This window comes from Prionailurus viverrinus, chromosome A2 (assembly GCF_022837055.1).
Source record: "Prionailurus viverrinus isolate Anna chromosome A2, UM_Priviv_1.0, whole genome shotgun sequence".
NCBI classification, from domain to species: Eukaryota; Metazoa; Chordata; class Mammalia; order Carnivora; family Felidae; genus Prionailurus; species Prionailurus viverrinus.
In genome coordinates, this window is record NC_062562.1 from 151,380,791 (window position 1) to 151,669,148 (window position 288,358).

The 288,358-nt window shown below is 38.8% G+C and overlaps 2 protein-coding genes and 1 pseudogene across 10 annotated transcripts in view; 1 reads left to right on the top strand and 2 right to left on the bottom strand.

The window, feature by feature from the left end:
* Positions 1-24,851: 24,851 nt before the first annotated feature.
* Positions 24,852-172,007, bottom strand: CNOT4 (CCR4-NOT transcription complex subunit 4). 7 transcript variants are annotated; one of them, XM_047832527.1, is made up of 12 exons: positions 171,876-172,007; positions 107,873-108,138; positions 94,208-94,405; positions 86,884-86,970; positions 86,041-86,142; positions 85,147-85,272; positions 81,810-81,934; positions 62,284-62,341; positions 59,146-59,395; positions 57,239-57,736; positions 26,977-27,189; positions 24,852-26,265 (listed from the first exon to the last, which is right to left on the bottom strand). In XM_047832527.1, exons 2-12 carry the CDS (start codon positions 108,044-108,046, stop codon positions 25,964-25,966), a joined length of 2,133 nt encoding a protein of 710 aa, XP_047688483.1. In that variant the 5' UTR covers positions 108,047-108,138; positions 171,876-172,007; the 3' UTR covers positions 24,852-25,963. The 7 variants fall into 7 exon arrangements, with proteins under 7 accessions (XP_047688483.1, XP_047688464.1, XP_047688472.1 ...); XM_047832508.1 differs by having other exon boundaries at positions 81,801-81,934; XM_047832516.1 differs by lacking the exon at positions 171,876-172,007 and adding an exon at positions 171,045-171,063 and having other exon boundaries at positions 81,801-81,934.
* LOC125151483 (signal transducer and activator of transcription 2-like) lies at positions 72,255-74,860 on the bottom strand (annotated as a pseudogene).
* Positions 172,008-207,749: 35,742 nt separating the features above from the next.
* Positions 207,750-288,358, top strand: part of NUP205 (nucleoporin 205) — an 86,211-nt gene continuing 5,602 nt past the window's right edge. The window contains exons 1-38 of one of the 3 annotated variants that reach the window (XR_007150132.1): positions 207,750-207,898; positions 215,930-216,072; positions 217,300-217,471; positions 220,349-220,493; positions 221,108-221,267; positions 221,703-221,931; positions 224,524-224,688; positions 229,304-229,479; positions 233,414-233,530; positions 233,711-233,848; positions 235,374-235,524; positions 236,693-236,898; positions 238,905-239,087; positions 240,479-240,529; positions 241,139-241,348; positions 244,122-244,221; positions 244,641-244,778; positions 245,889-246,078; positions 246,822-246,942; positions 249,543-249,624; positions 250,171-250,335; positions 250,646-250,770; positions 255,505-255,619; positions 257,564-257,713; positions 258,280-258,351; positions 258,943-259,100; positions 259,604-259,684; positions 260,467-260,658; positions 261,183-261,450; positions 261,541-261,639; positions 270,205-270,353; positions 271,830-272,021; positions 272,907-273,028; positions 274,647-274,785; positions 276,897-277,023; positions 282,536-282,612; positions 284,681-284,809; positions 285,029-285,155. Coding sequence is in view for 2 of the 3 variants with exons in the window: in XM_047848694.1 (XP_047704650.1) it covers positions 207,871-207,898; positions 215,930-216,072; positions 217,300-217,471; positions 220,349-220,493; positions 221,108-221,267; positions 221,703-221,931; positions 224,524-224,688; positions 229,304-229,479; positions 233,414-233,530; positions 233,711-233,848; positions 235,374-235,524; positions 236,693-236,898; positions 238,905-239,087; positions 240,479-240,529; positions 241,139-241,348; positions 244,122-244,221; positions 244,641-244,778; positions 245,889-246,078; positions 246,822-246,942; positions 249,543-249,624; positions 250,171-250,335; positions 250,646-250,770; positions 255,505-255,619; positions 257,564-257,713; positions 258,280-258,351; positions 258,943-259,100; positions 259,604-259,684; positions 260,467-260,658; positions 261,183-261,450; positions 261,541-261,639; positions 270,205-270,353; positions 271,830-272,021; positions 272,907-273,028; positions 274,647-274,785; positions 276,897-277,023; positions 282,536-282,612; positions 284,681-284,809; positions 285,029-285,155 (5,392 nt within the window). In the remaining variant the exon portion in view is untranslated. Of the gene's footprint in view, positions 207,899-208,640; positions 208,767-215,929; positions 216,073-217,299; positions 217,472-220,348; positions 220,494-221,107; positions 221,268-221,702; positions 221,932-224,523; positions 224,689-229,303; positions 229,480-233,413; positions 233,531-233,710; positions 233,849-235,373; positions 235,525-236,692; positions 236,899-238,904; positions 239,088-240,478; positions 240,530-241,138; positions 241,349-244,121; positions 244,222-244,640; positions 244,779-245,888; positions 246,079-246,821; positions 246,943-249,542; positions 249,625-250,170; positions 250,336-250,645; positions 250,771-255,504; positions 255,620-257,563; positions 257,714-258,279; positions 258,352-258,942; positions 259,101-259,603; positions 259,685-260,466; positions 260,659-261,182; positions 261,451-261,540; positions 261,640-270,204; positions 270,354-271,829; positions 272,022-272,906; positions 273,029-274,646; positions 274,786-276,896; positions 277,024-282,535; positions 282,613-284,680; positions 284,810-285,028; positions 285,156-288,358 lie in introns of those variants that run through there. The other 2 variants (XM_047848694.1, XM_047848696.1) reach the window with 2 other exon arrangements.

The window sequence follows — 288,358 nt, forward strand, 5'->3', positions numbered from 1 at the left end:
GTATGTGCAGCGTGGAAGAGCCACTGCAAGTGGATTGTCGCACTTGATTTATGACTTCATGGCCTCAATAATTCCCATACTCATGTTTAATTGAATCTCAGTTTATCTAACAGGGGTTGACAAACTGTGACTCAGGCCAAGTCTGGCCCACTGCCTGTTTGTGTAAATAGAGTTTTATTGGAATATGTCCCATTCACTTAGATACTCTCTAAAGCTGCTGGTGAGTTACAACGGCAGATCTGAATGGTTGCGACCGCCCACAGAGCCTAAAACAATCTGCTACCTGACCCTTTGCAAAAGAAGTTTGCTGACCCCTGCTCTAGAACACCAGTCCAAAAACTTGTTTTTTTTAAAAAAAAAAAACACTTGACTTCGAAAGTCTTCAGCACGTAATTTTTCATCTGTAATCATACAGCGTCAAGAATGGTTTAAATAAATACATTTAAACAAAATATAACTAAGTACTTAAAAAAAAAACTTATTTCCTCCTCTTCAGCTGAATCCTGCTTTTCTCTTCCAGAAAAGATACTACACATTCTTCTTTGAGTTCACTCTTGTAGAGGACAGGCAGGATTTGGGGGGCTAGTTACCGGAAGTCATAATAAAAACCTTTTCTCTATATGCTCCTGTCACTAAATGCTTCTGCTCACCCCTTCAGCTTATCTTTGTTTTTCCTTGTGTAAGCCCTTGTGTTGGACAAGGAGGGCTGAGGGGAGACTATGCAGTGGGGTCCCGGAAACCAGGACTGGTCACATTCATGGAATGGAACTGCCCTGGCACCGAGATCCAAACCAGCTTATGGAGAGCAGGTTTGAAAATCACTACTCTAGGGGCACCTGGGGGGCTTAGTTGGTTAAGCGTCCAATTCTTGGTTTCGGCTCAGGTCATGATTTCATGGTTTGTGGGTTCGAGCCCCGTGTCAGACTCTGTGCTGCCAGCAAGGAGCCTGCTTGGGATTCAATCTCTCCCTCTCTCTCTGCCCCTCCCCTGATCGTGCACTCTCTGTCTCTCTAAATAAATAAATAAATACATACATACATACATAAATATTTAAAAAGGAAAAGGAAAAGAAAACCACTACTCTAAGATGATCAGGTAGATTCCAGAATTTGACAATGGATCGCCCAGGTTTAACTGCTGCTCTAAACAATCCCTTCTCAGCGGGAGCGGGTCCTGCAACCAGCTTTGGTGTCTTTGAAATTTCAGCTCTTCCTTCTAGTGCACTCTTCTTCCCCATGCTGGGCCACTGAGGCTGGGAGAGAAGGCTGGCCTAGAGGGACCAGAGGATGTCAGGTGGATTTTCAGGCAGAGACACCTCTGCCATGAGAGGTCCTAGACTTACAGACTCCATCACCTCGAAGCTGTCTGTTGGAGTGCCCCATCTGACCTTTCACCTGGGCCTGACTGCCAGTCATCAGAGGACAGTATTCCAGAGTCCTTCTTGGCAACCCACGAGTCACTCTGTTACTGTCTGGCCATTCGAAGATCGGGGAAATCACAGGATGCCTGATTGATGTAAACCAGAAGCTAGGAGTTAGCATGCTTAGTCGCAAGCAACAGAAACTGACTCTGACCAACTGAAGCCAGAAATAGGCATTTATTTGAAAAACCCTAGTAGGTAGCTCAGTGAATGAAGAGTCGAACAAGCAGGCACTAGGAAAGATGACAATAGTGAATTCAGGGACAGGAATCCTGGGACTTTCTCTTTCAAGGTAGTACTATCAGGTGACTCGGCTCCACCCACCTTCTGTTCCTGGAACCATCACTCACAAGTCAAATTCCACGGGGACAAGATATGATCGGCCCAGCCTGTGCCCACCCCTGCAGGCAGCCCACCGGGATTGGGGTTGAATAGGGCCCTACAACAGGTACACAGACAGGGCAAGGACAGTCTTTCCGAAGGAGAGGGAAGAAAGGCAGGAGGAAGACACAGGAAGGAGGTGGCTACTCCCCACAGTTACCATGATAGGGAGCATCCTGTGTGGAGGAGCCCAGTGAGTTTTCCCACGCAAATTCCCACGCAAATTCTATTGCAGTGAGTGAACCAGCCACGTGGTAAGTATGACAGGAGAGTGTGCCCGCTTCGTATGCTTCCCCAGCCACTCTAGATAGAGCTTTCTGCCTCTATCTCCTGTACTAAGCACAAACCTGGAAGGTGATTATCTACTGCCCACCTCCCCTTCCCCAAAAAACAGGAGTTCAGTTTAGCAGACACTGTTTTTGCATAACTGATGTGCGTTTTCTGTGCCATTGTTTTCCTCTCCCCACCCTCCACCTATTCCAGAGGACACGTTTCTTTTTTATTTTTTAGTATTTATTTATTTTTGGGAGAGACAGAGAAATCAAGCAGGGGAGGGGCAGAGAGAGAACGGGACAGAGGATCTGAGGCAGGATCTGCGCTGACTGACAGCAGAGAGCCCAAGGTGGGGCTCGAACTCACGAACTGTGACATCATGACCTGAGCTAAGGTCAGATGCTCAGCCTACTGAATCACCCAGGTGCCCCTAGAAGATACATTTCTAAGGAAGCAGGCAGGAACCCTGAACGGATCGAGTTTTAGAATATTGTTAATTTCCTGCAGCCCTGATTTTTCAGACTGAGAGGCTTACCCTCCAGTATGGGGACTCACCCAGTTTGCCAAGACTCCTCAGGCAGAAGGGACTGATCAGTTCCAAGAGGGAGAGTCATGCCGAGACTGTGGGGAGCTGGGCAGCATCCTGAGGACCTGCAGCCTCCTGGAGGGGTGGGTTCAGGGTGTCTGTTCAGGCTGCATGGGGGACAGCCCACAGAATAGTAAATGGCTTGGGCAGATCCAGGGCTATCGGCAGGACAAAGAAAGCAGATGGTATGGACCTTAGAGTCCAGATTAATCTCTAAATCACAAGAGGATACTCGAAAAAGAGGGGCATGCAGGGTGGATTTCAAGCCTCCTATGCCAGCCTTGAAATTTTCTCAAAGAACTGATCCTCTTGGGGTGCCTGGGTGGCTCAGGAGAGTCCGACTCTTGGTTTCAGCTCAGGTCATGATCTTGCAGTTCGTGAGCTGGAGTCCTGCACCGGGCTCTGTGCTAACAGCATGGAGCCTGCTTGGGATTCTCTCTCCCCGCCCCCCCTCTCTCTCCCCCCTCTCCTGCTCTCTCAAAATAAATAAATAAACTTAAAAAAAAAAAAGAACTGATCCTCTTCTCAGAGAGGAAATGAGCAGTTCCAAAAGCACCTGCCAGGGGTCTGCCTCTAGGGCAGAAGGGTTTTTATAAGAACCAGCAGCCCTGGCTGGCACTTAGCAGATGTCACGAGACATCAGGCGGGAGCCTCTCTACCTGAGGCGGGTAAGACTGAGGGTCCTGAGTGTCCACAGTCAGGGAAGCTTAATGCAGAAACGGAATTCAGGGGAAGATTCTGAACCCACAGCAAAGCTAGAGTGAGCAAGGCATAGTGCTAAGACCACTCTCTAGAGTTTAGGACCTGTAAGTGTCCTCTTGGGCTGTCTTCTAGGATTTGTTGACATTTCATGGGAGCCTTGACCCATAAATCCAGAACTTTCAGCTGAAAGTGTGAAAGTGAGGTGTGCTTGGAAAGGTCTCGGGAGACCAGGGGAGCAGAGGCAGGAGCCATGAGGGTCCCACAAGATTCTAGACCCAGCTGACCCCACACCCCTGCCACATCAGGCAGCTGAGGCCCAGGGATGGGAGGATAACTGAGGAAGAAGCAGATGTGGCTGGAGATCAAGGGCAGGAGGCAGTGTGCATTTACTGCTGCTTTTAAGGCAGAGTCTACAGGGAAAGCGTCCCCATTTGAGGGAGACACTCAGAAGCTAATCCAAATTCAAGAAAAGTTCTGCTGGGCCCCTAGCTGGGGAGGACTCGGTGCTCCAATCAGGGAAGAGTGCAGCACCAGGAGGAGGGAGGAGAGATCTTTGCCCACTGTCTAATCTTGGCTAGCTCTCTCTGATGACCCTGGGGAATGATTCACCCACAGAGCTAGGCACAGTTTGGGTGGGGGTAGAGCCCGGTGTCTCCCTTCTTTGTGGGGACACAGGAACTTATTAGGAAGATACTGTGGAAGAATAATGTTTTGGAAATAATAATAGTGCTAAGTTTCTCTGGCAAAAAAAATTTTTTTTTTAAAATCACCATTTACGGAGGGAGGGATTTCACCGTGCAGGTAGCTGAGGAAGTCACCGGTGAGGAGAAATGGAAAAGCAAGAGCATTGGTGGGAGGGGCTGTCTTCAAGAGGTGGCTGTGCCCCAGCGAGACCTCAGAGAAGGACCATTCGTCTGACAGGTCCAAGTAGCAGGGTCACAGGTGGCACCACCAGGACACTGAAGCAGAGATTCGGACGTGGTCAAGCCGGCCCATGGGTCCGAGAGACAAGGCCTTCTCAGTGGGACACACATGAATTGACGAACGTGGGATAGATGTACAGCAGACACCTCAGGGGACTCCTGGGAGCACAGGTGTCTCAGGGCCAGCTGGGGCCTTCCCTAAGCCTTTGCACCACCCAAGTACTCCCAAATTTAGCCACAAACTCCAGAAAAGGGGGAGAGCCCCAACTGGAAGGCTGAATGTCCACCAGTTCAGCGGAATGGGGGTTCGCAATAAAAATGATCATTTTTGCTTTTTGCCCACGTGCATTTTTGGATGGAAATTCATACTTGCTATGAACATCTTAAGGAGGAAGGAGGGCTGAGCCTCTGCATCACCAGAAAATGTCTCGGGTAGCAGCTATGGTTGTTGGGCCACGGACAGAGTCAGTGTCTGTTCTTCCCACACACCACCTCCGTTAGATGTCCAAATCAGGGCTCAGTCATCAAGGAGGGTGCCCACGGTTGGCCCATCACTGCACCATCCCACTCACACAGGTGCGTCCTGCCCTGGGCTCCTTCGAAGCTCCTCTGCTATCCAGGGCCTCACTGAGGTGGAGCAGGTGTGGGCCCAGCTCTGAGAACCCTCCTAGCTCCTGCACATCCTCCCCACTCTACCGTGAGCACCAGGTCCTCTTCATGAACCAGTTGCAGCTGGGAGGTGTGGGAGCCCAGGACCAGACTTCTAAGATCTGTGCTATAGACTGGTCTCCCCCAAATTCATTTTAAATCCTAATGCCCGATGGCATGGTATTTGGAGAAGGGGACTTTGGGAGGTGATTAGGCCCTAAGCGCGGAGCCCTTATATATGGTGCCCTTATAAAACCACAGGAATCGCTCTTGACCCTTCAGCCATGTGAGGACACAGAGAGAAGATGGCCGTCTACAAACCAGGAAGTAGACTCTCACCAGACACTGAATCTGCCAGCGCCTTGATCTTGGGTTTTTCAGCTCCCAGAACCTGGAAAAATAAACATTTGTTGTTAAAGCCCCCCCCCCCCCCCCAGCCTATAACAGCCCAAATAGATTAAGACAATTTGGCATGTGTGGAATTCTCGTGTGATTGGCTTTATAAGAAGAGAACAGTGGTTTCAGACTCTGGCCTTCTCTTTGCTCAATTCCTTGTAATAGGAGTTTGACCTAAATACTTTTTGCACACAGTATTCATCTTCCCTTCGATCACTTCCAAGGAGGCCGAGTAGCAGTGGAGCTTGGGCAGCATCTTAAGATGCTTCTCCTGAGGAGCACACAAGGTGGCCATCATGGGTAGTTTCTGGCCAAGACGTCCATGTCCTCTGTCCTCTGCTGAATCCCAGCCTGGCAAAATGTTCAAAGGCTGACTTCAGGGCCCATTAGGGTAAACATCCCTTCCCCCTTTTTTCGCCTCCATCTCATTGCAGAGAAATTTTCTTCCTGGGAAGAAGAACTCTAGATTATGAAAGCTGGGAAGAACCATAGGAAAAAACAAAGGCCCAGGGAAGGAGGGGAACTGCTTGGTCCACGTTCCTCATCTCAGTGAATGACACCAATGTCCACCAAACACCCAAACCAGAGCTTGGTCCACCATATGCAATTCTTCCCGAGTTCTGCCATATTCACCTCCTAAATATGTCTCTCGTGTGTCCAACGCTCTCTAACGGTAGCAAATATATTAACTTCATCTAAGCCAACTTCTTCGTTTCTCTTTCAATTCTACCGCCAGCGTCCCTACGATTTTATGCACAGCAACCTGGGTAAACTGTTAAAACATAAATCTAGTTGTGTCATTGTCCTTTTTAAACCGCTTTATGACTCACCTGTGCCCTGAGGATACAGTAAAACGAATCCTCAGCATGGCTTATGCTGTCCTTCATGACTTGGCTCCTTGGAGCCCCGCTGCTCAAAACTCCCCATCACACGGAGTCTGGCACACACAGTAGGTCCTCCATAAACAGCAGTTGGATTTAATCAAATTATCCACGCCTATTCAGTACGTCTCAGTCTTTAACTCATGACTCTGAACTTGGGCCAGGTCTTCATCCAGAAAGAGATACATTTCAATGCCTCCCCTCTTGCTGCCCGAGGTCCAGGCTACAAAACAACAAGGATTAGCTGAAAGACTAGGTTCTGGTCTCCTCTGCCTCGGCCCAGGATTGACAAGAGGGAGCTGACCACTTGCTGGGCGGACCCTCAAGGCAAGAGATGCTCCTGTCATTGCCACAAGGGGAGGCACACAGCTGGGTTTTTCTAAAACTTAGGAGACCTCATCTCCATTTCAGAGAGTTGGCACAGCCCCTCAGAGAGGGGCAGAGCTTAACCAAGGTCTTTGGCCTCTGTGCCGGTTTTAGAAGGTACCTGGGATTTTGCCTTCATTCAGATATGGTGGGGCCAATAGATCAGGAGATGATTGCCATTGAAAAGATAGTCTTTTACTCACAGGTCTCAAGAGGGGGGAATGACACACCGTGCAGGGTAACACAAGAAAGTGTCAGGAGGCAGCAGGAGGGAGGGGAAAGCTTGGGCAAAAGCCTGTACAGTAGATTTTTTTTTTTTTTTTTTTTTTTTTTTGCAGGGAGAAGTGCGTGAGGGAGAATGAGTAGCTGAACAAGTGTAGCATTGACTGGAGATCTCTGGGGCTGAGGTGCTGTCTCTAGTTGTCTGTTATCCCACCCTAGGAGAGTAGGGAAGGGGGGATAGTGGTTTGGCCGGATGAAGACCGTGAAGGTGGTGGTTGAGGGTTTAGGCTCTGGATTGGTTGGTTTGCATATGAAAGGCACACTCACCAGGGAGTTGTTTGAATTCTCAAAGAACTAGCTAGCCCTGGGAGGGGCAGTCTTTCCTTGGTTAGTGAGCCCCAAATGCCAGAGCACAAAGAATACAAAAGACACAGTTAATACAATGCTAGATGGAGAATATCTCAGGAGCACACTGCTCGTCAAAGCAGCTCCCTTGTGGTCTTACCTCTGTCATCATCCTTGTTGTAATAACCTGAGGAGTCTCTTCTTCCATAAAAGGGGTCCATGGAAAAGGGCAAAGGAAGACTTCTGGGAGAAGAAGTGAGAGTGTTAAATAAAACCTTCCCTTGCCATTCTTTCTGAGTAGGCTTTGCAGCATGATTTAAGACAAACAAACAAACAAACAACATCAGAGCTGAGGAAGGAGGGAGAGAGAGTGCCAGAGATCTCAGAGGAGAGTGGGTGTAAAATAGCTTGGAGCTTAGTTGGGTAATGTGGCTTCAGTCACCTGTTTCATCATCACTTGGCTTTTGGTCTGTGCATCCAACGGGACAGTCACAAGGGTCAGTCCTCACTGATGTCTCCCATCCTCCCTTAGATCTGCTCTGGGTTGGATCAAGGTACACAGAGGGCTGGGGAACACAGTCGCCAATATCAAAACAGCAGCATGGATCAGGCTTAGTAACTTGGGCTTATGGACAGGAGAGATATCAAGAGATTGTGTAAACAGCTCTGAAAACTACAAACAGGAGAAGGGAGTAGGAGGGAGGCGCACTGGTCAGGGTAACTAGAAGTTACCTGAACAGAATCTCCCCACGCTGAACTCACAGGTTCAGGAGATCCAGTATCTCCCAGAAGTTTCTCTGCGGGAAACTTGCACACACCTGCATAAGTTTCCACGCCCTCCACCTGATGCGGTATTGGTTTTGTTTTCTTCTTTTCTTCGCAGAAGCATGAAAGTGAAAGGGGCTGGATCTTTATTTGCCTTGTGTCTGATGTCCTACAACTCCACTCACTGGACCCACACTTTAAAGAATTGGGGGGTATGCTCACAGCTCCGAAGATGGGTTCTGAGAGCCTCGGGCCATCAGGCCAAGCACATGTCTTCTAAGACAGTCTGGTAAAAGTGCCTTACTGCTGGGACAGCCTCGCTGACCAGAGGGTCTCCTGTGGGTGCTGTGGGTGTCTGTCTGGAGAATCGTGGTGGGGGCAGAAGAACAAACATGAAATCCTGGAGCAGACCAGGTAGACAGCAAAAGGCATAATAGTAGGTTCAGCTTTAGGCGTTTGCTTGTGGTCATGTTAAATTTTAGTTTTATTTATTTATGTATTTATTTATAAATGTTTGTTTACTTTGGAAAGAGAGATAGAGAGAGAGAGAGGGCACATGCAGGAGGGGCAGAGAGAGAGAGAGAGGGAGAGAGAGAATCCCAAGCAGGCTCTGAGCTGTCAGCGCAGAGTCTGACACAGGTCTCCATCTCATGTACCAGTGAGATCATGACCTGAACCCAAATCAAGAGTCAGACACTTAAGCGACTGAGCCACCCAGGCCCCCCCCCCCAACAGTTTACGTTCGAATCATACACTGTATAAGTGGAAACGTAGGGTTAGGAGGCTTGGGAATTAGAAGTAATTGTCTTAGTCTGAAATGATCGAGTCACAGGCGGAAGTATGGGGCTAGGGCAGGACACAGGCGGGACAGCCCTCTGTCATAAAAGCCTCCTGACTGAGCTGTAGCTTGGGTCTCATCTGCACTCTTGTCTCAAAGGGCACAACCACTGTCCTTCACGAATTATCCCTCCCCTGCTGAAGTCCTGGCCCCATCGTCCCCTGACCCAAAGTCAGTTGTTTTACATGCAGAAGAAAGGAACCGGATCACTTACTTAACACCATCCACAAAAATAAAATCAAAATGGGATGAAAGACCTAAATATGAGACAGGAAACCATCAAAACCTTACAGGAGAAAACAGGCAGCAACCTCGTTGACCTCGGCCACAGCAACTTCTTCCTAGACACGTCTTCGGAGGCAAGGGAAATAAAAGCAAACCTGAACTTTTGGGACCTCATCAAGATAAAAAGCTTTTGCACCGTGAAGGAAACAATCAACAAAACTAAAAGGCAACTGACAGAAGATATTTGCAAATGGCATATCGGATAAAGGGCTAGTATCCAAAATCTATAAAGAACTTATCGAAGTCAACACCCCCGAAACAAATAATCCAGCAAAGAAATAGGCAGAAGACGTGAATAAACACTTTTCCAAAGAGGACATCCAGATGGCTAACAGACACGTGAGAAGATGCTCCTTATCACTCATCACCAGCGAAATACAAATCAAAACCGCAACGGTGTACCCCCGCACACCTTTCAGAATGGCTACAATTAACAACTCAGGTAACAACAGATGTTGGCGAGGATGCAGAGAAAGGGGACCCCTTTAGCACTGTTGGTGGGAATGCAAGCTGGAATGGAGGTTCCTCAAAAAAATTAAAATTAGAACTACCCTACCACCCAGCAATGGCACTAGTAGGTATTTATCCAAAGGATACAAAAATGCTGATTGGAAGGGGCACGTGCTCCCCAATGTTTATAGCAGTGCTATAAACAATAGCCAAATTATGGAAAGAGCCCAAATGTCTATCGACTGGTGAATGGATAAAGAAGATGTGGTACACACACACACACACACACACACACACACACACACACAATAGAATACTACTCAGCGATCAAAAAGAATGAAATCTTGGGGCGCCTGATGGCTCAGTCAGTTAGTGTCTGACTTCAGCTCAGGTCATGATCTCCCGGTTTGTGAATTTGAGCCCCACATTGGGCTCTATGTGGACAGCTCAGAGCCTGGAGCCTGCTTCGGATTCTGTGTCTTCCCCCCTCTCTCTCTCTGCCCTTCCCCTGCTCTCGCTCTGTCTCTTTCTCCTTCAAAAATAAAAATAAACATTGAAAAAAAAAGAATCAAATCTTGCCATTTGCAACAACATGGATGGAACTAGAGTGTATTACACTAAGTGAAATAAGTCAGAGAAAGACAAAGATCCTATGATGTCACTCCTGTGTGGGATCTGAGAAACTCAACAGATGAACATAGGGGAAGGGGAGAAAAAATAAGGTAAAAACAGTGAGGGAGACAAACCACAAGAGACTCTTAAGCACAGAGAGCAAATGGAGAGTTGCTGAAGGGGAGGTGGGAAAGGGCTAAATGGATGATGGATATTGAAGAGGGCACTTGTTGGGCTGAACACTGTTACATATAACACTGTGTTATATGTAAGCAATGAATCAGTGGGTTCTATTCCTGAAACCAACACTACTACACTGTATGTTAAGTTACTTGAACTTGAATAAATAATTTTTTTAAAAAGTCAGGTTTTTAAAAGTGTTTATTATTTATTTTTTTTTTGTTTTTGAGAGAAAGAGAGACAGAGTGTGAGCAGGGGAGGGTCAGAGAGAGGGGGAGACAGAATCTGAAGCAGGCTCTAGGCTCTGAGCTGTCAGCACAGAGCCCGATGCGGGGCTCAAACTCACAAACTGGGAGATCATGACCTGAGCCGAAGTGGGCTGCTTAACTGACTGAGCCACCTAGGTGCCCCAAAAAGTCAGTGGTTTTAATGCAACAGACCCTCTGCTTCTGAACACTGAAAGGTGACGAGCCTGGCTCCAAGAACTGTCACTAAGCCTCCAATAATTAGCTTAAAACATGTTCCCAGACCAGTGACCGCTCTGGGATCCCAGTTAGGCCATTTAACACATTAGAGAATAAAAGAGGTGACTGGAATCTGACAAAAATGAGTCCCAGAGGAGACAAAGCCAGATGTCCTGGGGGAGAGTTGCATTTATAAATGCTTGGGTCTCTTGCAGCCAGGGAGGGCTTCCTGAAGGAGGGAGGCTGTGAAATGGAAGAACTGGAGGCATGGAGGGGCCAAGGGCTCAGGTTAAAGGCCTGCTCTCTCCATTGGACCCCCTACTCTGTGTCTCCATGGAAGCGGTTACAATTCAAAGGATGGTTCTGCGGGGTGAAACCGTGTCATGGTCCCAGTGGATGGCAGGTTGGTTGATGTTACACTTGACGACACACTTTCTTCCCCCACAGTTTCTTGGCATAGACATAAGGAGGTCGCTTCACTCCACTGCAGACCTCACCAACAGACGATGAAACAGATCTGTATTCCAACTCGGGGACAGCGGGGACTATCGAGCGACTTTACTGAAATCATTTGGGACGCTCCGTGACGGAATCACTCTGGGTTTTCTCCCCAGAAATATGTTCCCTGCAGTACTGGAGGGTTGTTGTTTCCGGCATTCAGAACCAATTTCTTGCCCCCACATTTTTGCTAGCCCCTTGCCCCACATTTTGCCTTTTTCCTACGATCAGCGCACCGAGAAGGCTGCCGCCCTTCCCTCTGTCGATGTAAAACCTAACAACGACCAGCATACACCAGCAAGGACCAGATGCGAAAGGAAACCTCAGGCAACTTTGGCTAAATCAAAACCAGAAGGCCTGGCATAAACCGGGCGTGATACCGGGCACCTACGTGGAAATCCCCCACGGTCCTCCATGGAAGAGTCATCTCATCTGAGAGCACATGCACCAGCGACAAGTGAATTTTTCTGAATGTCTGACAAGAAGCCTGCTCCAGGGAGCTTTACTGGCAGCCTGAAACTGAGCTCAGCCCCCACCAACAAACATGTGCTGGCTCATCTGGAACTGTTGATCTGAACGGGAAACGTGCCAGCTTCCTTGTCATCACTGGCAGGTTTCTTCATTAACTTATGGAAAAGTTCAGCCCCATATCCACTATTTTTAGGTGCTTGTACCAGGAATCCACCAGCACCTCAGCCAGGCTGGCCTCACGTGTGACTTGAATGTGGGTGCACGGATCACACGGGAAGGAACACGGTCCATACTGGGGCATCGGGAGAATCTCAACTCACTTCATTAGAGCTTTTTGGCCCCATGTCCTCTTCCCACCTCCTCTGCCCCAGAGTTTGCAGATCAGCTCTTGGCCTAAAAGAAAACCATCAACCAGGTCCATGGCCCTAAGAAGCCAGCTTGGGAGAAGGGCTTAGTAGATTGGGCCAAGGAAGCCAGGAACCATGTAAGTCATGAGGCCTTGGAGCCCAACAGGGAAGGGGACTAAGTGATACCTGGTGACAGTGAGTCATAAAAACCAAGTCCCAATAAAGGCCAGTAGTTTTCCCATCTTCCCCAGTTGTACACAGCTCCCCTGGCCCTGGCCAATCACCTGGCAAATAGGTGCCATAGTCACAAAGGTAACTGAGTGGGAATGTATCAGAACAGGGAAGAATTTTCAAAATCCCTTCATCTAAACCGCTCATTTTATAGATGAGCAACCTGTGATCCAGAAGAGCAAAATGACCTAACTTATTCAGCACCACACAGGTGGTTAGAGGCAAACAGAAGTAGGATCTGGGTTTTCTAACACCCAGCTTATCACATGTCAACAACGTGCATCATGAGTGCTGGATACATAAGTTTAAGTCCTTACGTTTCAGAATCAGGAAAATCATCCTCATCTACACAGAGGAGTGAATCATTATGTTGTTGAAGAGATTCTCTGAAGACACAAAGATTCTCTAGAGACTCTACAAGGCCCAGTTTCCCACCGAAATAGGAGCCATCTACACGGTAACATTTGTAATTACAAAAGAGGTTTTGGTGTTTTCTATCTTCAGTTTAAGACAGAGAAGAGAGGCTGAGGGTGTCACAGAGTTAGAAGGTTTCACTGAAGACAGTGTCAACCAGTGGCAAACAGGTGAGATTGGACTTGAATTGAAGAGTAAGCACATAAACAGATTAAGAATGAGGATTAATGGGGCACCTGGGTGGCTCAGTCGGTTGAGCGTCCAACTTTGGCTCAGGTCATGGTCTCACGGTTCGTGAGTTTGAGCCCCGCGTCGGGCTCTGGTGCTGACAGCTCAGAGCCTGGAGCCTGCTTCAGATTCTGTGTCCCCCTTCCTCTCTGCCCCTCCCCTGCTTGTGCTCTGTCTCTATCTTTCAAAAATGAATAAACATAAAAAAAATTTTTTTAAAAAAGAATGAAGATTAATAATACACCTTCTGGGGGGTGCCTGGGTGGCTCAGTTGGTTGAGTGTCTGATTCTCCATTTCAGCTCAGGTCATGATCCCAGGGTCGTGGGATCGAGCCCCACATCAGCTCCATGCTGAGCATGGAGGCTGAGATTCTCTCTCTCTCCCTCTGTCTCTCTCTCTCTCTCTCTCTCCCTCTGCCCCTCTCCCTGGCTCATGCCCTCTCTCTCTCTTTAAAATAAAATAAAATAATAATAAATAATAAAATTTCTGGTGCAAAAGAGATGAAGAATCTCGTATTCAAAAAAAAAATTCGTCCCCACTAACTACCTCCATTTCCTCACTTCCCATTCACTTCTTCACCCATGACGATGATATCACTTCCTTCCCTCTGGAGAAGCTCCCTCTGACCTCCTAATTTCCAACTCTACCATTTGCATTGTCTTCATCCTAACTGGCCCCCATAGCATTTGACATAATTGACCATGACACTCTTTTCTTCTCAATTTCCTCTCACTCTTACTAGCTGGTGTTCTCCAAGGTTTCATTAATGGCTCCCCCACTCCCGATGCTTCCCTAAATGATTTCAGTTCCATACTACCTGCACGCTGACAATCCCTAAATTGTTATCTCTACCCCTGTCCTCTTACTTGAGCTCCACTTGTGTGTGTGTGTGTGTGTGTGTACGTGTACATACACCTACTTTTTCACTGCACAGTACACCCCCAAAAATCAAAGTCCTCATTCTCTTCCTCCTGAACAAACATATACGCAGTTATCTCCATCAAAGACCTCTGTCACTTCTGCCCCCTTCTCTTACTTGACCTCTTCCTTCAGACATAAGTCCTGCCAGTTGTCTCTCAGAAATGTTGCTTGAATTAAAATTACTCTGATTGAAAAGGAAAAAAGGAAAAAAAGAGTTACTCTTTTTCTCTGATCTTCATTATCTCAGTTCAGACTTGTGTGCACTTTCTCACCAGGACGACAGCAATAGCTTTGCTTTTTGTTTTGGTAAAAATGCACATAACATGAAATTTACTGTTTTACCCCCTTTTGAGTGAACAGTTCAGTGGCATTAAGTACGTTCATTGTCCAAACCATCTCAGAGCCTTTCCATCATCCTTAATCCCTAAACCTGAAACTCTTTACTCATTAAATAGAAACTCCTAATTTGCTCTTCTCCTCACTATTCTTTCTTCCTCTATGGATTTGACTATTTTTAGTACCTCATAGAATTGGAATCTTATGTATTGGTCCTTCTGTGTCTGGATTATTCTCAATAGCTTCTTAACCGGTTTCCTTATTTCTAGTTTTTCTTCTCCCACAGCTCGTTTGTCAAGTACAATCAAAACCATAAAAGACTCTTAAATAGAGAGAACAAACTGAGGGCTGCTGGAGGGGTGTTGGGTTGGGGGATGAGCTAAGTGGGTGACAGGCATTAAGGAGGACATTTGTTGGGATGAGCACTGGGTGTCATATGTAAGAGTTGAAACACTGGGTTCTACTCCTGGAGGCATGACAACCCTTTACAGTAACTAACTTGAATTTAAATTAAAAAAATGTAATCAGTTAAAAAAAATGTGTAAGACATGTTGACTACAAGGAAAAGCCGACAGTCCTCAACTTGGGGGTCAAGGCCTTTTGAAATCTGGCCACAACCTACCTTCCCGGGTTACCTCCTGCTCCTCCTCCAACAATACCCCAACCACACCCCACTACCTGGTAAGCCCCTCCATGCCTTTCTCACTCTCCTGCACCTGCCACCTCCCTGCTTGGCCTGCCCTGTCCTCTCCATCCTCTGTGCCCTCTCTCAAATCCCTGGCCTTCACCTAGCAAACTCCACTCATCCTTTGAAGCCCAGCTTCCATTTTTCTTCCCCTGTGAAGTTGGCCCTGATCCTCCATAGCTGAACTAAACCTTCTCTCCACCATGTTACTACATCACTTTGCAGATCTAGGATTTATGTGCTTTTCGTGATGTCTTCTATTTTTCAATCAAAAAGCTTTAAGAAATATTGACGTCAGTCTCCCCTTTCAAGCCTGTGATCTCCTTGGTGGTCGGGAACATGTCTTTTCATCCTTGGTAATCTCACTGGTGGGTATTCAATGTTTGTTCAAGGAATGAATAAACAAAATATTTATCCATCTGTACCATGTTAAAATGATACATAAGGACACATTAGGTGGTCTGTAAAAGACTTCTGAGATACAGGATTCCAAAATACACTTTACAAACCCTGCCACATACCATATAGGAGCATCTTCTGCAGAAATGAAAAGCAGGGATAACAGTTGTTACCACAACATCTGGTTACGATTAGCTTTCTACGAGTCAAACATAATAAGGGTAATTACTCAAAGTTGTCATCCTGATCGTCTGAGGTAATCAGACCCAACGCATCCCCCAGGGCGGTTGGTAGCAGAATTCAAACCTGGAAGCCACTTGAACTACAGGTCTTCTTGAAGGGACACTGTGGGTGCCATTCCCAGGGAGAGTGACATCCAGAGTACAGTGCGGCCTGTGGGGGGTGCCCAGGGGCTCCTTGACTGACACTAAAGAAATCCAGACGGCTAAAAGCTTAAACCCATACCGGCAGCCACCAGTCTAGAGCTTGACAGCGGTGTTTCATGAGAAGAGAGCATTTTGCAGCAATTACAACAGTCATTCCGTGCATTTGTAGTGCATGTCAGTTTCAAAGCGCTCTCATTTACTGTATTTCCTTTGAGCCTCACAGCCATCTGCGTACAATGAACTTGATGCCGAGATGAAGACACAGGCCGGCATGGGTGCTGTGGTCCTTCCCCAGGCCACAGAGGAAGTAAGCAGTAACACTTCTGCTGTTTCCTGTCTGGGGCCTCTTAGCGAGAGCCTGGGAATCTTGAGGTTATTTAAGGTTTTTAATGCATAGCTTGCAAGTATTTTCTCCCAGTCCGTTGCTGATCTAGTTTTGTTTATGGTGTTTTGTCTTAAAGTGTCTATAAAATTTAGGTTTAGTAAATTGATTAATATTTTGCCTCTTGGGTCTTGTATTTTGAGTTTCTCTTACAAATGTTTTCCTTATCCTAAGGCTATAAGCATGTACTTCTGTATTTTTGATATGACCGTGTAGTCACTGCTGGACTGTTTGCTTAATGGTTATCTCTATCATTCAAATACGAGCTCTAAGAAGAGAGCCACGTCTGTTTTATTCTCAACTGTATCACTAAAACATGTCACAGCCTAGTACCTCTATGTTCAATAAGTGTTTAGAATTCTAAAAAAGTGATACGGGTATTATTGACAAGAAAATACAGATGCCCCTGGAAGAAACTCAATCTATGGAATTTGGGTATTGTGAATTTAAAAAAAGACTTCTGTGTACATTCTGTTAAGTTTTACCCTTGATTTTGAATTCTGGCTTTTGTCAGTAATCCCAAAAGAATCATAAAATCCTGCATTTTGGAAGAAAGTTTAGGGATCACAGAGGGGTCCAACTTCTTAGTTGGTGAGCTATTCCTTCCCATGGCTCTGTCTCCTGGGAGACTGAGGTGTGGTTTAAGAACATCCTCTTCTGTTGGCCTTCTATGGGCCCAAACCTTATGGTAAGCACTTTGATACCTCTACCCCTCCCAAAGTCCCCCAGATTTTCTGCCATGTCTATTTCTGGTGATCTGCACCACGTCCTTTCCTTTCTTTTACTCCCACACTGATAAGCCTTCTGGGCAACATCAAATCATTCCGATTGGGTCCCTTTCAGATATATGCCAATCTCACCTAGACCCTTGCTACTTGTTTACCATTCTTTTTATCTATACTTTTACCAAAATGGTAGCTGTGCCTTAGTACGCTCTCAAGCTCCAAATCCCCATTCTAGGCCTGGCTTCCTCATACTACGGAGCATAACCCATAATCCCTAAGAATGGATTCCCTTAACATTTCTGGTCTTTACCTCAAAATCCTATCTCTTATTTGCTACTAGCTTGGAAGGAAAAGCATCCCTCTTCCTAAGAGTAAACCTCCACTTGTGCTCTTTCTGTTCAATTGTCATCTTATTCAAATTCACTTTTTCAAATAGTTTGTCTTCTCTGACTTCTAACGGGCTCATGACCCCAACCTGACTTCCTTCGGGGCGGGAAGGAGCCTTTCCTCCTCTGTGTGTGCCTCTCAAGCTATGTTGTCAGTATCCCTTTATCAAACTTCTTTGCAGTAAATTATTTCCAATTCTTTAATTCCTAGTCATACTTCATTCTTCAACCTATTGCAATTGGCTTTTACAAAAAATTTTTTAGTACCTCCACTGGATTAAAGCCAGGCCCTTGAAGATTATTACTGATCTCCTGCCAATAAAATTTAATACCACCCTAGCCTCCAAAATTTCCTTCCTTCCTTCCCTCATTTACTCATACTGAAGGTCAGGTAGTATGCTTAGCCCTGTGTATGTGTAAACAAAAAGAATCATCCCTTCATTGATGAAGGCATATATGAGGTATATATATATGAATGGTGTGTGCATTCCAGATATGCAAGGAACAGGTGCATAGTCTCATGAAATAGAGACTACCATTCTGTCTGTTAGGGGAGGGGGCCCTGGGTGCCACACTAGCAAAACTTAAATTTCATTATGAATGTACTGGAGGTGGGGGAGCTTTTAGAAAGTATTGACCAGGAGGTGACATGACCCATTCTAGATGCTGCAAAACCATAGGAGCCAGTTTGAGTGTTGACAGTTAATCATTAGCCCCACACCCTGCACCCCTCTCCTCTGCATCACAGTTCTGATCCCTTCCATCAGGATCCCAGGTTAGATCCTGCTGATAAGAGGTACGTAGGTAAAATGTGAAAGGTGAGAGAAGTGGCTTCACTTCTAGAGGCGACAGCTATGGACAGGTAGGTGGCCATTGACAAATGTGGGTTTTTGGTAGCTGCTTCCCAGAGACCTCCTGAGAATCACCAAGTTGGTGTTGCAAGCAGCCGAGAGCTTTTTGGTGAAGGCTTTTCTGACTCCTGCAACTTCCAGGTCTCCTGAAAGCCAGCAGAGATCCTCCTGACTTTTCCTTTCCCTGCCTTTCCAGTGGGATCCAGTGGATCCAGGGATTCCAGTGGAATCCCTGGTTTCCTGATGAAACCCTGATAGAGAATGCCATTTTGAATAATTCTTGCCTAGAAAAGGTCCTACACTGACAATATATACTGTTTTCCTTTGTTTCACACCACTCATCTCTCTTTTTCCCAGTATACTATCTCAGTCTCTCCCCTATCAAGAGGACTCCAAATTATATTTCTACCTCTGGCCTTTCCCCTAAGTCCCACCCAAATTTCCAACCATTTCCTGGACACCTCCACCTGGACGACTTGCTAAAACCTCAAACTCAACAAATCCAAAAATAAGAACCATCTTCTTTTTAAACTAGTTCCTTTTCATGAATCCACTTTTCCTTTAAGTGCAATACATTTATTTCCAGTTATCTGGCTCACAACCATAGCCATACTATATTTCACTTTCATCCAGGTAAATAGTTACTGCGAGAGGATAGCTATTATGTGCCGGGTGCTTGGTTAAGAGCTGGGGCCAGAAGGGTTATTTAACAAGCAGATGCGTTCCCTGCTCTCAAAGAGCTTACAGTCTGGTGGAGGATCCAGGCGAAACCTAAGAAGGTTCTGAAATTATTTTTCTTTTATCCTTTAACTGCATCCAGTAACTTGCCAAGATTCAAGTTTCAGAAATCCTTCCTGAATTCTTTCTCCTTCTTTCCATTCACAACCCCCTTATCAACCAATAACCTTTAGCTGGACTATTTCTCTAGTTTATTGGCCAGACTTTTTATTGTATCATGGACCTTTTTTGTTTTGATAAAATACATATGCACAGACTATATTTTGCAGACAATTTCAGGGAGTCATCAATGGCCCCTCTGGGACCAAACTCTAGGTCCTTTGGGTTCTTTCATTAACCAAAAGAAGCTCCAGCATCTCTCCCGTCTTACCCATCTCCATTTAGGGCTGTATATTTATAAAGCACAATCCTATCATATCTCTCCCCCGAGATAGAAATCGTCAAGGTTCACTTGCAACAAAAGCAGTGCCCAATGCACCCTCAGGATTTCTCTCTCACAAGCCCCCTGCACAAACCCCAGGTCTCTTCCAAACTGAGATGCAATCCCCAAACATATCCTATGCAATCTCATCACAAAGCCTTTCTTCGCTCAGACTGTATCCCTCACTCCCCAAGTCTCAGCTAATCTACAGCTCTCAACAGTTTGAGCCACTTTGACATTTTGTACCTCTGACACTCACATTCAGTCTTGTTTTAGAGTTGACTATCCACACTTATCCAGATTATGAGAGTAGAGATCATTTTATCTTTGTACGTCCTTTAGAACCTGGCATTATGCCTGGCCCACCGTATATGTTTGAAAAAAAGTGTTAGGCTAAATTAAACCCAGCTCTCCTTTTCACGTTTTACTTCCACTTGCATCTGCATCCTATTTCCTTCCTATGTAACTGTCCTTCAAGCACCTGAAGACAATAACTCTGTCCTTGTTCCTTATCTGTAGAAAGATCCAGAAGATACTGGTTAACTTGGTAGTCTCATTTATTGTAAATAAAACTCAGTATAAGCACAAAACAGTCAAGAAGTCCCTGAGGGTTCTATTTCCCAACCAACATTTGGCTCACCCTCTGTGATTTGGGACAAAGGGTATCTCTTCAAACCTTTTTCTCCCACCACTACTTAGCAAAAATAAAGGAGAAACAGATAATCTCACCCTTATCGCAGCAATTCTATAAATATAAGCAAGAAATTTGGCAAAGCACTTGAAACTTTTGAGACAGAAAAGGAGTAGGACCCACGTCATGGATAAATGTGATTGAGAAGGGGTAATAACTAGTCCTAGCTCTGCTATTAAATCTGTGACCCAGGACAAAAACCCAACTTCTTTGGGCTTATTTATCTGCTTTTTGCATATTATAGAGACTGATAAAAGCTGAGGAATTCATGCTCCTGGAACAAAATTTAAAAAAATCTTCTAGATTGTATGTAATAGGCATGGCATTTTAATCACAGTATTTTAGTCTTACAAATAGTAAAGGCGAAAGTAAGAAAGCTGCAGATCATTATTTCTCTTTAAATGCTCTTATTTATAAGCCTTAGAGTTTTTAAATCATCCAGCTCCCCCGACACAAATTCTATTTAGCCTAGTTTCTATTGCTCTTGTACACCTACTTCCTGCGATTATGAAGGGATGCTGTGGAAGGAGGTACCACTCTACTTATACACATCGGCCTACTATGCTCAGTTTCCCGCAGGGACAGATCAAATGGGAATTGGCCAATTCTTCCTTACCAGTTGTGCCCTTCACATCTGAGCCAATATTAATGTTATTTCCCAACTTATTTGGGTTACCCCCAATTGAATAATGATTTTCATCCTCTAAAGGATAAAATCCTTGTGGAAAGACATTGTTGACATGTATTACCTACTCACAAAGTACAATTCGTGTACAGTTAAGGATAGGGTATCCGTTTCTCCGCTGCAATTTGTAGAATCATCCTCATTCACTGTCGCCTAGAAAATGACCTACATCCATGACTTGCAACACTGTCCCCCTCAAGCTGCGGTAAGACTTGCCTTTTGACATTCAGACTAAAATTTTAACCACCTCAGTAATCCCCTGTATGATGAGCTTTTGGAAAGTAAACTATTGACTATAAACCAAAAGAGCTTCACTGGAAAAAGGATGTTTAAAAGAGAGAAACCACTTGAAGGTAAACAAAACAAGTGTGGGCAGGTGAGTATGTAGATTAAACCTACATATTTAACTTCATTTCTTCCTAAAGGTCTACTGAAATTAGAATACAGAAAAAAATATGAGAACAGGAGAGGATGCAACAGAACAAAACGGACAACCTACAAAGTAGACGGTTGAGTGAACTCAGCTGCTTTGACAAAGCTCAAGTCAGCAGTGGGGAAAGCTGAGATCCCAACCACTTTACACCACAGAATCTTCAAGAACACAGAAGCCGACAGTGCCAGGTACCTCTGGAACCAAGGATAAAATGTTCTGGGTGCAGATAAAATAAAGGCTACTGAGGGGCGCCTGGGTGGCTCAGTCAGTTAAGCATCCAACTTCGGCTCAGGTCATGATCTCACAGTTTGTGGGTTCCAGCCCCGTGCGGGCTCTGTGCTGACAGCCCGGAGTCTGGAGCCTTCTTTGGATGTTGTGTCTCTCTCTCTCTCACTGCCTCTCCCTCGCTCACGCTCTCTCTCAAAAATAAACATTAAAAAAAAAATTTTTTTTAAAAATAAAGACTACTGAGAAGACTATGTTAAGAAGTTAGTTCCCTACTTTCATTCCCCACTCAACACCATGGTGCAACCACATGTCTCCTAAGTGGGCAGATGTCTGCAGACTTAATCCCCAGAAAGGAAAGACCTCAAGACAGGGATTAAGTAAATAGATGCATAACGAATACAGAGACTACCAGTATAGTTCTGGCAGTCAGACCCTTACCCTGTAAGCCAGCCATCTTACAATTCTTCCCTACAGAACAGACCAGCCCCCAAAGAAAAGGCCTAAAGACATTGACACAAGGGGTTCCCCAACACAGAGCCCATCTACATCTTCCAATAGTGAAGTTCAAAGCTAGCAAAGCTTCATCCTTCCAAACCTTTCTATCAGCTTTTTATGGTCTTATTCACAAGCGGGTGATCAAGGATCTGAGAAGTCTTTAATATGAAAGAGATCAAAGCAAACAGATAAAACCAACTTAGAGAAACAGAAACAACCCAAGGAGAATAAAACTACAAATATAAACAATAACACTAAAATAAAACTTCCTAGAAAGAAGAGCAAAGACACAGATGGAAAATTGGAAAAAAGAAAAGCAAAAGGAAAATCCAGAAGGTCTGATATTTGAAAGACAGGATTTCTAAAAGGGGATAACAGAGACAATAATAGCAAGAAATTTGCTAGTGAAATAAGTCAAGAAAATTTCCCAGAACTGAAGGACAGGAGTCACCAGGTCTTAAAAATCTACCGTGTACCCAATTGTGTGCAACACAATGAATTAAAATTGAGTCATACAAAGGAACATCATTGAGAAATTCCAGAACACTAAAGATAGTTTTTGTAAGTTCCCAGAGAGGGACAAAAAAAGATTACACATAAAGGACCAATATGCAATACTGGAAACAAGACAGTAGACTAATGCCTTTAAAATTCCACGGGTGCCTGTGTAGTTCAGTTGGTGAAGCATCCGATTTCAATGCAGGTCATGATCTCACAGTTTATGGGTTCAAGCCCCACATTGGGCTCTGTGCTGACAGCTCAGAGCCCGGAGCCTGCTTCAGATTCTGTGTCTCCCTCTCTCTCTGCCCCTCGCCTGCTTGAGCTCTCTCTAACATTAAACAAAATTTTCTAAAAGAAAAAATATCATAATTTAGAATCCTATATCCATCAAACTATCAACTGAGAGTATTTCCCTTCCAGGTATGCAAATTACTACTATTTATCTCCCACACACCTTTCTCAAGAAGTTAGTGGAGAATGTCACTCCAACAAAATTGGAGAATTAAAACAAAACAAAAAAAAAAAACCCAAAACTAGGATATAACATATAGGAGGAATATGGGGTGGGGAAACACGCACGAAAGGAGAGTGGTGAAAGGAAATGCCAGGAACGGCAGCTGTGCACCAGATCTGACCCAGGAGAGACATCCTGAGGGTTGGTGACACCAGGACTCCCACTGCTTTTATACCAAAAGACTGCCTAAGTCAGTTTGGTTCAGGTTCTTTTTCGTACTTATCTGATTTTGACCAAACGTAATAAAATTTCTGCTCTCTCCACCATGCCCTGGAGGGTGAATTGATCAGCCTATGTTAAACACCCCATCCCACGGGTTACACTTTGGCTCCTTCAGAGGACTGAAGGGAAGCCATGGTGAGCTTAGACACAGAAAAGAGACAATAGACTACTTCTCCAGACCATGTCTCTGCCAGGCATCCAGGACTGGAGTCCCAAAACAGCCCTGCCGGACACCTTGCCCACAGTGGACCCTGTTTTCCAGGATTCATTTGTGAACTTGCACAGTCTTCCCCAGAACTGGCTTTTATAAGTTATCAGTGAAGCTAAAGCCAGACTATGACCCAGAGAATGTTTAGTTTATCTATTCTCCTTAAAGCCTTGATGTAATAGTGACCGTACTGCCCTATTCTTACACAGCTAGCTAGATTTTGGTTTACTACTCAGCTCTTAAAACCAAACAACGTATTCTTCAGGGATACACATGTCAGTGGCAAGACTCCAGAGAAAATAAAGATTAACACAAAAATCAACAGAATAGTTACTTGTGGATGGTGAAAAAAGATAAGGAAGCATAACTGGAGAGGGCCAGAGGAGTCCTCAAGATATTGCTGGTTTTACGTTTGACTTGGGTGGGAGGCACACAGGCTTTTATTTATTACTCTTTAAATAAGTTTTATAGTCTTATGTATAAGACTATACATTGAACATACATACAATCAGTCACAGCAGACTGCAAGGTAGAATGTCTCTTCTTTTACAGAAAAAGCAACGTTTGTATTGATATACCCCTCTCTCAGGAATAGGAATATCCAAGCCCTCCTCCCCCAAAAGCCTTGATCACAATTCACTGCTACCTGAATAGTATCTGTGTGTTGGTCTATCACTCAGGAGACCGAAGCAAAGTTCACAGGACATAGAGAGTCTGCAGTTTCTAGTCCTCTAACAGAGTAACATCTTGATTCAAAAACAAAAAACAAAAAACAAAAAACAAAACCAATTTACTACTCATCTGGTCAACATCTGTTTTTGTGGTGACACTTGAAATTATCCTGTTCATTTTTCAAAAACTGTGTGGAAATTGTTTTTGTGTGTGTGTTTTTGTGTTTTTTGCTTATGTATGTATGTATTTATTTATTTATTTTATTTATTTAGGTTTTTGGTAGCAAATTGAAGTACAAAGTATAGGCAAGAAAAAGAAACCAATGTGAAATGCATGACTTACAAGACCTACTTAATTCATTTGACAAAGATTCCGTTTATGAATCATGTGCTGAAAATACCCAAACTCCATCTTTGGACTTGTCAATGTAATCCAAGCCAGGAAATGCAAACCACGCAGATTCTTAAGAACCTGGGAGGGAACATTTCATTCTGTCCCCCACCCTCTGCTAGTCAGTGATGTGACCCTCTCCCCATTGTTAGGTATTCCCTGGAATGGGTTGGTCACAGAAGAGGTGTCTGTGGGATGTCGACATCAGCGTTCTCCCAATCTCTTTCCTATCATGGCGCTCACACAAGGAAATGCTACTTGCACAGCGCAATGGCTCTTCCTCCCTCCAGGCCTCTCAAGCCAACCAACGTCTCGGCACATCATCAGCCCATCTGCTCCTGCCTGGCTCACGAGTCTTCTCAGTTGAGGTCTGGCCTGCATAGTACAATAGCAGGGAAGTACAATAGATAACAGGGAAGTTATCTTCTACCGAAAGCCACCGGGAGAGGAAGTCTTGAAGACAAGATGGGCTGATGTTCAAAGATGGCAAAGACCGACGGTAAGATGAATTCTTTTTCTGATTTCTTCTTCTGTATCATTTTTTCCTATTATTGACGACGGGAGAGCAACGAAAACATCTGACGACTGCTATCGCAAAATGTCTCAAGCTCACGTATAAGAAAATGGAAAAACAAAAACAAGAACAACCCAAGGGTCATCATCAAGTTTTCTGTTTTATTTAAGATTTTAGTTTTAATTCTGAAGAAAGAGGTACATTTCCTTGTTTTTAGTTTTAGCGTCAGGTTATAACCAGGTTTCTGTTTTCTTTTCTCCTGTCTTTTCAATACTGCACAAACGTCCAGAAACTACAGGGTTAAGTAAAAGCTGCAGGCAAGGAGGTCAGAGATTTGCTCCTGATGGTGATCAGATGGCCCCAGAGCAGTGCTATCTCAGAGTGCCCCAGTCAGGCGAATTTTAAGGGAAAAGAAAAAAAGATTCTGACAGAGGAGAAAGACCGAAGAAATCACTTATATTTCAGCTCTTATGTTATGCATAGGTATTAAATCTGTGAATACTTTTTTTCTTTAAAACATTTGAATTTACTTTAAATCTAAAGCCAAAAATTTTTTTCTCCTTTAAAAAAAAAAAATCACTTCTCCCCTCCTTATCAACTCTTTAGCAATAGGCCAGTTACTGCTACAGATCAATTTGTCTTTCCATCAACTTCCAATAAATTCTTTTGCTTAACGACACAATCAAGTCCTCTCCATCAACTTGCCGGAAGAATTAAAAATTAAATTAAATTAAAAGCATTTTCCCTGCAATAGTGATAAGCTGAATACAAGATGGATGTCAGGACCACTGCTTTCCCCCATGCACTTAGCAATCTCATTTCAATTAACCTGGTTTTCAAAACTTTTGCAGTTGATAATGCATTTACTTGACCTTTCCTAAAGATTAATCGTCATTTTCTGCTAAGCAGATTATGTCATTATTATGCGCAACAGACAAACAGTAATTTTCTAAGTATTGAGACTGCCCTTTGATTTCTTTTTTTTTTTTTGTCCCTCCTTAAAAAGGCATTTTTAGGAAACATTCAACAGTGTCACTCAAATGCTGGATCAACAGAAACTTTTACAATTAAAAAAAAAGAGATGGTAATGACCCTGTGATCGCATTGCATCTGGGGGTGAGGAGAAAAAAAAAGTTGATCGGGAACTGGATTCTTCAGAACGTAAGAATGAGAAGGGAGCTGTGGGTGTGGGCCGAGAGGGAGAAAACAGGGCGGGACAAATCCTGCGTTTTCTAATGGTTTCTCCTCTTTCCCTAATGGCGGTCCAGTGTTGAACTCTGTAGTAAATCTGTGGGGGTTTTGCTGGGGGGTCTGAAGGCTGTCTGAAAGCCTGGGGGTGGGGAGTGGAAGCTGGAAGGGTTTGAAGGAGGAGGGTAGGGGTTCCAACTGGCTCTGTGCAGAGGGATCTGTGTGCTGAAGGGGGCGCTGTGGTGGGTCTGCGATGGAGCAGCACTGGGGCCGTCCATCTCTGTGAGGGCCTGAAGGGATTTTAGCCAGTGTGGAGGATTGTCATCTTGAAGAGAGTCTAAACTGTTTCCTGAAGTTGCTGGAATACCTAAGGAGAGAACAGAAAAACAAGGGGGGAGATGGTGAGTTTGTGAAACAAGAGTAAGAAACCCATCGAACAAACAAACAAACAAACAAACAAAAAATGTCTCAGGTGATTAGTTTATCCAAAAAGAAACAAAACTTACAAATCTTAAACTCCTTCCAGAGGAGACCTTTTTAATCTTATGTTCTTTTGAATCCTCCGCCCACAAGGACCATGATTCATTGCTAGAGAAACCCATGCCTCTTCTTCAGCGGCATAGACATCGTCCCCCACTGTCACAGAGGCAGAGCTGCGGAAAGTAGCCCCCAGAATTGTATGCCATCATCTCCCAAACGCGCTTCGCCTTCTCTAACAGGGGTACGTAAACAAGATAGCCTTATAATAGAGAGCTTTATTTTCAAAAGTGGAGTATGTTCCTTTAAAAGGGTAAGTCAGACACTTTTGTTCTTTGAGACTTGAAACATGCGCACGTGCTGCCAGACGTTAGCACCCTACTTACACCCAGAGAAGCAACCGAGGCACCAAATGCCTTCTGATACAACGAGGCCAACACAGCTAACCGAGACTGCAGGACCCCAGAGAACGACACAGGCCACCCCACGCGTGTGGCTTTGTGGAAAGAAGCCGATGTTGAAGAGACCTCTGTCTGCGTTTAATCTGTGCTAAAAACCAAATGGATGGCAGTCAGTGGAGCCGAAGGAGCGAGAAAGTTACCTGTGATGATGGCTGGGTCTGTCCAGCTGCCAGGGCTGTCCCAACTCAGGCTGTCGGTGGTGGCGGGGTTGGACGTTGGTGCAGTGTGGTTGGCGTTGGAGGGGGAGGAAGAATTGGGCAGTCCACCAAAGTTGATGTTAATGTTGGGTAGAAGTGCCCTTAGCCCGTCCTGCCATTCCTTCATATTTAAACTCTCTACAGAACTGCTGTTGTCTGGGAGATTTACCAACAAAAAAATGAAAGATAAAAAAAAAAAAATAAAAAGCTGACGTTAGAAACAGATGTTGTTCTTTCGTGGTTAAGCGGGAGAAGAATTATTCTTTCTTTACTGAGCATTTAAGATGGGTTTTCCTAGCAAGATAAACTTGGGTTAGGATTTCTCTCGTGAGCTCAGAGCCCCTGAAATAAGTGAGGAAGAACTTGCTCAAGGATCAGGAGAGGGAGCGTCTTGTCCTTCTTAGAGGCTCTTCACCATTTTGTGTTTGTAAATCACTAAGCCGGTTTAAAGACTCAATGCTCCAGAGCACAATTTAGTTTCAGCCACGTTATGAAGTTTCAGGTAGTGAGGCATTTGGCCAGCTGAGTTGATTTATGCTATCAAGCCTGCAAAGTTCAATATAGGAGCTTATTTCTGAGCCCGTTAAGTGGAAGAAAAGTCATTTTGTGAAGAATAAACATAAGCCAATAGAAAAGGAAAAATAATTAAGTTCTTCCTGATGATAAAACTGGTAATGCATTTCAGAGGAGAAAGGCAGTAATGAATAGGCTTTTGAATTTGAAAAGAGCATTTTTCCATTAGTCATAAAGGCCGAGTAGGCAGGGGCTAAGCTACCTTTCAGATGGGATAATTTCCAGCGCAGCCTGCCTGCCCTATTCCAACAGTTCTACCGATCATTTAAAACTCAAGTCTTGGAGTCCTACAGTTAGTTCTCTGGTTCTACTTATGAATAGTGTCGTCCCTGACAAGACACATCAACGTAAAAAGGCTTTTGATAAGTCGTAACTAAACTTGATCTACCACCATCCAGAATCCACATACGGTAACTCATCGGTTGGAGGGGAATGGGTGAAGCGTCGGTGGTAGAGTAATGGTTTTAGTGAAAACAGGAATGTAGGTCAAACTACCAACTGAGGTTTTTGAGAAGAGCAGAGAATTGATAAGCAATCACCACTGATGATGATGGTATTCTAGCAGGTGGTCTGTGCTATTTGGTGAATGTAGAATTGTCTTTTTATAATTTTGCTTTGCACCAATTTACTGTTCTATGTATCATGTTTCAGCAAGTGAAGCATTTAACCCTACTGGCCTTATTCATACAAAGAAAAAAAAAAAACAAACTACAACCAAACCCAACAAAAGTCATCCCTGAATTACTAAGATGAAGAAAAGGCAATTTATGCCATTCGGACAAGTCAAGACAAGGGAAAAGAAATTCTTCAAACCTACTTTCATTTCACAATCAAGGCAGTTTCCTAAGGTGCCTCCTGTTTGCATCTTTACACGTGCACCGAGCTGTACAATTTACAAGGCTCTCTCACACTTATTTATTGTTTCATTTGGCCCTCGTGTTGTGAGGTAGGCGGAACGGGGACAATAACCTCCATTTAACAGATGAACACACTCCAGAATAATTTGCTCAACGTCACATAACTAATAAAGACTTGAACCCAGACCCCGAGTTGTTTTTTCTTAATAACGCCAAGCTCTCTCTCTCTCTCTCTCTTGATCTACACTGTATAGACTATTAATTGCCTTTTTTAATGGATCTATAAGACCCATGACTTAAAAAAGGCACAATCGAAACACAGCAACATTATAGTATATCCACTGGCCATGAGTAGCAGGATAGAGAAATATTTTGGCTGAATAAACAGAGTAGACTTTGCACCTAGGCTGGTGGTGGGAGGGATTTCTAATCAACAATGCAATAGTCATTTTCACCCTGACTCCCAACTGCATGAGGCAATTCACAGTAACAAAGTAACAAAGTTCTAACATACCGTCCAGTACAGGAAGGTTTGTTGACTATGGCACATTCTAACCTTTAAAGTGATCAAATCATCAGACAGAATAACTTAAAATGGTTTTCAATTAACCAGAAGCGGAACTCTAAACAAGGAAAGCTTCCTAGGAGGGAAATAAAATCCCCCTGATATGTATATGTATATGTATAAAGATGATGTATAACCACGTGGAAAAATTCCGGGGAAGACTAATGCTCTTGACCTAGGTAGCTAAAGTCAGTTAAGAAGACTAAAGTCAGTTAAGAGATGATTTGAGACCCTCTTTTCCACTGAATAGAGAAAAAGAAAATACCCATGACTCAGTTAATACCAATTTTCTCCTTACTTTTGCTTTACATTTAGTGAGAAGTGGAACCAAGGAACCCCTAACTTGGCATTAACAGAATAATATTTGCATTTTATATAAAGTTTATTTGAAAATTAGTATTGCAATCCAGTCAAAAGACATTTGTTCACGGGCAGGGGACCCACAGGAACTGTGCGTTTTCCATTCAGTTTTGCTGTAAACTTAAAATGCTCTAAAAAATAAAGTCTACTTTAAAAAACATGTTTCCCTGACTTTAGACTAATGAAATCAGGCAAGAGTACAGTGGACCCTTGAACAACACAGATTTGAGCTGCATGGGTCCACTTACACGCAATTCTTTTTGCGGATAAATACAATACAGTCCTATCAATGTATTTTTATTTTCCTTAGGATTTTCTTAATAACATTTTCTTTAGCTTAGTTTATTATAAGAATACGGTATATAATACATATAACATACAAAATATATGTTGTCTGTTTATGTTATTGGTAAAGCATCCTGGTAAACAGCAGGCTATTAGTAAAGTTTTGGGGAGTCAAAAGTTACACGTGGATTTTTAACCATGCAGGGGGTTGGTGCCCCTAACCCCAAGTTGTTTAAGGGTCAACTCTCTGTTGGCCAAAGAAACTCACATTTGCCACATGATATAGAAACAGTGAGAAACTCATATCATCCCAGGTGAACTATGATTATAAGATACCTTGAGAAATAAATAAGCTAGTTTATAATTCTTACAATCTTGCCAAAAAACAAAGTCATGTATCTAGGCATCTCAGGACCTGGACAGCATGCACGACTGGTTCACAGTGAAGCTGCAAAGTGTCACAGGGAAGCGGACTGACATCTTTAGCTCTTGGAATGGGAACACTGACTCCCAAGTAGCTTAGAAGAGAAATATTCTTCAGCTTTCTCCCCTGTTGCTATGCCAAGTGTTGGCATAAAGAACAGGCAAGGGATGGGAAATTAACTAAAGCCTAACTTCATCAAAATAGCTCTCTCAGTCCAGCCATACTTGAAATCACCTCCTTCCCCAACCCGCTCCCTCCCTGCCTTGGACTCCAATTGGTTCTGGCAACAAGGGTCTCTGGTAATCCATTCTTTGCAATATACAACAGCAAGGGTTATTCACCTCAACACCACAGACATTTTGGACTACATAATTGTTAAGCGGGGTCGTTCTATGCATTACAGGATGTATAGCAGCATCTCTGGCCTCTACCCACCAGATGCTAGGAGCCCATACATCCCAGTTCTGCCAACCAAAAGTATCTCCAAATATTGCCAAATGACTCCTAGGGGAACAAAATGGTCCCTGGTTGAGAACCAATGACACAAAGGAAGTTGGTTCCTTAGTTTCTAGGGCTCTGAAAAAATCCCACTCAATACATATTTCCCTTTAAAATAGTACCAGAACTTTGACCAGTGGACTCAACTTGATGCAACTTCATTTCTGTTTATTGATACAGGACTTCACGCTGGGGTGCAATTTAGTATATACAACTCAGTAGATCTAATGGAAAACAATAGTGGGCTGAAGACTGCAGATGGACTGATTGTATTTATCAGCTCTACATGGTAATTAATACAACCTTGGGCATACAAGTATCTTAATATCCCAGGACTCTATTTCGTAAGTAGGAATAATATCTGCCCTAGTTTCTTGTAGGGACAAAATGAGAGAAGGGAAAGCAATCTGAAGCCCATCTATTACTTGCCTAACAACTATTTTTTATTAGTACTCAATACTGAATAGACAGTAAACTTTCCAAAAAGACAAGGCAGAGGACTCCTCACTTGCCAGAAACTGGCTCTGTGCAAACAGTCTCCTCCGAGAACGTAGGGATAACACCCAGCATCTCCACAGAGGGACTGTGTAGTCAGTCGACTGAACTGATAAGCCTTCTCACCAAAATACTGCAAGGTCGAGATATGGGAAAGTACCTTAAACTTTCCACAAGGAATGTACAATGAAAATCAAGTTAGTGAACATACTTTATATTAGAAATGATACTATCTGACTTGTATTAATTAGTTGTAGTATTTACTCCGGGAAGAACTGTACATTTTTAAAGGACGGCTGACAACATTTAAATGTTTTATAATATTAAAAAAACTAATTATAATTTTCAAATACGTACAACAAAACACTATTTACAGGACTAAATAATTTGAGGGCAGGAAAGCAGGTCAAATTGTTTGCAGTTTTATTTTTCAGTATAGAACTCAAAGACAATTTAAAGTACCTTCAAGATGCCACATACTACATTCTCATACGCCATGATGTGAGGAGTATCAGTATACTATGTTTCCGTGGATCAGAACACCAGAAAGAAGAAATTATGTTTAAAATTCAGCCAGCTTGCTGATTACCTAACACCCAGTCCATAACAAGTTGATCACAGCACATGAAGCAAGTTGACAAATCCAGCTTGGGGCAACAACAAAGATTATAAAATGTATGTGTTAAGACTGCCAAGACGAAAGTCAAAGCAACTATTTACTGACGGCGTACGGTATGCAAGGAGAACAAACAACTTAAAACTCTTGTCTCTTGTTCTCAAGGAGTTTAAAGTCTAGACAGTGAGACAATGCAAATACGGGAAAAGTTCAACATCACCGGAAGAGCAACAGAAGAAATGTCACAGGGTTGTACGTGACCATTAAATGCTATCAAGTTCAGTAAAAAGAGAGGCCAGTGAGGCACACTTATGGAAATGTCTAGGGGGAAAGAACAAGGGCAGTCATGCACGCGTGGAGCTGTTTTTGTTACTACATAGACACCCCGAGCCTGAAACATCCACAACAGGTCGAAACCATCTTTGGTATTTTTACATAACTCCAGACTAGTCCAACCATTAACTAGGATGTACAGAAGAGACATGTTTTATAAGCAATGGCTACATGGTTGACCCTGACCCCACACGGGTTCACTTACATGTGGACTTTTTTTCAGTAGAGCACTATTAAATATATTTTCTCTTCCTTAGGATTTCCTTAATAACATTTTATTTTCTCTAGCTTGCTTTACTGTAAGAAAGCAATAGATAATACATATAACAAACAAGATATGTGTTAATCGACTGTGTTATTGGTAAAGCTTCTGGTCAACAGGAGGCTATTAATAGCTGAGTCTGGGGAGGGGGAGTCTGAAGTTATACACAGATTTTCAACTGCACGGGGGGTCAGTGCCTCTAACCCCTGTGTTATTTGAGGGTCGAGTATATTATGAGATAAAACTAAGCTGTATTCTGACATCAGATCATTCACAGAAAATCATAAAGCAGGAAAAGATTAACAGCTTAGGCAAGAACACCCAGCATTATAGTGGCTGAGTGGGTTTCTTTCCTTTCTGTTCCTCAGTTTCACTGCAATGTGTTCATCATTATGAATTGAAGACTTTGCTACAGATAGCGAAACTGTGGGCAAATCTGCTCTTTGTAAGTTGTCACTGGTGGCAAGCTAATGAGTTTTTCAAGTTTGCATAAAATCTTCACCCCGAAGACTGGTTTCCAAATTGGTTTCGGCCGGCAAAACCATCTCAGGAGCCCCTGTGGAGAAAGTCGAGGGGACAGGGGGCCAGGACGACCTGTCCTCCCCCCATCACCCCATCTTTCACATATTAGGGTGCCATGTAAGACTGCATTTGAAAACCAGTACCTGCTGCTAACCATGAAGACAGATCTGTGTCTAATGACAACATGAGGAGATAAAACACACAAGGGAACCTGAAAACAAAAGGCCATCCCAAGTATTTGTTTCCTCTACTACAATCTGGACCACCAGGTCAGGATTTTCTGTCTCCTCTTGGAGGCCCGCCTCTCCGCATATTTGGCCTTAGGCTACTCCATTCTTACCTGCAACCCCTAGGGCGAGAGACCTCTTGAATTTCAAGTTAAATTTCTATCAGTGGTCAAACCCACCCCAACTGGGCAATAGTCATTGAGAGTCCCAAATATGCCCATCAGTTTATTTTGCTCTTCAGTTTTTCAGCTTTATTTAAAGCTTTTGGTTACTCCTCAAAGCCTCAATTGGCAACCTGATCTTGTTTTCCTAAAAGCTTTTATCTTCCTTTCTTTTACTGCTGTCCGCTATAGTTTAAAGTCAAAGGCTCCCTCCAGTGGCTAGGTTACTTAGTGAAACAAAGCTTTCTTGGTACAAGTGATTGTACATTTGAAATCCAGTTCCCACTGTGGTTACTCCTTGCCAGTTGGATTCTCAAATGTTCATGCATTTTTAGAAGGACACACACAGTCACTCCATCTCAGGCACTCTACCCCTCTCTATAGCCCTCCCACCTCACCCTGTTACGTATATTATTTCCTGTCAGTTTTGGAATGCGTCTCCATCAGTATATGATTTTAAGAAAGCCTAAACTTTCTCCAGCTTCGACATATCTCTAAGCAACTCAAATATAAATGACTTATGCTTGCCCTATGTGTTAAACCAAACTTTAAAGAGCCTACAAAATTTCTCCTCCCAGAACATGAAAGAGAGCTTTATCATATCGGCATGCTGTACTTTTTAGGTGAGCCACAGAAATCATTTCAATTTATTAACTAAGATTTGCAGGGAAAATGACTATTTTGTGAATAAATTCTTTCAGGTTTATGAAAAAATACTATTCTACTTAAACAAAAAGAACTGCCACTCAAATTTCTAGGATTATGCTTATTATAAAGCAAGGCAGACCAGTACTGCAGAGTGGATTTTCTGGGGCACAAAAAACTAAAGGATTTAATAGATTTGAAGGTAGAGATTAAGTGAAAAAATTCTAAGAACTCAAATGAAAAAAACTTGAGGGCAGAAGAACCTGAAAAAAGTAATACAAAAACCAAAATTTATTACTACTAATAGAAGGAAGCAGAAATAACACACACAGGAGAGGGCCAGCTAAAGATGGCCTGGGCTTCCCGGACTCTGCTTTTACTTTGTGCCTTTCTCCTGGTCTAGAATGCTTTCCCGATCTCTTCAATTAATTTTTACTCAATCTTCCAAAAGTTTAAGTCTTTTCTCTTCCGCTCAGATCATTCACGAACAGCACTCGCGGGCTGGATCACACTCACTGGGCAGCAAACTGTGCTGTGACACCAATGTGGCTGCTGTTCACCCTTACGTGTACTCACACCTCTCAAGTCTACTGCAAGGCCCGTAAGGGCACATTTTATACACGCTTCAACACGTTGCTCAGTGTCTTAGAAACATGATGTGCTTCAAGATATCTGCTGAATCAAAGACCGAACTTGAGAAGAGCTGAAAAATCACTTTCCCCTAGAAAGCTTGTTTAATTCCTATCTGTAGAATGCTATGACTCAAATCATTCTCTCCAAATAGATGCAAATCTTTCTGAAAGCAGGAATCAGCTAGGTTTGGGGGGCCAAAAGGCTTCTGTGCATGTAAACTGAGGGAAAGGAGCCACCAGGATGACATGTTTTCAATAGTGCTTGAGATGTGTGTGCACTGGCATGTGCACTTGTTAAAATCCAATGCACCAAGATTAAATAAGGGTTGCTCGGATGACAATAAATGCTCTTCTGGTACAAACAAAGTCCTGTGGGCATAAAGAAGAAAATGGACTATTGTGCCATTCTGTGTGCAGGATAAACGGTGGTGAGCCAAAAAGCTCAGGGCAAGAGAAGCTGCTAGTGAAGAGGACTGGGCATTCATACAGAACAGAGAGTAGCAGGAGCAGCTGATCTAAAATACAGTAGAAGCATTTCAAACTACAAGTAGATGTGTTTTACACAATGTGTATGTAACTTTTTCTCTACTAGAATGTTCTGAAACTCTGTTTTAGGGGAGAATCGGATCATTTAAAGAGAACCAAAAAAAATCCAGATGTTTGTCTTAGGAAGGATCGAAGAGAGAAGAATCTGTTTGTAAAAAACGGAAAAATACTTACGGAAAGATGTCTATATAGAAAGCTATATAGAGAATGAGAAAAAAATACACTTAAAAGTTAATACAAAAGATAAATACATTCTTGGAAGCATTACAGCCTGGATTAGATGGAACGTGAACTAGGACATACAAGCAACAGAGCTAAGGGATGGGGAGGGACAGAAATCAAGTATAAGAAATCTATAAAATCTGAAAATTGGAAGCGTAAAGAAAAGCAGTCAAGTGAACACAAAACTGAGCACCAAGAACGAAGCACAGTGAAGAGACCCAAGGATGATTGAGAGGGCTTATCATCCAGGAGAGGGTATGGTGATCATCAGAATATGGTTTCACCAAGACAAATGACAAAACTACACAGACATGGGGGTGTGTAAACTACCCTAACACGTCTGAGATCTGAATCTGCTAGAAGAAAATAATCCTAGTAAAACTGACTTCCTGACCATCAAAGAACCAGTTGGCTATTGTGAACGTAACACAAGCCTAAGAGTCTGCGACGTAATTTTAGGATTTACAGAAACAAGAAAAGAGAATAACTAGACTTGAGTTCCTGGATGGCAGGCATCCTGGCTATTTCTGTGATCACCACAGTACATTGCAATTACTTGTTTATGTACTGGCTTTCTTCTAATTCACTACGAGCTCCTCCAGGAAAGGGAGCTTGATTTAACCCTCTTTGCATGTAGGGAACAGTTCCCGAACCTGGACCTCAACAGGTATTTAATGTTTCCTAACAGAACAGCCCTGAACATTTGCTTCCAGGTTTTTGGAGAAGACAGCTTTCCAAAAAAGGTATTTAAGAAAAAAAAAAAAAAAAAAGGATGGCTCAGGGTGGTCCCATGGTTATAGGAGGCAGTGATTCACAGGCCACAGAAGATGCCAAAATATGACTTTCTGATTATGCAAGAATAAATGATTCTAATAAGGGAAAGAAATTGAGGAGAAATCTAAAGGAACCAGCTGTTGCACTGGGAGAATCACATGGAATTAGATTTGAAAATAAAGCCTAGAAAAGACGGATGGAGGTAAAAAACCTACCTGTATATAAGAGTGTCATAATCCTTGAGGACGAAAATCAGAATATGTAATGATCTGAAGCTTGTTGAAAATGCTGAAGGCAAGAAAAAGCTAAGTTTGGAACAGGAGAAAAGTAGGAAAAGCCACTGCTCAGCCTGATGTCACAACGCTAAGGCCCAAGAGAAGGCAGAGCTATGCAGTCCCAGCTTATTTTGCTTCTTTTCCATCTTCTTTACAAAAAGAGCACAATCCTCAAACCAGAAAGGACAGATTAAGCAACGTGAAGAGAACTGTAAGTTAGTCAAGATGCAAAGACAGTAGAAAAACAAAAAACAAAAAAAACACATTCACTCAATTTAAATGAGTTTAAAATCTTTAGGTGCAAAATGAATTCTATTCCAGGGAATTAATCCTCACAGATGTGATCACAAAACCACCGTTAAGTGCCTGAAAAGGAGAAGACGGCAGATTCTAGAAGCTACATGCTTATAATTAGTTCTTGGGAAAATTCTGAAACAGATTAGGAGCTGGATGATTTCTTTAGAAATCAACAGTTTAACAAGCACTGCTCCTCTATAGCTTGCATTTGGGGCATTTTCCATGGAAAATAATATGTAGCATTTTGGCTAGAACCTTAGGTCCCTTCCAACTGAAATACACAGGAAGTTAAACTTTAATTTTGAAGCAGAACAGGTAGTCGTGGAGGCAGCTTATCCTGACAATTGTTTTCCACTGGAAATGTCCTCCTTCTTTGTCCCATGTTCTCTTTCTTCTACTGCCTGCCCAAACTCAAGACTTTAAAGCCAGCCGTATCTCCGTCCCACTGACACATCAATTCCATAAAACAAATGGAATAAAGTGATGAGAGCCAAAATGCATTTCCAGAAAGATCCAATCATATCAAAATAATTTATTCTCTGGATGGGCTTTCTAGGATATCCTAAGTATTATGTACCTTGAATTTAGCAGTTGCTGGTAAGTCTTCTGATGGTAATCTTTGGCGACAAGATGTGAAGTGTAGCACTGGATAACAGCAGTGTTTAGATGACTTTTCACAGAATCTACTGTGTGTCAGCCTAAAAGTTTCTGTGATGCTATTCCATTGACAGTTGCATCAAAACCAGTTAAGATACCTAGGAATAAACCTAACCAAAAAGGTGAAAGATCTGTACTCTGAAAACTATAAAATGCTGATCAAAGAAAGTAAAGATGACACAAAGAAATGGAAAGACATTCCATGCTCATGGACTGGAAGAACAAATATTGTTAAAGTATACCACCCAAAGCATTCAATGCAATCCCTATCAAAATACCATCAGCATTTTTCACAGAGCCAGAACAAACAAACTAACATTTTTATGAAACCACAAAAGACCTAAAACAGCCAAAGCAATCTTGAAAAAAACAAAGCTGGAGGCATCACAATACTGGACTTTCAAGTTATAATACAAAGCTGTAGTAATCAAAACAGTATGGTACTGGCACAAAAATAGGCACATGGACCAGTGGAACAGAACAGAAAACCCAGAAATGGGCCCACAATTATATGGCCAATTAATCTCTGACAAAACTGAAAGAATATCCAACGGGAAAAAGATGGTCTCTTCAACAAATGGTGTTGGGAAAACTGGACAGCAACATGCAAAAGAATGAAACTGGGCCACTTTCTTACACCAAAACAAAAACAAGTTCAAAATGGATTAAAGACTGTGAGACCTAAAACCATACAAATCCTAGGAGAGAACACAGGCAGTAATAGCTTTTTTGACGTCAGCTATAGCAACTTCTTTCTGGGGATGTCTCCTGAGCAAGGGGAAAAAAAGCAAAAATAAACTATTGGAACTACATCAAAATAAAAAGCTTCTGCATAGTGAAGGAAATAATCAACAAAACTAAAAAACTAAAAGGAATGAGAGAAGATATTTGCAAATGACATATCTATCTGATAAAGCGTTAGTATCTAAAATATATAAGGAACTTATAAAACTCCACACATACAAAACAAATAATCCAATTAAAAAATGGGCAGAAAACATCAACAGACATTTTTCCAAAGAAGACATACAAATGGCCAACAGACACATGAAAAGATGCTCAACATGACTCATCATCAGGGAAATGCAAAAATCAAAACTACAATGAGATATCATCTCACACTTGTCAGAATGGCTAAAATCAAAAACACAAGAAAAAACAGGTGTTGGCGAGGATGTGGAGAAAGGGGAACCCTTTTGCACTGTTGGTGGGAATGCAAACTGGTGTAGCCACTGTTATGAAGTAAAACATTATTGAGGTTCCTGAGAAATTTAAAAAGAGAAGCACCTTATGATCCAGCGATTGCACTGCTGGGTATTTACCCCAAGAATACAAAAATACTAATTCAAAGGGACACATGCACCTCAATGTTTATAGCAGCATTGTATACAAGAGCCAAGATGTGGAACCAACCCAGTGTCCACAGATTGATGAAGAAGTTGTGGTGTGTTTGTGTACACGTGTACACACACACACACACACACACACACACACACACATACACACACAAAATGGAACAATACCCAGCCATAAAAAAAGAATGATATCTTGCCATTTGTAAAGACATGGCTGGATGAAATCTTGGCATTTGCAAAGACATGGATGCAGCTTGAGAATATTAATCTAAGCGACTTAGAGAAAGACAAATACCATATGATTTCACTCATGTGTGGAATTTAAGAAACAAAAGAACAAAGGGAAAAAAAGAGAAAAGAGAGACAAACCAAGAAAACAGACTCTTAACTATAGAGAACAAAATGACGGTTACCAGAAAAGAGGTGGGGGTGGGGGGTGGTGTTAAATAGGTGATGGGGATTAGGGACTGAACTTGGAATAAGCACTGGGTGACGTATGGAAATGTATGTATGGATTGTTGAATCACTATACTGTATACCTGAAACCATTATTACATTGTATGTTAACTGGAATTTGAATAGGATTTTTTAAAAATAATGTTTCTGTGATACTGCTTCCCTTATCTTTGATTCCATGCTTTTTATCATGCTCACCAAAACCTACAAAGTTAATTTAAATATGCAAATGAAAGCAAATTCTAGAGATGGCAGAATCAGTAATAAAACAACTATTCAATTAAAAATCATCAAATTCTTCACACAAATGTTATTAATAATGTTACCAATAACATTTATCTCTTTACAATCATAGTTCCTTCATTAGACAAACTTGTAAGATGGTGATACACAAAGAGTATACTCCAACTACACCAAATCTAAACACAAAATTTAATAGGTCTGTACATCCAGATTTTTACAAATGCATTAGGAAAGTACAGGATGAAAGAGCTCTAACTAACAAGTCATACGTATGAAAAAAGGATCTAGTGGTTTTACTCAATAGGCTCATATTTGATATGACAGATGGGTAATGGATTTTCTAAAATGGTAACATTAAGACCATGTAAACAGATGTACAATGTCTAAATTAGCAATTATATGACAGGCAAATCGCAAGTGATAACCACTCTGAACCTCAGTTTCTTCACTTACAAAAGGGAGGTAATACCCACTCCACAGAGTATTTTCATAAAAGGACTTTGTAAACTGTTAAGGATTATGTAAATATGGGTAACAAAAGTAGTTTTAATGACAAAAATAGATCTGTTATCTGATCACATCTGGATTATTGAAGTGTGAGCTTTATGTTTTAAGAAAGGCATTCATTGTCCAGTCAAAATACGTGTCAGAGGTTGCCCTTAAAAGAGCTCTCTATTTAAGAAAGTATTGAGCTCCCCAAACGGCTCATCATTTACTCATGAAGAGTTCTGGGGGAAAAAAAATATTTTGTAGAGACATTCTGAATTGTATATATGTGCCTGTTGTAAGGGGGAAGATGTACAACTTACACACACACACACACACACACACACACACACACACACACACAGACACATTTCACAAATGAAAAATTGGAAGTAAGGAAAGTTATTAGGTTATTAGGTGGCATTTAAAAAACTGTGAGAGTGTGTTTTGGGGGAGTGGTAGTGAGGAAACAAGTAAATGTCAGGAGCTGAGGTTTCCAGAGTTGAAAGACAAAGACGACAGTTCCGAGATAAAGAAGACAGAAGGAGAGGTCTGATCGTGGAGTGGTGAGGGAAATCAACACTGAAGAATAGCACAGCACAACCAAGAGGTAAGTTATAACTCATGTGCAATTGAATCTCAGTTAATCTTCTAAAAGTCCCCATGTAACACAAAGCACACCCAGGTTTTGCAGGCCTCTAGAAGTCATCAGACACCAATATCACTCTCAACCATTAGCTTTCATTCAACATTTTCTGAATGTCTACTCTGTATCATTTTCTTTCCTAAAAGTGATGCTGTTCTGCTTGTTTGTTTGCTTGTTTGTTTTCTTTAGTGGTCCACTAGAGGTTGGCCATTCTGAACCAAGTCAGTGATAGCTTTTGATTGTTCAGCGCCAATAACACATTTTTATGGGGGTAGGAGTTCCTCTTCAGTTTGCATTCATAACCAAATATTTTGCTACCTATTACGCAGGCAATCCCCATATGGTTATGCGTCTACTGAAATTTCTAAGATCTCTTATATTCATAATTTTCTAAATTAAAAGATTTCTAAATTTTCTAAAAGTTATTAAAAACACCAAACCCAGTTTTTTGTCCATTTAATTACACAGCTTACTTTTATTTTGACAATGAAGATCAGTCTCATCTCTTTCTGAAAGACGGCTCCTATCTTATGGATTTAAATCAAAGTCAGAAAAATTCCCAAAAAAGACTAAAATTATCCATTTTCTGAAACATGATTTTAATTGACAAATTCTTCATAACCCAGCTATGACTTCATGCTTCGATTAGAAAGTATCATTTCAGGCATTAAAACAATAATTTACTTTATTTTTTAATTTCCAGGAAAAAAAATTCAGGAAATGAAATAGCTTTCTCATTAGTTTACACTAAAACTAAATGAAACAGATATGGGTATAGTCATGGTGATGATTATGGTGATAAACATTTCCAACCCAACAGATCAAGCAAGCACACATCTTTAAGAGTTCTTCCTCATTGTACTATTTACAAGCAAAGAGATGTTTGTTAAAGTTTGGGACTCTTTTACAAATAAATGTTTGATTTCCAAACCAAGCATGTATATTTTAAAATTTAGCGATTTTAGCTATACAAAATGTCTACTTAAAAAAAAGAAGACTATTTTGCTGTTTCCTCCTCTTTACCACTTATTCACATACTAGGGAAAACTAAAAACTTCTGTGTTTCCAATTCTCAAATGATGTCTCAATTTAAAAAGAATTAGTCTTAATAAGAACACATCCTTTCCGGATCTACAAAAGATAATACTCCTGTAGAGACTAACAATTCAAAACACCATGATGAATTAAATGACTCAAATGCTCACCACCAGTCCACTAAGGGGCCTTAGTTTAAAAATCATTTAAAATATACACTTATTTAAGTGCTCATCCTTAGCTATGATTTATTCTAGTTGGATTTGAAAAAGATTGCGAAAGATGGTCTTGACAGACCAATTCTCAATGTTGAGCCCCACTGTGAAGAAGGCAGGAAGCAAAGAAGATCAGATGAATACAGTCTCAAATTCAAATCAGAAACAATTCTTATTTCACCATATCCTGAAACCTTATACTGAACTAGAACTAACATCTTAGTGGAAAAAAATTTAATTAAAAATTACACATATTTGTAAAACACGGAATCGTAGTCATAAAGTCTAGAAGTATTAAATGATTTTTAAAAGAGCTAGAATCACTCAGAAGTTGGGGAAAGTGGATAATATGGTCTTACAACATCAAAAATCTTCTATCAATTCAACATTTAACAGTACAATGGTTGTTAGTCTATTCCAAAACTCAGACTATGCTTTCTGTTCAAATGTGCTGTTTTTAAGAGAGAAAGAAAAGAAAAATGATATATGATCACTTAAAACTAAATGCCAGTTTGGAAATGAGCTGAGAGGTGATAGACTGGTTACCGGGGAGGTAACTAGGAGGTAACTGATCACAGAGACTCTGAATAAACACTCAGCAGCCTGAGAGGGAGACAGCTTTCTCCTTTGAAAAGGGAAAGTTGAGGCCTGTCAGGGATCCTGTGGGGAAATCATACAGGGAGTACACATGAAGATCGAGCTGAGAACTCCCTCTCTAACTGCGAAAAGTTACACGGAGAAAGAGGATTTTCTTGTTTGGCCAAAGAAAGAAAAAAACTGGACAGTGAAATGAACACAAGGTATTGGATGAAGACTCATGGTGGTCAAGAATTAAAACCTGGAAGTGTGTTATGAAATAAAGGTTGCAGGAATGGATGTATTTATTTGGAAATTATGAGACCTTTGCTTATTTTAGTAATAGGCTTCATTCCAATCAACTCTCATTTAACATATAGGTGAGGTCTTTGGAGTTTACACATAACAGTATTGACTACACTAAAATTCAAGATATGTTATACCTATCCAGGTCTGGGAGAGACCACAGTTACATTAGGTAATGAATATTAATGGCTTGGAAGTAAAAGGAAACATACCTGGTAGTAAAGCTTACCCTAAGCTGGGGGTTGGAAGGATGCCTGCTAGGGCATATCTACCAGGAATCCATATTTTTAAGTTTTAATTAAAACCTATGTTTTAACATAAGTGGAACAATGGTACGTAGCCCAACATTCTACTTAAGGCCAGTAAGAAAACTTCCTATTTGGTTTGATGAAGTTATAACCCTGGGCCTCTTTTACCTTTAGCTGGATACTCAATGTATAGATGTAATAAAGAAAAAAATAACAGCTCCAGGGTATAGGTCTTCTTACAAGGGCCAACATTTAAAATAACAATGTTTAAAAACATTCCAGTAATGTTCCAGATCACTATATTCTGCTCCATAGACACATGATTTCAGTATGCAAGACCAGTAACAGAGTGCAAATGTTAGCATAGTCCTCGGGATAAGATCTCACCATACAAGGAAACCGCACTAGGCTACAAAAGTTGATTGCAGTCAGCTTTCCTGCATTTCTTCTTGGAGATGGTGATGTTATTATCATCTTTAAATCCTTGTGGAGCTTTCCCTCTGTTTCATTATGCTGAAAACAACAACCTCTTTGATTGAAAACATTATCAGCAGATATGCTATCATTTTACATGGTGTAGCATATAGTTCTTCAAGATGAGTCTGAGATGACAGCTTTAGTGTGAGTGTAGTACATCTTGGTGCCATTACTGTAAGATTTTTTTTTTTTTCATTCTGTCACATTAGAGATGTCACCAGTCTAGTGATCATGCATGCTGGTCCTTAAATGCTCTTTGGCACTGCAGGAAAATCCTGGGTAAATTTAATTCCACCTCTGTTTTACCCTTTATTTTAGTTCTCACATTGGTAATTAATTTAAGTCTACATTGAGAGTACCTGCAAGGTTATGCCCCCCCCCCCACCCCCACTGAAGTTACTCCAAGATCACTGGGTCACATTTAATACAGGTTTCCACAACTTACAGGATTTGTGGTAACAGTCGTCAGTAGATGGACACTTTGAAAGACTTCATTATTTGCACTGACATTCACAGTTGAAAGCCCTTGACTTGCGAGTACTACTATAATAATCAAACTGTAAGACACAACAAAGTTTAGAGAAGAGATATATTCTGAATCTTGAGGTTTTTTTTCTCCTTGAGTTACATGTATGAAAGCAAATTCAGATGGTGAGGGCTAAGAGAACTTTAAATTGTTTTTAGAAAGTGATTATGGGCAAATCACAATCCTTCTGAGCCTTGTTTATTATTATCATTATTACTTAGTCTTTAAAAGGCAGATTGTTAAAGACTATGTCACAGATTTCAAAGCTCTGAAATTTATTCTAATACAAAGTTTTCTTACTATCCTTTCCTTAGGTTTTCCCAAAGAGTGTGACATGGGATGGGTATGCTTAGTAGTGAGAGTGAAATCTGATTAGAAAAAGCTATGAAAATATTTGTTCATATAAAATATGGCCAGAGGTGAGATGGGCACCCACACTGTAACCTCACTACATTTAAATAGGGTATTTCTTTAAAAATAAGTTTAGAAACAGACTATACATGCATCATTTATCCCAAACACATGAATTAATCAGAACATAGCAGGAATAAATACGAAATGTAGCAGAAAAATGGCCTGAGACTTTTTCCTCTGCTACATTCACCAAGTGGATTGAAATGAAAATTACTAAGTATAAACCTACACACACACACACACACACACACTTTCAAGCTCACATCCATAGAGAGAGCTACACTTATAGTATACCTTTGCTAAGCAAACCTTTTCTTACATAACACTAATCAAATGTCACAAAGACACAGAGATTATTATTGCCATTTGAAAACTATTCAGACAGGTGCTTCAAACCTTTTTACCTACTCAGGAAAACATGTACACTAAAGCTCTTTTACCTAACAGCTCCTTGCCTTCTTCCCCCTTTTGAAAGGGCAGTCTATGAAAGTTGCTCTACCCACAGCTTAGGTAATACTGTTGTGAAGAGTTATGGAGTATTTGAAGGTTTAATATTTGCCTTTTGGCCCATAGGGTAAAACACCAAGTCTACTAGATGAGATGCACGCAGCCCCACAAGGAATGGTCAAAATTCTCACAGCTGGAGTGCGTTATTTTGCTATTTTAACACGGAGATAAAGAACAGTACTAGACCACTGAATTGTACACTTTAAAGCAGTTCATTGTATGTTATGTGAGTTTCACCTCAATATAACAAAAAAGGTACTGGGTGCTCTAAAGGCTTTATAAATTTTATGGAGGGGGGGAAAAGCTTTTGTGGTGTTGCTTTTTAAAAGAGCACAACAGTGGGCTTGGGTACCAAACACGAGCTGGAGCAAAACCACTGTCAAAAGCACGGTGCTTTCCTGGGTCAGTTACAGAGAGCTTCCAGGAACCCTTCGAATAATCATAAAATGCCAAGTGGACTAAGAACAAAGTAAAGTCAATGGCTGCTTTAGGAAGTATGGTCTGAAGGAACCTGGAGAGAATGGACTGGTTCTTTCAGTACAGCTATTTCCAGCTGTTTCGTGGAACTTCCAGGTACTTCAGTTCAATTCTCAAGTAGCTTAGATTGCTTGGGCCTGTCTTCAGTTCTAGGTAACGAGCAGTTACAGACTAGATTTCTGTGGAACTCGAACCCAGGGTAGATGCTCTAAAACACTATGGAACAGATTCCCCTTATGAATTCTGAACTCTCAGGATAATTCTTTGGAAAAAGCTCCACTGGCATTAAAGCCTGGTATATCCAGCAATATATGGTTGCTAAGAATAATACTCGTGGCAGCAAATCACAGGGCAGAAAGAAGATCTAAGCAGCAGTGGCTTCTCGATCCATCAGCACAGTTTCACAAACAGTATTTCTGAGCAACGATTTGCCCTTTCAGGTATTACCGCTTTTACATGTCATAGTTGAGATTTCAGCTGACATATATGAAACAAGTCCAGTGATGACTTAATGAAAAATATTTTAATGTCAATAAATTAAGAGTGCTTCCAAACTAGGCGTATTTGCTATTAATTAAATGAGGGGAAAATGTCATTTATCTCTATCTCCATCCCTATTTCATTATTATCTTCAGCAATTTTTCCTAAAGGTCACATCTAAGTGTACAAACCTTAAAAGTAGATTAGTTCAGTAACTTGCAGATTTATATCTATTCACATAGCATATTCTCTTGAGGGGCAAACTGTCAAAATGCTTTTATAATCTTCTATGATAAAGTTCTGAATTTCTTTGCTACTCTTCAAAAATATAGTACTTAATTCCAATCTGCTATATAAAGCAGAATGACCCAGTACCACCAAGTAAGAAGAGAAACTTTCCCTATGTAAGTGGAAAGCTGGTTCTTTTCAGTTTTGCACTTGGGAGAAACTAGCTTACACTTGTAACATGGGCTCTTCAACTTTGCCTCATCACATGCCACACCCACTGCCTCTAAATCTTCCACAGCATGAAACAGGTCTACTATCCCTCACACTCACTGGGCTCACCTATACCTGTCCGGTCTCATCCCTGGCTCTTCCCAAGCCTTCCCCTACATTCTGCTTCCACACCCTGCTGTGCTGAGGAAGAAACGTTTATTCCATTGTGGACGTTTTCCTTCAGGTCACTGACTTACAAAAACCTGACCCAGGATTCACCAAGTGGTATCACGCTTTCTCAGTTCTCTCTCATGCAGTCTGCATTCTTACTCTCAAGAAATGACTGGAAGAAAAGTGAGTAGATAAGAGATCACAGGGGTTGTGAAAGCCAGCCATCTTTCCAAAGGGGGAATGTTAGACATTTATCTACCACCCTTTCCTTGGTTCGCACTCACCGCTCAATACTGAATGGTCATCGTACTGACCACAGTCTCCTAATCTGTCAGTCCCTTAACAACACTATGCCTGTTCTTTATCCTCACCAAAATCTAAAGTCACTGAACTCCCTTCAACACCCTCACACCAATGGTTCTTTTTCTTCTTGACCACAAGATTAGGTGTTTCAATGATGTCTTCTTTTCTTTTTAAACTTTTATTATCTATCTATCTACCTACCTACCTACCTACCTACCTACCTACCTACCTACCTACCTATCTACAATCTTCAAGTAGGCTGTAGGCCCAATGTGGGGCTTCAACTCATGACACTGAGGTCAAGAGTTGCATTCTACCGACTGAGCCAGCCAGGCACCCCTCAATGCTGTCTTCTTGAATATCTTTGTATCCCTTTCTTCTTCTTTTAACCAAACTTTCAATATTTGCTTTGTCTATCCTTGATGCTTTGTGCACAACCAGAGAAACATACAAGACCATACCTATTTGAACTCTACAAGTTTTAAATTTGATCCTTATCTTTACTCAGCAATTCTCGAATTTCTCTTTGATGCACTTCTAGGCTTATTCTTACAGATTTATTTGACTGCCTTTCTTTACAGAATCCCATCTCTGCTCTTCACTCCCATTCTCACACACCACGCATTCAATAATTACTGATCTGAGTCCTTTCCTCTATTCTCATTTTCTCTAATCTTGCATTCTCTCTGCTAGATTTTTTGCTTGTTCTTACAGAGAACAAGGCCCTCCTCTCTAAAGCTAAACCTATAACCTAACCTCATCTCAGGAACTTCTCTCTTCCCAGCACTACCAAAATCCGTAATCCTAATGGATTGGCCTACCTTCTCCTTAGCACTGTCCAAGTCTTCCTCTCAATTGGCCCTTTATGTTTTGCTTTGGAATATTTATCCACCTTATCTGAAAGCAATGCATTCTAATACCTACCACCCATCTAATAAACATCTTATTTTTCTCCTTCCCTTAGTTACCAAATGTCTTAAGTAAGTTGTCAATAATTTCTGTATCCATATCCTTGACACTTCCTCATGAATCCTAGGAATCTGGCTTCCATCTGTACCTTTATGAAAGTTACATTTTAAAGATCACCAGAGACCTAGACAAACCTGAAGGACTTTTCTTAGATTTCATGTTTTCTGGCTTCTAATTCATAATTTCTTCTCCATTCTTATACTATTACTGTTCTAATCCAGGCCATCTTATTTGCACTGGCCAGCAATAACATACTAGAACATTTTCTTCATTTCAAGCAAACACATTACCAAATTAATATTCTTAAAATGCTACATCAAGTTCCATCTTTACCAAAGAACCTATAGTTCTCTACCACTGACCATATCCACATCTGAATTAACTATTCTTCCTCGTTTTCAAGGCTCTCAGCACTTACTCCACCTCTCCGTATGACCTGTACACTTCAGACGAGTCCATCTCCCTACTGTCCTTCTCTCCTAACCCCTAGGGAACACTCCAATCTCTGTCCCTGGTTCTTTGTTCATCTGTTCCCATTATTGTATTTCCCCCTTCCATTATCTACATTTCAGCCATCCTTCAAAATCAAAAAGCCCCATACTTTTTGAGTGAAGGCTTTCCCTGAGCCAGCTTGCATTAACTTCTTTAATTCCCATTTCTCCTTTTGTATCAGCATGGTGTTTGGTTAGTTCACTAAACATTTCATGTGTAAATACCTGCATATATTACTGCCATTTACTCAGCACAAGGAGACAATGTAGTAGGTACTCATTCAGATACAAAGGCTGAGTGAAGCAAGACACAGCACTAAGGGTAGAGGACTTGACACTGGATAACTGGTTTCGGTCCATATTTTATAGAAAAAGACACAGGTATCATTGCTTTGGGCTATCACCTCTTGACAAGATAATCTTTCAAAAAAGTTATTGTGCTTTCAACTGTATGGTATCCATCTCTTAAAGCCAATTAAGCAAATTTGGGGAAACTTCAAGATCAAATAAAAAAATGTAAAACCTTGTAACTCAACGAGATAAAACATCCCCCAGTTTTTAACGTATGCACATATAACAGAGTGGTCTTCATTTCAAGATTTCTATGCACCTGCAATTCATTCCTTTTTCTTGGCTTTCTGAGGCAATGCCTCTGTGGGAGTAGCTCCCTATGGACCTGTATCACAGCAAAAGAGAGCTCTGGCAATCCTGAAGGTGCTTGGAACACAGTACAAATAGGAGCCAGGCCAGTAAAAATGGGCACAGCCACAATGCATTCAAGTGTTTTCTTTAAAAGAACATATATATAGAAAGCTCTACTTAACACCCAGGACACTGAGAGTTAGAGACATGAGCATACATATATGACTAAGATACTTAAATTAGAATCACGAATGTATGTCTTCCCTAGTAAGATTTTTTTCACTCCTTCCAAATTATCACCTATTTAAAAATTTCAGCTATCAATATTTAATACCCTTTGTTGCCACTGTCAGAGCGATGAATAATAAAATGAGTCTTGGCTGCTATGGCTGTTCTCATTGTTATATTAGGAGCTGACCCTATAGAAACCATTTGAAATAAAACTGTCACTAGACTGTTATCCTTGACGATAGGATCTGTGCTTCATTCAACCTTGTATCCCTCAAGACCTAACTCAGGTCACTACACAGAATAGGCACTCAGATATTTGATTAATACTCTGTTGAAATAAGAGGAGAATATATAAAAGCACCACCTGGAAAAACAAAATGCAACAGCAGAATGAAAAGGAAAAGTATTAATCAGAAAGTATTTTCTAATGGAATCTTTAAGAAAATAAAAAGAGGCACTTGACATTCATCATGACTTAAATCATTCACTCCAGGTCTCTATTTCTTGCAGTGGCACTAAAACCATTTCAAGTTAGCAGTTCTTAACTTTTCTTTGGGGGGTGGAGGGGGTGGGGGGGGGTGGGAGGAAGTGTCACCAAACCCTTTATAAATCTGTAACTATGGATTTTCCCTCCAGAAAAAAGTGGACAGCTGTACATACATACAAATTCCTAACTTTGCTAGTACATCCAAAGGGTTCTGAACTCTGGCTTTAAAAACTCCCGAATTAAGAAACAGACTAGTAATTTTTTAAAAGTTAGGATGTAAAAGCGTAAAAAGCTTCCCTCGTGCATGACACAACAATCATGCAGGAATTTAATAAAAATTAATCTGAAGCTTTTTAGAATTTTTCATTCTTTACCATCATTTATTTGGTTTCATCAATTTACTTGCTATGTCAAGCAGTACTTTCTCCTGTGTTGTCATTTCTTCGTGCTTTAACAGAATTCATTACAACTTGATTTCAAGACTTCATTGAAAAAAAGAAACATACTATATGGAATATTAAATAAGCAAAACGGTGAGGCTTATTATTCTAGGTTTACAAGGTCTTGAAATCACAAAGTTAAAGGATAATCTTCAGCTATTCAATGTGAAAATATGTAAGCTGAAGCCTAAATGCCCAAGAAGCATTTTCCTGATGTATGGTGTGTGTCAAAGTGTAGAGGATACAGAAGCAAACCGGAGAGAGTTCTGGGTCCTAGCAAGTCTAGACAAACCACCTGACACTTTTTTGGACCTGGCTAGGAAGGAGAAAGGAGAGAGAAAGTAACCACAGGAAAGAAGCATTGTTTAACACGTGTTATCTCTCTCTCAACACAGAGAAGTAAAAGTAAATGGGAGCGAACCATTTGTCTTTGTAAGAAGATCCAGGCACTGAAAGGCTTGCACTGAGGGCTGGAGAAAGCTAGGTACTAGTAAGTTTCATTACAGGAAGCCCAAGTTTGTTAACAAAGCCTAGAAACCTTAACATCACAGGAGACAGTAAGTGGATGTCTTGACCTCTTATAGCAAAATGGAACCATGATTAACTCATGATAAAAGGCTTCTAAGAAGGCTACAATATTTTATTTATATTTTCTATATTTCTTGTAATGCTGCCCTAAAATCTCTTCTGAATAGAAATTACAGATTGTCATTTATGCAGAATTAAAAAAAAAAAATTTAAATGGCTAGATAATTAGCTGTTCCTACACGCTCAGTTAACCAAAGCGAAGGTTAACTAAAAACAGATTTTAGTTTACCTGCTATACCTGAGGACAAAACCATCAAATTTGCTTATTATGCCTAACAGAAAATAATCAGACTTTATATGAAGAGGTACCCTTGAAAACTCCAACATGATATTAAGTATCACTTCCTAATAACATGTTTTAAAATTATTATTATTTTAAATACTTAGGCTTCCTTTTTTGGTATTCATGTTACTCTTTTAATACTTTTCAAAAAATAAAGGCATAGCTTTTATCACAATTGTTTTCTGAAAATGTCAAGAGGAGAGCAGACTTTCCCCTTTCTTTCCAGATGCTTCATGTAGGCAGAATACGGTCATGTTTTCTGAATCAGTTTCTGTTCACCACTCAGAATTTAATTGTTTATTTTCCTTCATTACCAGCTTTCAAACTAGGTCAAAAAAATGTGTATTATCCGAAAACATCACATTATGTCCTAACAGAGTATGCCACTATACTCTGAGACTAAAATTTCCTAGGACAACTCACATGGCCTAATTTTAGAGGCTCCTCAATCTCTTCTCCTCCACCTTAGTCTCATTCTGGCCAGGTACTTGTAATAGAGCTTTATTATCACATTTCAATTATTAAACAACGAAGTTTCAAACAGGTATCTCACAGAACTACCAGTTGTTCCATAAAAACGTCACACTACTATGGTTGCTTCTTACATACAATGTTTACCCCAAATTCAAGTTTCTGATAAATCAAATGTAAGTTGAAATTCTGTTTCTGAGGCATTTCCTGGTATACTAGGCAGTGCATTAGAAAAGAGATATTGCATTTAGTCTATAATAATTATCTTTTAACCTTCTGTATATAATTAACAACCATTCAGAAAGAAAGTGCAAATGTGCAAATGAGAGACAACAAAAACAGTTTCTAAACACGTAATGCATTCATATAGGATATAAATCCATACAACTAAAAATAAATGCTGACAACATCCTTCTGAGCATTAAGCGACACCAGTTTTGTGTTGTATGTATTCTTTCTTCTCAAGTATTCAAAGAAATGCAATAGACATTATCTTCTTAAATTTTCAAATTTTTCATGAGTATATTAGGATATTACCATTTTTTTCACAAATCAGAAAACAAGGAACTACCATTATCTTTGCATAATTTCAATAATAGAGCCAAAATAAGAACAATTCTAGCTAATCTCATCTGGGATCTTAATTAGTACTACAAGTTTATTTGTGTGAGTTAAAAATAGTATCACTCATGAGAAACAATGCCAAAATTATTATGCTAATAAATAGTGTTAAAGGCCTAAAGAAGAAATACTTTAGCAACTATGAGGTAACACACTAGTTGTAGGCATGAGGAACGTTTATATTGGCTCTTTTGGGTGTATACATTAAATGCGAAATCAGAAAGGAATCATGCAAAAATCCGGTTGCCCATGCAAGCACCCCAGAGTCTAATCCTCTCCTCTCAGTTCTGTTGTCAGGCCACAGTAGTGTGGAGACTTGTAGGCTGCTGTCCTTGTTGTAATGAATGGGAAGAGGCTGACAGTGGCATGGTCGAAACCTTCACCTCTTCTTCCCCTGTGGAAAAGTCAGTCATGGTCTAGTTATGGGTGACTAGATTTGTTAACAGTCCCTTTAAAAATGATTTCAATATTTGGAATACTGATACATATATAAAATACATGCTTAATGGCTGGAATCTGGGTGTGAAACAAGACATGAATTTCAAAATATAAACTTATCAAGTACCTAGAAAGTAGTTACACTGTAAACACACCCTTCAATTTAATACTATGTCAGGTATAAGAACAAATATAATAGATTTAGGACTATAAATAGACAAAAAGGAAAAAAAAAAGAGACCAGGAAAGCCATTCTTTTCCAAGCCAATTGGACCCCCTTTAAATTCAGATACTCCTCTAACAGTAATAGAATTTTGTGAAAAAAATTAAAAATAAATTCACAGATGTGAAAACATGATTTTTAAAAGGAAAAATGACAAACCCATGTTTTAAAGGCAGAAATTATGTTTATAAAAAAGAAATAAAAAGATACAAATATTAACTCAGCAAATTACCGTATAGCATCTGAATATTCAATGTGCACTTCTGAAGTAATGAGAAAATAGTGAAATGCTAGTAATACAATGATCCAATTGACTGAAAGCAAAGATGACTACTTCTAGGTCAGAGAACTATACATGAAATGAGATCAGTTCTCCTAATTATACTTGATAATTACTGTACAAGTGACTTTGTTTCACACATGACTCAAAATTCAATCAAGTCACTGCTAAAATAGCTAATTCAGTAATCATATTTAAAGAAAAATGTCCTCTCACAAGTAAAACTGAATGCACAAAAACATGAAAAAAATCCAATCCTAAACAGTTTCAAATATTTTTCTAAGTATATCTTAAAATAACAATGCTTACAGACTGAGACTTACTATGATTGTTTTCCAAATAATTTTTAGCATTATGGATAAAAACATCTTGGCAGAGAGTTCTTGGAAAAACAAATCTGCAAAATTACATTTAGAAATACTTAACTGGCAGATTTAACGGACGACATGAAGAAAAAGACCTCTGGCCTTTAGAGCAGGTTCTTTCATTATTTTTCAGTAAATTGGCAAAGATTCTATCAACTCCAAGTATACAGCAAAGGAGGCTGTGTAAAGGAAATTTTAGACTACTAGAGCTGTTGGTGAGAACATGTTGCTGATAAGGACTGAGCAAGAGATTAATTTTTATGAAGTCGATAAACTTCATTCTACTTTGTAACTACAGGCCATATCCCTGAGCTGGGCCAATTGTCTCATGAATGGATACTGCTGATGAAAAGGGATCTGCAAGTGTGTGAGAGCATAAATCAATTACTATGGGAAGAAAGCCAAGTTCAAAGTACATGCCAGTGATCTTCATTTGTGAAGAAGAACATCTATGTTGCAGTGGTGAAACATTTCAGTTTGAACGTGGGATCTGAGTACTTATCCCAATTCTACTACTAATTGAATGTTTGACCTTTAACAAATTATTTAACCTTTCTGGAACATAGCTCTAGTATTTCTAAAATGAAGGAGTTGAATAAGGTAAGTCACTTTTTAGGACAAGAAAAGTCCTTTCTTAAAAGCACACAGTGTCAATAATAAAGATCTAAATGGACTTACTATAACCACCCACTAATCAAAGTTGTCCACCAAGAATATTTATTTCAAAAGTCCTTCTAAGCTTAGCAAACTGGATGTGCAGCCAAGAAAATGCTGCTAAAAATTTTTCGCCTAATTAAGAAAATAACTAATTTTCAATGAAAAAAAAAGTGTTTTCATTTAGGCAAAAGAAATGGAAGCTGCATTTCTGTCAAACCTCTGGCAACTGTCTTTCCCGTGATAGGTTTCAGATACATAAATTTTTAATAATTTAATTGAAACAAAAACTAAACACTTAAATACAAATATGTAACACATAGAGACATGGTATCTGTAGGATATAGAGGTGACTGACACCTGACTGTGTGCTTGTAAAGGTCAGGGACCCTGTTTTGCTCTAGGTATCTAAAGAATAAATAAATAGACGTGCCTTTTCCAGTGTTGAGTACTGTCTAAGCATATCTTAAAGTGGCAGGTATCATAGAAAGAGTATGTACTCTCCATTATGAAGCACTTAACCAATATATACCCTGATAAGACACCATGATATTCATTGCAGGATACAAAGTTGAACCTAATTTCAATAGTTCAACTCAAGTACAAATGAGTTACAACTAGGGGTGGGGAAGGTAGATACTGCCTAGGTATTAACTTGCTTCATATTACACAGTTAAAATGTATGTAGTTTTCCAGAATTTTATTTCTGTCATTTCTAATTGGTATTGAAAATCCCAGATCATCTGGCTACAATTATAAAACTATTCAGTTTTGAGGCTTAGCACATTCAGCTTCCTGAGGTATTTGCCAAATATTTATAGGACGTCAGAGTATTCTGTGTAACTCTTGATAACAATTTTAAATATTTTGGTGCATTAAAACTAAAATTTCTCTTGTCATCAGAGACTTGAAAATAATCTAATAAAGAAGCTTAATCATCAGTCACCATTTAAATACCAAACAAGTATGCAGAGTCAAAAACGGAAAACCTGAAATAACAAGCTCTCCCAACCTCCCACAAAACACAATGATTCAGAACCTACAAGGTGGTGACTTCATTCTTAGAATTTCTGGGAAAAAAAAGTATTTTATGCTCTACGGTTGAGTATATGTTAAAAGGAAAACCCACAAAAAGAGGACCATAATGTAATGCCACGTTTTTGTCTTTTTTTTCATAAATATCTAGTTTAGATGAAGATTTCAAATGATTAACACGAGGACAACTACACTCACAAATCTGTAATTATTCCTTCCCACTGTGGCATTTTCATAATATATACGGGTTTGAAATATTTGGGTTAAGATTGTTTTTGTGCTGATGGACAATATGATAACTGTGAAATCAGAAGAACAGATAACTTACTGAAGATGGTCATGTAATAAGTCAAAGAAAAGTACACAATGAAGACAGCTAAGAACTAGAGTCCCACAAAGGCACCCTTCTTCCTATTGTATCAAGTGCACACTGTACCCTTGCTGTCAGAGTTCCCCATGTTCTCATCCATTCTATTTATACAATACATGAAGCACCTCCCGTTACTGAAGGCAGTTCTATTGCTTCTTAATGAAATTACATACGAATTCCTGCCTCTACGCCTTTACTAAGGAGTCCCATCAGTATAAAAGATCTTTCTCTTTTCCCCACTAACCCAAATCCAAGATACCATAGTACAGATCAATTCCTACTTCTTCAATGAAGCCTCCCCAATAATTAAAGGCTCAACTGAGGTCTCTCATATTCCAGTATCATATAGTCACCGCTTTCATACATAATATTAATTTTATTTCTTCAACTATACTGCAAAATACCTGGAAATAGTATCCATATTTTATAGTTCTTTTGTATTACCCATATGGCCTACTTCTCTGTTGGGCAAACAGTATCCCAAATACTCATTATAATTGATTTAATATTTTATTTTTAAATGTTAAGGATATTTCGGGGAACTTAACTTTAACTCTTAATGTTATAATCAGTTATGAGATACACTACCAGTCATTACATGCCACGTTCCTAAATGGTTGAAGCAAAACGAAACAAAATTACGCTCTGATATGCTGTCTTGAATGGAAGGGAAAAAAGCAGTATCAGGAACTGAATACCTAAGTGTTTCACAAGTGAATATCATGTAGAAGGAGAGGATTGAAAAATGCCACTCGGAATTACCTACTAACTGCCATAATCAAATGAACAAACATCATGAGTTCCACCGATATACGAACCACTACATTGGTGCTATCATGCTCATGTAAGTGAACTTCGCTGTATCAACTGTTAGATTCACTGTATCAAAAGCCACAAACCATATTCTCTGAACTCAGTTACTTGTCTTGAAAATGAAATGAAATGTGGTTGGTCACAAAGGGAACAGAGTCAAAGAACTCTGATGGATCTCTTCAAATTTACCTATCAACCTTGCTAGACACAAGAGAACGAACGACTTGCCGGTAACAGCACGTTATTACGATAACACTGTGCCGTGCCGTATCTTAAAGGCCATGACAAGGGATAAAAATGAATTTTATTAATTATGTAACAGAGTGAGGACTATTCTATTCTACTTGAGAGAATCGGGAGAGAAACAAACTCTCTCTCTTACCAGTCATCTCTAAAGTCCGAATTAAATAAACTGAAAAAAACCAAAACCTATTAATAAGAAGGATTCCTTTAGACAAAGAAGTCAGTTGATCTAATAAATGTTATATGGGACCTTAAAACCCAAAAGTTCTGAAACCTTCAAGGGTAGCAGTATAAAACCAGAAGTATTCTGGTACCACTTATAGGAACCAAATATTTTTCCCAGAAATAAAAACATGACAGACAAAAAGGGAAAATATCTCTCCTTCAGCAATTGCTTTTTCACAGAAAGTATACTTATACACATATCTCTGTGAAACATGAATAATCAGAGTTCTCAAAGATTAAGTACTTTACTAACATAAAGCACAGTTTGTGTGTGTGTGCGCGTGTCTAGCAGTCAAAATAAGTACCAAAAGTAGTTACAGAATGGCTTTATCCCTCATGCTCTCACTAATTACCATCTTAAAAAATATTTTTTTTTCATTATTTTACTTTTAGAATGTATAATCAGAATTTTTACCATGGTGTTGAACTTTATAGCACCATAATTTCAGAGTCCGTTTTTTTTCTTTTTCTTTGTGCATTTATATTCCATATGGAAGTTTGGTGACTACTCTGTTAAATAAAATGCTTCCAAGTTATAACTAGTTATAATACTCCACCATCCTTATAAAGCTCAATATTACAAGGCATCCATCCAGTTAAAATTTTTTTCGATTATAAGGACTTTTTTTTTCCCCATAGAAATTTCCAAGAATAGTAAGTACTCTGTTATTCAAAAATTCTCTCCCTACCCACCCAACAACCTGAAGGCATGAGATATTCACAAATTCTCAAAGGCTATAAATGAACCTACCTGCTATAGGGATCCCTCCCAGACCTGTGTTGTGCTGTGGCGGGAGATTCAAGTCCAAGAAATTACTATTTGAGGTGGGGTTTGCTGTGTGGTTCAAGTGCATGATGCTATTGCGTGGAAAGGCCATCCAAGGATAGCGGGCTGCCTGGCCTGGAAAACTGAATGAATTATAAACTGCTCGGTGCTGCTGAAATTGAGGGAACCTCTGTGGCAAGACTGAAAAGGTACTATTGAGAGAGTTGGCGTTTGTCGGTGCAGCAGGATGCAGGAATCCAGAGCCCGGACCTTTGGCGGTTGTAGTGTGTGAAGAGGAGTTCTGAAGAGACGTGGGCGAAAGGGAAGGCTGGTCTTGGACTGACAGTTCCTTTTCAATCAGGTCTGCTAAGGCTTTTCGAGTGACGTCAAAGGGATCAAAACCCAAGTCATCCTCTGGTTGTTTAGAAGAACCAAAGCCAAATGCTGCTTGCCAGTCTGTGGAGGACGATACCGGGATTGTTTCTGTTGGGAAGACAATTAGTGATGAATTTTAAATACATAGTTTACTTGCATACTTAATGAGTGTCCACACTAGTGAAAGTTAAACACGTTATATTACAAAATAAAGGCAAATATAACCAAAATTTGTATGATTTCTTAGCACGTTAAAATTATAACATTATAAAAATCCTCATATACTTTTAGCAATGATTCCATTCTTATTAACTTCAAAAAAATTGAATGACAGAAACTGATTTTACTAATCAAAGAAAACAAAGTACTTGAAACCCAAATTATACTTTCAGCTGTTCATAATCCAAACCTGGAGAAAGTCATTTAACATTTATTTATTTTTGAGACAGAGAGAGACAGAGCATGAATGGGGGGAGGGCCAGAGAGAGAGGGAGACACAGAATCTGAAGCAGGCTCCAGGCTCTGAGCTGTCAGCACAGAGCCTGACGCGGGGCTCGAACTCACGGACCGTGAGATCGTGACCTGAGCAAAGTCGGACGCTCAACCGACTGAGCCACCCAGGCGCCCCTGGAGAAAGTCATTTAAATGAAATAAGGTAACAAATGTGATGTAACAGAATTCAATTAGTAAAGTTTACTTTTAAAAATATATTTATCGGGGCGCCTGGGTGGCTCAGTCGGTTAAGCGACTGACTTCGGCTCAGGTCATGATCTCACGGTCCGTGAGTTCAAGCCCCGCGTCGGGCTCTGTGCTGACAGCTCAGAGCCTGGAGTCTGTTTCAGATTCTGTGTCTCCCTCTTTCTCTGACCCTCCCCAGTTCATGCTCTGTCTCCCTCTGTCTCAAAAATAAAATAAATGTTAAAAAAAAAAATTAAAAATATATTTATCAAAGACAAAGTCCAAGTAATTTTGAATATATGCTTTATATACTGTTAGGAAAAAATAACGTAACTTAATGAAAAAGTATCTTCTTAAATTTTATTATTTTTTAAAACTGTCTGCTCCACTCATAATAGGTGCTATATTGTCAATGTTAACTTTATGGTGTCCTTCACATTAATAAAACTTACAATGAATAGAAATGAAAATAGCTCAAAAATGCCAAAATATAACCTTCAATATTAACTATCATACCTCTCTGTCATCTGGATAAAAAAAAAATCTTACATTTAACTATGTAAACACAAATATGATTAAATATGTCAGCCCTTAATAATTCCTAGAGGAATAAGCATTTTATTATCAGAAAAATGATCTAACCCTTCATTTCTGAAGATATCTGTTAACACAGTAAGTTCTAGGTCATACAAGTACCTATCTGGCTATCTTATTCTACGCAGTTTAAATGTTTACAACTGCACGAAAAAGCAAGAGCGGGGACAGGGGTAAAAACACATCCATGAGGTCTCATTCCAGTCTAAGTAAAATGATTCACATGCAGCAGTTCTGTCGTATACCTGATGTGAAGAGACTCTGTGGCTCTGGTGCTGTAGGCCAGTCACTGGACGTCTGTGGGGAGCTGGGGAAAGGAGGAAGCCCACTTGGGATCGGGTTGGGATGGCGAAAGTTATCTGAGAATAACGACTGTGACTCAGTTACTGCCCCTTCAAAAGGAGACCGTGCACTGTGATTGGATGAACTGATGGGGATGACAGGATTGGATTTTGATAAACCAGGTGGTGGTGAAGGCGTATCACTGTTAGATATCTAAATAAAATAGGAAGGGAAAAGAATAATCAATATTAAGTTTATATACTTTAATAAGCCATCATTAAAAAGGCTTGCAACAAAAGACATTAGAACAACGGTCTTCAAACTGGGGTGCTTAAGACTTTATGAGAACATGAATTTTCAAATAAAAATCCATTTTTTTTTGGATTGACCCTCCTTGAAAAGACTAAGTCAGTCTCCTCTCCTTTCAGAACCTACCTTCTCTCACTTTATAAAGAAAAGAGTATTTCTCACTCTTTGACCAAAAGTGAAAACTTTCTGAGAGCAACAAAAATGTATTAGAAATATTCAGACTGGTGATAAGTGACTAATGACCTGATTCTTTTGCAAACTACGTGATTCTCAATACTTAAGAACAAAATGGAAAGAAGATCTAATCAAGTTATTTCTAAAACATCATTAAAAATAATTTTTAGGAGGGTGGCTCAGTCAGTTAAGTGACCAACTCTTGATTTCGGCTCAGGTCATGATTTCACGGTGCATGAGCTCAAGGCCTGCATGGGTCTCCATGCGAATAGCACGGAGTCTGTTTGGGATGTTCTCTCTGCCCCTCCCCACTTGCTCTCCCTCCCTCCCTCTCAAAATAAGTAAATAAACTTTAAAAAAAATCTTTAAGAGAAATAATTTTTGGGACGCCTGGGTGGCTTCATTGGTTGAGCGTCCGACTTCAGCTCAGGTCAAGATCTTGTAGTTCATGAGTTCAAGCCTTGCATTGGGCTGTCTGCTGTCAGCACAGAGCCCGCTTCAGGTTCTCTTGATCCCCTGCTCACATTCTCTTTCTCAAAAATAAACACTTAGAAAAATAATTTTTATGATAAACCTTTATATGATTTTTTAATTTAAAAAAATTTTAAGTTTATTTAGTTTCAGAGAGACAGAGACAATGCAAGCAAGGAAGGGGCAGAGAGAGAATCCCAAGCAGGCTCTGTCCTGCCAGTGCAGAGCTAGATGTGGGGCTTGAACTCACGGAACTGTGACATCAAGACGTGAGCCAAAAACAAGAGTCAGACGTTCGACCGACAGAGCTGCCCAGGTATTGACTCAATCTTTATATGACTCTTAGGTATTGAATTCATAGAAGGAGTTCAAAAATTCAATATTGATATAACACTCTTTCTTTCCCCCACCTATATAAACAAGACACCTCAGCACTGACGTTATAAAATGAAAACATGGCTAACAATATAGTTAAAACTTGTCTCCTTTACCAACAGGTAATATTCATCTATGGATGCATGAAAACCAATTTTAAAATAGCTCTATCTCGTTAAGAGATAAATGTCCAATATTAGTGTTTATGTTTAAAATTTTTATCAAATTCTGTATTTATATAAGTTGCTTTGATCAAATCAAAACTACAAATAAAAATTCAGAAGAAAGGGGTGCCTGGGTGGCTCAGTTGGGTAAGTGTCTGACTCTTGATTTCAGCTCAGATCATGATCTCACGGTCAATGAGATTGAGCTCTGCCTCAGGTTCTGTGTTGACAGCATGGAACCTGTTTGGCATTCTCCCTCTGTCTCTGCCCCTTCCCTGCTTGCATGTGCTTCTTTCTCTCTAAATAAATAAACTTAAAAAAAATTTCAGAAGAAAGAAAATTGGCATTTTTTAGCCTTGTGTCAGAAAAACATTTTTTTCCAATTCAAAATTCATGTCTATTTTTATTTAAGAGAAGTATATGCCTGTCAAGAACAAACTATGTTGTATTAAGGTAATATTTTATAATGGCAGTGGAAACAGACAAATGAGTTCAGGGGAACAAGGAATGATGTAAAATTTCTGATTGTTAAAAAAAAAAAATAGCATGTATATATTTTTTTAAATGAAGGACAGAGCAACAACACATTTTGATATCTGAATCTCTTAGAAACTTATTAAAAAGCAATGTAGTGCATTTATTTAAAAACACCAATATTTATAATATCCTGAAAATTACATCCTTTACAACTATTTTTAACTTATTATGAAAAAAAATCTTTATTTCTTTGGAGAGAGAAGAGGATAGAAAGAGAGGGGAGGGGCAGAGTGAGAGGGAGAGAGAGAGAATTCCAAGCAGGTTCCACACTCAGCATGGAGCCTGATGCAGGGGTCAATCCCATGACCACGAGATCATGACCTGAGCTGAGATCAAGAGTCAGACAGATGCTTAACTGAGGCACCCCAAAAGCAGTGTATTTTAGATCTCTAAGTTTCTCAAAAACATTGTGGGGAACTAGCCAGTCTTTATGGAACAGATTAGAACTACATTTTTCTATGCCCATGTAAGAAGACGCACAGAGATTTATGCAATGAAAAACTAGCAAATAGACAAGATGATACAAAGCAGGACACAAAGATCAGAATCTCACTCAGTTTCACTGTGGATACAACTTTGAACTTAACTATTTAGTTTGTTATTTCAAAGCCCACAGTCATTCGGGGATAGGGGCAAACTGTTGGAGGCAAGGACACTGCGAGATACAGAAGATTAAAGTTGACAATAAGCAACAAGGGGGGTATACAGCAGAGAAATAACTCTTAAGAATAAAGGTGGCATGCTAGTCTGAGACCATTTTGTAGATGGTCAAAAAGACCAGTAGTATCAACAGACTCATATGACACTAAAATACTGAGCTACCATACAATATGACATATGGTCATAAGGATAAATCTGAGTCATCAAGAAAAGGTTAAGTTATGCTCTTACACAGTAATTCTGTGGAGGAAAAGAAGATTCATTATACTACATTTAAAAAAGGATATCCACTAAAAGTATTTTTAAATTGTTTCAGCAAAGTATTTTCCACTATCCAGAAAATTCACTTGCACAGAATGCTTTGTTTCAAGAGAATGGAATATAAACGAAGTAGAGAATCAAGAGTCTTACCTGCTGTGAATTATCACCATTCCCTATACTGAGAGAATCTGAAGGTTTGTCAATGGGGCTGCAAAAAGAAAACACATAGAGTAAAATCAGAGTAAAGTCATTCTCCCACAAGAAAAACAAACACCCCAAAAGCCAGAAAAATAGATATTTTATCATCTTAACATTTGTTGATGCACTCTGATGTAAAGATATTGGTTTAGATGTTGAGGATACAAAGAAGTATAAGATCAAATCCCTACACTTGAGCAACTTAACTTACATTCTAACTAGATTCTCCAAAAACAATGGGTGAAACCATAACTTATGAAAAAAAAGTACTGATTAAAGTGAGTACTATTGTAGTAGGTCAGAAATTTAATCCATTATTTAGCTTTGTGCGCATAATAAACACATTCCCCATTAAAATTCTTGGAATAATACTCACCTATTTTTCCCGGTGTTTAACAGAGGGAATAAAAGTCACCCAAATATTCTCTACAGGTTCTTAAGAGCAACAAATTTCCTTTACTACTTCAAAATCCTAGTTACAACCCTAGAGAAGGCATGTGTGTGTATAAATGCACACACACACGGTGCCTGGGTGGCTCAGTCGGTTGAGTGTCTGACTTCGGCTCAGGTCACGATCTCACTGTTTTGTGAGTTTGAGCCGACGAAACAGAAACTTCTGTGCAAACTATTTACTTTAAAAAGTTTTTTTTAATGTTTATTTATTTTTGAGAGACAAGAGAGACACAGCATGAGCAGGGGAGGGGCAGCGAGAAAGGGAGACAAAAATCTGAAGCAGGCTCCAGGCTCTAAGCTGTCAGCACAGAGCCCAACACGGGGCTCAAACTCATGAACATCAGATCATGACCTGAGCCGAAGTCAGACGCTCACCCGACTGAGCCACCCCGGGGCTCTATAGTTTAAACAAAAACCTAAAACTTGACTTCCATATGGAGCAAATGCAGCACGACAGTAAAGTAACACATAACTGCTGACTTAAAACCAAAACAAAATCTTTATAAGCATTATAATACTGACCTAGCAAACCATTTCCATAACTAACTTATTTAATCCAGCACATGAATAAAAGATAATTATGATTCTATAATTATATATATAATTATATAATTATAAAATTACATAATTATAAAAATACTAATACTTATTCTGATACAGTATTACAGGGAGACAAATTAAGATTCCAAATTTCTCAAAATTATTTTATTGGCCTGAAATATGTACAAAGTTATCCTGATAGGCAGACAACCTACTGGTACCACATTTAATTGCTCTAGAAAAATTTAACAAGGTGTAGTACCCAATCACAATACCAAGTTTATCTTCTGCACAAACATCACCAGATGCTCTTGACTCTGACAAGTAGGTCTGGAATTCACTAAATATCATCTTTAGTTGTTATTATTCACAAAATATCAATTAATCAGTTCATTTTAAGTTAAATGGGTAATACAAATAATTTTAAGATATCGCTTTGAGCCCACTAAGTTTGGAGATACTTGGGGAAATGAGACAGGTACACACCAACATACATCAGCCAGTGACAATTACTAAACGAACTGTTTCAAACAATAAATGTCATAGATCTTTAAAAGAAAGAGAAGCCACTGCAAGTGGGGCAATTAGGAAACATTTCCTAGGGGAGTTCAAATTTAAGTAGGTCCTCAAAAAGATTTACACATTAGGAGAGGGAAGGGAAAAAGGAGGAAAGAACATCAAAGGTAGGAAAAGCAAGCATATCAAGCATCAAAAGGGCACAGATAGGTTTGGGAAAAAGTTAAGTAATTAGTTTAGGTAAGACAGAGGATGCTTTTGACAGCAGTAGGAGGTAAGGACAGAGAGACAGAGGGTAGAACCAGAGACCAAGAGAAATTTTTGCACACAGAAATGACACAAAGCAGTATTAGAAAGATTAATTTGGTGGTGGCATAAAGAACAGACTGGAACATAATACAGATGATAATGAGATGAACTTGCAATATTTTCTTGAAAATTTTCCTGTGGTAAAGTACACTTAATATAAAATTTACTGTTTTAACCATTTTTAAGTTCAGTGGTATTAAATACACTGACGTTGTACAACCATCGCCATCATCATCCTCACCTCTTTTAATCTTATAAAACTGAAATTCTATACCATTAAACAATAATTTCCCAATTTCTCCTCCCACCCGGTATCTGCCATTATACTTTGTTATAATTTTGACTACTCTAAATACCTCATATAAGTGGAATCAAAGAGTATTTGTCTTTTTGTGACTAGCTTATTTCACAATGTCTTAAAGGTTCATCCATGTTGTAATGTATCGCAGAATTCCCTTCCTTTTTAAGGCGGAATAATATTACTTTGTATGTATACCACATTTTGCTTGCTCATGCATCTGGCCACCGACACTTGCTTGGACTGCTTCCACGTTAAGCTATTGTGAGCAATGCTGCTAAGACATAAATGTACAAATATCTCTTCAAGACACTGCTTTCAATTCTTTTTGCTATCTACCCAGAAGTGGAATTGCTGGATTGTATGGTAATTCTATTTTTTAATTTTTGAGGAACTGCCATACTGTTTTCCCCAGTGACTGTACCATTTTATATGCACAAGGGTTCTAATTTTCCCACATCTCTTTCAACTCTCATTTTCTAGCCCCCCCCTTTTTTTACTATTTTTTATTTTTCTCTTTTTAATGTTTCAAGTTTTTATTTAAATTCTAGTTAACATCTAGTGTAATATTAGTTTCAGGAGTAGAATTTAGTGATTCTGTTTTCTGCTTTTTTGGCAGTAGCCATACTGATGGGTGAGGAGGTATCTCATTGTAGTTTTAATTTGTATTTCCCTAATGATTAGTGATGTTCAGCATCTTTTCATGTGCTCAATGACCATACCTCTATATTCTCTGAAGAACTGTCAATTTGAGTCCTTTGCCTATTTTTGAACTGGGATATTTGATTTTTGTTGTTGTTGAGTTTTAGGGATTGTCTGTATATTTTGGTTATTAACCCTTTCTCAGATATATGATCTGCAAATATTTTCTCCCATTCTGTGGGTTGCTTTTTTTTTTTTTTTTTTTTTACTTTGGACAGTGTCTTTTGAGTCACAAAATTTTAAAATGTTAATTACATGCAATTTGTCTACTTTTTCTTTTGTTACCTGTGATTTTGGTGTCCTGTCCAGAAATCATTGCCAGATCCAATGTTGTGAAGCTTAATCACGTGTTTTCTTTTAATGGTTTTGCTGTGTGAAAGAATTTCAATCTAAAAGAACTAGAAAATATAAGAAGGATATTCTCATACATGTGCCCCCAGGAAGATAAACCTAAGGACTAAAAGACTGCTTTCTCAGAAATGTCTGATTCACAGGAAATGGATAGTGTTGAAATTTTCTTCTGGCGGGGGGGGGGGGGAAGAATGATCAGAGGTTGTCCTGTATCGACCTTGGGAAGTTTTGCCAGAGGCATGAATGGAACAGGGCTTCAACTGGATTGATCTCACAAAATGGGATGAATTGAGCTTTGTATGAATAAACGGAATGATTTTGTTTGCTCAGGAAAATTTTCAAGGCTGGTTTCCTTATTTTTTTTTTTAATTTTAACTGACTCGACCCCAACTTTCCCCTCTTCCCACTCATTGCGCATAAATACAACCTACCAAAACCCCTCAACGGACTCGCCACAGGTTGCTTGTTCCGAACTGCAGTTCCTCTGCTATTCCTGAATAAACTTATCTCCTTGAGCTTGTCTGTTTGTTTTATTTATAGCCATCAATTGTTTTGTGTCTTAAATTTAAGTCACTGATCCATTTTGAATTCATTTTTTAATATGGTGTTAGGTAAGGATCCAACTTCATTCTTTTGCATGTAGACATCTAGTTTCCTCAGCACCATTTGTTGAAAAGACTATTCTTTCCCCATGGAATGGTTCTGGTACACTTGTTAAAAATCATTTGACCTGTATGTGATGGTTTACTTCTGGGCTTTCTTTTCTTTCTGTTGAGTTATATATATCTGTCTTCAGGCTAATCCCACCGTTTACATTACTGCAGATCTGCAGTTATGTTTTGAAATCAGGAACTGTGCTTCCTCCAGTTTTGTTTTTTCAAGATAATTTTGGCTATGTGGGATGCTTTGAGATTCCCTATGACTTTTAGGACGGGTTTTTCTATGCAAAAAAAAAAATCACTAGAATTGTGATATGGATTGCATTGGATGTATAATAGCTTTGGGTTAAAGAGGCATTTAAATAATATTGTCTTCCAATCAATGAACATGGGATGCATTTTCATTTATGTGTCTTTAATTTCTTTCAGCAACGGTTTGTAGTTTCATTGTGTAAGTCTTTAATTTCCTTGCTTAGGAACTCCTAAGTTATTTTTCTTGACACTATGGTGAATACAACTGTTTTCATAATTTCCTTTTCAAACTGTTCATTGTTCACATACAAAAATACAATGGATTTCTGTGTATTGACTTTGTATTCTGTACTGAATTCATTTATTACTTGTAATCATTTGTTTATTTTGTGTGTGTAATCCCTAGGACTTTGTACATATAAGACCACACTATTTACAAAAAGATAATTTTTACTTATTCTATTTCTATTTAGATGCCTCTTTTTTGTCTTGGCTAACTGCTATGGCAGGAACATCCAATAGCGTGCTGAATAGAAGTGGTAAACGTGGGCATTTGCCTTGTTCCTTATTGTAGAGGAAAAGTTTTCAGTCTTTCACCATTAGAATGATGTTCACTGTGAATTCTTCATATATGTATGGCTTTTACTGTGTCGAGGTAGTTTTCTTCCTAGGTTGTTTTAAGTCATGAAAGGGTATTGACTTTTGTCAAATGCTTTTTCTGCATCAATTGAGGTATCATGTGTTTTATATCCTACATTCTGTTCATAGGACACATCAAATAGCTTAATTTTGTGTCAGACCATCCTTGCATTCCAGGAATACCTCACTTTATCATGGTGTATAACCCTTTTCATGTGCTGAATTCTGTTTAGTAGTATTTGGTTGAGGACTTCTGCATCAAAGTAAACAAGGCGTATTGGTCTGTAGTGTTCTGATAGTGTCTTTGGCATTGGTGTCAGGGTAGTGCTGGCCTCACAGGTTGAGTACGGAAGTGGTCTCTTCTCAACTTCTTGGAAAAGTTCGAAAAAGATTAGTATTAGTTCCTCTTTAAATGTTTGGTAGAATTCACCGTGAAGCCATTAGGTCCAGGGCTTTCCCTTGTTGGGAAATTTTTGATTAGTGGTTTGATTGCCTTACTAATTATATATCTATTCATATTTTCTATTTCTTCACAATATAGTTTTGGTAGGTTTTTGTGTTTCTAGGGATTTGTCCATTTCATCTAGGTTAACCAATGTGTTGTCATACAATTTTTCACAGTACTCTTAAAATTCTTATTTATATAGAATCTGTACTAATATCCCCACTTTCTGATTTTAATATTTTGAGCTTTTTCTGTGTTTTTTCATAGCCTACATCTAACTGAAGGTTTGTCAATTTTCTTGATCTTCTCAGAGAGCCAACTTTAGTTTCATCCTTTTTTCTCTACTGTTTTTCTACTCTTGATTTCATCTTTCACTGCTCTTATCTTTACTTCCTTCCTTCTGCAAGCTTTGGGTCTAGTTTGTTCAAGTTGTTTTTCTATTTCCTTAAGTTGTGATGTAAGGTTGTTGACTTTGGGTCTTTCTTGCTTTTTAATGTAAGCACTCATAGCTATATATTTTCCCCTTAGCACTCCTTTAGCTACTTTCCTTAAGTTTTGATACGTTTTGTTTCCATTTTCATTCATCTCTAAGTATTTTCCAATTTCCCTTGTGATTTTTTTTAATCCATTAGTTGTCTAAAAGTGTTAATTTCCACAATGTTTTGAACTTTCCAGATTTCCTTTTGTTAATGATTTCTAACTTTATCCCACCATGGTCAGAAAAGATACATGGTATGATATCTATCTTTTTAAATCTACTGAGAAGTTGTGGCCTAACATACAATCTTATCCTGGAAAATGTCCATGTACATTTGAGAAGAATGTATATTTCGTTCTTTTTGGGGAGAGCGTTCTGTATTTGTCTGTCAGATCCAGGTGGTTTATTGTGTTGTTTAAATTCTCTCCTTACTGATCTACTATCTGGTTATTATATCCATTACTGGGAGCAGAGTACTGAAATCTTCAACTATTATTGTAGAACTATTTCTCCCTTCAGTTCTGTCAGTTTTGCTTCATATATTTTGATGTTTGTCATTAGATGCATAACGTTTGTAACTATTCTATCTTCTTGCTGTATTAACATACAATGTCTTTCTTTGTCTCTCGACTTAAAGTCTGTTTTGTCTGGTACTAACTAGAATAGGCATTTCTGATCTCTCTTGTGTACTATTTTAATGGATTATCTTTTCCATCCTTTCACTTTCAACCTGTTTGTGTCTCTGGGTCTATTGCAAATCTCCTCTAGACAGCATATACTTGGGTCATGTATTTTTATCCATTCTGCCAATCTGTCTTCTGATTAAAGTTGTATCCATTTAAAGTAATTACTGACAAGGAAGTAGTTATTATGCCCTTTATGCCATTTGTTTTCTACATGCCTTATAGCTTCCCCCCCCTAATTTCCTGCAATACTGTCTTCTTTTGTGTTTAGCTGACATTTTTCTAGTGAAATGTTTAAATTTCTTTCTCATCTCCTTTTGTGTATACCCCGGAGCTATTTTCTTCATTGTTATCATGTGATATCAATTCTACTGAACATCCTAATGTTAGAATACTCTGTATCAACTTAATTTCAGTAACATATAAAAACTCTGCTCCTTTACAGCTCAATCCCAACCCCTTTCAGTGTTTACACTAATACACTGAACCTTAAACGTATTGGTCTCTTAAATCATGCAGGAAACAAAAAGTATAGTTACAAATCATTGGTACAATCACACTAGCTTTTATAATTGCCCATTTATTCACCTTTACTAGTGTCCTTTCATTTTACCTAGCAGGACTCCCTTGAGCATTTCTTGCAGGACAGGTCTAGAGCTCATGAACTCCCTCAGCTTTTGTTAATCTGAGAATGTCTTAATTTCTCCCTTTCTCTTGAAGAACAGTTTTGCTAGATATAGAATTCTTGGTTGACAGTTTTTTTCTCCTAGCACTCTGAATATATTGGCCCACTGCCTTGTGGCCTCCAAAGCTTCTCATGAGAAATAGGCCACTGATCTTACTGAGGATTCCCTCTACATGATGATTCACATCTGCTGTTTTCAAGATTCTCTCCTTGTCTTTGGCTTTTTAATAAAAATTTGATTTATTTATTAGATTTTACTTTGACTTGATTTTGGTTTGATTACAGTGTGTCTCAATGTTTATCTCTTTGAGTTCATCTTAGAGTTCCTTGAGGTTCTCAGATGTTTATATTCATTTCTTTCATCAAATTGGGTAAATTTTCAGCCATTATTCCTTCATATGTTCTCTCTGCACCTTTCTCACTTCCCCTTCTGGAACTCTGACAATGCATATGCTGGTCTGCTTGATGGTGTCTTACATACAGGTTCCTTAGGCTCTCTTCACTTGTTTTCAGCCATTTCTCCTTGTGTTCCTCAAACTCCTTAATTTCCATTGTCCTTTTCAAATCTGCAGATTCTTTCTTTTATCTACTCAAATCTGCCTTTGAATCCTCTGGTGAATTTCTCATTTGAGTTACCATAGTTTTCAGATCCAGAATTTCTTTTTGGTTTCTTACTTTTTAATTGATATTTCCCTTTTGTTCATACTTTTTTTTTTTTTAACTTTTCTCCACATCTTCCTTTACTTATTTAAGAATCTTTAAAAGAATTGTTTTAAAAGTCTTTGTCTACTATATCTGCCATTGGATCTTGTTCAGGGACAGTTTTTGTTGGTCATTCTTCTGTTAGTTATTGCTTCTTTTATATGCGCTGTGATTTTTTTACTGAACACTGCCCATTTGAGTCTAGTAACATAGTACCTCTGGAAAACAGATTCTCCCCCTTCCCCACTGTTTGCTTTTTGTTGTTGTTGTTTTTTGTTTAGTTTTTTTCGTTGTTTGGTTTGTTTGTTTCGCAAAAAGTCTCTGTGCCAAAGGTCAGTCCTAGGTATAAACTTAAAGTCTTCTCAGGTCTTTTCTGAGCCTTTCTCTGGTCATGCACAGTCTAAGTCACTAAGTTTCTTCATATATGCAGTTGTTTTTGAATGTCCTAGTCTTTAATGTCTAGTACCCAAAAGGAGAAAAAGAAAAAACTGAAAGGGGCAAAGAGGGGAAGGGTGCCAGTCCTTTAAATCCCCTGGATATTATTTCAGCCAAAGGAGGGGTTTGCAACAATGGCTGCCTGCTTCTTTGTCAGCACCTCTGTGATCAGAAGAGGTAATCAGCAATTAGAGCAAAGATCCTCAATACTGGAAAGACAAGGTTCTTTTTGCCTACCCTGGCTCCTGCAACCTATGCATAAGCTGTTCCAGGAATATGTGCACAGCTGCTGGCCATGTACTGGCAGTAGGAGACAGATAGCTGCTGCGGCCTTAGAGCTGAAATTGACCAAAATTAACCCCAAGTCTTTCAGTGGAATTTGCAAGCCTTCAACAAATTTCAGAGTTCCAAAATAGTTACATCAGACAGATTCTGCCAGTGCAATTGTTGTCCAGTTTGGGAGACAGATTCATGGTGCCACCTACCCCACCATCTTCCTCAAATCTGCACTGTTCTTATGATAGGAGAATAAAGGAAGGCTTAAAGGTGAGAACAGCAGAAATAACAGAAACAAAAGATTGAAAGCAAGACATTGCTTTCTTGGTCTCGGTTCAGGTTCTCAGCCACCACCATTAAAGAGCACTAAATATTAATTTGCAGTACAGGTGAGGTTAGTCTTGCTAATGTCAAGGGCAGCATATGAAAATCTTACATTCAGAATAAATCTTGATGTGTCTGGATTACAACTAATCAGAACATCTTATATCATCCAGTCCACCATGCCAACCTGCAGTTTTATAAGTACTAATTCATAGCATTTGATGCTCTACCTGGGGAAGGTTTACACAGATGCTTAAAAATTTCTACATCAGTGTCCTCAAACCAAAGATAGCTGCTAAAAAACAGAACCAGGGCAAGGTATCTGTCAATTTTAATATATTTTTCAATTTATTTTAAAATTAACTATTCAAGGAATAATAAGTGAAAAGCTTTAAGAATAAAGATACAACTAGAAATTTTTTTTTTTTTTTCCCTACATGGGCTGTAAAAAAACAATCGTAGTTAAACCTGCCACTGTAAGTGCATCTATCGGTGCAAAAGTAGAAAATACAGACGGGAGAATCCCTGCTAATGCATGTATATCCCAACAGAAAGAAAAGTATTTTTATAAATCCCAATTCCAGTAAATGTGAGCTCCTAGGGTCTCTAATGGCTGGACAGCTAACAGTTATCCCAAGGCTACGATGAACAAGTAAGAGTTTTCACAACTTCCCTGGTATCAGGTGTTGAACTTCCTTTCTCATCAAGCTATGTGTCTGCTTAAGCTATAGTCACATTAAATACCTGTTGTTTTACATTCAACATCTACCCATCTATTATCATACCAAGTTAAAAAAAAAAAAAAGGAAAATAAAGTTTAATAAATACCACATTTAATAAGGAAGAGAGAGACCTACTCCATGAAATGGACTATTTTCTGGTCAAGAATTGCCAAGTCCTAGGGGCGCCTGGGTGGCGCAGTCGGTTAAGCGTCCGACTTCAGCCAGGTCACGATCTCGCGGTCTGGGAGTTCGAGCCCCGCGTCAGGCTCTGGGCTGATGGCTCAGAGCCTGGAGCCTGTTTCCGATTCTGTGTCTCCCTCTCTCTCTGCCCCTCCCCCGTTCATGCTCTGTCTCTCTCTGTCCCAAAAATAAATAAATGTTGAAAAAAAAAAAATTAAAAAAAAAAAAAATAATAAAAAAAAAGAATTGCCAAGTCCTAATGATACCTGACGAAAGAAGATTGGATACACTAAGATAAACTGCACAGGGCTTTTTTATTTAAAAACCTGCAAACTAAAAAATCTACGGGTTTTCTTTTTTTGCTCCCCCTCCCCCCACAAAGTTTATTAGCCACTTCTGTTCAGAAAGGCCTCTTTCTGAACAAGTCTGTTCCTCTAAAATAACGAGGGGGAAACACCAAAATGCATGGGGTGCACTTTCATTTGCATCTCAAGTTACACTAGAAGCATATCATAGAGAAAGGTTAGCTATCTCCTGGGGTTCCCTGGGAATGGCTCTAGAGTAGGCTCCAGCTTCAGTTCTGGTCCCAGGTTTGGCTCTAGCACTCTGTGATACCGTGCCTAGTGTGGGCTCCAGTGCTGTGGCCCCAGAACCAGTCCTGCCTTAAGCAGTGCCTCTAACCTCAGACTCAGCTCTGGCCCTAATGCCATCCTGGGCTCCAGGTGTAATGAATCTGATTCTGGCTCCAGCTTAAGCTCCAGTGGCTGTTGCAGCTCATCCATCTGTCTGTTAGACACCGAAATGAGCCTGTGTTTCAGGTATTTCCTCTGTTCTGGAGATTAAATTTCTCCTGGCGGTAGTACCCAAAAGCCTCATCCTAGGGGGATTCAGGGGAGAGGAAACAGAGCACATTCTCAAGTAGGTCTCCCTCAGTAAGCAGTTGGTGGTGGTGGATGAGTTCGGACAGCAGGAGTGACTGCAGTACCACCTGGAATTGGGTGGCAGAGAGCAGATCACCTTATCACCATCCTGATGTTCCACACAGGAGCGGGTAATGCCCCCTTCCAATGATTTGCTGAAGTGTAGTAGAAAGGCACCAAAGACGGGTCTTCTTCAGCAGCTAGTGCTCCTGGCTCCAGCTCATAAAGTCCATGATGTGGCCATCATTCCACAGATTCTTTAGGTGGTCAGGTACCAGGTCCAGATTTTTGTTCAACCATGTCCAGAATGGTAGATTGCCTGGGGGGGGGGGGGGGGGAGGGGGGCTCTCTTGCTTAGCAAAGTCAGTCCAGGACAACAAGGTAGCCTCAATCCTAGAGTTTTGACCAAACAGCTTGTCCCTCAGCATGCTCAGCTGCTCCGGGTTAAGGTCTTGGTCAACAGAGGAGGAGAAATGCCAACTGAGAGCAGGGCCCAGCAGGCTCCAGGAAGGCTTGGGGGGCTGGAAAAGAACTGGTTCTGAGGGTTTGAGCTAAGCAGACTGAACCACAGAACCAAGGCCTAAGCAATTGAGTAGGGTCATGTTAGAAATAATCACACAAAGGGCGTCTGTTTTAGCTCCTGCTTCAGATCCTGGTAGGTGTATCTAACCATGAAGGTGATAATGTACAGTTCCTCTGTTGCAATCAGCATCCTCTACTGCTGCCCTTTCTGGAACGAACTAATGTTACTCCATCAGAGTCAGGTAGCCAGAATTATACTTTAAACCCTGACTCTGTCCCTTCTCAGGGGCCAAAGTTTTCTGGTTTGAAGTTGGAATGTTGAAGTTCTGAAGGCCTTGTAACTGAGAAGAACGTCTGTGGAGTCTTCTGTGGACTACAATGGAGACCTGTAGTCAGTAACCAACGCCTTCCTGGAGTCTCACCAGCAGCCTTGTAGGACAGTAAACTTCCTCCCATTCCTGAAGATGAGGGGCCGGTGGGGAGTTAGGGGTATGCGAGACTAGGTTTCTACCACAAATGCTTTGTGAAGCAGACACTATAGCAACTCTGTGAACTGGACCTTCCACAGGTCCACCTCTTTGGTCAGAGAGTCAGATAGCTAACCATGTGACTCAGTCCCTTCGATTCCTTCAGCAGCTAATACAGGTCAAACAACAGCTTTGCTCCAGCTGTGAACATTTCTCCAGCTGTTCCACCTATGGTCGGGGGGGCTCCAATGCACATGTTTCGCTGCTGGACTTTCCATGCCTCCAACTTCGGCAGGAGCTCAATTAAGGGAGATAACTGGCCTAGCAGTGTTTTAAAGGTACCCAGCACCTCCTTTCTCCTTTTGTCTAGTTCATCCGGTTTCCTCTAGAAGCTGCTAACGTCTGGTTTGATGAGGGTCTAAAGGGGGTGTCCTCACTGGGGCTGGGTCTTCTATTGGAAGTAAAAGACATCCTTGTGGTCTTTCAGTTGGCTGATGGATTTCACAAGCTTCTCCATCATAGCCCCTAATTCCAGGTTCCAGAATTCAGTTTCCTGCTGTTGGCTTTCCACAGGTGCTTTGAGGTCTGCCTCTCTTTGCTCTGACTGAGCCCTCTGAGCCTGAATCAGAATTAAAGAGATTAAACATCATCTCAGCCAACTGGGTAGGGCTTTGAGGAAAGGCCTGACTGTTCCAATAGAATTTTCACAAGTTCTGCTGTAGCAACAAGCACTCAGGGCCCTGGCTGCAGCAGGTATACTCAGAGTCCATTTGATCCAAGAACTCAAAGAATAGCCTTTGGCCTTGGAATCATGGTTGCCCAGTAATAATGCTGAGAGAAAGAGAAATCAAAACACCTGAAGTCTATAAATACCACACAACTGACTGAAAAGCACTGGATTCAAGTGGGACTAAGCAGTTCTAAAAGGTTGGTAGGTCTCATAACACAATCAAGATATTTCCAGAAGGCAATGCTATGTGTATAAGTGTCTGCAAATGAAAATTTGTAAACATGTAACGTCTTCATACAAATAGTCTCACTGACTTTTTTTAAAGTTCTAGTTCTAAATAGTTCTGGGATCTATGGTGAAATTATAGATTTCCCAGGAGTAAAATGTTTTTCCATTAACCCAAAAGTTGGAATGCAGGACTATGGAGCTTTAAAATATATATATATATATATTTATATATATGTAAATATTATATAAACACACACACACACACATACATATATATATATATATACACTGAAATATAGAGTGTATATCCAGAATCTGTTTCTGGAGATTCTGATTCAGTTAGTCTAAACTGTGACACTTGGTATTTGATGATTACTACGCTAGTAGAGTGAAAAGGAGCATTACTACTAGATTTTAGGGCTAGGAAGAATCATCAATACCAAACTTAAAGACTCTTTGACAGATACACCACAATTCACAATTATCTGCAAGCAGATGACAGAGCTACACCTCTGTTTGAATCTTCTGATGCTTAGCCAACTTTGCTAGCTTCTGACATGCCCCAAAGACAGTGCCCCAATTTGACTTCCTTTCTACTTCTTGGTAGTGATACCAACCAAATTCCTGAAAACAGTCTCTTGGCTGCTTTCTAAAATTTACGACATAAAACAAGTAGTTACATAGTAAAGGATCAAAGAAAAGACCCTTTCCCAGGACTGGGAGTAGGACAGAAAAAGTACTGAGAAGGTCTAGTTCTCCTTTTTGTCACACTGAAAAGATAAAGTCTCCATGATTGTGCTAATTATGGTTGCATTGTGGAAATAAGGTACAATTTAATGTTAACATAAGGGACATTTCCAAATTTCACTGTCATGTTACTGTATACACAAATACATATTTACATTGCTCCTAAATTAAATATTCCCATATTCATTTAGAAGAATTCATTTTAATTTTTCATGCTTGCCAGTCTTAAATAACTGAGATTAACATCTGATAACCTTCAAAGAACAAATTTAAGTTATAGACAGGTAGCTTGCCTTTATAGAATTTATTTGATACAGGCTTCAAATATACATCAACATTTCAAGTATTACTTTACTACTAAAATATGGCCACATCTTACATAATGTGGCACAATTAGCTATTAACATGATAAGAAAAAAGTGCATCAATAATCTGGACTGATGACAGTTTGGCAAATAAGATTTTAATTGGAATTTTCTCAATAACTCCAGAACATACTGACCATGAATGAAAATAAACGCTTTGATTATAAGTAATCACAAAAAATTAATTATTAATATTAAACCTGAAAGATAAACATCCACCATCGTAAACATATCACAGGCTGTAGCCAGCTTTCAAAAGCACCAAGTAAAGTCTCCATCTATTCATTTTAATTTTGTATTTCAGCAATAAAGGTTGATCTTTTAAAAGATACTATATATTTAAGTTGAATTTAAGTACACAATTGCTCATTTGATGTGTCTTTTCTTCTAAGAAATAAGGGCACCAACAACCCTATTTTTAACTAACCCTCTCCCCACATTCATTATTCCCCACCGTCTGGAAAAGAATACCAGTGGCTCTCTAACTTTTTTGAAAATACTTTACTTAGGTGGTACAAGATTCCAGAACTCACTTACTAGTTTTCCAGTATGTATGTGCACATGTGAATTAACTTTGTATTTCCCAATAAAGAATGGAAATAAAATTTCTTAAGAGAAATAAGAAAAAGACTCTCAGAACTAAGGTCAGAAAAATCTTGTAACCCACTGATTTTAATATACATACAGTTTTAGTAAACCTTACTAATTCATCTACTTAGTATTCTAGTAAGTAGCCCCAAGTTTCATGCCAAAAAAAAAAAAAAAGTTGGGAACTGTAAATCATTTATCTATTATCAAAGAGGGAATGCCTTTCTGGGGATCCATTTAAAAAAAAATTTTTTTAGGCCCACGTCTCATGGCACTTGTCCACAGTTTGAGAATCAATGCTTTATACCACTCCTGAAATCACTTCTGCCTGTAAGTATCAGCATACAAGGGCAATTTACAATTATTATTAGGTCATGGGCCTTATCTCCAGAAAAATGTACACACGCACACAAAATCTGATAAAATTTCAGAGTTCACAGATGTGCTGAAGCCTGTTCATTATTTAATAAGCTCTATCCAAGACTATTTTATACAAGTCTCCAGGCCATACCTTTTCTAGATCATATCTGACTAAATGATGTCCGGGTAGGAGAACAACGTTCAGGCAGTGACCACTCCCATTCTGCTCAATAAAGAAGGCACTCTGACTATGCCCTCAGTCTATCAGAGCTTATGCTTGATTTTCAATGAAGAGACATCCACGATTTTAAAAAGACATGCACTGTCTTTCGGTATAACAAAAACTGACAAATTTCCTATAGAAATTTTCCTTTCACCATTTCTTTAGCTTATCCTCTACTGCCACCAAACTGTGGTTTAGGAAAGCTTTTGCTTAAAATACCATTAATTCCTTAGCTTTATGGTACATCAAATTTATCCTGAGATAATAAGCCTTACAGACCAGAGATCTTCAAGGTCAAACTATATATTAGTTGTGACACAGTTTTCTTTAAGTGAGCTAGTTTGATTCATGTTAGAGTTTTGATTCATGTTTAAAGTCTCTTAAGAATTTTACTTCTTCTAGACTGAGCAGTGGCAGAGTGGGAGCATGAACTTGGGCTTAAAAGTGGCAGCAACTTTGGTCAGAATCTGGTTTATCACTTATTTGTGTAAGGGTACTGGTGAATTACTTCAACTCTCTGAGTCTTGCCAGTCCCAGCTTTTCTTGCCAGCAAGATAGTAGTGATATCTACTGCACAGGACAACTGAGATTAAATGAACACAAAGGACATCAACCCTCTTTTCACCTAAGTCTAAACTGAACCATCCTCATTCCTTCAATGGTGGCTTATCTGAGCCACAATAACAATTCATATCCATTTACCTTGAGTGATCTACATACCCAATAATTTGCTCCCCAAATGCTTATGTAGGCCTGCCTACTTACTGTCCCTGGGCATAGCAGCCCATCTAGGTACTATTCCTTTCACAGTTTTTAGTTGGGGCACAAAAAGTGTCTCAACCTAAATAAAGGTATTTCAAAGTGCCAAACTTAAAATACCCAGTCCTTAAGCATCACTACTGTATGGCTTCCTTATTCCCCACTCTCATCATTTGTACTCATCGTTTCAAAGTAACTTATTAATATAGAAAGATAGCACATCTACACTCAATCTGACTGATATACTCTGAAATGCATAATGATGGGGGGGTGGTAAGAACAAACAACACACACCCTTTTATAATTTACTGTTCACTTAAGTGAAATAGGAGTAAGACATATTATAAAAAAACACACACACACAAAACAACTTCATATATATCTGTATCAGGACCATGTCAGGGTTCAGTGAAGATTAAGTAGCTAAGATACTCTGTACTTAATATTTGTACTCTGGCTTATTTAGAAATAAGAGGAAACTACATTTTGGGTTTAGTGTCAAGCCATAAGGTTCCAGATTTTGTTACAAATTCTTGTAAAACTGCTATTCACTACATATGAATGATAAGAGAAAAAGAAACCTTCTTCCCTAGAAGGCTTAATTCTCAACTTATTTTGAATATGAAAAAGATATCTCTTGGGTAGGACCACGGAAAGAGTCATACTATTCGTCTTTCTAATTTGACAAGTCTTCCCTGTGGGAAGAAGAAAACTTACCTATAAATTCCTACCTATCACTACACCCAATAGAGTGACAATGTGGAATGGAGACCAAAGTGGACCTTCAGTATTACTGACAGTCAGTTGAACTTAACCTTTTGCAGGGGTTGGCATGGAAAGAAAATAAGCTACGGAAGCTTGCCAAAAAAACAACTCTGTGTACCTTGGGCCATCAACTGTCCTTAAATTTCAGGAACCTGCATTAAACAAACAAAAAATAACCCTTCTCCCTCCCCAAAGAAACCTTCCTATATCATGTACTTATGCAAAGCACAGGCAACCATATCAAAATTTACTCTGGTCCTAGCTGAGGTTCAGCAGCACTGGCTTTGGGCAGTTATTAAATGAATATACTGTTTTAAGTCCCCTTTTCTCTTCTTTTTTCTCCATGGCATCAAGGTCATTCTTCTCCTGCTACTGAAATAGCTATAAATGTGCTGACTATACTTTATATGAAGGCAAAGTTAATAAAATAACTAGTAAATCTATTAATAACTGGTCACACACACACAAAAAAAAGTTAAAGAAAAACTAAGTACTTGTTATAAATCCCAAAAGGACATTTGGTAAATTTCAATTTTCACTTTCAATCTAAAGAAAAAAAACTCGATAAATTAAAAAAACTCAATAAATTAAAAATAACAAGGTATGTTCATACTGTGGTGAAAACTACTTATCTCAAATAAATGGTTAAAATCACACTTAGGAGTGAATAAAACTCTGGAGGCAGCCCTGTCAAATAGGGAGACAGACCCATAAAGAATGAGACAAGGATTCCTGATGGCACTACTTTCTAACACTGTTCTTTAATTCTTAGCCCAGTTATTCTCAAATAGGAAGAGGTGGTGGTGGGAGATCCAATACAATCAAACAGTGAAAAGACACCAAAAAAATTCTTTCCTAAGAGACACAAGAGACTTCGAGATATACCATGCTAATGGTTGAGAACACTCAATGTTATATTGCAGAATGTAAATTTTTCCAGAACAAGTATTTTGAAACACAAATAGATTGGTCAACTAATTGGGGAAAGTTAGTTCTATATAATGCACATAAAACACTTAAATACATCAATAAAACATAACAAACAGATATGAATTCACAATCCATAAAACGTTCATTCACTCTATTAATCAAATACAAATTAAAATGAGACAGTTTTTTTTTGTTATCAAATTGGTAAATGTGCAGAAATAAATACTCAGTTCAAGGAAATAGGTACTCATAATCTTTGACTCAGCAGTTCTACTTCTAAGAGCATCAAAGCTATAACCAAAATATTTGTATGAAAAAAATGTTCATCACAGTGTCATAAATAAGGGCACCAAAATGAAAATAATATACACCAGCAGCAGGTTGGTTTAATAAATTTCAAATGCTCATGTATAATGAAATACCATGCAGCCATAAAAAATTATATTTTCACGACACAGGAAAATATTCATGATAATGGGTATTAAGTTTTAAAACATAACAAACCAATGTATTTTGTGTATATATACATTCACAAAAAGGAAAAGGACTACAAAGAAATACACACTGAGAGGAAATACATCAAATCGTTTTCAGTGAAAATGTCTTGAGTATTGAGATCACATAGAGGATTTACTTTCTTCTGTATGCTTTTATATTATTTTTCAAATTTCCTTAAGTAGAAATATATTGCTTTTATATTCAGGAAATAAAAAACGTTATCTCAAAGAGATAGTCTAAATTTTAAATTTCTAGTCTGAATTCTCCAGGGGCTATAAACCCAGAATATGGTTTTAATTAGAGTGACATTTTTAATGAGAACAATAATGTACATAACTGTGAAAAGCATCTGAAATAAATTTTTACTATAATAACCCCATTCTTATATGAAGCACTACAGAATTAGCAACCAATGAGGTAAGGAATAGAATATGGTTCATGATAAAGTAAACATACAGGGGTAGAAAGGAGTAGGTACAAAAAGATCAACAGAAAGGGTCAAAGCTTATCATCCCCAAAAGATTTCTCTTGGACTTAGCTTTTATTCTTAGCTTTGACAGGCGCAAATTTCACACAGTTTACTATACAGTAATTTTATGTTTTGTTCTGTGGGCTCTTTTTTATATATTTATATACACATGTATATACATGTGCATGTATGTGTTTATACAAACAATTTGAATAGCCTTTTAAGTGATCTTTACTATCAAGATGAATAAACTTAACCAGGACTTCAGGAATTTGAATACAAGAGTACACATTTGAAGAAACTGACCTGACAACAATGCATGTAGTTATTATTAGCTATATTTGGAAAATGGCCCTTACATTATTTTAGTGCTAAATAGATGCTGGACTACAGCAAGCAACAAGCAGATGTTTAGCATCTTACTTAAATTTAACTTTGGAATAATTTTTTTTAAGAAGCAAATCAACATATCTAAATTAATTATAGCTATTTACTTAAAATGAATCCATTTTATAAAAATTAAACTTACCAAATCGAAAGAAAATTAACAAGAGCCTAACACACCAAACTTAAGGAACATTCAGGATAGAGTACAACCCCCAAATTATTGTTTTTATTAATCATACCATTTTCTGACAGGCCACAACCAAATATAACCCAAAATGTGAAGATCACCATTATCAGAATGAGACTCAGTACCTAAGACTGTAAGTTTATTTAAACATTGACATAGCACAGGTCTACACAAAAATAAGCCATTTTCTACGATGAAAAAGATTCTGAATCCTCCCCATTTAGAGAACTTTAGTGATTTCTGCAACTAGAAAACCACAAATATGTGTGTCTCCAACATACAATGCTTCAGATTAACTCCCACTCTTCCTTTTCCAGTATTTCCCCCACATTATATCAGGAGGGAAACCTTAATTAGGTAAATAAGAGCCTCTCAGTAACCAACATCCCTTAATTTCCTTTTTTGCAAGGAGGGTGTTCTCAGGGTCCAGGGCAGTCTGCAAATCAACGCAAAGGGTAGCCATCAAGAGGCTCACTGATGTGTTACCAGGGAGCAGCAGGCAGCAAATACTCAAACCCAGAAACTGTGACTCAACATTTCCTATTTGGTGCAACAACTGTGCACAAATGATACACACTGTCAAGAAGGATTCTGCCTGAAGAAGATGTAGAATGAAAGGAGAAGATCGACAGACATGAAGGGAAGGTGTCTGATCATACTAATATCGGTACTTACGTATCATACCTCTGCAGTGGCGTCACTTTGTTCTTATTCTTATCAACTGAACCCGTGGACAGTTGAAGAAAATTGGGGTTTAATTTATACAATTCTTGAAGTAGTTTCTGTTCATATTCTTGGTGTTTACCCGCCTAATGAAAGAAGAAATAAAAACTGCAGTGGGGCTCATAAAATGGCTGCTAAAAATTAATAACTTACTTTCCAAATTATTAAAGAAATCCTAAATAAAACATGTAAAAGTTTTTCATGGCTTTAGAGAACCTTGTGAGGATGATGCCACAGAACCACTAGACCAATGAAAGTTCTTCCAACAAAATTATGTGATACGTATACCATTAATTAAGGCATTTCATCAACCATTTTATTGTGCAAAAAAGCTTATTAATAGTCAACTTTTTTGCTACCTCAAAAAACTAGAGTCCCTTTTAAACCTATTTCCCCATCTTTCATCTATGAATGAAGTCTTCTAACAGGCCGTTACAGAACTTTCCGAAGATCACCAAAAGTAATTAATCTAACTTTTTAAAAGAGACTAAAAACTATACAGAGGTCTGGATGGCTCAGCTGGTTCAGCATCTGACACTTGATTGCAGCTCAGGTCATGATCTCACAGTTCGAATTCAAGCCTTGCTCGGTATTATGTCTCTCCCTCTCCCTCTCTCTGCCCCTCCCCCACTTAAGCTCTCACTCTCTCCCTCTCAAAAAAAAAAAAAAAAAAAATTAACATTTAAAAACAACAAAAAATCCAAAAACAAAACAAAACAAAAAAAAACAACAAAATAATCAGACTAACACTGTGAATAATACACACATGAAAAGTCTTATTACATTTTTCATTATCTTGACACTAAGTAAAAATTCCATTAATTTGTTTTTACATAAAAATTAATATATTTTAAATTCCAGACTAGTTTGGAGTTTTATAAATAAAATTTTACTGGAACAGTCATGTTCATTTATTTACTTGCTGTCTATGGTTGCTTTCTGCTATAACAGAAGAATTGACTATTTGCTACAGAGACCATTTGGCCCAGAAAGCCTAAAATATTTACTGACTGGCCCTTTACAGAAAAAGCCTGCAGATCACTGCTCTATACACAAAAAAGAGAAATCTGTATTTACTGTAGTCAGTAGCAGTATATCAGAAGGCAATGTCACAAACATTATGGGAGAAATTAGGCAAAGACTATTTCTGGAAAACTAGTCCTACACAAAAATAAATCCCAATGAAATTATTCTGAATAACTTTCTACTATTTGTATGTATATTACAACTGAAACGACATTTTTACTTACCTTCAAGGATTGTTTACTTATCTTAAAAGTGTGGTCTAACTAGATGTTACGGGAAAACCAAATCCAGAACAGGACAGATCAAAACAGAAACAAAACAATAAAAACAAGCAAGGGCAATATCATCTAATCGATGATGATTCGAGTATGACTGTATCATATATACTGCACAACTTATCATTCCCTATTCTTTTTTTTTTTTTTTTTTAATGTTTAGCTATTTATTTTGAGAAAGAGAGAGTGAGAGAGAGAGAGAAAGCGCATGCGTGGGGGAGGGGGCAGAGAAAGGGAGAGAGAAAATCTGAAGCAGGCACCACGCTTTCAGGACGGAGCCTAATGCGGGGCTTGATCTCACAAACCATGAGCTCATGACCTGAGCCAAAATCAAGAGACGCTCAAACAACTGAGCCACCCAGGCGCCCCACATCGTTCCCTGTTCTGAGAGGTGCTCCTGCCTGTTTCAAATGGATCTACAAATGTTTCATACAGCACTAAAGTTTGAGATATGCAGTAACAAGGAAAGAGCTGATGTTTACTGTGATATAATCTGTTCAAATTTCCTTTGTATATAGAGGAAGTGTTTTAATAAAGAAACCTCCTTTCAAATTAATTTTAAACTCACATAAAGAAAAACAGATGAGTTCATCACAACAGTGAATTTTAAATTGTTAAGAAAAAATACAGTCAGATGTGGATTTTACATCTTTAAAACGTGAAAAGCCTTGAAATTTTTTTCTACAATCAATACTTCGGGAGATATTCTGGCTTTTATTAGCAACTAAAAGCTGAAACTAATATTCAAATGATTCTACAGGGGTAGTCCAGAGAGACAGGTTAAATCCCATTGCAAGTAAGTTCCAAGGGGCCACCTATCCATTTTCATTTATAACTCAATAATACTCAAAAAAGAGATCAAGTAGGGCTTAGAAACTCTTTAGACAGAGATTTTCATTGTAATAATAGCATGAGTAGTGCATATTCTCTACTTGTCAAAACTAGTTTGAAGTGGTTCAACCTTAGATTTTATCCAAGAAGGTTTTATTCAAAGAAAGAAAACAAATTAAGAAGCATTTATTAGATAAGAAGTCATCTGTCCCCATTAAATATCACAGAGACCTTATTTTAACACTGTTTTGGGATCATCAAGAAATACTATCAAGACATACCAATTAATTGATTATAATGAGACTTAATCTGTAGTAACTCCAAGTCAAAAAAAAAAAAAAAAAGTCAGTATTTCATTTTATTTAACAATCTGCTCTTAAAGGCGACCCTACTAGACTTTCTCCAGCTTGACCTAGAGAATCAAAGTTGGCAATCAATGCTGCCCCCACCTCCTAAATGAGAAGGGTGTTCCAGCAAAAGTCCACAGCAACAATCTGAAGACCTCAGCTACAATAGGGAAATGCAGCATTGTGCTTTGGTATAATCCTCATTTAATATGCATGTGGTCAACATTTTTACTTGTAAAGGCCTATTTATACTACAAATTGAAAGGAGACTAGAGGACAGAAAATATAAAAAAGAACATGGGATAATAAACCTTCAACTCATGACACCGATTCAGTGTACACTTTCATGGGGAGAATCATTTTATAAAAATGTTACCTTATCAGCAACATTCGATAGGTTTATTATTATCTAGCATGTTCTATAGAGTGGAAATTAGCAAGGAAAAACCTCATAATTACAGTAACCCACTTAGTTTTCATTTTGCTGATATTCCCACTAAAGTAGCATTTACCAAAATGCCTTCGTTGGCCAATTAAGTTCTGAATGTACATTCCCTTCCTGGATATGTATTGGCACATTAAAGACTCTGAGAAGTCCTGTAAGAAAGAAACCTATTTATCTTCATTCACACTTAAAGGACTACCGACCCATCTTTATTACAATAATTCTGTAGAACTGATATTCCACGGAACACTGGAAAATGCTACTTTAATAACAATTAAAAAAATAGAATCCCTAGTTTTTGCTTTTGTAATTTTAACTTATAAAGAAAAATACTCCCTTTTCCGCAAAGTTTATAATTCACATTAATTTACTACCTGCATTTCCTCTTTTGTGAAGCTGGCCGCCTCATCCCCCAATTCATGTAGATACATGCAGTCAGGCTTCGGACACTGCATATTCTTTAAGAAGTAACTGCAGTATTTTGTTGTACCTAGAGATGCCTGTAGGAAAGTTGGGGAGGGGGAAAAATGACCCAAAATGTGAATTGACACAATGAAGATTTCCATCTTTGGTGTTTTCACTTCACCTAAAATGAGGCATCGATGTAACCAAAACAATAAGTAAGGCTCTGAATACTGGAGAACTAAACTATTACTAAGCAGAATTTATTAAAAATGATGCTCATTTGGAAGAACTAAAGAAACACCCCCCCCCCACCCCCCGCCCAAGTCTATGGTTTCCAGAATCTGAGTACCCAAATCTTCCCTAGGGATCAGAAGACAAGATACACAAAATCTGTTCCACGTCATAGTAACTTCTTGCAAGTAACTGTACTTGCTCATTAAGAAGGCAAATTCTTTTTTCTAGTTATGCCAGCCTTTTCCCACTTAAATAAAGCATGGCTCAGTGGGACCCCTTATTCAAACCTGAACTGATCAATATTTAAATATTTAAGGACAACAAATCAGAACCATTTTCTGTCATAAGTATCATAGATCCTATTTTCACAAAGTAAGATAATGTGTAATTATAGAAGATTTTTAAAGATTATCACCTAAAAATGAATGTGTTTATTCCTACCTGGTAAAACAAGACCCTACACATAATCTGGCAGTAAACAAATGAGCTGTCATAAATTAGTACGGATACTTAAGAAGCAATCTTCAAATAGACCCCCCTCAAATGTAATAGGTAAATCCTAGCCTCTCCTCTAGTTACTACATTGTACCTCTTCCCCCTTAAAAAAAACATCAAGAGGAACATATTACCTTAAGGGTTCTGCCATCTACTACCACATTGTTGACACACTGTATGGCTCTGAGAGCATCTTCTGACCGGATATAGGTTACATAAGCACTGGCGCTTGGACCCTAAAGTGAAAACACACTGTTACCGAAGTTTCAAATTCAACAAAAACTTTAACAATTCCTTTGCACCCTGCCTAGGGAATTCTGAAGGCCTTTACTACTACTATCATTAATAATAATGACAATAATTAGAAGTAGTAGTAAGTCTGATTAAACCATATACTAGTTTATCTTAAAACAACCATACTGAATGAATTTTATCTGATTTTAAGTATACTAAAATATATATGGATAAAATATCATCCCTGGCTTGGTATTTATATTTTTAAAGTCATTTGACAGGCTCGTCAAGGTTACAATAAGCTTTGAAAGTTAGATTTAAAAAAATAAGATCTGAAGATTTGTCAAATTATGTTCTCCCCAAAATAAAAGCAATTTGCGAGAGTATTCTATCTGCTAATACCAGCATAACAAAGATGCTCTACTAAGTTTTCAATAGTTGAAAATATTAATTAGAAACCATCACCTTATTATTGCAATGCCTGATAACAGACTCAACTCCTCCTCCCCCCCAAACGAACACTAAACTTTGTTTTACTATTTCCCTCTTATTATCAATTCACTGTTAAGTCCTGAAGAGGCAAATGAGCATGAGAAATTCCCCCACCCCACCAACAGAGGTCACTACACTGCTTAAATCCTTGACCCTCAGGCTTTGTAATTAAAGCTGAATTTTCCTTCTGAACAGCCCAGGTCAAGCCCAGACCATAGGGAGGAAAGGCAAAAATCCCTATAATGAGTTACCTGTGAGCCTGCATATGATGTGCTATTATTGATGACAACTTTATGTATTTTACCAAACTTCCCAAAATATTCTGGTCGTTTTAAAACCTATAAAAGAAGAAGAAATAAGGTATAATGTGTCCCCATTTTCATCAGTGTTATCCTTATAATGGGGACATAACCATCCCTCTTCAGTGAAAGGAAAATAGTTTTTAAAGCTTTCTAATAAATGTGACTACTTCCTAATTTACAATTTGTGTGGTTAACCTATAGGATATTATCAACAGAGTGTAAAAGCTCTTTTTTTATTGACCCACTATATGGAAACTGAGACTCACTAAATTTGGTATTACCCACCATGTTCTAGTATCTGCACTAATAATCAGTGAAATCTTACCTTCACAGTATTCTTAAACACCAAAACAATCAAACATCTTAACCACATTTTCATTAATAGATGATCCTTATAAAAAAGTAATTCTCAAAACAATGACCAAATAATTATGTATTAAACAGACAGAAACTCAAGAACAGACATAAGTAGAGACAGCTTTACTCATAAATCTATTGTATATAATATTTGATACATTAAAGTTACAAATTGCAAATACGGTAACAATGTTCCTCAACCTTCTAAGCTTAATGATGTATCACTGTATGTGTGTACTTATTCTCTTTGTGTTGATTTTGCGGTTTCTTGATTATCTCCTCTGTGTGTGTGCGTTTTTTTCCCTACTCTTTGCCTAGTAAACAACATATATGGGGTGATGGAAACAAATTTATTCATTTCTCTATTACCCGGTTACTTCTTTGTAGTTATTCCCCCTTATACCTGTGCCACCTCCTTTACTCCTTTCATTTTACTTTACTTACAGACTTCCTTGACCTGTGTTAATTTGACCAATATGTAACCTGATATAAAACTTCTCCCATAATTTCCAACTACTTTAAAATTAAATTTGGTTCTTTTCCTAGAATTTATCTGTAGACCTACTGTTCTTACAACCTCTACAAACAGCAAGCTCTCTCTCAAGGAAGTTTTCTGTGTGTACCTGTCCAAGTGTGTGCCAAGTATTCTTTCCAAACACTCTTAATTTGGTAACATTCTCACATACTTACAACTCAGCTAATGTGTTCTGTATGACAGAATCAAGACTTTGTGAAATAGTGTATGGCTGAGGTATCATAAATTCCTAACAGTTTTCAACTTAATTAACAATTATTTTTTTACCACATTTTACTTTAGGTTCTTACAAGTATAGGGCTGTTATGTTTTCTATAGCCAATTTTAATGGATTATGAGATGATACTTTTGGTTTTCGATCTTTTTTCCACCAAATCCCCTAACATATGAAACTATTAAGTGGTGAAGGCAATGGCCCTGAGGCTTTACACAGCAAAGTCCCAGGGCTGAGGAGCAGGGGGAAGAGTTTATTTTGAAAAGCTTCCTGGCTGGTGGAGCGTAGAACTGTATTCACTATTCCAGCTGGATGGATACCAACTCAGCGAAAGGCTCCACAGCCAACATACCTGCTTCAAAGGTTCAGGCTGGTCAGTTTATGCTACATCAGCATCTCAAATCACATCTGAGTTTATGGTCGTAGCTCTCAATGAAGGCAGCATTCAAGAGAGCATTTAAAAATCCGTGGGAGCTTTTCTTGGGGGAGGTTGTCAAAATGAACGGGAGGCAATACTTATGTTCAGTGCATGAGAACCAGGAATGGCTTACCAGGCTTGGGCTAGCCCTGCAAAATGAAGAACTGTCCTGCACAATTGCTGAATGTCCTATAAGACATTAATGTAGCTGAGAAGCCTATGTATAATTAAGTGAACCCAGAAACAAACTCCACATTATACATAAACTCAAAGTAGTTCCCTACAATTTTGACATATGTTGAATTTACAGGAAAGCAAATAATATGTAATTCAGGGAAGACTACAAGTGCTTTATTCAGAATTATACTAAGAGTTGTTTCGGAAAAATCACATCATTGGCATTTCATGGTACCTGAGTTGCCAATACAGATACCTGTAACAATCTGCATTGTGGGTGTCACATTCACAGTGATTCTACAAAAAATGTAAGTATTCCACTATTTTATTGTATACTTAACAATAGTATGTCCCAAACCTGAATATGCATATAAATCATCCAAGGATCTGGTAAAATTGTGTATTTGGATTCAGTAGCTCTGGGGCAGGGCCCGAGTTTACATAATAAGCACCCAGGTGATACTAATGCTACTAGCCCAGAAGCTGCACCTTGAACAGCAAGGTCCTAGAGTAGGGGTACCCAAGCTTTACATGTAGAAATAGTACTGTATGATTATTTTCCTCTTAATACTTTTATTTCTTTACTTCATGAAAGTCAAGGAGTGTTATAAAATATTTTTTAAAAAGTGGTTACTGGTTCGGATAAGAAAACCACTGGCTTATGGAAATAGTTTCTGGCCAATATTTGGCTACAAGACCTTCAACACAACATAAGATTTCTGTATAACTACACTGACATGTCACATTGGAGCCAGAATGATTATTTCCAAAGCACAGATCTAGCCATGTGACTCTGTTCTTAAGAACATTCAACAGGTTTCCACAGCCTTTAGGATAAAGTGCAAACTCCTTGGCGTGGTTAAAAACCCCTCATAATCTGTTACTACTTACCTCGCCAGCCTCATCTCTCACCACTGCACTCTAATCTTCCAGCAGGACTGAGATCTTTCTCATCCAGAAGCATTTGTATAGTTCCTGTGCCTGAAGCACTTTACCCCAAAGACAGCAGAAGAGTACATACCTCGCCAGCAAGATCGGGTGCTCTCTCTTGTGCCTCCATAGCCCTCAGTACTACTCACATTACAGTAACTGTTAGCTTGAAAATAAGCAGGGACCACGTCTGTATTGGTGTATACTCAGTGTCTTATACACTGCCCAGGGCATGGTACCCCATAAATGCTTATTGAAAACGCAACAATTTTAACACTGAACAAAAAGAATTACATGGATAAAGAACACCGATGGGCCTCAGAGTATTAGCAAATGGCCCTATGGCTGATAAGAAATGGCTTGCCCAGGCAAGGGAAATTTAAATAATTTAAACTTTCTATATTAAGTTAAATATTCTAGATTCTGTCTAAACATACAACTAGCAAAACAGTATTCTAGTGAATAAAAAGTATGGGGAATAGGCAGAATACCCTACATATCACATTATCCGTATATTCAATGTCATATATTTACTTCACAGTGAGCCAGCTTTAATACTAATATAGAATATAAAAGGCTCCATGACAGGGGCGCCTGGGTGGCTCAGTCAAATGTTCGACTTCGGCTCAGGTCATGATCTCATGGTTTGTGGCTTCGAGCCCCGCATCGGGCTCTGTGTTGACAGCTCGGAGCCCAGAGCCTGCGTCAGATTTTGTGTGTGTGTGTGTGTGTGTGTGTGTGTGTGTGTCTGTTCCTCTTCCCCCACTTGCTCTCTGTCTCTCTCTCTCAAAAATAAACATTAAAAAAAAAAAAAAAGACTACATGACAGAATTATAAATGCCCAATGGCATGCCAAATGTTTAAAAATGTCTTCCTCTAGGGGCGCCTGGTGGCTCAGGTGGTTAAGTGTCTGACTTCGGCTCAGGTCAGGATCTCATGACTCGTGAGCTCGAGCCCCGCATCGGGCCCTGTGCTGACAGCTAAGGGCCTGAAGCCTGCTTCAGACTCTGTCTCCCTCTCTCTCTGCCCCTCTCCTGCTCTCACTCTGTCTCTTTCTCAGAAATAAACATTAAAAAAATTTTTTTTAATAATAAATAAACTGTCTCCCTGTATATTCTTTGGGAACACAGTCAAGTTTTCATGGACACTACAGAGAAAATCAAAACCTTGGTAAACAGACAGAAGGATGAATGACCAGAGAAATGGATGGACAACAGACCAATGATCAGTGTAAAACACTAGAATAGGACCTTTAAGACCAGGGGATTAGAAGTGGCGGCGGGTGGGGGTGGGGGTGGGGGGGTGGGTCCTAGTCCCGGCTCTGCTATGAAACAGCTGTGTGATCTTAGGCAAGTCACTTAACTTCTCTATGCCTCAACTTCTCATTTGTAAAATAACATGGTTCTGTCTTTAAAGTCTTTTAGTTCCTCAAACAAGCTACTCTCTCAGACCACCACATACCTGGGACACACACTTGTCCTTATCTGCGGCCTAGGGAATCCCTAGTAATTCTTAATTATCCTTCCCTCAGGAAGGCTTTTTGTGGATATCTATAGTAGCCAAATCCCCTATTGTTATATGTTCCCCCAAAACTCTGTACTTCTCTGTTTATAAATGCTTAGCACAGTTAAAAGTACTTAAATTCTGTCTTCCCAACAGTTATTAATTACGACTGGGGTGCCTGGATGGCTCAGTTGGTTGAGCATCTGACTTCAGCTCAGGTCATGATCTCACGGCTCATGAGTTCAAGCCCCACATCGGGCTCTGTGCTGACAGCTCAGAGCCTGGAGCCTGCTTCGGATTCTGTGACTCCCTCCTTCTCTCTGCCCCTTCCCTGCTCATGCTCTGTCTCTCAAAAAATAAGTAAATGTTAAGAAAAAAAAAAAAGAGTAGAGACTGTGTCTGGCTTGCTGAACTACTTTATCTACAACATCAAAGTATCTAAAACAGGGTAAAAATTCAGAAGTTAATTTAGAAAATGAACGAATTAGGTTCCAGCAAATCCAAAATTTTAGCATTTAGAAGATAATTACCTCTAATCACTACCTCTAACTATATACCATAACTTCTAAAATAGTTTTTTTTTTCTATTTATCAGTAAGTGAATACATTTGACAATCAATCGTGGTATTAAGTTTTTTGAGGCAAAAAATTATTTTCAAAATAATCTTGAATTTTTCCTAAACTCTCCTGTTAATCAGAATCCAGGCAAATACAGGGTGCCTGGGTGGCTCAGTTGGTTAAGCATGCAACTTTGGCTCAGGTCATGATCTTGCGGTTTGTGAGTTTAAGCCCCGTGTCAGGCTCTGTGCTGACAGCTCAGAGCCTGGAGCCTGCTTCGGAGTCTGTGTGTCCCTCTCTCTCTCTGCCCCTTCCTTACTTGTGCTGTCTCTCTCTCTAAGAAATAAACAAACATTTAAAAAAAATTAAATTAAAAAAAAAAATTCAGTCACACACCAAATTGTTCATCATCCAAAAATAATAGGGAGCTCCTTTAACCTGAAAGTTACCACTAGCAATTTGAAACTTCAAGTTTTCTAATAAAGCTGACTTTAAGTTTTCCAAACGGAAAAGATTATACACACAAATTAAGAGGATGTGTTAAGATATTATTGTTTAGAAATGGTAGGATTGAGTGAATAAAACAGTGGTCTCTGGTCTTCCTAGGGTTTCAAGTGAAATAAATGAGAGAAACCAATGTTTAAAAAAATTCAGGGTCTTCTCACCAAGAACACTGATTTCAAAAGTATAAAACCAGTACAGTGATTTTTTTTTAAAGGCACATTTAGATTCATGATAAGGTGTCCTCTCTCACTAGTCACCACCTAGATTAATTTCTTTCTGTGTAACAGTTCTTCAGATTAACGTTACTGGAGTTACGTTTTGAAGTGGAAATAAGAAATCTCTGTAAGTAAATAGAAACAAATCACAGAATACAAAGAGGAGGCAGAAAACCTATAATCCAAACAGCAGACTGAGACTATGGCTTAATTTCAGCCAGCTTTTGGGCATTGCTCCCTATGTGCCTCCAGTACTATAGGTGACAGGACCCAGGATGTATTAACACAGTCAAGTACATGCATATCCAAGATTCGTCAAATCAAAATAAAAGTTCCATTCATTTACTGGAATACCAGTTTCAGAAAGCACAAGTAGACTCTAATCAGTAAGATCAGTAGGAGTAAACAGAGACAGATAAAGTAAAAAACTTGCAGAGGCAAGAAGGGCCCTTTTTTCTAGTTAGAAAAAAGACAAGAGTTGAAAGGCGAAGACAGAAGGACTGGTGCAAAGTTGGAGCGGTGTTCAAGAAAATGGTCACAAGTGAAGTGGGATTCTGCCTGCCTGAGGAATTAAAAAGAAAAAAGAAAGAACTGGCTGTTGAGGTTGAGTCACAGACCTGAAATGAGCTCTCATCCTTAAGAGCCATTGCTGAAAAGTCCTTTCCTGTGGAATTCTAGACCAACCCCATTGGCTTTGCAAAGAACCTGGTCTCCTGAAGGACTCATGCAACCCACTAATGCCAGCATCCCTGGACTTAGGTCCAAGTAATTCTGGAGTTGCCTCTATGTTTATTGCCAATGAGAAAAGCCTTCTTGGTAAGGTCTCTCTGACTTTCTCTTCTACTGATCTCGAAGCCCTTCACAACCTCAATTACACAGTAAACTTAATGTTTACACTCGTTAAATTTCATTCTTCTTGGGCCATTAGCCCACTTAGCCAAGTGTGAAGATTCCCACCTCCCTAAGCATATTCACTATAACCTCCCCTCTTAATGGGTACCATGAGGAATATTACTCCAAATTCTTCTCGAGGGGTACCTTTGGCAGAGCCCCCAAATCCAACTCTCTCCTACTCAAGTAAACACTCTGGCTGTCAATCAGCTTCTATCTGCCCTCCCATCAATCTAGTCAGCACCTCCTAATACATCAGAAACGAAAACTTAGCAGATATACATCCAAGGGTATCAGGGAAAGTTATGAGCTCAGTGTTACTCTTACGGCACTGATGGTGAAAGGAGAAAAAAGAGGTAATAAACAGAGGGGGTAATAAGGTCTGCTCTGCCTCCAAACACACACCACAGAACCCGGTCCATTATTTTCCTTCATCAAATTCTCCCTCTTTCCCTAAACTTGGCTTGAAATGAGTGAATAAAGAATGATGGTACAGCGTAGCAGTAGTTCTCTAACTCTTCTATAAGCAAGAATCACTACTTGGGCAGGATTAAAAAAATACAGCTCTCTAGTGGGTTCACGTAGCTGCATGCCCAGGGCGATCCTTACACAGCTACAGAAAAGAGGAAAGAAACAGAGTAGTCATGTCACACGCTAGCCATATAGCAATATAAGACAATTATCCAACTTTCACAGATTATTAGCACTAAAGGAGATTTTAGAGATTTAGCTCAACCACGTCGTTTTACAACTAAAGGAAAGGAGGCCAAGAAAGATAAAGACACTTGCCTAAGATCACAACTGGCCATTGGTTGCTTAGAGAGAATTAAAAAATCATTTCCCATTCTCTCCTAAGTTTTAATAATTTCAGGGAAATCCTGGAAATAGGCAAGGTCAGCTGTTATTTCCAAATAAGATAAGCAAAAAAGAAAAAAATGTCAGGTTGAGAAAGAAAACACAAGAGGGCTTACCTCAGGGTCTGCTAGGCGCTGAGACAGACCTACAACAAAGACGAGGTTTTTTTGTACAACACGTACACTAGCCAAATGTTTGCGATTTTCTGATATTTTCTGTTTTCTCTCATTCTGTTTCTGTTTTTTCTCATTCTTTATCCTCTGCAATTCTTCCTGGGAGAGTGGTTTATAAACTGCTGGGTCTTCTGGATATGGCTTTAAGCACAAAACAAAGAAGTTAGTATTAAATATGGAAAGACATAAGGTATATACATAAACAATGATCAAATTCTGGATGATGGGTATGTGGTTATTTGTTGCATCTCCCTTTTTCTCAATCTTTTTTTTTTTTTTTAAGTTTATTTATTTATTTTGAGAGAGCGAGAGAGAGAAAGAAAGTGCAAACAGGGAAGGGACAGAGAGAGGGAGAGACAGAATCCCAAGCAGGCTCTTCGCTGTCAGATGTGGGGGTTGGACTCATAAGATGTGAGATCATGACCTCAGCCGAGATCAAGAATAGGATGCTTAACGGACTGAGCCATGCAGGGGCCCCTCTCAATCTTTCAATTGCTTCAAGTATTATTTATTTAATAAATTTAAAATTATACAAGTTTTTAAAAAATATTTATCTTTTTAGAGCTTAGCACAGACTATTTTTAGCACTAAACTTAAAATACTCCAGAATTACAAAGGTTCTATAATTTAAAAAAATACAACGGTGGTATTCCGTATAGTGTCCAGCAGAGTTGACAGGAAAAATCAAACATCTAAAGTGCTGTGGAAGAGGCAAAGAGTAGAAGTTACCTCATGTAAACATGGCTTTATATACTATTTTCAATAAGCACTTAATGAAAACCTACTATGTGTTAGAAGATTAACGAAGTGCTTATTCTTCAATTCATTCTTAGAGGAAGATAAACGGGCAAATAAACAACAATCTGTAGGTTCTCTGGTTCAGGAGTTTGACTTTAGTTTCAACACTTATTAGCCATGTGGACTTAAGCAAGTCAATTAAATTCTATGTCTCAGTATCCTCACAAGCTGAAAATAATCTTAAAGGTGGGGGTAAAGATAAAATAAAGCAATTATTGGGGTGCCTGGGTGACTCAGTCAGTTAAGCGTCTGACTTAGCTCAGGTCACAATCTCTGAGCTCGTGAGTTTGAACCCCGCGTCAGGCTCTGCACTGACAGCTCAGTCTGGAGCCTGCTTCAGATCCTGTGTCTCCCTCTTGCTGTCACTCCCTGTTTGTGCTCCGTCTCTCTGTCTCAAAAATAAATAAACATGAAAAGAAATTCACAAAAAAATAAAGCAATTATTATCATGACTGGCACATAGTAATCCCTCAATAAATACTAGCAATTCCAATGTTGTAATTTTTTCCTTTTTTGTCATTATAATATTGTTTTCATTGCTACTGTTAATGCCAAAGCTAACGGCTGTCTGAGTAAGAGCTGTGGACTCACACTGCCTGGCTTTGAATCTTGGCTCCTCTTTACCATCTGAGAGACCTTGGCTAATTTATGTGACCTGCCTGCCTCAGTCATCCTTTCTGTAAAATAGGAATCACAGGACTTTATTAAGAGGGTTTCTGTAAGAGTTACAAAAGGAAATACATTAAAGTGATTAAGACTGTGTCCTATACATAAGCATTCAATAAATCGGTTATTATTACTACTAATAAAAAATAGTTAATAAATGGAAGACAGGACACATTAAATACAATCATATCTAAATGTGGATACCCAGAGATCCCAGAAATAGGAAATTGTGCCTATCAGAATACAGGAGTGGGGGCCAACAGAAATGATGACCTCCAGGAAAAAAGTAGGAACAAGGTACAGTGGAGAGAGTATTCAAAAGCTTGAAACCCTGCTATGCTTTTAACATAAAGGTACTTTTCATCTTTTCCTATGTAAGTAAAACACAAAAACAAATAAAACCCCTCAAATTTGTGAACACACTCAGATTAATGCTAAAGGCAATTGAGAAAGTGAGACTTTTCTTTACGTTCCTCAGCTTCTACTGGTAATATCAGAAGGTCTCCAAAAACCCTGTTCTTCAATCTTCAGACATTCTTAGTGGTCCTGCAGGATCTAAGCACCCATACCATTTGATTCCCACATTTAAAAATCTGAATCTTCCAGCTAATTGGTCCTATGTGACATACTCTAACTTCCTTGCGAGTGGGAGGCAAGTAAAACGGCTGACTTGGTAATCCATGACCCGAAGTCTGTCTCTAGGATGAAATATAAAGCTAGTAGTGCACATTTTAGGAGCTCAATAAATATCTGCCAAATGAACACCAAGCTACTCTCTAAAACTGAAAAGTTAGCAATGCTAATTTTCCTTTTTTAAAAGTCTTAACTTTTCTAGAGGTTTCACAAAAAGTAGGAGAAGCATGCATCCCGTGAGCGCTGCTCCACCACACACACACCACCGCAAATACCTCCTCAGCAAACCCAGGGACAGGAAACTTAACAAGCTGGTACGAAGAGTGGAGGAAGAGAGGTGGACTAACAATGAGACAGAGACACATAATCTGAATAGCTGCAGACAGTGTGACCTACAAAGTGAGCAACGATAGTACTGAAAATGATCATAAAGAAAAACACATCTGGTCTACTTTTTGACTGAAACACATACCCTAAACTTAATTTTCTAGAAATATAGCATCAGATGAAAAATTATAAGCAGGGGGGCTTTCTTTAAATATATTATTATATGTTATGTATCAAAGGAGTGTGAAGTATGTCACCTATGGAAAAGCAGTTTTAATGTGTAAAACATTTTTAATAGTGTTAATTTGATGATAAACTGCCAAACTATTAAGGTGGTTATTAAAGCACTTATTTTCTAATATAATATAATATAATCACTAACATATCACTTATTTTCTTTCATCTGTGTAGTTATGGTCCCACTTCAATTTCTAATGTACCTTTATGTCTCTTCTCTTTATTTTCTGATCTGACCTGCCAAGAATTTGATTATTTTATTGGTCTTTCAGAGAACCAGCTCTAACTTTTATTGAAATATTACTTTTTTCTATTTTACCAAATTCTGCTGAATCCCTGCGCTTCCACTATCACAATGTTTAATACTCTCTTTTGGTTTCTTAACCTGCAATAAGCTCACTCATTTTTGTTCTGTTTTCCAATAAATGTATTTACAGCTTTAACTTTTCCTCCTGCTAGAAATGATGTAAACTACCATATAAAGCTTTATTTTTTAACCAAAATCTTAAAAATGATAAATGATCTGCAGTGAGAAGTCCCAAGCCAATTTCTGTATAAAAGTCAAAATCCAGAGAGGTAAGGGTAAAGTCTTTGTAACAACAAATGGGGAAAGAGGGACAGCATTCAAAGCCCAGGGCCAGACCAAGATGAAGACTCTTTGGGGAGATCATCTCCATGTTAAGCTGAGACCCAGGCCTGCTAGTTTCAGGATAAGAACAAACTACAGAGAAGTCAGAACAAGATAAAAAAAAAAAAACAAAAAAACAAAAAAAACAAAAGGGGGATAGAAGAAAATCAGTTGTTGAAGGAGAAGTTGTTGAAACCAATCTTAGGAAGATTTGGATCCTGGAGACTTAAGGTCTTTATACTTGGCCCCACCAAAGACCATTATGCTTGAGGCATCCCTAATGGCAATGTTCACAGTATCCAGCAGAAGCCAAATCAAAGTCTCTCTAGAGGAGGGCAAATCTACCTTGGACCCTGGAGAACCCTACAAATAATTCAATGACAACAACCAGGAAGCAGGCAGGCATAGATAATGAAGCACATAAAGAAAACAACATGAACAACAACCAGTAGAAACATTCCTCACAGACTTTAGTGGAATTACTGGATACAGATTTAAAAATAATGCTTATCTGTTTAAATAAATATATGATAAACTTGAAAGTATGTTGCAGGGTATAAAAATCTATTTAAGATATACCAAGCATGAAAAAAGAACAAACATTACTTCTATAAAGGCAAAATTTTAGAATTCAATAGACATATTTAGCAAAAGGTGACCAAAAACAATTCAAACACAATATGAAAGATCAGAAGAAATCATCCATTAATGCATTAAGGAAAGAAAAAAAAAAAAAAACAAAAAAAACCAAACGAACAAAAAACCAGAAAGGAAATTAAGAGACATGGAAGGTAGTAAAAAAAAAAATATGAAAAATATTTAATCAGAGTCCCAGAAGAAGAAAGAGAATAAAGACAATATCTGAGGAGATAACTGATTTTTTTTTTTTCCCCCAGAACTAATGAAACTCACCAAGGTACAGATTTAAGAAGCCCTATAAACCCCAAGCAGGATAAATAAAAAGAAATACACAACTGAGTTCTTCTTTTTGGAACTGGTTAATATTTCCACTGTGGCCTAGGAGTCAATTTTTGTGTTCACTACACTTGTATTTTAAAGTTTTATACTAATTTGGAGTGCCTGGTTGGCTCAGTTGGAAGTATGTGCCTCTTGATCTTGGAGTCATGAGTTTGAGCCCCATGTTGGGTGTAGAGAAAGTAAATTAGTACTACAAATAAATAAATTAAAATAAAATAGGGGTGGTGCCTGGGTGGCTCAGTTGGTTAAGTGTCTGCCTTTGACTCAGGTCACGATCTCATGGTTTGTGAGTTTGAGCTCAGCATCAGGCTGTCTGCTCTCAACACAGAGCCTGCTTCACATCCTCTGTCCTCCTACCCCCAGCCCCTGCTCCTCTCCCACTTGCCCGCTCTCTCTCTCAAAATAAACTTTAAATAAATAAAGTTTTGTGCTAATTTGCACAAAGTTGGATGCATGTACAAACACACATATGCTTGCTAATTGTGTCATTCAATATTTTCCATTTCCCTCTATTTGGTCTACTTCATCTATCAAATTCTAAAATATAGAAGTTAGAAGTCTCTCCTTTATGAATGTGGATATAGTTTCTCCTGGTATTTATATCAGCTCAATATACTTCCATGATCTACTGTTAAATAAATAAAATTCCATGACTTTAGGGACCTTATAGCAGTAAAAATAATTTCTTCTTTTTCTTTTTAAAATGTGTTTGATCTTGATTTTGATTATGACTAAAACCAGTACTATTGCACTTTCTTTCCTATGATTTCCCTAGTTTCATTGATATTTTTCTGTGCATGTTCCTAAACAGTTCTACAAGGTTTACTGGGGAAAAAAGTAATCTCTCATTTTCTTCCTTCCCCGAACCTTTTCTTCCTTCCTTCCTCTCATTTTCTTGCTTCTCCCTAGAAATAATCCTGTTAGACTCTTAGATGATTATTTTGTCATTTACTATCACGTCATTAAATAAGATGCTTGTATGAGTGCTACTTGATCTTTTTAGTTCTAGATATTATCATATTACACAAATTGAAAGCTTTCTTTCACCCAGCCTAACCATACATTCCAACTCTACTTTCTTCTTTAACAAAGTATTTTTTTTAACTTTGTTAAATATTTATTTTTGAGAGACAGAGTGTGAGTGAGGGGCAGAGAGAGAGGGAGACACAGAATCCGAAACAGGCTCCAGGCTCTGAGCTGTCAGCACAGAGCCCAATGTGGGGCTTGAACTCGGGAATGGCAAGATCAAGACCTGAGCCGAAGTCAGATGCCCAACCGGCTGAGCCACCCAGGCACCATCAATTCTACATTCTAGCCTTCCACCCTCATTTGGGTTAGGTCAATACTCACAATTACATTATTATAAAGTTCAAATGTTATTTATATACTTCTACCTTCAGCCATGACACAGGAGATAGCAACAGACCAGGCCTACCAGCATAATCAACTAGAAAATGAGAAAAAATACATGAAATAACTGTTTTCAGACATCAAACAACAGGTACTGAACAGCAAATCTGTGTCCTCTGAGAGAAAAGAAGTAACATAGATGAACACGTTGAGTGTCTGTCCCAACTTTCTGCTCTTCCGGCACTTAGTAGACCCCTGGCTGGGCCAACAATCACACTGAGCAGAGGTGACAGTGATCAAAACCTGAAGAGGCTGAGGCAACTGAAATTTATGGGGCAAAATATCACAAAGAGGGAAATGGTCCAAAAAGAATTCCAGAAATCTGCATAGAGGAATCCTGTGACAGCTAGTTTCCATTGCCGGCTCTCCAATAAAGATACTCTGATAGAGTCCAGGTCAATAATGAATTTGGAGAGGAAATAAAACAGAAGTAATACCAACCACGTGTAAATTTTTTCAGAATATAGAGGACGAGGAAACATTTCCTAACTCGTTTTATGAAACCTGTATTACTGTGATATCAAATCTAAAAACAATGTAAATAAAACCACATATAAATACCTCTCATGACACAGACATAAAAATCTTTCTGAAAACATAAGCAAATTAAAAACAAAAACAGTAGTATATCATTATCAAATGAAGTGTATCCTTGGAAGGGAAGGCTGATGCAAAAATCAATCAACCTAAAGTACCATTTCAACAGAATGAAGGAGAAAACACATGATAATCTCAAAAGAAGCATAAAAGGCATTTGACAAAATGCAACACCCACTCATAATAAAAACTCAGAAAGCAAGGAAAACGTCCTCAACTTGATAAAAGCCATCTACAAAAAACTCACAGGCAATAACATACTTAATTGTGAAATACTCAACTCCTTCCCACTAAGACTGGGAACAAAGATACCTTCTATTCTTACCACTTTATTCCAATGTTATACTGGAAGTCTTAAGGCATCTATTTAACAAAATCAATTGTTCTATGTATGAACTGGAAAATCAAATTTTTAAAATACCACATGCCAAATCTCAACAAACATAAAATAGTTACAGGTAAATATAACAAAACATGCTATATACTACTCCATATGCTGAAAACTACAGAACATCGTTTTATAAATGTTTAAAACCTACAGAAATACAAAGATAAACCTTACTGATGAACTAGATGAGTCAACATTTTTAAGATGTCATTCTTCCTCAAATTGACTGGTTTATTCAATTCAAGCTCAATCAAAATCCCAGTAGGTTTTTTGGATAAAATTGCATACTAAATAAAAAGCTTATGTGAAAATGCTAAGGTCTTAGATGCCCAAAATAAATTCTATAAAAAATAAGTCTGTGGGGGTGCCTGGGTGGCTCAGTCGGTTAAGCGTCTAAATTCAGCTCAGGTCATGATCTCACAGTCCATGAGTTCAAGCCCCGCATCAGGCTCTGTGCTGACAGCTCGGAGCCTGGAGCCTGCTTCGGATTCTGTGTCTCGCGCTCTCTCTCTCTCTCTCTCTGACCCTCCCCTGCTCATGTTCTATTTCTCTCTGTCTCATAAATAAATAAAAACATTTTTAAAAAACATTAAAAAAATAAGTCTGTGGGTGGATGTGGAATGTATTCTAGAAATAAACTTACACATTTATGAGCAACTCATTTTTAAGAAAGAATTCAAAGATATTCAACAGTGAAGGAATAGTCCTTTCTACAAATGCTGCTGTAACAATGTATCAGTAGTGGAGGGAATATGTGAATCTCTACAACATATCTGAGCCATGTAGAATACCATTACTTTCCTTTTCCTGCACAACTTTTGTTTGCTCTGATTAGATCTGTATATGTTCATTAGTAATTCAACCACCAAATGTCCTCCAAACGTTGCAATGGCCTCACAACACATTTCTCTTTTAAAACACCAAGTGTCCTCTCATTTTTATCTTTTTGTAAACCGCCGCCCCTTGCAAATTTCTGATCTGCCACATTTTGAGTTGGCTGTCCTTATATGAGGCACAGCTGCCATCTCTCCTATCATCTCAGGAATCCCATTGTAGTCTCTCTCGTGTTTGATTACCTCTTTGCTTTATCACACATACTCTCTTCATTTCTTCATGTTGGTGACGCGTATTGTGCAGTAGATTCCTTAGAGAATCTCAAGAGAGAGATGCACGGAGGGTAAAAAAAAAATTTTGAGATCTTTCAGGTCTGAGAATGTCTTTTCATGTACCTTCACAATTAACAGACAGATAAGGAGTTCTAAGGTGAAAATAAATTTCCTTCAGAAGTATCTTCTAGCTTCAAGACTTGCTTTTGAGAGTTCTGAAATGATTCTGATTCTGGATGGTCATGTGTAACCTACTTTTTTCCTCTTTGGGAGCTTGCAGACTTCTTTGTTTTCAGTTTTCTGTTATTTAAAAATAAAAAAAAGTTTGTGCCTGACACTTGATAGGCCTTTTTAATCTGAAAATATGTCCTTTGGTCCTGGGAATATTCTTCAATCATATTTTTGAAGATAACTTTCCTTCTGTATAACTGTGGTCTATTTCTAGAACACTAACTTATTTGATATTTAACCTCCTGGATAGATCCTCAAATAAAGCTCTCTCTTCTCTCAAATACTCTACCTCCTTTGTCTTTTTGCACTGTTTTTTAAGAGATCTGCTCAATTTCACCTTCCAACTCTATCCTTATTTCTGCTATATTTTAAATATCAGTAACAATGTTTATCCTTCACTGAATTTTTTCAGACTATCTATCTTGTTCTTATTTCACGGATGCAGTATCTCCTATTATTTCTGAGATGAAAATAATAACTTTGACAAAGTTCTCATCTCCTTGGCCATTATGGTTTCCACTGTGAGTCAGTGTTGTATGATGCTGCATCAGTACCTGTGTTCCCAGGTATTTTTCTCTGAAATGCTGCACTAAAAGAACATACAAAGGCAGTCTAAGGAATGACCAGGTAGACTGTGACTTTGTTTAGGGAAATACTAAGGTCCTTCTGAACCCATTAGGCTCAACAACTAGGACCGAACAGAAACATTAAACTCTCCTAGTTTTTAAAACCTACCCACCTCTCTGCTTCTCAAAAGTATTAAAGCAAAGTGGACCTTTATGCAAACAAGCAGGTTTCATTTGTGAGTCCAAACCAGGGCTTCCTTCAACGAACTCCTCACCTGCACTTCCAAGTTTATATAAATCATCTCAATTTGCCATTTCACAGTGTGGCCTCTACAGGCCACTTTCCCAGCAGAGTTGGGCTATGTGTGAATGGCGGCTTCCTGGACTTCTACAAGCCTTGGCAACACTGTGCTCCTCTGCGTTAACACAACCGCAGAGGCTAGTCTCTAGAGACATACAGACTTGCTGGTCCCTGAGATGGGCTGCTTCGTAACCACAGGTGGCACGTGGGCTCAGCACACTCTCTGGCAAGGCTCAGCCGGGTCTCAGACTCCAAGACTCTCCGTGGTCTGCACCGGCTGCTGTCCATGACCCACTCCGGCCGGAAGACAAGTAGAAGCCAGGTCCAGTAGTCAGGAGACCAAGCAGAAGTCCCAGCAGTTGTGGTTACGTTAAGTCAACAAGAAACCGAAAAACTTCTTCCGGGTCTGACTTAACAATAACCACCCCAGCTAAAGATTATAACTTGGAAACCCAAAAGGAGGTTGTCTCACAATTCTTTTTTTTTTTTACTTTTGGTTTTTGAAATTTACATCCAAGTTAGTTAGCATATATTGCAACAATGATTTCGGGAGTGGATTCTTTAGTGCCCCTTCCCCATTTAGCCCATCCTCCCTCCCACAACCCCTCCAGTAACCCCAGTTTGTTCTCCATATTTATGAGTCTCTTCTGTTTTGTCCCTCTCCCTGTTTTTATATTATTTTTGTTTCCCTTCCCTTATGTTCATCTCTTTTGTCTCTTAAAGTCCTCATATGAGTGAAGTCATAGGATTTTTGTCTTTCTCTAATTTCACTTAGCATAATACCCTCCAGTTCCATCCACGTAGTTGCAAATGGAAAGATTTCATCCTTTTTGATTGCTGAGTAATACTCCATTGTATATATACACCACATCTTCTTTATCCATTCATCCGTCGATGGACATCTGGGCTCTTTCCATACTTTGGCTCTTGTCGATAGCGCTGCTATAAACATTGGGGTGCATGTGTCCCTTCGAAACAGCACACCTGTATCCCGTGGATAAATGCCTAGTAGTGTAAGTGCTGAGTCATAGGGTAGTTCTATTTTTAGTTTTTTGAGGAACCTCCATACTGTTTTCCAGAGTGGCTGCACCAGCTTGCATTCCCTGTCTCAAAATTCTTTATGAGAATTCGCACCCTTAGATAATCTCTCATCTTTTCTATGGATCCTTTCTCGTGATCTCAGCCAGTATTATTTTGTAAATAACATTCCATATGCTAACCCTCAAATTTATATTTCTATAACAGAACCAAACTTGAATATTCACCAATCTATCCAATATCTCCACTTAGATTTCTAATAGAAACCTCAAACTTAACATGTCTAAAATTGAATTTCTGATCTTCTCAAAAAACCTATTCCTACAGTCTTCTTCATCTCAATGGCCATCCTTTACTTAACAGTTGCTTTAGTCCAAAACCTTAGTTACCATTTCTTCTACTTGTCCTGTATAGTGAATATCAAACTTTATGAATCTTTGTATGTCTGGAAAATGTTTTGTTTTTTTTTTTTTAAGTTTATTTATTTTTAGAGAGCGAGTGGGGAGGGGCAGTGAGAGAGAGAGAGAGAGAATCCCAAGTGAGAGAGAGAGCCCGGTGTGGGGTTTGGTCTTACAAATTGTGAGATCATGACCTGAGCAGAAATCAAGCGCCACCAAGGTGCCCCTGGAAAAACGATTTATTATGCTTTTACATATGAATGAAATTGACAATTCTTCAAAGTTATTCACCCTCAAAACTTCGGGGAAAAAAATTCTCTGTAAAACAGAAACAATGGTATCAGTTTTATTCTATAGTCTATGTATTTTTCTCCCATAATCTTTTAGAACTTTGTCTTCTAGATATTAAAAATTTCACAATTATATAAATAGATGTTAACATTTTTCAGTCATCTTGTCTCAGACTCACACAGCCCTTCTAAGGACAACTGCTTTTCATGCGAAATTTTCTTCTAGTGGTTCTGTATTTCTTCCCATTCATTCTTATTTCACTGTTTCTGTAGCTTCTCTTAGCAGATTAGAAAACAGTGTATCTTTTTTATGCTGCTGAACTTTTCTTTCATGCTATTTTCTATCTTTTTTTTTTTGTTCTATATCCTGCAAAAAAAAAAATACTCAGCAAGATCTTCCAACTTAATTTGTTATTTTTTTTTCTTTTCAAATTTTTATTTAAATTCTAGTTAACATACATTAATTTGTTCCTGTGTTCACTCTGTTCTTAGCCCACCCATAAGATTGTTCATTTTCAGGATCTCTAATTTGCTCTTTAAAAAATGTTCCTTCTACATTAGATATGCCATTCTTTTTTATCTGTTTGAGAAGCATCAGTGACACTTTTAAATGTTTCTTTCTGTTGGCTTACTTATGGTAGGTTCTTTTATTTACTGCTTTTTTGTGCTCTCTTTCATAATGTTGGTATTCCTGAAATATCTGTTAATTCTTGGTTGTAGCAATCTTTACATGTAAGAACTCTGTCAACCAGTCTATAAATGTTATTTCTGTTTACTGCAGGATGCTCTTTTGTGACTGCAGAGAGGACAAGGTGGTGGTATATCAATAATTCATCTTCTGAGCATAGGAGGTCTTAGTTCCTCCAGGGTATCTTCATCCACCTTAAGGCTCTGACCCAAATTTATAACCAGTGTTCCAGAGAGAGAGCATCTGTCTGTGCTACATGGCATAAAAGATGGGCTGGATCCATATGCTGCTTCAGTGCAACACTCAAGCAACCACACTGATATTTTCCTTAGGATCGTAAAGGCATCACTACTCTTACCTTTTCTCAGCAGCCTTATCTTGAGTACTTGTTGAGCTAATGTTTCTTTCTTAAAATTGATCCCAATGGTCTACTGTCTTTCAGGTTCTCCACACTTGCTTGTCTTCCCAGAAAGGGACCCTACTATTGATAACCAACTTTGCTAAAATTATTTTATTTTATCTTTAACATGTTTCTACTTTTTTCTCTACTTTCTAAGAATTTAAGGTGATTCTGGGTAATCCCTTAAAACTGAAGTGAACTTCTTTGAAATCTCCCCACATAACTGATTTTTCTCTAATGACAACTTAACAATTGGACTTTCTATTAAGACTCTACTTCAGGGGCGCCTGGGTGGCTGAGTCGGCTGAGCGTCTGACTTCGGCTCAGGTCATGATCTCACGATTCATGAGTTCGAGCCCCGCGTCGGGCTCTGTGCTGATGGCTTGGAGGAGCCTGGAGCCTGCTTCGGATTTTGTGTCTCCCTCTCTCTCTCTGCCCCTCCCTAGCTTGCACTCTGTCTCTCTCTCTCTCTCTCAAAAATAAATAAACATTAAAAAAAAAATTAGAAAAAAAAAAAAAAAGACTCTACTTCACAGCACACCAAAAGAAAAAAAAGAGAAAGAGAAAGAGATAAACTTAATGAAGTCAAAAAAATTCACAAGCCTTATAGTTTTGGGCTATACTAAAAGTCACCACTTTCAACAAAATAGTTCAGTACAATTATCTTCTAACGGAATGACCAGGAACCAATTTTTAAAATATGACTAAATGTTTAAAATCTACTAACACAAATTTATTATAAACTTTGACCAAAGCTAATATTAAGGTTTCAGTTACTTTTCATTCACATTCTTAAAGTATGTTAACTATACAAAAAGATATAATATATACATTATAAATATCTATTACAAATGTTATATATACTATATACAAATAAAGTATATATATAATATATATGTAATTATGCATATTATTTAACACTTAAATAGACCTAACCTTTTTTCATTCATGTAATATATACTGCATGCCCACTAGATTAAAAAACAACAACTCAATAATGCACTGCCTTCTGAGACATAATTCCTCTGGTAAGGAAATTCAGAGATAAAATAAATATCCTATTTATCTAAATAGATAAATCTAAAACACATTCCTGCTTTCTTGAAATTTGGTAGTAATGAACACAAGAGCTCTTTGAAATAGGTAAACAGTGAAGGAAGTTTAAATCATACTAACAGACACCGGAAAACAAAGGCAAAAGAAATAGATATTTGCATTAAGCCTTAGGTCACCTTCAAAATAAAATGCAGCAATCCTACTCACTCTATTAAGTCACTCACTACACTGTAACTATTATGCCTACTTATTTAAACAAGACCCAGAAAGATTAAAACTCAGAGAATTTTTTAGCCTTATATTTGAATTTCAAACCTACTGCCCACTAGCTGATGATACCTGGGGACAAGGTACTTAAAAGGCCTACTTTCAACGTACAACAGAAACAGCATTACAGACTCGAGTTATCATAAGGACTCAACAAATGAGTAACCATTACCTTCTGAACCAGGATTTCTCTGTCATTTTAACCCATAACCTCTTTTAGTAAGCATCAAACCATCTTCCCTATTTTGTACTAGAAAATTGAAGTGAATTTCCACCCAGACGAAAGTGTTTTTTCCAATTTCACACCATCCTACCTAAATCCACTGCCTCCCTACTCCTAATTCTCTTGAACATCCAGTGCCGTGGATCTTTTTAATCTCTCCAGATAGGAAAACTAAAGGTTAACCAGATAGATAATATGACTTTACCAAGGTCATACTATTTCATTGTATCTTAAAAATATAAGGCTACACATAAAACCGCCTGATGTTTGTAGATTCTTTTAAATCTACTTACTCATTAGGTTAAATAAATAAATAAATAAATCTACTTATTCATAAGCATGGGAGGAAAAAAACTACACAAAGTTACTCTGAAGTATTTACCTTTCTACATGCAGGACAAAGCCCATTTTCATCAGTGCGAATTCGATGCCAACAAAATCGGCAAATCTGATAGCCACAGGTGCAAGGGAAAAAGTTGATATCATCTATCTCCAAGGGCTCCATGCAAAGAGGACATTCCACAGGGTCTTCCTTCGCATCAGGACTGCGAGACATCTTCACGATTACTGAACAGCAGCAAAAGTTTATAATAACTTAAGGGAGAAGGAAGTTCAGCACTGAGAACTAGACTGTAGAACTTCAAAGACCTGCATGACAAGAAACAAAACATACTGTTTACTACTGAAAATGGCATTTCAAGCATCAGGAATCATATTATCAAAAAATTTGGAAAATATTAAACAAATTCTGCTATCATCTCAGAAGAGATTTCAGAATGGAATTCTGAAATTTTTTTTTTTTGAAGGTCAAAATAAAGTCTAGCATTATTCACCTTTTGGATTCAATATAAAAACAAAAGAACTTTCTTTTTTCTACATCTAGTACTAAATCACAGCACATTTTAGGGGAATAAATAATACACATCCTTAAAATACACTTTAAACAGTCTTTGACCTAAAAGTTAATAACACTGCCAACATAACTGAAGGAGTATTATAGTATTCTAAAATGTGTCAGAAAATAATTATGTTTACAAAATAAACAGAAAAGGTTTCAGTCATCTATAATTACATGTTAATATCAAACCTTTACCACAGAAAACAAAGACCTGAAAAATACGCCAAAGAACCCAATGTATACAACCAAATATGCATATTATGTCAATGAAAATTTCTGGTAAAATAAGCACATAAAAAGCATTTCTATGGTAAAGCTACAAAATTGTACAAAAAACAGGAAGGGGGAAAGAACCAAATAGATTCCGTATTCCAAAGTCTTTTAAAAAATTAAATAATTTTTAGGGGTGCCTGGGTGGCTCAGTCAGTTAAGTGTCCAACTTCAGCTCGGGTCATGACCCTGTGGTTCATGAGGTCGAGCTCAATTCGGGCTCTGTGCTGACTGCTCAGAGCCTGGAGCCTGCTTTGGATTCTGTGTCTCCCTGTTTCTCTGCCTCTCCCCTGCTCATCCTCTTGTCTCTCTCTCTGTCTCAAAAATAAATAAAAACATTAAAAAAAAAAAAAAACTAAAAAAAATTAAATGATTTTATATTTAAAAAATAAAAAAAAATAAACTGAGATACTCTATAAATAGTGGGTTTCAATGTGAGTTTTCTACATACCATAAAATTTCAGAATATTAAAAACCGTAACATCTGAAGGGCATTTTAGAAAATGATTTGGTAATTTTTCTAAGATGTATTCCTGACAATGCCTGTGACTTCAAAATATCTCTGCATCTAGAAAAGAATTATTTCAAGTGTTCCTTTTGACATGAAAGTCTTCTCCAAGGCTAACCCTGTAAATAAAGTCATTTTTAGAAAGGAAAAATAAATAAATGAATAAAAATTAAATAACTTATTGGGGTGCCTGGGTGGCTCAGTCAGATGACTCTTGGTTTACACTCAGGTCATGATCTCACAGTTTGTGGGTGTGAGCCCTACAATGGGCTCCAGACTGCTTGGGATTCTCTCTCTCTTCCCCTCTCTCTGCCCCTCCCATCTCTCTCTCTCAAAGTAAATAAATAAACTTAAAGAAAAAAAGAATTACTAAAATTAATTTATCTCTTTAGATTATGGACAATTGAAAATACCTGGGTAATAATCTAGGTTAAAGTCAATGGTAAATTAAAACATTAGGTTGAAATCGCTATTTTTAACAGTATGCAAAATATAAGTCAATGCCATCTTTATCAAAATAACTCAGGTTTGTTGTTTTTTTTTTTTTTAAACATAATTCAACAAACTGATTCTAAAGTTTACACATAAAAGAGTAAATGCATACAAATTGCTTTGAAACTTCTGGGGGAAAATGAGGGAATTTGTGCTGTCAGATACTGAACTGACTGACTACAAAGGAAAAGTAATTTTAAAATATGATACGGAAAAAAAATAAAATTTTGATATGGGAACAAATACAGACAAAAAATCAATGAACCTAAATAAAGACTCTAGAAACAGAACCATGAATTTATGAGATTTTAATATTTGGTAAAAGTGACAGTACAAATCAATATAGCAAGGAGAGACCAGTTTAAAAAGCAATAATAAAATTCTGTTTTATCTATTTTAAGGAAAAAAATGGTATATATCTATTCTATTATCAAACCCGAATCATCTGTATAAAGATCCATACATTGAAATAAACAGACTAAAGTATAAGAAAAAAAATAGAATTTTTAAAAGTCTTGTGATACAGAAGGTCTTCCTAAGCGAAAACAATAATTCAGAAGCCTTAAAAGATAGATTTAGCAATGTAGAAAGAAAACAAAAAAAATTAAAGGTAAGCAACAGAGTAAAGGATATATTCACTACATATAATGAAGTGTTAGAGTCCAAAATATTTCAAAAAGCAATTTTAAAAAGGCAATTAAGTCAAACAAAATAACGAGAACAGAAGATGATGAGTAATTCACAGAATTACAAATTAATTACAACATATGAAAAGATGATCAATCTCTTTAGTTAGTAAATAGGGAGACAACATTTTCCCCCCATCAACCTATCAAAGAAGATAGTCTCCTCAGAAAGTAAAGATTATCACTGATCTAAATTCTTTGCAGAGGAAATGAGAGCACAAAGAGTACCTTGCCTTAAGTTGCACAGCTATCAAGTGGCGCAACCTAGATTTATTCCAGGAAGTCTTAGCCCCAGAATCCGTGCTGTTAACCATGCCTTCACACCACCTTAGAATCTATCCTACAGAAATACTTGCACCTGTGCACCTAAGTACTTTGCTCTGTGATTTGCAGCTGTTCCTAGAGAACTGCAAAGTAACAGTCCATCAGCTGGGAAATCATTAACTAAATAATGATATAGCCATAAACTGAATATATCAAATCAGAAGCTATTACATACAGTTTTGAGTTTTTAATTTGTAAAAGCAAGCTGGAGACTAACCAACACAAATATACAATTACTTTGATATAAATATGTAAATCCTGTATGTGTATATATTTGATGTTTCTCTAAGAAAATAAAGCACATAAAAGATTTTACACAAAAGTGTTACCATGTCAAAAAAGACAAAATGGAGGTAAGCAGGAGAGTTTTTTCCTGAAATTAATTTTATTTTCAAAATTTTATTTTAGAAAAACCTATATTATCTGATTTGTTACAAAATATTTTTGCATTTCAAACACAAACCTTAAAAAAAAAAAGGAAATTACTTTCATCACCTTTTGAAAAATTAAGTTAAATCTGTCTTTTAATAATTAGAAGGAAAAAAATGAAATACTTTCCTATCATTCTATACTTTAAAATAAAAGTTTTTTTTTTTTTAAAAGACAGAATACGTATTTATAAACAATTCAGGAATCCTGGTTTGCAAGAGCCAATTGTGTCACTATCAGTTTCTTCATATAGAAAATGGGGTTTAGAACTAATTTCTAACAGCTCCTCCAACTTGAATGTTACAAACTGTACCTGTAGAAAACACACACTCAAACACTGGTTTCACCAACAGGAAACTAATCAAGGGGTGCTATCTACACTTCTAATGTACTTCTGACGACAGGACATTACTTTCATAACAATAGCTTACTCAAGTTTCAGTGGAGTAATTTATGGGATGCTGGGAAGGAAAACAATACACTGGGATTTATGAATTGAAAAGCTTTCTAGAGTAAATTACCATAAATAAAACATGACATACTGAAGTTTGCTTTTTGATTGCTTCTGTTTCATAAAAAATTTTTAAAAGTCTGCGACAGTATGTATCTTCCAGTTTAGAGGAAAAGGGACAAAACAGCAAGAAGTCCCTTAAGATGATTAATACAAGTGCAAGTGCATTTTATACACTTCTAGTACCATGGAGATGTGCCCAAGTAATCATATAAATGGTGAAATCTAAGAGGGAAGGCTAATGTGGTAGAACATTGGAATATAAGGTAAAAGAACAGATTTCTGCCTCATCCCTTCCACTAAATAGCTATATAATCTTGGATAAGACACTCAAAAGCCGTAGGATTCAATTTTTTCATCTGAAAAATGCTGAGATGCAAAATTAAATGAAATTTCAAGTATAGAGAAATTTCCGTTAAACCCACTGAACTAAGCTTTAAAATTTTTTTGAATGTTTATTTTCAAGAGAGAGAGACAGAGACAGAGACAGAGTGAGTGAGCAGGGGTAGGGGAGGCGCAGAGAGAGGAAGAGACACAGAACTCTAAGTGGGCTCCAGGATGTGCTGTCAGCACAGAGCCCAACCTGGGGCTCGAAATCAAGAACTGCGAGATCATGAGCTGAACCGAGGTTGGAAGTTTAACCGACAGAGCCACCAAGGCGCCCTGAACCAAGCTTTTAAAATAAGCTTTGCAATAAACTCTCTCCCCTCCAAACACTTTAGCCCAAATTTTCATTTAGGGAAGAATAATTTTATTTCATAAGCCAGTCAATTAATATTAAAATAAAAATAAAACAAAACAAGGGGCACCTCGGTGGCTCAGTTGGTAAGTGTTCAACTCTTGATTTCAGCTCAGGTCATGATCTCAAGGTCTGTGAGTTTAAGACCCACATCAGGCTCTGTGCTGACAAGTGTGGAGCCTACTTGGGATTCTCTCTCTTCCTCCTTTGTCTGTCCGTCCTGCACATGTGTGCACACTCTCTATCTCAAAACAAATTTAAAAAATTAAAAAAAAAAAGAATGCCCTTTCCAAAATAAAATAAAATAAAATAAAATAAAATAAAATAAAATAAAGCACAATTAGATTTATAAAGGGATAAGAGGTAGAAAGAAAAGATATTTTTAAATGAAAAAGGAAAGTCAATGACTTCCTAAATGAGGTGTGGGGGTTCTTAGGACAAAAGTGATTTGGTTTTGATTCAGTAACTAATTGTGCAAAAAAAAAAAGTACATTTTCACATACACCATGTAAAATTCACAGTGACTTGGTAAGAATACATTACCCCCCTCTATATATGAAACTGAGGCTAAGTGGTGACCCTGGATATAAGTGCTAAACACACAAATCAAAAGTAAGATCCCCATCTTCAGAACCCATGCCCTTTCCAACATGGTTAAGGCAGAAATTATGATCAATGAAGCCACAGCTGCATATCTTGGTGTATGAAGTGCAAGTTTCCAAAAAGTAAAAATGTTACTTTTTCAAAAACTTCAACTACGGAAAATCTCTACCTCGTTACCTGAGTTCTTGTTCTCTGTATCAACTGCCACTAATACCACAATACAGTATAAATTCTGACATAAATAATAGTGCTCCTGAAACACCAAAGAGCTCACATTCCATATAGTAAGTACACATAATAAAAATCATGCCATGCTCAAAAATCACTCATAAAGTGCTGCATCCATGGATCTGTGCATAGGACCCTGTTCAAAAAATGTATACAAAAACATAACTGTAAGTTGCACTATAAGCTAACTAACTTGGATGTGAATTAAATAAAAATATTTAAAAAAATCATTAAATTTAAAAAACCTTAATTGTAAAATATAAAGTGCTGCAGCCACTATGGAAAATAGTTTGGTAGTTTCTCAAAAAGTTAAACAGAGAATTAGTATGTGATCCATTTCTGGATATACATCCAACAAACTGAAAGCAGGGACCTTGAACAGATACTTGTACAGCAAAGCTCACAGCGGCATTATTCACAATAGCCAAAGATGGAGACAACCCAAGTGCCCATCAAGAGATGAATGGAAAATGTAGTGTATACACAGATATTATTCAGCCATAAAAGAATAAAATTCTGATGCATGCTACAATGTAGATGAACCTTGAAAACATTATACTAAGTGAAATAAGCCAGTCACAAAAAGATAAATATTTTATGATTCCACTGATATGAGGTATCTAAAATTCTTTCACGCAGAAAGTAGAATAGAGGTTGCCAGGCTTGAGGGGAGGGAGAATGGGAAGTTATTGTTTACTGGATATAGAGTTTCTGTTTGGGATGGTAAAAAAGGTTTTAGAAACACAAAGTGGTGATACTTACACGCATCGTGGATGTACTTAACCCACCCAACTGTACACTTAAAAATACTTAAAATGACATATTTTAGCTTACATTTATTTTATTATTATAAAAATCAATAAAAATATAAACTATACACTTAAATGTAGTACAGAATAAACAGCACTTTTGAAAAAACTGAGTCTGTGGTTCCATATTTAAAGTCATTAATATTTTAATTTTTTTCCTACCTAGTAGCTTAATTTGTCATAAGTTAAATGTGTATATGATGCAATTCCATTGAATAGTTACATAAAAGTTACACTCCTGAATAAACTATACAACCAAAAGTATGCATACACTGTAACAACACATAATGGAAATCTATTTATAGATATGACATCCATACACACACTTTGATAAGTATCTAGAATAGCATCTTAAGTGTCCATAAAAACCATACATTCAATATATGCACAAAACTATAAATGAACATGTTTTAAAATCTGTAATAAAGTACACCACCCCACTTAGAGTTTACTCAATTACTGTTTTATAACTGTGAAATTCTTATTTCTTTAACAATCAGTCTGTTCTCAGTCCACTGTCACTGGAATGGAAACTTCAGGAAGGCAATTACCTGGTATATCATATTTACAATGATATACCAAGCAGTTACAAAATGGCTGATGGTAAATAGTTAAGTATTCACTTATTTGATCAAAGAAAACTGAACAAAAGAAGGAATAAATTATTTGTTGTATGTCACTTATGACTGACAACCGTTTTCAAAAATTGGAAACAACACTCTAAGTTGTCCATTGATTCTGTACCAGGCTTTTATCTTACAAAACATGTTACTTAAATATCAACAATACTTCTTCCCCTTTTAAATTAAGTACCAAACTACCAGCATACATATACCATGAATATACATACACTATGGAACTCAAGACTGTTTGTATGACCTTTAGGAGCAGCAAGAAGGCTTATCTGTGTTTTAGGAAATATCTACCTAAGAATTTAAAGTCTCCTTCATAAAGGTTAAGATGTCATTACACAAAAAAATCAATTATATGGGACTGCCTTCTACCTCTCCACCAGTGTGTTCCTCATTTAGTAAATTATTTTACTTCTGGAAGATGTAAGTCAAAATCAGCATCCAAGTCAACTCACATACTATAACACGTCCCCTAAGTATTTTTCACAGAAGAAGAGGCAGCTAAGGGTGGAAGGAGATGAACAGAATCTTTCTCCAGTAGAAAGTAACCACCATGAGGGCAAAGACGGTCTTACTTATTAGCATATCCAAAAATCTTAAAATAGTTTCTGGCACATATTTGTCAAGTGGAAGGAGAGCAAGAAAGAAGGAAGAAAAGGAAGGAAGGGGAAGTACTTGTCTACTCCTCCACAAATGGGTAAGTACCTATTTTAAGATTCGCTGAATAAAACTGGCAACCTTTTTTTTTTTTTTAAATTTTTTTTTCAACGTTTATTTATTTTTGGGACAGAGAGACAGAGCATGAACGGGGGAGGGGCAGACAGAGAGGGAGACACAGAATCAGAAACAGGCTCCAGCCTCTGAGCCATCAGCCCAGAGCCTGACGCGGGGCTCGAACTCCCGGACCGCGAGATCATGACCTGGCTGAAGTCGGACGCTTAACCGACTGTGCCACCCAGGCGCCCCTAAAACTGGCAACCTTTACAAATCTATGCATAGCAAATACACATTAGATACAATAACAGACTTCTCTGAACATCTCACTGATAAAGCAAAAGTTTTTCTATTTTCTTATGATTCAGGGCTCGATACTAAAAAGGAAAAAAAAAGCAATTTGCTAATTTGCATGCATTTGTTTGCAGTTAGAGGAATATGATCATTGATTTTGGGAGAGTTGTTCGTTAAAATCCACCAATTTATCAGCTGAACAAATCAAAGACATCCAAGATGACAAATCATTCAAATAAAGCAATAAAGAAATCTAACACTTTACATACAAATATATATTTCAAAATTTAACAATATGAAAATTAATGTTTATTTATTTTTGAGACAGAGCACTAGCAGGGGAGGAGCAGAGAGGGAGACACAGAATCTGAAGGAGGGTCCAGGCTCTGAGCTGTGACCACAGAGCCTGATGTGGGGCTCGAGATCATGAACCATGAGATCATGACCTGAGCCAAAGTCAGATGCTTAACTGACTGAGCCACCCAGGCACCCCAACAATATCACAATTAAAATGTATTAAAAATTGATTATCTAGGTGTATCAATTTAAAGAAAAAAGATTTGCTACAAGTTTCCTTCCTGTGGGGGGAAAAAAGTTTCCATATACATTTAAAATGATTCAAGTAAGGGGTGCCTGGATGGCTCAGTTGGTTGACTGACTTTGGCTCAGGTCATGATCTCACGGTTCATGAGTTCGAGCCCCACATTTGGCTCTGTGTGGACAGCTCAGAGCCTAGAGCCTGCTTCATATTCTGTGTCTCCCTCTCTCTCTCTGTCCCTCCTCTACTTGTGCTCTCTCTCTCGCACTCTCAAAAATAAACAGTAAAAAACGTAAAGATGACTTAAATAAAAAGTATTTTTAATTTTTAACATTTATTCATTTTTGGGAGACAGAGTATAAGAGGGGAAGGGGCAGAGAGAGAGAGGGAGACACAGAACCTGAAGCAGGCTCTAGGCCCTGAGCTATCAGCACAGAGCCTGATGCGGGGCTCGGACTCACAAGCTGTGAGATCATGACCTGAGCCAAAGTCAGACGCTCAACCGACTGAACTACCCAGGCACCCCCAAATAAAAAGTATTTCAAACCACTTCCGTAAAGACTTGTACTACTTAAAGAATAGTAGGCAGAACTTAACAATGACTAGTCTTTTAAAGGAGGGAAGTTTATGGCACAAAAACAGATACACAGACCAATGGAATAGAATAGAAACCCCAGAACTAGACCCACAAACGTATGGCCAACTCATCTTTGACAAAGCAGGAAGGAACATCCAATGGAAAAAAGACAGTCTCTTTAACAAATGGTGCTGGGAGAACTGGACAGCAACATGCAGAAGGTTGAAACTAGACCACTTTCTGACACCATTCACAAAAATAAACTCAAAATGGATAAAGGACCTGAATGTGAGACAGGAAACCATCAAAACCCTAGAGAAGAGAGCAGGAAAAGACCTCTCTGACCTCAGCCGTAGCAATCTCTTACTCGACACATCCCCAAAGGCAAAGGAATTAAAAGCAAAAATGAATTACTGGGACCTTATGAAGATAAAAAGCTTCTGCAAAGCAAAGGAAACAACAAACAAAACTAAAAGGCAACCAACGGAATGGGAAAAGATATTTGCAAATGACATATCGGACAAAGGGCTAGTATCCAAAATCTATAAAGAGCTCACCAAACTCCACACCCGAAAAACAAATAACCCAGTGAAGAAATGGGCAGAAAACATGAATAGACACTTCTCTCAAGAAGACATCCGGATGGCCAACGGGCACATGAAAAGATGCTCAACGTCGCTCCTTATCAGGGAAATACAAATCAAAACCACACTCAGATATCACCTCACGCCAGTCAGAGTGGCCAAAATGAACAAATCAGGAGACTATAGACGCTGGAGAGGATGTGGAGAAACGGGAACCCTCTTGCACTGTTGGTGGGAATGCAAATTGGTGCAGCCACTCTGGAAAACAGTGTGGAGGTTCCTCAGAAAATTAAAAATAGACCTATCCTATGACCCAGCAGTAGCACTGCTAGGAATTTACCCAAGGGATACAGGAGTACTGATGCATAGGGGCACTTGTACCCCAATGTTTACAGCAGCACTCTCAACAATAGCCAAATTTTGGAAAGAGCCTAAATGTCCATCAACTGATGAATGGATAAAGAAATTGTGGTTTATGTACACAATGGAGTACTACATGGCAATGAGAAAGAACGAAATATGGCCCTTTGTAGCAACGTGGATGGAACTGGAGAGTGTGATGCTAAGTGAAATAAGCCATACAGAGAAAGACAGATACCATATGTGTTCACTCTTATGTGGATCCTGAGAAACTTAACAGACACCCATGGGGGAGGGGAAGGAAAAAAAAAAAAAAAAAAAGAGGTTAGAGAGGGAGAGAGCCAAAGCATAAGAGACTCTTAAAAACTGAGAACAAACTGAGGGTTGATGGGGGGTGGGAGGGAGGGGGGGGGTGGGTGATGGGTATTGAGGAGGGCACCTTTTGGGATGAGCACTGGGTGTTGTATGGAAACCAATTTGACAATAAATTTCATATATTGAAAAAAAAATAAAGGAGGGAAGTTTAAAAAAGAAAAGGTAAAAGCATATTTAGGCTCTCTTATCAAGAAAGCTAACTGGTTGTGGGGCACCTGGGTGGCTCAGGTCATGATCTCATGGTCCGTGGGTTAGAGCCCTGCCATGGGCTCTGTGCTGACATCTCAGAGCCTGCTTCCAATTTTGTGTCTCCCTCTTTCTCTACCCCTCCCCTGTACATGTGCTGTCTCTTTCTCTCTCTCTAAAATAAATAAAGATTAAAAAAAAAAAAAAAAGCTAATTGGTTGTTCTAATTGTATCCAGTACATCAAAACTGAAGGTTTTAACTTTATTAGAAAAGTCAGATGGCTGACCAAGGAAGTTTCTGCCATTCTAACAGTTCTTTTATATCTTCATTTATTGACTGATTCAATAAATAGTTATTAAGTTCTTACTCTGTTTCGAATTCTAGTCTCTGTCTTTGGGATATATTAGTGACCACAAAAGGGAAAAATAATCCTAAGGTATGAGCAAATAAAGAAATATTTTCTCAAGAAAATCTACTAAAATTCAGGAAAAACAGAAAGACTATATAGTAGTTGAATCAAAACCTACTCTCTCTCTTTCCTTCCCCGTCACCAGCTCAGTGGGACGGAAACTTCAGACTGGTGCAGCCAGGAACAACAGGTGCTCTCTCACCACAACCGCTATCTTTCCAGGAAGGGCAGGCCATCAGCATCTCTCATGCTGCCTGAAACCACCTAATGCTAAAGCTAAATGCAGGTAAGGGCACCTCTCTTCCACTCAACTGCCACTCCCAGGGAAGAGGTCCTATGTTGCTGCTACATGTTGCAAAAATACTGGAACCCAGACTGTCCTCTACCCAGCTACTTTGTGAAGCAGAAATCCCACGCCAAGAAAGGCAAGACAAGAAAGAAGACCCGAGACTACCGTACACTCACCGGCTCAGTTCCTAAACCGGGGGTGAAGCACAGAGAGAAAAGTGCACACTGTCTCTACCACCCAATGCCAGAGCCAGAACCAAGCCAACGATTTTGCCAGGAAGGTAAAGCAGGCCTTGAAACAGATAGCTCTGAATCTCTCTCAGATTGTTCCAATCCAATACTGTTCCAATGCTGACTCTGCAACAGAGTGTGAAGTTCAAGTCTAAGGGCAATCTCAAAACCTAGGAGGCCTTGGTGAAGGGCAACTGGGAGGAGATTCAGATACAGGCTAACCTGTAAACCAGCTAGTTCACAGGAACGAATAAGGAGAATGAGTAAATACGACAGCTGAGATGAGCCCTCCCCAGGTCAGAACAAATTTCAAGCTCTGATTCAAGAACTGTCCCTTCAAGTGAGTTCAAAGTTTTTGGATCCAGCTGAGAAACAATGTACGTCCTAGGGCACTGTTGAAAACAACAGAGGAGCCAGGTGCCAATTTGTGGAGCTTAACATTTGGGTGTGGTCAAGGAAAGAGTCAGTGAAAGGGATCCCTGCCAAAAATCCCAGGGTGAATGTGGGCATACCCAAATCTGCACACCCTAGGAACACCACCAGATGGCTAACACTTGCAAGAGGGAAACAGACTTCACTAAAATAATCCAGTAAGTAAACAAATAAGCAAATAACAGTAATAAGCCCTGGGAGGGGTAGGAAAGACCAGTATCTAGAGCTGGTACAATATTATATAAGATGTCCAGTTTCCAACCAGAAATTATAAGCCATACATGTTAACAGGAAAGTATGACCCACATAGAAGGAAAAAAGCAGGCAACAGAAACTGCCTGTGAGACCCACCAGATTTAAGATTTAACAAAGACTTCAAAGAGCCATTTACATATATTCAAAGAACTAAAGAAAACCATAATTAAAGAAGGAATGTCTGATGACAATATCACACCAAATAGAGTGTCAACAAAGAGATAGATATTATTAAAAAGAAACAATGAGATTTTGGAGTTGGAAAGTATAACTAAAATAAAGTCATTAAAGGGGCTCAATAGTGCATTTGAACTGGCAGAAGAATGAACTGGTAAAATCGAAGACAGATTAATAAAGATTATGCAATCCAAGGAAGAGAGAGAAAAAGTAAAGAAGAAAACTGAACAGAGCCTCAGAGAAAAGTACAACACCATTACATGCATCAACATACACATAATGAAAAAATAAATACACATAATGGAAACAAAACAAGGAGAAGTGAAGAAAAAATATTTGAAGAAATAATGGGTGTATGAAAATTAACTACAGCTACACAACAACATAGATGAATCTCACAAAAAGAATGTTGAGCAAAGGAAGCAAGAAGAATATAACTGTGGTCATATAAATTTCAATAAATAAACAAAAATATATATTTTAGGGCTGCACATAAGATAACAAAAGCCAGAAGACTGAGTGCCTCTGGATGAAAGGGAGAGGGTTATGAACAGGAAGAGGTGTATTTGGGTAGGGGAAAGGGGTGGGTGATGCTGAGGGTACTTGAAATACTTTATTTTTGCCCTTAATAAAGATGTTTGCTTTAAATTAAGCTGAAGGGGAGCCTGGGCAGCTCAGTCATTGAGCATCTGACTTTGGCTCAGGTCATGATCTCACAGTTCATGAGTTGGAGTTCATGAGTTGGGCTCTATGCTGACAGCTCAGAGCCTGCAGCCTGCTTCCAATTCTGTGTCTCCCTCTCTCTCCCTGTCCCTCCCTCGCTCATGCTCTCTCTCTCAAAAATAAAAACATAAAAAAAAAAAAAGTTAAACTGTACGTGTTTTACATGTACACGTTTTACATGTTTCTGTATATTCCTCACTTTTTTCAGTCTTAAAAGAAAAAGATAATACCTTCTGGTTTCCCACAATGGTTAAAAATAATCTGCAGACCCAGAGAGCACAATATCCAGTGGGATCAACAAACCCACATCCAGCTACAAGATAGCAAAACTGCAGAACGCTAAAGGTACCAAGAAAGCCGACTTTAAAAAAGGACCTCTCACCCAATAGAATAATTAGAATTGCAGCTGACTTCTCAACAGCAACAGCTGAAGTCAGAAGGGAAAGACATACATCCAAGATACTGAGCGAAAATTAGTGTCAACCTACCATTGTGCTCCTAGAAAAGAATAACCCTCAAGAACAAGAGTAAAATCATAAAACATTTTTTGAGATAATCAAGATTTTCACAGGGACTGGATACTCGATGATATTAGGGAATTACTGTTAGTTATGTACAGTAGTAGTTTTATGTTTATTCTTTTTTAAAAGCTCTTCTACAGGAGATACATTCTTAAGTATTTACAGACTTCATGATATGATATTTCAGCAGGAAAGGAGACACAGAATGGGGAAGAGATGAAACCAGAATAGTAAAATGTCGGCAACTACAGAAACTGTGGGCTAGAAATAATTGCGTTTCATGACATTACTGGTCTACTTTCATGTATACTTAAAAATTTCCATGATAAAGAGCTAAAAATAATTGATAAATTAAAAATTAAAACAAATAAACAGAAATACAGACAGTTTACCAGTAAGAGACCTCCACTAAAGGAACTTGTCCTGAAGATGATCTCACAAGGACAGAGATTAAAGAAAGGATGGTGAGGAAAAAACATGGTAAAAATGTATGCAAATTAGATCATGCACTTCTCTATAGAACAATATAATTTGTTGGTTTTAACAAGCATAAAATAAAATATTAAACAATAACATGTCAGGAGAAGAGTGATATAAGATAAGCTCCTATAAGGCCAACTTTAAGAGGAATATGAACAGTAAAATTTCAAGGGTAACCATATACTCTCTAAGATCTACTAATTCCACTTCCCCATATCTTCCATCTACTAAGGCATGTATAAACAGTTCCAGCACTGGTTGTAACGGCAAAAAAATGGAAACCTAAATGTGCATCAGTAGGAAATGACAAAATTACAGTAAATCAATAAAATGAAATACTATACATCAGTTTAAAAGACTAAGGTAGATTGGTACCTACAAACATATTGAATGAAAAAAGCTAACTTCACGTACTACAGAATGTTTTCTACATTAAAAAATCATAGAAAAAATTATATACAGTCTGCTAATAGTGACTACATCTAGAGAAACGATAAGAAGTGGGATGGATTGGAAACTTGAGTCTTATGTATGAGTTCTGTAAACAGAATATATTAATGCATTTCTTCTATAATAGAAAATTAATTTTTTTAAATTTTTTTATTTTTTAATGTTTATTTATTTTTGAGACAAAGAGAGACAGATCATGAACGGGGGAGGGTCAGAGAGAGAGGGAGACACAGAATCTGAAACAGGCTCCAGGCTCTGAGCTGTCAGCACAGAGCCCGACGCGGGGCTCGAACTCATGGAGATCATGACCTGAGCCCAAGTCGGACGCTTAACCGACTGAGCCATGCAGGCGCCCCAGAAAATTAAATTTTTAAAATAACTTTAAAGTTACTAAACTTTGAATCTTTTTTTTTTTTTTTTTTTTTTAAGAGAGAGAGAGTGCATGCAAGTGGGGGAAGGGGCAAGGGGCAACAGGGAATCTTAAGCAGGTTCCATGCTCAGTGTCAAGCCTATGTGGAGCTAGATCCCACAACCCTGGGGTCATGACCCAAGCTGAAATCAAGAGTCATATGCTTAACTGACTGAGCCACCCAGACGCCCCTAAGTTTTGAATCCTTTGAGTGCAAAGATCATGTCTATTGTGTTCAACACTGTGCCATAGGCAAATGTATAGCAAATTGTAAGTTCCCACGATGTGATGAGGGGAGATACAGAGAAGAATGATTCAAAGGGAAAATGCCAAAATAACAGTCTGATGCTTGGCAGGGTGAATATGCACAATTTCTTTTCTTCCTCCTATTCTCCAATTTTTAGGAAATAAACACTTGTATTTATAAAGGGAAAAATTAAGTGCCACTGACAAATAAAAGGATGCAGTGATGAGACGAAAAAACTTTTCAATGTATAATTAGAGAATCAGCATCAACATGTTCCCATTAGCTTAATTCTCCTCAAAAGAAAGCTAGGAGTTAAAGAAATTAAAGGCTAAGCCTGATGAAAGTGTTATTAATAAGATAAAATCAAATCTGCATAAAATCAAAGCAGAGACTAATTAGTGTGCTAATTAGTTCTCTACCACACTTATACAGGTTGTCAACAGAAGGAGGTGCCTAGTATCAGTGTATTTTCAATTCAGAAAAAACAAACAAACCCCCCCAGATATATGGGGGGGGGGGGAGAGGGGAGGGCAGCACCCAGTAGAAGGGTGTGCCTATTCTGAGTTTTTAAAGACTGACCCAGAGAAATACCTGAAACAAATGAATCAAGACATCAAAACTTTAAAAACCTCCTAGTCACTCTGAACACAAATTAGTTTTTATTTATTTTTTGTTTTTAATGTTAAAAGAGAGAGAGAGAGAGAGAGAGAGAGAGAGAGAGAGAGAGAAAACGTACAAGTGGGGGAGGGGCAGACGAGGACAGAGGATCCGATATGGGGCTTGACCCTACAAACCTTGAGATCATGACCTGAGCCGAAGTCAGACGCTTGATCAACTAAGCCACCCAGGGGTTCCAATTAGTCCTTTTACAGATGTGTCTGTACATCAGTTTACATTACACAAGCAGTAACAGATAAGAGAAAAAGTCAGTCCAAGGAGAAATACTAAGCTGAAGTGCCAAGAGCCAGTCTCATCCTCTCAGTACAAAAAACCAAAATGTTTATTAGCATGGTTAAGTAGGACCTCTTCTTTAACCGTATCTAAGCGTCACCCAGTCACTTAGAGTCTAACACCTCCTAAATTCTTTTTTTTTTTTAACTTTTTTATGTATTGGGGGGGGGGGTGGCACATGACTGGGGGAGGGGCAGAGAGAGAGGAGAGAGAGAGAATCCCAAGCAGGTTCCTCAATGTCTGTGTGGAGCTTGATGCAAGGCTCAAACCCATGATCTGCGAGATCATGACCTGTGCTGAAATCGAGTCAGACACTTAACCAACTGAGCCACCCAGGCACCCCTAACACCTCCTAAATTCTGATCCCAGGTTGCATGCTGCCAATCAAATGCTCCTCTTCCACCAAGAGAGGAGTTCTAATTCATCCATCTGCAGACTGTTTTATCCTGCCCCCACTTCAGTCTTTCCACTTCATGGCAGGCACTGACGAACTAATAAGAAGTTCACCTTTCAATTTTTTGGCTGGGTGAAACAAGGAAGGGTAAAGAAAGAAAGGATTTACAAAGGAGGAAAGATAAAAGTTATCTGGTTAAAAAGTGATTTTTTAAATGGAAAAGAGTAAATTTTAACATTAATGCTAAATACAGAAATCAAGCTTGTTAACACATCCTAGAATTGGGGTGCCTGGCTAATTCAGTCGGGAGAGCATGGGACTTTTAATCCCGGGATTGCAGGTCCCAGCACCATAATGGGTGTAGAGACTACTTTAAAAATAGGGTAAAAAATACTTACCAGAACTGTCATAATTATATATATGATTATATATATGATTTCTAGATATATTGTTATAGGATTTCTAGATATGTTACCATGCAAACCATCCATGATAAAATTAAAAGAATAATAAAAAGATTTTTAAGGGGCCTAAGATACAGAAATAATAGCTATTAATTCTTTTATAAAAATAAGATAAAAATTAATATTCCAGTTTGTTCTGTTCCTCCCTAATCTCTGTGTGTGTCATGCTTCTATTGTGACTCAGTAAAATCTAGAATGTAACGGTTTTACACTATGAAACTATGTAAAAACAGTACACTGGTTCAGAATCCTCCCTTAAACATGTACAACTAGTTCCTATTTGAAGCATAAAATGTCAAACAAACTGTATTTCTGTAGACAGTCCAGAGAGAATATATAGTTCAGAATGTTTTAAATAATAAAACATTTTATAAACAATAAAGGACCATGATTACACAGTAGCTTGATTATAACAGTAAAATATATGAGTCATAACTACCCAAAAAGGAAATTTATTAAAAAAAAAAACCACAAAAAACTTTATCAACACAAACCCATTCAACCAACTCAAAGGCTGTCTCTCCAATGTGCTTGTTTTATTAATCTTTAAATTGCACGTAAGTATACACATACTTCAAAATAAAAAGTTAAAGAGTAAAAGTCCATGGTCAACCAAGAGTGAAGCAATTTATAAAGAATGTTATAGGGGTGCCTGGGTGGCTCAGTCGGTTAAACGTCTGCCTCTTTGGCTCAGGTAATAATCTCACGATTCATGAAATTGAGCACCACATCAGGCTCTGTGTTCACAGCATGGAGCCTGCTTGGGATTCATATTCTCTCTCTCTCTAAAAATAAGTAAGCATTTAAAGAAAGAAAGAAAAAAAAGAACATTGCCTATTTTTAAAAATTATATTGATTTTTGCAGACATAATGGTCTATTTAAATAATTATACATTTCAAATAGTAGCATGGAATTTAAGCCTACAGGTTAAAAAAATGACTAAAACATATACATGTATATATATGTGTATGTAAACTCTGAGGAGATGGAAGATACTGTTTACTTAATTGTGGAATAGAAACTATAGTAACTCATCTATACCATTGCTATCTTTGAAACTAAAAGCCCCACACATGCACCCCAAGGTTTATAGCAGCACTATCAACAACAGCCAAAGTATGCAAAGAGCCCAAATGGCCATCAGTGGATGAATGGATAAAGAAGATGTGCTATATATACAATGGAGTATTACTTGGCTATCAAAAAGAAAGAAATCTTGCCATTTGCAACAACGTGGAATGAACTAGAAGGTACTGTGCTAAGCCAAATTAGCCAGTTAGAGAAAGGAAAGTATCATATGACTTCACTCAAATGAGGAATTTAAGCTACAAAACATCAACATAAGGGAAGGGAAGGGAACCAAAAATGATATGAAAACAAGGAGGGGGACAAAACATAAGAGACTCTCAAATAAAGAGAACAAACTAAGGGTTGCTGGAGGGAGTTGTAGGTGGGGGAATGGGCTAAATGGGTAAGAAGCCTTAAGGAGGACATTTGTTGGGATGAGCACTGGGTGTTATACACAGGGGATGAATCACTGGAATCTACTTCTGAAATTATAGCACTATATGCTAACTAACTTGGATGTAAATTAAAAAATAAAACGAAAAAAAGAAAAATAAAGAAAAAAAAGAAAATTAAAAAACAACAACAAAAAAACCTAAAAGCCCCATTAAAAATATCTAACACTGGGGGCGCCTGGGTGGCTCAGGTGGCTAAGTGTCCGACTTCAGCTCAGGTCATGATCTCACGGTTAGTGGGTTCGAGCTCCATGTCCAGCTCTGTGCAGACAGCTCAGCCAGCTCTGTCTATCTTACTCTCTGCCCTCTCCCACTTGTACTCTGTTTCTCTCTCTCTCAAAAATAAAAATAAACATTAAGAAAAAAAATTTAACACTCACTAAAAGAGAAGAGGTTCCAAACTAGGGGTCAGCTAACACTTTTTGTAAAGGGTTGAATACTATTTTATGCTTTGTGGGCCACACAGACCTGCAATTACTCACCTGTGCCGCTAAAACACAAAGACAGACACAATACATAAACGAGTGTGGCTGTGTTCCCATAAAACTTATTTATGGACAACTGAAATTTGAATTTCATTTAATTTTTCCATGTCAAAAAATATCTCTTTTATTTTTCCAATCACTTGAGAATGTAAAAACCACTCCCTTGAAAATGTGAAAACCACTCCCTTGGGCCTTACAAAACAAGCAGCAGGGACCCCTGGCTCTAATCCTCACAACCTTAGCATGAGTCTAAGGCTTGCACTTCTTTCAAATCTATTTCTCTTAACCTTATTCCTGAGGAAATCTTTTTTAGTATTCTATTAAACAAATGGCTTCTGTCCATTCCAAGCATTTAACAGACCCCAATGAGTTGCCCCCGCATGCAACAGGAAACTACTATCACTATTTTAAGATATACAAAATTAGTCCATGCTCTTACTATAAAATTTCACAAAACCTAAAGTAATCTGTGGACACAGGCTTGTTTTCCAATTAGATAAAATTCAGGAAATAAATACAGTACCTGAGAAATACTGACATGAAATACTTACCTACCACATAAAACTACAATAAAACCAAGACCATTCTGAATAATACATGTTAAAGCATTTAAGTAAAACTGTCCCCAGTGATGTTAATCAACACTTATTAAACATTTACAAAATGTTCCTGATATTGGGAGCCACAGTGAAATTCCAAATAATCATACTAATTTATATACAAAAATACAAGAGAAAATTACCTACAAGTTTAGAATTGGGTATGGTTTCATATTCTATAGAAGGAAGAAATTCAGATGGAGGTGCAAAAAGGAATAGTCAAAGTAAAATATGAGTAATAAATGCAAAAGCATGGGGTGTCGAATGGCTCAGTTGGTCAGGCATCTGACTATTGCTTTTGGCTCAGGGTAAGACTCTTGATTTCAGCTCAGGGTCATGATCTCACAGTTGATGGGTTCAAACCCGTGTTGGGCTCTGCCTGTACACAGCCTGCTGGGATTCTCTCTCTCCCTCTCTGTTTTCCCCTGCTCTCTCTCTCAGAATAAATAAATAAATTTTATTTAAAAAATGCAAAAGCAAAGAAAGTGAAGACATGAAAGCGAGATAAAATTATTAGTCTAAGTTAAGTTTTAACAAGAAAGGAAAACCACGGAAGGTAAACTAATGACTGCGATATCACAAGGGAAGCAGCTGGATTTAATTAAAGAGAAAACAGTTTTTATCAATAATGGTGGTAAGGGATGGAAGGAGAAGGGGGGAATAAGGGAGCAAATAACCAAAATAAAACATTAAAATTAAGTCGCCATTTAATTATCCAGTTATAATCCCCTTCCCTACATCCCCCTCCCCCAGGATAAGGGGTTTTTGCAATACAGCTACATAGTCTTACTATATGAAGTATGCAATCATTACCTTCCACTGCAGCTACTGTAAAAACTATAGTGTATCTATTAATGGGAGGAAAGTTTGAGAATCAAACTGCTGATACTAACAATATAAATGCATAATAATATGCAGTAGATAACTGTAAACTATGTTACTATACTTACAACATGTAAATGTGTCTAATTTGATAGTGGCTATAACTTCAGCAGTTACCATTTCACCAATTTTTTGGGACTAGGCAAATTATGGTAAATGGTTTTGTAACACCTGCCATACTTCTAGAAGCTTTAATGCACAAAACTGAAAATTTTTAAATGAGATAATCCTGTGTTAAAGCAATAGGCGTGTATAAGGCTACATTAACCAAACAGAAATCTACATCAAAGAACCATAGAAGAACCAGCCTAATGTTTCTGAGTAACAACTCAGACTACAACCTATTAGATGAAAAGGTCTGCTCAAATGGCAAAATTAGATTTTTAAGACTATGTCTCCCAAAGACTATTTAATAAATAAATTAGCCCTACAGTAAGGAACAAGGATAACTATAATGTGCTTTGTACTTAGTATGTGCCTAATAACTATAAAGAATGAGGGAGAAAAATAGGGTGGCAAGGAGGGGAAAAACATACAGAAGGGAACTAGATCATAAACTTCGTACCAAAATCTGAGAAAGGAAACCTATACATCATTCCCATGAAAACATACATACAAAAATCCTAAATAGCAAAACCACATCAACAATACTAAAATAAGTGGAGTTTTCCCAGAAGTGCAAGAACATCATAATAAGAATTTTTATCACCTCAAAAGATCAAAAGAAAAACTGTCCATCTCAAGAAATGCTAAAAAATTATATAATAAAATCCAATTATCTTGTCCTTATAAAGTCTCTTAATAAACTCAGAACAGAAGATTATCATATAACATAATAATGGATATCTACCCAAATACATCCTAATGATGAGACATTAAAGGGACTTCCACTAAAATCAGGAACAATATAGAATGCTATCATTACTATTAATATCATTCCAGAAGTTGTAGTCAATGTTAGATAAAATTTTTAAGTCAGGCAATATTATATATGACAAAATATGTCAAAAATGACAATATTATGACAAAACAATGTATAAAAAAATTACCAGTGTCATAATACATTATTACAGATATCATAAATATTAAAAACAAAAATGAGAACATCAGAAGCCACCTGATGTCAATACATTTAACAACTAAAAGGCAATGCCTCGATTCTGTAAAAACCCAAGTTTCTAAAACCAACCCAAGAACAGAAAATCTTGATTGTCCTCTATATGTTAATGTAATTTATTTTTAATTTTTATTTTTTTAATTTTTATTTTTAGAGAGAACTTGAGGGGGGAGAGGAGCAGAGGTAGAGACAGAGAGACAGAAAAAGAATCCCACCCCAAGCAGGTTTCCACCCTCAGTGTGGAGCCCAATGTGGGGCTCAATCACAATACGCATGGGATCATAAATAACCCAGGCCGAAATCAAGAGCTGGACGCTCAACTGACCAAGCCACCCAGGCGCCCCTCATGAATTTATTTTTAAAAACCTTTCCAAAGGGCTTCATGGGTGAATTTTCCAAATATTAAAAAAAGTAAATAATACCAAACTTAGACAAACTCTTTCAGAGTGGAAAAGGAAACACTTGCCAAGGCATTTTTAAAGGCAGAATACTCTATTAGCATAACCTGACAAAAACATCGTAAGAAAATTACTGAACTCAGAACCCTCACAGCAACAAAAATTCTTTAAAAACAAAATATAATAAATATGTTAAAAGAAATTATACCATGACTATATGAGGAATGTAAAGTTGACTTGACAACATTAAAAAAAATCAGTCTGTGGAATTCACTACATTAAAAGAATAAAAAATCATCATCATCTCAAAAAATGCAGAAAAAGCATTTGACAAAATTTGACATCTATTTATGGTTTTAAAAAACTCTCAGCAAATTAGAAATAAAAGGAAACTTCTTCAGTTGGATGAAGAGTATCTCTAAAAAGCCTATAGCTAATATCATACCTAAGGGTGAAATTCTAAACACTTTCCCTGAAATCAAGAACAAGACTAAGTGCTCTGGACTTAACCATTCAACATTTACTAGACGTCCTCGTCAGTGCAGGAATGCAAGAAAAATAAAGATATAAAAATCGGTAAAGAACCAAAATGAGTCCATATTTGCATATGACATGACTTCATACATAGAGAATCCAAAGAGGGTAAAAGACTACTAGAACTAAAATTTAGCAAGATCACTACGTACAAAAGCAAAATACAAAAATCCATTGTATTTCTATTATTAGTAATATACAATGGAGACAGAAAGTAAAGCCACAATCCCATTTATAATAGAACGAAAACAACAAACACCTAGGAACAGATTTAACAAGATATGTGAAATACATCTATATTAAACCACAAAATATTATAGAGAGAAGTGAAAGAGATAAATGGAGATGCACAAGGTCTATGAATTGAAAAACTTGGTATTTTTAAGATAACAATTGCCCTCAAATTAATTTATACATTCAATGAACTCCAAATCCAAAATCCAAAATCCAAATCCAATGCTATTTAACTAGAAATAGGCAAGATGATTCTAAAATTTATATGGAAATGTAAAGGACTTCGAATACTCAAGCAATCTTGAAGAACAAAGTTGGAGAACTTACACAACCAAATTTCAAAGCTTACTATAAAATTACAGCAATTAAAACAGTGCTGGCATTTGTGGTACTTTATTTTTGGACAGACACCAATAAAATTCAATGGAGAAAGACAGTGAGGAAACGGACTGTCTATGTGGAAAAAAAGTGAATCTCTACCTCACATACATAATTAATTTCAGATCAATTGCAGGGTTAAATGTGAGTGACAGATTACATAATGATGGAAAAAATAAAGGGACAAATAATTCAATTTAAAGACTAAATGAGGGACCTGGGTGGCTCAGTCAGTTAAGCATCCGACTTAGGCTCAGGTCATGATCTCACAGAGCATGGGTTCAAGCCCCACACTGGGCTCTGTGTTGACAGCTCAGAGCCTGGAGCCTGCTTCGGATTCTGTGTCTCCCTCTCTCTCTCTGTCCCTCCCCTGCTCACACTGCCTCCCTCTCTCTCTCTCTCTCTCTCAAAAATAAACATTTTAAAAAATTTGAAAAATAATAAAGAATAAATGAAAAAAAATACATAAAGCTTTTTAGAAGAATACTTAGAAGAATACCTTCCTGGCTTTGGGAGAGGGAAAAGATTTTTCAGCATAAAAATAAAGAAGTATAAAATTAAAAATTGTTAAAATGGACTTCAACAAAATCAAAGCCTTCTGTAACATCAAATGACACCGTTAATGAAGGCAAGCTGCATACTGTAAGAAAACATTCACAAAACATAGATCTAACAAAAAAAATCATATCCAAAATACAAAAAGAACTCCTACAAATCAATAATAAAAAATACAACTTACACAAATAGCCAATAAGCACTTAATGTGTTCAACAGCACTGTTCATCAGGGAAAAAGCTATTAAAACTACACACAGACAGAATGGCTACAATTAATAAACGTAACAATTCCAAGTGTTAGTGAGGGCAGGAAGCAACTAGAACTGCCACATTTTGATTAGAGTGTAAAATGGGACAACTACTTTTGGAAACTAGCAGTTTCTAATAAAGTTATTCACACACCTACCCTATAACCCAGAAATTCTTCTCCTAAATATATACCCAAGTGAAATGAGTGCATATGCCTAAGAAAAGATTTGTACAAAAAAGGTGAACAGCAGCATATTCATAATAGCCTCTTCCTCCTCCCCCCCCCCAGATTATTCAAATGCCCATCAACAGCAGAGTGGATAAACTATGTTATGTTCATACAACGGAATACTACTTCACAAAAGAAACTACTGATACAAACAACTATCTTGATAAATCTCAAAAATATTATTATGTTGGGAGGAAGAAGCCAAACACAAAAGAGTGTATGTAAGTGCATTAAATAAAGTTTTAGAATAAGCCAAACTAAGCAAAAGACCAGAATGGTTTCTTCCAAGGGTAGGCTGTGGTACTAACTGGAAAGGGGCACAAGTAAACTATCTGAAGTGATAAAAATGTTCCATATCTTGATCTGACTGTTGGAGACAAGTATGTATATACATGTTAAAGGTCAATACTTTATATCAATTGTACTTCAATAACATACTGTGGAAAGTTAAAGAAAAAAGGAAAAGAAAAGGAGGGAAGGGAGATGAAGGGAAAAAGGGAAGGAAGAAATAACATTTTAATGTAAACTTCATGGTCTAAGTGATAATTCATCTTTGAAAGTAACATCAACAAATGCTTTGTGGAAGGAAATGTTCTCTGTGATACACGGTACCTCAAATTGTGAAGGATTTACCTTAAAATTGTATTATTTTCTTTGAATAGCCCAATGAGATGCCACTATTACATGATCAGCCTACTGAATGTCTAAGGCTAATAATACATTAGAAGATTTTAACACTTCTATTTTCTCTAATTTGGATAGACTTCTAAATATCAAGAGGATCCATAACTTCTAATACTATTTTACATATTAATGTATCACTTGTTCTTTTTGTGACTTAAAACTCGGTTCAAGTTTAATTTTGCCATACCAAAAGGTCAATTATTTAATTTCACCATAAAATAATTAGCAATGACAAAAAAGCAACAATTAGAAAAAAATATTTAAGTAACAAACAATCCCATATTCCAGTGTATAAAGTTTTCTGCACCTACACAGACATCAATTACTTACGTTTAAAACAAAAAGGATCATGCTGCACACTGTTCTGGAATCTGGCACCCTGCTTAACGCAATTAACAGCTTTCCTTTGCATAAATCATGGGTGATGATTCTCAGTGCGTAATACTCTACTACACAGATGCCCTGTAATTTATTTAATAAGTCCCCTATTACTAAAGCATTTTAAAATTTTCTTCCTACTATAAACAATATTGTAACAAACATTCCATCTGTGTTTTCTTCATTTATATCACTTTTGATAACTGGATGTTCGGAAATGGTTCCCTGTGACCATTCAGAATTTTCAGCATTTGATCATGAATGGACAATTTTCTTCTTCAAAGGCCAGACAGTAAATATTTTAGGCTTTCAGGGCCACATACTATCTTTGCTGCATATTCTTTGTTTTGTTTTTACAACCTTTAAAAAATGTAAAAACCATTCTTATTCTTAGCTCATAGACCTTACAAAAGCAGTCCATGGATTGGATCTGGTCTGCGGGCTACAGTTGCTGACCCTGACTTCTATTATGTTCTACAAAGGCTCATGAAGACAGGAAGTTACCCTAGAATTCTGGGTGGTGTGTGCCAGTCACCATATTTTATTGGGTGTCTAGTGAAGTCAGTGTGATTCTTAGTTATTTTTAAAGGAGAAATTTATTTTCATATGAACTCTTCTTTTAACTTCCATTAAGACCACCCAACCTGTATCCTGACTAGATACAAAATTTAAATTTAAATTTTAAAATTATAAAGGCTAGTATGCAAAAAAGGACATGAACAGTTCAAGGTGTTTATCAGAGTAAGTGGTTTTACTAATGTTTGTAATTCTTTAACTACTTTTATCAAATATTCAGAAGATATACTTTGAAAGGCTACTGCCAACAGGGGCGTCTAGGTGGGTCAGTCGGGTGAGCATCTGACTTCGGCTCAGGTCATGATCTCACTGCTCGTGAGTTTGAGCCCTACGTCAGGCTCTGTGCTGTTAGCTCTGAGCCTACAGCCTGTTCCAGATTCTGTGTCTCCCTCTCTCTGCCCCTCCCCCATTCACACTCTGTCGTTCTCAAAAATTAATAAACATCAAAAAAACAAAAAAAGAAAAGAAAAGAAAAGAAAGAAGAAAGGGCAGGCTACTGCCAACAAATACCGTACTCCCAACTGTGGCTACATAATGACTTACAGCTACAGGAATAAATATCACTTAACTGTTCCCATCTTATTCCACAGCTGGTCCTTGCTTTATCCATAAAATCTTTAGAAATAATAGGCAGAAGATATACAATAAAGATAACATTAAAAAGTCACTATATCTTTTCTTACCAATATGTGATTTCAGTAAAATATTTTTAACAGCTTCATTAAATCCTATGATTTGAACGATAAGGACAAGACCAGTGAGGTTTCAAAGAATTTTTAAAAGAAAGAACATCTGCCTTTTGAGTATATTCACTTTTTATTTTTATATTTTATGTTCCTTTGTAAAAAAAAAAATTACTAAGTAAACAATGCTTGAAGGATAATGAAGTTGAAAACACAGAAAAGACAAAGGACTTTGTAGTTGTAGTATGGAAAACTAACAGAAAGAATTCAATAACTTCATAATACTGCCAGGTATGGTGGAGTCTCAGATGTTTCTAAAAAATCTGTTTTTGGTTCCTTTGGTTTCTAGTGACTAGGCTGGAACATCAGAATCAGCATGGAAAGTTACAAAAAATTATTAACCTACTCCAGTTTGACCCTAGGTCCTTAGATCCAATCTTCCTATTTTTGTCTAATATTATGTCTACTTTATAGTCAGTCTTCCTAACTGCACACAGAGAAAGGAGGAGGGCCAGAAGGAAAAAAGAGATTAATACAAGATTAGATAATTACCAACCACATGTCACTAGGACAAAGACTTAAGACTCTCTCACAAGAGGGGGGGTGCCTGGGTGGCTCAGTCAGTTAAGTGTTCAACTTTGGCTAAGGTCCTGATCTTGTGGTTCATAAGTTCAAGCCCCGCATGGGGCTCTGTGCTGACAGCTCAGGCCTGGGGCCTGCTTCGGATTCTGTGTCTCCCTCTCTCTCTGCCCCTCCCTCACTAGTACTCTGTTTCTCTCTCTGTCAAAAATAAAACATTAAAGGGGCGCCTGGGCGGCTCAGTCGGTTGAGCGTCCGACTTCAGTTCAGGTCACGATCTCACGGTCCGTGAGTTGGAGCCCCGCGTCGGGCTCTGGGCTGATGGCCCAGAGCCTGGAGCCTCCTTCTGATTCTGTGTCTCCCTCTCTCTCTGCTCCTCCCTCGTTCATGCTCTGTCTCTCTCTGTCTCAAAAATAAATAAACATTAAAAAAATAAAAAAAAAACATTAAAAATTTTTTTTAAAACAAAAAAAAGGCTCTCTCACAAGAAAACACTCGGACTCTTCACCCAAATTCTTTTGTCCTTTTAGGTTCTGGAAGATTTCTTACTAACAAAGACCTTTAAACATACAAATATTGAGGGGCACCTGGGTGGCTCAGTTCATTAAGCATCTGACTTCGGTTCAGGTCAAGATCTCATGGTTTGGGGGTTCGAGCCCTGCACAGGGCTCTCTGGTGTCAGTACAGAGTCTGCTTTGGATCCTCTGTCCTCCTCTCTCTGCACCTCCCCTACTCATGCACGTGCACTCTTTCTCTTTCTCTCTCAAAAATAAGTATTTTAAAAACATTTTTAAATTAAAAAAAAATGCAAATATTGAACACATGCTCTATTTCAATTAGACTCAAAATTAGAAAAGGCCAGAAAATTAGGTATACAGAGTAGGAGATCTAGGTTATCTGAGAGATCTAGTTCCAATTCTTACAATAACTAGTTTTTGAGAAGTTGATCAAGTTATTGACTTTCTATGGACCTGAGGCTTCTTTATCTATAAAATAACGGGGCCGTATTAGATAAATCTCTAGGGTCTCTCCTGTTTCTAAAGTTCTAGGGGCGCTTGGGTGGCTCAGTCGGTTACTTTGGTTCAGCTCATGGTTCAGTTTGTGAGTTCGAGGCCCACGTCAGACTCTGTGCTGATAGCTCAGAGCCTGGAGCCTGCTTCGGATTCTGTGTTTCTTTCTCTCTCTCTGCTTCTCCCCTGCTCATGCTCGCTCTCTCTCGCTCTCGCTCTCTCTCTCTCTCTCTCTCTCTCTCTCTCTCTCTCACACACACACACACACACACACACACACACACACACAAATAAACATTTTAAAAATTAAAAAATAAAATGAAATAATAAAATAAAATTCTAAAAATGCAGGGCGCCTGGGTGGTTCAATTGATTGAGCTTCCAACTTTGGCTCAGGTCATGATCTTGCAGTTCATGGGTTCAAGCCCCACAATGGGCTCTGTGTGGACAGCTTCAGAGCCTGGAGCCTGCTTTGGATTCTGTGGGTGTCTCTCTCTCAAAATAAATAAATAAGCATTTAAAAATAAATAAAATAAATAAATTCTAAAAATGCAAAATGACTACATTAAACCTCCTACAGTTAAACACAAAATCCTACAGTTAAACACAACATATTTTAAAAGGATCAAACAGTAGGGGTGCCTGACTGGCTCAGTCGGTGGAGCGTGTGACTCTCAACCTCAGGGTCGTGAATTCAAGCCCCATGTTGGATGTAGAGATTACTCAAAAAGTCTAAATAAAAGATAATACATAAATAAGTTTTTCCCCAAGGCATAACAAACACAAACTCTAGTTTTACTAATTTGGATTCAAAGAGTCTAAATTAGTACATTACTTCTTTGTATACATAGTGTATATTTTAAAAAAATTTTTTTTAGTGTTTATTTATTTTTGAGACACTCAGAAACAGAACATGAGTAAGGGAAGAGCAGAGAGAGAGGGAGACACAGAATCTAAAGCAAATGAGCTGTCAGCACAAAGCCCGATGCAGGGCTCGCACTCACGAGCAGTGAGATCATGACCTGAGCTGAAGTCAAACAGTTAACAGACTGAGCGACCCAGGCAACCCCATAGTGTTGCCTTATACATCAGATTGCTATTGATGCACTACACTAAATCACTGAAGATGGGGGCACCTGGGCAGCTCAGTCGTTTAGGCTTCAGACTTGGGCTCAGGTCATAATCCTGCAGGTTGTGGATTCAAGCCCAGTATCAGACTCTCTGCTGTCAGCACAGAGCCCACTTAGGGTCCAGTGTCCTCTCTCTTCCCCTCCCTGATTTATGTGCACTCTCTCTCAAAAATGAATAAACATTAAAAAAAAAGAGAAAAAAAAATACAACACTGAAGATGATCTGGAAGACAGCTTGACTATTAAAGCAGACTTTTCAGGGGCGCCTGGGTGGCTCAGTAGGTATGTGTCTGACTCCGACTCAGTTCATGATCTCATGGTTCGTGGGTTCCAGCCCTGCGTCGGCTCTATGCTGACAGCTCAGAGCCTGGAGTCAGCTTCAGATTTTGAGTCTTTCTCTGTCTCTGCCCCTCCTCTGCTCGCGCTCTGTCTCTCTCTCACACAAAAATAAACAAACATTACTAAAAAAAATTTTTTTTAAGATTTTTCATAAAGCTGGTTTATTTTCTAAGGTGATACTCTCTGGTTTTAATAAATTAATGTAATATTAAATAACAGAACAGGACTTCATTAGGTAAACCAAGAGTACTGAATACTGTAAGTAATAAAAATAGATGAGAAAATGCAGAATGCTTCCTAAAACTTACCTGACTAAAATTGTAATTTTAAACATTATTTTTAAAGAGTATGTATTTGAGTGTATGTATAATATCTCAGAAGTATATATGCCAAACTGAGCAGGGGAGTTAGTTATCTAAGTGATCTATGTGGGCAATGGCCCCCAAAAAAAAAAAAAAAAAAAAAAACAGAAAAGGAAGGAAAACTTACAAATTCATTCCATGAGGCCACCGTTACCCTGATAACAAAACCAAATAAAGACACCACTAAAATACAGAACTCAGGCTAATTCTCAACAAAATACTAGCAAGCCAAACTCAAAACTATATTATAAAAAAACATTCACCACGATCAAGTGGGATTTATTCCTGGGTTGCAACACTGGTTCAATGTTCACAAATCAATCAACACAATGTATCACATCAGTAAGAAAAAGGAGAAATATGATCCTTTCAACAGATACAGAAAAAGCATTTGACAAAGTACAACATCCATTCATGATAAAAACTCTCAACAAAGTAACATAATTAAGGCCATATATAAAAACCCAGAGCTAACACCATCCTTAATGGGGAAAAACTGAGAGCTTTTCCCTAAGGTCAGGAACAAGACAGGGATGTCCACTTTTACTGCTTCTATTCAACATAGTCCTAGCCACAGCAATTAGACAAGAAAAAGAAATAAATACAAATTGGTAAGGAAGAAGTAAAATGTTCACTATCTGCAGATGACACAACACTCTATAGAGAAAACCCTGAAAGACTCCATCAAAAAACTGCTAGAACTGATACCCAAATTCACTAGTTGCAGGATACAAAATCAATGTACAAAAATATGTTGCATTTCTATACACCAGTAATAAGGCAGCAGAAAAAAAAAATTAAGAAAATAATCCCATTTACAACTGCACCCAAACCAGTAAGATACCCAGGAATAAATCTAACCAAACAGGTGGAAGACCTATGTTTTGAAAACTATAAAATACTGATGAAAGAAATTGAAGAGGACACAAAGAAATAAAAAGACATTCCATGCTCATGGATTAGAAGAACAAGTATTGTTAAAATGTCTATACTTCCCAAAGCAATCTACACATTCAGTGCAATCTCTATCAAAATACCACCGGCGTTTTTCACAGAGCTAGAACAATCCTAAAATTTGTATGGAGCCACAAAAGACCATGAGGCCAAAGAAATCTTGAAAAGAAAAACCAGAGGCAACACAATTCCAACTTCAAGTTATATTACAAAGCTGTAGTGATCAAAACAGTATATGGTACGGCACAAAAAAAGACATGCAGATGAATGGAACAGAATAGAAAATCCAAAATAAACCCAGATCACATAGTCAATTAATCTTCAAGAAAGCAGGAAAAGAATATCCAATGGGAAGAGGACTCTCTCATCAACAAATGGTGTTGGGAAAACTGGACAGGAACATGAAAGGAATGAAACTGGACCACTTTCTTATACCAAACACAAAAATAAATTCAAAATTCAAGATTAAAGACCTAAGTGTAAGACTGGAAACCATACAAATCCCAGAAGAGAACACAGGCAGTAACATCTTTGATATTGGAGGTAGCAACTTCTTTCTAGATAGGTCTCCTGAGGCAAGGGAAATAAAAGCAAAAATAGACTACATCAAAATAAAAAGCTTCTGCCCAGCAACGGAAATAATCAACCAAACTAAAAGGCAACCCTACAGAACGGGAAGAGATATTTGCAAATGGCATATCTGATAAAGGGTTAGTGTCCAGAATATATACAGAGCTTATAAAACTCAACACCCAAGAAGTGAATAATCTAATTAAAAATGGGTAGAAGACATGAATAGACATTTCTCCAAAGACAGATGGCCAACAGACACATCAAAATATGCTTATCATCACTTATCATCAGGGAAATGCAAATCAAAACTATAATGAAATATCACCTCACACCTGTCAGAGTGGCTAAACTCAACAACACAAGAAACAACAGGTGTTGGAGAGGACATGAGAAAGGGGAACCCTCTTGCACTGCTGGTGGGAATGCAAACTGGTACAGCCACTGTGGAAAACAGTATGGAAGTTCTTCAAAAAGTTAAAAATAGAACTACCCTATGATCCAGAAATCACACTACTCAGTATTTATCCAAAGAATACAAAAACAAGAATTCAAAGGAATACATACACCCCTGTGTTTATAGCAGCATTATTTATGGAAGCATCCCAAGTATATGTCAATTGATGAATGGATAAAGAGGACGTGAAATATAAATATATATGTACATATATATGAATATGACACATTTATAATGGAATATTATTGGAATATTATGGAATATTATTCGGCCATAAAAAAAAAAGAATGAAAATTTTCCTTTTGCAATGACATGAATGGAGCTAGAGTACAATGCTAAGCAAAATAAGTCAGTGAGAGAAAGACAAATGCCCTGTGATTTCACTCATATGTGGAATTTATGAAAAAAAAATGAGCAAAGGGAAAAAAATGAGAGAGAGAAACAACAAGAAATAGACTCTTAGAGAACAAACTGAAGTTACCCTAGGGGAGAGGAGGGAAGGGGGGTGAGAGGATGGGTTAAATAGGTCTGAGGGTTAAGGAGTATATGCACTTCTCATGACAAGCACAGGGTGATGTATGAAAGTGTTGAATCATTACATTGTACACCTGACATATATATATACACATATATATACACACACACACACATATATACACATACACATGTATAATATATATATAAAATATACACGTTATATATATATGTTATATAAGAGTATATGTTATAACAGTGTATGTTAACCAACAAACTAAAATAAAACTTTAAAATAAATAAATGGGCAGTGGACAGTGGGATTTTATTAAGAGGGACTTTTGCTTTATCTGTACAGCTCAGATTTTTTTCTAAATGTATCACTTGTGTGACTAAAGTTAAATTTAAAAAATTTTAAAACAAAATACAAAAGAAAAGTATACTGAAAAATAAGTCATATTAATACTGTATTACAAAGAACACTGGGGCAGGTTATGTCTCAGAAAAAGAGAGACATGACAAGAAATAAATTCAAATTTTAAAAAAAGGACCTAATACTCTAGATATTTAGGTCAAACTCTTACTTGTCCCTTAAACACGTTTCCGTATCTAGGACTGGATTAGTAATTTTTAGTAATGTTTATCTCTCACCATAAATTTTCCAGAGAGCTAAAGTTCATCACCATTAAAACAGCAAATCCTGTTAGGTCCCAATTGTGTCAGACATTGTACTAGACAATGATGATGGTGATGTTGCTGTTGTTTGGGGGAGAAAAATTAATGATTAACAAATTTACTATACTCAATGACCTTTACTATATTTATACAGGCAAATTTCAGGTTTTTCCAGATTTAAAAATAAATCAGCTATGTTCTAAACATAACTGTGCAAATACTGGGCAACTCTGACTACTCCATGCTGCCCCAACATTCCCCCATCATCACTGTGAGTCAACCATTTTTAGTCAACAGTGTGTGATGTAAAGATGTAAAATTTCCAGAAAATCTGAATATCTGAGAAAAATACAAGGTGAAATGGTAAAGATAAAGTCAAGAATGGGAAGAAAATATAAACATTGGTGCTTTAACTCAATTACACATGATCCTTTCCTTTAAAATTTCCTTTACAAATTTTAAAGTCATTTGCTAGCTTAGAAAATAAAATTTTGGGGGTGCCTGGGTGGCTCAGTCGGTTGAGTGTCCGACTTCGGCTCTGGTCATGATCTTGCAGTCTGTGAGTTCGAACCCTTCATCAGGCTCTGTGCTAACAGCTCAGAGCCTGGAGCCTGCTTCAGATTCTGTGTCTCCCTCTCTCTCTGCCCCTCCCCTGCTCATGCTCTGTCTCTCTCTCTCTCTCTCTCTGTCAAAAATAAATAAACATTAAAAGAAAAGAAAAGAAAAGAAAATTGTTACAGATTCCTTGAGGTGTACATTAAGATTTTGGATACTTAATTTGTAGACTTGGAAAGCAAAGGAATAACATATTTTCTTTATTCTCAAGCAAACCAGAAAGAACTCTATCAGAAATTTTCCCTTAAATCTTACGTTATGTATTTCTTCCCTACACTTCAGTTTATAGTAACCATTGGTATATTCTCTATTTTCTCCTTAGAGCAAGTAGTATGTATCTCAAAATCACATAGAACTCCATGCCTTACTTCTAGTATCACATCTTTGATCTTCCTTTTTATTTTAATTTTTTTTTTAACGTTTATTTATCTTTGAGACAGAGAGAGACAGAGCATGAACGGGGGAGGGGCAGAGAGAGAGGGAGACACAGAATCAGAAGCAGGCTCCAGGCTCTGAGCCATCAGCCCAGAGCCCGACGCGGGGCTCGAACTCGCAGACCGCGAGATCGTGACCTGGCTGAAGTCGGACGCTTAACCGACTGAGCCACCCAGGCGCCCCTGATCTTCCTTTTTTTAAAAAAATCTCCCTTCGATCCAGAGAAGGGCACAGAGAAAGAGACAGACACAGGACCAAGGCCTGAATAATTCCAACTTGGAAAGACTGCAGTGGAGAAAAAGAATGCACATGAAGGCCACAAAAGACCATTCAAGAGAAGTAGGAGGAAAAAAACCATAATGACAGTAAGTAGAGAAAAGTGGTCAAGTTTGAGAAATATTCTAACGGGATAGAGTAGATGTCAGTGTAAGGAAAAGCACAACTAACTCCCAGGGATGGCCAAGAATATTCATTCATTCATCAAAATATTCAGAGTATCTAGTATGTACAAGGCACTTTTCTAGGCATGAGGATCACTTGAATAAACATATCTACAGTTCAAACATGCAACGGCTCGTGAAGTACAAGTTTTTAACTCAGATATTTAATAAAGCTCTAAAACTGAAAGACACTGCCTGGACTTTCCGATTTAGGTGACCCCAAAAATTCTCCTTTGGTTTAAGCCAGTTTGGGTCAAGTTTTAGGTCCCCTGGGACAAGAGAGTTCTCTTCACTGGGTCTTCCTTCTTTAGTCTCACCTTTAATCTACTCTTCAAGAAGCAGTCAGGGTAAAATTGTATATTTGATGTTGTTACTCTCTTATCTTAAACCCTTCCATGGCTTTATACTGTACTTGAGATAGAAGTAGATGACCTATAAAGTCATTCATGGTATAGCCTTAGAGTCATCTCTCACTTCCATTGTCCTCTATCACTGTGCTCCAAACACTAACCCTGGGAAAACTGTGTTTTGTTTTTTTTGATGCCCCACCTCCAACCCCCTTCTGGGAAAATAGTTTTGAAGTATACACTTACCATACACCCTAGCAATTCCCCTTTAGATACTTACCCAAGAGAAATGAAAACATATGTCCACAAAAGGGCTTGTAAATAAATGGCCATAAGCAGCTTTATTCATAATAGCCAAAATGAAAACAAATCAAATGTCCACCGATAAGTGAATGGACAAACTGTGGTATCATCATACAATGGAATACTACAATAGTATTCAGCTCTCATTGGCTGGAGAGTTCTTATAGTTAGGCCTACTCTATTAGACTCTGGTTCCACTATTTAGCTGGTGGAAAAGACTCGGAAGGAAACAAAGCACACAGTAGAGGGTTGAGGAGAAGAAAGGAGAGGGGGGAAGTTTCATAGTACATGTCCTAGAAACATAAAATCTGAAATATTTAAGACAATTATCCTAAATTACCAGTATACCTTTAGTGAGTCAACTGGGAATAGAGAGGGGATGCTGGTTGACAAAAAGTCACTATGCAAAAAAAAAGAAAAAAAAAGAAAGGAAAAAAAAAAGAAAAATGTCACTATGCATGCAAATCCAGTCCGATAACATTCAAATTACTGAAAAAATTGGATAGAAAACATGACATGCCTCCAAAAAAGCCACAGCACCCTAAGTTAAACTATAGAACATTTTGTCATTATAATGAAAATTGTGACACAAGGCTACAAGCAGCACCTACCAACTGGTACTAAAACTGTAAATAAAATAAGTTAAGTACCTACGAAAGGACTAATTAAGGACTAATTTTAAAGGGATCTTATAAAATTGTTTTGGGAAACAAACTCAGGAGATAAAGTTAAAGGTAGAAAACAGCCTGGAAAGTAAATTATTGATTGTTCTTTTCCTTCTGTGAATTTCATTTACTTAGCTCCTGAGTACACAATGACTTGCATTACTCATAACTGTCTATGTTATATATGATAATCTTGTCACTCAGCTACCCAATATGCTAGCGCCCTGAAGGTAGTGTTCCTAACCCAGCAGAGTTACAAAGCACATTTACTAGCCAAAGGAAATACTGCTATGTATTATATTAAATGTTCCTCACTGTACAAGTAGGTCATGGCAGAAACCATCTCGCAGCACTTAAGCAACATTCTCAAACTAGTCCTAAAAGATAATGATTGGCTTCAAAAGAAATTAAAGAAAAAAAAAACCAAACTTTTTAACACCTCACATATTATAAAAAATTCTAAACAAAGTAAGAGTTAGAAATAAATCTTTTAAAAGATGCAAATTCAATTTCTTATTGACATAAAAAAAGAATGGTTTTAGTAATTTTGTTAGCTTGGAGGTTTGGATAAGAGTTCTAAAAAGTGTTATAAATAGAAAAGTAAATAAAAATATTCACTCAACCTCCTATTTAAGTGCTCCCTTTCTGACAAATGAACTATGACATGCTTAATTTTAAAGATCACTTTAAAAGATTATTTCTAAACCTTTCTTAGTTACATTATAGTTTAAAAACTAGAAGTTACTATATTTAAAAACAATAAGGAAAAAGTAGGGCTACACTAGTATTTTTTGGCTAAGTAAAAAAAAGAACAAGAAAAACTATTAAAACATGACAAAAGTAGTTTCTTGTTCACACTCCTGAAAAAACATTACGGCATTACTAACTTGGCAAAGAATTAAAAAGTAAGTTTTTTAATGGACTGAACTGAGTAGACACACGGACAGATTAGGCACAGTATTAACTGTCAAACTGCAGGATAAAAGTAGCGTATTATTCTATTCAGAAACTAGAGGGACGTCAGACAAAAGAAGAACTCCTCTGTTTCAAGAGTACAATAGTACTCTTTATAACTTTCCTTCCAGGGATACTCTATTTCATTATGTTAATAACCAATCTTAATTTTTAAACCCATTTTGATTCAAAACATTAATGTAGTGCGTAGAAGGATGCATAACCAAAAGCTCTGGTTAACAGTTAACATTTTTTTCAACCTGCTTCTGATTTGTTGTTCGTATTAAATTTCTCTACACAGCAAATGAAAATGTAAATAAAAGCAACCCCACAAGACTATTTCACTCCTAGTTTAGACTACATCTTGAAGTCAATTTAAAGGAGCTGCAGTCTCATTTAAGTTAGCATGAAGATCTGCATTTCCAGCACCCAAAATGCCTTTGCTGTATTCCACTCATGTCACCTATGTAACAGAACCACCCATGGCAACTACAGAAAAAAACTTTATCAAGGATACGGATAAGTCACATGAAAACAGAATTCTACATTTTAAAATCTCACCACTGGAACAGGAGGCCTCCAAAATAAGAGACCAACATCATGACTAGAACCTTTAGGGTGAAGAGCAAGTGAAATACAAAAGAATTAAAAGAATTCTGAGACTCATCACGTATGAAAATAGCAGTCCTATAATATTAAAGAGAAATTGTTCACAATTTTCTCAAGGATTTGCTAAGAAATAAAGCATCAGCCTTTTATCCAACTGGTAAAAAATATTAAAGGTAGAATTAATCAGCAAAATTTAGCAGAACAGACTAAAACTGTACATGTTAAATACGCTGCTGTGTAAAACCTGATGAGTCAACTCTTGACAAAATTTCAGCATACAATATGTAGGAAACTGAATTTGGTAGAAGCAAGATCAAATGGAAACTAGCAAATACCAAGTATAATTTGCAAAATTATGTATAGACAAAACTCTAACCAATAAATTAAATATTATAATATGTAAAAAGAACTGACCCCAGTAAAAATAATTTCAGCAAAAAAAAAAAAGTCTGAAAAAGTGCAATGTCCCTATGTAGAAAACTGACCAATAAATTTAAATGATTCAATGCAATTTTCCACAGAAGACAATCTGATTAAAATTCATAGATAATGCAGCCATGAGAAAGGAAGAGGCCATCTACCTAACCCACAAGATCAGCCATCAACCCAGGCAATCAATGGAATAATATACAACCTACTACTTTTCCATCAGAAACATAATGGTGTATTAAGTGACTGCTAAAAATAACTTTAAGTTTATTTTATGTTCCCATCTTATTTGAGAAAGTATGGTAAAGACTATATGACACCGAGAAAACACTAATATTATGGTAAGTAAAATAAATGAACACAAAAAAGTAAAACAAAGAAATTGAAAGGAAACACAGTAAAACAAACTTGCAAACAATAGTTTTTCTTCCACATGTCATTTTCAAATGTTCTTCAATGAATGTATGCTACAATATACACTACAAATATTTATTTTTACTTTCACTATTTAGTGAAAATGATAAAAATCAAATTACAAGAAAGGTACCTATTAACTTTTGTTTCCATTTTTTAGAGCCCCAACGGCAACCACTGTAAATAATTCTTGTGTATTCTTCCAGACATATTCAATGTATATGTAAGCATATACTTATGAATATTCTAAAAATTTTTTTAATGTTTATTTTATTTCTGGGAGACAAAGAGACAGAATGCAAGCAGGGGAGGAGCAGACAGAGAGGGAGACACAGAATCTGAAGCAGGCTCAAGGCTCTGTCAGCACAGAGCCTGACATGGGGCTTGTACCCACAAAGCACCAGATCATGACCTGGGTTGAAGTCGGATGCTTAACCAACTGAGCCACCCAGGAGCCCCGAATATTATCTTTTTTAACTGAAAATGAAAAGGTACATTCTTCTGAGCCTTCCCTTTATCACTTAACATACACCCAAAATGTTTCTATTTTAATACATACATCTCTACTTCACTCTTTTTTATGGCTACAACATATTCCAATATAGAAATGCACATGTAACTTAAACCCTATGGACGCTAATTTCAGTATTTCTAGTCTTTTGGTATTACAACGATGCAACGTACACCCTTCAACATATGTTCCTGTACGTTAGTATATCAGAAACAAACCAAGTCTCCAAAATTCAGTATGCTTAACAATACACAACACACTGAAATTACCAAGTTTACAAATGCATCTCAAAGATCTGAACACATCAGCCATAAAAACCTGATTATATTTTATAATATTAAATATATATTACACTGATATGTTAACATGTTATACATATTGATAATATGTATAAACAAACTTGTATTCAGTAATTTATTAGCATATACATATTGATGCTTATCTACATCTTTACATATTTATTAACATGGTAAAGATGTGGCTATATTATATTTATAAATATTATTTCTACAAATATTTTATATTTATTAATATATTAATAAACCGATTTGTTAATTTTGTGTTTCTAGTCATTAAAATTTTTAATTTGTCTTTTGTGATGAGATTTAGGCCACTTATTTTTAGTTTGCTCACATTCTTGCTTGAATGAAATATTTCATTATTCCGGTGTTTAGTTAATTTTATTATTCCCAATGCCTTAATGAGAGTATATTCTTAATTTCTATAGCCATCAATAACCAAAATATTAGCATTTCTTACTGGTGTGGTACCTAGATATTTTTCAGCACATATTTACAATAAATACATGTTAGATTCATACTGAAATAATGATTACTGGTTGTGAAATGTCTCTTGAAAAATGAAATATATTTATAAAAATCAACCAAGCTATGACCCTTAGCCTACAAGCTGAGCATTCCTTAAAATAATCAGGATAAGAGGAAAATTGTCAACCAAATTTCACCAAAAATCTTCAAAAGCTGTTTAAATCACTCCAGCCAATATAAACAGCTGTAAAGTTTAATCAAAAGCATAAAAAAGCAAGGCTGATATATGTACTTTGAAATTGACAAAAGAAACCCAAAAATACCAAAATGCAAAAATAAATAACTTTTTAAAAGGCTGCACAGAAATCAGAAAATACTGGGGAAAAACAAAGTAATTTTTCAAAGGGCTGGAAAGAAATCAGAGTAAACTGAAAAACTCTCCCATGAAATAATCCAATTTTGTCCATATTCACTAGGAAACTATTTTCCTGAAAACACTGATACAAAGAATTGGTAAACATGACAAACTGGCCTATACATTAAGTGACCTGGAGCCAGTATATCTGTAGAACAAATTCCTAGAAATGAAACTGCTGGCTTTGACAAATATTGCCAAATTGCCCTTTAAAAAGCTGCACCAATCTGCATTCTCGCTAAAACCTATTAGAACCAAACATTTTAATCCCTACCGATCTAAAATGTAAATACTGAAATCACTGTTATTTTTAGTTTGCTTTTTAAAATTTTGAGGGTGTATATATTTTATAATGGAAAAAAAGTCCTTTCAAACTAATTAAATTATGAAAAAGCATGAAAAATATTTACATAATCAATTTTTAAAGCATACAAAATGGCCTTACACTAAACACAACAATGTAGAAACAAGTTCACATACTAATAAGAAATCAAGAGAACATACAAAAAAATAAAAATGCTATTTATTTTAGAATCCTGGAATTAAATGATTTTTCTCATTTCTTTTCCAAACTTCTCTCCAGTATAATTATTATGCTGATATTCTGTTAACAAAAAGTTCTAGTGGCTTGGAAGTACAGAATAATCACAGCTTTTTATGCCACCCAAGCTCTTTTTATTTCCTGTCAATGGCCCACCCAGTTTTCAACTGCCTAGTACCAAAACTGGATCATAATTTTCAATTTAGCACCTTCCTCCATTCTCTAAATCCTGGGCATTAAATCCTGTTGACTGTACTCCTTTGGCAGGTCTCTCTTACATGCCCTTTGGTCTCAATTTCAACACAGGATAACTAATAACAGGATCCAAATGAAATCTCTCTTCTCTAGAATCCTATACGTACCAGTTCTGTCTGATTAATTTCCTTTCAGACTGGTACTTATCAAACTTGACAATACATATAAATCAGTTGGGTATCTTGTTAAAAATGCAGATTCTGATTCTATAGGTCTGAGGTAGGTTATTAAATTTTGCACTTCTAACAAGTTCCCAGGTTATGCCAATGCTTTATATGTACAGAATTCTTCAAGTCACTCTTCAGATTAATAACCTTTAATTTGGTTTACTGACTCCTGTTCAGATTTAAATTATTTCCTTGTGGTCAGGAACCCTCTACCCTCATACTACTGCATAACCCTACTGCCTCATAGACTGTCTTCCTCACTTTCCTTCCCATAGGCCATGCTCATTTTGGGTGAGCAGTCCCCTTAGATGGATAATGTTCCATTTCAACTTTTTCCCACTCCACCTACAATTCACTCAAGTATTATCTTTTCACAAGACCACACAAATTAATCCTGTCCATATTCTTTAATCCCCCCCCTTTTCTGAAATCCTATGGTATTTCTCCATTAAGTATCTGGTGTCTGATGTCTTACACTATTACAACCATTGCAGAGGCATTCATCTTGCGTCCCATGTAGTGTCATAAGGACACATATTTTCCTCTCATGTAATGCCTAGCAATATGTTTAGCATATAATTCCTAATTCAGTCTAAATTTGTCCAGAGAACCATACTTTGTGGGTGGCTTTTGAAAAAATAACAAAAACAAAATGCAATATTTCACCTTGGAGCAGAATATTTTAAGGTCACCTTGCCACTAGTATAAATATAAAATACAGTGCCAACATAAAAACTAGTGACAATTTAGAAAAAAAGAATATTCCATACTGTTTAAAACTACCGTAAATGTCAAATGAGACACGGGACACGGAAATAAGAATTTATAGGAAATAAAGAATTCTAGGGGAAGGAAACAAGAATAAAAAGAAAGTGACTGTCAGTGAAGCTATACAAACCAATAAATAAGGGATGTGAACCAAATAGAATGGATCAGGCAGGGTAAGAAGAGAGTAAGAGATGAGAGATGGATGGGGAGAAGTAGGTGATATTCCAGTAAAACTGGGTAGTCAAAAATAGGTAGGAGAATATACATTCTTTTCAAGTACCCACAGAATATTCACACAGATAAACAACACCTTGGGCCATAAAACATAACAAATTACAAAGAACTGAAATCCTAGAGTATGTTCTCTGACCACAAAGAAATCCAACTAGAAATTAATAAATGTCCACACACTTGGAAATATACCAACACACTACTAAATAATCCAAGAACCAAAGAGGAAGTCTCAAAGGAAACAATAAAATAAAGCTATTCTGTGTCAAGTCTACTTCAATTAAATAAATAAACAGATAAATATCTTAGGAAAAAAATACAGAGATAAGTAAAAATGAAAATACTGCATACCAAAATGTGTAGTATGCAGCTAACGCAGTACCCAGAGGAAAATTCATATAAATGCTTACACTAGAAAAAAAGAAGAGGGGCGCCTGGGTGGCGCAGTCGGTTGAGTGTCCGACTTCAGCCAGGTCACGATCTCGCGGTCTGGGAGTTCGAGCCCCGCGTCAGGCTCTGGGCTGATGGCTCAGAGCCTGGAGCCTGTTTCCGATTCTGTGTCTCCCTCTCTCTCTGCCCCTCCCCCGTTCATGCTCTGTCTCTCTCTGTCCCAAAAATAAATAAACGTTGAAAAAAAAAAATTAAAAAAAAAAAAAAAAAAAAAAGAAAAAAAGAAGAAACTACAAAATGAAGAGGAAAGTAAACCCAAAGTAAACAGCAGGAAGGAAATAAGCAAGGGCAGAGATTTAAAAAAAATTTTTGAGGGGTGCCCGGGTGGTTCAGTCGGTTAAGCGTCCGACTTCAGCTCAGGTCATGATATCGCGATTTGTGGGTTCGAGCCCCGCGTCGGGCTCTGTGCTGACAGCTCAGAGCCTGGAGCCTGTTTCGGATTCTGTGTCTCCCTCTGTCTCTGACCCTCCCCCATTCATGCTCTGTCTCAAAAATAAATAAACGTAAAAAAAAAATAATAATAAAAAAATAATTAAAAAATTGAAAACAAAAACAAAAGAAAAACTAATGAACCCAATAGCTGGTTCTTGGGGGGGCAGTCGTAAGGAAACTGACAAACCTCTAGCAAGACTGACAAATATAAAAAGAGGAAAAGACAAGGGGCGCCTGGGTGGCTCAGTTGAGCATCCAACTTCGGCTCAGGTCATGATCTCACCGTTCTGGAGTTCGAGACCCGCGTTGGACTCTGCTGACAGTTCAGAGCCTGGAGCCTGTTTCAGATTCTGTGTCTCCCTCTCTGTCTCTGCCCCTCCCTGTCTCATGCTCTGTCTCTCTCTCTCTCAAAATAAACATTAAGAAAAAAAAATTTTTTTTGAAAAAAGAGGAATGACAAGAATCATAAATATCAGAATGAAATGAGGATTATTACTAAGATCCAACAGCCATAATAAGGTAATAAGAACTTTATACTCATAAACCAACAACTTACAAAAAGTAAACCAATTCTTCAGAAACCACACATTATCAAAACTCAATCAAAATAAAACAGATAAACTCAATAATCGTCCAAGCATTTAAGAAATTGAACTCATAGTCTAAACGCTCAGGAAAAAGAAATCCTCTGACCCAGCTGGCTTCAGTGGAGAATTTTACAAAAAAATAAATAATTAATTCTAAGTTTACGCTATCTTTTCATTTAAAGAGGAAGGAATACTTCCCAACTCTTTTTATGAAGTCAGTACTACTACGACCAAAATCAGACACAGTACCAAAGACCGAAGATATCAGACAAATATTTCTCATGAACTTAGATGTAAAAACCCTTCACAGGATATTAGCAAATGAAGTTTAACAATGTATAAAAAGATTATTGGGATTTACTCTAGACATGGGAAGCTAGTTTAGCATTTGAAAATCAATGTAATCTGGGGCGCCTGGGTGGCTCAGTTGGTTAAGCATCCAACTTCGGCTCAGGTCATGATATCATGGTTCATGAGTTCGGGCCCTGTGTCAGGCTCTGGGCTGACAGCTCAGAGCCCAGAACCTGCTTCTGATTCTGTGTCTCCCAATCTCTCTCTCTCTCTCTCTCTCTCTCTCTCTCTCTCTCTCTGCCCCACCCCCGCTCATGCTCTGTCTCTCTCTCTCTCTCTCTCTCTCTCAAAAATAAACATTAAAAAAAAAAAGAAAGAAAATCCATTTAATCCACCATATCAAAAGGCTAAAGAAAAAAATACATGAGTATATCGACTTACAGAAAAAGCACTTGACAAAATTCTTAATAAAAATTCTCAGTAAATTAGGAACAGAGGGGAACTTCAACTTGGTAAAGAATATCTATAAAAAACCCATGACTAACGTCACACTTAATCGTGCAAACCATATGCTGCTTCTCTAAGCTCAAGTAGAAGGCAAGGATGGCTGCTCTCACCAATCTTATTCAACACAATTATGGAAGCTTTAACCAGCCAATAAGGTAAGAAAAAGAAATAAAGAACAAACAGATTGGAACAAAGAAAAACAAATTCTGTGCCTGTTTGCAGATGACATGAAATTCTACCTAGAAAACTCCAAGGAACCTACCAAAAAATCCTAGAACTAAGAAGTGAGTTCTACAAGGTCACAAGATACAAGATTAACACACAAAGATCAATCACATTTCTGTACACTAACAATAACCATGTGAAAACCTAAATTACAAATACAATGCCATTTACAGTCATGCCCCCCCAAATTGAAAAACTTAGGTATAAATCTAATAAAACGTGTAGGATCTGTATATTGAAAATTACAAAATACTGATGATCAAAATAAAAGAAGACCTAAATACTGGAGAGACTTACTACTGATTGGAAGACACAACACAATAAAGATATCAACACTCCCTGAATTGATCTATAGATGTGATGCAATTACTAGCAAAACCCCAGAAAGACTTTGAGATACAGATAAGCTTATCCTAAAAATTATATGGAAAGGGAAAGTCCTACAAGACCTAAAGCAATTTCGAAAAAAGAGTCAAGTGGGAGGAATCACTCTTCCTGATGTTAAAGCTTACTATATAGTCGCAGTAATCAAAACAGTGTGGTACTCACACAGAAAGACATACAGATGGATGGAAGAGAATAGAAAATCCAGAAATAGGTCCTCACAAATATGCCCAACTGATTTTTGACAAGCATACAAGGAATTCACTGGAGGAAAGATAGCCTTTCCAACAGATGGTGCTGGAGCAACTGTACTTAAAAGAAAAAGGAAAAAAGAACCTCAACCTAGACTTCGTATCTTATACAAAAACTAGTTCAAAATGCATCATACACTTAAATGTAAAATTATTAAAACTTTTAGAAAAAAACTTAGAGAAAACCTTAAAGTCAAAACCTTAGGACTAGGGTAAAGAGTTCTTAGACTTGACACAAAAAGCACAACACATAAAAGAAAGAACTGACAAATCGGACCTCATCAAAATGAAAAACTTTTGCTCTGTGAAGTACCCTGTGAAGAGGATGAAAAGACAAGCTAGAGTGGGAGAAAATATTTGCAAACCACATACTGGACAAAGAATTTGTATCTAGAATATATAAAGAACCCTCAAAACTCAACAGAAAAAAAAAAAATTCAACCAGAGAATGAGCAAAAGACCTAAATAGACATTTCACTGAAGAGGATATACGAATGGCCAAAAAGCACATGAAAAGCCATTCTACATCATTAGCCGTTAGGGAATGCAAATTAAAACTATGAGCTATCAGGAGCACCTGGGCAGCTCAGTTAGTAAAGCACCCGACTTCAGCTCAGATCATGATCTTATGGTTCGTGAGTTCAAGCCCCCACCTCAGGCGCTGTGCTAACAGCTCAGAGCCTGGAGCCTGCTTCATGGATTCTGTGTCTCCCTCTCTCTCTGCCCCTCCCCACTACATACCTAGCAGAATGATAGGGCATGGCAAAAGTCAAATACTTAAAAGAAAACTAAGGCCTGAGAAAGTTATTACTAAGAAGGATAACAATATAGGCAATTGCCACCTATGAGCCTGCTCTCTTCCACCTTGAGAGTGTACTTTCACTTTGACCACTATTATTAAACCCTTGCTTTAAATAAAAAACAAAGAATACTGGGGCGCCTGGGTGGCTCAGTCGGTTAAGCGTCCGACTTCAGCTCAGGTCACGATCTCACGGTCCGTGAGTTCGAGCCCCGCGTCGGGCTCTGGGCTGATGATGGCCCAGAGCCTGAAGCCTGCTTCCGATTCTGTGTCTCCCTCTCTCTCTGACCCTCCCCCGTTCATGCTCTGCCTCTCTCTGTCTCAAAAATAAATAAACGTAAAAAAAAAAAAAAAATTTAAAAAAAAAAACAAAAACAAAAACAAAAAAACAAAGAATACAAACAAACAAAAAAACAATATAAAAGTATTTAACTTCAGAAGAAAATGCTTTTACTATATGTAATATCAAATTCATTTTTAGTAAATATATAACAAACACATCATTAACGGAATTAAAAATAACTCAAAGTATTAGGGCAAAGAAAAGGTAAGTTTAAGACAGTGCCCAAAAGAAATATAATACAAACCACTATTATAATTTTATTTAATTTTTAATTTAATGTTTTTTGAGAGACAGAGAGAGCACAAGCATGAGCAGTAGAAGGAGAGGGGGAGAGGGAGGGAGGCGGGGGGGGGGGGGGGGGGAGAAAGAGAGAGAGAGAAGCCCAATGTAGGGCTCAATCTCACAACCCTGAGATCATGACCCGAGCTGAAATCAAGAGTCAGACACTGAACCAACTGAGCCACCCAAGTGCTCCACCACTATTAGAATTTTAAATTTTCTGCTAGTCACATTAAGTAAAAGTAACAAAAGGTAATCATTTTATATAACTCAATACATTCAAAATATTATCAACTCAACATGTAGTCATTATTTTTTTAATTACTAAGGAGATATTTTATAACTTTTTGTACTAAGCATTCAAACTCCAGTGAGTATTGTACACTTAGCACACATCTCAATTCAGACTAGCCACATTTCAAGTGCTCAATACCTACCTGTATGTAACTCATGGGTACCATATTGGACAACAAAGGTCCAAGAAATGGCTTAAGATAACAGATATATATCTACCTTCAGACCAAGAGATTAAGTCCAATAGTCTGAAAGGATATGGTATCAATAGCAATGTGTATACAATCTCATAATTTTGATAGGATTGTTGATCCCAGTACAAGAGAACTTTCTGAATGGGAATCAAAAGAAAATTGATTTTGATAGCTAAATGGTTAAGTGGCCAACTCCTGATACTGGCTCAGGTCATGATCTCACGGTTCGTGGGATCAAGCCTGGTGTGAGCCTGTAAGGGATTCTCTCTCTCCCTCTCTCTGCCCCTCCCTGACTTGCCTGCACTCACTCACTCTCTCTCTCTCAAAATAAATAAACACTTAAAAATTTTTTTAAAAAGGGGCACCTGGTGGCTCAGTCAGTTAAGCATCCGACTCTTAGTTTTGGCTCAGGTCATGATCTCCTGGTTTCAAGAGTTCAGCCCTGCGTCTGGCTCCTCCATGCTGAGGGTACGGAAGCTGCTTGGGATTCTCTGTCTCCCTCTCTCTCTGCCCCTCCCCCACTCACGCTGTCCCAGTCGCTCTCAAAATAAATAAACTTAAAAAAATGTTTAATTAAAAAAAAAGAAAATTAGAGAACATTTGCCTTCAGAGAAAAGAATGCAAAGAAATAAAATAAATTAAGTTCTTTTTTGCCAATCTCCAAACTTCTTTATGTGCAGTACAGTGTAAGTCTTCCAGAAATTATTAGCATTATGACAAGTACATTCATTCACTTCCCCACAATTTTACACATCATTTCTTCCTCACTTATCTGTATCAATTCCCCTTTTACTATCATGTTCAGTATCATTGTATTGGAAATTCTATTAACAAAAGTAAAACCAACTCACATCCCAGCCTTAAGAATGGGTTTGACGATATGTGAAAAGGGAGCTTAGAGTATAAAATACTAATTCAAATAGAGTGAAGTCAAGAATTACAACACCTCCAGGGTGCCTGGGTGGCTCAGTCAGTTAAGTGTCCAACTTCAGCTCAGGTCATGATCTCATGGTTCATGAGTTCGAGCCCCGCGTCAGGCTCTGTGTGGACAGCTCAGAGCCTGGAGCCTGCTTTGGATTCTGTGTCTCCCTCCCCTTCTGTCCCTCCCCCCGCTCACACTCTGTCTCTCTCTCTCTCAAAATAAACAAACGTTTAAAAAAATCTCTAAAAATAAACATAAAAAAAAAAGTTAAAAAAAAAAAGAAATACAGTTCTTCCATCTGGGAGTAGGAAAAAACAAAAAGGGCAGGGGTAGAGAGAGGACACTAAATGTGGCAGGGAATGAGGGAAACCTAATATTGCTAAAGGAGATTAGAGGTAGTAACAACAACAGATCTCTACGAAGAAAGGGTGGTCTACTCTTGCATTCAAAGCAACTTTCTGAAATAGTAACCAACTCAGACCTTCTCTTTCCAATTTCCTCGGGGATATAGGTGTCAAGCCTTTCTGTATGTAGGGTTGGTTAATGAGGAGAAAATAAGACCATGAATCATGCCTGACAACTCTTTGTCCACCCATAAAAACTGATAATATAAATTGGTAATTTATATTTATAGGAATATATATCAATTTATAGGAATTGATAATATAATCAAGGCCTACATTAAATTTGCCTTCTGAACCAATGAGAGTTAGTAAAATAAAACAGACTAGAACAATCTCTAATCTTATCAACTCATATGAAATTTCTCAGATGTGGTGCAAGATCTCTTGCATCTAACTTATGCCTTCAAAGGATCATTCTGACAGCTATATATTAACAAACCATAAAGAAAAGGGTAGAAGTAGAGACATCCCTTAGAAGGCTGCTGCAATTACCCAGCAAGAGATGACAGTGGCTGTGGAGATGGTGAAAACTGGTTGAATTCTGTGTATGTTTGAAAGGTAGAGCCAAGAATTTCCTGATGGAATAAATGTAAGAATAAGAGAGTCAAGAATGATGCCAAGGTTTCTGGCCTGAGCAGCTGAAAGCTGCCAACATCTGAGACGAGGAAGAATATATTGGTGAAGCAGGTATGGGAGGACAGATTTGGGAGGGAAGAGCATAAATTCTATTTTGGACATGTGGAATTTGAGATATTTAACAGTGATGCCAGTGGAGATATTAAGGAGGCAACGAGCTATACAAATCTAGAGTTGAGGAAAGTAGTCTCGACTGGAGAAATACATTTGAGACTCATCAACATTTAGAAGGTATTCAAAACCATGAAACTAGCAGAGATCACCAAGAGAGTGAGGGTCAACAGACAAGATAATCGTGCACGGAGTTCTGGGATATTTCAATGTTTAGAGGTAGGCAAAGAGAAGAAAGAAAGACTACCAAGAAAGACTAAGAAGGAACAGCCAATAAGTTGTAAGAAAAACCAAGGGAATGTTGTATCCTAAAAGGCAAGTGAAACAAGTGTATCAAAGAGGAAAGAGCAAATAACTTTGTCAAATGTAGACTGATCACATAAGAAAAGAATTGACTCCTAGATTTACCACTGTCATTGTTAGGAGACCTGAACAAAAACAATCAGTACAGTGAGTGATAGGGGCCAAAGCCTGACTGAAATGGGCTTGAAAGAGAACGTGAGAAAATAACTAGGATAAGTACATTTAGACAATGCTTTAAGGGGTTCTGCAGCAATGGAAACAGATAAGAGCAACAGAAGATATTTTTATGAGGGTAAAAATTACAGCATATTTGCCCAATGATGGGAATGATCCATGAAAGAAGAAAAAATTAATGATCTGAAGAGAAGGAGGAAAATTGCTAGACCAATGTCCAGAGTAAATGAAAGGGGATGGGATCTAATGCATTAATCAGAAGAACTGAATTAGATAGGAACAAAGACAGTTCATCTATAGTAACAGAAGGCAAATGTCTGTGAGTCAGACTAGCAGGTACATAGGTGTGGAGGTGGAGGAGTCTGAAGAAGAGTTCTTCTGGCAGTTTCTATTTTCTCAATGGATTGGAAACAGGTCCATCAACTGAGAGTGAGTAAGAAGAGGAAGGTTGGAAGTTTGAGAAGAAAGGCAAGGGTATAACTAGTCATCTGTGAGAGGGAAAAATGAGTGGACTAAGGAAATAGACTATGACTGCCAGACAATATTAAGGGATGCCAGAGGTTTCTTATTATGAATCCAAAGTGAAAAGTGCCCATCATAATTGTATTCTTCAGTTGCTTTGAGCCATACAAGTGCAGACATGAAGTACTCAAGAGAATCTGATTTAACTAGAGTTGATGTTTTGCCAAGCGAGTATGAAGAAGTAAAAAAGGAGCAAGAGAGTAGAGGGCATATGAGAGGGAATGAATATAATGATTGATCACTAGGTAATGAATGTATAATAGGTAAGAAGAAAGAAAATCAAGGGGGCAAAGGGCAGTCCACAGACTGGAGGTCCTAGTAACAGTAAAAGATTGAGTTAGAATAGTAGGTAGAATGAGCAGAAAAGACAGACAGATGGCAGAGGGGGTTACATGAATTGAAAATCAGGGAAGGGTTCAAGTTATTGGTGATAAGAAGGTGTAAGATATAATCATGGAGTGAGTGACTGAGATGAGGTGTTGAGCAAAATCTTGAAAGAAGAATTTTAGGACTTAAGAGGCCACAGTACAAGGACTGGAAATGGTATATGTTGAAATTATGAAGAATTAAAAGAGGCATAGTGCCAGCAAGAATAACAGTGAGCTAGGAGCTTTAATAGTCAAGAAAAGAGCAGACATAACCCAAGGTGCAGTAGGTGACAGCAAACAAGGGTTTATGGACAATATAACCTGTTAACAGACAAGCTTCACGAAGAGAAGGAGAATATAAGACATCTGCCCTATTTTCAGTCTCGGTGGAACCAGGCTTTCTCTTCAACTCCTATTCAATGGAGGAAGTCAAAATGGGAAATAGTTTTAAATCTTAGCGCATGGGATTCCTCACTGACCTCTGAAGATGGCATACAAGAAAAAAAAAAGAACAACTTAATAGCCAACAAGTAAGAGGGCTGCAGGGGAAGCAGTGTTTCCAGAAAAGTAGAGGAAATGTTCAGGAAAAAACCAAAGATACAAGAAATTTTGCTGATGATGGAGAGGAATGAAAAGAGAGGAAATGTTAAGAACCTTGTGGGGATTAAAGTGTGAGACTGGTGGTGACTGACATAAAAAGGGACAAAGAATACAAGATCAGTCCTGATATACTTCAGGCAAGTAACAGTGTCAAGGCTGTGAATGCTGGAGGCAGGAATGACTGTAAGAAGCTCCCCGTCAAAAGAAGACAACAAACAGTCTTGGGAAGCACACTTAGTCTCAGTGCAAAGGGCTTCCCCTTCAACCCTAATGATAGCTTGCAAGAAAACTATAAGGTACTTGCAAGGTTGTAGAATTTCTGAAAACTAATAAAAGGCCAGAACCACACCTAGTATCTAATAAGCACTCAAAGATAAGTTTTTATTAGCTCATCAAATGTAAAATATAATTATTGTAGCAAAAAAGAGATTCATCTTACATTTTCCTTTCCTCAGCTAAATGGATTTCCCAAGTGACTGCCAGGTAAACAGTACCAAAATGGACCCAGAAAACTCATTTCAGAAAGGAGAGGAAATCTTTGAGGTCAACTTCTTTGTAGTGTTCACCTATCTCAGAAAACCCACCCCAATGGTAGAATAATTTATTAATTCAACAAGCATATATTGAGCACCTGTTATGCACCAACTACTATTCCCAGAACCTGGGATATGTCAGGGAACAAACACCCCTACTCCAGTAGATGGAGATCAGCAATAAACAGTATATATAAAGAATAAATGGATTTATAATATGTATGAAAAGAAGTATTGAAAAAAAATAAAACAATGCAAAAATTAAGAGAGAGGGGCCTGTGTTCTAACTGTAAATAAACAGTCAGGGCAGGCCTGACTGAAAAGATCATTTGAGCAAAGGTCTTAAGGAGTTGAGGTAGCTATGTGGATATTTGGAAAAGTAGTCTCCAGGCAGAGCAAACGGCCAGAGCAAAGGTTCTAAGGCCTTTACATTTAGTTCTTGCTACTACTTGGTGGTAATTCATTTATTTCTTTTTCTCTTTGAGCCTCTAATCCTACCCTCTTCCTCACTTTAGCAGTGGATGATAATAATAGCTAATATTTATCAGGTATCAAGCATTGTTCTAGGTGTTTTAAAAAGATTAAATAACTTAATCCTTATCACAGATCTATGAAATACATGTTATCATTGCCTCCATGTTACCGGGAGAGTTTCAGAGTTAGCAAGTGGCAGTCTTGAAGAAGCACATGTATCTTCTCTCCTATGAAACTTAAGAACATTCAGTACAAGCTGCCTCAAGTTTTTTCTAATAAATAGAATCTCTCAGACTACACATTCAATAACTATGAAAGTGTTATTGCAATGTCTTCCTGCCATTTTTTCAGTCATTTTCTACACTGAATGGTCTTGACTTCTGCACTTACATCTTCCTTAACCTCCCCCCCACCATCTGATTTACATTCCTAGGCTTGTGAAATTGCTTTAACATGGTTCATGACCATTACACCACAAGCCAAAGGGCTTTCTCTATACTCATTCTCCTTGCATGTTGTACTGGACTATGTCACTTCCTTTTCGTCTGAGAATAGAAGTGGTACCATATTAGATCTTCCTATTTTTCATCTTTGTGACTTCCCTCTCCTGGAAAATTTCTTTGTTTTCCAAAACTTAAGCTTTTCCGTCTTCCTTTTACCTCTCCAATTATTCCTCTAATAACACTTTTTTCACTTTGACCTCTTAAAGGCAGAGGTCCCAAAAGTTTAATTTGGGTCCTTTGTGCTTCCCTCTCTGTTATCTCACAGTCTCCCATAAGATTTATCCACCAAGTAGGTAAGTATTTATGGAGCGCTTACTATCTGTAAGGTGCTATCTAAGCCACTTACGGTAGATCAGTGAACAGGACAAAAACAAAAAACAAAAAAAACCCCTCTGTCCACATAAAATCAAATAATTCTATGCTACCAAGGACACTCAAAACCATCTTCCCTTAAATACTATTTTAAACACATCACTCTCCTTACTCAAAAAAAAAAAAAAAAAGAACCTTGCCATGATTGCAATGATTGCCCTCTTAACAACCACATCTAAATTTCTCTGCCTCAGTTCAAAACACTCCATAATTATTTTCTATCATACCTATCCAGTTTCATTTTCTATTACTCCCTGATTCAAAAGAATTCCAGGCAGGCCAGTCCTTTGATTATCCAGTCAAACACATTACTTGTGTTTCCAGCTGGTCAAATGACTACTGAAAACATACATCTAGTGCCTAAACATTAACTGTATTGAATAAAAAAATAAGTCTTCAAAAATGAAGGTTTTCTGATTCTTTCCAATGTATAATAACATATTGTAACCGCAAACACTTATACAAGGTTCACTATGTGCCAAACGTTATTCTAAGAGCTTTACATATGTTCCCTCATTTACTCCACACAACAGTCTTAGCATCTCTATCTTACAAATGCAGAAGTTGAGGCCCAGTCAGGGTAAAGTAACCCACCATAGGTCTGACAAGTAGTGAATGGTACAGCCAAGATTCACACTTAGGCATTCTGGCTCCATACTATACTGCATACTCCTGGTAGGAGCAAAAAATAAAAATAAGGAGAATTCAAAGAGTTTGCACAGAAAAACATAGGCTATTAAAAACCATGTTCAACTTGGGGCATCTGGGTGGGTCAGTTGGTTAAGCATCCAACTCTTGGTTGGCTCAGGTCGTAATCTCACAATTCGTGGGTTCAAGCCCTACACTGGGCTCTGTGCTGACAGCACGAAGCCTGCTTGGGATTCTCTCTCTCCCTCTGTATCTGCCCATCCCCTGCTCATGCTCTCTCTCTCTCTTTCTCAAAATAAATAAACTTTAAAAAACAAACAAAAACTATGTTCAACAATGAAAAATCATTTAAGTTAGTCCTTTGCTCCAAATACTGAAGAAAATATTTTCTTTAATATGATGCCAAGTTTTAAAAATTATAGAACTTTGGGGTGCCTGGGTAGCTCAGTCGGTTGAGCGTCCGACTTCAGCTCAGATCATGATCTCACGGTCTGTGAGTTCAAGCCCCGCGTCAGGCTCTGTGTTGACAGCTCAGAGCCTGGAGCCTGCTTCAGATTCTGTGTCTCCCTCTCTCTCTGCCCCTCCCTGGCTCATGCTGTCTGTCTGTCTGTCTGTCTGTCTCTCTCTCTCTGTCAAAAATAAATAAACATTAAAATTTTTTTAATAAAAATTAAAAAAAATAAAAATTATAGAATTTAGTAGTACATAACAAAAAATACAATCTGTAAACACAAACACATCATATATTATTCAGGGTTCACCAAAGCTGCTGAAAATATTGTTAAGCAAGACAAAAGAATATATGGTGACACATGACTAACAAATGTTCTTTTGTTAGCATGCTTGTATTAAAGTCTTTTACTGTCATACTTGCTTTCATCAGGATCAAAATACATTTGAATACAATGCAGGGAAGGTAGCTACCTTAAAAAGAAATTACTAGCTTCACTTTTTGGAAGCAAAACTCACATTAGGACTGTGTCCAGTATGAGAGAAAGATTTTAGAAGTAAGGAATCTCAAAAAAGTACCACCAAGCATCAACTTCTAAAAGTACTCTTCAACCTATCACTAACTCCGTGGCTACCAAATGATCTTTTAAAAGGTTCCTAAGGACTCACTTGGTAAATTCATGAAGCTATTTTATAACCGATTACATAAAATTAAAAATGAAAGAGGATTTTCCATAAAACAATCTTAGAATAATATATCACTAACATATAAGCAAATGAGGAGGATCATACCTATCTTTTTCTTCTCTTTCCTGTTTCCCCTTTCCTTCTGGCAAAGAAAAGACAAATTTGTCAGGTTTTGAGCTGCAGAGGTTAAAATGCACAACACTGGACAAGGACACTAGTTTGATTTGGAAAAGACAAAAGTTTATAGCCTTCCCAACTCAAACTGACAATCTAGCTTAGAAAAAAACCCTGACGTATATAGCCAAAGGCAGCAAAGGAGCCAGGGCCATCAATGCTTTAGTCAAAAATGCACAATAGCCATTATTCGAATTTGAAGTTTTCTCACTTATTTTCTGCCTCCCCTCCCTCTTCCTGGGTTTAAAATGCACCTACCTCCTGGCCACCCAAGGCAACCCCAAAGCCACTAGCACAAAATCAGCTCCACCCCAAGAATTACATGAATAAAGAAAAGCAAACTATTATTAAGAATTTGGGATTTAAGTTATTAAAATCTGAGAGAGATTTTTTAGAGCAGGGAACCATTTTCTCCCCCCAACCACTGCCTGTGACCTTTATAAATGGCTCCACGCTCCAAGGGACTAAATTAAAATTTCCTGGGAAAAGACTGGATTGGCAGCTAGCTACCTCTGACGATATTCTCAAATACTAAGATTCTCCTGGACCGTATATTTGAGTTTTACTTCCCTCCCACATATACTGGTGGCAATGACAAAGATATATAATCCTTCTCAAGATTCTCCTGCATAAAGGAATCTCAACTCAGTCTTAAATCCAAAGTTAACATATTAAAGCCCGTTAACCCACCCAAGAAGGCAACAGCTTTCTATTCTAGTGACCATTTTAGATAGCACACATGATCAGCTAAATAAAGAAGTAAAAAATGTCAAAAATAGCTCTGTCACATTACCAGGATTAAGGAGGTCTTAGGATATAGGGAATGTTGAGGAAAAACAGACATTTCCCAATAATGTACTATATACTGCATCATCATCTGTATCCTTATCAATATTTCCTAAGTACCTAAAAGGTCCATGGCATTATAGTAGGTCATGAATGTTATAATATCAGGACTGAAAATAATTGGTAAATAAAGAAAATTTAATTTTGAAGTCGTTGCAAGCACTGTAAGCTTGAGATGGTTTCCTACTCCATGAGAATTCTTGAGATCTACATGCTATATACTGTAGAAAAGGAATACATGTGATACTGAAGGAAGCAATAAGAGAATAAATGGCAATACAGTATTATTCACCTACTATTTACAAAGCCAGAAGCAAGAAATCTATTCCCCGCCCCTGCTTTTAGATAAAATGTAAAATTTTCCTTCACAAATGTAAAATTTTCCAGAAGTACAAAATAGATGAAGAAAGTTGGTTTAATGAAGAGTCAACAAAACAAAGAAGAGAAGAACTTCAAGGGTCTCAGAACTTAAGAAAAATTCCAAATAAAACAAATATGGCTAGATCTATCTTTAATACGTTTGTTAAAAAAAAGGATAACGAAAGAAAATCCAAGAACACATTTTTGCTTAATAATGTCCCTACATTCTTCTTTAGCCTGCTGACCTAAACTTTCCCATCCTTAAGTAAGCGTGAAGCTGACAATATTTAGAGCTCTACTTTATTAGAATTTTCTGCCATTTCTTCTGTTTTAATCAGGTCATTATCAAACTCTAAATATATTCAATAATATATACTTAGCTGTACCATATGAACTGTTCAGATGTAAGTTTCCTAACAGTCCTTTTGAACTCATTCACACATAAGAGGATGAGGCATAAATTTCTCTTTTACAAGTGTTCCATCTCTTATAATCATGTAATTAAGACTTTTATTTTCTAAACTCGTATTCCTCAATGAAAGAATATCTAAAAATTTTTTAAAACACTGGTAGATATTTTTTATAGAAATTTTTTGAGAGTGTTATTTGAGTAATCACACATCACTTCCCTTCAGGCCTGGATAATAAGCTGCAGTTTACTATCAAAGATAAATAGACCACATTTCTTCAGTTCTCTATGCTCTAAAACCTTGGTGTCATATCTGAATGTAAGGGACTGAAGAGAAGATGGAATCAATGCTGCCAAATTCTACAGAATTTCAACACTAACTTCTCAGTGGCCCCTTACCTCAGTGGCCTAGTCATTAATTTTTCAAACTCAACTGTCAACCCCAAAATATGTGGCAACCTACTCAAAAGGAATGTTTCTTAAAAAAAAAAAAAAAAAAAAAAAAGGCATGTTTAATATGTTATCTGCTGCCTCCTGACCATCTCTAATGGTCCCTTACTGTTTAGCAGAGGAAATTCAACCTGACACTGAATACACTTTTCATAACCTAGCTCTACCCTAGTATACTAACTTATCTGACACCATTTCCAGAAATTAAAACCCTGTTCCACTGAGGTCAGACTCCTTACAAGTCTCCATATCATGCTGGTCACCACCAGCATTTGCTCATGTTTCCTAACCTTGCTGGAATGTTCTCCTTCTGGAGATGTTCCATCTATGCAGATAGTATATATTCTTTATTCAAGTCCCACTTTCTCTAGGAAGTCTCACTCCTAGAACTTGAGTCTGAAGGTATCCCTACACTGACATACTGGACTCAGACTACATACACCACACATAATTCAGACACTGCTTTGGATGGTGTTAATTAAATTACTGTGAAAATTTACCCAACGAGATAATAAACTCTTAAGAAGAGGTTGGACCATAGATCAAAAGGTGGATATGTAAGTACTCAAAGACTATTTGACAAGCCGATTATATCATCTTGATAAAAAATCAAGATATTTTATTATGTCAAAAGAGCTCCAGTACAAATGAAATAATGTGATGACTAGGATTTGCTTCAAAATCATCCAGGTCAAAGAGTAGGGGGATGAGAAGTAAAGTAAATAGGGGTATAGATGAAATCAGATTGGTTATGAGGTGATAACCTATGAAGCTGAGTGACAGCTACATAGAAGTTGGTGTCACCTTTTTTTTTTTTTAAGTAGGCTTCATGCCCAGTATGGAGACCAAAGCAGGACCTGAACTCACAACTCTGAAATTAAGACCCACGCTGAGATCAAGACTCGGATGCTCAACCTACTGAGCCATTCAGGAGCCCCAATTGGTGTCTACTTTTAAACTTGTTTAAAACTTTTTGACATTAATAAGTTTATTTAAGTATTTTTTAAATGTTTACTTATTTTTGAGAGAGAGAGAAAATGTGTACATGTGTGTACAAGTGAGGGAGGGTGGCGGGGGGGGGGGGGGGGGGGGGGACACAGATTCTGAAGCAGGTTCCAGGCTCCAAGCTGTCAGCACAGAGCTGGATGCGTGGCTAGAACCCACAAAATGAGAGACCATGACCGGAACAGAAGTCAGATGCTCAAACGACTGAGCCACCCATCACCCCAGGGCTAAAGTATTAATATGGTCTTTATTTCATTTTAAATGACAAAACCAAGATACGTTATAACATGTTCTTTACCCAACAAATACCTAGGTCCCCAGAGTAAGAAGACAAATTTCCGGGAAGATCTAATTTAACAGGGAACTTGTAGCACCCTAATTCTAAGGATTAATAAAATTAAGTTTTAAAGAAAAAAAAAAGTGATCAAAATGGGGGGGAGGAGGCTCTCTATCAAAAGAATAATTCATCTTATTACCAAAAGGAATTCTGTTTATACTTCAAATTTTCAGTCAATTACAGCATTCACAAAAAGGTCCATCCAAACTTCAGGAAATAAAAAACATCAGGAAAAAAATCAAGGATACAAAAAGTAGAAAAAAAAGAAGAAAAAAGTTGCTACAATGTTCAATAATACAAATCAGCCAATACTATTTCAAGAAATCCACAATCTGAAGACACCTATTGCCCTCAACAAGGAATGAATTAATAGGTTCTTAAATAATCAGAAAAATTAGCACTTCCTCTTTATTCCAAGGACTGAAAAAACATGCTTAAGAAATTTCAGATATTTGGCTTCAATGTATCTGTTTGTTGCTAAGGAATGCTCTACCCCTTTGATATTTTAGTCTATAGCTACTTTTCAAAAATCAATCAGCATTTTCCTACAACATCATTCATTAACTTCTTCCAAAAGCAGGAATGCAACACCAGCTATGTTTAAATGTCGTCATTTTATTCTTCTAATTACACTGCTTTTTTTTTTTTTTTTGCCTTGACTTTTTTTCCAGGATGGTTTTAGAAATAAACCAAAATGATTATTTTTGATTTTCCCTCTCCATACTTTCTCTCAACACTCAAGAGGTAAGGCTTGGGTTACCATAACTAAAAAAACATACTACTTGTTTTTGAAAAGATACCGGAGGGGGCGCCTGGGTGGCTCAGTCAGTTAAGCATCCGACTTCAGCTCAGGTCATGATCTCAGTTTGTGAGTTAGAGCCCCACATCAGGCTCTGTGCTGACAGCTCAGAGCCTGGAGCCTGCTTCGGATTCTGTGTCTCCCTCTCTCTGTCCCTCCCCGTCTCTTTCAAAAATAAATAAACATTAGAAAATTTTTTTTAATGTTTATTCATTTTTTTGAGAGACAGACTGAGAGTATGAGCAGGGGCGGGGCAGAGAGAGAAGGAGACACAGAGTCCGAAGCAGGCTCCAGGCTCTGAGCTGTCAGCACAGAGCCTGATGCGGGGCTCGAATTCAGGAACTGTGAGGTCATGACCTGAGCTGAAGTCGGTCGCTTAATCGACTGAGCCACCCAGGCGCCCCCAAAATAAATAAACATTAAAAAAAAGAGAGAGAGAGACTCTTAGGAAAAAAAAAAGATATCAGAGAAGTACATAGACAAATGGTGAGGTTTATCCTAATAGTGATATATCATCTCCTCATCATCCAATGCAATTAAAGTTTAAAACAGGACAACACTCTTGTATAAACAGAGTTTTGTAAGAATGAAACCTTCCTCACAAATAAAGTTCTTAGGAGAAAAATAAACCCATCCTCAAGCTACCTTGTACTTGTAATATCTTGAAAATTAACTTTTTCTAGCAAGTAAAAGTAATAATCATCTTTTTGGTAGCATGTAAATTCTCCCTTCTAGTAAAAGAAAACTCTGTTACAGTAGGCTAATCTAAGGAGCCAAAATAGTGTTGACATTTTCTCTTCCATAAACTAATTTCCGATTAAAAAGTAAAAGAATTATACCATGAAAAAGAAATGTGACAAAACCCACTGGATTATACTACTACACTTGGAAAAGTTAACATTTGCCACACAATCTTTTCCTTTTTTTTTTTTTTTAGTTTTTTTTTTAATGTTTATTTATTTTCGAGACAGGGAGAGACAGAGCATGAGCAGGGAAGGGGCAGAGAGAGGGAGACACAGAATCTGAAACAGGCTCCAGGCTCTGAGCTGTCAGCACAGAGCTCGACGCGGGGCTTGAACTCAAGGACCGTGAGATCATGACCTGAGCCGAAGTCGGACGCTTAACGGACCGAGCCACCCAGGCGCCCCCACACAATCTTCTCTAATAAAGAAGACCACATAGTAACAAGATTAAAAACAATTTTGAAAAAAAGTTCTTTCAGAAAACCACTGTGTCATTAAAAAGTCCCACTTATCTTCTTTCCTTGCATCACTACATAATTGAGTAAATTATTCCATCTTTAAAATTTGCATAATCTCAGAACTGGAGAAAAATGTTTATTACTATCATTAAGTTATCAGGGATATTGACACATTTTATATAAGAATGGGCATTTGTAGATTTTGCTAGTATTTCTGAAGTAACAAAATTTTTTTAAGATAATATTTTTTAAATCTCAGAGTGTGTTAAGTTTTATCCAATACATGCTATTCCAGTGGGATCAAAACCATTTACAAGTTCCATTTAGATTAAGAAATCCTTTGAGAAAAGTATGTAGTACATTCTAGTTATACTATTTCTAGAACACTAAAAATCTCTATAACCTATTTCCCTACTGTTTTTCTTTGGAACCAATTGAGCTAAGTGTATCTTCCTTCACTAAAAGTCAAGACAGTACTACACTTAATGTCAGAAAGCTAACTGACAGAGGCTGAAATTTTCCAAAATTAAAACTTTCTGGGGCGCCTGGGTGGCGCAGTCGGTTAAGCGTCCGACTTCAGCCAGGTCACGATCTCGCGGTCCGGGAGTTCGAGCCCCGCGTCGGGCTCTGGGCTGATGGCTCAGAGCCTGGAGCCTGCTTCCCATTCTGTGTCTCCCTCTCTCTCTGCCCCTTCCCCGTTCATGCTCTGTCTCTCTCTGTCCCAAAAATAAATAAACGTTGAAAAAAAAAAATTAAAAAAAAAAAAAAACCTTTCTGTTTCACTTGAATGGTCTATAAAAATAATAACATGAGTTGAAATAGATTCAATTGAGTATTACTGGCAGGTACAAAGCACACAGACATGCACGCACACAAACGAAGAGTGTAGCTTCTTAACCTTAAAACCAGGAGTAGGGAAGGAACGGGAAGCATTCTGAAATCATACTGTTGAAACTGAGAAAATACTTTCTTCGTTCTCTTAAGCATTTAACATCATTTTTAAAGTAAAATTCCCCTAATGCAAGGACTCTTTTTACACTCTCTTTCTCTTACAAAACAAGGAGTTGAAAGTTACTGCTAGTGAAATTGAAGGGCACTACAAAAATTTTCCTGCATTTTGTCATTTGATTTTAACAGTCTCGCCCTAATAAAATTAAAGATTTGCCTATGCAATCTTATGACAACAAATATTATGTAATAAGTCAACTTAAAGTAATTCATGTTCAAAAACCTTCCTAGAGAAATCTATTCGTCTGAAGGATTCCACTACTGAACCTGGCAGAAAGTATTCCAAACTATCAAACAAACAAACAAACAAACAAAATGCACGAAAGTATGAAGCTGCCATGTTTAAGTTACATCTAAAAATTTAAACCATACAAAAATATTCTGAAATTATAGCTCCTGATTTCCTTATCAAAATGTCAACAAAATTTAAATGCCTTCTTCAAATGTACTAAAGATCCCAAAGTAAATTCGTTTTGACTTCCAAGGGCTGAAACTAAGAATTTAATGACTGCAGGAGAAAAGTGTGGAGTGAAGAAAATTACTTGAGAATATACTTAATGAGGTAAAACATCTCTACCAAAGATGTATTACCATCATTTATACTTTTCTGCCCAACAGTCCTCTCCTAGAACACACGGCTTACCAATCAGCCAAGTATGACTACCAAGGGTTTTCTAAACCTGTGTGTTAGAATTATTTGCAGGTACAAAGTGGAAGGCTTCTCCACCAGCGTATGACAAAGAAAAACGACACATTTCAGAGTTGAAGATCAACTGTATTGAACACGTTCCTACTAACAAACTAAATGTAAGTAATTTTTAAAGGAAAAACCTCAAGTTATAACTCAGGACAATCTTGCTACGTAAATTGCTTGAAATTCTCAGAGTAGGGATTTAGTTTCCCCAAATTGGGGCTTAAAGTGGCTAAAAGGAAAAAGGAAGTTTTGTAAACAGCTTTTCTAACCTTGATTTATATTTGATAAAGCAGAGCACTTACCACAATTGAGTAAACATAATGCTAAATGAAGATTCCTCAAGTATCACAGGTAAAATGTATAAAAATCACAGTAATAATGTGCAGCAGTGATGAAAAGGGAAAGTGTATGTATTTGTATTTACACTTGAGGTACATCACTTTGCAAATAAGAGGGATACTGCTGCATGAAATTGCTACTATGACTTTTAACATTTTTACCTACGTCTTAAGAACACAGTGTCTTATTTATGTTAAACTTGAAATGTTGAAATGTATGTATCTGATCTGGGAAATCCTGTTTTCTGTTAATTCTTTTTTTTCATAGTGGTGTGATTGTAGTCTCCTTCTTCCCCTTGTGCCATTAGTCAGGGCATTTCAATTTTGCTTTCGTCAAAAAATGGACCTCATGAACCACTTTGTGCTCCTAGTTTTCTGCTTTTCAATGTAGATAATGATGACAGTGAGTGCCAACAAATGCATGTAAGGGCATAGCTTTGTCATTTCTTTTCCCAGCCCCCTTCTTTTCTGGAAAAAATGATGGATTTAATTCTGAAAAAAAAAAAAAAAATTCACTTTCCTTTTGCATACATACCCAACAAGTTTTCAAGAGAAGACAATTTATTCGGATTACTACCATTCTAGAAATGTTAGAAAGAGAGAACTTCTCAAATCCAAAAATACTAAGTCTGATATTAGCTGGAAAGGAAATTTCCACTGGAACCATAAATATGTCATCAAGTAAGCTGAACCTCAATATAACTTGCTTAGTCAATAATCAATTTTCAATAGGGAAAGGATCTGTAACCCACACAGAACCGGCAGATAATCAAAATCTCCCTTACATTTTCGTGTGGAGTTCACAGAGTGATTTGGTTCTATGCCAGATTTATCTTATTTTGAAATGCCTAGGCTAATTTGTTGGTATAATCAGAGTTCACATTAACTGTCCTGGGGAGAGGTAATTCAGGAGAATGCTTAGCAGCATGGAGAAACCGGTTAAAAATAGAAGGAGAAAAAAGGTCCCACCAGAGCGAATAATCCACAAATAGATCACTGAAAGCAAAAGGGAAACGTTCCTCTCCCGACCCGAGTAGCCTGAATAAATGATCTCCACTCGTAACGTTTAACAGTATCCTACCTCACTTCATTCACTTCCCAACTTGACTTTTCAGGGGCCAACACGGGGCATCCCTTTTTTCTGCAAGTGTAGGTTGAAAGAATCTGTATCGAAAAGAGGGAAGGAACGGACAATTCCCAAGAAAGCTGTGAAACAGGTGGGTTAGATCGAGCAGCAGCAGCAGCAGCAGCAGCAGCATCTGGATACTTAAGGGGCAGCTTTCAAATGACAGATGTGGTCAAAGGAAAGGCTGCAAATCGGAAGAAGCGCTAGTGTGGCAGAGAGAGTAGGGGCTGATTGCAAGCACGAGAGGGGGGCAAAGGGTGTCTCCGGAGTGGCAGCAGTGGAGCAAAAAACAAACAGCAGGACGAGTGGGCAGTGATGAGTAGTGGGACTGCTGAGCAGCAACAACTCGGGTCAGAGTGGAAGTGATGGCTTGGGTCTTGGGAGACGGGGGCTACCGGGACAAGGACGTCAGGGAGGGGAAAGAGGGCTGGGCAAACAAGGGAGCACTGGGACCCAAGATTTCTGCCCCTACAGAAACGCAGGGGAGAGAGCTGAAGACGAGAAGCCGCCTCGGCTCCCCCAATTGAGGAAATTTTCGAAGGAGTCGGTGCTCGCCGCCGCGCCGCCTTCTGCCCCGCTCCCTTTTCCTGGTGGTAACTGCTGTGGCGTAGAGGGGAGAGGGAGGAAGAGGAGGAGGAGGAGGAAGACCGAGGAGGAGGAGGGTGAAGATGAGGCGGGGGGTGGGGAGAAAGGGGGGTGCGGCCTGCACAGTCCCAGCGAAGCCTCCGCTCTCTCGTAGCCGGTCAGCCCCGGGTTTCCCCTAAGCCCAGCCCCGCATAGACTCACCCGCCTGCCTTGCCTCGCTTTTCCCTTAGCCGATTCCACGCGCTGCCGCGTCCTCACAAGAGACCACTGAACGAGTGTCGGGGAAAAAACTCTTCAGAACCGGGCCTGATTGCTTCAGCGAGTCCGACCTTTACGGCTGAGAGACAGACTCTCAGCTTTCGGTGGGTTCCACAGCCAGACGGGCCACCATCTTACATTAGGGTAAGACTCCTCCGGCCTCCGGTGCGCAGGCGCACGCCGATCCGGCCGGGAGGGGCGGGGGAGGGGCGGGAGGAGAGCCGGGCGGCCGCTCCCGCAGCACCCTGGGAGTTATAGTCCGCGGAGGGTAACCGCCCAGCTGCAAGCCGGGAGTTGAAGTTCTCGCTCGGAGGGTGGACGGGATGGCCCGCCTCACGTGGCCGCTACACTGCTGCCTTTCTTCGTATTTTGCTTCATTCTCTGTCCTCGTGTAAAGCTCCGCTGTCATTCAGTCGCCGGTCTTCGTTAGCGGCTCCGTTTCCTCGGTGTGTGCTCAGAACGGGGATACCAGAACTAGGGCGAGCTTAACCAATTTAGGGGGACCCGGGAACGTCTCTTCTCTGCCCCGCCCACCATAGGTATTAAAGGAGGCGGGGTAGAGGCAGGTTGTCGGTAGGAGGAGCGCGGGATTTGATCTGGGGTGAGACCTTGACTCTGAATTGGCGTCTGTTTGCGAAAAGTGAGCGTTAACTCCTTTTCCCGTCTTTGCGCATTTTGGAGCCACCACCCTTGATCCCATCCTCACCGTTAATCTCCAGTGAGGAAGTATCCTAAATTGTCCTGTACAGATATACCAGAGAACGATGGAGCCATGCACTTAGAGAAACGTGTTTCTAATGATATAAATTTGAGAACATTATGTGGACTTCGCTGCAGATCATTGTTAGTTCGGTGTTCTACCTGTACGGCTCTGCGCATGAAGTTCACCAACCACCACATATCAGTACATCCCAACGAATGTTCAGAATGTACTCGCAATCCCTACGAGCGCCGACGAATCCTCAATCACAAAAATCAAGTTCCTGATCCCACCCGCTGGTCTCCTAGAGCTCTGGTGAAAGTGGCGCTCGAAGCACTCAGTTTTGCTTATTGCGTGTATTCTTCGCCCATTCATACAATGAATGCTCAGTGGGCTCCTCCTGTGTGCCTGGCACTGTTCTATATATGGGAAGACGACGGTGAGTAAACACGAAATTCCCTGTTTCTATTCTAAGAATGCCTGTATCTATTCTAGGTGTGTTGGGGCGAAGGAAAGGGGGGAGGAGACAATCCATTTTTTAAGTGTATGATTAAAATGCATAGTATATCATAACTGATGAAAAATATAAAACAGAAGGAATAGGGGAAAAGGTTGCGATTTTAAATCTGTGAACCTAATCTAGTGAGAATCCTTCATTTCATTCTTTCTGGTTTTTAATACATTGATTTCATTGATTTTTTGTGTTTCAGTTTCTTCACTATCAAGGCTAGAGACAACAATTTATTTGGTGAAACCTTAAAGAACTTGATAAACTCGCGATTAACCATAAATTTGAAATTACAAAATCATGAAATTACTGTGTAGCAAGGAAATTTGAGAAATCATTTGGACTCACCTTTAGTAACCATCTAAAAACATTGTGAGTAGGAGATGTGTTTTTTTAAATGTGTGTGTTTTTTTTCTTACTAATTTTATGCTGGAAGATAAAGTAATGAAAAGAACAAAATAAAAAGAATCCTTACCACTATTAAAGATTAGAGCCATTGCATTAAGAACTGAAAGGGATGTTAATCCTCATCTATCGAATCCAGTGTTTCACAACATTGTTTTAACCCAACACCTTTTTTAAATGACAAATATTTTCATACTATCTCCTTTATTAGCCTAAGATGAAATGCATAGATAATATAACCTGCATACACATGCATGATTTGGATTTAAATTGAATATAAAGTATAATATAAAAAATACAAAGAAAGTAATTTATAATACGATTTCTGTTTCAATGCATAAATGCTCAGACATAACGATTCTAGAAAATATAATCAAGCCGTAAATCAAGTGCTGGCATTTATAAGTAAAATCCCCATGAATGTGAAAGCTACAACTGACACAGGTGTGGTGTTTCCACCACCTCTGGTGAATGATATTAATCTGTCTTCAATGTCTACTGTACCTGCAATCCTAAAACGTTTACTGTTACAATTATGTAAAAGTAGAAAACAGCTTTGCGTCCATATGTAAAATAGGTCAGGTTTTAGGTACAGATAGTTATACACAGGTTTAGTTTACCTACACTGGGTCATTCAAAAGCCATGAGGGACACAAAATAATTTTTCCAACATTTTGCAAGAAGTCTAGGTTACCTGGCCTCTCTGCTCTCTAAAGACCAGGAATACCTCCCAGAGTATCCAGCACTAGGGGGCAATACCACACCTGCTGAGGGTCATTCCTTGATCGAGGCTCACAGCAAAGAAGTGACATTTCCTGGGTCACTAATTAGTGCCCTCTTGTGCCAGTATTCTTTTCACTGCTCTAGGTTACCAAATTTTCACATATGTGTGTGTGTGTGTGTGTGTGTGTGTGTGTGTGCGTATGTGTATATATATATATATATATATATATATATAGCTCATAAGACTTAGCCATATAGTATGTAATCTCATATCATTTTAAAAGTTAATTAGCATTAAATTCCATTATCTAACTTGGTTAATGATTACTCAGTGTAGGATATATCATCTATTCACACAATAAATGTTGTTTACCTTCAAGCACTATGCTAGGTGCTGGTAGTACAAAAAATCAGAGGTCAGCAAAACACTGTATCTGTCCTCACAGAGGACAGTGCATAGTAGAGGAAGCAGAGATTCGATAATAAGACATGTAAATACAATTTCTTAGATAAGGTTATAACTGGTGATGAATACTGTGAAGGTGTTTATAAGATGTTATGAGAAAGTATAAGAGAGGAACTTAATTTTGATGCGTAGGGAAGAGGATAGACAGGGAAGACCTTTACAGGTTAAGAGAAGAAATATGCAGGGACCACAAGGTGGAAAAAAACCTTCTTAGAAGGCTAGTTAGTGTCAGGTCTGGTGAGCAAGAAGAGGAGCAGTGTAAGGTGAATTTAACAAGAGGCAAGGACCAGATCATCCAGGGCCATGGTAGGAAATGTAGATTGTATTCCATGGGAAAAGGACAGCCTTTGAGGGAAAGAGGCATGATCTTTTTTTTTTTTTTTTTAATGTGTATTTATTTTTGAGAAAGACAGCGCAAGTAGGGAAGGGGCAAAGAGAGAGGGAGACAGAGGATCCGAAGCAGGCTCCGCACTGACAGCAGAGAGCCCGATGCTGGGCTCAAACCCACAAACCGCGAGGTCATGACCTGAGCCAAGTTGGATGCTCAACTGACTGAGCCACCCAGGCAGCCTGGAAAGAGGCGTGATCTGATTTACAGTTTTAAAAGATCATGCTATTGAATATCCATCACTGGGAAGGTTATTAATTTAAATTTTGTACTTCCATTCTCTAGAATATTACATAGCTATACAAAAAAGAGGAAAAGAATTCTATACTGACCTGTAAGAATGTCCATGTTGTATTGTTAGGTAAAGAATAAGTAAGGGGTCTGGCTGGCTCACTTGGTGGGACATGTGACTCTTGATCTCAGGGCTGTGAGTTCGAGGCCCACGTTGGATGTGGAGCCTACTTAAAGTAAATTTTTTTTCCAACTACAAAAGAATAAATTACAACATAATATATACAACAAATACAACATAATACAGTATAATGTAACCTATTTTCTTAGGAATAAAAAAGAATCAATCCAAAAATATTTGAATACATTTTCATTGAGCACAGAGAACGAATGGGAGGCTCCATACACATCAGATATTTAGAGTGTGATTGGTTACCTTGGGGGATTGCAACTGGAAAGTAGTGGAGGAAGAATATAACTTTTTCTTTATAAATTGCTGGATTGGCTTATTGTTACGTATATGAATTAGCTGTAAACATTTTTATAAAATAGAACACTGCTGTGTGGAGAATGGATGGGAGAAGAACAAGAACGGAAATGAAGGGGCGCCTGGGTGGCGCAGTCGGTTAAGCGTCCGACTTCAGCCAGGTCACGATCTCGCGGTCCGTGAGTTCGAGCCCCGCGTCAGGCTCTGGGCTGATGGCTCAGAGCCTGGAGCCTGTTTCCGATTCTGTGTCTCCCTCCCCTCCCCCGTTCATGCTCTGTCTCTCTCTGTCCCAAAAAATAAAATTAACGTTGGAAAAAAAAAATTAAAAAAAAAAAAAAAAAGAACGGAAATGGAGCAACTAATTTAAAGAACAGTTCAGGTATCCAGGTGGCGGTTCTGATTGTGGTGGCAGTGAAGGCAGCAAACAGGTGATGAATTCAAGATCACCTTGGACTTGGTGATGCACTGGACAAGGGAAGTGTTCTCATAAATGGCTCTCAGATTTTCTGACCTAAATGGCCTTATAAATGGTGACTCTTTTGGTAAAGAGAAGAAGGATGAATATTGAAACAGCATCTGGACAGAGATATCCATCTAGATGGAGATGTCTCCAGCTTCGTTGGAGAAACTATGGGATTTTAGGGAAATAACAATTATGCGTTTGAAGTTGGCAAACTTAAAAATTGTGGCAGTTGTATTTTGTCCATCTTAGTGGTTTTTCTCTAATAGTGCTTATCTACTTGAGTTCCACCACAGCAGCAGTATATGTAAGTGTATATATATATATATAATATATATATTATACATTATATTTATTATATATATATATGTAAGTTGGGCTTATCTAGGCTGAAGGAGAATGAAAACTGGAAAGGGTTCGTTGGCAATCAGTGCTCTGGGTTGTTTCCAATTTTTTCAACCTTCATAAATTATTAATATGTGAATATTTTAAATAAATAAAATTTTCAAATTATTCTTGGAGTATAGTCTCAAATGTAGACCTACTGGGCCAAAGGAAATGATCAGTTTTATGACCCTTGTTATAGCCGGATTGTTTTAATATTAATGAATATCAATACCACTCTGTTTGGGGGGGCCTTTTTTCTAAAAACCCGTTTACTTTAGGTTTATCTTTTTTTCTTAGTTTCAATTATTTAGTGACAGGTTGAGTGCTAAATATTGAGTGTTGGTAGTGAGGAAAGCACTAAACTCCTCAAAGATCTTAGGCTTTAAAAGGGAAGACAAAAAAAAAAAAAAAACCACAAGTAAACAAAGTAATAAGCAAATAAAACCCTACTTCTATGTTGTCAAAGCATTAGGAAGTAAAAGGAACAGAGTAATAGAACTATCAGGAGGGGATTTACTTTAGGTTGCGAAGCCTCTCTAAAGAGATAACTTAATCTGAAAGTTAAAGGTTTAGAAGAGATGACTCATTTACAGAATGGCCCATGCCAGAGACCAGGAGGCAGGAATGAGTTTAGCATATTCCAGAAATGGAAAGTTAGCCAGTGATCTTAGATAGAACAGAGGAAGGCAGAGAAGTAGAAGATGAAGTTAGGAAAGAAGGCGAAATACAGATTAAATGGGGTTCTGCATAGAATTTGGATTTTACTCTGAGTAGGAGACAATTGAACGGTTTAAAGCAGAGGAGTAACATAAATCAGTTTATCTTTTTGCAAGATCAGGGTGGCTGCCCAATGCAGAGAATGGATCAAAGATGCGTGGCAACAGTACAAGTGGAGAGACCAGTTAGGAAGCTATTGCAGAAGTGCGGCCTGGAGATAATAAGTAGTTTAGACTAGGTCAGGGCTGGGACTAGGGTTAAGTGAGGGACACATTCACCTTGGGCAGAAAATTTAAGCAAGCACCAAAAGACGTAGTAATCAAGGTAAATAATATTTTGAGATAATATGTTTAAATCAAAATGAATGCAAAAAAACCTCCACGACGGACAAAATATTAAAATATAAAATAAAGAGAAGATCCAACCCTAAATGGGCAAAACCCTGCCTCACTTCCCTCCCCCCTAATCCTGGCCCTGGTTCCAATAAAATTTTAGTTACCGAAATAGGTAGCTGGCTCACAGGCTGTAGTTGGCTGCCTCAGTTTTTTAATCTTTCATGGAAGAGGAAATACAAATGGCCCACTCATATTTACCCTATAACCCAACAGTTCCACTCTTGGAGGGGTGTGTGTACAAATGAGTGTGTATAAATCTGACACATGTAAGCCAGGAGACTTAACGGCAGCATTAGTTGCAATAACAAAAGCACTAGAAACAACCCAAATGTCAATCAATACTAGAATGGATAAGAGTAATTTAATACAGGCTAATACTATACAGCAATAACTAACTAAATAAATAAAGGACTACAGCTACACATTTCAATTTCAAAGAATGATATCTTTTTTTAAGTAGGCTCCATGCCCAATGTGGGGCTTGAACCCACAACCCTGATAATGAAGAGTCACAAGCTTTATGCCAGCCAGGTGCCCCTCAAAGAATGATTTTCAAAAACAAAATATAGGGCAAAGGAAGAAAGTCGCAGATGAATATACACAACCATTAACAATATGATACATTTTTTTTTTTTTTTTTTTTTTTTTTTTTTTTTTTTTAAATTTTTTTTTTTCAACGTTTATTTATTTTTGGGACAGAGAGAGACAGAGCATGAACGGGGGAGGGGCAGAGAGAGAGGGAGACACAGAATCAGAAACAAGCTCCAGGCTCTGAGCCATCAGCCCAGAGCCCGACGCGGGGCTCGAACTCACAGACCGCGAGATCGTGACCTGGCTGAAGTCGGACGCTTAACCGACTGCGCCACCCAGGCGCCCCAATATGATACATTTTTATACAAAGTTCAGAAATAGAACTAAATAGTATTGCCCAAAGATACATAGAGTTAAAATTACGAAGAAAATCAAGGAAATGGTTTTTTAAATCTTTTTAATGTTTATTTTTATTTTTGAGAGAGAGACACAGAGTGTGGTCAGGGAAGGAGCAGAGAGAGAGGGAGACAGAATCTGAAGCAGGCTTCAGGCTCTGAGCTGTCAACACAGAGCCCGATGTGGGGCTCCAACTCATGAACCGTAAGATCATGACCTGAGCCAAAGTCAGATGCTTAACCAGCTGAGCCACCCAGGCGCGCCTCAAGGAAATGTTTTATACGAGATTCAGCACTCAGTTATCTCTATGGGGAGAAAAAGGGCCATGATCTGGGAGGGTTATGCAGAGAACTTGGTGCTGGTCTGTTTCTTAATGGATCCTGTAAACACACAGGTATTCGTGTTACTGTTATTTTTAGGAGATGCAAATACATTTTGTACCCTCTTGTGAGATGTGCTTCACAATGAAAACGATTATATTATTCAAGGACATACTCATCAAAGAATTGAATTAGTAGTCAAGTTGCCTCTCCTGAAAGACACTAATATTTTACAGACACTAATATCTTGCAACCATTCAAGAAGTAGATAATATCTCTCTTATTCAACATTTCTTTTTCAACTTTTTCACTTACGGAGATAAATACAGTATAATTTACCATATTGACAGATTAAAAGAGAAAATACATACGATCATTCTAATAGATGCAGAAAAGCTTTCAGTAAAAGTCAATGCTCAATGATTAAAATTTACATTTTAGCAAACTAGGAATAAAAGGGAACTTCCTTAATCCACTAAAATCCTACAGCAAAAATTACACTTAATGGGGGACTTTCAAAAGCATTTTCTTTAAAACATGACAAGAATGTTCACCATTACCATAGTTACTATTTAGTGTCATGCTGGAGGGTCGAGCCAATGCAAAAAGATGTAAAAAGGAAACAAGAGATTCAACAGCTAGGGAGAAACAAAAAGCGCTCGTTACATCCTGATGTTGGGATTGTCAGTCTGGGATGTCTGGGAAATGCCAGAGAATATATGAACAATGAAAACGAAAGAGAGTTCAGCAAAGTTTTTGGATGCATCATCAACATAAAAATCAATAGCATTCGTATGTATCAGCAATAACAACAGGAAACAATTTAAAAAATGCACATGACAAAAAATGGTAAAATTTGTGAAGTTTGGGCAATGGGTTTTTAGCAGCGCGATGAGGATTTCTGGCTTTCGGTGACAGCCTGCGAGATGATTCTTACCAACCTTTACCTTCATTGTGCAAAACGGGCAGAGGCACACACGCCACTTAGTGCTGCGTAGTGTAAAGGCAAAATAAGATTTAGTGGGCGGAACATACTGCACATGCAACAAGGCATTGTTCCTCATTATCCCACATGGACACGTGCTTCATTTAAGCCTGGCATACATACACTGGTACACCTTTACAAAGAAGTGGGGTGGGGGGGATGGGGGTGGTCCCAGGACCACACTCCCATGATGTTTTAACTACCCATAGAGAATGGGATAGGGGAGCATCTAGGCAATTATGTATAAAGAGAACCTCCTGGGTGGAGAATGACCTGTGTCAGCAAAGAAAAGCTTCTGGAGCTCAGATTCTGATAACAGCCTTTTTATTTTGTGCGTTGCAGTAACGCTGATCTGTTGAGCCCGCTTCTTGCTAGGTCTTGTATGATTTGCTATGGCCACAAAAGTGCTGTGTAACTAACTGCACCCAAAATGCAGGGTCTTCAAAGAATTATCGTTTGTTTTCTCTCAGGCAGCTGCAGGTCGGCTGAGGGGTCAGCATATCTAAAGTGGGCTCATCTGAATGGCTCTCCTTCAAGCTGCAAATCCGAATGGGGTTGTCTCCTCTGTGGGTTCAGCTCAGGATTGCTTTCATGTGTACTCATTCATTCTGGGGCCCAGGCTGAAGGGGCAGCAGCTTCCTGAGCAGAGTTCTTATGGGGTTGCAGGGATCCAGGAGAGCAAGCCCAAATATGCAACACATTTGAAGCTTGCACCTCTTTGACAACGTCTCAGTAGTCAAAGCAAATCACATGACCAAGTTCAACTCCAAAGAGCTGGGAAGTAGACTCGTCTCGTGGAGGTTGGGTGGACTTTATATTTGCTGAACAATAATCCAGTCTACCCCGGTACTGAAAGAGGGACCATCCAGATTTGTGTCTCTTCAGATCTGTCCACTTCCTGGTTCTTGGGTGCTCTTTAAATATAAATCCTTTTATTCTTTCACTAACGGCAATTAAAAAGAAGCTGGATAAATACCCGAAGCATTTACTAAAAGGCATCAAAGTCCTAATAATATAGTTGGCCCTGACCTGGGAAAGAATTGGAACTTAAACAGATAAATTGAGTCCATTTCTGTCCAAGGGACAGTGGCTCGTGCAAAAAAAAAAAAAAAAAAGGTTTGTAAGGGACAAGTCTGCCTTTGGCCAATGGTCAAAGGTAAGTCTTTTGGGTGCTGAAGATAACCCCCTCCTTGTTAAATATGTTGAAAAACTGCTTTTACCCTGGGGCCATTTGCTAATTAATCTGAAGGGAACAACTGAAAAGTGGGGTGGCTTCACAGAACCTGGGGCTGAAGGAATAGGGATTCGAATTCAACACATCTGAAGGTGGAGGCCTTCTGCACTTGACTGGAACCCTGGAATGCCCTACTTGCAGAGGGTAGAGGTAGGCACTCTCCAGTGGGTCATGTAGATGACCCAGCCCTGACCTTGGCTGCTAGCACCATAAGGTATTTGGTAGAAGGAAACAAATTCTCTGGAGAAAGACTACATTACCCTAATTTTTAAATTATTCCTAAAAGTAATGTTTACAATTAAATGTCTAAGAGGGGCACCTGGCTGCCTCAGTTGGTGGAGCATGTGACTTTTGATCTCAGGGTTGTGAGTTCGAGCCCTACATTGGGTATGGAGTCTACTTAAATTAAGGGGAGAAAAAAGAAAAAAAATAGGGGCACCTGGGTGGCTCAGGCGTTTGAGTGTCTGACTATTGGTTTAGGGTTTAGGCTCAGGTGATGATCTTGTGATTCATGGGAACGAGCCCTGCATGGACTTGTGCTGAGCGTGGAGCCTGTTTGGGATCCTCTCTCTCTCTCTCTCTCTCTCTTTCTCTCTCTCTCTCTCTCTGTCTCTCTCTCTCTGTCTCTCTCTCTCTCTGTCTCTCCTCTCTCTCTTTCTCTCAGTCAATAGAAAATGTCTAAGAAACGTGTCACCTGGGTGGCTCAGTCGGTTGAGCATCGGCTCTTGGTTTTTGCTCAGGTCATGATCTCATGGTGCGTGGTTTCAGGCATCAGGCTCCGCGCTGACAGTGGAGCCTGCTCAAGTCAGCTTCTGAAGGACTTCAGACTTACAACAAGTACACAATCACATAATCCCCAGCACAGTCAAGATATAAAACAGTGTCCTCACCCTAATGAGCTTCCTTGCACCCCTTTGCAGTGAATTCTGTCTCCCTACCCTCAACCTCAAGCAGCCACTGATCTGCTTCTATCACTATCATTTTGCATTTTTCATATAAAGTGGAAAATTGATTTAAATGGTTTTGTTGATTTTTTTTAAAAGAGTTGTTTATTTTTGAGAGAGAGACAGAGTACAAGCAGGGGAGGGGCAGAGAGAGAGGGAGACACAGAATCCAGGCTCCAGGCTCCGAGCTGTCAACACAGAGCCCGACACAGGGCTCGAACACGCGAACCGTGAGATCGTGACCTGAGCCCAAGTCGGACGCTGACTGAGCCACCCAGGTGCCCCTTGTTTTGTTGATTTTGTTGCATGGAAGTTAAAGGGAATCTATTAGATCTGCTTGAGACTGCTAACTTCATCCAAGAAGTACCCTAGGGAGAATCCTATTTGTGTCTACTGCTGGGATTCATACAAGTCTGACACCTCTAGGAGACAGGGACGGCCACCAGAAGTCTAACCTATAGAAGATCTCAAGAAATTTCCTGAGAGCTGAATCTCCAGGGAAGAACCTGGGGTATAAAACTGTAACGAAACCTGAGTCATTGGAGGGCCAGGGGGTATACTGAGTCATGCTTGTTACTCAGATCTGTGTCCTGGTTCAGCCCTCTCCATAAACTCATATCTGAGTAATGTGGGCATCCAAGTGCAGTTGCGTGTGCTAGGAAGAGGAGGAAATGTGAGCTATGAGTCAAATGTGAAAGAGCAGTTTCCCTAAAATCTCTGTGTGCCATTGGCATACAAGCGTCATGTCTCACACTCATTCATAAAGTGTGGTAGGCAAAGCACACTTGCCCAGAGTTCCGAGGACCTTTGGCACTTTGAAAAATCCAGCATCTCTGCCACGACCATGCTTACAGAGGGAGGGGATGGCAACCAGGGCAAGGGACAGCTTGGTGAGCTCCAGCAGCGTGAAGGGTGCCTCCACACGGTTTGGCAGGCAGCAGAATCCTCCGCAGTTACTGCTGGAGGGGTCCAGGAAGTGGACAAGACAGCCCAACGATTAAGAATTTGGACTTCAGGGGCACCTGGATGGCTCAGGTCATTAAGCACCCGACTTCGGCTCAGGTCATGACCTCACAGTTTGTGGGTTCGAGCCCTGTGATGAGCTCTTTGCTGACAGCTCGGAGCCTGGAGCCTGCTTCCGATGCTGTGTCCCCCTCTCTCTCTGTCTGTCTGTCTCTCTCACTGTCTGTCTGTCTCTCTCTCAAAAAGAAATAAACATTAAAAAAAATTTAAATCTCGGGGCGCCTGGGTGGCTCAGTTGGTTGAGCGGCCAACTTCGGCTCAGGTCACTATCTCGCAGTCCGTGAGTTCGAGCCCCGCATCGGGCTCTGTGCTGACAGCTCGGAGCCTGGAGCCTGTTTCAGATTCTGTGTCTCCCTCTCTCTGACCCTCCCCCATTCATGCTGTCTCTCTCTGTCTCAAAAATAAATAAACATTAAAACAAAATTGTTTTTAAATAAAAAATATATATATATATTTTTAAAAATTTTAAATCTGTTTAACAAATTATGTGAAATGCTTAGATAGCAGAACAAGATGGTTGAGAAGAAATAACCTTAGCCCCAAGTGCACAGATTTTTCCAGCGTACAAAAGCCTTAAAGCTGGAAAAAGTATGGAATACAGACTACAAGTTTGAAATTATTAAGCTGAGGGGAAGGTCTTTGTCATGAAAACACAACAGAAAAAACAGGTTCAAATAGGTTGCCGAGATACATGGCAAAGTGAGAGGTGGGCAAGGCAGGGCAAGGCAGTCACAATGGAACTAAGAGCAAGTAATGACTTAAAAAGAAATAATAAATATCAATATCCAAAGGATGGCTACACAATGATGGGCCCAAATAGGGCCAACACAAAATCCATGGAAGCCTCTTTGCAATATGATTCTGGATCTTGGCCTGTGACCAAACCTTCTCCTTCCAACTTGGGGGAGGATTAGACGGGAAGCTGGGGTCAACAAAGAGGGTAGCCAATTAATAGGCCACTGGTTTTGCCTGAGTTTCTGGACAGCTAAAGCCCAGGCATGTGACCTAGGCTCTGCAATGGGATGTTCTTTCCAGGACTTGACGAATGATGCAAGGAGGGAGAGTTAGCTGGATGTTACCTGTGGCGGTATGCCAACAGGTGCAACAGGGCCATCTGAGCCATGCGAAACAATGGTGATGGATGTGATGCCTGCAACATTCGTCCCCTTAACCAGACTGCTCCAGTGGCCTGCCCCTTGGTTCCTTCCTGTTTTCTAAGCCTGTTCTCCATTTCCCAGCCAATTCTGTGAGTCATCCAATATCCTTCTAATAAATTCATTTTCCACTTAAGTTAGCCAGGGTCCATGGCTGTTCTTTGCATTCAAGAACCCCGATACAGTGAGCATGAAGAAAACAACCTCAGCTGGAGCCAGTGTCCAACGGAAACAAGGACATCGGCAGAGCCCCCAGAACTGGGACCCTATGCGTGATAACCTCTAACATTGAACTATAGGTGTGGTCTCTTCAAGTAAGATCAGAAAAGGCAAAAGCAGGGGAAAGGTCCACTGGTTACACTGGTCTATGGGGGTTCTCTCTCTCTGTCTCCCCTCTCCCTTCTTTCTTTGAAAAATTTTTTAATGTTTATTTATTTTAGAGAGAGAGACAGAGCGCAAGACAGAGAATCCAGAGTGGGCTCCAGGCTTCAAGCTGTCAGCACAGAGCCAACGTAGGGCTCGAACCCACAAACTATGAGATCATGACCTGAGCCAAAGTCAGATGCGTAACCAACTGAGCCACCTGGATGCCCCTCCCCCCTCCCTTATGATGAAGTTATTAGGGCTGTAGGAGGATAAATGTCTGAATGCTCTTCTCCCAGTGAAGGGGAGCAGGAGAAAGGAAAGGCAGAGAGTCAAAAGGAAACTGATGAAGCTATCCAGGTCAGAGCTGCAGATTCCAAACTCAGTTGTTGAAAGGGAGCTTGGTGGCAGGTGGCAAAATGTCTGAAACAGTAAAACACCATGGGCAGGCTGAATGATTCTCTGTGACACCAGGATAGAGGGACTTGAGCCTTGGCACTTCATTCATTAGTGATTTGCTTTGCTTTGCCTGGTACATCGCAGGTAGGTCCTCAATAGATATCTCTTGAATGAATAAAAGAATTGTTAAGGACTGGACATCCACCATTAGTTGGCTTAACGGGGCACCCACTGTTGGTAGCATAGAGTGACACTGGGATTTCGAATGAGATCTGTCTGACTCTGAAGTCCAAATTCTTTTTTTTTTTTTAATTTTTTTAAACATGTATTTATTTTTGAGAGACAGAGAGACAGAGCATGAGTGGGGGAGGGGCAGAGAGAGAGGGGGACACAGAATCCGAAGCAGTCTCCAGGTTCTGAGCTGTCAGTACAGAGCCTGACGCGAGACTCGAACTCATGAATGGCAAGATCATGACCTGAGCCGAAAGTGGATGCTTAACAGACTGAGCCACCCAGATGCCCCAACACTTCACTTAATTCGTAAACCATCCTGCTCATAAAGAGAGTAAGTCATTCCCCAAAAATCTAGTTTTCTTTTTCGTGTTAGATTTCTGGTGTGCCTGGGTGGCTCCGTCAGTTAAGCGTCCGACTTCGGCTCAGGTCATGATCTCACGGTCAGTGAGTTCAAGCCCCGCGTCAGGCTCTGTGCTGACCGCTCAGAGCCTGGAGCCTGTTTCAGATTCTGTGTCTCCCTCTCTCTCTGCCCCTCCCCTGTTCATGGTCTGTCTCTCTCTGTCTCAGAAATGAATAAACGTTTAAAAAAAAATTTTTTTTTTTTAATTTTTTTTTTCAACGTTTATTTATTTTTGGGACAGAGAGAGACAGAGCATGAACGGGGGAGGGGCAGAGAGAGAAGGAGACACAGAATCGGAAACAGGCTCCAGGCTCTGAGCCATCAGCCCAGAGCCCGACGCGGGGCTCAAACTCACGGACCGCGAGATCGTGACCTGGCTGAAGTCGGACGCCTAACCGACTGCGCCACCCAGGCGCCCCAAAAAAAAATTTTTTTTAATAAAAAAATTAAAAAAAAAGAAATCTCTGATTTCTGTTATAGTTCATTATTCTCCTCAACTACTGGAGATTGAATTTTTTCTTTTTTTAAATTTGGAAATAAGTACCCTAAAAAAGGGCTTCAAAGAACCTTCTGTTTCAGTGTTTACCTAGTGTTATTTTCCCTCTAAAATATCTGTGATTTATATATGTTTAAGTATATTCTTTTCAGTATTGTTTCTAATAGTAAAATGTAAGTCCTAACTGTCCAGTGATAGTAGGCAGGCTAAAGGTATTATGGCATCTTCATCTAACGGAAGTCTATACAGTCACATAAGTGAATGATACACATCTGTATATTTATTCGTGTGGAGCCCCATCCATCATGTCTTGGTATATGAAAAAAACAGGGAAGAGAAGGTTATGTATGGTATATTATCGTCTGTGAAAAAAATGTATATGCAAAGAGTATCTCCAGATGGATATACAAGAATCCAGTAATAGTGATTCCCTCTTGGGAAGGAATCTGTTGGCTTGGGAGGTAGGATGGGGTGGAGAGATTGTTTTCATTGTACACTCAATGTGGCACCAAAATAAAATAAATTCTTTCTACTGGGGGAAAATTCAGAGACAGAGACAAAGACTATAATAATTTATAATGCATCTGGAAACCTTGAAAAACTACCCCATTTAAAGACTTTTGGTTTGTGGTTGAAATATTTTCTGATTTCTCCTCTGGGTTCAATTGCACAAAAAATTTGGGAAAACAGGCTTTTTGGTTTCACTTACTTTGTTTGGAGAGGCCGATCTGCATTTTTGAAGAGCCATTCTAGAACATAGGGATATCGAACTGTATCTTCCCATCTATGTTACTCTCTCTTCAACAAGTATTTATGAGCACCTGCAGGGCCACAAGGCCCAGTCCTACACATTGAAGGGGCCCATATGTTTCACACTCTGATGAGAATGAAGTGGGAGGAAATATACACCTGATCATGATAAGTCCATTGCTCAGGGCACTGTTCTGTGTGATTTTTCTCATTCCAAGTCCTTGAAATACCAGGAAAGAGACTGACGAATAAACAGAAAAATCTGTATATGTTTAGGCACATTTATTTCCCAACTGTCCATTTTTTTTTCTCCCGGTATTCCAATAGGTATCAAATAGTTTTTAAGAAACAAGGATCCTATTTTCATGGCATAAGCTTTTATAGAACAAACCAAGTAAATAATAAGCTGTAAAAATGTCATAGTAGTCATTTCTGTTTAAATATTTAAATATGTATGTTTAATTGTATTTCAATATTTTTTCACAATTTACTTGGAATCTGAGGATATCAGCACAATAATGCTGCATGTTTAGAAATAAAATAAATCTTTTAGCCTTTTTTTTTTTTTTCCTATTTGGCACTCTGCTGACATCTTGCAATGCTGTGAGAGAATTCAGTTATTTAATTCTTTTCCAAAGATTTGGACAACTATTTCCACCTTGAGACATTTGTAGAGACTAAATAAAAAGCAGAGTAACTGAGACAAATATCTGGTACTTCAGTCAGCCAAGTTGCAATTGTAATGTTCATCATCTTTCCACTGGAAGAGGCCAGTGAAAAATAACAAACCCAAGCCATAAAGGAAGCCATGAAGAAGCCACTAAGAAAACTGCTTGACCACAAAAGCCTAAGGAATAGCAATCCCAGATTATATAGTACATGCAAGTAGATGTTTCATTCATTCATTCATGTATTCATTCAGCCTAGTCATTAAGAGCATGGACTCTGAAGTCAGACAGGCTCGGTTACCATCTTGACTCATTGCTAGTCTGTGACTTTGTTCAACTTCTCTGTGCCTCAGTTTCCTTATCAATAATGTAGTATATGCCTCCTAGGATTTTTTTAATATTTGTTCTTTGAACGGTACCTGGTAAACACAGAAGAGCTTGTTAGATTAATAAGTATTTTTACAAGTATGCATTGAGCAACTATGATGGTGCAGGCGTTGAGCCAGGTGCTTGGGTTATGGTGGTAAATGAGCGAGTCACAGCATCTGCCTCCATACCTTTGAGACTATGGAGAAAGACAATTAAACAAGTGATTACAGAAAAGGTGAGGAGTTGGACAGGGGTTGTATAGGGTGTTATGAGAGCACATTGTGGAGGGACATCCCTAACTTAGGTCAAAGCAAAGTCTAGCTGTTCCTGGAAGGAGTTTTGCAGGCTTCAGAAGAGGCAGTGCAGGAAAGTGGTTAAGTGGCCCTGGGAAGTCCAGCTGTCTGGGTGTGTATCAGGGCTCCATCACTTACTGCTTGGGTGACCTTGAGCAACTTACCTTCTCTGTACCTCAGATTTCTCATCTATAAAATGGAAATCATAATCATACCTGCCTCTTAGAGGCAGGATTGAATTGAGTTTACATATCTAAAATATTGAACAGTACCTAGAATATGGTAAGCACTATATAAGTGTCTTAATAAGTATTACTTGAGTATTATGTATTATTACCTAATAGTTATTATCACATCATGAAAATAGGATAATAATATGATACTGTTATTGTGGTTGATCTTTTATAGCTTTCTTCTCTAGCTTTACCTCCCTTTTCATCAGACAGGTGAAATTTTTAGAGCATTATGTTTTGCCTACATCTTCTGCCTGAATCAATTGTATAACTAAAAGCTTCCTCTCCACTTCCTTCCCTTTTAAGTCTAGCTTTCTTTTAGTATAGGTTGAAAGGGGACTTTAAAAATTCTGGAAGCTGGAGGGGTGCCGGGCTGGCTCAGTTTGTAGAGCATGTGACTCTTGATCTTGCGGTTGTGAATTCAAGCCCCACATTGGGTATAGAGTTTACTTAAAATAAAATAAAATTCTAGAAGCTGGAGCCATTATTTTAGTGGTTAGAGCAATTTTTCTAGTGGCTGGAGCTGGAGCCACATATTATCTGTGTGCACAGATAATACCAGCATGCCTTATAACGTGTTTGGGCTTTCCTCTTGTGGAAAGAGCACTGAACTTGTAGTCAGCAGACCTATGTTTTTTTTTTATTTTTTTAAATTTTTTTTCAACGTTTATTTATTTTTGGGACAGAGAGAGACAGAGCATGGACGGGGGGGGGGGGGGGGGGCAGAGAGAGAGGGAGACACAGAATCGGAAACAGGCTCCAGGCTCCGAGCCATCAGCCCAGAGCCTGACGCAGGGCTCGAACTCACGGACCGCGAGATCGTGACCTGGCTGAAGTCGGACGCTTAACCGACTGCGCCACCCAGGCGCCCCAGCAGACCTATGTTTTATGCTGAGCTGGGCCACTCTCTGGATGGTCTTGGGCAAGTCACTTAACTTGTCTGAGCTTCAGTTTCCTCAGCTGTTAAAATTGGAGAATAATTACTCATTTACCCACTTGGTATAAGTACAGATGAGATAACGTATGAAGGAAGGAGGACTTCATAACCTGCAAAGATCCATCCAATTAGATACACCATTGATCTCACTTATATGTGGAATCTAAAATAGTCAAACTTGGGACTTATGGGTGGCTCAGCTGGTTAAGTGTCCAACTCTAGATTTCAGCCCAGGTCATGGTCTTACGGTTGTGAGATGGAGTCCTCTGTCGGGCTCCATGCTGGGCATGAAACCTGATTAAGATTCTCTCTCTCCCTCTGCCCCTCCCCACTTCTAAAAAAATCAATAACGAAATAAGATAAAATAGTCAAACTCATAGAAGCAATGAGTAGAAGTGGTTGCTAGGGGTGGAAAGGGGGTGGAGTGTTAGTCAAAGGGTACAGAGTTTCCATCATGTGAGATAAATAAGTTCTGGAAATCTGTTATATAACATAGTGCCTATAGCTAATGATTTGCAAAGAGGGTAGTTCTTAAGGGTTCTTAACACACACACACACACACACACAAATAACAATAATAATCATGATAAAGGAAGAGGATAGAAATTTTGGGAGGAGATGAATATATTTATGACCTTGATGGTGGTAATAGTTTCACAGGTACATGCATGTGTAATGTATGTAATGTACATGTAATGTACATGTAATGTACATGTCAATCATACCTCAATAAAGTAAAAAAAAAGTTAGAAATACAGCCACATGCATTTGCCTCTTAAAATGTTCAATCTAGTTTTCAGCACATCTGGCCGCTCTCATGGCACATTCCTGCTGCCCACTAAATCTGCAGCCATCTGCCCCAAAGCTTTGGCTACTTACCTCAGTTCCAGATCAATCTAGGAGCCTAACTAGGAGCCTTAAGTTGCAAAAGGGCTAGGACTGTAGCTATAAAGAAACTAAAATTGTTTTTTTCTCTTTCTCTTCTACTTCCCAAAAACCCTCGATCCACCCATTCAACAAAAGGAGTGGAGGTAAAAGGAGTTGTTCTTCCTGTCCCTTATCTGTATTTCTATGGTCCTTTATATCCATCTGTAGGACGGGGAGACAGTCACGGAGTATTGTGGTTAGGTGTTGATATATCTGGTACTCCTACACACCTCTTTTTAAGAGAATTATTTGTTTTTCATGGTGGGTTCTCAGTAAATGTTTGTTGGATTGAATTTACCTGAATAGAATGTAATATAATTGAAGCTATTCAGAGCTCAGAGCGCATTTCACACACACAGATCAAGTGATTAATTCAAAAAGAGTTTCAAGGGGGTTAAAAATAGAAATCTGGATCCAGGCAGTTTTGTTCAGAAAATGTTGGAGGGGGTAAAATAGCTCTGGCTGCAGGCTAGGGTCTTTGTTATGAGAAAAATGCAAATACGAAGAATTGCAAAACACCACCAGGGAAATGTCTGGGTATTTTTGAACCTTTGGCAGAGATGAATTTCTGTCTGGAATACGCTTCCTTCCCTTCCCTCACGTCTCTAATCTTAGTCACGGCTTAACCCAGGAGCACATAATAAATAAGCAAAATTTATAGAAAGTTTTTTTCTAAGTCCTGTTCCCTTGAAATTATGACCTAGCAATTTCTTCCCGCACCAATAATTCTGAAGTTAACATGGAGAATACCAATGTGTAAACTGCACGTCCTGGCTTTTCCACCACAGTTCTGATGTAAAAGACTGTCTGCCGGTGTCAGACTTGACTCGTTTTTGGTTCATGGTCATGGAGGTCCTACAATACATAGCTTATCTATGTGAGAAAACTACTATACAACATTATTGTAAAGGCATTATACTTTATTTAATTTTGTTTTTAAAAATAGGGTAGGAAGGAGTATTTGGATCCTTAAAGAAATTTATTTGAACAAACTCCTGAACTTCACCAGGAGTAAAAAAAAAAAAAAAAAAAAAAAAAAAAAAGTAAGTAAAAATTAGTTACCATTTAAAAATAAATCTTCCTAATAATATATATTTAAAAAAAATAATATTTAGTGTTGGTGAAGGTTGGAGAATCAGGTACCTTCTCTGGCAGAAATATAAAGTCTTTTTTTTTTTTTTTTTGATGTTTGTTTATTTTGAGAGAGAGACAGAAAGAGAGAGCATGAGCCGGGGGAAGGGCAGAGAGAGAGGGAGACACAGAATCTTAAGCAGGCTCCAGGCTCTGAGCTGTCAGCACAGAGCCCGATGCGGGGCTCAAACCCATGGAGCACGAGATCATGACCTGAGCCAAAATCAAGAGTTGGATGCTTAACCGACTGAGCCACCCAGGTGCCCCAGAAATGTAAAGTCTTTAAAACAATTTTGCAATATCTATTGAGAGTATTAAAAATTCATGTGCATTAAATTAATAATGTTACTTCTAATAAACCTTTCTAAAGAATGTGGACAATGATTCATACATAAAGATGTTCCCTGAAGTATTTATAACAGTAACAGTGAAAAATTAGAAGAAATCTAAATATTCACTCTTAAGAGTTCAGCTACCTACATTTAGGACCATACACTGAGTATGTTGGCTTTTGATTTCTTAGCACATAAAGTTCTCTGAATGAAATAACAAAGTTGCAAATTGTGATTTTGAAGAATATTTAATGATGAAGGTAACGCTCATAATATTCTTGTGAAAAACATAAGAAATGAATGTATGTTTTTAATTTATGTTAATATCTACATGTCCAACTGAAATCAAGGTCTCACCTGTGGGATTATGGCTAATTTCAGTTTTTATTCTTTGCACCATTCTGTGTTTTCTAAATGCTCTGTAATGAGCATGGGTTAGTGTTATAATCAGAAAAAGATCATTAAAAATTATGGAGGCTCAGTGAACCTCAAAATATTACACATAGCTAGATGTGGCGAATGAGGGCGTCAGAAGTTTGTCAAAGAAATTTTTGCTTGGAAACAGCATCACAGAAGGTCGAAGGATGAGATTTCACCTTTGCTGGTTGCAGTCCAGAAAATATTTAAGTGCTGAGAACTCAGTAAGCCAAGGTCATGGAAGAATTAGGTTTGAGGATGCTTCAAAGGACTGAGAACTTCTCTGACTAGCAGAAGAGATGGTCACAGAAGAGATCACCAAGCGTTTAAGGAGGGTGTTAATGAAAGCTAATAGCTCTATAGTCACACAGCAAGGTAGAACACTGGCTCCTAGAAAGATCGGCCAGCCACCAGACAGGCCCTCCACCTCTGCCCAGGAAGGTGGAAATTAAGTAATTAATTATTCTCATTCTTATCCATTTTATTTGTTTATCCAAGATATTAAGCACCTCTTAAGTGGCGGGCACTGTGCAAGTCCCAGGGAATACATTGGTGAATAATATACACGAAACCATACTTGTGGCTGAACAAGTTGGGTTTATTAACTCATTGCTGCAAAGGAGACCACACCATGTGGAAACGTGGGGCATTTCGGTACGAGGGTGTTCGAAAGGACTCATAGGATTTGGGGTTAGGGTAGGTAATTTGGGGAAAGGTTCCAGGAAACAGGTTTAGTCTGTACAAGAGGCGGTGATTCTGTGATTGGACATATCAGTAAATCTTATTTATATGGAGGCTATAGGTGTAATCAGGAAAGAAGTTGCAGTCACTCATATTAGCTGGAGGGAAGATATTTGGTATTTTGTAGCTTGGAGAATGTTAATGTTTTCTCTGCTCAGATACGATTATGAGTGATCTTGTTTTGGTCATGATTTATCATGGTCACAAAGTGCCCTTGTCTCATGTTGATGTTGTGTGATATTGTGATCTTGTTTGTGTTCCACAGGGAGACATCAAGTCCTAGCTGTGAGTGCCAGGCCAGCTCATAGCAACACCAAGGCCTAAGTGATTATATCAGGTCAGTTCCTGGATATCAGGGGACCGCTGTTCTCTTTCTCACAAATAAGTAAATGTAGAACTTCAGATTACGCCTAGTGGTATAAAAATTCAATAGGACCCAGTGGTAGAGAATCAAGGGTGGGATGGGACCCATTTGAACAAGTTGGTTGAAGAAAGCTTCTTAGGAAATTATGTTCCAGTCAAGACCTGAAGCATGTTATGTTTGCTTATGTATATGTGGATCCTGGATCATGATGTGAAATGTATTTCTTATCGTGAGTTGCCATAAAAAAAGGGAGGGGGAAGCCATTGGATGAAGATAACACGGGTAAAAGAGTGAGAAGAGATTAGGTCCAGCTTATACAAAACCTTATTATAGGCAAGGAGTTTCCGTTTTAAGTATTGGGTTGATCAGCGTAAAATCACTGATTTTCATTTTAACCAACGATTTCACTTGGTTCAACTCAATACAATGACATGCCGTTAAAGGTTTTAGGCAGGAAAATACCAAGACTGGATTTACGTGGCTGCTGGGTGAAGGGTAAAAGGCAGGCAGGTGAGGAGGGCAGGGAAAAGGCCAGTAAGGATGTCATTGCTTTGAAACAATCCTGTTCTGGTACTCAGTCTCCAGACTGGCTGGCTTGGAAATCTGTTTTATTAATTACCCATTGGAGTGAGGGCGGTAGGGAATTGACTCATGCTTAACAAGAATTCATAAGAGATTGATAATAGTAAAATCAAAATGCTAGTTTATTAAGCTACAGTGAGAAATAAAACTATCAAGCCATTGAATGTTTGTATTCACTGATTAAAGCCATCTCTTATGAGGGCAGCTAAATAGAAATAAACAGATTGTTTGCTAGGATTGCAGGAAATCAGAGCATGGGGAATTAGAGAGAGCCGCTGCTAACAAACTTTGTGTACATGACCTCTAGTTGGAAATACATTTTGTACGAAGACCTAGGTACACTACACAAAATTGAGCTGAACCAAAATTTTTACAAATCAGAACATCCCTTATTGTTTGTCAGATGCTGATATTTCGGTATATTCTATTTTTCATTTCTTTTCTTTTTTCTTTCTTTTTTAGCTAAAGAAGTTGAGGAATAGGCCCAATAAATTGATTTCAGGGTCTACTCATGGGTCACAAGTTGCAGTTTGAAAATCCCGATCCGTTCGTGTTAATGCTAATTGGCATCACACTGTGATCATCCGGGTTGGGATGGTTCCCTAAAAGTAGTACCCCTAGACTCAGCGTGAGGCTGCAGGCTGCCCTCTGCAACAACTTCCTGACTTTCATATTTCACAGCCTGGGGCCATCTCCCCAGGCTCTGTTCCCTGTTAACAGAGGGGGGCTTCCATTGCAACAGATCTGTCAGCTCGGAATTGGTTTCCAGGTCTCTACCCATCTCCCAGGTAATGAGCGGCATCTGCTTGAACTGCCTCTGTTCTCAGCCTTGTCTTTACCCTTCTGAGCATCATGGCCCTTCCCACTCTGGCTGGGACAGAGGCAGAGGGTAAGCCACCTGCCCAGCTAACCGGCCAGTGTCCAGTTTAACTGGGCTACTCAGCTCCATATTTCAGAGTCAGCAAGTTGAGGTTAGATAGAAGAACACAGTTCCACCTCCAGCCGGAAGGACTGATTGGAGCAGCTGAGGACTCTGCAATTAGAGTCATGATTCAAAGTCCCCAGGAGACAGTAGGCCTGCTGTGGCCCCTGCAAGCAAGGCTTCACCCTGGACAGTCTCCACTTGCTGCTGATACAGGCTTCCTACCTGAACAGCAAATAGATGCTCCTCAGAACTCCATCAGGTCACCTGTCCATGAGCAGGTTAGGGGTGGGGGTGCTGCTGAAATGAATCGGAGGTCAAGAAAACTAAGATGGCCTATTGGGGAAGTGACCCTCTAGGGAGGCCCAGATTCAGGGGTCATTTTAACCTCTTTTGGTTAGGCCTAAGTGGAAATGTCTGCATAACTGAAAGCGCCTGGGTGGGTCATTCAGTTAAGCATCCAACTCTTGGTTTCGGTTCAGGTTATGATCTCATGGTTCATGGTTGTGAGTTCGAGCCCTGCATCTCCCACTCTCAAAATAATTTTTTTTTTAAATTTTTTTTCAACGTTTATTTATTTGGGGGACAGAGAGAGACAGAGCATGAACGGGGAAGGGGCAGAGAGAAAGGGAGACACAGAATCGGAAACAGGCTCCAGGCTCTGAGCCATCAGCCCAGAGCCCGACGCGGGGCTCGAACTCACAGACCGCGAGATCGTGACCTGGCTGAAGTCGGACGCTTAACCGACTGCGCCACCCAGGCGCCCCTCCCACTCTCAAAATAAATGAATGAACTTAAAAAAACACACACACACTACAAAAAGGGAAGCAAACGTTTTGTGAAATTGTGCCTAATAAAATAGTAACAAGATAATAAAATGTCCTAGATTTGGGGAATCAGGTTAAAAAACGGTCATTGTTGGGATGCCAACAATGTGGCTCAGTGGGTTCAGCATCATACTCTTGATTTCAGCTTAGGTCATGATCTCACAGTTCGTGAGTTCGAGCCCCATGTCAGGCTCTGTGCTGTCATCTCAAAGCCCGCTTCAGATCCTCTGTCTCCCTCTCTCTCTGCCCCTCCCCTACTCGTGTGTGCTTGCACGTGCTCCTTCTCTTTCTCTCTCTCAAAAATAAACATTAAAAAAAAAAAAAGCTTTTCCTTGTAGATTTACAATTCATTCATTCAGCTGTTCCACTGAGCCAGGCACTTCAGCTAGTTGCTTCAAGTTAGCTGGAGAGGAAGTTGGTCTCCACCCTTAAACTCTTTAGTGAGTTAGCCTTTAAACAATTAATTTGCCAAATAATTAATCTGAGAGTGAAATTAATAACGATCATAAGCTAAAATAGTGACTATGCTGTTGGCATGAAATGGTCATTTGCAAGCAACCCTGTCTTGGTCCGTTCAGGCTGTCATAGCAAAATAGGAGAGACTGACTGACTCACAAACAACCAAAATATATTTCTCACAGTTCTGGAGGACGGAATGCCAAGATCAGGGTGTCAGCATGGTCAGGTGAGGGCCCTCTCCCAGGATGCATACTTTTCATTGCATCCTCCTCTCGTGGAATGGGTGCGCTATCTCTCTGGAGCTGCTCTCATAAGGACATTAATCTCATTCACCTCCTAATACCATCATATTGGAGATTAGGACTTCAGTCTCTGAATTTGGGGGGAAACAAACATGAAGACATAGCACATCCTAAGAGAGTACAAGTGTGTTATAGACATTGGACGACTGGGGCGCCTGGGTGGCTCAGTCAGTTAAGCATCCGGCTCTTGACTTTGGGTCAGGTCATGATCTCACAGTTTGTAGGTTTGAGCCCCACGTGAGGCTCTGTGCTGGCAGTGCGGAACCTGCCTGGGATTCTCTCTCTCTCTCCATCTCTCTCTGCCCTTCTCCCACAGGTGTGCTCTGTCTCTATCAAACTTAATAAATAAATTAAAAAAAAATAAAAGAAATTGGAAGACCAAGCCCGATCCAGAGATAAGAGTGTGTCCCAAGCTCATCGCGAGGTTGCTGATTGGACTCATTCTGGAAAAAATGAAAACCAAAATAAGGCAAAAATGTGTTAACAGAGCCATTTGGCTTCTTGGGGAAAGAAGAGCAAAAGACCGAGATTTGTGACCAGTGTTCTGTGGAAAGAGGACCTGGGCTAGCCTATGCAAAGATTTCTGCTGGCTTAGTAGCATCTGTGAGTAAACACATTAGAATTCTCTTTGCCACTTACTCGCCTTATAAAATAAAATTAGTAAGAGTCCCTCTGTGATCGAAAAGAAACTACTAAAATTGAATTTTTAAAGCCCATTTGGTCATGATGTATTATCCTTTCTATATATTGCTGACTGTGTTTCGCTGTTTTTAGTGGTTTATCCTATTAAGGATTTTGGTATCTATGTTCACAAGTAATATTGGCCTGTAGTTTTCTTATAATGTCTTTGACTTTATCAGGTTAAAAACAGCCTCCTAAAATAAACTGGGAAGTTTTTACTCCTTTGTTTTCTCTAAGATTTTGTATAGGGTTGTTATTTCTTAAGCATTTGCTAACACATTCGCCAAATAAGCTATAGAAGCCTAGAATGAATTTTCTTTGTAAAATGGTTCATCATTACCAGTTCAATTTTATCAGCAGATAGGAAGGCTATGTCGGTTTTCTAGTTTGGCAACTTTTGTCTGTTAGGGAAATTGACCATTTCATTTAAGCTGTCAAACATATTGGCATGCAGTTGATAGTATTCCCTTGCTATCTTTTAATGTTTTTTTTTTAATTTATTTATTTTGAGAGAGAGAGGGTATAAATGGGGAGGGACACAGAGAGAGAGGGGGTGGTGGGACAGAGGATCCGAAATGGGCTCTGTGCTGACAGGCTGACAGTAGCGAACCCCATGTGAAGCTCGAACTCATGGACCACAAGCCCAGGCCATGGCCTGGGCTGAAGTCAGACCCTCAACTGACTGAACCACCCAGGGGCTCGCCCTTGCTATCTTTTAAATGCATGTAGCATCTGAAGTGATGTTTCCTCCTTCTTGATATTGGCAATTTGTGTTTTTCTTCCTTTTTTCCTTGATCAATCAAGGTAAAGATTTATCAATTTTTTCCCCAAGAACAAATGATTGATTTCATTGACTTTCTCTTTCTTTTCCCATTTTCTTTTTTTTTTTAATTTTTTTTTAATGTTTTTATTTTATTTTTGAGACACAGAAAGACAGAGCATGAACAGGGGAAGGTCAGAGAGAGGGAGACACAGAATCTGAAACGGGCTCCAGGCTCTGAGCTGTCAGCACAGAGCCCGACGCGGGGCTCGAACCCACGGACCATGAGATCATGACCTGAGCCGAAGTCGGATGCTTAACCGACTGAGCCACCCAGGCGCCCCTCTTTTCCCATTTTCTATTTGATTGATTTCCATTTATTTATTGTTTTCTTCTTCCACATGCATCTAATTAGCTTTGCTTTTCCAAGAGGTACAATTTTCATTCAATTTGACATTTTTTCTAATTTTCTTGTGATTTTTTTTCTTGGAACCTTCTCGATATTCTTTCTCTCTCAATCTAACTCTGCCTTGTGTACCAACTTTTTTCTCCTGTATACTCAGTCATTAAACAAATATTTATTGATCAGCTACTATGGGATATTATGTACTGTTCTAGGTACATAATGACATAGAATTGTATACTTAAAAATGGTTAACTTTAGGTTATGTATATTCATTCACAATAAAAAATAGTGAGTATCCAGCCTTGCTCTAGGTACTACGAAGTTGTAATTTCGGAAACTAAAAAGCAACAATATTTAAATTCTAGATAGTACCTTTAAAAAATTTTTTTTAAGTTTTTATTTTATATTTTTGAGAAAGAGACAGAGAGAAAGAGCAGGGGAAGGGCAAAGAGGGAGAGGGGCAGAGAGAGACTCCCAAGCAGACTCCGCACTGTCAGCACAGAACCGGACGCGGGCCTCGAACCCATGAACCGCGAGATCATGGCCTGAGCTGAAACTGAGAGCTGGATGCTTAACTGAGCCATCCAGGTTCCCCAGTACTTTTTTTTTTTTTTTTCCTTAAATTACATTTTAAAAATGATTAGCTTGCTTTGGGATTGTCTTACTTGTGGCTGGAGATTGAAATCTTAAAATCACCATAAATTAAATTCTGACTTCCTGCAGCCACATCAATTTTATATCTAATTTTAAGAGCGTTTAGTCTTATTACCACTTATGTGCTTATTAAATGTGCAATTTGAGGGGCACCTGGGTGGCGCAGTCGGTTAAGCGTCCGACTTCAGCCAGGTCACGATCTTGCGGTCCGTGAGTTCGGGCCCCGCGTCGGGCTCTGGGCTGATGGCTCGGAGCCTGGAACCTGTTTCTGATTCTGTGGCTCCCTCTCTCTCTGCCCCTCCCCCGTTCATGCTCTGTCTCTCTCTGTCCCCAAAATAAATAAACGTTGAAAAAAAAATGTGCAATTTGATATGTATAGGGTTTTGTGCCATGGTTGAGTTAATACTGTGGGAGCCTCATTAGTAGAATTCACTGATGCTAGGGGAGCCTGGGTGGCTTAGTCGGTTAAGCATCGGACTTTGGCTTAGGTCATGATCTCACAGTTGGTGAGTTTGAGCCCCACATCAGGCTCTGTGCTGACAGCTCAGAGCCCGGAGCCTGCTTCGGATTCTGTGTCTCCCCCACTCTCTGCCCAACCTGCCTTTGCGCTCTGTCTCTATCTCTCAAAAATGAATAAATGTTAAAAAAATTTTTTTTAAAGAATACACTGATGCTACCCTATTGTTATCACTGCATTCATGTATCTTTATCTGACGCTCTTACTCCATGGTTCCTTTTTCTTTTCTTTAATTCCCACATTTTACCCTCATTCTTCTTTAATCTGATTGTCCTATTATTACAGCTGAATGTCTTTTAAGTGTTTTTTGCTAAATCCATACATTACTTCACTGAATCTTCACAGCATTCCAAGGAAAGTATTATATGTTTTAATAGGTGAGAAAACTGAGGCTGAGAGAGGTTGAAATAACTTGCCTGCTATCCCATGATAAAGCAGAAATCTAGATTCCAAGCAACCTGTCTTAAAAGTCTCTCCTCAGGGTGCCTAGGTGACTTGGTTGGATGAATGTCCGACTCTTGATTTCAGCTCGGTCATGATCCCAGGGTCGTGGGATCAAGCCCCACACTGGGCTCCACGTTCAGCGTGGGAATCTCTTTGCCTCTCTCCCCTACTTGGGCACTCTGTCTCTTTCGCTTATGCAAAAATAAAAAATAAAAGTAAAATTTAAAAAAAACATTAAAAAAAAGTCTCTCCTCCACTCCACCAGCATGCTGTACCTTACGTTGTTTATCAGTCTCTTCCTTGAATCTCAACTCTGCCAGGAAGTGGGAAGAGAAGATACAAAATACCCATCACTGAAGAACATCCTTAAACCAAATGGAAGCAGAGAAACGACCCACACAACAGCCTCATGTTAATCTGGAATTTTCTCTGAAGTCCCCTTTTTCAAATTTATTTCGTTCTCATTTGTCTGCACTAGGGAACATTTCCTATTGTCCTTTGTTTCTGAGGCCACATCGCATCCTGAACAGTGCAGTAGTTTATTTCAATTAATGGTTTCTTGTTTCTTGTACATAGTTTCTCTTGGAGTGTTCTTCTGATGGGATGAATGCTGTGTTCTGTCATCTCACTCAGACAGAATTCTGCTTTCCTCAGTAATTCCCCACTCTCCTCACACACTTGTGCCCTCCTAATTCCCAGAGTACAATCCAGACTCCTTTTCATCAGGTTAAGGGGCGCCTGGGTGACTCAGTAGGTTAAGTGACCGAATTCAGCTCAGGTCATGATCTCATGGCTCATGAGTTCGAGCCCTGCATCGAGCACTGTTCTGACAGCTCAGAACCTGGAAACTGCTTTGGAGTCTGTGTCTCCCTCTCTCTCTCTGCCCCACTCCTGCTTGTGCTCTCTCTTTCTCTCAAAAAAAGAAAAAAAAAAGAATAAACTTGAAAAAAAAAAGATCTACCCTCTTAGCAAAGTTCAATTACACAACATCTTTAAGAAAACAAACAAACAACAAATGCCACACTTCCCCCTCAGTACTTTTTTTTTTTTAATTTTTTTTCAACGTTTTTATTTATTTTTGGGACAGAGAGAGGCAGAGCATGAACGGGGGAGGGGCAGAGAGAGAGGGAGACACAGAATCGGAAACAGGCTCCAGGCTCTGAGCCATCAGCCCAGAACCTGACGCGGGGCTCAAACTCACACACCGCGAGATCGTGACCTGGCTGAAGTCGGACGCTTAACCGACTGCGCCACCCAGGCGCCCCCCCCCCTCAGTACTTTTACTACTCATTTTCCTGTTCTGTGTCATGCACCTTCTGTCACACGTGCCGATAGGAAAACTTCTCAAGGGGACTCAACCAGCCAATCCCTTAGCTGGAGCCCTGGTGCTCCTCATAAAAGGAAATACGGAGTACCGTATCCCCTTCAGGTCTGTGTTGTAGTCCATATATCAGGTAAAGAGGGTTCTTGCTTTCTTATCCTAGAGTTTTCAGGGGCTTGCAAGAGAGATGGTGGCTCATGAAGCTGTCTTCAAGGAGCCCACAGTATAGTCTGGTAATGGGTATGAAACAGTGACTTGACCTTTCCTCACCCTCAGTCTTTCAGCACATGTATATTGGGTACCTACTGAGTACCTCTACTCTTCTGTGTTCCAGAAGGACAGCCAGACAAAGTTGGGGCAACTCCTAATACGTTCTGGAAGGACACAGGAGGGCATTTAATCTAGCCTCAGGTAAGAGTGGGGTGGGGTGAAGGTGATTTCCTGAGAGGACTAACCAGCTGAGGGGGCCCAAGAGGAGAGGGCCAACGAAGATTCAGAGGGAGGGAAGATGTGATACAGCAGCCAGAGGGAATGACCCATGAAGAAAGGGGCTGGGTAAAGGGTCTTGGGGAGCTGGAGCTGAGAATGTATGTCTACTTAAGTCGCTGCAGCAGACACTGAAGAAGAGAGCCTGAGTAGAGGTGAGATGAAATTGAAGAGGGTGGTAGGAGCCAGATCATGAAGAGCCTGGTAGGCCGTTCTGAGAAGTAGACTTCCCCTCGGGTCAGGGATGAGGATGTGAAGGTGTGTTGGGGAGAGGATGAAGTGATCCCTCTGGTTACAGTGTGGAAGGTAAGTTGGAGGGGTATGGAAAATCACAGAGCTTGAAACTCATCTATATATTTTTTTTTAATTTTTTTTAACGTTTATTTATTTTTGAGACAGAGAGAGACAGAGCATGAATGGAGGAGGGTCAGAGAGAGAAGGAGACACAGAATCGGAAACAGGCTCCAGGCTCTGAGTGGTCAGCACAGAGCCCGACGCGGGGCTCGAACTCACATACCGCGAGATCGTGACCTGAGCCGAAGTCGGAGGCTTAACCGACTGAGCCACCCAGGCGCCCCTCATCTATATTTCTAAGCCTTGTCCAGAGAAGTTGTTGCAGTCCGGTAAATACTAAACCCTTGCCACTTTTTCACTGAACTGTTCCCCCCATTTCCCACCCCCATACACTTTCAAGATCATACAAAATCCTATCAAGTGCTACCTCCTTCATGTAATTTTACCTAATTTTCATTTTCCAGAGTCCAAATAAGAGATAACTGTCCTTATTTTAAGATCTCAAAGCACTTAGTGTATACATTTAAAACTCAACTAGTTGGGACACTGAGGGACGTGACAAGTAGATCAGTTTAACTGGGGCACAGGGACGCCTGGGTGGCTGTCAGTTAAGCCATCCGACTTCGGCTCAGGTCATCATCTCATGGTTCGTGAGCTCAAGCTCCGAATCGGGTTCTTTACTGTCCTTGTGGAGCCTGCTTCCGATCCTCTGTCTCCCTCTCTCTGCTCCTCCCCACCTTTCAAAAATAACCATTAAAATTTTTTTTTTAACTGGGACACAGTCCTTACCCCAACCCCAAAGAAACCACATTGTTTACTCGCTGCATGCCTCCACTTTTGCAGTGGGTTTTTAAAAAGATTTTATTTTATTTTTTGAGTAATCTGTACACCCGATGTGGGGCTTAAACTCACAACCCAAGCGAGATCAAGAGTTGAATGTTCTACTGACTCACCAGCCGGGCACCCCTGCAGTGCACTTTTGGTTAAACTAGTTTTTAGTCATTTACTGTGCCTCCCTTTAGCATTTATTTTGCCTTAGAAATAGTTTATTTTTATTTTACGATTTTAATTTAATTTTATTATTTTTAAAGTTTATTTCTTTCGAGAGAGACAGAGACAGCACGAGTGGGGAACGGGCAGAGAGAGAGGGCGAGAGAATCCCAAATGAGCTCCTCACTGTCGGCACAGTTTGACACGGGGCTCAAACTCATGAAGCTGAAATTACGACCTGAGCCAAAACCAAGTTGCTTCACCAACTGAGCCACCCAGGTGCCCCATCATTTTTTTTAATTTGAGAGAGAGAGAGAGAGAGAGAGAGAGAGAGCGCGCATAAGCGGGGGACAGGGGCAAAGAGAGAGAAGAGAGAGAGAGAGAATCCCAAGCAGGCTCCATCCTCAGCATGGAGCCCGACATGGGCCTCAATCCCACGACCCTGGGATCATGAGCTGAGCTGAAATCAAGAGTCAGATGCTCAACCGATTGAACCACCCAGGTGCCCCCAAAAGCTCATACTTTGAATGGATGAGTGTATAATTCATTTTCTCTCTGTCACTGCTCCTCTACTCCCCCAGGTCTTCCCCCTCTCTGTCTTTCCCATCTGTGTCTCCTCTTCTAGCTTCTGTCTGTTTTCCCTTCTCTCACCCTACTTGGCATTTCAGGGCCAGCTCCGAAATCAAGAGTGAGACACGCAACCAGTCAAGCCACCCAGGCACCCACCCCTGTGCCAGGCACATTCCGAACACTTTACAAATAAGCTTGTTGAAAACTTGGGGTGCCTGGGTGGCTCAGTCGGTTAAGCATCCGACTTTGGCTCAGGTCACGATCTTGCAGTTTGTGGGTTCGAGCCCCGCGTCGGGCTCTGGGCTGACAGCCCGGAGCCTGGAGCCTGCTTCAGATTCTGTGTCTCTTTCTCTCTCTGCCCCTCCCCCACTGGTGCTCTGTCTCTCTTTATCAAAAATAAATAAAATATTAAAAAAAAAAAAAGAAAACTCTTCAGTGAGGTTACTAATATTATCATCCCCATTTAGAGTTGGGAAAACTGATTCAATAAGGGGGGCTTCACAGGTCAGTGAGGGAAACCGAACTTGAGGCCAAGAAACCTGGCTCTAGGGTCTGTACTATTAACCACAATTATATGTGCCTTCTTTTCATTCCGGTAGATCACAGAAGCATGAGGCTCTGCAAATTGTCTTTTTCTGAATTGTAACTGCAAGCCAGAGATGTGGCAGGAGCAGGGAACCTAAATATAAGAAGACACAGTTGTTGCTCTCTAGGAGTAAGTCAGTTGTGTATTGAACATAACAAACCATAAAAGTGGAGCTTAAAACAATAGCTGTTCACTTACAACTCTGGAATCTGGGCTGGGCTCACTGACCCTGTTGCAGTCAGCTGGTGGCTCAGCTAGGACTGGAGGAACCAAGATGGCCTTATTGGCATCTGGCATCTCAGTGGGGATAACAGGAACAGGTGGAGGCTGGCTCGGCTTCTCTACTCTCTCCACTCGTGGTCTTTCATCCTCAAGGAGGAGAGTTCAGCTCTCCGTATGTGATGTTCAGGGCACCAAAAGAGGAAAAGTTGAAGCAGCAACACCTCTTAAATCCTTGGAACTTGCCCAACATCACTTCCACTGATTTTTTTTTGCCCAAGCAACTCTTAAGGCCCACCCAGATTCAGTTTGGCAGATGATTACACACTAGCTTGAATTCAGGGATGTGTGATTCATTGGGGGCCTTTTAGTAACCATCTTCCACAAGGAGCTAACAGTTTTAGTGGAGAGACAATCATCATAGCACATCGGACTATGATAGGGGTGGTTAAGAGTGCAATATGGATGTAGGGAAAGAAACCCCTAGATTCGTTGGTGGAATCAAAGGTAGCACAGGGAAGCAGAATTAACACAGGCCCTCAGCCTTGGAAGATGGGTTATATTTGGGAAGTTAATTTAGTGGGTGGTCAAAGGATAGGGAAGGAAGGGCATTCCAAACATATAGAACAGCAGGTGCAAAGATATTCCTATGTGGTACAAGGAAGCATGGTCTATTGGGAAATAGAAAATAGTTCAGAATGATCAGCAAAAAGAGCTTGAGGAAGAGTGAGGATGAGGAGGTTGAAGAAGGAGGCTGAATCAGATCAGGAAGTGTGCCTTGCTGAGAAGTTTTCAAGGGCCGTGTGGCTGGCCCAGTGGGTAGAGCATGTGACTCTTGATCTCAGGGTCCTGAGTTCAAGCCCCATGTTGGGCATGGAGCCTACCTTAAAAAAATTCAGAAGTTTTCAAATAGTACTCTTAGGTGATAGGTCATTGATTAGTTTTGATTAGAGCAAGGACATAATCTGATTTGTGTATTTGAAAATCAATTTGACGTCCATGAGAGGAGGATGAGATGGAAATCAGGAAGACCCGTGAGAAGGCTATTGCAAAATACAAGTGTAAGGAGCTTGACCTGAATAGAACAATGGCAACAGGGTGCAGAGCAAAGGAAAAGGGTTCCAGAAATATCTATGAGATAGAATGAATAGGATTTGGCCATTGAAGGAAACATACAGAATGACTCCCAGATTTCTGACCTTGGCAACCGACTGGATACAGGTGGCAGAATTTTCAGAGGAAAGTGCTAATTTGAGTTTCAGATTAATTGATTCTGAGATGGCCGTGTGACAATCAGTAGACATGTGAAGTTGACATGCTTGATATACAAATCTGAAGCCTAGGAGAGGGGACTGAACTACAGATTCAAATACAGAATTCAGCAGTGAACAGCTGGTAGTAAGAAGCCATAAGGTTTCCCAGAGAAAGCATGTGGAATGAGGAAACAAGCTTGGGGAATGACAGAAAGAGCTACATCTAAAGGGTGAGAGGAGGAAGAGAAGTCCACATAGCAAACATAAAAAGAACTAGAAAGATAGGACAAAACCCAGCAGGTACCCCATAAGTCAAGGAGAAATAGAATTTCTAAGAAACTCTTGGGGTGCCTGGGTGGCTCAGTTGGTTAAGCGTCTGACTTCTGCTTAGGTCATGATCTCATGGTTCTCGGGTTCGAGCCCTGCATCGGGCTCTGTGCTGACAGCTCAGAGCCTGGAGCCTGCTGCGGATTCTGTGTCTCCTTCTCTCTCTGCCCCTCCCTGCCTCACACTGTTGTTTCCCCCTCAAAAATAAACATTAAAGAAACAAAAGAATTTCTAAGAAATTCATAAAAGTGCCCATGGAATTAGTTGACCATCAGTGACCACACTGATGGTCAGTTGTAGGAGAGCTATGATGGCAATATCCCAATATCCCAATTGCTATGGATTGAGGAACCTGTGAAAGAATCCTTGTAAGTGTGATGGTGGGTGGGAGGAGTTGCGGGAAGTTGAAATATTTCTTCATCGAAAGCAAAGTGATCTACTTAGAGGGAAGTGTGTGGGCATGCAGGGAGGAGGGGGGTTTGTAATAGTTGTGCTGAGAGAGAAAATCTTTAAATGCCACTTTGCCAAGTTTCTGCTCAATATTTTTCTCACTTTCACGCTAAACTTCGGGAAATATCGCTTTGCCTTTTCATTCTCTCTTCCCCTTCACTCCTTAAAAACCACTTTGATGGTAGTCTGGCATCTGTGTCTATATATAAACAATGACTTTCAAACAACTCATCAGTGACTTTTGTGTTCCACCTAATGTACATTGTGTCACTGAATACTATTTGTTCAAAAGAATGAATATGTCTGCTTTGATTGTGTCTACGTTATGTAATTCTGATTTCCAACAGTGAAATAGAAATATAAACTCTTATTTCCTCCCAGCCTCAGTGGAATGCTAGAAGAGTTGACAAACTGAAATTGTAAGGCATGTGGAACATCTCTAAGAGAAGCAGCTATAATTACACCATTTACCTAGCGGGATTGTTTAGGGGATTAAATGAGATGACATAATAATTATTACCTTGTCCAATAATGTCAAATTTGTAATAAACACCTGGCATATGATAGTAAATGGTAATGACTATATTTTAATTTGAAAATTAGCAAACTAAAATTTAATAATTGAAAAAAGATCCAGATATTTGGGGTGCTGAGGTAGAAAAATATTTGGTACTTATGAGATGATCTGTCTGGAAATTTCTTCAAAAATATATCTTGTGTTAGGGGTGGAGTACAGCAATTGGCCACGTGATTGAAGCTGGGCGTTCGTTATTCTACTTTTGTATACGTTTGAAAATGTCATAATGAAAAGTTATCATTTGTTTCACTTTGATTTGTTTCAGTCTATGCAACTACGTTGACGCAGTCTGCTTGACATATTGAAATGTAATGAAAACCTAGTTTGTAACTGATCAAATAAATGGCTTTTTGACATTTAGATACCTTGCACCCCACTACACTCCTCAAAGTAAGAGAGAGATGCAAGGAATATTTCATTTGACATAGAGATAATGACTTGAGTTTACGGCTTTTTTAAGACCATAAAGAGCCGTAATTTCAATAATTAGCCTTCTGTTGCGCTTAAACTTCATTTATCATTAAAAAGAAACTACAAGTCCCAGAGTGCACTGCACGACTAACGTCATATCGAGGACTTCGCGTCTCGGAAAGGGTTGCCCTCGCCTAATTTGAATGAGAATATCGCGGCGAAAATTGACATATGTGACCTAGGGCAGACTTTTAAGTCTTCGTCCGCCGGAGTGTGTCGAGCGTGACATTCCGAGACAGCGTGGTACCTCTCTGTTCAGGCATAGCTTTGGGCAGCCTCACCCTTTTCTGGGGCTTCCGTGCGGCAGGAGGGCTCCGTTAGTGGCCTCCAAGATGGCGACGCTGTTGGCGGTAAATTCGGGTAAGGGCAACCGGGGCAGAAGGGAAACTGTGGGGCAGGGCAACGTCCGGTTCTTCAGGGAGAGATCCGGACTGTGAGGTTCCTCGCAGTCCAGGCCTCCACTTTGGGATGGTGTCTGCTCTTCCCTCGCTCTGGGCCTAGAGTCCCACCCCTCTTCAGTTTGAATGGCGCGCGTCGGCGCTGCGGCTCCAGTCCTCGAGTTGGGGTTTTAGGGTGGAGGCAAGGAAGCTTGGTCCACTGGAACCCGGCGTTTAGTCTCTTGCGGCCCGGGGCTGAGCCTTGTTCCTTCAACTCCCCACTCCATTTTGTGTCGGTGGCCCGGATTTCGCCGAGATACGCAAGTCTCCGGCAGTGAGGCCGGAGGACCCGAGATAATGATCAGTCAGGAGCGCAGGGTGAAAGCTAGCACCTCAGAAGGCAGCGCAGCCCCTCAGGGATGTTGAGCGGTCCTGTAGGAAGGGAGGATCTTGGGTTATGAAGTCTGCAATCTGGAAGGTGGCTGGGGCGGGGCTGCCACGGACTCAGCAGGTGACTCCCAGCTCTGCGCATGTGGCGCGCGCCCCCGTATACCCCTCTGCCTTTGGAGCAGATCTTCTGGGCGGGATAGAATCCAGAAGGTAGTAAAAGGCGCTCCGGAAGATTTGGGGTGGGTTCTCTTTTGGTGATTCTCAACTTTGGGCGGTACCGCCTCCAGAGTCTTTTGAAAGAGTTGGGTGCATTTTGATTGTCACAATTCCTGGCGCCTAATGGGCGGGACAAGGATGCCCAAAATCCTGCCCAGGGTAGAGAGGTTCTGAAAACGGAGAATTTCCTGCCCAGAATGAGGTGCAGTTAGCTTCTTCGGTTTAATTAAGAGCGTTTCTGTGTGGTAAGTGCTAGTAGAGAGTCTCACTTGAGTGGTATTTACTGGGCCCTTTTTCTTTTCCTGTCTGTGCAGTCTTTTTTTTTTTTTTTTTTTTTTTGGTGTATGTGTGGGGGTGCTCGTTCTACTTTCCACAGGACTGATATCCTTGTAAAGTTGTCTAAATTTGAGTTTTTCAAATCAAACCATTTCAGAAACACGGTCATAAATTATTTTATAATGACGAAGGATTGTGTTTGTTGAGCACCTGGTATGTCCCAGTCACTGTACTATGTATCCTATTTGCATTGTCTCATTTAATCCCTTTTGTACACCTGTGGGGTAGCTGCTATTAAATACAGATTGGGAAATAAAGGCTTAGGGTGTTTAAGTAATTTCCCCAAGGTTGTACAACAAATGATGGTAAGCCAGTCTTAGGTACTTAAACTACAAGTGCAACCTAATTCGTTTTATTACATCAAGTTTATATGTATATGGATGCTGGTAATGAAGTTCTGTTCTTAATATTGCTGTCCCAGTCTCCTACCCAGATGTAATCATAAAAGCAGGGCTTGCATGTTGTATGTGTGGTTATATCCCTTCTTTAGTACATGTCCCAAGTTACTATCAGTAAACGTAAATTATTGAAGAAAGGAAGAAAAGGAGTTACCCACTAATGCAGAAGTATACATTGTATAATAAGGACTTGTGACAGGAGTGTGTAATTGACACCATAGAAAAGAAACATTTTTCACAGCCAGCAGTCAGAATAAATTATATATATATATATATAATATATATATGTATGTATGTATATGCATATATGTGTATATAAACAGCCATAGATGTATGAGTGGGATAAACAAAATGTAGTATATACCTGGAATGGGATATTACTTGCCCTTAAAAAGGAAATCCTGTCACATGCTACAACATGGATAAACCCTTGAGGACGTTCTGTTAAGTGAAGTAAGCCAGTCACAAAAATAAATACTGCATGATTCCCTTTGTATTTGGCATCTAAAGTAGTCAAATCTCACAGAAACAAAGAATGTTAGTTACCTGAGGGAAGCGGGAAATGGAGACTTGTTAAACGGGTAGAGTTTCAGTTGTGCAAGATAAAAAAGATCTGTACATCTGTTGTATAACAGTGTGAATGCCCTTAACTACTGAGCTGCACACTTAAAGATGTTTCAGATTGCAGATTCTGCGTTAGGTGGTTTTTACCCCACATGCGCGCGCGCGCGCGCGCGCGCGCGCACACACACACACACACACACACACACACACGTCACACAGACGTAGACAGGGAAAAATAGAGGTTGTAGAGTCTAAGACCTATGCTTGAGTTGCAGCTGCATGATTTACTGGTAGTGTGACCTGCATCCTCCCAGCTGAGTGGTCGTACAGGCTTATCGTAAGCAACCAGGCCTTCCGTGGCAGTCTGGTCACCCCCGTCCTGTTCAGAGCAGTGACTAGTTCGGACCTTTTCCATCCTCTTGAAATCTGTAACTTCCGTCTGACCCCCAGCCTCCTAGTCACAAACAAAATAGAAGCCAATAGGCATGAACTCTCTGTTCACCCCCAAGCCTAGAAACCTAGATATATCTGTACCCTTTTTACCCATTTCCCTGTATCTAAGTTAAATCCCACCTTTTATGCCCTTCTCCCTGTTACCCTTCTCTTTCCATTTACCTTCCCTTTTGATCTTTTTTCTTTACCCCCTCTGGCCACTGGCAGTCATTGGCTAGCCCCTTTTGATCTTGATCTCATGCCTCGTTCCAGTTACTGTCCTCTTACTCTTTTTCACAGTTAGACCTTTCAAGATATTTGTCACTATTCACTGGTACCATTTCCATACCCCTTCTTCCTCTACTCACTCTAGTCTCTTCCCGTCCTCGTAAACAGCTCTCAGTAAGGTTAACTTGCTTTTCTGTTTCACTAAGCACTAAGCAGACATTTAAAGTCTTTATCTTGTTTGATCTTTTAGGGTGTAGACCAGCATCCTTAACGTGGGCTAGGGACCTCTGCTTGCTGTGCTGGTTGCCTCCCTTACCTACCCTTGTTTTCTGAACTCTAGCGCTTGGCTTGTTCACTTCTTTGGGAGTGCAGTGTACCCTTTTACCATGGGAACCCGTGCTGTCCTCTCTTCTGGAATGCATGTCTTTACCTCCTACCCTTCAGTTAACTCCATTCTTCATCTTCAGATTTTGTCCTCATCATCACTTACTCAAGGAATCCTTGCCTTCCCTGACCTCCTTGACCAGGCCAGGTTCCTCAATTTCTGTGATCTCTTGCCCTGGGTACTTCTCCTTCATCGCACTTGGCCGCGTTCGACATTACCCTTATGTCTGGCTACATGATTGCTGTGTTTGGTGCCTACACTGTAAGCTCGCCAGTACCTGGTACGTGATAAATGAGTGAATAAATGTGATTTGCTGATGTAAATGATTTACTTACTACATAAGTAGTAATTTGGAAGAATTTATAGCCTCTTTTCATTTGTGATCACAGAAAGATATTTATGAAAATTAGCCAACGAAAGACAAACCAATGAAAACTCTTTGTTGCACTTACCTTCTGTGGTGGATTGATGTTAATGACAGACTAAGGATGCCAGTAGACATGAGGCTTTTGGTAGATTTTTGACCAGTTAATGGATTCCTCCTTGTCTCCTAAAAGGGGGGCAATTTTTCTCTGGAACTCAGTCAGCTTATAATGGCTAAGTATGCTTAATACAAAGAAATTTATTGGTTCTTCAGAGGTTCTGTTGTATATTAAGTGTTAACTTTTAGAAAAGAGGATGTACTTTTGTCAGCTCTTTGTTAGAATTTTTATTTATTTGTTTATTATTTTTTTAATGTTTATTTTGGGGGGGGGAGGGGCAGAGAGCAAGGGAGACACAGAATCCAAAGCAGGCTCCAGGTTCTGAGCTGTCAGCAGCCAGCCTGACACAGGGCCGGAACCCACAACCATGAGAACATGACCTGAGCTGAAGTCTGATGCTTACCTGACTGGGCCACCCAGGTGCCCCGATTTTTTTTTAATGAATTAATTTATTTTGAGAGAGAGGGAGGGAGTGGCAGAGAGCGTGAGAGAGAGAGTCCCAAGTAGGCTCTGTGCTGTCAGTGTGGAGCCCAACATGGGGCCCAAACTCACAAACCATGAGATCATGAAATGAACTGAAATCAAGAGTTGGATGTTTAACCCACTGAGCCACCCAGGCACCCTGGTCAGAATTTTTAAATACCTGTGGTAAAGCAGATTTCAAGTTGGCCTAGGAGTCGTTTTTGATACCTTTTTTTTTTTTTTTTTTTTTTTACAGATTTTACTTTTAACTATTTCTATACCTAACAGGTGACTCAGACTCACTACCCTGAAATCAAGAGTCACATACTCAACTGACTGAGCCAACCAGGCACCCCTTGATACCTTTCTTTTGTACCCCGTGCCCATCAGTTACCAGTTCTGGCTCTTCTTTTTTTTTTTTTTTTTTTTAAATTTTTTTTTTTAACGTTTATTTATTTTTGAGACAGAGAGAGACAGAGCATGAATGGGGGAGGGTCAGAGAGAGGGAGACACAGAATCTGAAACAGGCTTCAGGCTCTGAGCTGTCAGCACAGAGCCCGACGCGGGGCTCGAACTCACGGACCGCGAGATCATGACCTGAGCCGAAGTCGGACGCTTAACCGACCGAGCCACCCAGGCGCCCCTGGTTCTGGCTCTTCTAACAGGCCTTTTCTTTTGGTTTGACTGCCCTCATCCTCCTTGAGGTTGCATCACCTTATTAGCGGCTTACCCACCACTCATCCTTGGTTCCTGACACTCGGTGTTCTACTTAATCCAGCAACCACACCAGTGCCCTGTAGTATGAGTTTTGTGTTGTCACGTACTACTTGAAACTTTTTCTGCTTACTAATAGGAAAAATTCCATCTTGGCCTGGAATCTGAGGCTCGAACCTACTCTATCCTTTGCAGGTATCGAGAGCTAAGAAAATGACCTCTAGGGGAGTCAGCTAGTCATCAGCCAACTAGTACCTCACTGTGGTCTACAGGATTTAGGGGTTGGGTTCTCGTTTTGGCAGGCCTGAGCTCTTATTTGTTAGTGTATCCAGAGTTGATTGGATCCTAGTCATTGATTTTCTCTAATCAGACTCAGAAAAGACAGATATGTAAACTAGTATTTCAATTTATTGATCTTTAATGAGAAGTGTATCTGCATGGGTACTCATGTTGGTTGGTCAGCACAGCTTTTACTCTAGAAATTTACGTAATAAATGATATTTTTTAATCAGAAGATTGTCAAGAATGGAAGCAAAGCAGGGAGTGGACTGATTACTCTTAATGTGAGGTCTAGACCTGCTGATTCCCATCTCCCACATCCCCACACCAAAGACCTATGGCTTCCTGCCCTCCCCTTCAGATTAGGTTAGGCTAGTTTCTCCCTTTTATATGTTCTCCAAGCAGTTCTCTATCATCTTTTATTATATTGATCATTGTATTTTGAATTCTGTGTTTAATGTCTTCCTCCGTGTCAATCTCTGAGTTCCATGAGGACTGGCATACTGTCTATCTTGCTTGGTCTGTAGTCCCTGGTACATAGGAAGTCCTCAGTAAATACTAGTTGAGTGAATGAATGATGTGGTTTGACCAGTTTAGTCTGTTCTTCACCATGCACATTTTCCCCCTTAAAAGAATTTTCCCAATGCATTGTCTTTTTATGACAATATTGCTTATACTACAGTGAACATTTAACACATTTAATTAGGTTGCATTATCATGCCGTCTTACTTCCCTGGTTTGTTTGGATTTGTGCTTTCTAGGAGAGAAGTTAAACATGTTTACAGTTCAGGCTATAGATTAGTTCCACGTTTCTGGAGTGACTGATTGGTTTTGACTAGTTTCCCTTTCAGAGCCTTTATAAACACATATGGACACCATATCTGATTGTTTACAAACAGAAACTTGGGTCTTCAGGGAGTGTTATTCAAACAGTGGTTCTGAAATATATTTCATGAATTTCATAAATTTCATGAATAAAAGAACATGATACAAAATATCAGAGTGCATGGATTGAATGAATATTAGTATTTTATATACAACTTTTCAGTTTTATGTAGTTACTGGGTTGAAATATGGAATATTTCTTACCGCGGGTTCTAGTCACAAAAGTTTGAAAGCCGTTACTCTTTAATTCCACTATGGCTCTTTGAATTCTCTTTTACACTTTTGCACCTGCCTTTGAGCCTTAGCTCCTGCTTTCTCTTGGCTGTGCTTTGTTACCCAGATTTTCCCCAAATTGCTGCACAAGTGCAGCCATCCCTTAGAAATTCTTGACCATCATTTTGATCTTTTGAAATTCTTATTTTTTTGTGTCAACAATGATATCCCCTTTTTTGTACTATTGTTATTGAGATTTTTCACTTATGTATGCTCTGTCTCCAGAATTTGATTTTGAGGTTTTTTTTAAAAAATTTTTTGTTAACTTTATTCATTTTTGAGAGACAGAGAGAGACAGAGCATGAGTGGGGAAGGGGCAGAGAGAGAGGGAGACACAGAATCTGAAACAGGCTCCAGGCTCCGAGCTGTCAGCACAGAGCCCGACGCGAGGCTCGAACTCACGAACTGCGAGATCATGACCTGAGCCGAAGTCGGATGCTCAACCAACTGAGCCACCCAGGCGCCCCTGATTTTGAGTTCTTAAAGATCAGATTGTTTCTCCTGTCCCCTATAATATTTTATTGTTTATTTATGGGCTGAAACATTTTTGCATAAGACATTTTTAGATAAGTGAATTTGGCTGAGTTTAGATGAATTTGCCTAGGTATGTCTAGATGTGATCTTAATTTCACTTACCAGATGTGTCAGAAATACCTATATTTATTTCAGACATTTTCATTTTCCACATGTTAGGTATAGAAGTAATATAGTTTAGTAGTTAAGGCACATTCTGATGACAAACTGCCAGGGTTCATAACCCAGGTATCCAGTGTGTCCCTGGGTGAGTTTCTTGCCCCCCTCTGCCTCAATTTCCACATCTATAAAATGGAAGAAGACAGAGTGCTGACCTCATAGTGTTCTGAAATAAAATAATCCGTGGAAAGAGCTCAGAACCATGCTCAGTAGCACATGGCAAAAGCTCAGTATTACTTATATAAATTTACAAAAGTGTTCCATATTTATGTTTTTAAAAAAAATTTTTTTTAATGTTTATTTTATTTTTCAGAGAGAAAGAGAGACAGACAGAGTGTGAGCAGAGGAGGGTCAGAGAGAGAGTGAGATACATAATCTAAAGCAGGCTCCAGGCTCTGAGCTGTCAGCACAGAGCCTGACGCGGGGCTCGAACTCACAAACTGTGAGATCATGACCTGAGTTGAAGTCGGACACTTAACTGACTGAGCCACTCAGGCGCCCCTCTGTGTTTGTTTTTTTTTTTTTTAACATTTATTATTTTTTTTTTCAACGTTTATTTATTTTTGAGACAGAGAGAGACAGAGCATGAATGGGGGAGGGGCAGAGAGAGAGGGAGACACAGAATCGGAAACAGGCTCCAGGCTCTGAGCCATCAGCCCAGAGCCTGACGCGGGGCTGGAACTCACGGACCGCAAGATCATGACCTGGCTGAAGTCGGACGCTTAACCGACTGCGCCACCCAGGTGCCCCTGTGTTGTTTTTTAATAGCTAGTGTCCTAGCCAAAATAAACTGCCTTTTTTTTTTTTTTTGAGCTGCTAAGTTTTACAAAATCTGATCTTTAGTCCCTACTCCTGCTTTTATTTGGATGATAGGGACTTATATTTATTGAATGCCTATGATATGCCAGTCACTGTAATGTGTGTTTTACCTAGTTTATCTCATTTAATCCCTTTGCCCCTATGATGTAGATATCATCTAGTGAGGTTATTTCCTTGCTCCATGTCGTACAGCTAATAAAGTGGCAAAACCATAGCAGATATTCCACTTTCAAGTTGGGATTTACTTTATGTTGTATTAAGCTAGACAGAATGATGCTTATATTGTTTTTGAGAAATCTAATATGTGTGCTTGTATATTAATGTTTGGTTTATATGTATAACTGCATGTTTAAAAGTAGCCATGATGAGTGTGACTGAAATATGTAGACAGTAACCTTATGTTATTTTCCACATGTGTGTCGTATTTGATGCTGGTTTTATCGATTTTTTTCTTGAAGCTGCTAGTCTGTGGGGTCCGTACAAAGACATTTGGCAAACAGTGGGAAATGCTCTTTGGAGAAGACAACCTGAAGCTGTCCACCTTCTTGACATGATCTTGAAGAAACACAAACCTGACTTCATCTCACTGTTCAGAAACCCAGTAGGAAATTTTCTTTTTTGCTTCTTGGATATGCTTTTGTACTTGTCCTAGTCCACTGATTCAAGTTTTCTCTAAAACTGTAATTTTTCCTAGGAGCAGTTATTATCTTCTTTTTGTTCTCCATAGAAGTTAATATGTATCTGTCTCTAGCCAGGAGATATCTTAGTAATATTTGAATGCAATTTATAAAGTGTAGTATATTCCAGAATTGTGAGTGTCCTTGGAATTTCTGACGTATAGTTAATATATCTAAGCTCAGTAAGATTGATTATTTTGTTTATTTCCAGGTACACTTTCAACATTTTAACTCTTCATAATGTTATGTAAGTTGTGTTAGCTGAACTAATGAATTCCTGTATGTTTACTCACTGCATCTTGAAATCCCTTTCAACCAAGAAGAGAATACTTCAGTGTAGGGAATTCTTATTTGGAAATTCCTTTCCTTGCTGTTTGATAATTTTCTTTTGTAGACTAACAAGAACCGTTTGTCTTACCAGAAATGACCTTTTGCTTTTTAGCTTTTTTTTTTTTTTTTTTTCTTTTCTCTCTTTAGTAGAAAGAGCCCTACCCTGGGAGCCAGTTGAGCTGAGTTCCAGTCTTGGCTCTACCACTAGAGTTGTAGGACAGGGAGGTCACCTGACTTATCCGGGCATCAGCTTTTCCATCTGTTAATAGAGGAGTTGGATTTAAATGTCCTATGTGGCCTTCTTCCAGATGTAAATTTCTAAGACTGTGATCCATCAAATAATTCTATACTATATGTTATTTGTTAACTATCTGAACCAAGTAAGAATTTTTTTGGGAATAAGACTACATTTTACATAATATACTAATAAACTATCACTAGCCCTACTGATTGATTCAACAATTCCTGTATATATTTGTTATTTCCCTCTTGAAGACCTTATGTTTTTATTTATTAAATGTATAACTGGAAAAGTTCCTTACAGACTTGAAAAATAGTATACTATTTGTGCTTTCTCAAAATTTTGTATTTCAGAGGTTAGCAGGGGCAATTATTGAGAAGGTAGTAATAGCGTAAAGTGCTGGAACGAATAGGAAGTGTTACCTCATAAAGGTCTAATTGTAGATTGTCTGATAAACAGTACTTTGTTTGTCACATTACCAATCTACCTTATCATGAATTAACTTCTCTAGGTAATAATTAAGACCTTGTCTCCAGGATACTATTTCATCACCTGATTTTATTTATTTTTGCCATTGTAGCCAAAAAATGTCCAACAACACGAAAAGGTTCAGAAAGCCAGTACAGAGGGAGTCGCCATCCAGGGTCAACAGGGGACCCGACTTCTTCCTGAACAGCTCATTAAAGAAGCCTTTATCCTTAGTGACCTTTTTGATATTGGAGAATTGGCAGCTGTTGAGCTTCTCCTCGCCGGTAGGTTGACATTTAATTGACCCTATGGTAAGGGAGGACAGAACTATAAAGTCATTTGCTCAGGATTTATAGTGTTGTATCATTTAGGTTCCAGAGTAGTTTCTAAGGATGCAGTTTATTCGAAAAGCCATATTCAAAACATCTCCTTTTGTTTATCTTTGACTAATGGGAAGGCTTTAGTGACTGAAGTTGTGAAAGGTAATTTAACTGTTTTAAGATAGGCTTTTACATGGTAATTTACTAGCAAAGAATCATTGGCTCATCTCACAAATTTTATAGCACAAAGAATTTATTGTCATAGAATGAGTAAGAAAGAAAGGTCACTGCTTTTTTGGAGTTTCTTTTTGAGGTGGGGGCGTTCAGATAAGCGAATGGGTTAAAAATAAGAATTTTAATAATACTACTAGGAAGAAAATAAAACAAGGCAATGGGCTATAGAGAGATGGGGGACTGCTAGAGGGCAACTCTAAATAGGATATTTAGAGAAGGCTTCTCTGGGACATATGACCTGAGACCTCCATGATGATAGGGTACTAGAGTTGTTGGTGACCCAGACAGACCAAGCAGCAAGTGCTTGAGGTGAGGCCAAAGGCACACTATAGAATAAAAAGACCATGGATAGAAGGATGCAGGAGCCTCACAAAGACGGGGAGGGTGAGAGAGGGTAAGGAGAGAGCAGGAATTAGATCACATTCAGTCTTGCAGGCAAGGAAAATTATTTGCATTTTATTCTAATTGATTGCGATGGAAAGTTGCTGACAGGGGCTTTAAGCAGAAGAGTTACATAACCCAGAAAAAATTTGAAATTATTTCTCTGGCTGCTATATAGAGAAAAAGTTGAAATTTCCATAAAGTAAGCAATTCATTTTCATTATAGCAGAGGAGCCTTGTGAAGAAGCCTCATGGGCATTTTTAAAATTTTTTTATTTTTCAAAATTTACATCCAAATCAGTTAGCATATAGTGCAACAGTGATTCCTTAGTGCCCCTTACCCATTTAGCCCATCCCTTCTCCCACAACCCCTCCTGTAAGCCTCAGTTTGTTCTCCATATTTATGAGTCTCTTCTGTTTTGTCCCCCTCCCTGTTTTTTATATTATTTTTGTTTCCCTTCCCTTGTGTTCATCTGTTTTGTCTCTTAAAGTCCTTATATGAGTGAAGTCATACGATGTTTGTCTTTCTCTGACTAATTTCACTTAGCATGATACCCCCCCAGTTCCATCCACGTAGTTGCAAATGGCAAGATTTCATTCTTTTTGATTGCCGAGTAATATTTCATTGTATATATACATATATCTATATACCACATCTTTATCCATTCATCCATCGATGGACATTTGGGCTCTTTCCATACTTTGGCTATTGTTGATAGTGCTGCTATAAACATGGGGGTGCATGTGTCCCTTCGAAACAGCACCCCTGTATCCCGTGGATAAATGCCTAGTAGTGCAATTGCTGGGTTGCAGGGTAGTTCTATTTTTAGTTTTTTGAGGAAACTCCATACTGTTTTCCAGAGTGGCTGCACCAGCTTGCATTCTCGTGGGCATTTTAATTGAAAAAGTTTCATATGTTTAAAGATGTCATGTGGGGTGCCTGGGTGGCGCAGTCGGTTAAGCGTCCGACTTCAGCCAGGTCACGATCTCGCGGTCTGTGAGTTCGAGCCCCGCGTCAGGCTCTGGGCTGATGGCTCAGAGCCTGGAGCCTGTTTCCGATTCTGTGTCTCCTTCTCTCTCTGCCCCTCCCCCGTTCATGCTCTGTCTCTCTCTGTCCTAAAAATAAATAAATGTTGAAAAAAAAAATAAAAAAAATTAAAGATGTCATGCGGCTTCCAAAATCCTTTTTGACCTAAGGCTGCATTAAAAGTAGTACGGTATTGAGAATGAGGAAGGTAGTTTTTCCATTCTGTGATGGAAATGTTAACTGGATATGCTTGAGTTTTAGTTTAACTCAGAACTTTGATTTAACATTTATTTTATTTTTACCATGGGCCAGGCACTGTGTTAAGGCTTCAGGAAGAGAAGCATGAATAAAACAACTAGTGTGAAGGAGCTCATAGTCTAGTAACTGGAAAAGACACGGGGACAAATAATTATGACACAATTAGGTGCATTAATGCCGGTTTATGCAAGATTTAGTGATGGTCCAGAGGCAAAGAGATTAAATTGAATTGACCTCAGTGGGTACAGAGAAGTCTTCATAAAGATCATGTGGCCTAAGGTAGGTGTTGAAATATGAGTAGGCACATGTCGAGTAGAATAGGTGTGCATTCAGGAGGACGAAGGGCATCCAGGCACAAGAAATGGCCTGCACAGAAGTGTGAAGCAGTGAAATGAATTTGGGGACGAGAGAGTGGACTGATTGTGCTACGGGGAAAAGACAATCTTAGGAAATGAAACTGAAACTAAAAAAGATAAAGTGGAAATTACTCAAAAGAGAGCAGTTAAAACGGTGAGGGAACTGGAAACAGGAAAAGTTAATTTTCAGAGAAAACTTGAGGGGAAGAAACGTCCAAATATTGGAAAGATTTCATGTGAAAGAGGGTAAAATGGGCATTAAACAACATTGGATTCAGTGGACAGTAGTGAGACCAAAAGATTGTTCCCCAGCACATGGAAATCAGAGATAAAGGTGAGATTGAGCGTTTGGGAAATGTTGAATTCCATTACTGCCAGTGTCCTGGCACAAGTTGGATGGCCTCTTGTAGATGTTAGGGAAGAAGGAAAACAGTAGACGGGTGTTTGAAGTAGAGGACCCTTAGGGCCCCTTGAACCCCGAGGTCCTGTGATTTCTTTGAACTGAACTTTGGCATAGTCATTTTGGTCTCATCCTAAACACACATGTGTGTATTTACTAAATTGTTTCTCAACTCCCTTTTCTAGGAGAGCACCAACAGCCCCATTTTCCTGGTCTCACCAGAGGACTAGTAGCTGTTCTTTTATACTGGGATGGAAAGCGGTGCATTGCAAATTCCCTGAAAGCCTTGATACAGTCTAGACGAGGAAAGACGTGGACCCTTGAACTCAGGTCTGTTTGCTTCTTAGGATTTCAAGGCTTTATTTTTTTATTTTTTTTTCCAATGTTTATTTATTTTCGGGACAGAGAGAGACAGAGCATGAACGGGGGAGGGGCAGAGAGAGAGGGAGACACAGAATCGGAAACTGGCTCCAGGCTCTGAGCCATCAGCCCAGAGCCTGACGCAGGGCTCGAACTCACGGGCCGCGAGATTGTGACCTGGCTGAAGTTGGACGCTTAACCGACTGCGCCACCCAGGCGCCCCTCAAGGCTTTATTAAAAATTATCTGGATTTATTAATTTATTATTAGAAATAACGTAAATTTCTCCTTCCAGTATGTATAATTTAAGTAAGATATGTAACATAGCCAAGCAATAAATACTTCCTTATTCTGTAAAGAATAACAGATTAAAGCTGCTCTATTTGTTAACAAAAAAGAAGTACGCTTAGAAGTTTATTGATGCCTAGTTATCTAGAAAGAACTAAAAGAGCTGGGTTATAATTCATCCTGTTTTGTCCAGTAATGTAACATTATTGTCAACAGCATTTGCTATATCTGTAAGGTGAAGAAGTGTATGCATTACTGTTCATTGTAACTTTCTCTATTGATTTCTTTTCGTTACAGTCCAGAGCTGGTTTCCATGACAACACGCTTTACAGATGAACTGATGGAGCAAGGATTGACTTATAAAGTGCTTACTCTGGTGTCACAGATTGATGTGAACAATGAGTTTGAGAAGCTACAGCGGGAGAGAGGTTTGGGCAGTGAAAAACATCGAAAAGAGGCAAGGGTTCACTGACATCTGTTCATGGGTTGTCTATGTCAGGTCTCCGGCAGAAAAGTCATGACAATTAGAACAATTAGAACGTGGGCACAGAAAATTGCTAACGTACGTTAAAATGTGTAGGCATCTGTGTCCAAAATTGGCTTGTAGCTGTTTTCACTTCTTTCTAGTCACTTATATGCTGTTGTAGCTCTTTTCCTGGAATGAACTCTTCAAGAAATTGGTCATCCCATAACAGAGCTTGGAACTTAAAATGAGGAATTAACAGTAGGATATGTTTAGAATTCCAGAGGTGACAGGTTAGGGTCACTTGTGGATTCAGATAGATTTATTTAGTTGCTTAGCTTTGGAAAAGGTAGTTTACATTTTTGGAAGAAGACCGGGTGGTTTCACTGTGATTTATGTGTACTAACAATCATACATTTTTCTTTCTAGGTTTCTGATCTTATCAAAGAGTGCAGGCAGTCTCTGGCAGAAAGCCTTTTTGCCTGGGCTTGTCAGTCACCTTTAGGCAAAGATGACACTCTGCTTCTTATTGGACATTTGGAAAAAGTGACAGTTGAGGCTAATGGTTCATTGGATGCAGTGAATCTGGCTCTTCTTATGGCGCTTCTGTACTGCTTTGATATCAGTTTTATAGAACAAAGCACAGAGGAGCGAGATGGTATTGGATTTTATACCTATTAATACATTTACTTTTTTAAAAATGAGATTAAATTATGGAGATAACATTTAAGAAGGGCAGTATTTTAACTAACGTAAGAAATTGTACATTTTATTCCTGTATTTATTCCCGTGTGTGCAGTTCATCCATATTTGAGTATTTACATAAAAGATGACGTTTAAAAAATTCTGCGCTCTGTTAGATGTCTTTATTGTCCTTTTCAGTTTTGGAATAGGAAAGTGATAAAGATTACGCAATACATGTTCATGAGTTCTCCATGCGTCATTTATGTAATTGCTTGTTTCTTTACATTTTATTCACATTTCAGACCTTTCATGAAAATGTTCTAGGGGAGGGTAACTATCATTTTTAGTAATATATCATCTTTGATTTATGTTGTCTCTGAAGTATATAAAATTTTTACTTGGTGACCTTATTCATAATTACTGCTTAGAAAAGAGGATCTCAAAAATGATTCCTGCAGAGGAAGATTATTGCCCTTAGCATCACAGGTGTTTATAGTTATTCTAACAATTATCCCCTGTCCACTTTTGACCGTATTGTTGGCATCTTTCAATAAGTAGGTATGTAGGGAGAATAGACCTTTTCCACTCATCTTTGGTGGCCATCCTTAGACATTAGGGAAGGCTTATGGAAGGCATAAGTACTCCTTTCCTCCAATCAGATTGTCACACGGTGCTTTGTGCGCCACAAAAAAGTGGTGCCTGTGCTCGTATAGGAATGCTGCCACTTAAGGCATTGGTCAGATTTCCTGTATTGAATGAAATGAAGCACAGAATTAAGTGGGGCCAAGCTGTGTTCATGGAACCTTGTAAGTGGTACTTGCAGCAGCGAAATGAAATGCCTGGAAAGTTTCATAGGCTAGGATATAAGGTTTTTGTATTAGGTTGTAATTTTATGAATTTAGGATGCTAATGATTAACTCATTTTAATTGTGATTTCTTGTTGGTCGTTCTGTATATGTTTGATTAATAAATGGGAGAAGTGAATTATTAGTGCATGTATAATAATAGACAGAAACTTTCAAACTACAGGAAATTAAAGAATGTGTTCTTGGTTAAAGATTGGGAACCACTAGGGCACCTGGGTGGTTCAGTCGGTTGAGCATCTGACTTCAGCTCAGGTCATGATCTTGCAGTCTGAGAGTCTGAGCCCCACATCAAGCTTGCTGCGCTGAAGCTGCTATCAGCACAGAACCCGCTTCAGACCCTCTGTCCGCCTCTCTCCCACTGTGCGTGCACTCTCTTTCTCAAAAATAAACATTAAGAAATAAAAGAAGTATGGTACGCCTGGGTGGCTCAGTTGGTTGAGCATCCGCCTGCAGCTCAGGTCATGATCTTGGGGTCCGTGAGTTCGAGCCCCACGTTGGGCTCTGTGCTGACAGCTCAAGAGCCTGGAGCCTTGGTTCAGATTCTGTGTCTCCCTCTCTCTCTGCACCTCCCCTGCTTGCACTCTGTCTCTCTCTCTGAAAAATAAATAAACGTTAAAAAAAAAATAAATATTAAAGATTGGGAACTGCTGACATCAAAAGGAAGGACAAGAAAATTAGTAAAATAAAGTCTTAGGTGTCAGTGGTGTTTCCCATTTTAGATTTTTAAAAAATTTTTATTGTTTTTGAGAGAGAGTTTACAAGTGGGGAAAGAGCAGAGAGAGAGGGGAACAGAGGATCCAAAGCGGGCTCCATGCTGACAGCAGCCAGTCCGATGTGGGGCTCGAACTCACGAACTGTGAGATCATGACCTGGGCCAAAGTCGGACGCTCAACCAACTGAACCACCCAGACTTCTTGGAGAGAGAGAGAGCAGAGGAGGGGCAGAGAAAGAGGGAGAGAGAGAATCTTAAGCAGGCTCCACACCCCCGTGCAGCCTGACTTGAGGCTCGATTTCACAACCTCCCATTTTACATTTATTCAGAATCCTATGCTTGTTTGAAATACCAGAGTATGACTGAACTGTAAATAGAAAATCATTTAATTATTATTTAGCAATTTCATTTGTTATAATCACAGTCGATGCTTGTTTGCAATTTGAATTCTTGTTTTGGTCTGTTTTTGCTTGATATTTTAATGTAGGCATTTATGTAGTAAAGTTCTATCTTTTTTTTTTTTTTTTTTTTTTTAAAGATTTTACTTTTAAGTTATCTCTGCACCCAACAGGGGCCTCGAATTCATAACCCCGAGATCAAGAGTTGCCTGCATTACTGATCGAGCCAGCCAGGCACCCCAAATTCTATCTTTTTTGATCTTTAAATTGCATTGATTTTAGAATTTATATGCAGAAAAACTGGCTTTTTAACTGTTTTAAAAAATTTTTATAGTATACTTATAAAAAACCATTGAAAAAAATTAAAATTTAGAATTATTGTCAATTGCCTCTTTCAGTATTAGTTTGTATAGAATTTTTACGGTAGTGTGTTTTTTGGTTTGTCGAACACAAACACTATTTTTTGGTTAGTCATAATTCTTTGATAATTCATTGAACTCTGATTTCCTGATCTTTAGCCATCATTCCTATGTATCAAAAGTGAGGATTTCTCTACTTGTTGGTATAGTGGTCTATTTTTGTGTTTTCAGATATGATTCATCAGCTTCCACTATTGACAGAAAGACAATACATTGCAACAATTCACTCCCGCCTTCAAGACTCACAGCTTTGGAAACTGCCTGGGCTGCAAGCCACGGTTCGACTTGCCTGGGCATTGGCACTGAGAGGAATATCTCAGCTACCTGATGTGACAGGTAAATTGATTGTAGGTAACTCTCTTATGAGAAAGAACGTATAAACTTGAGTGGTATGTTATCTTTGACATATAACCATGAGCATAGGAAGATATCTGGAGTTGTATTAAATGAAGCTTTGGAATGTGGTAAAATACAGACTTTTTTTGTCCTGGTCTCCCAAAAGAAATTTTATGAAATATGGTTTCCCTTTCTTGGAACCAGTGACAATGCTCTTTTAGTTTCTTTTTTCCCTTAAGAGTGTAAAATTTTGAGGGGCGCCTGGGTGGCTCCGTCAGTTGAGCGTCCGACTTTGGCTCAGGTCACGATCTCACAGTTTGTGAGTTCAAGCCCCGCGTTGGGCTCTGTGCTGACAGCTCAGAGCCTGGAGCCTGCTTCGGATTCTGTCTCCCTCTCTGCCCCTCCCCACTCATACTTTGTCTCTCTCTCAAAGATAAAAAATAAAACATTAAAAAAAAATAAAATTTTGAAATGGCAGTATCACAATAATTTTTTAAATTAAAATTTACGATTTCTTTTTTTTACGTTTTCTTCCTTGGTTTCACAAAATAATTTTTCACAAATTAAAAACTAGTATTATTTTAAAAGAAAATACATTAGAAAGGAGATATTTGGATCAGCTAAGAATGGATGTGGAAGTCTGGCTTTAATAGTCTATGACCGACTATAGCATATCCTGTTCTGCTGTTGACATTCATGTAATTCTCATACTATAGTGGTTTAACAGGACGAGAACTATGTTTTTGTTGTAATTTGAAGCCCAAAGAACTGTCACTTGTTTTTATGGTAGATCTGGAAAGATTTTATTAAGGTTTATTATCCATATCAGTGTTTTCTAGTTGTGGAGTGTCAACAGATTCTAGTATCTTATCAATTATGTGAATCTAGAACGTTTTGTTCACTAGTGTCCTACTGTTCAAAAGGAGACTGCAGAAAGCATTTTTTTTTCTTTTTTTTGTATTAGGGGGTCTTTCTTTGGCCAAGTATTTTTTTTCAAAATTTTTTTTTAATGTTTATTCATTTTTGAGAGAGAGAGAGATAGAGACAGAGACAAAGCATGGAAGGGTGGGGTCAGAAAGAGAAGGAGACACAGAATCCGAAGGAGGCTCCAGGCTGTGAGCTGTCAGCACAGAGCCTGACGTGGGGCCCGAACTCACAGACTGCGAGGTCATGACCCGAGCCAAAGTCAGGCGCTTAACCAACTGAGCCACCCAGGCGCGCCGGCCAAGTATTTTTTATATTAAAGCTAATTCATGGCTAATTAGACATTCATAGTCGTGCATAACTTCTATTTCTGAACTATACCTCTTAGTCATTTGCAAGTCTTATTTTAATACTTGTCTGGCATAAAATTATCCTTTAAACTTTTAAGTGGGTATGTGGTACTTAACTTCATATATTGTGATTTACTGTACTCTTGCCCTCATCTGGAAGGGTACAGAAGAATGTGTTACAGTTTGCTATTGATGAGAATAGGCTTAGGATTCCATACCTAGTTTCGAGTCCCAAATCTTTGGCTACTTATTCTCTTTAGTTTTACATGTTCATATTTTTTTTATAAGTTTGATAATTAGGGGTACTATAATTAAACATTTTTAAACTAAAAAAGTTTCTGAAATTTGAATTTTAAAAAGTGCTAGAATTCAGGGGCACCTGGGTGGGTCAGTCAGTTGAGTGTCCGACTTCGGCTCGGGTCATGATCTCACGGCTCGTGGGTTTGAGCCCCGCGTCGGGCTCTGTACTGACAGCTCGGAGCCTGGAGCCTGCTTCAGCTTCTGTGTCTTTCTCTCTCTCTGCCCCTAATTGACTCGCATCCTGTCTCTGTCTCTCTAAAAAATAAATAAACATTAAAAAAAAAAATTTGTTTTAAAAAAGTGCTAGAATTTAGATATTAATGCTGCTTTATTACCTAAGTAGTCTTCAAGAAATAGTTCTTGAATTGATCATCATGCAGTTTGAATTCCAGTATTTCTGAATTCAAGTGAAGGTTTGTAATTAATAATTATTATTAATATTTAATTTATAATCTTAATAAGTATTATTAGTCAAAATAAAAACAACTATTTTGTTCTCAAGGAGTTTGTATGGTATGGGTAGGCTTTATTTCAAAATGCAAAATAAAACATAAAAGCTCATTATTTTCCTCTGGTTGCAGCTCTTGGCTTCTGTCTATTCCTGACCCCTTCCAAGGCAATGAAAATTGGTGGTACTTTGAGGGATACTTGGGTTGCTCAGTCAGTTGAGTGTCTGACTCGATTTTGGCTCAGGTCATGATCTCACAGTTTTGTGAGTTCGAGCCCCACATCAGGCTATGTGCCGACAGCACAGAACCTGCTTAAGATTCTCTTCTCTCTCTCTGTCCCTCCCCTGCTCGCACTCTCTCTTTCTTAAAGAAAAGAAAAAAGAAAATGTACTTTGAGTAGCGCACTATGTATTTGATTTGTATGATGCTCAAGCAGAATAAACTATGTAGCGGTTCTTATCCAAAGCCGGATTACCACAAGGTTACCTAGCAATTTATATGTACATTTAAAAGAAGTAAATAGCAATCTATTTCTTGAGGACATAACAGTACCTGTGACATATTTTACCAAAAAATTGAACATAAGTAAAGTCTCTGTAGATCAAACTGCCAACTTTTAATATAAACAGAGGACAGAGGAATATGTTAACTGTACCACTGGGATGGATGTCAAACCGTTGTGGAAACTCTACAGGATAAAAGTCTAGTTTCTACTGCAGATAAGGGCAAGGGAAAAATTGAAAAGATACAGGAGGAGCCCACTACAGATGTATCACTCAAACGCAATCTGTAGATCTTATTTGGATCCTGATTCAAGCAAACAGATTGCACAAAAGACAAAAAGCAAAAATCCAAACTAATATCTTTTATAACATTCATGGGACGGTTGTAAATTTGATTACTTTGCAGATATTTGATAGGAATTTTTTGAAGATTTAAGGATATTGAGATATAATGGTATTTGTATGTATCACTTATTTTTCTTTTGTTTTTAAAGAATCTTTTTGAGTTTATACTGAAATACTTATGAGTGAAATATTAAATAGTCTGGCATTTCCTTTCATCTAATTTGGAAACGCATGGAGATCTAGAGGAGATAAAATTAACTGTAAATGGATAGATAATATCGAAGCTAGATGATGGGTGTGTGGTTTTCATTATATTGGTCTATATATTGATAGATACCTGTTTGAAGTTTTTCAAATAAAAAGCTAAAAAAAAGTTACAAGTAGACCAGTTTGTCTTTAGGTTAAGGTTTAGTTTTTAAGTTTTGCTACTTGGTTACCAAATTAGAAGAGTTACTTAGGTGGTCATGTTCAGGTTTTGGTCTTATTAGTTGTGAAGACTTTTTCTGAATGATCTAGTTCATTTCATTGAGATTAAAGCATCAGTTTGTTAATATTTTGATAATAATTCCCTGATTATTTCAGTATTACATCATGTATCTCTGAAGAAATTATTTATCACTCATGTTACTGAGAAGAGCACATGGTTTTCTTTTTCTTTTTCTTCTTCTTTCTCCCAAGTGTTGTTTCTTACAGGAATACAAGGTTGGTTTATCATTTAAATCCAGGTTAACATATAGTGTAATAATGATTTCTGGGATAGAGTTTAGTACTTTGAATGCCCATTGCTCATCCCAAGTGCCCTCCTTAATCCCTATCACCCATTTAGCCCATCCCCTGACCCAACGCCCCCTCCAGCGACCCTCCATTTGTTCTCTGTATTTTAAGAGTCTCTTATGGCTTGTCTCCCTCTCATTTTTTATCTTATTTTCACTTCTCTTCCCCTATGGTTATCCGTTTTGTTTTTTAAACTACACATATGAGTGAAATCATGGTATGTCTTTCAGTGACTTACTTCGCTTAGCATAATACACTCTAGTTCCATTCACATTGTTGCAAATGGCAAGATTTCATTCTTTTTGATCACCAAGTAATAATTCTGTTTGTGTATGTGTGTTTTTACAATATACACACACACACACACGCATATACAACGTGTGTGTGTGTGTGTGTGTGTGTGTGTGTGTGTATACGCACACATACATATATACACACTACATCTTCTTTATCCATTCATGAGTCAGTGGACATTTGGGCTCTTTCCGTACTTTGGCTATTGTCAATAGGACTACATGGTTTTCTTTCTTTCTTTCTTTCTTTATTATTAAAAAAATTTTTTTGTGTGTGTTTATTCATTTTTGAAAGAGACAGAGCATGAGCAGGGGAGGGGCAGAGAGAGAGGGAGACACAGAATCCAAAGCTGGCCAGGCTCCAGGCTCTGAGCTGGCAGCACAGAGCCCGATGTGGGGCCTGAACTCACAAACTGCGAGATCATGACCTGAGCCGAAGTCAGACGCTCAACTGACTGAGCCACCCAGGTGCCCCATGGTTTTCTAATGTACTTTTTCAGTAGCTCTTTTGAGTTTGTGAGTCAGTTACAGTGGGTACAGTCTTAGTTTTAACATAGACATGCTTGAAGGTTGAGAAGATAACCTGAATTTTGAAACATCAGCAGAGTATTATGAAATACTATAGTCTAGTTTAATAACTTTTTCTCCATGTGCTGTTTTTTAAAATATATTTCTAGCTCTGGCTGAATTCACAGAAGCAGATGAAGCAATGGCAGAGCTTGCAATTGCTGACAATGTTTTCCTGTTTCTCACTGAATCCGTGGTGGTGTCAGAAAACTTCTATCAGGAGGAATTTTATATTCGTAGAATCCATAATCTCATCACAGATTTCCTTGCACTCATGCCAATGAAGGTATGTGTAATAATATAGGATGAGTAAAAAGTAGTAGAAGATTTTTATGAAATAATAGAACCGATCAATTAGCTAACTTTATGTTTTAGAAACTAGTAAAATATTTTACTACAGACCGTAATTTGACAATAGTTGTGTTACAGCTTTTGAATTAGTAATTCATGAAAATGAAATAAGACCTGTTAACTGAGAATAAGCTTAAAAGAACAATATATTTGACACTGAGAATAGTTAATAAGGAGAAAGTAATAGCTAAATCACTATGGGTAGAAAAGTATTAATACCATGCTATCCCAGGGATCAGTGCTTAGGTTTGCCTTATTGTTATATTTTTACATATGATTTGGAAGAGCCATAGTGGAAAATTTCCAGTTTTATAGATAATTGTTTAGACTTTTAATTAGTGTATAAATGGGCTTCTGCTTGCTTACAAGTAATGCAAAGGCTACTTTTGAATAAAGAATTCAAGCTATCAGTATGATCTATAACTATGAGCCATGTCAGATGGCTTCTTGAGAGTGTATGTGTTTTGTGCAGTGTTGTGCCAAGAAAGCCATCAAAGTGGGGGCAGGAAGTAAATGAGGGAGTAAAGCCCTATGAATTCACTTTTTATGTGTGTATTTTAAAAAGCACCCCAGGGCCTCCTGGGTGGCTCATTTGGTTAAGCGTCTGACTCTTGCCTTCAGCTAAGGTCATGATCTCACAGTTCGTGGGTTCACACCCCGTGTTGGGCTCCATGCTGGCAGCGCAGAACCTGCTTGGGATTCTCTGTCTCCCTCTCTCTCTGCCCCTCCCCTGCTTGAGCTCTCTCTGTTTCTCAAAATAAATAAACAAATGTTAAAATAAATAAATAAAATAAAACATAAAAAAGCACCCCAGAGTACCTACATTTGTAATATTGTGTGGTTTTGGTACCATACCTCCTGAAACACGTAAGGCAAATGGAAAAGGTACCTCAAATGGCAGCAAACAAGGAGTGCAGTGCTTATTCATTATTTAACGAATTAAGTGTTTGTTGAGTTTCTTCTGTGTGCCAGGTACTATGTATTCTAGGTGTTGTGAAGAAGACCAATAAGTAGGAGACTCATTCGTTATCAGCAAAGAATTTAGAATCTAGTTGGAGAGATTAGGTAGTAAAAGTAGGTAAATGAGAGGTATAGATAGTAAACTACTATGAATTTATATAGGCTAAGGATAGCTCCCGTAGGACTAGAATAGTCAAGGAATACTTGGAAGAACGTTTTTTAAGTTTATTTATTTTGAGAGAGAGAGAGAGGGAGGGAGCACGTGTATGCATGAGCAGGGGATGGACAGAGAGAGAGGGAGGTAGAGGATCCCAAGCCTGACATGGGGCTCAATCTCATGAACTGTGAGATCATGACCTGAGCTGAAATCAAGACTCTGGATGTTTGACCGACTGTGCCACCCAGGTGCCCCATTCAAGGAATACTTTAACAGATAACCTGAACCCTCAGTAACCTTGGAGGACTTGATAGATTAACACCACAGAATTTTGGAATAGGAAGAAGTCTGCTAATCCTTTTATTTTACATTTGTAGAAATGAAGCCTTAGAAAGCTCAAGACTTAAAGTTTTTCCTAATCAGTAGTCCAGATGGGACTTTGATTATGGGAAGATAATCAGTGGTTTGAATAGGGTAAACAATTCACACAATTGGGGATACTGGAGGGGTTTTTTTTGATACAGGAGTATTTAGGTTATCTGTCTCTTCTTGAACAAACTGGTTTGTATCTGTCAGTGAATTTGTCCTTTTCGTTCAGATTGATTGACATTAAAGTTATTCCTAATACTCCTTTATTATACTGTTGATGTATATAGGTTCTGTAATGATGTTTCCTTTCTTATTCTTAATTTTGATAGTTTGTATCTTCCCTTTTTGTTTCTTAATTAGCCTGGCTAGAGGCTTATCAATTTTATTGATCTTTCCAAAGAACCACCTTTTGGCCTCATTGATTTTCTTTTCTTTTCTTTTCTTTTTTTTTTTTTTAATGTTTTATTATTTATTGTTGAGACGGGGAGGGAGGGACAGAGAGAGCAGGAGAGAGGATCCTGTGCTGTCAGCACAGAGCCCAATGTGGGGCTCGAACTCACGAACTATGAGATCATGACCTGAGCTGAAATCAAGGGTCGGACGCTTAACCCACTTGAGCCACCCAGACGCCCCTCCTTGATTTTCTTTTACTTTGTTTTGCTATCATTGATTTCTGCTCTTTATTTTTTTCTCCCTTTTGCTTTGGGTTTAATTTTCGCTTCTCATTTCAGTTTCTCTAGAACACTTATCTCTTAATTACTGCTTTAGGCTGTGTCACATAAATTTTGATATGTTGCTTTCTTTTTTGTTCAATTTAATATGTATTGTAATTTTCCTTGAGGCTTCTTTGATCGATGAGTTATTTAGAAGTGGCATTGTTTAATTTCCAAATATTTGGGAGCTTCTAGGTGTCTCTCTGCAACTGGTTTCTAGGTTATTTTAGTTGTGGTCAGAGAACATACTTTATAGGATTTCAGTTATCTTAAATTTGCTGAGGTTTGTTTTATGTTTGAGAATATGGTCAACTTGGAAAATGTCCTGTGTGCACATGAAAGGAATGTATATTCTGTTGATGTTATGTGGAGTATTCCATAAATGCCAGTTAGGTAAAGTTGCTAATAGTGTTTAAGTCTTCGACGTCCTTACTAATTTCACGTACTCGTTCTATTGAATAATGAGAGAGGGAGGTGCCTGGGTGGCTCAGTTGGTTGGGCTTCTGACTTCAGCTCAACTCATGATCTCCTAGCTCGTGAGTTCAAGTGCTGCATTGGGCTCTTGCTGACAGCTCGGAGCCTGGAACCTGCTATGGATTCTGTGTCTCCCTCTCTCTCTGCCCCTCCCCTGCTTGTGCTCTGTCTCTCTCTCTCAAAAATAACTAAATATTAAAAAATAATGAGAGAGGAGTGTTGAAATCCTCACCTGTAATTGTGGGTTTGTCTAGCTTTTTGTTTTTGTTTTTGTTTTTTAATGTTTATTTATTTTTGATAGAGAGAAAGAACAAGTTGGGAAGGGGCAGAGAGAGAGGGAGACACAGAATCTGAAACAGGCTCCAGGCTCCCAGCTGCCAGTCCAGAGCCCAATGGCCTCAAACCCATGAACTCTGAGATCGTGACCTGAGCCAAAGTAGGACGCTTAACTGACTGAGCCACCCAGGTGCCCCCCCCCGCCCCTTTTATTTTATTAAAAAATTTTTTTATTTAACGTTTACTTATTTTTGGGACAGAGAGAGAGAGCATGCGAGCAAGCATGAGCGGGGGAGGGGCAGAGAGAGGGGGAGACACAAAATCCAAAGCAGGCTCCAGGCTCTGAGCTGTCAGCACAGAGCCCGATGCTGGGCTCGACCTCAAGAGCTGTGAGCTCTTGACCTGAGCCGAAGTCGGACGCTCAATCGACTGAGCCACCCAGGCGCCCCAGTTCACATGAATGTTTATAAGGTAATGGTTCTCAGCCAGGACAATAATAGCGTTCAGAGCATGCTGGGGAAATGAATGGCACCAGTGTTGCTTGTTATAATATCTGTGGTGGAGTTGTTGGTAGCCAGTAGGTGGCTCAGGGGTGCTAAACTGTGCTGCAGTGGTCAGGATGATCCAGCCCAGTGAAGAAATGTCCTGTCTAAAATGTAGTAATGTTCCCGTTCAGAAACACTGTTGTTAAACTTTCTCTGTAGTGGAAAATGTATTGAAGTTTTAAGATATGAATTATGGATGGTGATATCATACTAAAATTCCTAGTATATTTTGTTATGTCATTAAAGTGGAATAGACGTTATAACAGGTTTTCTCTTGTGTAATCACTTTTAGACAGTTGGCTGGTTTCCTGTTTTCAGTATTATTAACCCATATAATAAATTTCCCTATTAAACTGTATGCAATGCATTTAATAGGTAAAACAGTTGAGGAATCGGGCAGATGAAGATGCTCGAATGATTCACATGAGTATGCAGATGGGTAATGAACCTCCCATTTCACTTAGAAGGGATCTGGAACACTTAATGCTCTTGGTAAGCCATTACACTGGATGCATGGTCATCTCTCCCTCCTTCCATTATTTACTCCCTAACTTTGGAAAGGTTCAGTTGTAAGATCTTAAATAATTGAGTTCCATAGAAATGTAAATTTTCAATTCAAGGTAATTTTTGAGTGAGAGGCATTTTCACCCAGTGTCTGCTTATTCTTTGCAGATTGGTGAGCTCTATAAAAAGAACCCTTTTAATCTGGAGCTTGCTCTGGAATATTGGTGTCCCTCAGAGCCTCTTCAGACTTCCACTATCATAGGTTCTTACCTTGGGGTGGCTCATCAGCGACCCCCTCAACGCCAGGTAAGCTCTTAGATTTCTGTTTTTCTGCCTTGGTGTAAGTGGGAGTCTTGAACCGTGAAGAAATGTTAATTCCTAATTGCTGTTAACACAAATGGCTACTCGTGTAACCTTTAGAAATTGGCACTTTTTTCCTTTTTGAAATTTGAAAGTGTTAAATTTAAGTTCTGATCATTTTGGAGTTTATGTAGTCAGTCTTATGTAGCATATTAGCTATGTGTCCAATCATAGAAAGGTGTCTAGTCTTTCTGTGTGTCACTTGCTTGAATGTTACTGGTATTTATTTATTAGTTTGTCCCCAATAGGCATGACAATAACCCAATATACACCATTCTTAACAAGTTGGGGAGGTTAGGATAGGTGTAGGTACTAAAAGGAAAGGCTGAGAAGTTAGAATTGATGACAAAATGAATCAGTAAAAAATGTAGGAAAAAGTCCATTTTCTGTCCTATGTTAACTAAAGTATGATACGCAGTAGCAAATAAGATGGATTGCAGTCTCGATCTTCATCTTTTGGGATTTCCTATTCTGGAGTCTCTCACGTTGAATAATTTTTAGTTATGCTAGAGGCTGACATCACACACCTTTTCTTTTTACTGCATTTGTTACATTTATTGTTTCACTTTTCAACCCCATTTACAAAAATGTCTTGGAGAAGGAGTGATTAAAATTTTTGAAGATTAAAAAAGATCCTTATATTATGAAATATTTGAAACATGGAAGAGAGAATAATTATAATGAACACCCAACATCTTAATTTAACAGCTGTTAACATTTTGCCTCGTTTGTTTCATCCACTGCTGTTATTTTTACTACTTTTATTTTTCTGGAGTACGTGAAAGTAACTTAGAGCCAGCATGACATTTCACCTTTTACTGGATAAGTGACTATCTCTTAAAAATAAGGATAATTTTCTCCATAATTAGAAAAATCACTGTTCTAATAGATTTAACAATAACTTCCAGAGACCAGTAACATTTTCAGTTCTGAAATCCAACCAATGAGACTGAGTGTCTGAATAGCACTTTTATTTGTTAATAGATTTAAGGAATAAGCAAAGATAAAAGGGAAAACTAAGAAGTGGATTTACAGAACAGGAATGTGGGAATGTGGTATTAGCCAGAACAGAAAACAGTATTTTTAGGCTACCCTCCAAAATTCTTTCAGGTTCCTAGGTCTTCATACTAAATTTGACTGGGATTCAGGAACCGTGGGTTCCAAGTATATTTGAATTTGCTGGTTTATTTTAGAGGAGTAAATTTCTTTGATTGTTTTACATATTTAAAATGTGAGTAGCCTTATGTTCTGTGGCATTGAGATGTTTTGAAACAAATGTGCTTTTTGTTCACAGAAAATTTTATAATTGATTAAGTTGCTAGTGACAATCTTGAAAAAATAATTTTTCATAAGTAGAATACCAAATTATTTTATCTTTGAGGCATTAAATCAGTGCACTTAGTTTTAGTTCATATGTAGTCTTCACTAGTTAGTCCATGCTATGTAAACTATTGATTTTTCCCTATTTCAGGTCGTCTTATCAAAGTTTGTTAGGCAAATGGGTGACCTGTTGCCTCCAACGATTTACATTCCATATTTGAAAATGCTCCAAGGATTAGCCAATGGGCCCCAGTGCGCCCACTACTGTTTCAGCTTGCTTAAAGTCAATGGTAGTAGTCACGGTAAGAGAAACTTGGATGTTATCTAAGTTTGTTGTGACATTGTTTTGTTTGGGTTTTTTGAGAGAGAATGAGCGGGGGAGGGTCAGAGAGAGACTCCCAAGCAGGCTCTGTGCTGTGAGCATGGAGCCTGACATGGAGCTCAATCTCACGAACTGTGAGATCATGACCTGAGCCAAAATTAAGAGTTGGACGCTTAACCAGCTGAACCACCCAGGTGCCCCATGACATTCTTGAACTCACTATTCCCCTGCCTGTTAAAGAATATTGGTTACTTGTAATAAGTTTTACTAGGTATATAAATTATTTTTATAATAATGGGAAAGAAGTACCTTGGGAGCTTTATGCATAGTGATGCCTTAATTACGGTCTCATAGGTAGGGGAGTTTTACCATTGACTTTATTAAATACAATTCAGTTTAAGAAATCAGAATTAATATATAAAAACTTCCAAGAACACATCTGGTATTCAATACATACTATATACCCTTGCCATATGATTTTGATTTTTTTTAATTCATAAGTACTTGTTTTCTAAATTTCTCTTCTTACAGTTTCTCTGTCAACCCTCTCCCAATTTCCTCATTTAATTTTCAGACTTGAGTCTGGTTAAATTGAAACACTGGAAAAGAGAAGAGAAAGAAATAGTTATTAAACATCTGCTTGGTAGGTCCCATGATTGGAATTGAGCTCTGCCTAGCTCCAAGGCCAGTGTTTTGACTACTCTGTCAAGGCCTGCTTATCTTGCCCTGTGCTTGGTATGTAGTGGAGTAGTGTAAATTACAAATCTAGACTGTCCTTATCTCTGTCTGTGGGAATTTAAGCTCACGCTTGGGAATTAGCTGTTGGGGAAAGGAGCCCCGTGTAGTCACAGGACAACACAGAGAACTCTTATGGATATAAAATAGGTAACTGACATCCAAGTAATTTACCTTTGCATGTGCCTGGGTACCACCTGTTCTTAGCCCTGAAGAAAAATTAATCCAGAGACTGAGCTCACAGATGGATTCTACCCCATTTTCAACACACTGCTTATTCTTGACAAGACAACATACTCTGCTTATCTAGGATAAAGGCACAGTTTATTGTTTTCAGTTTATTTTCTCCCTCCATTTCCAAGCAAATGCATAGACATTTTTGAAAGAAAATTTTATGCTGTCTTTCTTTACAGTTGAAAATATTCAGGGAACAGGTGGCAGTCCTGTTTCCTGGGAACATTTCTTTCACTCCTTAATGCTTTACCATGAGCATCTCCGGAAGGATCTTCCGAGTGCAGATAGTGTCCAGTACCGTCACCTTCCTTCACGTGGCATCACCCAGAAGGAGCAGGATGGACTGATTGCCTTTTTACAGCTCACATCCACCATCATTACTTGGGTAATTATCATCCACAGTATGTAAGAGTGTAATTTTATTTGTTTTCTAGCACAGGGGCATTTTAAGAGGATCCCGGACGTTTGTGAAATGCTTGAAGTTTATAAGTGATGAGTTTTGCACACAGAATTCTGTTTTTAGGCTCTGTGTTTCTTTACCTTCAGAGGATGTAACGGTAGCTCTACTTCTTGCCATCAGCTAATGTGAAAATAATAAATAGCATGTGCCTGAAAGAAAATAGAAGGGCAAATAAGAATCAGTGTTTGGATTCACATCCTTCTAGAAGGTTCCCTAGTGTAGGTATTTGTTGGTGTGTATCTATGCGTAAAGAATATTTTTTAAAAAATTGTTTTTTTTTTTTTTAATTTTAGAAAGCGCAAGCAGGGGAGGGGGCAGAAGGGGAGAGAGACAGAGACAGAGACATTGAGAGAATATTAAGCAGGCTCCACACTGAGCACAAAGCCTGATGTGGGGCTCAATCCCATGACCCTAGGTTCTTGACCTGAGCTATATCAACAGTCAGACATTCAACTGACTGAGCCACGCAGGTGCCCCAAGAATTTTTTTTCAATTTTTACCCAAAAAAAAATTTTTAGTTTGAGAGAGAGAGAGAGCAGGGGAGGGGGCGGGGTGGGGGGGGAGAGACAGAGAGAGAGAGAGAGAGAAAGAAAATCTTAAGCAGGCTCCATGCTCAGCACCGAGCCCATTGCAGTACTGGATCCCATGACCATGAGGTCATGACTTGCGCCAAAATCAAGAGTCAGAAGCTCAACCAACTGAGCTACCTAGGTGCCCTGCCCCAAGAAATTTTTTATTATCATTATTTTTAATGTTTATTCATTTTTGAGAGAGAGAGAGAGAGAGACACACACACACACACACACACACAGAGTGGGGGGAGGGGCAGAGAGAGGGAGACACAGAATCTGAAGCAGGCTCCAGGCTCTGAGCCATCAGCACAGAGGCGGACACAGGGTTTGAACTCACTTACCATGAGATCATGACCTGAGCCGAAGTGTGACACTTAACTGACTGACCCACCCAGGCACCCCAAGAATATTTTTAATTGAAAAGTCATTTACTGAATTACTCTTTTATTCTCTCCTTACACCAAACCATCTCACCTGCTACTCCCAAATTAGTCTTTAAATTTTTTTTAAATGTTTATTTATGTTGAGAGAGAGCATCTGCAAACAGGGGATGGGTGGGGTGGCGGGGGGAAGAGAGGGAGAGGGAGAGAGAAAGAAAGAGAGAGAGAAAATCCCAAGTAGGCTCTGTGCTGCTAGTGTAGAGCCTGACTCGGGACTCAGTCTCAACGACCGGGGGGACCATGACCTGAGCCAGAATCAAGAGTCAGATGCTTAACCAACTGGACCACCCAGGAGCCCCCCAAATTAGTCTTCATAAGAAACATTAGTTTCATTATATAATTTCTCTGCTCAGAAATCTCTTCTACTTGTTTCTCTTATACCCTAGAGCAAAGTTGTGTAGACATTCTGTCTTGAAGATAGGAATAATGTCTTTGTAGTTTTTCCAGGATTAACATTATTAAACATTAAAACATGAAGATAGTAATTACTTCTTATTGAATTAAAATGGAGTGGTATTTGATACCATATATATCTTCATTTTTTTCTCAAAAATTGAAATGGCATTTATTCATATAGTAAAAAATATATTACATTGTTTCAGGCAGGATTGACAGTGCTTAGGTTAAGATTTATGTGACCCTGGCCGACCATTTATCTCATATGTATTATTTTCCATGCTTAGAGCTATAAAAGGAATTGTAAAAGGCTGTTTCTCCCCTCTTCTTTACATTGACTGAGCAGTAATCTGATATGATCCACTGATAGACTTCACACATAAGCCATAAGCTTCTCTTTGTTTTAGTATGTATTAGGCCTTTGAATACTCGGTATAAGTGCTAGCAATTTAGATTATTGCTGGTCATTTTTCTTAGCTTTAAAAAATGGAAAGTCCTTGTTCTTTTTGTGTTCAATTCCCAGAGTGAAAATGCTCGTCTGGCACTCTGTGAGCATCCTCAGTGGACCCCGGTTGTGGTGATCCTGGGACTCCTGCAATGCAGCATTCCCCCTGTTCTAAAAGCAGAGCTGCTCAAGACCCTTGCAGCTTTTGGAAAATCTCCTGAAATTGCTGCTTCCCTCTGGCAGTCGTTGGAATACACTCAGGTAGTATTACAAGCTCTCTTATTTATTACAGTTTGGAAAGTGAGGCTTGATACTGTGGCAGAAGCAAGAGCATCCAGTTCGCAACTCACAGTATACCATGACCTTCCCAGTTAGACAGTTACGACTATAGTACTGAGCATAGCATCAGAAACAAGCCACCTTGGGTTTTTCTCTTGGATCAGTTGACAGCTTCACTAGGTTACTGGAGATGGGTTCTTCTCTTAAGACTTTGTTTTTCAGTGTCTGTGAGAAATTAATAAATGGACAGAATTCCTCAACTCGTCTTTGAGACCAGGAGGATAAGAGCCTTCAGGCATTATTTGTACTCATTAAATGTGGGGAACATCCGCTTTTCTTTTTTGCTTGGTCTGTGTCCTCCTGTCCCACCCGAGAAGAATGAAGAATCTCTCTTTCAACTTTCTTTAGACGTAAAGCGTATTGGCATTTTTCTGTGAAGGTGTAGTTATTCAATGTATATGCTGAATTTAAAAAGGAGACTAATGATGTGCTTTACAGAAATAACTCTAGGAAAATGGTGAGATGGAATATGTGTTTGTCTAAAAAACACTACAACATACAGGTGCCGGTGATTGTAACTTTGTTTTGAAGCAGTAAAATATTCTAGTTATTTTCTAACCTGTGTCCTGAAGATGTAATGATACTTAGCAAGAGCAAAATGAAGGGAGCTGGTATGTACCGAGAGGCTGAGTCACTTTTGGTTTAGTATTAATGCTTCATTTTTGCATTTAAAAGTGTGTCAGTACTTCATGTCCTAAGTGCTTATACTGCTCCTTTATAATGAAAATGCAATATGAGTGGGTTTAGACATTTCTATCATTAGAACAAGACTTCTTTTTAAAGGCTGCTGCCTGATAGTATATTTTCAACTTGTAAGAATGTCAAGTAACATGACATTAAGCGTAATTAACTATACCATATACTGCTCTATGTTCCTAGCAAGGTCAGGTCGGAACAGCTTAAACTCAAAACTTTTGCCCACATAAGAAACCTGTTCAAACCTGTTCTTGACAAATTTAATTATTGGTTTTCTGGTGCTAATAGTAGGGCTGGTCTTGAACACTGGTGAGATTTTTGTCCCATAAATCCTCTTAAGATTCATTCCTGGAATATCCCAGGAAATCTGCTGAAAATACATCTCATGTGCGCTTAGAAACCATCAGTTTTCTGAAGCCCAAATAATTGGAGCTCCTACCTGAACCCTGCACAGTTGCTGATGAAAGTCCATCAGAGACTTCTTAATTGTCCTCTCTGATTAGCATCATAAGATACACACACCTGTGGGTGTGAATATGACTGTTTATATTACAGAGTCACTGCTCTTCATTGAGGAGTAGGGAATGCTTCTAACATCTCATTCTTATTATTTTAAGATACTGCAGACCGTAAGGGTTCCAAGCCAGAGGCAAGCGATTGGTATCGAGGTAAAGTTTTCCTTTGAGTTTAAATGCTCTACTCGTACATTCACATGATGAAAGTTAACAAAAAGTATTCTTACACCCTGTGAGGTTCCTTATAATTTTCAAGTTTAATATGTTTTCATTTGAAGTGTTGTCTGGTCAGTGTTGAAATGGACATGACATTTTTCCTGAGAGGAAGCAAAATACTTCAGGTTTCAGAGTTGGGAAAGGATGTTCTACGGCAGCCACCCAAACTGAAAGTTTGCGTTGAACCCAGTTTAATTGGATTACTTGGGTCAACCTGAAGTGAGAATTTACTTGTTTTAGTTTCTTTGCTTCTCTCTCTACACTCCCCCTCTCTTTTTCAAAAAGAAACATAGAAGATTTCTATTTTTAATTCACACCTGGGAACAATACATGGGAATTTGAAATTCTTCCATCTGATTAATTCAATTTATATGATACTTTGGTGTCTTTTCCTCTAAATGAAAAATGGTGAGATAATGTATCTTTTGGTGTGATGATAATTATGATGACTAGGTCAATACTAGTGAGTCAATGTCTGTAAAATGTTGTGTACTTTATAGCTGATGGTTTCATATTACTAAATTTCTTTATTTTTTCTTTTGGAAGGTTGAACTAAATGAAATAGAATCCCGGTGTGAAGAATACCCGTTGACTCGGGCCTTTTGCCAGCTTATTAGTACCCTGGTGGAGAGCTCATTTCCTTCTAATTTAGGTGCTGGCCTGAGGCCCCCTGGCTTTGACCCTTATTTGCAGTTCCTCAGAGATTCTGTGTTTCTCCGATTCCGCACAAGAGCTTACCGGAGAGCAGCTGAAAAGGTAATATACAGAGAAAACGTATTTTCTCCTTACTCGTTTATTGCTGCTTTTTCTCTTATTAAAGGTATGAGATGCTGTAAATTCATTTTAGCTTTTGGCAGTCAGTAAAATTCATAGTTTTAACACAGAGATGTCCGTGATCGGATTAGTTTATGTGCATTAAAAAAAATGAATTTGGGCACTAAAACCAAAGCACTGACTTTGTAGTGACCGGTAATTCAATTGATACAAATTCATAGTTACTCAGATCCTTAACTGAACACATTTTGACCAAAATTGAACCAAAAATGTCACACCTTTGTCAGTTGGAAACATATCATCCTTTATTGAGGTGATTTAGTTTAGAGGTTGAAATAAGTTGAAACTTGCACACCAATTTCTCTTGATTAGTAGCACTTCTGGATTATGGAGCCTTGTCTTGATAGGAAGACGTATTGTGATCTGTCCGTTATGTTTGCCGGGGATGGAGGCTGAGGGAGCACTGACATTTACATACGTATTTCCTCTGGTTGCGACACACTCGCAACTGAACTTACTGTATATATCATCTTACGTAATTCCGTTATTACTGTGAGGCAGGTACTATGAACATTCCCATTTTACAGATGGAGGCTTAGCAAGGTTAAGGAACTTGCCTAAGGTTCAGAACCAGGATTTGAACCTAGGACTCTGATTCCAGATTCAAGCTCATAACCACTAAGCTATGTGAGAGACCCTTTCAGGTTCTGACGTAATTCACTTAGTCTATAATGTTTATTGCCTCACAGAATACGCTTGGATGTATCTTGTAGGGACATTTCTACTTTATAATTTGCTGTTTTTGAACCTGTTGGGTTTATTTGTTGTTATATTAGTGATTATAAAAATAATTTTGTTTGTGCTAATTTGGGACAATTAGGAAACTATAGAAAAATGTAAGAAGAAATTATATTATCCATAATCCTGTTGCCAAAGGAAGGATAACGTATCCTTCTTCATATATACGTATATCCATATATGTATATCCATATATACGTATATCCACACACGTGCGCGCGCGCTTAAATTGAGATAGTTAACATTCGTTTGTATCTCTTTTTGGCCACTAAATACAGTATCATGAACACTTTTTCATGCCATCAAAGATTCTTTGAAAACCATCTCTTCATTGATTGCATAATCATTACTTGTATGTAGCATGGTGTACGTATTATTACCCTTTCATTGGACACAGTTTGTTTCTAATACTTAGTCCCAAATAACTGAAACTCATTTTTTGTCTGTTGTTTTATGATTTTTGCTTCTCACATAGTTAAAATAAATACTGGGAGAGGTGTACATTTAAGTCCTAAAATTACCTCTTTAACATCTATTTCCTTATTGGATGAAAACAATGACGGCAGCCATGCCTTGTTAATAAAAGGCATTTCAGATGCTGAATAATGGATGCTGGTAATTGTGACCTCTTCAGCAAAATGCTCTGATACGTTTTCACACTTGTCTCAAGTACCTTATTTGCCTTTTCTTAAAAAGGTCATTATGACCTAAGGGTTTAGATCTTGAGTCAGCCATGTTCTTGCCAGGGGTTACTGTTTTTCATTCATGCATCTGGACCCTTCCAGTGCTGCTGTTTCCCCTAGTTACCACTGATTTCAGTTCCACCCCAACATATTTACCCTCAGGCATTTTTCCTCAACTTCATGGATTCTTTTCACTTGAAAGTCTTCTTCAGGTTTAACTTCTGTCACTGTATTTTAGAACAGTAGCTTCTCACAAAAACAGTGCTTTACATTGAGATAAATAACATAGACATAGAGCTAGTATATATATTTATAAATCCTAAAATCATTCATTATGTGGTGATAATAAGCCTTTTTTATTTAAATAAGTGATCTTGAAGTTTTTGGAAAATATAGATAGGTGGATAATTTAAAAAAAATAATAAAAAAAATCACTGTATAATCCTAATTCCTAGACTCAGCCTTGATAAAATTATGTGTAGTGGAAATTATTTTAAAATAATAATTTAAAAAACCACCCTAACTACAGTTACCAGCCTCAGCCTTAATAAATTCTTTGCAGTGGAATTGTTTTTAGAACGAAGTTTTAATTTTGCCATCTATACTATTATACATGTTTTTCCTTTGGCATAAATATTTTTCCTCGTCACATAGCTTTTAAAAATCATTTTTTTTAACATTTATTTTTGAGAGAGAGAGAGAGAAAGAGCACAAGCAGGGGAGGGGCAGAGAAAAAGGGAGACACAGAATCAGAAGCAGGCTCCAGGCTATGAGCTGTCAGCACAGAGCCAGATGCGGAGCTCGAACTCACAGACCGTGAGATCATGACCCGAGCCAAAGCTGGATACTTAACCAACTGAGCCACCCAGGTGCCCCTTAAAAAACTATTTTTAACAAAAAGATATTAATGGGTCCATTAGGGGCAAGCGTCCCTTGAGTCTTAACTTGTTTGGCTAGAGTCATATAAGATAGAATACTGGTCTGGGAATAGAAGTCTAGGGCTTAATTTCCAGCATGTTTGCTACCAAGCTTTATGGTTTGGGGAAGTTATTCATGCTCTGAGCTTCATTAGCTTTCTTTGTGATCTAAGGGCGGTTAGATGATTTCTCGGCCCCTTTACAACCTGAGAATTTTAGAGAAAATATGAAATATTTGACACTTTGGAGAAGGGACTTCAGTCATGTTCTGGAGAAAAGTGGGAGGAATGAAAAGCTTAATAAGGCCGTCACCTTGGACTGTTTTATCATTACTGTAATATTTGTCTCTTTCTATAGTGGGAAGTTGCTGAGGTTGTTTTGGAAGTGTTTTATAAATTGCTCAGAGATTATGAGCCTCAACTTGAAGATTTTGTAGACCAGTTTGTGGAATTACAAGGTAATTTATCACTTCCAAGTATGCTGTCAACTATTGATAAAGCTATTTATAACTTATATATATAAGATACAGATTATTTCTAAGTTAATGAATTAAGTTGGGATATAATCTTTTTTTGTTACATTGTCTTAGTTATTTTAATTGTTCTGAGCAAGAGAAAATAAAGTAAAATTTTGCTGAATGAAAGAAAGAACACCTCCTTATAGATCCTTTAAGGAGTTAACATAGGTAACTAACTACTATGAGGAAATCAGCCCTTTGGGAATTACCACTGTGTACAGTTCGTGCCATTGTCTCTAAATTGAAAGTAGCCCGTTTAGATGCCATTTAATTTACAAGTCTCATATATTTCATATAAATCAAGGGTATGACAAAAATACTAACTGACCATTTCCTGGACTGTGTTATGTTCTATTTAGGAGAAGAAATCATAGCCTACAAACCACCAGGATTTAGTCTGATGTATCATCTTCTGAATGAATCACCAACGTTGGAGCTTGCTCTTAGTTTGCTGGAGGAAGGCGTTAAGCAGCTGGATACCTATGCCCCTTTCCCTGGTGTGTGCCTGAATGTCTTAACGTCTTGAAAACAGTTTTGATATTTTCTTTTTTTATAAATGGAGGTTTGAAAGAGATGATTTTTGAAGTCCTTTTTCACTGTAAGATTCTCTGTAGCCACAGTGGTGGTTTCAGTGAGTCATACAAGCAAAGTATATTAAAAGTGAAAGAGTAAGGTACAGAGACTGTCAGTAGAACTGTGTTTCATTGCGTGGTCTTTTATAGGTAATTATAATGATCTTTCTTTCACTTTGATGTCTCTAATGTGCTTACATTTAAATCTAATGTACTTTTTGTTTCTTGTCCATATGGTATTGGTCAAGGCACTTACTATCGTGCCTGCTACATAGTGTTTGATAAATTTCACTTGATATCATTATTACTGCTAATTTTCATGGTTTATTGAGTGCTTCGTATGTACTTGGTGCTGTTAAGAGCACATTTAACACATTTAATCTGTACAAAAGCCCTTTGTGGTAGATGTTATTACTTCCAGTTTGTAAATAAGGAAATTGTGCAAGAGAGAGGTTTTGCATCTTTATCTGCAGCAAGTTTTAGGGCTGTGATTTGAATTTAGGCAGTTTGGCTCGAGAGCCCAAGGATTTATGGGTGATCCTTGTTCAAATTCTCAATTTCTTTATTTGCACGTTTTCTGCAATGAGCATGTATCACTCTAAATCGCTTACTAGGTCTTGGCACCATTCACACTGACATTCAAAGATAAAAATCTTTGTTGTGGGGGCCGTCCTGTGCTTTGTAGGCTCTACCCACTAGATCCCTGTAGTGCTTTCCCAGTTGTGACAACCAAAAGTATCTCCAGACCTTGCCAGGTGTCTTCTGGGGCCTAAATCACCCCCATCCGAGAACCATTGCTTTAAATAATCAAGGAAGAGATCAGGGAAAATGACGAGAGGCCATTGCATACAAAGAATCTTGAGTTACCAAATTACTGTGAATTGCTCGAGTGAACAGTTTTATGAAGTTGCTGCTGTAAGTGACCTTCTGAGGGCTTTTTGAGTCCAGAATTTGTCTTTTAGCTTGTTTTCCTAAGAACTATGTGTTTTTAAGATTCATGTAGAACTTTCTAATTTTCTTTGTAATTTTTTCTAGGGAAGAAGCATCTGGAGAAAGCAGTGCAGCACTGCCTTGCCCTTCTCAATCTTACTCTGCAAAAGGAAAATCTCTTTATGGATCTTCTAAGAGAGAGTCAGCTAGCTCTAATAGTCTCTCCTTTAGAACAGCTATTACAGGGAATCAATCCCAGAACTAAGAAGGCCGATAATGTGGTGAATATTGCCAGGTAAGTTACATTTGTAGGTAGAAAAATGTCTAAATAAAATCACGTGGGCATTCTACCTTTGATTTCCAAATCTGATCAGATCTCTCATTCATTACTTGGCGAGTGGGGTAAGTGGGGCTCATTTTGTTCTTACCGTCCTTAGCCCCTCTGATTTTAATTTCTCTGACCTTTACAATTTCTTTTTCTTCTTCCTTAATGGATTCTGTTCCTAAACCTTTCTAAGTATAAAATGACATTACTTTGGTACTATTTGTCTCCTGTAGGGAGACTGGGTGTTTGGAGGACAAGGCTAGAGAGCAAACTTCTCACTGTATATGTCCTAGCTTCCAGTGGCTTGCTTGGCACTGTTTGTTTTGTGAATTACAGAGACATCACCCCGATTACTGTCTTCAGTTTCACATGGCGTTCTCCTTGTGTGCGTGTCTATTCCAAATTCCCCCTTTTAATAAGGACAGCAGTCGTTGGACCAGGGTTTTCCCTAATGACTTCACGTTAACTTGACTGACTGTGCCTACAAAGACCCTGTTTCCAAAAGTTCACTTTGGGTTCAGATATCAGCGATTGAATTTTGGAGGAATGCAGTTCAACCTATAATAGACTGTATCTAGTTAGAATGGAAGTCATTGTCTAATTTACCGAAGAGTGCTCTACGACCCTGATTCTATATGTTCTTTGTTGAGAAGAGTGTTTTAAAAGCCAAAAGTTGTGTCACATTGTTCCTCAAATGTTTTCTTGTTTTAAAGATACCTATATCATGGCAATACTAATCCCGAATTGGCTTTTGAAAGTGCCAAGATCCTCTGCTGTATCTCTTGTAACTCCAATATTCAGATAAAATTGGTTGGAGATTTCACACATGACCAGGTAACTGATGTTCTTGTTATTTCTTAATGTTTGTTTATTTTTTAAGAGAGAGAGAGGGAGAGGGAGGGAACAGAGAGAGACGGGGACAGAGGATCTGAAGCAGGCTCCATGCTGACAGCAGAGAGCCTGATGCGGGGCTTGAACTCACAAACTGTGAGATACGACCTGAGCCGAAGTCGGATGCTTCACCGACCAAGCCACCCAGACACCCCATGTTGTTACTTCTTTTGGGTCATTCTGAGTACGTATGGAAGTCACAGTTGTCTATTAGAGGAATCATATTCTTGTTTATGAAAAAATTCTGTGAGAGTAAGTGGATTTATATATGATGGTGAAACCTGTTCATCAACTGGGCTGTGATTCGTGTTTGCGGATGTCACCATCCGCAGTGACAGTGCACAGGCTGTAGTGTGTGATTGTGCTGTCTGTGCTGTCGCGTGTGGACAGGAGGGCGTAGTGGGACTGTTGCTCCTCTAATAGAGCAGTTGAAGTGATGAGGTTTGTAAGTGCAGCTTCTGCTTGTATTTTGCATCTGTTGTTTCTCCCTCTGTCAGTTGGGTACAATCTGAGGGAGCCTCTGCAATTCTCAGTGTTTCTCACTGTTGAGTTGTCTACTTCTGCGGCTTTCTGGTGACTTACATTTGTGTCACTTCATTGGCTATTGCACTATAGACAGTTTTCAGATGTTCATTTAATCCAATTTATAGTCCCTTTCTATTCCGAATAGCTCACTGAATAGCTACTATTGGGGAATCTGCTGCTTTTTTTCCCTCTTTATAGGCGTTTGTCCCATTGTATCTTCATGTTAGAAACCACTGCTTTTAGCTAGTTATATTTTGTTGTGTCCTCCTTCGCAGTGTTTTAAAACAGGGACTACTCTGGCATTTTGGATGGGACAGATCTTCATTTTGTGTGTCACTCTTGCTCATACTGCAAGACTCTTAGCATCCCTAGTCCCCTAACACTGTCTGTCAGCAGTAAACTCTGGTTGTGACAACTCAGAAGGCTCTCACATATTTCTTTTTGGTTTTTTTTTGAGTTTGTTTATTTATTTTGAGAAAGAGTATGAGCAGGGGAGGGGCAGAGAGAGAGAATCCCAAGCAGGCTCTGCTCTGTCAGCACAGAGCCCAGTATGGGGCTTGAACTCAAACCATGAGATTGTGACCTGAGCTGAAATCAAGAGTTGGGCACTTAACCCACTGAGCTACCCAGGTGCCCCTAGCGTCACATATTTCCCAAAGTGCCATCTGGAGTGTCAGTACCACCCAGGTTGAGAACCACTGTTCATAGTAAAATATTGATGTCTAATCTGGCCTTTGGATGAGGTTCTTGAAAACTACATGATAGGGGATGTAGTAGGTGAGGTTCTCAGCTCACTCATATTAAAAAAATGTTTTTAATGTTTATTTATTTTTGACAGAGACAGAGCATGAGCAGGGGAGGGGCAGAGAGAGAGGGAGACACAGAATCCGAAGCAGGCTCTAGGCTGTGAGCTATCAGCACAGAGCCCGACGCGGGGCTCGAACTCACAAACCGTGAGATCATGACCTGAGCTGAAGTTGCATGCTTAACCGAGTCAGCCAAGGTGCCCCTCACTCATATACATTTGAGTATGAATTATTATGACCAGTTTTAACATCCTGCTATATTCCTCGAGGAGATTAAGTAGTATCTAATCTCTCAGCCCAGAAACATAAAACTGGTGACAGGGAAAACATTTGTAAAGAGAGAAGATGAGAATTTTATATTTTATTTTAGTTAAGATCCCATACCATTGGGTATATAAATGAAGAGGTCATGAGATGGCAATTTAATGTATTTTTTTTTAAAAAAACTGATTTGATTCTTTGGGAAAGAAAATTGGGGAAGCAAGTTTTGAAACCGAGAAAGTGTTAAAAATTTTGTTTCTTGGGGCACCTGAGTGGCTCAGTTGGTTAAGCATCTGACTCTTAATTTCAGCTCAGGTCATGATCTCACGCCTGTGACATCGAGCCCTGTGTTGGGATTCTCTCTGTCTCCCTCCCTCCGTCTCTCTCTCTCTCTCTCTCTCTCTCTCTCTCTCTCTCTCCCCCCCCCCCCACTTTTGCTTGCACTCTCTCTCTCTCCCTCACAATAAATAAACATTTAAAGAAAATTTTGTTTCTTCAATTATTTCTATAGAGAGCTAACTTACTACTATTTCAGGAACTGAGTTTCCTATTAAAAGTGTAACTGAAACCTAAATACTTTAGAGATTTGCCTTTTTTCTTTTTTTTTTTTTAATTTTTTTTTTTCTACGTTTATTTATTTTTGGGACAGAGAGAGACAGAGCATGAACGGGGGAGGGGCAGAGAGAGAGGGAGACACAGAATCGGAAACAGGCTCCAGGCTCTGAGCCATCAGTCCAGAGCCCGACGCGGGGCTCGAACTCACGGACCGCGAGATCGTGACCTGGCTGAAGTCGGACGCTTAACCGACTGCGCCACCCAGGCGCCCCGAGATTTGCCTTTTTTCTTTAGAGACAAATGTTTGTGAATGTATATCACATTTATCATAGTTTCTCTCACATTATTAAAGAACTTTATAAATTTGTCTTTTAACAAATCTTTATATGACTCCAGAGTGTAAGTCAGAAGTTGATGGCTGGATTTGTGGAATGTTTGGATAGTGAAGACACAGAAGAATTTGTACGTCTAGAAGAGGGTATGTCTTTCTTTCTTTCTTTCCTTTAATTTTTTAAATGTTTGTATATTTTTGAGAGAGAGACAGAGACAGAGACAGAGTGTGAGTGGGTGAGGGGCAGAGAGAGAAAGGGAGAAACAGAATCCAAAGCAGGCTCCAGGCTCTGAGCTGTCAGCACAGAGCCCGAAGCAGGGCTCAGGCTCACGAGCTGTGAGATTATGACCTGAGCTGAAGTCGGACGCTTAACCGACTGAGCCATGCAGGCGCCCCTAGAAGAGGGTATGTCTTATATTAATGTATTCATTTTTTACTTTATATAAATACTTAATATAAAGAAAACTGTTAACTGTCTATTGGCGATGATAGAGAAGTTTGGAAATCTGCTGGTACAAACCTGTAAGGTTTTGTGGAAACCTCTTCAACAAATGTGAACTCACTGTGATGGCTAATGAGGTAAACTTGAAGAAAAACATGGAGGTTTGGAATGCAAGCTATATATATTTAAATGTGGCTTATGTTGATTTTTGTTTTGTTTTGTAATTTTGTTTTGTGGGTTTCCACATGAAGGATCAGAACTTGAGAAGAAACTAGCTGGAATCCGTCAGGAAACAAGAATCCACATCTTGAATCTTCTCATAACCTCTCTGGAGCGCAATCCACCCAATCTTGCTCTCTACCTGTTGGGCTTTGAATTGAAGAAGCCTGTCAGTACCACAAACCTACAGGACCCAGGTACAGCCATAAGACACACAGACATTTCTTTCTTGTCGTATTTGTTTAGCTAAGTGATCATTCATTGAGTTCTGGACTCATGGGATAATTCACTGAAAGTGAGAGGTCATGTGGTAGGTCAATCTTTAGGACTTAGAACAAGTCTGGACAAATTAAGCCTTGGAAAATTAGCATTCATTAATTTTCGGTGTCAGTATTTGAAAGGGTGTTTACAGTAGAACATATGTTTATGGAATTTAACTTTTCTAAAGGTATTTTAATGTTTTAATGCAGAAATTTAAAAGTTGAATTTCTTTTTGGTTTCACGTAGGAGTCTTAGGTTGCCCTCGAACATGCCTTCATGCCATTTTAAACATCTTGGAGAAAGGAACTGAAGGGAGAACAGGTCCAGTGGCAGTGAGAGAATCTCCTCAACTCGCTGAGCTATGTTACCAGGTATACAGAAGGCTGCACTTCATAGCACTCAGAAGAAATTTAACTAGATGCTTGAATATATCACAGATGCAGAAGTATAACAATAAGACTTGAGTTGAAATGAGTTTATCTGGTAGTTTGCCTTGTCTTTCATATATAAATTAAATCCATAAAGCAGAGACCCCCAGATCCTATGTGTTGCTCACTTGAAAAATGAGAGAAAGGGGCGCCTGGGTGGCTCAGTCGGTTGAGTGTCCGACTTCGGCTCAGGTCATGATCTCACGGTCTGTGAGTTCGAGCCCCGCATCGGGCTCTGTGCTGATGGCTCAGAGCCTGGAGCCTGCTTCGGATTCTGTGTCTCCCTCTCTCTCTGACCCTCCCCTGCTCATGCTCTGTCTCTCTCTCTCTCTGTCAAAAATAAATAAAACATTAAAAAAAAAAAAAAAAAAGAAAAGAAAAATGAGAGGAAATTCGAGGTGGATTTTGACCTGCTAGTGTAGAAAGTTTCCAGTGGTTCTATTGCATGTTGTTTCTTTTTGGTGAAGACAGCAGTGGATTTGGGTCAGAAGACCTTTGATTCTTGGGCATGTCACAAAACTTCTGTTGAGTTTTTTAGTTTGTGCAGTGGGTTGTTATGAGGCTTAACTGAGAATGTAAGATGTGGGTGAAAGTACCTTTTTTTTTTTTTAAGTTTATTTTGAGAGAGAGAGAGAGAGTGGGAGGGGCAGAGACCTAGAGAGAGAGAGAAAATCCCAAGCACACTCCTCACTACCAGCACAGAGCCCAAAATGGGGCGCAAACTTACGAACTGTGAGATCACGACCTGAGCCGAAACCAAGAGTTAGACATTGAACTATTACCTGTTAGCTTAACTGACTATTAACTGCCACCCAGGCGCCCCCGAAAGTGCTTTTTTTTTTTTTTTAATTTTTTTAACATTTATTTATTTTTGAGACAGAGAGAGACAGAGCATGAACGGGGGAGGGTCAGAGAGAGAGGGAGACACAGAATCTGAAACAGGCTCCAGGCTCTGAGCTGTCAGCACAGAGCCCGACGCGGGGCTCGAACCCACTGACCATGAGATCATGACCTGAGCCGAAGTTGGCCGCTTAACCGACTGAGCCACCCAGGCACCCCCGAAAGCACTTTTTAAGAACCATGTGAATCCTGCAGCTCTGGAGCTAGTAGGGTGGTAGAAAGTCCAGTTGTTTAAACTAGGATGAGAACCTCTGCTTTGCTTGTGTTCACTTATGATTATTTCTTGTTTCATTCATTTGGTGTTTTAAGAACTAGGCTTTATAGGATGCGACTAACTTCTCAATTTCAGTAGCGCCTTGGTTTACATTGCCATAAGAAAGGCATCGTTGACCTATAGCGAGCTGGATGTTTTTCTTTATTCTCCTGTTTCTCTTTTTGTAATTCCCTTCTAGTTTCTTCTATCTTCTGGCTGTCCAGACAGCCCTTCACTGTAAGTACTAGAATCAAAATGAATTCTTCCTTAATGGGGGAATCAACTTGATGTACATTTTAACAGCATTACAGAATTCGACATATTTAGATAGAAGTAGTCGATAAGCTTAATCATCTAGGCTAAAGGAGTTAGGCAGGTGAAGTAAGTGAATGAAGCCAGATGTAAGACAAAAAGGTTGGGAGAGGGAGGAGGAGGAGGAGGATCTGGCGGACCGGGAAGCACGTGCACTGCTAGTTTTCACCATGTCAGCATGTGGGTCCCGGTTTGCCAGATTCTCTTGTTTTTAATACACTGTACTGGCCAAAGGAAGCATGTCTGTACCAGCAGTCTGCCAGCTTATTACATATGCTCTGTGACTTTGCTACTCCAAGCGTGGTCCAGCCTCAGCAGCAGCACTCCTGGGAGCTTGTTAGAGCAGAATCTCAGGCCCCACTCCAGGCTGCTGAGTCAGAATCTGCATTTTAATGAGGCACTGCTCCATTTTTCATGAAAGATGCTTCCTTCACCTATAGGTTTATACTTCACTCTGCTTCAGAAAAAAAATTCAAACTTTGAAGAGCTTGTGAGTTTAGATAACTCTGATTGTAGCAAAGGGAACTAGTTTGGACCTTACTGATACCTTCCTCTCCTGGCAGTATGCGACTTTCTAGGTACAGAAGTTGAGATTGAGCCTAGACCTGTGCTCTCTCCTCTCAGGATGGACATTTTTCTTGCCTGGTCTTGGGAACTAGGGAGGTTTTTAGGCACATGCTTGTAAAATGGCTAGTAGTGCTTTGGGAACTCCTTTTCTGTGTCCTTCCTCTAATATATTACTTGTCCCACATCTTTGAGCCTCTATCCTTGTATCTTCTTAACTGATCATCTGATACGATTGACTGATTTTGTTTTGTTTGAAGACGTTCATTATCAGCTTATCAAATTTTTATTTGTTAATAGAGTATCAAAAATAATGTCAAAGCTATTTGAAAGACAACATGCATCTGCAGTAGAACTATTTAAGTTTTTACTTTGTGTTCTTATCTTTCTTCCTTGTGTATACCTGTTTGTATAGTTACATTCAGCTGAGAGTTTTGTGTCCTTTCCCCCTCTCTGTATGAACTTTCTGTACATTATATCCAAGTTTTTACTTTGCTCTAACAAACACCTTTAGTTACTTTTGTTGTTTTTTGTTTATTTTAAGAATATAATTCCAGAGGTGCCTTGGTGGCTCAGTCAGTTAAGTGTCCAACTCTTGGTTTTGGCTCAGGTCATGATCTCAGTTCGTGAGGTCAAGCCCCATGCCGGGCTATGTGCTGACAGTGCAGAGCCTGCTTGGGATTCTCTCTCTCCCGCTCTCTCTCTGCCCCTTTCCCACTCGTTCTCTCTCTTTCTTTCAAAATACATAAATAAACATTTAAAAAAAGAATATAATTTCAGACATGGTTTTGCAGTTGATTGTCATTACTGGTTTTATAAATTGACAGTGAACACTGAATTGGCGAATATTGAACCATTGCTCCCAGGGAAAACGTAGGTTAGAACCCTGCAAGCCTCTGTCCCGACATTTTCATCGACTGATAATTAAATAGCCAGGTGCCCCATGACTTCAGATTTTAATTTGCAAGTAATCTTGACAATTATAGTATGCATTAAGTAGTGCCAATAACAGATGAATTTAAAATTCCTTTTACATGGAAAGCATCTAATAAGTATTTATAAAATAAATCTTTCACAAATGAAAGTTTTCACTACCACTTTGCCAAATACTAGGATTTGCTTTTTTAATGTTTTATTTATTTTTGAGAGAGAGAGCATGAGTGGGAGAGGGGCAGAGAAAGAGGGGGGTGGGGACAGAGGATCTGAAGCAGGCTCTTCACTGACGGCAGAGAGCCTGATGTGGGGCTCGAACTCATGAACCGTGAGATTGTGACTTGAGCTGAAGTTGATGCTTAACCAACTAAGCCTCCCAGGCACTCCAGGATTTGCTTTTTATAGTTAAAAATTTTGCTGTTTACATTAAGAGGCCTGCCTTATTGACTGAGTATGTATGTATGTACGTATGTATGTATGTATGTATGTATGTATTTATTTATAGTACGATCCATACCCAATGTAGGGCTTAAACTCATGTAACTCCGAAATTAAGAGTAGCAGTCCCTACTGACTGAGCCAGTGAGGCCTTAATTTTTATTTTTAATGTTTATTTATTTTTGAGAGAGAAAGAGAGGGAGGGAGTGCAAGCAGGGGAGGGGCAGAGAAAGAGAGGGACAGAGGATCGAAAGCAGGTTCTGTGCTGACAGCAGAGAGCCCGAAAAGGGGCTTGAACCTATAAACTGAGATAATCACCTGAGCCAAAGTCAGACACTTAATGGACTCAGCCATGCTGGTGCCCCTTAATTTTTTTATCACTAAAAAGGATGGACAATTTTTGATGGTGGGCTATATATTTTTTCCTTCCTCTCAAATGTTTTTTGCTGTTTTATCTATTTAGGTATATGATACTCATATACCTAATGGAGAGTTTTATATATGTTATAGGTATTTCTTATATTTATACAAAAAGCAGCCTTTATCCCCAATTCTATTATTTTCTGTTAAATTTTTATTTAATTTAGAGTTTATATTTGTTATTTAGTTGAATCTGGATTTCTTTGTAATTTTTTTGATTACTTCAATCCTGGTAAGTTTATTACCTTCCTAAGGTTCAACTAAATTAAGTATGGTTTTTAGAAGTTATTTCCTGGGTGCCTGGTTGGCTCAGTCAGTTAAGTGGCCGATGTTGGCTCATGTCATTATCTCACGGCTCGTGGTTCGAGCCCTGCTTTGGGCTCTGTGCTACGCGTCGGATCAAAAAGAATGGAGCCTGGAGCCTGCTTCAGATTCTGTGCCTTCCTCTCTCTCTGCCCCTCTGCTCGTGCTCTGTCTCTCTCTGCCTCTCAAAAAGTGAATTAAAACGCTAAAAAAATTTTTTAGAAGTTACTTCCAAGTGATTTGTTATTAGTAATAGTTAAAATACTTAACTATTTTACTATACTTTTTTAATTAACTATATGTATTAATAAACATACTGAGGTTGACTTAAACATGAGTTGTATAATAATGTCATCAGCACTATTCCAATCTGTATTCTTGAGTTGGGGTGCTAATGATTGCTTATAACTGAGCATCTGTGTTTATCCATTTTTCTTAAGTTATTGATGGGTCTTAGCTTCTGTTTAGTAAATCTAAGTTCACCTTTTAACTTATAATTTATAACACAAAAGAAGTGATTTGTGGATTTTTTTTACTTCATTTTAACTCTTTAGGTGATATATCAGTTGTGTGCATGCTCTGATACATCTGGTCCTACTATGAGGTACTTGAGAACCAGCCAGGATTTCTTATTTTCACAGTTGCAACATTTACCTTTTTCTAACAAAGGTAGGACATTATTTTCCCATATTGTTATAACTAATTTGTGAAGTCTATGTGGTTTTATTTATATAACATTCAGGGTAGCAGTTACAGTATTTGTGGAATTCCGTTTCATTTTGTTACTTTGCTTTTTTCGTTATTTTGGGTTGCTTTTGTAATTTGTCACTGAGAAGCCTCATGTTCTAGCTGTTGGCATAAAGTTATTTAAAAATAGCTTGTCAGGGATGGAATTTGATCCTTATACTACCAAATAAAATTTTTAAATTGTGTTGAAGAGATAAGAAAATATTTATCTGAGAAGATTCTGGAAATTCAGATTTTTTGAGTGACGGTGTTTAATTAAAATGTCTTGTTTTACTTTTGTTTCTTGTGTACTTATTGAAACCACTTGAGATCTTGAAACGAGAAATAGAAAGCTAAGGATAGTGGAAATAACTGAGTTTATTGACCTGACCAACGCAATCCCAGGCTACCTCTCTTTTATAGGATTCTACGTTATATAATTTTCTTTCTGATCAATTTGTAACAATTTTCTGAATTCGATTTATATCTAGACAGTTACAGTCCATGGAGTTTTTTTAAGGTTTTTTTTTTTTGGTTTTTTTTTTTTGTATTTTATTTATGTTCTGGGAAGTGTAAGCTCACGGATTTCATAATAAATTTTTATTACTAGTAATTATCTGCTTCTAATCCACGTTTTAGAGTGATGAAAGAGAACTTTGGGAATTATCTAATGACAAACATTTTTCGCTTCATTTTCATAATAAGCATGTCTTATTTTTAATTCTAAGATCTGTTTATATTATAAGCTTTTTAAGCAACCCTCCTTTATACCTAATTAGAAAGAAAAGTTAGTGCTTTGTCTCTTACTGTATCTGTCTTTTAAAAACCAACCTAGTTTTAAAAAAAAAAAAACGAGTTTTGCCTGTTACTGTGGTGGTAGGGGTGGTGGTTGTAGTACTATTTGGTGTGTTTTATGTTTATACTGTTAGAATTTAGGACTTTAAATCAGGCATATTAAAAATTGTGGAGTCAGAAACTTGTATAAGTGATTCCCAGTCCTGATTTCAGGTTTCATTTTTGGTTTTGTTTCTGGAAGCGTTTCAGTGTGCGCAGAGTGGGGAGGGGCTCAGTCCTTCGCGACAGCCACTTCGCTCACGGCTGCCAGGATGTGCTAAGTTCTTCTCCTCTTCTTGGTGCTTATGCGTGTCCTTGCCCTTTTCTTGATGAACTTGAGAGCCCCCCTGCCCTTGGAGACTTTGAGCAGCCGCACACTACACTGCTTTTGTGGGGTGAAGCCACAAACCTCTCAGTTCATGTCCCGTGTGAGCTTGGAGTGCTTGGTGAGGTGCCCTTGGTGGCTGTGCCTCAGCTTTCTCATGCTCTTGGTCAGCTTGTAGCCCTTTCTGAGGCCCACAGCCGTAGGGTAGTGCAGGACTGCGGCTGCTATGCTGTGAAGACCAACCCTAATTATATGTGAAATCACATGTCCTGGATTATCTTAAGAGAGATCATAAAATTATGCATTGGGTATTTGTTTTATGAAATAAAAGTCAAACTGCATATTAGGGCTTTTTTTTTTTTTTACAAGTTATATATTTGAGAATTAGTGTTTGTTTTTAAGTATGAAGTCTGTTAATGTCAAAGTAGGACAGACTTAGAATTTTATAGATAAGTGTGAAATTATCCTGGTAATGGAAAATTGATTCTCTTTTGGTCTTCATTTGCTTTGGCTCATCTTTATAGACATGGACGTGCTTATTTTTTTTCTCTTAGCATCTGTTTTTGCTTTTTTAATTTTCTTCCAGGGTGATAAATTATTATGATGCCAAGTTTCATAAATTTTGGAGTCTGTTACATGAGCAAATACCTGACGAGTTAAGAAATTTAGATCTGTTACGATCCTGTTATCATACTCTAGGAAACTAAACTCATGTATTTAACTTGCAGAGTATGAAATGTCTATGCTGAACCAGATGTCATGGCTAATGAAGACTGCCTCAATAGAACTACGGGTAACTTCTCTGAATCGTCAGCGGTCACATACCCAGAGGCTCCTACATCTCTTACTGGACGACATGCCTGTGAGACCGTACTCAGGTGAGTGTGTACATGTTGCCATTTGTTCTCTTGTGCTGCTGACCGGTCCGTGTGAAGGCATGCGCCGCAGTCTTGCGCTTAGCGTGTGATTGTAGGCTAAACAAGTTCTTTCCGTCTTTAGAATTTTTTTCCTTAAAACGCAAAATTTTTAAATTCATCCCATAATTGCTATTTGATTATTGTTGGAAGCATCCGCGTTCTGCTATATTCAAATATTCAGTGGAGTTTGCCACACTGAGCCAGGATGACCCAAGGTATTTTAATGTGTGTTATACATGCAAATTAAACATAAGCTTTTCTAATCATCGCATTGGTGGGAATGGGTCTTGCCTCTTTGGGAGTTCTGATTATCCTCTTTACAATTGTGAAGTGGATCTCCTGGGGACAGAAAGAATTATATGAATGTTGGTAAGTTCTCATCATCTTTGCATTTCAATTATCCATTTGCAGAGGGCTCTCTAACCTAGCAACAGTGATCTAGAAAAAAAAAAACCTTGTTATTTCCAAATGAATTTTATGAGTATGTTGTTGTTTTTCCTGATCTGTTATTATTGATGCTCTAACAGATGGTGAAGGAGGAATAGAAGATGAAAATAGGTCTGTCTCTGGGTTCCTTCACTTTGACACTGCTACAAAAGGTAAAACCCTTTGAATCTATAATAAATTTATAGGTATATGTTAAATTGCTTAAATTTGAAGAGATAATTATGACACCTGTATCTGCAAATTCTGAACTGGCATAGAAGAGCTGTAGAAAGGATTAGTTGTCATTCAAAAATAACTTTTTTATAACTAGGATGAATGAATGGGAAAGAATTTTTTTGCAAATGGATGTATTAGAAATAAAATCACATTTAGATTTCAACACAGTTTTCCATTTCTGGGCTTAACATCCTTTCCCCCCCCCCCCCCCCCCAACGTTGATTTATTTGTTTTGAGAGAGAAAGTGCGAGCGTAAGCTGGGAGGACAGATAGAGAGGGAGAGAGAGCGAATCCCAAGCAGGCTCCATGCTCAGCACAGAGCCTGACTCGGGGCTCGATCTCACTACCGTGAGATCATGACCTGAGCCAAAATGAAGAGTTGGACGCTTAACCGACTGAGCCCCCCAGGTACCCCCTCAACTCCCTTTATTGAACCTAGCACTATCTTTGAGAGTGAGCTGAGTACAACGGTTTGCTCTTCTCCTCACCGTCCCAAATAAAATCGAACCACTTTCTATTTTTTCTAGTACGTCGAAAGATTCTAAGCATTCTTGACTCGATTGACTTCAGTCAGGAGATCCCTGAGCCTTTGCAGTTGGATTTCTTTGATCGGGCCCAGATCGAGCAAGTTATTGCTAACTGTGAACACAAGAATTTACGGGGACAGACAGTCTGCAACGTCAAGGTAAGGATTGTTTTAAAGTGTGTGCAGTATCAAGTGGTTTAGACTTTGAGTCCTCAGACAAAAAGAGAACCATGCAGTTGTTTTCTGATAAGGCTATTGGTTTATTAGACTGTGGTTTTCACTTTTCTAACAGCAGGGAAATGAAACAGAATAGGCGACACTAGCTTTACCTCTTTAAAAGGTTCCCCATCACCTTCCTGATAGTAGTCATGCCACCTAGCTATGGAATGGTTTTACTCTCTACCAGGTAACTGGTAATGGTCTCACTAATAGGAAGAAGATATCCAAGGGCATTGGCGCCAACTTCCCTGCCACAGAGGCTCCTTGGTCCCACTCAGTAATGTGAGGGACACCTAATGTTTTTGACTGGAGACCTAACAGAGTCACTTATAGATTATATATAGAGGTATCCAAAACTGTTTCCACTAAGGCAGTTTATAGTAATTGCTAGAGGTTATTATTCTGAAATGGTCTGATTTTTCACTCTCTTCTCAATTCTGTAGCTTCTTCATAGAGTCCTTGTAGCTGAAGTAAATGCCCTCCAGGGTATGGCAGCCATAGGACAGAGACCTCTCCTGATGGAGGTAAGCCCTATTGAGAACTTGTTAGTTTGAATCTTCTACCTATTTAACTGCCAGTTAGAAGACAAAACTGTAAATTGACTTGTAGTTCATCAGTTAGTTTACTTGAAATTAAACCTTAATGGAATCTTCCATTTTTGATTTTAAAACTTGTAAACTAAACTGAAGTTAATATCTGGGTGCCAGAGTAAGTAGCATTTTTTTTTCTGCTAGGCTAGTTTAGGATTTGCAACCTGTCCATATTGTGTATTAGACTTCCCTTGTTCTCTGTCGGTGAGGGAAGAGAGAGTGGTTTTTCATCACAGGTGGGGAGCAGTGGGTTAGAGGTCAGGTGAGAAGAACCACACACATGGAAACACAGGTGGCTAGGCCAAAGCAAGAAGCAAAGAAATAAAAGATATGTCAGGGAGACATGCCCTTGAACTTGAGTTTTAGGCAATTCCAGTGCTCTAGAGTAAGTGTAAGTAGATACTACAAAGAAAATGGGGTTAAAAAACCCCTACCACCTCTGCTGACTGGCATGCATGTGGAAGGTTTCCTAAATATACTACAGATGTGTTCAGGTTAACTGACAGAATAAATAACTCTTGAAAAATAGGACTCTGTTGGGGTACCTGGCAGGCTCAGTTGATGGAGCGTGCCACTCTGGATTTCAGGGACGTGAGTTGGAGCCCCACATTGGGTGTAGAGATTACTAAAAAAGATAAAGTTAAAATTGGACCCTTTTGGTAAAAGACATTATCTGCCCATTTGTTAACCTTGTGATTCAATTTCTGTGGCTTTAGGAAATCAGCACTATACTTCAGTATGTGGTAGGAAGAAACAAGCTGCTGCAGTGTCTTCATGCAAAACGGCATGTGCTGGAGTCATGGAGGCAGCTGGTGGAGATTATACTGACCGCTTGTCCCCAGGACCTCATTCAGGCAGAGGATCGGCAACTGATTATCCGTGACATCTTACAAGATGTGCATGATAAGGTAACGTACTTCCTAAATTGCTTCTTGAACTTCCTTACTTCCTAATTACTTCCCGTATTGCTGAACAGATCTTTATATACTACTTAAAAACACAGTTTCCCACCATCCTTTTTTTTTACCCTTTTATGTTAGGAATAAATAGAGTTGTGTATTGCCAGTGTTAAGGCGATCCTTGAGAAAGTCTTCTGTACAGTAATGGCTCTCAACCAAAGTATGTATCACAATTACGTAGGGAGCTTTTTAAAAATACACGGATGGATCCCACTCCGGACATACTGAATGGGACACTCTGGTGGGTGACCACTTGTGTGAATTTACATTAAAGACCTCTCTAAGGAATCCTGATAGGAATCCCTTCTGGTTAAGAACACACGTTACCAGTATCATATTTAAATTTTTCTATATATTAGCTTTTATTTTCTTTGATCAATGACATTCCATTCTTATATTCTTAATGGTAGGTGAAAGCTCAGTGTATATAAAACCTGTTAATGACTGTAGCTGATTTGTCTTTCTGCTTTAAGATACTAGATGATGAAGCAGCGCAGGAGTTAATGCCAGTGGTAGCAGGTGCCGTGTTCACCTTGACTGCTCACCTAAGCCAAGCCGTTCGCACTGAACAGAAGCAACCATTAGTCTTGGGACCTGGAGAGACCCATTACGCTTTTATGCTCGATAGCTCGTTCGCGTCACCTTCTCCAGCAGAGAACCCGGTGGTGGGTTTTGCTTCTATTGGAGACTCTTCGCTTCACATCATATTGAAGAAACTGTTAGACTTCATTTTGAAGACAGGTTTTTTCATCTAAATTTCTTACAAATCACACCTTTTGTGTTTGTTTTAACTTTCATTTGAAATAGGGTTTGTACTCTGTATCTCCTTAGGTGGCGGATTCCAGCGAGTGAGGACACACCTGTACGGCTCTTTGTTGTATTACTTACAGATCGCCCAGAGACCAGATGAACCAGACACATTAGAAGCAGGTAGAACCAGATAGATTTCTAATCTTTTCTGTCTCAGAGATTTTTAGAGATTCTGTTGTAGAGATTAAGTTAAAAAAAAAACAAAACCCGTTTTCCATCTTTTGGCTAAGTAAAGCTGTAATAAATGAGTCTTTATGGAATCATGAAAGCACTTATGTGAAGTCGAGGAAGAATGTGTAGTTTTTCAACGTTTTTATTTATTTTTGGGACAGAGAGAGAGACAGAGCATGAACGGGGGAGGGGCAGAGAGAGAGGGAGACACAGAATCGGAAACAGGCTCCAGGCTCCGAGCCATCAGCCCAGAGCCTGACGCGGGGCTCGAACTCACGGACCACGAGATCGTGACCTGGCTGAAGTCGGACGCTTAACTGACTGCGCCACCCAGGTGCCCCATGAATGTGTAGTTTTTAAAATTAAGATGATAGTACATGAGTACTGTAAAAAAAAAAAACCCTCAAATACCACTTTAGCTTGTATGCGTTTTTAATTCCCTCTCTTTCTCTGGTCCCACTGAACAGTCTGCTGTACATAGCGTGTACATGTCTTTCTCCCCTTTGCAGAGCATCACGATGCATATCTAGTTGAATCTTTTCAGATGTCTCCGTTGTTCTGTAATACGGAAGTAATGTTTATTTAACCATTTGCATTATTCATAGACACTTCCATTGTTTCTAATTTTTACTGTCACAAATATGCTGCATCAAATGTTCTGTTATATGCCTTTGTATTTTTCAAGAAGAATGCTTCATGGTAAAATTTCCATGTGAAAGACTATGCGCATTTTTATTTTAATAGATTCTACCAGAGGCGCCTGGGTGGCTCAGTCAGTTGAGCATCTGACTCTCGATTTCAGCTCATGTCATGATCTCACAGTTGTGAGATCTAGCCTCACACTCAGCATGGAGCCCGCTTAAGATTCTCTTGCTCCCTCTCCCTATAACGCTCCCCCACTTGTGTGAGTGCTCTATGAAAAAAAAAAGAAAAAAGCTCCTACCAAATGGCTTTCTGCCAGTCTAAACCCTCATCAATAGTGTACCTATATCTTTTTGTACTAATGTGACGTGTTTCTTGAATAAATTCCAAGAGGTAGAATTTCTTGGTCAAAGGTAATGCCTATTTAAAATATTGATAAATCCCACTTTCTAAAATAAAATTAGCATTAAAAAAATTTTTTTTAACATTTATTTATTTTTGAGAGACAGAGTACAGGTGGGGGAGGGGCAGACAGAGATGGAGCCACAGAATCCAAAGCAGGCTGCAAGCTCCGAGCTGTCAGCACAGAGCCCGTCGCGAGGCTCGAACTCACAAACCATGAGATCATGACCTGAGCCGAAGTTGGACGCTCAACTGACTGAGCCACCCAGGCACCCTTAATTAGCATTGTTAATTAAGAGTAATAATCTGGACTTTTTGGTCTCCAGATATGAAAAATGTTTTTAGCCATTCAGCAAATGAATGTATAATACTCTACACCAGAAATGTCCTGCTATTTAAGAACTTGTCATAAGCACCTTTTGATAATGGACTTCCGATACCCGTCTGAGAACCTTTATGAGTATTTGCTATTTTGTACACAGATTCTTAAAAACCACTCAGTGTGTAAGACCCAGATTATCTCATATTATTCTTTACTGGCTAATATTTTTACATATTTTTCTAAGGAGATAATAATAGCCAAATGATGTATTTGTAGAAATGGCCTACCCACTTAAAGCACAAAAATTTTTAGGATCATTCAAAAGAATAGTTCAGAGAAGCTTTTTAAACAGAGAGAAGCTTTTCTTAAGAGATAATAATGGGGATTCCACTCTCTACTCCTCCCCCTCCAACACACCTCTCCATTTTCCTCTTGTCTGAAAATTTTTTAACGTTATATTTAGTGGAATTGGCAAAGTCACTACTTAACCACTAGGTAGAGCTCTACAACATACTTTTTTTTTTTTTTTTTTTACGTTTATTTATTTTTGGGACAGAGAGAGACAGAGCATGAACGGGGGAGGGGCAGAGAGAGAGGGAGACAGAGAATCGGAAACAGGCTCCAGGCTCCGAGCCATCAGCCCAGAGCCCGACGCGGGGCTCGAACTCACGGACCGCGAGATCGTGACCTGGCTGAAGTCGGTCGCTCAACCGACTGCGCCACCCAGGCGCCCCTACAACATACTTTTTATAAGGCGTCATTATCAAGATGTAATGAAGTGGTGTGACCACAAAAGAAAATTCTCCTTTGTTTTTAATTTTCAAATGATGTATTTTTAATTTCATCCTTTAATTAGTTTTTTTTTTTTTTTTACCACTTAATTGCTGCTTATTTTGACTTATTTTATTTACTTATTTTGGGGGTGGGCAGGGCTCAAATGAGCAAGGGCAGAGAGAGACAGAGAGAAAGGGAGGAGAGAGAGAGAGAAGCGGGGCTCACACAGGGCTCATGTTTTGCCCGAATCAGGGCCTTGAACTCACCTGATGTGCCATTTGAACTCATGAACCGTGAGATCATGACCTGAGCCAAAGTCAGATGCTGAACGACTGAGCCACCCAGGTGCCGTATTTGGACTTATTTTAAATAGCAAAGCACTGTATTTCCTAGACACTAGTGTTTTTAAGTTTCAAGTTAGAAATACTAAATTTAATAAATATTTATTGATACCTACTTTTGTATGTGTATGTGCATGTTTTGACATGGTACTACTTTCTATTTTATTTTAAAACAGGAACTGAACTTTTAATGTCTACATACTTATTTTTCCATACCTCTTTTACTTTATTTTTAACATAACTATGTATACTGGATACTGGGCAGCTATTTTTCCTGTTTTGTGTAAAAAGAATCGTACTCACAGAGACGAAATGACTTGCTTGTCTCTGGCAGATCTGATATTAGAAATCAGTTTCCTTGATTTTTTTTTCTCAAGTTTATTATTTTGAGAGAGAGAGAGCATAGCATGCACATGGGGGAGAGTCAGAGAGGGAGAGAGAGAGAATCCCAAGCAGGCTCCTCACTGTCAGGGTGGAAGCTGATGTGGGGCTCAGACTCACAATTCGTGAGATCATGACCTGAGCTGAAGTGGGATTCTGAGCCAGCTGAGCCACCCAGGTGGCTCAGTTTTCTCTATTTTTAATAGAATGTTCCTTTTCCTGGCCATAGCATCTCACGTCTTCATCCTTTCTGTTATTGTTGTCTTTTTGTAATTTGTAACTATTTCTTTTTAATTTGATAGATAATACCTACCAGCAGTGTATTTGTAGCTCATAGTACAAAGGGCTAATTTCTAATACGTAAAGAACACCTACAAATCAAACCCAGTAGAAAAAATGGTCAAAGGATATGAGCACACAGTTTAGGGGAAAGAAAATTCAGTTAGCTCTTAAGCATATATTAGCTTTGTGAAAATCACTGTAGGTGGACTCCATCACCTTGAGTTGGCAATGCAGATCTGGGGAGAAACAAAAGCATATATTCTTTGAGTAAAATTCTTTGGAAGATTCATATATGTCAAGAACAGTGTAGTTAAAATCTGACATTTTTTTTTGCATATGTAATCCCTGGGGGTTAGTTGACAAGAGTTGACATCATGACTCTCTCTCTTTGTATTCTTTTTTTTTTTTTTTTTTAACTTTTTAAGTGTTGATTTTTATCAGTTTTTGAGAAAGACACAGTGCGCATGGGGGAGGGGCAGAGAGAGAGGGAGACACAGAATCTGAAGCAGGCTCCAGGCTCTGAGCTGTCAGCATAGAGCCCGACACCGGGCCAAAATCCACAAACCGTGAGATCATGACCTGAGCAGAAGTTGGACGCTTAACCGACTGAGCCACCTAGGCACCCCTCTTTTTATTCTTTTCATCTTTTATTTTTTCTCATTTCTACCAGTGACCACGGGAGAAAATACAGATAATTTGACCAAAGCGTAAATGTTTAATATGAAGCCCTGTTGCTGTATTCTTAATTTCTTTATTCGTTTGTTTCTTCAGCTTTAGTATTATAAAAATACTTCACATTTAAATACAGGTAATTACAAAGATACACATCTTCAGCACATTTTTATAAGATTATTATTTTCAGTAAAAGTTTATTTATAAAGCCAACTTATAAAGTTATGCTAACACATCAGAGCCATGATATAGTACATCTTCCTTAGTTTTATTTTTGTAAGATTAGCCCTATTTGAATGTTCTGTATAATCTCAGTAAAATGGATTAAATTGTTGCAATTTTAAGTACTTTCATTATGAGCTTTTTTCATAGGTTCTCTTTCCTTTAAATTGGCTCTTTTTCCCCTTAAATTTGGTAAGTTAATGATACTCAGTTTTGTATTTTCTTTATAAGTAAGAATTAGAAATTGTCATAAACATAAGGAATTTTCTTCTCTGCTCATAGTTCTTTTGGGCTCTTGTGACCTTTGAGCAAGAATATTCCTGTTCTTTGTGAAACCATAATATCTATTCATCTTTTTTAAAAAAAGAAGATTAGAAAAGACAATCTATTGCCATTATTAAATTTTTGAGAACCAGAGCATCTGGGTGGCTCAGTCAGTTAAGCATCCAGCTCTTGGTCTCAGCTCAGGTCATGATCTCACAGATCATGAGTTTGAGCCTCGAGTTGGGCTTTGCACTGACAGCATGGAGCCTGCTTGGGATTCTGCCTCTCCCTCTCTCTGCCTCTCTCTCTCTCTCTCTCTCTCAAAAGTTTATTTATTTTGAGAGAGAAAGAGAGAGAGAGAGAAAGGGGAGAGAGAGATAATCTCAAGCAGACTGTGATATTAGTGTGAAGCCAAACATGGGGTTTAAATCCATGAACTGTGAGATCATGACCTAAGTTTGAATCAGGAATTGGTCAGTTAACCAACTGAGCCATCCAGGCACCCCATAAATAAACTTAAAAAAATTTTTTTTTATAATCTTATTGTGACATTAAAAATTGTTATGGTCTAGGCATTAGTATGATCTGGCATTATAGTATAAATACACCTATAAGTCATAAAGTAGTGGGACTAAAAGGATTATATAGAACATCTTGCCTGCTCTGGACTCTGTTCTTTGAGTCTGATTCCAACAAGTGACTTAAAAATACTAGCTATAGCTATGGGTGTGTGTAGTAAAATGTAGGCTCTTTGCTTGATGTGAATTTAGGCGTACATTTCTCATCACTTTTATTTTTTACAACCTGAGTCAAGTCCTAGAACCTGAGAACCTGATTAAAAATTAATAATTGGGTATTTAAAAAATATTTTTAGCTTTTGTTTTTTATTTCAAAATAAATACTGAATGAGGAAATTTAGAACATACTAATAAACAAAGGTAAGAACATTCTACCCTGCTAAGATAACCATTCCAACATTTTGTTATAGCCAGCCATATTGACTTAAAATCTCCCTTGTCTTTTCACTCAGTATTTTATGAGCTTTTTTCTTTGTTAAATAATATTTTTAATAGCTCTATACATTTTGTCACTTATGGGTATATCATCACTTAGCTTGTCCGTTTTTGGACATTTAGATTATTTCCGGTTTTTCACAATATGAATAAAAATCTGATCTCATTTGGTGGTTGATTATTTTCACTTATTCCAAAAGCAGGAAATATTAATTAGGTTCTTGTTTTCATAAGGATTATATTCTAGTATAAATGACAGTATATGTATTTATAAAACAGGAAGCATTAAGTCGGGTGATAATGCCAGCTAAGGCAGATGCCAGATAAGGCTAGATGCCAGCAAACTTTTTCTGTAAAGGCCAGTTAGTGAATATTTTAGATTTTGCAAGCCATATGCTCTCTGTTGCAGCTACTCACCCCTGCCTTTATAGTGTGAAGGCAGCCAGAGACTGCAGTTCAGTGACCATGGCTGGGTCACATCACAGCTTTATAAAAACAGGTCAGATTTTGCTCTCAGCCCTTAGTTTTTGAACCCCAAGTATAAATTATAAGAGGTATGAGAAAAAAGAACATCAAGACTTTCACTGGGCTTTGCAGGTGAAGTTGTATTTACATAGGACTAAATGGAGGGCTCTTCAAGCAAGGCCCAAACTTAGGAGGGAGTAAAGACTAAGGAGGATGTCTTTGCTATAAGCAAGGGTTGTGGAAAATAACGGTTGATGGGAAATAAAATGGAGTGAAAGGGTAGGACCATATTAATGACCTTGCAAATGAAATTGCAGTGTTAAAGCTAGTTGGATTAAGCAGTTGATAGCCACGTTAAGTTACTGAGAAAAGTGCTATGAAGTTGGTGTTTAGAAAAGTTTGTATGGCAGTGATTTATAAGGTATGTTGGAAGAAGGAACAGTTTGGTGTAAAAGAAACTAACTTGGTGGTTTCTTTTTATTTATTTATTTATTTTTTTCATTAAAAAAAATTTTTTTTTTCAACGTTTATTTATTTTTGGGACAGAGAGAGACAGAGCATGAACGGGGGAGGGGCAGAGAGAGAGGGAGACACAGAATCGGAAACAGGCTCCAGGCTCTGAGCCATCAGCCCAGAGCCTGACGCGGGGCTCGAACTCACGGACCGCGAGATCGTGACCTGGCTGAAGCCGGACGCTTAACCAACTGTGCCACCCAGGCGCCCCTAACTTGGTGGTTTCTAATGAACTAATTTACCCTCCAAAAACGAAAATTTCAAAGAAAGTTCTAATTAAGTTGCAGCCTTAGGATTTTCTTATTTCTAGGTGGTACTGTTAATAAAATGTGGAACTTGGAGATCTGTTCACAGTTGGAAAACGCAAATCAAGTTGTTTCTTTACGACTAAGCCTGGTCTTCTGCAACCCTTGATTTCAGTTTTCTCTGTAAAGCCGTAGGGGCTCTTGGCGGAGTGTCTCAGGGTTTGTGTGGAGGAGTCCGGAGAGTGATATTCCAGCAGCCCTCTGCCCTCATTTCAGCCAGTTTGAAATCTGGAATCTGTGGCTAAAACTACAAATTACAAAGTAGTGGCTTTCAGACTTTTATTCACAACCTTTATTCAGACAATTTTGTAGTGGTCCTGTGTGTAAACCAGAAAAGATGCCATAGCTCCTCAGGCTGGCTTTTTGAAAACCCATCCTGAGGGCATCTGGTGGCATCCCTGGAGCACATTTCTGAGCTTTCTCTAACCTGTCCGTCAGTAATTAATGTTGTGCTACTGTGCTAGCCACTGTGCTAAATACCAGGACAATAATGGTGGGCAAGACAGAATCCGGATGTAACACAACCTGATGTACTGGTAAATAAGTACTATGCAGAAAATGAGATAGTGCTGTGCTGTGTATGTGTAGGGCGAGTTGGATGTAGCTGACAAGTGATGTTAGAGGCTGGAGTGATGAAGACGAGGCAGCCATGCTGAGATCTGAGGAAAAACCCGAAAGATCAAAGTGCAGAGATCCTGAGACCAAAGTGGTGAATGTGAGGGACAGAAAGGCTCGTGTGGTGGCAGCCAGCGGAAGAGGCAAAGAGTGGAAGATGAGGTTGAGCAGGAGATGGGGACAGATGACGTGAGGGAGTGATGTGATTGAGAAGCATAAAAATCCCATACCCTCCTTTGACAGTTACTGAAATTAAAAATAAGGACGACTGAAACAAAATTAAAAGTAGCGGTAAAAATATTTGAGGGGGAAAATGTTATTAAAACTCTGCAAGTTTGCCTTCTGCAAACATTATAATGGAACGTAAGGCACAATGTGGGTTACTTTTATTTTTCATGATTAAACCTTCTTCGTTTATACTCTCCGTTCTGATCAGTTCATCTTGAGAACTTTTCCCTGATTTAAAAATAGTTGCTGTGTAGTAGTTGTAAAAAGTCATAAGATTGGTTTGAAATACAGGTTATGGCTTTATGTAATACATTTTTGAAACTCTTCTAGAAGGTTTACATGAATCTTAGTAAAATATATGATCATATCTTTAATTATCTTTGTATATTTAAATTATTTTCATAAGGGGTATGCTTTTTTAATAAGTATTTTTAATAAGTATTTCAATTACAAAATATAAATAAAATCTGATTTTTTTGGAAGCAGATTTTTGTCGACTTTGTACCTAACTTTTTTTAGTCAAAATTCTCATAGATCTCGATAAAGGATGAAAATAGATTGATTAGCAGAATAAATACAGGAATTGGTTCTCTTATTGTCTTATAATTCATTTTGATTTTGGGTGTGTGGGTGTCTCAGTCAGTCTGACTCTTGATTTTGGCTCAGATCATGATCTCACAGTTCATGGGATTGAGCCCCACCTCAGGCTCTGCACCGAGCATGGGGCTTGCTTCGGATTCTCTCTCTCCCTCCCTCTGCCCTTCCCCTGCTCATGTGCACGCACATGTGTGCATTTACTCTCACAAAAATAAACATTAAAAAAAGTAGTTCATTTGATTTATTTAAGAATAGGGAGTTTATCCTTTTCATAATACAGTTGTCACCTTAGTGTACAATGTGTGCATTGTGTTTTTGAAGTTTAGCTGCCTAGACCCATTGGTTGGTGGGCCCTTGGGTACTACATGAAATAATGGAGGGATTTTTTTTCTTGTCCTATATGAAGTGTAATTGCTCAGTCATCACACTGTTCTTTATTGGAGTGTTTTAAATATTTTCTGCTGTAACCCTTTTAGCCAAGAAAACCATGTGGGAAAGGCTGACAGCCCCTGAAGATGTATTTAGTAAATTACAACGAGAAAACATAGCCATCATTGAGAGCTACGGTGCTGCCCTCATGGAAGTGGTCTGTCGAGATGCTTGTGATGGCCATGAGATTGGAAGGGTACAGTAACTCCTGTTTAGTATAACAATTGAATAAATATTTTGACTTATTAAGGTATAAACTGAATTAACTTTGCAAATGCATGTTATATATTGAGAATTATTGTCTGCAATATATTTTAGTGAATTGTTTTTAATGTTTATTTTTTGAGAGAGAGAGAGAAAGAAAGAGAGGGGAGGGGCAGACAGAGAGGGAGTCACCGAATCCAAAGCAGGCTCAAGGCTCTGAGCTGTCAGCACAGAGCCGATGCGGGGCTCGAACTCACAAACCACCAGATCATGACCTGAGCTGAAATCAGATGCTTTAACCAACTGAGCCACCCAGGCGCCCCTAGTGAATTTTCTTATTTGTTATAATTTGGAATTTCTATTTTATTTATTCATCTGTTTTCTTTATTTCTGTTCAGAATCTCAGTTCAGAATTTTCCCTCAGCATAATCTTTCTGCTGATTGTGAGGTTAGCCTTACACTGGTAGAAATGCTGCTTAATAAAGATCTTTGGTTAAGAGAATACTGGGTACACAGGTTTTATACTGAATATGTCTTTTTTTGCTTTGTGGAGGGGAATTTGCATTTATAATTCTTTAAAATACTGTACCACACTGGTGATAATACAATGAGAAGATAACTTCCTTCTAATGAAGAGTTTCATAGTATTTGAATCATACACAGCTGATCCTTAAACAACACGGGTTTAAACTGCGTGGGTCCACTTACTGTGCAGATTTGTTTTGACACATACCAGTACAGAACTGTAAATGTATTTTCTCTTTTTTGAACATTTTTTTTTTCTCTAGCTTACTTAATTGGAAGAATACAGTATGTAATACATATAAGATAAAAAATATGTGTTAATCAACTATTTATGTATCCACCAGGCTTCTGGTCAGCAGTAGGCTCTTAGTAATTATAAGGTTGTGGGGAGTCAAAAAGTTATACATGGATTTTCAACTGTGCTCCTAACCCCCGTGTTGTTCAGGGGTCAGACGTATTTGAAGATGGTGGGAAACAGGCCTTTAAGAAATAGGATGAATATAAACTGTGTAGTAAGTTCTTATGTTCAAAACAAAACAAAACAAAACAAAACAAAACAGTTTAAGTGTTGTTATGCATAGAAAAAGGACTGAAGAGGAGAGAGGCCAAAATGGAGTAGCAGTGTTGATCAGGCCACATATATTCTATATGCTTTTCTATGTTTTCTAGGTTTCCTGTAATGTGCATGTAATACTTCACAATTAGGGGAAAAAGCTATTTTTAACGAGTCTCTTTTCTCCTTTTATTAATAAATCAAGATTCTGTATACATAGCTTTCAAGTTTCTCAAAAAAAAAAAAACAAAAAACACCAAAATAAAATGTAATTGCAAGCTACCATTTCCCTTGTAAGAAAAGCTCTAAATATTTTCATATCAAGGGAGTTTCTGTCCTTGGTTTTGGTAGCCATCTCCATGTTTTGGGCTTTGATTTGTTCTTCTTCAGATGCTGGCACTGGCTCTACTTGATCGGATCGTCTCCGTAGATAAACAGCAGCAGTGGCTCTTGTATCTTTCTAACAGTGGCTACTTGAAGGTGCTCGTGGACAGCTTGGTAGAAGATGACCATACTTTGCAGAGCTTATTAACGCCACAACCTCCCCTCTTAAAAGCCCTTTATACTTACGAATCCAAAATGGTAAGACTTTGTATTCATTTGAAGTTAGATCAACCGCTCACTTCCTCTTAGAGCAGTAGATGTATTAAAGAACGTTAATGTGGCCGACATTTTTAGTATTTCTGTCATGTAAGCTATAATCATTTCAAAGAGTTTTAAATTTGGAACATGTGTTAGAAATGTAGCTTCAAAGCATGCCAAAGATGAGTTGAAGTGATCTGAGAGGGTTAGCCGGGTAATGGAACTGCTTGCTCCTCATTCAGGTTGCTGATGATGGGGAATAATGGGATGCTGAGTGCTCTGAGGAGAGCAGTAAGCAAAATTGTCTCTTCGCCACAGAATTCAGACTGTATTAGCTGCCTGTGGAACATTCCAACGTAGCTGTGCTGGTTCTAGTTTAAACACGAGATTTTCAATACCATATATAATGCATCATTTCCTTTCCTTCAGATTTGTTTTCTCTGTTTCCTCCTGGTTGAGAATACTACAGAGTCACAATAATGGAAGCACTAAAGTCTTAGACCCGTTATTAACTCCCCCCTCCTTTATTTATTCAACAAGTGTTTATTAAATACCTATTATATGCCAGGTGTGGCAGTAGGTGCTAGAGATACAGCTATGAGCAAAACCATCTCTCCCCCCTCCCCCCCATATGCCCACATGATGATAAGTAAAACTACAGTTGAGTTGAATACTGTTTCTTGCAAGGCACTGTACTGTGACACCTCAGATATGCTGTGTTTAATCCTCAGAGAATCCCGTGTATAATGTGCCCCGCAGAGCTAGCTCGGAATTTCTCTTCAGTATGATGAGAGATCAGAAATATGCTGTGAGAGAGTCTCATTTTTATCTGAGGCCCTTGGATATGCTTTCTGTATTGATGCTTTTCCTTTTGTAACTTCTTAGGCATTTCTTACAAGAGTGGCCAAGATACAGCAGGGCGCTTTAGAGCTGCTGAGGTCTGGGGTGATAGTGCGACTGGCGCAGTGCCAGGTCTATGACATGCGCCCAGAGATGGACCCGCAGGGGTAAGTGTCCGTATACGCTGGTATTGTTTCCGTACTGTTCCTTCATTGTAAAGGATTAGCGAGGAAAAAGAAATTCCAAACGAAATCTTCGCCGTTGGTTTATCATTCTGTTTGAGCAGTACCCTTTCACCTTGATAACTTTAATTTTGGTCCTACATCCCTGCCTTTTACTAGTAAATGGAAGTTGCTAATAAGGGTAAGAGTAGGAGGGACCTAATGCTTTCCATTTTAGAGCAGTAATAGGGAAATAGGAAAGCATTTTGTTAGTAAATGGTTTTCTTCCGAACTTTAGTGTTCTGTTCAATAGAATATATATTTTTAGTTATACTGGTCCTTTAAAGTATTATAGTGAAATTATAATTTGTTGTGGATTTCTTATTCCTGATGACTTGAATAGTATTTTATATTTTTCTTTTTGTAGCGTTTTGCTAACTGCTTGTACATTTGAAAGCTTTTAGTCAAATTATTTTAAGTTTCAAGCTTCTTAACAGATTTCTTGGTTCAGTTTGAATATGGGTTTTGGGTTTTTTTGTTTTTGTTTTTGTTTTTGTTCTTCATTTTTGTCTACTGGCTGCAGCATTGTTAGCCTATCCTCTTGGAAGTAAATAACACTGTTTTACTAATTTTCTTCATAAGCCCATTGCCAAATTGAATATTTGAGTTTTTCTAGGATTAACTCTAGAACTGTTTTACCTCCAGAAAAGAAATGTAGGTGTTTTTTTTTTTGTTGTTTTGTTTTCTGAAGTTTTAAACATAACAGCTATTATTTTTGCCTTAGGTAAGGAGGATTGAGTTAATTACATTCCTTGGGTCTTGGCATATAATCACTTGTCTGTGCAAAGCTTTTCTCTTATTTATTTCTGTGTTTTGTGTCCATTCTCTTCATTCGGCAACCACTTTCTTTTGTCTAAAAATTTAAATATTTATAATAAATAATATTTTATTAATACCTAATCTTAAAAGTTCAGTGATATTAGGGGCACCTGGGTGGCTCAGTTGGTTAAGCATCTGACTTCAGCTCAGGTCATGATCTCATGGTTCATGAGTTTGAGCCCCTATCAGAGTCTGGAGCCTACTTCAGATTCTGTGTGTGTGTGTGTGTGTGTGTCTGTCTGTCTCTCTCTCTCGCTCGCTCTCGCTCCCCCTGCTCATGCTCTGTCTGTCCTTCAAAATGAATAAACATTAAAAAAAAATTTTTTTTTAAGTTAAGTGATTTTACAACTTCGTTTTAACTTTTTAAAGTCTTGATTTTTTAAATCTAATGGGCAAAGTAGATTCATTTTTGGCTGTGGGTATAGGAGGGGGAAACTTGGGGAAAATAACTTGTTTTGTTTCTTGCTTATAGTTTCTATGGCCCAAGGGAGCTTTCAGAGTAGAATAAATATGTTTAGGAAATTCCAAGCATTGTCTTCAAATTATGCAGATTTTCTTTACTGAGTTTTTTCATAATTGAAATAACTCCGTTTTTACTGTCTATATGAGATGGAGAATTCTCATTAGTAGCTTCACATCTTAATCAGGCACCTGTGATTGTTTGCCATGGAGATGGGCAGGAACTGTTAGCGTCCCTTAACTCTTGGACTGTCGCTCTCTCCTTGTTGGGTGGAAATGAATGAAGCATGTTTGGCATGAGAGACCCGCCAGTTTTCATCCCTGCCCCCGTGGACCGCTACCGGCAGATTCTGCTCCCGGCTCTCCGCTTGTGCCAGGTCATCCTCACGTCCAGCACGGCCCAGCACTTGCAGGCAGCAGGCCAGGTAAGAAGAGTCATTGGCCTAGAAGTTGTCTGGTGCAGGGGCTGCGTTTTAGAGTTGCAGAAACCCTAGGCATAGACAGCGTCCATGGGTTTACCGTCCACTGTGGCAGACCCGGGCACTGATAGCCAGCCCCCTGGTACCTTGCGTGAACTTCACCAGACCATTCTTACATATACTCTTATTTGAATGAAACCCCACAGTGAAGAATGGAATAGTGAGATGGAAAGCAAGAGCTCAAAATGTGTTCTTCTGTAAAGGGAAGTGGTTATGATGATAGGAATAAGCTGCTTCTAAAATGTGGTTTAACCACGGATTTAGCAAGAGGCCATACACTATGTTAGGCCTTGCAGAAAGTATAAAGGATAGATGATAATGGCACATTTAATTGTGATATTTAGAGAACGAAGTAATTGAAGTAAGTGAATTTTCTAAAATCTTTTTCATTGAGCACCAGAAATTCGTTTTATTTTCCTCTCTTTTCAGTTGAAACCTTCAAAAAAAGAAATCTTTGTCTCTTTAAACTAATAATACAATATATAATCTAGCCATTCACCGATTAGACTTATCATTATGACTCTGGAGTCTTTATTGTTTTGCCCTATTATTGCAACACCCTCCAGAACTGTGTCCCAATACTTCATGGTAATGTTATGTGCTTTCCCTGTCTTCAGTCTCCAGGCTTATGTCACCAGGGTAGAATGCTGCTGTTTCTAACATAGCACCGTGTTTTGTTTTATTTTGTTTATGTATTTTTTTAAATTTTTTAAGTTTATTTATTTTGAGAGAGTGTGCTTGTGTGCACACCCCTGAGTGCGCCCCTGAGTGGGGGAGGGGCAGAAAGAAAAGGAGAGAGAGAGAATCCCAAGCATGCTCCACGTTGTCAGTGCAGAGCCTGGTGCGGGTCTCAAACCCAAGAACCATGAGATCATTACCTGAGCTGAAGGTGGGGGCTTAACAGACTGAGCCACCTAGGCACCCGGTTTTTTCTTTTTTCCCTTTTTTTAAGAGAGAGAGCACGCGAGTCGGGGAGGGGCAGAGGGGGTGAGAGAGAGAGAGAATCCTAAGCAGTCTCCATGCTCAGTGTGCAGCCCGATGTGAGACTTGATCCCACAACCCCGGGATCATGACCTGAGCTAATATCAAGAGTCAGACACTCAACCGACTGAGCCACACAGGCGCCTCGACATCTTGTTTTATACTGCATTAGTACATCTTACCCCTTTCATATGTGGCCTTTGGGTCAGTTCTTTAAAACTCAGAGACTTCCCCTGTCTTCTCTTTTATTGAGATTAAGATTTTTTTTTATTCCAAGTGGGACGTTGTGATGATAAAAGATTCTCTAATGCCACTCTTGCACTGGCTATCGCAGAATCCCCCAAGGCGCTTGTTTTAAAAACACAGATTACGGAGCACCACATCCAGCAGTTATGGGCTAAGGCCAGGAATCTGAATTCAAACCTAAAAAGGGACACAGTTGCTGAGTGATTCAGATGTTTGGCTTGTTTTGGCATAGAGGCTCAGCCTTCAAGGCGTTTAATCGAGTTGAGGAGACATCCCGTGTGAAACTAGAGTCCATGATGGTAGGCTGGAAAATGCCAGTGTGGAAGGGCGCAGTTTAGAGGGCAGGGTTTTTCTCTCGTTTGTATTTACCATATCAAAAGGAGAATTTAACAAAAGCTTTTTATGTGATTGTCCCCATGTCAGGCCAATCAGATTTTTATAGAGCAACTTAAATTCAGTAAGTCATTTTTATATCCATTTATTTTAAACTCCTGTTCTAGTTCCACTTGGACAAAAATAAAAGAAACTGAGAGTTAAGTAACAGTATTCATACAGTAGTTCTAAGTTATACTTTTCAACCGTAGCCTCTAAATACAGTAATTTCTAAACTTTGAAATGATCTTTCTTGTGAATTTTAGGTAAATATTTGCTTCTTGAAGAAATAAGCCACATAAATGCAAAAGACGATTCTTATATTACATTCATTGTGATTCATGACATTGAATTTCTGGCTTCAGCGTTACTAAAAAAAGATGAATTATAAATTCATAATACAATTTTCTCCTGTTGACCTCTGTTTTTTCCATTTCTCTCCCTTCTCCTCGGCTCAGGTGTTGCAGTTTCTCATTTCGCATTCTGATACCATCCAAGCAATCCTGCGCTGCCAGGACGTGAGCGCTGGGTCCCTGCAGGAACTGGCTCTACTGACAGGAATTATAAGTAAAGCAGCACTTCCTGGTGAGTCGATTATGTTGGATGGACTTTGAAATTCTTTGCGGACTGACGTACGCTTAATAGAATGAGGTTCTTATGGCTTTGCGATACGTAGGACTTACTTGAAATTGGTCCTAACCATTAACTGCTTTTTTTTTAATTAGTAAGTTTTTATTTATAAGAGTGATATATGTCATACAAAAATTCAGAGTTCAAGAAAATAATGACTACTCAAAACCTCACTGCCTAGAATTTACCAAGTGTTTTTTTAGTATATATGCTGCTGAAGCGAGCCTTTCTAATGTTGTTTTATATGTATGTACACGAGACAGGGATGGAGGCACACAGAGATAACTTACAAGAATGACATTATTTTTCACATGCATTGTTAGAAAACTATTTAATTTTACGTGAGTTTAACAGATTAAGAAATTAACTGAAGAGAGGAACACCTGGGTGGCTCAATTGGCTAAGCATCTGACTCTTGATCTTGACTCAGGTCATGATCTCCTGGTTCATGAGATTGAGCCCCATTTCAGGCCCTGTGCCAACAGTGCAGTCTGCTTGGGATTCTCTCTCTCCTTCTTTCTCTGTCCCTCCCCCTATGTCTCCCTCTTTCTCTCTCTTTCTCTCCCTTTCTCTCTCTCTCAAAAGAAAAAGAAATTAATTGAAAGAAAAACTGAAGACCTTGTTGAATTCCAGACAAATGTTTTTTTTTTTTTTTACTACAAGATTACAAGAGCTGTTCTTAAATGATCACTGTGATGAAGAAGGAAAAAAAGATTATGAAACATTATTAAGATATTTGGTTATTTTTTTTCCTTTGAATTTCCTTACCACCTGTATATTTTAGACAGAATCATTTAACTCCTATAGTATGGAAGACTGAAATCATGAGTTCTTTTATACTTCTTTTTCCACCTTCAGATTATCTTTGCCAATATTATTTTTACTTTGTCAGGTTTTATTTACATTCAGACCTGTACCCGTGAAACCTTCAGCTGTTCAGTTTTACTTGTATATTTACATGCATTCACTGAAACACACCATTGTTTTTTTTTCCCCACAGCTTCACTGTTCTTAGTTCTTTCTTTCGATTTATCTCTTGGTATTTTTAATTTGTATTGAGGTCCTTTTCCCCAAGAAAAAGTATATTATAGTCCCTGAATTTTCTAATGTTTATCAGCATCTAAAGGTTGCCTCTTTTTCTCCCTCTCTCTCTGCCCCTCCCCTGCTCATACTCTGTCTCTCTCTCTCTCTCAAAAATAAATAAACATTAAAATTTTTTAAAAAAAGGGGAAACACCTGGGTGGCTCAGTTTGTGAAGTCTCCGACTTCAGCTCAGGTCATGATTTCACAGCTCATGGGTTCGAGCCCCATGTCAGGCTCTGTGCTGACAGCTCAGAGCCTGGAGCCTGCTTCAGATTCTGTGTCTCCCTCTCTCTCTGCCCCTCCCTCACTCATGCTCGCTCGTTCTCTCGCCGCTCTCTCTCTCTCAAAAATAAATATTAAAACAAATTTTTTTTAAAGATAAAAGTTGCCTCTTTTTCTCCCTCTCTCTGCCTCCCCCCCCCCCCCATTGATGCTCTGTCTCTCTCTCAAAAATAAATAAACATTAAAAAAATTTTTTTAAATAAAGGGGAGGCACCTGGGTGGCTCAGTTGGTTAAGTGTCTGACTTCAGCTCAGGTCATGATTTCACAGCTCGTGGGTTCGAGCCCCACATCAGGCTCTGTGCTGACAGCTCAGAGCCTGGAGCCTGCTTCTGATTCTGTGTCTCCCTCTCTCTCTGCCCCTCCCTCGCTCATGCTCTGTCTCTGTCTCTGTCTCTCTCTCTCTCAAAAATAAATAAACATTAAAAAAAATTAAAAAAAAAATACAGGTTGCCTCTTTTCATGAAAGATGGCATGGCTGATTATGATTCTTTCCCTCAGAACTTATAATATTAATGATAACAGCTTGCATTTATGAAGCATAATGTGCCAAGTACTATTTCTTTAAACACTTAGCATATTTATTTAATTCTCACAAGGGTCTTATGAGGTAGAACTGTTTTCCACATTTTACAGGTGAGAAAACTGAGGCACAGAGAGGTTACCCTGTCCAAAGTCACATAGATAATACTGCTGGTGTAGTTTCCCGGCCAATATGGCTTCTGAGCCTGTGCAGTTAACTAGTAGGCTACGCTATCTCCACTTTATGTTGCTATGGAGAAGGCTGAGGCCAGCCCAGGATTCTACCCCACCACCGATACGTTTTCCTCTCTGAGGGGTGTCAGTGTTTGAGCCCGTGGTATTGGGAGAGGGAGCGGGTTTGGCTGGGCAGAGTGCAGTGCCTGTGGAAGCACTTAGGCCTGTGCTTATTCTGAGGAGAGCCCAGCTTGCACTCTGCCCAGTCACGGTGTGTCCCAGGGCCGTGCGCTTGTTGTGCTCATTCCCCGCTCACGCCAGTGTCTTTCAGTGATACCAGGTCAGGCCATCCTTCTGCCTCTGCTGAGGTCCCACGGTGCTTGGTAGTGGTTCTCCTAACCGTTTTCCCCTTGGTTTCCCCGGGGCCTTACCTAAGTACTGTAAAAGGCTTCTCTGCAAATTGAGGAGTGTCCGTGAGAATTTGCAAATGTTTTTGGTTTAATCTTCTTTTTTTTTTTGACATTGCTCCTGAGGAGTGGAATGAGGGCCATGGGCTGAATCGTGCCGCTTACTTCAGAATTTTCTCTAGTTTTTTTTCTTTGCCATCACCATTTTTCACTATTTATGGCATAATTCTTCCCCCACCCCCTTGTGCTGAATTTTGTTCATTTTGTAGGTTGATGACAGGAGAGACATTTCTATGATGCTCCTTCATTCCGCCATCTTAGCCTAGAAGTGCTGAGTTAGGTATCAAGAGAATTTACCTTTTATCAAATCCTCTCTGACAAGGTGGTTTTATTCATGAAGTCTTCGGTCAGTAACTTTTTTAAATGCCTAAATTTTCTATATTTTGCTAATAGCATCATTTGACCCTGTCATCGTATTAAGATTGTATTAAGAAAAGCACTTTATTTTATCTTATTAATGTTTTTTTGTTTGTTTATTGAGAGTGAGAGAGGGAGGGAGCAAGTACACGTAGAGAGGGGCAGAGAGAGAGGGAGAGAGAGAATCCCGAACAGGCTCCTTCCAGTTAGCACAGAGCCCGAAGCAGGACTTGATCGCATGACCACGAGATCACGACCCGAGTTGAAATCAGGAGTTGGATGACCGACCACCTGAGCCACCCAGGTGCCCCAGCAGTTTCACAGGCTCGTGATAAATTCCAACAAAAGGAAAGTACAAGTGGTGCAGCGGCTCTCTAAAGTGGTTTAGGGAACAGCGACCAGCAGTTCTCGTTCTCTAAAAGGAATTAGGTATCAACTTAGCTTGTTTTTTTGACAAGTTTCTCTGCATATGGCGTCAAATTGTCCCCTCCCTACACAAATGAAATCAGATGATACGCACTGCTACGTAAGTAACTTCTTTTTCCCAGTTTGTCTTGGAGATCTTTTCCCTCATCACATAGAGCTCCTGCCTCATTCTTTTAAATTGGGTATCATTTCCCAGTTGCGAGAGTTAACCAGGTCTTTGTTCTTTAACCAGACACCTGTAACATGTTTACTGTTTCCAAGCTTTTTAAAAAATTTCCAACAGTGTTGCATTTAATAACTGTGTATGTATGTCCGTGTATGTGTGTCTGTGTGTATATATAGGCATTTTTGTAGATTTGAGCTGGTAGGCTTGATAAATGCCTGGCAGTCGTTGGCCAGAAAATAAAAACACTTCAAAATTTTTCTTCTGAAGATAATGACAAACACCCTCCCAAAATTTTCAGACAAACTTGTAACAGTTTTCACTCCTATCAACCCCACTCTGCACAGTTCAGCCTTTGAGGACATACTGTTTTGTATTCTCCTGTAATTTTACTATATATTTTTTTATCTTAAATTCTCACATTAAATTTTAAGCCCATTTATAACTGTGTCCCCCATATTGCCTAGCCTCATACCAGTTATGTCATACCTCCTCAAATACTGACCAAAAGGTTAATTTGTTTTCTATGACCCACAAATATTCTGGAAAGTGTTTTGGAGTTGAGACCAATGTAAATGGTACACAGAGTACTCATTCGGCACTTAGCAGAAGCATCTTCTAGAAACTGAGAGCATCTTACACAAACAGAATTGGTAGTCTTTTTTTTTTTTTTTTTTTTTTTAAGATTCTGTTTTTAAGTAATCTCTACACCCAACATGGGGCTTGAACTTACAACCCTGAGATCAAGAGTCGCATCTTCCACTGACTGAGCCAGTCAGGTGCCTCCCAAGTAGTCTTTTAAAGAGAGGCAGCAGTTGGAAAAAAAGAACTGGGGAATAGCAATACATGTTGCAGAAATCAGGAAACTTGAGAACAGAGAGGAAAAGGCCCACATTTCATGGTGGTGTTAGGTACAAGGTCCAGCTTTAAGGGGTAGGATGGGAAAGAGGGTTTAAAAATACAAGCAGCAAACGTGGACAAAATATTTCAAGAATTTGGTGTTAACCATATTTTCGCTTATTTGGGGGTTTTATTTCTTGGAGTACAAGGGAGACCTGAACGTGTTTTCAAATAGGAAAAATCTTCTGTGGCAGGGTAGATTTGGATAAGCTGGAAAAGTGATCCTCAGAGCAAACTCCCAGAGGAGGTGGAGAAGGGAAGGGATGGGATCTAGTGGAGTAATGAGGCACAGGTGCGGCACAGCAAGCCAGCATGTGAAGTCGTGGGCTGAGAAATCTAGAAAGAGGAGGTCTTGTTACTATAAGGAGCAAAAGATAAGGTTCTGGGTTACACGCTCTAGAGCGTATGCTTGGAGGTAAGGACTGAATTAAGGAGATTGTGAAAACAAAGGGTGGCTAGGACGGGTTCAGGTGGGTCATGAGCATGAGTACAGCCATGGAGGAAAGGAAGAAACCAGCAGAGTGAGTGAGCTGCGTGTTTACCTGGAGAACTCGATGGAAGTAAAGGGTGTTCGTCCCGGTACTGTAAGATTGATGAACTTGATTTAAGAATTCTGTAATAAGTCTAAACAGAAGTTTAATGGGAACTTTTGTGTATACGTGCAAACTCTACTTTGCCTAAGGGGAAAAGGAAAAAAAAAATCAGATGATATAGTACCTAGAAGAAAAAAATACATTTCATTTTTAGTGTTTTATATCCTAAACTCTTTCAGCAGGAGAGAGTAATTTACTTCTGAGTTTAGAACATTTTTAACTTTTATGGTTATAAATAAAAAGTAGATTTATCTCAAAAACTTTAAAAAGTACCTTTTGAAATCACAAATTCAGTCTAGATTTAGATTGCATTTGAGCGAACATGTAGTGGTGTGCTTATAGTCTTTGTGAAGTTGTATTTCTCAGAACTCCTTCGTGGCAAGTCTGTGTCTTTTCTTGTACATAAAGAATATAAAATACTCGAATCGTTCTTCCTGGTTTTTAAATGTTTTTATTTTGTTGACTTTAAAACTGTATTTAAAAGCATTCCAAATTTTATCAGGTATATTAAGTGAACTTGATATTGATGCAAATGAAGGATCTCTAATGGAGCTACAGGGACATATTGGAAGATTCCAGGTAACTGACTCTTACTTCTTTAAAGAGTAGTACTGTAAGACAACAAAATACAACAGCCCTCTTAGCCATCCTCCCTGTTCTGTTTCCTGGGTTTGGGCAAACCCTCTCAACGGTTTTTAATCTATTATCTCTAAATAAATATGCTTATTTTTGAATTTTAGGAATCATCTATTGATTTTCCATTGAGAAGGGTGAGAACTTAAGATCCCTTTTTTCCTTTCCTTCCACCATACAGTATGGACACTTCTCACAACACCCCTCCACCCACTGCCGAAGCGCAATATAATTATGAATTTGATTAGATCAGTACTTAGTGTTATGCTGTTATTATTATGTAAATGTAGTATTTGATATAAGAATGGGTGATAGGTTACTTTTGGGCACAACATTATGTTTTCCCTAGAGTGAATAATTATTTCTTTTTTTATTTGCTTGGTTTTTATGTGTTTATTTCTAAGCTCTCTTCCAGTTGTGTGATCTCCTTTAATATATTCAAGCATATTAGATAGCTTATCAACTAGATATTTATCACAGTCTTTCTGGGAGCCTCCTGGCCTGCTTTGATCCGGACATCTTCGTCTTTGATTGGCTGCAGAGTAATTATATTTATATACTAGAATTTATATTTCATTGTTTTTGATATAGTAATTTTCTTAACCAACCAATCCTCTTTTCATGAACTGTTTTTTCAAGTTTCCAAAAGAAAACTGCCGCTATCAGCATTTTTGGGTACAAATTTTTGAACTAGAGATTAGATAGCAATAACTGGTATCACTGGGTCCAAGGGTGCACACACAGTACATGTTGAGTCATTATCAAACAGCACTCCAGAAAGGATGGTACTCTCACCAGCAGTGCCCAAATACTCCTTCCTTCCTTCCTTCCTTCTTTCTTTCTTTCTTTCTTTCTTTCTTTCTTTCTTTCTTTCTTTCTTTCTTTTGTCGTCTAATGTTTTTCATTGGTAGGGAGAAAAAGACATTTTTGATGAGTCTTTCATAAGGTGAAAGAAATGTTTTAGTGCATTTGTTTTGTCTGTAAGGGTAGCAAACGGCAGGTGATCTCAAAAATAGATATAACTGTTTTGGCAAAATAAACTTGTAACCTTTTCGATATGTTTTGCCTTATCCAGTCTTATTATGTAAACTAACATCAGTTTACATAAGCTACTATATATCTGTGTATGTCTGTATATGAATGTAGGTGTGTGTGACACCAGTTTTTAAAGTGCATGTTTTTAATGTCCATTTATTATGTGCAGAGCACTATAGACTAAGCACTGTAAATACAATTCTTTGTCTCAGGTAATCCTGACAACAAGTAAGGTAGGAATCGCTATTTTCCTAAGAATGTGAGCATTGAGGCTTCTGGAAGTTAAGTAACTTGTTGTAGATCACATAGCAAGAAGTCAGGTACCTGCTATGGAAACCCGCATCTCTGATTGCAATCACTAGATAGGCGTATTACCAATTTTGAAAATCTTGTCCTTCCCTCTAAGAACCTTAGGAAAAATGGTATTATTGGGTGAAAAGTAGCAACATTTCAAGGAGAGGACATCTTCCGTTTTATCTGCCAAGGGTACCTGTGTGTTCTCAGCCCCTTTACGAAGTCCCCAGAGGCGGCTAAAGGAGAAATAGCCTTTAAACTTGAGCATTCATAGACAATATTATCATGGACATGCTTGTTACAAACTGTCTTCTGTTTGCCATCTCATTTTGCTTCTCATTGTTTATCAACTTGTGTTTATTTAATCGGTATCTACCAAGGAATTATTTGGTGTATACAGAATATTCTCTAATGTTTACAATGTAATGGGGATTAACTGCTTAAAAAAAAAAAAAAAAAAAAAGATGTTCTTTTAATGAGTTGACTGCCAAGCAGATACATTTGCAAAAAGGTGAATTTTAATAGTGCTAACTTCAGTGCCTCAGTTGGAGGTAAGAAATCAGATGCTTTAGAGAGTGATTCCACTCCCCAGTGAGTTCTTCTTTTTTGTATCCCTCAAAGAGGGGTAGCTGATTTTACACGTGTACCGGATTGGCTCTGAACAAAGTATCTTTCTCTTTCTTAGCGCCAGTGCTTAGGACTCCTGAGCCGCTTTGGGGGCTCTGACAGACTGCGTCAGTTTAAATTTCAAGATGATAATGTGGAGGGAGATAGAGTGAGCAAGAAAGATGAGCTTGAACTGGCCATGCAGCAGGTAAGAGGAGTGAGCGTTGTGTATCCGTTCTTGAACAGCTGTGTGTTTTTTGGAAGCGTGATGAAAACAACAGATGTGAGTGGTTTTACAGATTGATTTACAGCTTTGTTGTAATTTTACAGATTGATCACTAGCTTTGTTTTCCTTCAACTCTGGAGTTCCCTGATATTGGGCATTTGGGGAACTAACATTTTTGTCACTGTTACTCTTCCATTGTAGATCTGTGCCAATGTCATGGAATATTGCCAGTCACTCCTGTTACAGAGCTCCCCCACCTTTCAGCATGCTATGTGCCTCTTCACCCCGAGCCTGTCAGAAACCATTAATAGAGATGGACCCCGGCAAGGTGAGCCGAGTCGTTTCCTTCTGTATTTGAGTATTAAGTTGCTGTGATTAAGACAGGCTCTAGTCGGCTCCAGTGAGATGCAGTGTTTTCTTTATGTGTCATTAGTGGGAAAATTTGTAAATGACTTTAAGGAGTGGTAAGGAGTTGGCGTTGTTCGTCTTGTGGATAGTCTAGAGAGCTGGAGAGGACAGAGAAATTCAAGATTTTCTGAGGATAGATTTCTAAATAGAAGAGCCTTGTGGGGAGAGTGTGGTTTTGAATAGTATCTGAGATGCCAAAGAAAGAATCTAGGATTGGTGATTAAGCTAGTCGGGTGAAAAATGTGAAAATGTAACAGTTTAGATGTGAAATCATGTTAAGCTGAATGCATGTCTAAATTGGGTCCTGTATTACAGCTCCAGGTTTCTGTACCATAGCAAATTAAAATGTAGATGCTAAGTGAGCTGACATAGCCCATGATTTCCTAATGACACAGTCGGCAAGATCTGGAATGTGAGGGCTAAGGGTTGATTGAAGTGGTTATCCCATGGGCCACTCAGAAGCCAAAACCCATTCTGATCTCAATGGCGGTAACGGAATGGACTGCTTCTGATTTCCGGAAGCTCTTTGTGTGAGGTTTCTGAAAATCATTTTGTCACATTTTTATCTCCTTCAAGATCTTATTTTCCCTGGAAATTACTTAATCACTTAAAATACTTAATAGGATGATGTTATGAAAAATATATTAGTTTAACAATATATAACCACTGTCTCATGTAACTGGTGCCAAGACCTGACTCTATTTGTGTAACTCTATTATAAAGTGACCAGGGGGGCCCTTTTCTTCTCCCTTGAATCACACATTTTCATACAAACTTGACCTGATCATAACATTTTCAAGTGATGGACACCTGGGTGGCTCAGTTGGTTAAGCGTCTAACTTCGGCTCAGGTCATGATCTCACAGTTTGTGGGTTTGACCCCTGCATCAGGCTCTCTGCTGACAGCATGGAGCCTGCTTGGGATTCTGCCTCAATCTCTCTCCCTCTCTCCCTCCCCCTTCCCCTCCCTCCTGCCCTGTTTCCCCCCTAGCTTATGCTCTCTCTCTCTCTCTCTCTCTCTCTCTCTCAAAAACAATAAACATTAAAAAATTTTTTTTAAATATTTTTAAATGAAATTGTAGTTTTGTCATTTATTCTCCGAAAACAATCATATGCTAATAATGTATCATTAGTAATTATTAAAATTTCATTTAGCTTCTTCTCACTTTGAGCACATCTTTCCCATACTGGATCATTCTTTGATCTTTAATACTTAATGATGAACTTTATGAAGGCTTATATATTGGTTTTTATTTTTCCTCAGACTTTTTAAAGATTTAATAAGCATACATACCTTTGCCAATTGTAGACACGGCGTGGGTAGGTATGTAGTAAGTTCAAGAACATTTAGTTGTAGAGAAGTAGCTTAACCTTAGCAGTTAAGAATATAGACCGATGATGAACTGCCTAGACTTGAATCCCAATTCTCTAAGTGACTATTCATATGACTTCAGAAAAATTATTTAACCCTCTCTGTGCCTCAGTTTCCTCATCTGTAAAATGGGAGTAATAACAAGCTCCTAATTTTTAGTGTAAGGATTAAATGTGTTAATATCTGTGAAATGCTTTAGAACAGTGTCTGGTCCTTAGCACTGCCTAAATGTTAGCTCTTATTATTTTCATTATTGCTGTTGTCATTATTGTCTATCATTTAGTATATGTACTATTACTTGTGGTCCAGGGCCCTTTCCTATAGCACTTCTACTCCCTGGACCTTGTGATCTTTCCTGCAGAATCTGCTTTCTTTTGTCAGCTCTTTTGTGAGCAGCCCCCATGAAGCTAAGTCTGGTAGCTTCTGCACACCTTAATACTTTCTAGACTTGAGCAGGTTAGCGTGTGAGAACTCCTGATATGTGCCAGAGTACTGTCAGCATTGGACCATTCTCTTTCTGGATGTGTTCCTGCCAGACTAGATAATGATACAGACGTTCCTGGGCCCCAGAGTACCTAATTTCACCAGCAGAAGGCTCTGTATCATAGAGACTGTCACATCTTCACTGAGGACTAGAAAGGGAAACCTGGCAACTGATGTGAGTCCAGGATGTCCTGGTTGGTGGCAACATCCGCTGACAAGGAACTGTTTTCTCGCTTCCACTCTTCACGAAGACCTGTGAAATGTGACTTAGAAGCAAAGTTAAGGGAGAGAGTGGAGAAGGAAGCCAATGCACATCTCCCTGCAGTATTGGTGGCAGTTAGAGCCACTGAACAAAGATTATCTCCGAATTGAACTCGAAATTATTAAGGTGTTTCTCAAGAAATCCCTCAATCAAAGGGGAAGTTGCTCCATTTGCACCAGTCTTGCCAGCTCTTCCCTTTGCAGAAGACTTTCCCGACATCCCATTGTTCCTTTGTACCTTCATCAGAAGCTAGTCAGGTAAAAGGCAGATCATTTTGTTTCCTTACCCAAAAGGACTTACGGTGCTAAGAGAGTTGTTGAAGTTTAGATTTCATTATATTATTTGAATATCTCAGTTAGTGTTCTCCTTCTCTTGGGAAGAATGACTTTGAGCTGGGAATTCAGCAACCAGAAAGATGCAGACCAGAAGTGAATCCACATAACCAGAGCTGTAGGGTAAAGCAGGAATTATTTGCCTGGGGCCAGGAAACTCCAGACTTGTGTGTGAGGCTTGCGTCTGTGTGTTCATGGCAGGGGCGGGGGGAGAAGCTGGATGCAAAGGTTTGTAATTAATGGTTCTGAAAGAGGTCTTCCCCCCAATAAAGGGAAAGTTCTGTCAGTGTCCCATCATCCAGATTTCCTTATTCTCTTCAGGTCTTCAACTTTATGCACATATCTGATCATAGTAGCTCCTAACCCCTCCTCTGAACTGTCAGAAGTATTTAAAAGTGGTTTTGGGTTGGGGCCCCTGGGTGGCTCAGTCAGTTAAGCATCCAACTCTTGACTTTGGTTTAGGTTATGATCTCACAGTTCATGGGTTTAAGCCCCTCGTTGGGCTCTGCACTGACAGCGCAGAGCCTGCTTAGGATTCTCTCTCTCCCTCTCTCTCTCTCTGCCCCTACCTCACTTGGTAACTCTCTTTCTCTCTCTCTCTCTCTCTCTCTCTCTCTCTCTCTCTCTCTCTCTCTCTCTCAAAATAAATTAATAACCGTTGAAAAAATTTTGGGT

What these genes read in the sequence shown, in the direction of transcription:
- CNOT4 (XM_047832508.1), bottom strand. Translation starts at nt 108,046, where the DNA reads ATGTCTCGCAGTCCTGATGCGAAGGAAGACCCTGTGGAATGTCCTCTT. An exon ending in TCACAAAAGAGGAAATGCAG is followed by an intron (nt 81,935 to 85,146) that starts GTAGTAAATTAA and finishes TTCTTTCATTAG; the next exon opens with GCGGGTAAACACCAAGAATA. An exon ending in CCACTGCAGAGGTATGATAC is followed by an intron (nt 62,342 to 81,800) that starts GTAAGTACCGAT and finishes TTCTTTTTGCAG; the next exon opens with CCCCATTGACAAACCTTCAG.